The sequence below is a fragment of the Melanostigma gelatinosum genome, assembly GCF_949748355.1.
Source record: "Melanostigma gelatinosum genome assembly, chromosome: 3".
Lineage (NCBI taxonomy): Eukaryota > Metazoa > Chordata > Actinopteri > Perciformes > Zoarcidae > Melanostigma > Melanostigma gelatinosum.
Genome location: NC_136636.1, coordinates 15,003,001 through 15,219,285, shown reverse-complemented (window position 1 = coordinate 15,219,285; position 216,285 = coordinate 15,003,001). Strand labels below are relative to the sequence as shown.

Sequence of the window (216,285 nt, the reverse complement as noted above, 5' to 3'; positions counted from 1 at the left end):
AAAAAAATTCACTTGCACTGTATTTAATTAAGTGAAGTTAATATGCCCTGGACAATCTAAGATGTCAAAGTGTTTTTGAAAACAAAAACATGTTGAAAAGTAGTGGTGTAATGTAAATACAGTCAAATAATAAACTAAGTGATACTGTAATTAAGTACGATTTTGAGATATTTGTCTTTGACACAGCTGACTTTTTTTTAGCTCCACCTCGACCATCTATTAAGTTACACAATTAAAGTTCTGCTTACATATTAATATATCGATAATAATGATCCAATATTAACACGATCAACACTTTAACACTGACAGTAACTACTTACTTTTGATACTATATAATAAGAGTTTTTTGTTGCGAATTTGTAAATGTTTACTTCAGTGAAATTTTGAAACCCAACATTTACTTGGAATGGAGTATTTTGCTGTGGTATTGCCACTTTGAGTTGAGTAAATGATTTGAATACTTCATCCACCACTGTTTGAAAGTCAATAAAATAGAGTAGAAAATGGATGCATTACCATGATCCTGAGTCTCATATCAACTGGAGTTTATAATGTGGGAGTAAGAATGTATTATAGCCCAATACATATCATTTTGATGTTATATTTAATGCCACAATCTGGACATGGCAAATCTAACATCTCTAGAAAAAATAAACAATGAAACCAACAAAGAAACACACAATGGACAAAAACATAGCTGCTTTGCCACTCTGTAATTAGACTTAATTTGCTTAAGGCTGAATAGAACATATGACACTGTATCTGGTGAGCATAATCATGTGTCTATATCTATAATATATAATGTGTTTGTGAGACAGACTGAGAAAAACAAAGAGAGGGATGTCCTGAATGAGCATGTTGTTGTTTGTTTGCTTTGCATGCCCAGTATGGGCAGGCCCTGCAGAGTCACACGCTTGTGAGAGAGTAATTGGAGCACAACTGACCACTGAATGTTGCATGTAAAATGGGTGGTATTAGTCCGAGACATCACACCAGCCGGCTCAGACCAAACTGACTTGTGGTCGTTTGACAATACACGTTTGAGATTTTTCGAGTTAACCATTGAATGCCATCGGAATGAATACTCTTTTCTTGTCAACTCTGTGCCTGCAGCTCCGGGCTTGATGCAACCAGGGGAAAAAAGTGTTTTCACTAAATGCATATGGGAAATCTGTCCCGGAGCAATCCACGTCAGCCTGGCTGGAGTTCACCGTCATAAACATCCGGATATCCGGATACTCTGATTTCAGAATAAAAGTATTTATTTGTATTAAAATCGATATGGACTCACTGCTACTGGATTCATATCCTCCTACAATAAAAAAAAATTTAATATTATTTGTTGGGCTGTGTGAGGGATTGTAAAATCACTATCCAGATGGAAAAGTGCCACCTCAGTGTTGTCCCTGAGAACAAAACTCTAATTTATTTCTTGTTAAGTAGTAATGAAAGATGTGTGTGAAGTTTAAAGGCCCCACAAACCCACACAGGTGTTTTCACTTATTCTGGCTGTATAGACTTCTGCTCAGGTTGAATATGTTTGGTGGAGCCAGGATAGCCTTTATAGTCTTTTGAGTGACGGTGGATTGACAATATAACGCTTTATTCTGAAAATAACTCTCCGGATGTTTTTTTTATTTTCAGTCCAGTGAAGTAACGTATAGCACATTGGACTTCATTCACAGATATAAAGATCTGTGAATCGTTATGTTACCGCCATGTGACAGTTATCTGTATATGTAGGAATCTGCTATTAAAGTCCCGTCTTCCATCTTGGAAATCAACAACACTTAAGCACGAGGAGGCAACGGTAACTCTTCATTAATCACCACTTCCGCTTCTGTTTGGCTGAAACTATACGAGTTCATTTTAGGCGACAACCTGTGGTACAGTTAGTCGATTGCTGTTGAACTGCTCAAGTCCACGTACACTTGTCTTTAATATGGTCTACAACAAAGAGACTGGGTCCGAGCCTCGGATCTACGGCTGTACCAGAACAGCTTCCGCACTTCTGTCCCACTGTATCTGCATCGGCTTCACTGTGTTCATCGCACTTCTGTCTCGACCGGGTACAAGTGAGTGCTTTATCATCTGGTACATGGTTGTGTGTTACTTGTTTGAATACCATTTGTTAATTTGATTTGTTTGTTTGATGTTTGTTTTATTTTAGGTTGGTTTTCCTGGCATCCTTTCTTCATGACACTAGCTGTAAGTTGAAAGCTTTCATTATAAATCATTTTCAGCTGTTATAAGTGGATTAATAAAAATAATATCAATAATTTTGTTAACTGTTTAAGGCACTTGGGCTTTAGGAAATTGTGATGGACATTCTATATTTTATAGACCAACAGACGAATCAACAATGACAATAATATTGAGTAGCTGCTCCATTTTTATTTTATTTTTTTTCCTTTTCCATTAGTTCTCCTTCTTCATGACAGAAGCCATACTTCCTTTCTCCCCCCATGGCTCCCCGTTGAAAAGGTTCTCACACAAGACAAAAGGTCGTGTTCACGGGATCCTGCAGGGCCTCTGTGCGTCCTGTGCAGTCCTGGGTCTGGCAGCCATCTATTACAACAAACACCTGAACGGTAAACCCCACTTCACCTCGTGGCACGGTGTGCTGGGCCTGCTCACGGTGTGTGTGGTGGGGCTGCAGTCTCTGGCAGCAGTGCCTCTCATCTACCACTCCCTGGCCAAAGGCTGGTCCCTGGCCAAACTCAAACGCTACCATGCAGCAACTGGAATGGTCACATACCTGCTGGGCAGTGCCAGCCTGCTCCTCGGCCTCAGCTCTGCCTGGTTTACTGGGTCAGTGGGGGAATACACCTGGTACCTGTCAGCACTCTGCTCGGCTCTCAATGCCCTCGTCATAATGAACCAAGTGAGCAGCGCGTACACGGCTAAGAAACGGCTGCAGTCCTGACCGAAGACATTCAAAACACTCACTGAATACTTGTGCAAGTTTTGTCACGTAGATTTCATTACTGACATGAAATCAGTTTGGTTTGCATGAAAGTTACAAAGGAACTGGTGTCTGCAGCTGCACGCCTCGTTGAAGGTTATTAAGCGCCATGTGTCAAATGTGGATAATTAATGACTTTTCTTGCTTTTTTGGATTGCATACACAGAACCATTGAGAACACTTGAGGCCATGTTTCTTCTTTTTCTTTTCAAGGATTGTTTATTTTCTCGGTAAAAATGACAAGGGATTTATTTTATGACCAAATACTTCCAAAAGTAATGACATTCAGCCTCAGCTGTACTTTGATTTTAACACCAATTGTTAGCATGCTAATATGCTGAATTAAATTGAATATAATACCTGATAAAAAACAGAACCGCATTTTGCAAAGCAGTGAGCTGCTAGCACGCCTGTAGATTGTTTTAGAAAAAAGATAAAAATTTGTGCCTAAAACACAAATTAAAATAAAGCGGTTCATTTTCATCTACAGCAAGCTGTGCAGTGTGAAGGTTTTGGACCATCATATTGGGAGATTTGCAGAAAGTACTATTAAAATAAAACTTTGAAAATCAAGTATTTCTAAAATCCTTCCTATCACCTTGAAAGTACTGAATTTATGTTGAACTATTGTATCTCAGGTTGCTTATCCTGCCTTTTGACTATTTGTTGCCTTTAATTACTTATGTAGCCACCTGTTTAACTGAAGATATGTTGTAAATTAAAATAATTTGTAAATGATTCACAATGCAATAGAAGATTGTTTTATTGTTAAAATAACATTGATAACACAGTCATATTCTGCTTCGATCTAGGCTGCATGTACGAAATTCTTACTGAATCAGCCGTCAATGGGTCAAAGTGAACAAAACGTTAAAAAAATGTAATTACAACAAAGAATGTATTTTCCATTATAAATAAATTTCGGACGCTTACATTGAAATAAGGGAGACAACTGGCAATAAGAAGTTATAAAAAACATTTTAAAAACTGAAATATTTCCATGAAACAAAAACGCACGTAATTGACAAATGGCAGACAGGTTTTATAAATTGACAATTCCCAAGATTCAAATGCAAAAGGTATCCAACAGATCAAAAAGACACGGCGTCAATATGATGTACCTCGTACAGTTCACAAGCAGATATGATCCATTAAGTAACAGCTCCACCTTTAAACCTGAAACAAAGCATCACAAGTTCCCGAAACATGCTGAAGAAAACGTCCATCGTCCGTGATGATAGAAATGAAGCATCCAGAACAACAGGGAACGAGCCAGTGCTAACAAAAAGTGAACAGTGGGAGCAAAATCGAACTTCATAGGGAATGATCAGTTGTCTCAGGTTGTCCAGTATTTTCTAAAAAGTTAACCACTGCGTCTAGCCTATTTTACAGACGAAGTGGAAGGGCTTTCCTAAATCAACATACCTTGAGGTGTCATCACAACACAGAAACACAAGGCTACAGAGTACAGCAAAGACCTAAACTCCCTAAAGCACCGCCTACCGACAGAAGCTACGTACACGGCACTGCTTTTACAGACGCTACCACGCGATGGCACTGTCAGTTCGGTAAAGGCCACCGCACCACCGGACCTGGTTCTGCAACAGTCACAGGTGTTTGTAGTGAAATGTTCGCTGTCTGTTTTGATGGTTGGTGGCTACATTGACTGAAGGTTTTAGACACTCAGGCTGCATGAATGCAATGTTTCCTACAGTTTATGTAACATTTGTTCTCATAAGAAAATTAGGATCATCAAACCTTCATGTAGGGCATAGGCTGTCTGATGTTGGGGACACTTGAGTAAAAAAGAAAACCGTAAAGAAAAGCGGCAACTGAGCAACATGAAAACTTGCTTTCTTCTCCTGTTGCCTTCCACACAACGCTGAATCTGCCCAACACGTGCTTTTAGCTTCACACAGACTGTCTAAATGCTCAGTAGTTCTTCCAACAGATTAGTACAAAGGATGTACCAAGATAAACGCTCCAGACTCAAGACCCCTTTGTGTTATTTAAGGCTAAAAATTAAAGAACACAGTCCGAATCCTGGTGTTATCAAAGGCTAACATGAAAGTACATTCACTTTAGTTTTAAGGGAAAAAAAAAAAAAAAAGAGGTAAATTATAAAGTTGAACATAAATTTGTTTCACTAGCATCAATGCGAGAGCGTGTTTATCATCATGATAGTCGCTGTAATAACAAAACCATCTCCCTCCAACCAAAATCTACACATTGCACAGTATTGACTTGCAATATAAACAATGATAATGATGCTATTTACAAAGTATCAACATGTTCAGTTACAGTATCACATATAATATCCTCTCAACAGGGGATGCTACAATGTCTATCAAATTGCTAAAGACTAAAATATGCTCTGAAAGCCTAAGATCTCTGTTGCTGAAGGTAAGCCTCCAAGGATTTTCTCTAAATATAATGTCAAGTGGATTTTGACGAATATTAACACCACGTTCTGGAGCCACCGCGAGTCGTTTATTGTACTGTGTTGCCTTCCGGTATCGTTTAGTAGAAAAAGAAGAGTAGATCAGTGATCAGCAGGTGAGCACTGCTGACAGGTGAAACAGTTGGTCAAATCTTGGTTTGCACGAGACCGTTTCACAGCAATGTGTCATGACAAGACAATCCAACAAGAAGCAGTTATCACATTATTCCGTTTGGATTCGGGGGAAATAAAAGGAAGAGCACGGAGAGGCCTCGCAGTGGAGGCTGTGCTTAGAAAGAGTCAGCTGGTCCCCGAACAACAGTGGTCTGTTCCGACTGCTCCGACGCTCCAGCTGAACAACTCGGGGATATTCAGCATAAGGATTTGTTACTCTGACTTTGTAAAGTCATTCAGGTACAAGTTGATTCTCTCAGTTGCAGGTGAGAGTCTATCTCTGTGTGTGTGTGTGTGTGTGGGGGGGGGGGGTTTAATGAGGCCATTAGGAATGGGAATGGGAATTCAGTTCATTTAGTAAACGTGTAATCATTCCCATTCCTAACTTATGTTTGCCATGATTGATAAAACTGCCGCTCTACTGTCCCATCACCTCTATGACGTCGTCATCAGAACTACTGCCGCCGTTCTCTGCACTCTGATGCATGTCCTGCTGAGTCAGCGCGGCCCCCAACAGGCTGGAAGTGGGATTGTTGAAGTGGGAGAGGAAACTGGATGCAGCAGAGCTGGAGTTAGACGCGGGGAATCCCCCTGACCCGGAGAGGAGAGCGGTAGGGTACATCCTCGGCTCAGAGAGCAGCGACTGACTGTAGTTGAGAGGGAAGCCGGATGACAGCAGTCCGGCCATGTTGGGATTCATCAAGTACGAAGGCAGAGAACCGGACGCCAGGGAAGAAGAAGTGGCTGCCGAGGCTGTCGATGACATGGGGATGGTGGTGGAAGCGGAGGAGAACGCGGTCGGCAGAGAGGACGAGGAGGGGCTGGGAAGGTGTCCGTTTCCTGTGGCAGACTGCCTCAGTAGGTCCGAGCCTGCAGAGGGGAACATGGTCTGTAGGTCAGCCAGGGTTTGTCCCGGCGTCTGAAGGAATGACGATCCACCGCTACCACCCATCAGAAGTGGATGACTCATGGGACCTAGGTTCTCCAGTAGGGAGGAGGAGTTCAGACCCACCGGGGGATAGCCGAGCCCACTGGAGCCCATGGACAGTCCAGGGAATCGATTTGCAGCAGAAGTGCGTTTGCCTCCTATTTGCGTGTTGCCCTGGCTTTCAGTACTCCGGCGCTTGCTGCCACGCATCTCTAGAACCGAGCTCAAGAGGTCGTCGCTCAGCTGCCTGTTGAGATCACCGGCCTGATTGTTTTGTGAACTGCCTTGACTCCCCGCTGTTATAGCCAACATTTCTGATGGCGATGGCAATTCATTCCCCATGCCGGCAGCGGCGGCATCACCCGAGGATGAAGCGTAGCGGCTGAGCTCTCTGAGAATCTCAGAGCTTAAGGGAGAGGAGGGCCGCTGCTCCCCGTTGGGGGAGCCCTGCTGTTGATCCACAGGAGATGAACAGCCATTACTGCGTGGATGGATCAGGGAACCCTGGGTGTCTGTGGCGGAGAAAGAAATGCACTCGTGAAATGTCAGGAGACATGTACAGCGTCTCTGAATAATTTATGTTTGAAAAGATCAGTCCTGGAAATAATATGGTGAAATATGTCCTGTAATGTACAAATGCTGTAGAAACGAATAATCAACAGTAATTCCTTGTAGTGTTTCCTCCTCTAAAACATTGTATTTAACGTACTGAGGAGTTGAATGTGTACTCCAGATTAAGTATGTTACTTCCATACAGTTGGAGGGTTGTCAGAAACCATCAAATAAGGATAGTTCAAATGTGTGCAGCAGAGCTTGAGGTATCCTGACTTTCACTCCGTAATAACTCTAAAGCGCTCAAATCCCTCCAAATTGATGGTGTCTTCCATCAGACACCTCCTAAATGCCCACATCTTTAAAACTCCACATCTCCTGTTGTAAGGCTTTTTGTAGTAGTCTTTAAGTCTAAAGCCAAAAATGGAGATAACCCTGATGACATCACTATGACATCATCTGGGTTTTTTTTCTGAAACCGGTTACGACTTGTTCGGATCGTTGCAATGCAAAATGATCCAGCTGGAACCAAGATGAATAAATATGACTTCGTACCCCTTGAAGCAGCAGAGCCCCCGAGTGCTGGCCGACTGAACTTTCCAGATCGAATAGCAAAAATCCTTCCATCGTTTGTCCTAATGTAGGTACCTGTGGTGGAGAATACGTCAAGTGATGGACTCGGCAGTAACTCAAAATGCTTTATATGAAGAGAGAAATGACTGCGTTGTTGCAACTACCTTTCGATCCTCTGATGACATGGATGCTCTCTCCTGCACTAATTCGAGCTTGAATATCTGTTGTGCTGTTGGCTCCTGGGATTACAATATCTGTAGATCGAAAACAAAAATGGCAACTTGTTTTCGCCTGGTCACTACATGTCACAAGAAACAATTAATTTTTGCTTCTATTGAAAGATTAAATGGTGGATTCAAAATGTAACATTTCAGGGTTGGTGCGACACATTCACTAAGCGTTTGAAATATTATACATTACCAGTTGAGGTGACGATTCTCTGCACATAAACTCCGGCTTTCTGCAGGAAGTTGACAGGCAGGCTGCCGGCAGCGCTGGAGCCAGCAATGCCCATGCCGACCTGGCGAGGCATCATGGGGATTGGGGTTGACTGGATGGGCCTGACACTTGCCACGGGCTTGTCATCTGGCCGTGCCATGGGACGCCTGAAAATAGGAGGGCTGAACTCATGAGACGATCACACACACAGACACACACACACACACACGCACACGCACACGCACACGAACAGTTTTGTCTGGTCTGATGGAAATGTATTAGAAAAAGAAGATAAACTCACGTAGAGCTACAATCTCAAAGAAAGCAACAAACTTAACGGTGGTTTAAATTTGGATGCCTGTTTTTGCCAGTAAGCACTAAGACTCCTCAATATGTTCGTGGAGGAAAGAGTCAATTGTAAATGCATTGCATGCCAGAATATCAGGAAAACACAGCTGGTTATTTTGTAGTTGTAGCTGTGGAGCTAATGGTTTACATTGAAACAAAACATTAGCATCTGTGAGCCACTATGCAAACAATGAAATTAGATTCCTAAAATGAATGCAAGCTAAAAATATGGCGTGTAAAACCCACCAGCCGCGTTGGTTGAATGCTGGTATGTTTGTGAGCGTCTGATCACTGGTTGGGTAATAAGGGGCGTATGAGGGGCGCGAGTAGGGCACAGAGGCTCGTTTCTCCTCCTCGTAGCTCTTCTTGGCGGCTCTCTTCTCGGCTTTGGTCAGTTTCGACTCCTTCCGGTCCACCAGCAGAGACTCGTGATGAAAAGGTTGCTAAGGAGACAAATGGAAAGAGGGAAATTAAATTACAGATCAACCGTCAGATTGGATTTTCCATTCAAGAGGCAGGTTGACGGACTTCTGCCCATTTCAGATAGAATTCCAGTTTTACTAGGTAAACTGGGGAAATGTAAGTGTTACTAGAATATACGTGAGGTTTTCATTTGGTAAGCGGTGAGGCATTTAGAAGGCCAACCAGTGGTCTTGGGCTAGTGTTAGTAGGGTCTAGGCTTCTACATTGCCGTTCAAAGGTTTGGCTACTCTAGAAAGTCTCTTTACAAATAGATGTTATTTTGTATGAAAGTTTTGTAAAATAAGTCATGTAGAACAAAATGCTGTACGACCAGACAAAGATCCCTCTGATCTTAAAGATCCCTCAATAAGAATAGAAGAAATCACCAGTAAATCGAAAAAAGAAGATCACCACCATCACAGGTGACATGGCTGTGTAAGTGACGCCCATCATGCAACTGTACCTTGGTGATGAGGTGTGGGTAAAGCTGACACGCTTGATGCATCACGATTTCAAATTCCTCCTGGGCTTCCAGAGAAATTCTTCCAGGTTCCTCTTCTACAAAATGCAGCAGCGAGTCCACTTCCTTACGCGTGAAGTTCAGCACTGGGTTCAGGTCATCAACCACACGGTCTTCAGACAAACACACAGACACCACATTATAAAGGTCCCACGTTGTAAAAAGTGAGATTTTGATGTCTTTTCTTTTTTTTTTTAAATAATCATAAAGCAGGTCTAAGTGTGGAAGTCTGGAAACGTCCAATCCATGGACACACTGCTCGCATTTAGAAAATGTGCCTTGAAAGTAAAGTCAGGATTTCAGTGTATTTCTTACCAGACATGCCCTGTTTGGAGACTTGTCGGTCATAAATCTTTTTCTCCAAGGTGAAATCACAGACAAGGCGGTAAATGTAGCAGGGTTTCTTCTGACCATAGCGGTACACCCTGCACACCGCCTGAGCATCATGACACGGGTTCCAGGAGGCATCAAACACAACCACACGGTTAGCCCCAATCAGATTGACCCCCAAGCAGCCCGCTCTGAAAGGAACACAGCAAGTCATTGATAATATTTCAGTCAGTGAACACAGGAAGTGGGAAAAAATAAAAAATAAAAAAGAGAGCAGTGACACACACCTTGTAGAAAGTAGGAAGACCCATGTTTTGGTGTTTTCTGGGTCATTAAACTGATTGATCAGTCGCTCTCTTTCTGAGGCAGATGTACTCCCATCCAATCCTGTAGACAGACACACATTAGCTCTCAACACTGAAGCACCTGAACGCGTCATCGTAATATTTTTCATTGAATACTTCAGATATTTGAGATTTTTAATCCTGGACATTTCTATCAAATTCTTATGGGAGATATAAAAAAAAGACTCAAACTATATTTACAAAAAACAAACATTCTTGTCAAGAAATGCAAGGAATTGCAGCTAAATTGATACTAAATCAATAAAGACCATCAAAACTGTGAGGCTTCAGTGGTGATGACCACACTTCCTGCAGAGTTGCTGTGTGGGAGAGAGACGAGAGAGACGAGAGAGAAGAGATTGGATGACTCACTGTAGTAATTGAGATTGCGAACCCAGTTTTGGCTCTGGGCGTCAGAGGAGGCGATGCCTGTCGGCATGGGTCTCTTTGCTAAGAAGTCCTCAATCACCGTCAGGGTGGACAAACTTTGACTAGAAGGGAAAGAGCAGAAACAGATAAGCGGTAAGAAAAGTACACTTTGGTATGAAGTGAATAAAACTTATGAAATAAAGTGACTGCAGTGTTGTTACTCAAAGTAAAGAGGTACTATTAATCAGTCAGATGTCACAGTACTGCTGTATGTACATGTAGGACTACAAACAACTATGAAATGCGTTCAATGAAAAGGTCATCATTTTGGTAAACTATGAAATTCCTGCTTACAGGAGTAACCTGGAAGAGAAGCAGAAAACCTCACACAGCGTAGGAAGAGTAAAATATGAATTTCCTAGTTTGTAAAAACCTCTGAAAGCTCCAGAAGTCTGATCTAATACGCTGAAATGCAAAGTCGGTCTCCCTCGTCTCTAAGCCGCTTCATGGTGGAATGGTGGTTAACACAATGTACGCTGGACTTACCTAAAGATCAACATCTTGTCTCTTCTTGCTACACACTCATCAATCAAGTGGAAGAGCAGAATCATCTTGGCAGAGTTCTCCAGAACTCCGGTGTGGTAGTTTGACATTATGCCCTTTGCCTGGAACATAGAATGTGGAGGTTGAATTCAGACCTCAGGTCTCTATACGGACATGAGGACTAAGATTACATACTGGTATAGGAGACATATCGGCACAAAACAAAGTAGTAAACATTTCAATGTTCAACATTTTACAAGCTTGAAACAAAAATCAAACAACAAGTCATCTTTTAGCTGTAAAACTGAGCCCAGAAGACAACAGCTTCACATTAACTGTCTTGACATACCCATTCATATGTGATGACTTGATTGGCTCTTTCCTGAGAGACATTGATTAGCGGCAGGGCGTTGTTGACTTTGCTGTTGCTCGAGTCGGCCACTTTGGCTTTTAAGCCAGCAGGACAGCGGATGTCATCAAGGTCCAGGTCCTGCTCGTTGGCATGATTCTCCTTCTGCAGGGCTTCATAGAGGACGTCTGGGTGATTCCAGATCTGGAGGGATCCGGGGAAGAGGAAGGAGGCTTACTTGATCAAAAACAAACGGATTCATCAAACGTATCACCAGAAAACCGGTTGGTCTGGTCCTTCCACCAGAAGCTTCTACCTAACAGCAAGGAAAGCCGCCTCACCTTGCAGCATACACAGAAGGCTTTGAGTGGGTTTAGACCGAGCCAGCCATTGTTCCCGGCTTCTCGGAAGCGTTTCATGAACTCGGTGTACAGCGCCCTCTGAATGGGAGAGAGCCGCACCAAGATCACATGCTCCTCCTTGGAGGGAAGCGAGTCTCTCAGCACATCATGACCTCGCCTGTAACCCAGAAAAGCACCACAGAGATTATTGACAGGTAAGCGTTTTCCAGGCTACCATGCTTTATTTTCCACCATGATGTTCAGTTTTCTAAATCCAGCACTGACAGAACATTTACCTCTGGACAAAACCCTCCAGCAGGCTGTGCAGCACGTGGCTGCGGTAGCGCATCAGGCGGCCGTCTTGAGGAGTGCTGTCCACACACTGCCCGTTCAGAATGGGCCGCTCAAACATGTTGCTGAACTCCTGACGTGTGCCTAAAAAGTCAGGCCTAACAAAGTCCACCATGCACCAGTATTCAATGAGGTTGTTCTGCAACGGGTAACCGGTCAGGACGACTCTGCGCCGGGAGCGGATGTTCTTCAGAGCCTGTGATGTGCTGGCGTGGTAGTTCTTAATGCGATGGCCTTCGTCACATATCACCACATCTGGGCCCGGCCGCGCTATGGCCCTTTCAATAACTGAAAAGACAAAAGGGAAGATTGAGGGAATCGGTCTGTAAATATAAATTACACCGTACATTTGTTTGCATTTGACACAGACAACATAGGCCACGGCCTCTGCCGACCTTTCATGAGTTCCTGCTGTCTGTCTTCTTCATCCAGATCAATGATGATTGGTCCTGCTGGCTTCTTTGATTTCCTCTTCTTGCCCGTGACGAAGCTCTTTTTCATGGACAGCAAGCGGTACATCTCATAACCCATCAGCAACACCCCTCCATCTCTGGACCACTCCTCCACGACTTTGGCCCTGGCCAACGTCGTTCTGCAGGTCACACAGAGCGAAGGTTAACAGCTTAAATGTTTTGGACGATCAATGCTTAATCTTGCACACGAGATGGCGCGTTACATACTTGTGCTCATCGTTGAGAATGTGAACTTTGAATGTGCGGCCTGTGACGAACGCAGGGTCAGTGTCAGGGGAAAGGGCTTCTTGTGGTGGGAGCCAGAGGTTGAACTCTGTCAGCCAGTTCTGGAGTGTGTTCACCTTTTATGAAGGAAAAAAAGATGTCAGAGGTTCATTTAATCAAAACAATAAGAATGTCTAGTCTAAATATTTCTTTTAGCACTGTACACACTTGTATTACTTACAGGAACAATGACCAGCACAGTGTGAGCCTCAGTATTCATCAGTAGGATGTCAGTGAAGGAAATGACCTGCAGTGTCTTGCCCAACCCCATGCTGTGAGCAAGGATGCAGCCAAAGCCACTGCTGGTCTTGTACCGCTCCAGTGACTCAATGAGGTTATCATAGAGGAACCGGATTCCCCCGATCTTACAAATGAGGAGACAAATGTTTGAGGGTAAACAAGTTGGTCTGTGGGGTTATTTTGCTACTGAAGAAGGATGTTTTGAGAGAGATTTTGAACATACCTGGTGAGGTTTGACAGCCTTGGCCAGCTGTGGAGCAAGGTAAAGGTCTTTCTCCTCTGCAGGGTGACTGATATTAACCAGCACTCGACCCTGGGCATCGGGCAGATTCATTGCATCGTTGATATGTGCCCCGCTGCTCTCCTCTGAGGCGGCGGTGCTATCTGCATCCTCATCGGCCGACTCGCTGCTTATCTGCAGGGCGTCCTCGTCCCCAGAGCTAAGCTCAATTATATCTACGTCATCACAGGAGAAGTGAAAACCGTGTGAAGTCACTTGGAGAGAGAAAAAAAAAAAAAAAGGATCATAGCTTCACATTAGCATCATATATCTTACCATCTCTAATAGCAAGTGCAGGCAGCTTGGGGTCCACTATTTCATCTTCATCACCACTGCTGTCCAGACAGATCACATCCTGCTTGATCAGGAGTGCCGGGACCAAGTGAGACACTTCTCCTAAAATTGAAGCAGCGTCGACTGCCGGAGAGACGGGAAAGTATTCGGTTATAAAGCACCCAAAAGCAATGTCAAACTTCAATATGGCTGGAAAAGTAGAGCTTCACAGGCACCTAGCTGAGAGTCTGGGACAGTTGAGGCTGCTGTCGGGAAGTCCTTCCTCTGCTGCTCCAGACGCTTCCTCCTGTCCATCTCCTCCTGTTGAGCAGCCTTGGTCCCAGCCTCCAGCTGATCCTCTTTCAGCAGCTTTCTGTAAGCATCAAGAAAAAGTTCAGCTTTACATGCCAACATTGAGCAATATACTGTACTTGAGGGGAAATATCAAAACATAAATGTACCTGATATTCTTCCTCATGTGTATAGGCTTAGATGGCTTGGAGCCTTTTGAAGACTTAGAAGATTTGGTTGATTTAGAGGCTTTGTGTTTCTTTGTCTTGCTGGGAGCCGGCTTGCTCTGGCTTGAGTTTTCTGGGCTGGTTGGAGGTTGAGAACGAGAGGGAGGTCTGGAGGACGGCCGGGACGCAGGCTGAGACGGAGACTCTGGGGACGGCTCTCCGGAGGTAGTTGAAGTGGAGTCCCTGCCATCCTGAGCAGCTTCTGTCCTGCTCTCTGCACTCGCAGGTCGTTCTTGAGAGAGAAAATTAACAGTATTTCAGTTGATGTCTTCAAAGACTAGTTAACACCAAATCCTTATCGGTGAATGCATTTGAATAATATGAGGCACAAGAGAAGTTCATTTGTCACTCACCAACACTATCCTCTTCATCGTCTCCATCATTTTCATCCTCATCTTCCTCCATGTCGTCATTGTCCTCCTCCTCCTCATTTTCCAAATCCTCTTCTTCACTGTTAAGGCTGGGCTCCAGGTCACTTTCTGAAATGGCCTCTTCAGACATGGCGTCTTACAAGGCTCTCAAAGTATTACCTACACACCTTCATCAGGAGCCCTGAAGTACCAAAAGACATCACATCTTAACCTTTCAAAAGTAAACCTCCTTATTGGACAATGAGATTTTACAACCATCAGTGTTTGTTATTTTTACATGATGAACTAGTTGCACTGTGAATACAGTATTCCCTCACCACTATACTACAATGTTTGATTTATAACACACAACGTAGAATTTAAGCATGTCAGGTACATAATCTCGAAAGTCACTTCTGTAATGAACAGGTACTCACTGTTGATTTTAAACGTGTTAAAGGACTAGAGTGATATGACTGAATCTTTGGCCCTTATTAAAGCATTTTAAATGAATTGTTGAGCTAACTATGAACAGGCCCAATTAAAAGGGCATTCCAGTTGAGGAAAAGTCTGTTTCCTCATTGTGCTATTGCATTGATTGTACCTAGCACCACCTCTTCATCTCTGCAATGATGAGCCATTATGCTAAATCAAATATGGAGAGAAGTACTATTCTCAACAAAAACGTTAATTTAGGCTGGACTGTTGATGAGAAAAGCATGGACAAGTGTTTCAGAATCTTACTGGGACAAAAAAAAAAAACTGACTTCTTAAAATGTTCTTTGGATTGTAAGAGGCTTCGTTGGTAATGCTGCTGATATGTAAACAAAATAAAAAGCTCTGCATCAACAACTCAGATGCTTTTAACTTGGTCATGGTGCTAAGACTTGGGACTTCAAGTGAAGATAGGCCTGCTGCCTCTGAGTCCTGGTTCATTTGGCCAGATTATACAGAGAAGCAAATACTGGCAATACTGCAAACTGCATAACTAGATGGGAAATCCATCTCTACATTTACATAATTTTGGTTAACTTGCAGGCGTGAAGTCTGGGGTATACATTGTATGGAAGTTAGTCCCAATTGTAGTCTGTCCAAAAGAGGCTATTTTTGTAAGACTCCTACAGCGATCATACAGTATGTTTACATTTGTATATATCAAATACTGAATGTCGGTCATCTGAGATCATAGTAGAGAAAGAACTGGGGACTCATCAGAGCGGGATCTAATGTTAAATATGACGTGACACATGGGAGGGATTTCTCCCAAAGGCTTCTGAGCCGAGGATGGAGGCAGCTAACGAGTAGCATGAAGCTACTTCTGCAGCTCATCTGTTATTGTTAATTAACGTTAACATCAAACACCTGTCGTTAGTGGGCTAAGTGAGACTTCCAAACTGAATGCAAATAAATGTCGATGTTTCTCAAATTGAGCGAGCAGACCAATATGCTAGCTAATTACACAACAATGAACGCAAATCCAAAACGCTAACACCACGTTAGCTGTTGAACTATAACGTTACATTGACCATTAGCTAGTGGAAGCAAAACAGAGCGGCTGGTTGTATCTTGGACTCAACGAAAAGCAGCCTTCCTTGCTGAACCGACGTTTTCATGGGCTGCCGTAACAAGATAACAATCGTATATTGTTTAGGTGTGAGGTTCACGTAGCTAATGCTAGCCTGAATTACAACAAGGCTGACGCTGTCGGTTAGGTAAGACGTGCCAGTTGGATTCAAACATCGGGGTGTTGGTGGATCTTACCTTGCATGCAGCTTTGCTGTACTCTTCAAGAAACCTCGCTTTGCATACAACAACCGACCAATTAATTCGCCCAGTACGTTAACTGTGTAAATTTAACTGATAAGCGTTGCTAATTTCCATTTTTTCACAGTGTAACCATTAATACCGTCCCCATACACTCCAAGTAAGGTTCCGGAAAGCCCCTAAAGGAAGGGGAAAAAACCGTTTTCATGTTTAAACTTTTAATGTTTGCAACACGTCAAATCCGAACAACGTATTGTGCTTGTTTTGGTAAATAGCCTCTCCCCAATCACTATTCACTTTAATCCTGAAACATTACATTCATACAATAAAAAAACGTAAGAGTAGCATTTTGTTTACATGTCCATATGTTAATATGAATGTTAAATATGCCCTAATTTATTTATTTGTTATATGGCAAGTTCTGAAAATACTGTGGAGCTGTATTGTACAAAAGTCCGGACTTTATGACCATTAGTGCAAGAAATAATGACATTCAACTAATCATTTACTTAACCTTTAATTTGATTAGTATTTCACCTCCTCCATCATTTAGAGTTGTTTAAATAAAACTACGAATGCACTGATTGACTGATTTGATTTATTTTGGTCTTAGTTCTGACAACAGGAAGTTGAGGATAGGACGTGTTTTTGCGACCCCCTGTCGGTTCTTGATGACGTAGTTTGTAGGCGGCCAATTTCTGTCTATTGTGTTTATCTTGAGCTCTCCACAGTTGTGTCGTGAATGGATACAACATGACCGTTTAAGATTATTACACCTCTTTTGGACATGGACTGGAACACATCTTAAAGATTAGTTCAGCTTGGCTCAAATGTGAAAATGAACAAAGGGTGGCTCGAGCTCGAGAGTGATCCAGGTAAAGACAACACGACAAACAACACAGCGTAACGTTACCCATCGTTAGCTTCCACATACATCCAGATGGACAGGTTAGCTTCCCAAGCAGCTTGACTTATTAAGCGTAGAAAGCGAACTTGAATACAATACAAGATTGAAACACGGTTAAAACGAATATGTATGTCTATTGTCAACTGTTGAGCAAGTTGATGGAGCGAGTAACCAAAGGCAAAATATCAGGAGGATTACCGTTATTAGCTAAAATAATAACGTTAAACTCGTCATTCATGAGGTTTTCTGGTGTGTTCTGTTATTTAACCATAAATAAAACATTTGATAATTTCAGGACTCTTCACTTTGCTGGTTGAAGATTTTGGTGAGTAACGTTTGCACTTTTAAAATAGCTAAATCCTGTCCTGGGGGCTAATAAAGCCAATGAAAATGTGTATTGTATTGTGTATTATGTAGGTATCAAAGGTGTTCAAGTAGAGGAAATCTATGATCTTCAAAGCAAATGCCAAAGGTACGTCATTTGTAACCCACACATGTCTGTTTGGTGAACTGGTGTGTTTGGTTGCGAGTAAATCAATAATGAAACTCTGGCAGATAAATCAGGTAATCCCATCCAAGCTTGTATCTGAATATACAGTGTCCGTGTTCTTACACCCTGTTGAACTGTAGAATCAACACGTGAACAGTGTTTGACATGATTTTATTTTTTAGCCCGGTCTATGGCTTCATCTTCTTGTTCAAGTGGATTGAGGAACGTCGATCCAGGAGGAAAGTAAACACTTTGGTGGATGAGACTTCTGTCATTGATGAGGAAATTGTAAATGATATGTTCTTTGCTCATCAGGTAAGTGTTTGGCTTTGGCAGTTATTGATTGGTATTTTGATTACTGAGCAACTGATCTGTTTTTGAAGTCATAAAGCCTTGAGCTGAGCATGAGCTGTCATGTTATCAGTATTAGATTAGATTAGATGTACTTTATTGTCAGTCACCTAAGGGAAATACATTGTTTTCATTAGTACTGTCCATAATGTAAATACGATGCTCCTGAGCAACTTTCATTCATCGTCAATAATCATAAACAGCCATTTAATATCACATTAGATAACAATTGTTTTAGTATTTAAGTCGTTACTTTTTCATTCAATTTGCAAAACAGTGGCATTTGTACCTTATCTGGCCTCAAAGTCATTTGTGAAAATTATTTGATTAGCCACAAGTATTGATTTTAAATTGTATGAAAAGCCAGAAAATTGTGGTACTTCTAACCAGTACATTCTTTGTGTTTTCATATAATGTAATATATATTGCAAAATGTGTACATTAATATCTCAAATTGAGTGAAATAGTTTTGAAAATGTTTGTCCTATTTGTAAGAAACTGTGCTGCTAAAAAAGAAGCTTGAATACAAATACATATGAAACCAAAGATCTAACTATTCAGTATTAATGAAAGGACAGCCAGTGCTGTTATAGCCCAACATAAGGATCGATTCAACCATACAAAGTAGAAGTCATGCGATATTTTTCTGCTTCCAGCACTTATAAATCATGTCTTGTAATGATGCCATATTCTAACTCTGACTTGTGTTTATGCTGTCATTTATGTCTCTAGCTTATACCAAATTCATGTGCCACCCACGCTTTGTTGAGTGTGCTTCTGAACTGCAGTGGCGTTGAGCTCGGCACCACCCTTAGTCGCATGAAGGCTTTCACGAAAGGCTTTAGCCCAGAGGTAAGATGTTTCTCACACTCACTCATGTATCTGTGTTGTGTTAAGTGTAATTTAATCGTGTGCTTTATATTTACGTTTTAATTAAAAAATCAGTCCTCAGATTTGCTTTTCCTTTGGCTGTTACAGTCTAAGAAATCCTAGGAAGTTGATAAAAACTAAATAGGTGCTGGGTGGAAACACATTAAATATAAAGAACAGACAATGAGCATTTACAACTAGTGTTTGTAGCTCAAACCTAATTTTAAATCAGGAGTTTTTCATTTGTATCAACAGTCTCTCTTTCTCGCTGCATTAAAATGCATGCATATATATATATATATATATATATATATATATATATATATATATATATATATATATGAGGGTAACAGATCATATCTCTCTCCCTCCTGCTCACCCACTGTCATGTTTACATTTAATGTATTTTTCAGAGTAAAGGTTACGCAATAGGAAATGCCCCAGAGCTGGCCAGAGCACATAACAGCCACGCCAGGTAGGTTACAGTCAGTGGTTCCTTTTTAACAATTTCACATCTCTTTGAAAAATGAATCCTATTTGATTGGTCGACGACACTGTGAGAGATGTCCTGCTTTGTACATTCATCAGTTTACAAAGCTCTCTTTCCGTGTTTCTATGGAGACCGGAGCCCAGGCACCTGCCGGAGAAACAGAATGGGATCAGTGCAGTGCGAACTATGGAGGCCTTCCACTTTGTGAGCTATGTGCCCATCAAAGACCGCCTCTTTGAGCTCGACGGACTCAAGGCTTACCCCATTGACCACGGTATGAGAAACACAGTCCTGTTATTTTCACACTGATTTGTAGCATTTTGGCTGGCATCGAAGCACTAAAGGTTGGCATAAAGGCTGAGCATATGTCGACAAGAGGTTTGTGTTGAATTCAAGAGTTCACCTGTTGTTATTTATGTTTTATCATTGTTAGAAGCAGCTTTTATCCAGTGTGTGCCCTGAAATCTGGCCTCATTCATATTGTTATGGGATTCCTTGTTATGACAAATTTGCTATGAATTGCATTAACGCATAAATAAAGTATAATATTCGACTGGATTTCAGGGCCTTGGGGTGAGGAGGAGGAATGGACCGATAAAGCTCGGCGGGTGATCATGGAGAGGATCGGACTGGCCACTGCCGGGTGAGCCCTGAACCAGTTAGCTCACGCAGCGATAATTCACCTCCTCCTTCTTCTTCTCATGCTGTTGCTCTGCTCTTTCTCAGTGAGCCGTACCATGACATTCGCTTCAACCTCATGGCAGTGGTGCCTGACCGCAGGATGAAGTACGAGTCCAAACTGGAAATTCTAAAGAGGAATCGACAGACTGTTCTGGAGGGTCTCCAGAAGGTCAGCAACTACTAGATATCTCCTCACCCGAAATAGAATACAAATAGATGAGTTGTTGTGACCTTTGCTGCAGCATGTCATAGTTGACACTTGTTTTGATGTCCTCATGAGGTATGGCTTATAATTGTTCATGGTAAGCCTCTTTTATAGTATGAGATATAAGATAACGTGATGGGGATGATATTTAGCCAAGCAGGATCTCCTCAGTGACGTCACCTGACATTGGTGAACATGTTGTCAAATATCTTTTGTATGTTGTCATGCCTTCAGATGATCCGGCTCACTCAGCCCGAGCTTGTCCACGACAAGAAGCAGCAGGAGTCTTCCTCCGTTGATGATAACACCACTGCGATCAAGAAAGAGGCAGATGCGGAGCCAGTTACATCCGTAACAGGTACTTAAGTTGGCTTTATTTCCCCGGTCCTTTGTTCAAATACATCTTGTAAACATTCTACTGAAATACACCGACTCTCACATTCGATTCAGTGGACGAGTCAGGAGATCAGTCTAAGGATGCCCCTAGCCCCTCAGGAAACGCTAAGGTCATAGGCAAACCACCAGTCCCCACAGGAGGAGGTCCCCAGCAAGTCACCAGTCCCAACCCTGTCGTTCCGCGGCTGCCTGCCTTCCTGGACAACCACAACTATGCCAAGTCTCCAATGCAGGTAGGAGCAGAAGTAAAGGTCCTGGCTAGTGTGTGTGTTCTGCAGTTTCTTCACCAATTTTGGCCTGACCGGATCTTTGTCAGAGGATTGGGTTGTATTGTACAAAATGCAAACCCACTCTACTGTTAACTAAAAGCCCCTTTGTATGATTTTTTTTCTCTGTTCCTGTTGTTAAGGCAGCTTAAATAGTTAATTAGTTGCTGTAGAAAAAAGATGATGTGGAGTTTTACAAAATATTCTCTGATTAACAGGAAGAGGAGGATCTTGCTGCTAGAGTTGGACGCTCTCGAGGGGCAGCGCCGGCCAAACCCCAATACTCTGACGATGAAGATGATGAGGAGGAGGAGGCGGTCACTGGTTCCGCAAGCACATCCAACAGGTTAGCATTGTAATGAATATATAGGTGTCATTTATTTACATGTTTATGACCTGACTGAAGGAAGCTAAAGCTCTTTAGATTCTTTAGAATCTTTTTAGATTTTGCTCTTGTTTTTGAATTTGTTGTCATTTAGGTTTCGACGGAAGGCAAGTCTGCGATCGCGACCAGGGCGGACAGGGACTGGAATGGAGAGCCAGATTGCCCTCACTGTATTGGCTGAGAAACTGAAGAAGGAAGCCCAAAAGAAAGATGCCCTAAATACACCCCTTTCTGTACGCACAGAAGGGCGCACAGGAGGCATTTGCATCACATCTGCTTCACAGCCCTCCCCCACACCCAGCAACGAAAGCACCGACACAGCCTCTGAGATTGGCAGCGCCTTCAACTCCCCGCTACGCTCCCCCGCACGCTCCCAGGCTGCCACGCGGCCATCCAGTCCAGTGGCATCCCATCTGTCTCGTGTGCTGTTTGGAGAAGATGAGATGCTCAGGCTAGACTCCAGACATAACCGCGCCGTAAGAGAACTGGGTCCCTCTGTCAGCGCAGCCTTGTTGCACCTGCAGGAGGATGGGGTCATCTATGCTCTTCCTCCATCTGGTGAGTGCAAGAGGTCCTTACTATAGTCCGTGTTATATACAAAGGGGATTTTAAAAGCCTCTGTTGAAGCGAGCATTTTAGTCTATCCCTTGATAATCACAGAACAGTCAGAGATTATTAATCATCATATACAATAGGCGTAAACAGGACCTTTAATCAGAATAGCGTACACTATTTTTATTAATGGATTGTCTGAGTCGAGCTCATTTTCATAGATCGCTATTTCATCTCTTCTCTGTAACGGTAGATTTGGCCGCTGATGGCACAAAGCGGCCTTGCACTCTCGAGAAGATAAAAGACAACGAAAAAGCCGACCTCTCGGCAGCAGAAAAGGAAGCCGTGAATGAGGGAGACGAGGGACCGTCTGTGGGGATGAAACAAGAGGAGAGCAAAGATGGAGCAGAGGTGAAGCCGAGCAAGGAAAAGTCCAATGCTACGGAAACTACAGCAGACAGCAAGCACCCCGGGGAGAAGTACTCTCCCAAAGTAAGTCCAAGGATTTCCTCGCGTTATAACTGTAATATGTACCTTGATGTTTTTATCAGCCTGCCAATATGTGTTTTTGACATCACATTCGTCTCACATTTCTTCCTTGGGCTGCTAATACGTTGTTTATAAAGCTGTGTACTATAAAGGTATATTAAACAACAAACACACTGAGCGGTTCATCTTTTTCCATCTCTTGCAGGAGCTGCTTGCACTGCTCAAGTGTGTGGAGGCCGACATTGCCAATTATGAGGTGTATCGAAAGGAGGAAGTAGAAAAGAGAAAGAAATACAAAGTAGGTTTTGTTTACCTGGAACCAATCCAGTTTTTGGTGTTTGGTGAGTGAGACATTGTTTTGGTTGGCTTTTAATGAAAAATGTGTTTTCATTTGATCAGATCGATGATCAGAGGAGGACCCATAATTACGATGAGTTCATCTGCACCTTTATATCAATGCTGGCCCAAGAAGGTAAGCCTCTCGCTCTCTCGCTCTCGCTCTCTCTCTCTCATTCTCTTTCTCTTTCTCTTTCTCTTTCTCTTTCTCTTTCTGTCTCTTTCTCTTTACCCTTTCCATTAGAAAATACATTTAAACCTTTTAAAGTTCCACTTATATTCCTGGGTTCTTTGTGGTGGATCATTAGTGCCCAAATGTTTCATACCTCTCCATTCACATCACATCATATTTATGGATATTGTTGTAGAACACATACAGGGTCACGCATTTGTATGCATGTCCCTCCTAAAAAGTAGAAATAAAAGACAATAAATACCATTTTATCCACCACACATTTGTACAATCCTAGTTACATGCTAAAATCTGTTGTTATTTCTTTGCTCCTTCACTCACTCTGACTGGGTATCTTCTTCAGGCATGTTGGCCAGCCTTGTGGAGCAAAACATCTCCGTGCGTCGCCGTCAGGGAGTGAGCATCGGCAGGTTGCACAAACAGAGGAAGCCCGATCGCAGGAAACGCTCCCGACCGTACAAAGCCAAGCGCCAGTAACTTCAAACAATCACGACTTCTGTAAGAAACCAAGCAATCGCCACAGAGAAAATGAAATGAACGCAATCCTGAACCTCTGTTCTAACGGCAGTCTAGGGTTGTATTTTAGTCTGAGCCTCCTCTCCTCCATGAAATCGACCATGTGTTTGGTTAGTTCTTATCATTTATGTATATATGTACTACCATTTTACTCTCAATGTAAATTTTCTTCTTACTTGTGCCACTGCTATTGACTGTTTGTAAATATGAAAAAAGGCATGTGCCCAAGGGTGTGTCGCATGCTTTTTTTTTATCTGGCAGAGCATTCATTATTATTGAAAGACCTCCTCTACAGTCTTATGGTTAGTTTAGTATGTCAATAAATATTCAATTTGGTAACAATAAGTTGATATTTTCTCAACTGCATCCCTTACCCATGTTTTTATGGTGCCAATGAAGTATTGAGTGTTCTGACAAAAGAAGGTGTTTTATTCCTCCATAGCATTTCAGTTATAATCTCTTCACTGTTGGTAATTCCCCTTGTAACATAAAAAAAACATCTTTTAATCACACTCTTGAATGTTTTTTCAACAAAGGGTCTCTTGCTGTGTATGAATATCTTTTGAGGTCCGGCAAATGAAAAACACGCTGTTATTTTTGTTATTTTTGTACTTGAAATGGATCTCAAAGTGAGTGAATATTAAGTTGGATGTGTGATCTTGTATGTTTTTGTACATATGTAACTGTTAATTGGCTCACCACTGAGTTCAGTTGTTCTGTGTGCTTGCCGATTCATACTACAATAAAGTCAATAAAATGTCTTGCTATAATCAAGATTTCACTCTTTTTTTTTTAATGGGTCTAGAATGGTTGATCCAGGATTACAGTATTTTATATTTGTGTAGGATTCCCCCTCATAGTACAACAACATGTTTACCAATGTTGTTAACTCTTAGGTTACAAATCTTAGTAAGTAAACAAGATTAGGTTTATTAGATCTAAGTGTTTTATTGTAGTGACAGTTGGTGTACACTAGGGAGAGCAATCCTTCAGGAGCGAGTGGACCATCTCAGAATCATCTCTATACGCTGTAAAGAGAGATGGTCCACAATAAGATGGACTGCAGAGGGACTTGTGGCACCATGACTGTGATGTACATGTGTATTTAGATGCATATTTTGTATTCTTAGTGTGTTTGTACTGGTGTTATTTTAAAATAATTATATATTTTCCAGAACAATTTCACTTTTTCTCTTAGAACAGTATTTATTGTTTTATTTGTAGTAAAATACTGCAGAGCTACATTTCTTTTTTTTTCTGAATGAAATAACATTTTCACATCAACCAAATTAGTAAACAAGTCGTTTGTCACATATAACATAATTTACCACTAGTCAAAACCATCAAACTGAATTTTTGATTCTCTCTTGCCATGAAGTTGTTCATTTAATTTTCCATCTGACACTGTCAGTCTTTACCACACGTTTGAGCACTAATATGATCAGAGTGGTCGAGGAGAGTAGAAAATACCCCTCACCCACACAGTTGTACATAGTGTTATGTCACCACTGTTTGCCTCTGATTTGGTTTAGAGACACAGACCAAGATCTGTGGGTTTAGAAATATTAGATCTGCAACTAGCAGTTATTTTCATTATGAATAAATCAATTTTCCCTTTTCTCAATTAGTTGTTTATTCAATTGGTTGAAACTACATCAGATAATGATTTTTTTGGTAAATGGCCACCATTTTTAGAATTTCCCAAAGCCCTAGCTGCTGATCAAGAGTCCAAACAGCAAAAAGTATTTAGTTTAAAATTGTAAAAGACCAGAAAACCAGCAGTATATTCAAAAGCTGGAACCAAGATGTATTGGCCTCTTTGCTTAAATGACGTATCCCAATCGATTATCAAGATAGTTGCTGATTAATTGTCCAATAGATTATGCGATTAATAGTCTTAGTTTTACATAATTTTGTAATTAAATAATGAGTAAGCACAAATAATTTATATACTGTGGACCTCTTTCAGGCTCACAGGAACATAAATGCAAAATATGGACAAACATAACATTTCAAACAAATCATGTGTGATGTTGCTGGTCATTTCGGTTCATGGTATGTGAGGGACAGACATGTATTACATCAGGGAGGTCCCAGTGGTCTCCAGTCAGAGGGCTCAGAGCTATTTGCGTGGTTACTTGAGATAAGCGAGCGTCGTGAACGCGCACGTACGAGCCACTCGAGTTCCCACCCATTGCGTCAGCGCGCTCCCTCACCCTCTCCGTCAGCGCGCGTGCTCCGTGCAGGATGCTGAATTGTAGGTGATGATGGCGGAAGGGGAGCAGCGCTGAGTTTCATCTGAGTTTTTACCACAGCTGTAGAACCACCTACAACATCGTTTCTCTCCGTCGAGACCTATCCCGAGGCGATGGGGAACGAGGCCAGCATGGAGGGGGAGGGACAGGCGGGACAGCCCGGCCCCGCCGTCCCTGCAGCGGGGGCTCCGGCTTCCATTTCAGCACCACCGGACTCTGGACAGCTCATCAAGCCGAGCAATGGAGCGCCAGCCGGAGGAAGTGGGGCTGGACCCGGGCCGGGGATTAACAGGTAGCCGTTATAGCTAGGACGCTTCTCCGACAAACTGTGGAGAGAAATCGGGGAAGGCGACACGGCAGCGTGGCGTGTAGGCTACGGTACATCTGTACGATGTGGAGCGTAGATAGGCTTTAGGATCAACCGACTGCGTGGAGATAGACCTGAATCGGTGCTTAATTATTTATTTCAATATCCCTGTCAACACAATTCACCACCCCGTTTGAGACCCATTTCTGCTCCTTGACAGCACCATCCTTTTTACTCAACGTCTATTTGGGTCGAAGTCACCTTTCGTAACGCAATGCTTTCGATGTAGAATCAATAGTACGTGAATACAGCTCTGAAACGCTTCAGTGGGGATTTCTACGCCCGTTTTCACGGTGTCTGTCCTCGGGCATCAGCAGCTAAGTAACATGAATGAATGAGCGACATTTTCCTGCTCATAGTGAGGCACTGCCAAGTAAATATGAATACTTCCAAATGGGTCTCGCAGATATTAATGTCCCTCATATAGCTTCAGGTGATAAATAAATTATAAAATGTAAATGATGTAAAGTGCAGCTGCATCTCATGTTGAATGGCTCTCTCGGTTCCATTACGGGTTGATTTCCTGAACATGCCGCGACATGAAAACCGGCAAATGAAAAGTCATTCTAATAAATCACCTTCCTGCTGGTGTGGATCGTTGTGTAGGGGGACAATGCTGCCGTCAGACGGAGTCACATGTGAGCGCAGGACCGTAACGCATATGTGCCATATAGCTGCCTCACTCATCACTTCTCAAACCAAATCAATATGTGGAAATTGTTTTCCACCACTATACCACTACACAGCACAGAAAAAGAGGTAATTTCTTCAGGGAGAGTGGTGTTGCATCTCACCATCAACAAAAAAAAAATCCAGACACTGAGCCCAGACACATGAACAGTTATGGTAGCCTTACATAACAGTATTATGTTATTTTTGGCATGTTGCATATGAAAACTCAATTGTTGTGCTATTAGAAGGCAAAATGATCAGATACATGTATTAGCCTTTACCTAAATCCAGCCCAAATCATTAGTGTTTAACCACATGTAGCCTGTAGGCCTCTGCCTGTGTGTGGGAGGGATTACCCTTCCAACAAGATCTGATATTGCCTTAATTACACAGTTCAGCAGTTGCAAACCTGAATAGCACATGCAGAGGCACAGCTGTGTCTTGGACGTGTCACACCTGCTCACATTCTCTCTGTACTTGCCATTTTAGCTTACCAACCAAAAAGATGTATATGATTCATTCAATTCTAAAATTCAAGCCGGTTCTTTGAAAAGTCTGTCTTGCCTGATTCACGTCATTACACACAATGATTGTAAGGTGTATTGTGGAGCTGTGTGTGTTCTGCCACTGTAACTATGGTATAGGCCTACCTCTGACCATGTTGAGCCTGTCTGTGTTTCTATTTATATGTAACCTCGTGATCCTTTCACATCTAGTTTTCTCTCTGCTATCCACCTTGATGTGTCTCATAATGGGATGTAGAGTGCTGAGAGACAGAGAGAGAGAGAGAGAGAGAGAGAGAGAGAGAGAGAGAGAGAGAGAGAGAGAGAGAGAGAGAGAGAGAGAGAGTATATCATATGGCTGATTAAAATGGGTTTCTTAAGATCAGGGCCCCCACATTCAGTCTGAATCTTCCCTTAGAAATACTCTTCCACAAAGTAGTTGTGAGAGTGTAAGAAACAAAGAGACAGTGGCTGTGTTGAGACTGTAGATAGGAGACTTTTATCCTAATTAAAATGAGTTGCAGCATGTTATGAATTTGCCAATTAATATAAATGGCCACATAATATACTATACATAAATTCATTGCTGTCAAAGAGCTAAATCTGAGCCCATGTAGCTATGGGAGTCACCCTACCCTTCATCTCCACAAAGCACCACAATAGTTGTTTTCTGCATTTACCAGAACAGCTATGACTAAGTGCACAGTCATCCTGACTTGATGGAAGCCTTGGCAATTGTAAAAAAGACTTCCTTGTGTTGAACGTGTGGTCCAGATATGTTCTGTGTTTGCAACAATGTTCATCTCACTGTTTTCTGTCTAACAACCACATTAGTGAAGGGCTGCACTTGTTCCTTCATGTAAGATCCTATGTTATGAAGTGCTGCGAGCTACTTGACTCAGTCTTTTAAAACTATGTAAATCATTAAGCAATGTAAATCCAAATAAATCAAAAGTCCATTACAAACCTGAACAAAGCTATATTCATAAAACCCATGAACATGATGGATACGGTCATGTTCTTCATAATTAATTTACCTTCATGAAAGCACTGTTCACCGTGCAGCCGACACACCAAAGGGTTATCACAACTCAAACAAACAATACAAAAGGCGTTCTTATTATTATTTATAACATATAACAGCCACAGGCTTGAGAAAATGAATGGCTACCTCTGAGTCATTGACGTTGTAGCATTGTTGTCCAAAAAGTGACGTTACTCTTCAATCTAAACACCTGTGAATTATTATCTCTGCCACGAGGATAATGCGATTGGTTGTGTGTGTGTGTGCGTCCGTGAGTGAGTGAGTGAGTGAATGTGCACTACTGTGTCTTTCCATTCTGCTGCAGCAAACTGCATAATATTTTGGGTGGCCAGTTTATAGCCGCATGCTGTACATTATATGTAGGTGGTTAAGCTGACTAAACCAGTAAATATTCTCCTCAGTACGCTGCATTATCTCAGACTGTACGGTCCATCGCAAATATACTGTGACTAAACTACGGCTAAGCTGAACTCTGCTCAACTTTCATTGACCACTCTGCGTATTTTGGCAGAACCAACACTGTGTTTGGTGAGGTAGAGGCAGACACATTGGTGCGCCTAACCCCCGGTTTGAGACACAGAGCGAAGCACAATATTCTTTATTCAGATGGTTTGAAAACTCTCTGAAGTTTGTGGAAATACCTTCAGAACAGCGGTTAGTGTTGTTAAATGACCTTCTGTGTTTTTAAAAGATCACCGGTTATATATTTTTATGAAATCAAATGCTTAGCTCCGTGACTTGAATATATCGGCAATACACACAAGGCATTTACTGGGGCCATAGTGGAGCCTGCCATTCATCTGAATGACACTCAAACAATAACCATAAAACAAGGCATAGCCGTGACACACACTGCAGTGTATGTGTGTGTGTGTGTGTGTGTGTGTGTGTGTGTGTGTGTGTGTGTGTGTGCTGTCTTTGGGATCATTGTTTGAAGGCCACTTGTTGTGATTTTGATGTAGTCGGCTTCATCTGACAAGAGTTTTCTAATGTGACGCACTGCAGGTGGGGGATTTCAAATTTCAGCACTAATACATTTGACCACCATGATGGCGACTACTGTGTCTCTGCAGGAATCGCTCCCTCGTCCATGTCTCGACTGCTCATCAATTATGTTTTGAGGGCCGAGCAAGCTTGCCTCGTACTAAATGATGAAACGGCTGCAAATAATGGATATGAGAAGCGCCATGGCCTGTAACACTGCTACCTCTGTGAGAGACTGTAATAATTAGTTCAGTGAATAGTGTAACAGCCCTGACGTGGGTCTATTTGTCACAGCCTCTGACACAGGTTTGGCTAATTGAAAAACAACAAAAAATCATTCCATTTGTGTCTTTTTCATTGAGTGGGAATACAGCACAAAGTAACTCTTTGCTGCTAACAACATCAACCAAAACTGCTTCTTTAAAAGGATGCATTTGTCATCATTTGTGACAGACATCTCTTGAATGTCCTCTTTGTCCTACTTTCACCCCAGCAGCTGATAAAAAGCACTTAAACCTCTTGTCCAACAAGCAAGGTGTCCAGCAGGCACAGTTAAATCCAGCTGAAATCTCAAATTAAAAAGTTGAAAGTATTAGTAGTAAAAATCATTACCTTGTTCCATTTTACTTCCAAAAAGTCAGTAGCCGCTGACATTCCTGAAACCTTTGTGGAGACAGAAGAGTTGTTTAATTTATGGTACACTTGATGCCTTTAACATGCTTTTGGCCATCATGAACACATTGTGCATTCAAACATGTTAAAGTGTGATGCATCCACTCTCTCTTTGGTTTGACCTTTAAATATTACTAAATGGACGACACACGATAGGTTTCACTGAGAAGCCCGAGGTAAGTTTCATTTCCAGTGGACAGAGGAATAAATCAATGAGAAACATATAGAATCTCCATTAAAGGGACACTGATACAGATATTCTGTGTCGGGCTGAAATTAAGCACCCGTCTTATTTTCTACTGTTCCAAGCTACATATTTGACACGTGAGATGTCAGTGTGAGGTCATTTTATTTTAAATTGGAAAGAGACTAGATGTTAATTGTTCTGTTAACCCTTTCGAAGTTATGTAATGAGTCGGCACCTTGTACCAGTTAATACTTTGATTTATGCTCTGATGGTGCAACACTGCTGGAGGAAGCTGGGTAAACGGGCCCACAGTTGGCTGCTGAGATGTTACTGAACTTACCTTTGATTCAATGTGTCCTCATTCTGGATTCAAATTGAAAATGGACTTGAAGATTCAATTTTGACCAAAGTTGTTGAGTCAGGAACCAGAGAGGCTCTGATGCTTCCACACATTCGTGGGTATTTTACAAAAGAGGAAATAATTCGTTTCTGTTATTGATTAAAGCTGCTCTTCATATATTTTCTTTAATTACCCAATCGTTAGTATTTCGATCTGTTTGATGGAGTATTCTAGAACTACTTTCTCTGGTTTGAGACACTCTGCGTACTCTGCCAAACATGGCGTCCACTTTGTGCTCGTTACAACACAACTCAGGTATATACGCTATCTTTTAAAGGAAAACGTTTCACATACACTGATTCATCAGATAAGATTGATACGACTCTTCTCATCTAAATCGCTGCAAGACAGAGAACAAGCTTATCTCCCAAAATGTTACAAAAATGAACTATTCCTTCAAGTGACACTGGGATATTGTTTTGCAGGAAGCTCCCATTACAAAAGAATGGCAGCTTACAAACCCTTCACTATTTGTGATAAAGTAAGCAATCTGTACCGGTTTAGACACAAATCCTCAAGTTGTTCTCAGTGGACTCCCATTATGGATGAGAATGTCGAAAGGAATCTTCTGAAAAGGCGTCTCTTTTTGCCAGAGGCTTTGCATAAATCACAAGAGACTCCACATGGGTATCTTTGCCATTCAAGTGATGATTATTATGTGAATCTGCCTTCTGTCTTGTGAGAACACCCGGAGGATTTAGACTGCACTTGTCCACTCTGTGTATCAGTGGTCAATAGCTTTAACAATATCCTCAAAAGTCCAATTTAGCCTCAAACAGAGTGAGAGTGGTGGTCAGCCCACTGGCAGGATTGTGTTTAATTTCAAATGTTACAGTCCAGTGATGGTTTGAAAAGTGCAGGTTTTTCCTGATGGGCTCAGGACGGTGAACACAGGACTCCTGAGGGGGAGTGGAACAAGGTCGGAGTAGTGCAGCAGCTCAATTTATGGGCTAGGACTCATAAATGCTAACATGCTCTATTTTCTTTCTTTCTTTCCTCCCTTTATTTCCACCGTTCTCTCACTGTGGATGCAGAGCTGCTGCTGAGTCTTTGAAGATGACGGGCATGACAAAACAAGATCTAAGTTGTTATGACAGAGGAAATCCTCCATTCCAATTTAACTGTTGACACCAATCCCTGAGGGCCGGAATGAGCAAGAAAACCAAAAGTTTACAATGCTGTTGTCTGATACACTGCATTTGTTCCACCCTAAACACGTCGCTGAGGCCAGAACAGAACAGCTTCAAAGAGTGAAAACCAGCCACAAGGAGCCCTTCACAGAAACCGATAGAGGCAATATAAAATATTCAACATATGCCTCTCTGTTGGCCAAGGTTTTGAGTAGTCTGATATCACACTATGAACAACAATAAAATCTTTTAATGGCATGTGGACCTTGTGCATCTCACAGCTGAAGGCTTCCAAAATATACCACTCAAGCAAAAGAACAGCTCCATCTTGAAATTGAACAGAGATCACTGGTATAAAACCAGTGTGTGACAAATTGTTTCTGCTGGGAGGCAAATGTTGTCAGCGTTAACTACAGAGAAATGTGTATTACCAATTGCCATCCACCTCTGTGTTCTCTTCATCATCTCTATCAGACCACCTCCGTCAGACCCGGGACCTAAAGCAGGAGTCCAGAGTGGTCACGGGACAGGGGACAGGTTGGCCTCCCACGAAACCCGACAGCACGCTGCGCCTCAAGGAGAGCAGGGCCAGGGTCATGTGGCCAGGAAGAGTCTGCATGTGGATGTGGGAAGCAGCAGGACTGGGAGGTCCCCCTCCGTGTCCCCAGACCGAGGCAGTGTCCCCACGTCCCCTTACTCTGTGCCACAAATTGCACCCATGCCCAGCAGCAAACTGTGCCCCGTCTGCAAAACCACCGACCTGATGGGCACCGGGGACGACAAGCCTAACTTCAACACCTGCACCCAGTGCTGCTCCATGGTGTGCACCCAGTGTGGCTTCAACCCCAACCCTCATCTCACAGAGGTAAGCAGTGCGTTTTTTAACAATACCAGTGTTGTACTTTCATGATTGGAACATTTTTCTATTCTCCCCCAGTTCTGTAGTAGTTTACTCAACAACCAACCTAATACATACATATAGTAGACATGGTATGTATGGGAAGTCACCACTGTCGCTCTGCCCTCAATTACAAAACCAGTCAACATCTGCCATTGTGCATTCACACGGAAAACTAAAACATCTAAAACACAAAATGGAAAAAAAAAGCTGTCGTACAATCGACTGCACAAACAGATTCAGAATGAATTCAAGCATACAGTGTTATAGACTGCCTGAAGTGAGGGAGGCGGTAAGTGAATACCAGTGTATCAGTGCATACCATATATATGCAGCGTCTTCATAAAGCACATCAACAGGAATACAAAGTCTCTTACAGTGAGTGCACGTTTAAACATTTTGATCAAAGTGGGTGATTCAGATACTTCATTTTTGGTTTTCTTTGTCCTGTGGTAATTATTTCTCATTGACATTTGTGAGTCATGTCGTTGACGACTACTATTGTAGTCAAGTTGGCTGTGACTGGCCTGCAGGCTGGATTGCACCAACTGAAACTGCGCAAGGATGTAATTTAGATGCGCGGCTGATTGAGAGCTGTGAACTTCCTAATTCTGGCCATTGTTCGCCTTGATTGATGAAGTGTTTAATGATTAATGGGCTCATGATCTTTCATCCCCAAAGACCTGCTTATCACACAATTCTTTGCCCAGTAACATATTGGTCACTTCCTATTAGCTGTAAGGAAATCGTAGGCCCTTATGTTGAGCAAGTGCTACGTTCTTTTACATCTGATGTTCATAGTTAATGCACACAAGACTTGAACAAAGCTCTATCCATCCTTTGTGACAGGCTCTAGTGAGCATCCAAATCATGCACATGAGCCTCTCCCAAACAAAGCTTTTTATAACACCTCCCCCCATCATTCACGGTCATTCATGTGCATCTAAACAGTCATCATTGTTAACAGGTAGCTGAGAAAGCCTATTGCCTTCATCCTAAAATAAATCACTTGCCTAATTTGAATTAGTCTATGCTTCGCTGTTACTGTGAGTCAAGTGTGGCTGTGTCATCTGTCACAAAGTTTCACATCAACTCCAGTGAGTCATGTTGCAAATTGCAGCCAAGATGCGATGTCAGTTAAGCTGGCCTGCAGAGCAACTGTGGGCTGAATGAATAGGATTCAGGGAGTAGATGTTTAGTTTTTTAACTGGAGATGCATGCATGCAAATGTTGAATACGCTCTTGCATGAGCGCATATTTGTGTGTGTAAGAAGGGAGACTCTGCAAAAGATGGTAGTGGGAGGTGGAAGGACTAGAAAGAAATGCGTGGACCAAAATGGAGACAGACAGAAAAGAATAGATCATGGCAGGAAGTGAAGGAGAACATGGCAGCAAAGAGAACCACGGAGGTGGATGCTATGGGTACTTTTTAGCTCAGCCTTGGTGAGCTTGTCAGATGCTGACAAGGAGAGAGACTCTGAGGGAAAGCGCTCAGCCTCTGGAAACCTGGAAATTTACCCCCTTAACCTACTTAGCATGGATTGGGCTTTTGCCTCACTGCAGCAGATCTAACACAGCCTTATTTCCCATCAGTGAAATTGATGATGGCTACGTAGTTGCCCGATCAAGGTGACGATAACGACGAAGAAGTTCCAGTATCGTCTCTTGATCACAACACAGGCTCAGTCCGGGTTCATGCCCCGCTTTGTCAGAGATGTGTCTGTTTACGAATAGTTGTCAGACACTGATTGAACCGTCCAGGATTATGGGGATAACAACAGTAAAATCTGTTGTTGAACAGGCTTTCCTCTCAACTGACAGAAAGATGGCAGTGCTGATTAAAGTGTTGATAACCAAGGGCGCTTCCATATTTGGATATTTTATATTGTGCTTATTCACCACAAAGTCCCAAATGGTATCTCTGGCCTGGCTGTGTTTACAGTAACAACCTGGTGATGGGAATGCAATTCAGAGAGACGGTATGTGCCACAGATGTGATGTGCCACAGTCTGTTACAGAGCTGTCAGTCAAGCTGAGACGGACAGGTTTATTTCGAAGCTTTGGTGGAGAAGGTGCAAGCAATCATACACGTGCGCTTGTACGTATGTGTGCGCATGATAAAATACAAAAAAATAGTTATAAAGGCGGTGTTCAATTAAAGACATTGTGATCAATGAAAGAGGAAAATAGGAAGGCAGACAGTCAAGTCATAGACAGACTTGGAGACGGAGAATAACAGAGAGCGATAATGAAAGTACCACAGACACACCCCCCCCCCCCCCCCCAGACAGTGTTCTCCCACCATCATACAGGGGAACATCTGCCTTATAATTGGTACAATTTCTATTTATAGATCATACCCTCCTTCTGTCTGCATTGATGGCCAGGTCCTGAGAAGCCACAGCTGAGAGAGAGAGAGAGAGAGAGAGAGAGAGAGAGAGAGAGCGAGAGAGAGAGAGAGCGAGAGGGAGAGAGAGAGAGAGAGAGAGAGAGAGAGAGAGAGAGAGAGAGAGAGCGAGAGAGCGAGAGGGAGAGCGAGGGAGGGAGAGAGAGAGAGAGAGAGAGAGAGAGCGAGAGGGAGGGAGAGCGAGAGGGAGGGAGAGCGAGAGGGAGAGCGAGAGAGAGCGAGAGAGAGAGAGAGCGAGGGAGGAAGAGAGAGAGAGAGAGAGAGAGAGAGGGAGAGAGGGAGAGAGAGCGAGAGGGAGGAAGAGAGAGAGAGAGAGAGAGAGAGAGGGAGAGAGGGAGAGAGAGAGCTGTGTAGGGGGGGGGAGAGAAAAGCATCATCATAAATTAACCATAATAGTCAGAGTGTTCACGCTCTGCAACACTACATTGATTCAGCTCAGAGTGCTGGGGCACTTTGAAAACAAAACCTTTTTTCCGCATGCAGTTTGGTGTGCTTCTCCATCATGAAGGCATCCGCATTGCCAAAACACTCTGGAGATGGATTTGGAACCCTCTGTCTTGGTGAAATGAAGACTTTTTTTATACCTTTGTTTGAAGAGTGCCTTGGAACTGCTTCATTTTGGTTGAACCAACAATCCCACACGCTGAGGAACAGTTTTAACAAATGCTCCCACACAAAAGACTCTGGAGCCACTCTTTATATCTCCTCATCCCCGATCAAAATATAGCCGGCAGGTAGCCACAGTTGAAAGTTGCACCAGATATATTTAGCAACCAAACTAGAAATGTGAAATCTATTTTTAGCTCCAAAATACAATATTTTGCATTTAAAAATGTCCAACGAATAAGTATGGATACATTTATCAATAAATTGTTGATAAGCTAAATTAATCAATTATATTCTATCAACAATGGCTAACATGACATCTTGCATCTAAAAGGGTTAACTTGTAGGGACGAACCCACTGATAATTCTCACCCGATTCAGCTCTACGGAGCATTTTAGCGACTTTCAGCTAATTGTTTTGGGTTCAAGTTTTGGTTCAGTCTCGTCCGTTTCCAATTGCAGAAAAATCACAGATCACAGTGGAGCATATAGATATTTCACTCAGGAGCTGATTGAGACCAAAGCAAAGCTAAAAGCAGAGTGAATGTTGGACAGGCTGCCAGAAACACGACTTCAAATGAATGTTGCTCCGTGTCTGCGAGATGTGTTAACAGGCAACAGTTTGCTAACTTGTTCGCCACAGCAACTTTGTTCAACTGCATCCAAGTGTTCAAGGTGCTGCTATAAGCTAGTCCTTTACGGCTAAATTGAAAACTTTTTAAAAAAGAGGGTATTTAGCTGTGACTAGCAGCTACTATGAGTCACTCTGTTGGTCAGTCAGTCGGGTGTTTCAACCCCCCTCCCCCCCGTCCCTGTCCCTGCACATATACAGCTGTGGGATACAAACTCATAGTCAGTTACCTCTAAGTTTCTCAGAGACAGGGGTGCTTTATAGCTGACTTGGACTTTAAAGTTGCCCATGTCATAATCACAAAATTGATTTTCTCAAGGTGCTACAGCAACACCAACCTGGAAGAACAAGCTGTCCATAGTGGCATGAGTGAAGACTCTGTTATTTTTACAAAGTGTTCTTGAAGGCAACTTTATAGGTTGCGAGTGTCTCAGGTACATTATTGATCTTAGTTTGAACTTTAACTTCGTCCAGGGTTTACTGCTTGCCTCAGAGTGAGAGCTCCTTGAGTTGTTTCATAGCAGGCATATTGGTTATATACAGGAACACATTTATATTACAACATTATCCATGGTCTGATTTTTATTAGAGAGAGTCTACAAATATGTAGCGAAAAATAAATACAAATACACATAAACTAAAATGATGTGGTCGTATCATTGAAGGATAAGTCCATTATACCTCAAGGGAGCCAGAGACTTGTTCCTAATCCCCTCAAATTAATTCAAATATTTAGCACCAGACGTCTCTAATCCCCCTCGAACTTTCCATCATGTGGCTCAAGAGATTCAATGGCATTTATATTCGGCAAAGTGGGAGACAATAAGGTTGTTATATGGATCTCTCAATAATATTGTCTTGAGCTTTACTTTCAGCGAAGAACAGCATGGCTGGTATAGAGTATGTGATGAATGTAGAGGATCAGGATGTGATTCCTCAACCTTTCAATTTCTCAAAAAGTTGGATTGTTTCATATATACTAGTTTTAGTCCTTGAGGGGACATATTTTGGGAAAATACCAGTTTCTTTGTAGTTAAGGTTTTTGTTTGTCTCCCAATCTGTGTTGGAAGATTTTTAAAAAAGTGAATGAGTTTAATATATTCTGAATGGAAGTTTAATCATTTTGTTTTTGAGGCCATTTGCTTGTCATCAAAGGTTTTTGCAGAAAAATGGGCTATTTCATTATTTGTGTGGACAAAGTGAGCCGTCGTTTAATTCTTGGTTTCCCACCAACACACAGCAGCGGTCTGCCTGCCTGTGTGCGTCATTTGCTGAGTTAGCAACTGAGGCTTTGCTACTTCTGAAAAAATCAAAGCTGTTTCCCCTTTGACACATATGATACAAAGTGTACAGTACGGTATATATATGAAATAATGATTAGAACATTATAGATACAACCTGAATATGTTAGAGTTTAGATTAAAATGTTGAATCATCTAAGTTCTGACAGCATGCACATATTGTCAATTATTATTATTGACTGTCTGACTTCTGAGATGATACCTAATGTTTTGGAAATTAAATGTAGGTTATCTTAGTGTGGCTTGATATGAATTACAATGTGTGTTTCTAATAAATGTTATAATCCTATTTACTGTAAATCCCGAGACAGGAAACTTCTCACTGAACATGTACAGTGTGTCCGTAAATCAAAATACAGAAAATGTGTGCGAAAATGTGTCTATGTGACATTTTTTCCCACGTTGCACCAGGCTGTAATGGCAGACTGGGGCTTTAAGTGGACAAACAGTATGAACTGGGTCAGGTATCCAGCTGAGACACTACATGCTGAATTTTGCAGATACCAAAATATTTTGCAATGAGTGCCAGACACTAAATCTGGGACACTGGTTTGATTATTACCCCCTGCATTTAAATTCTCAGCTTGCAGCAGGGAATAATAGGAACCATCACATCTTTTCAATCTGTTTGAATTGAGAAGGGGCAGCTGTGTGTCTTTAGTCCTTGTTCTTAACGTCGTCACTGTAAAAGAGCAAGACAGGATAAACACATTGAAAGCTCACTTTCTGCAACATGGTGACAACATGGTGATTTGTTATTTTGTATGCAACTCACAGGTTTACCAAACTGTCTATGGGTCACATTGTTTATTTATCAGCGCTGCATCAGGATATATTGAAGTGATTTGTATGTTTCTTTTTTATTCTGCCAGTGCTTCAGATTGGGAATTAAATTTTGCAGTAGATATCTAAAGTCTATTATTCTGTCAGACATGCTTATTTATTAACACTTAAAAAACACAATTAAAGGGAAATTAACAGAACACGATCTTTATCTGAAATATGTCTCTTTCAAAGCTTTTGAATTCAATTTTAGTTTTTGAGGCCGTGTTTCCAAGGTATGGTTATGGTAATGTTCATCATTTGCAGTGTGCTACTATTTTGTTGTCTATTATCTGACAACAGCTACCCTTTACAGTAATGTAGCATTTTGCTACAAACGCTAAACGCATGTGCATCTGGTCTTTGTGCATACAACTAAACTAAACAACACTAAACTACAACAGCACTAAATGCAGCCCTAAACATTACAGCTGAGAAGAGTCTGACACAGTCTCAACAAAACTTGAACATTAAAAGCTTCTAAAAGGTAGCAGCATGTCTTTTGCAGAGATTAGTTTTTTATTGCATTACACTGCACAGGTGTACATTGTGTCCATCTTCTGTATACCAAGATATCATGTTATACACTACCTCGCTGCACTATTTCCAGTATCCTCAGTTATGCTGAGGATACTGACACTGTGCCTGACACTGCACCAGCACAACAAACAGCATGAACATAAATTTAACAGCGATATTTCCACAACCATTCATGAATCTACTCGTCTAATTTCTTTCTTTTTATGAATGCAGCTCCCTGCTTGTCAAAAAGTTCAGTTGAGTCTGTGTGTGCAGTGACTGTTCAGGTAGCTCGTTCTCGTGTGGGTGGTGAAGAGAACTGTCCATGACACCGCTCAGCTTGCCAGTGCCTTTGTCCTTTCTGGTTGGAGGTTGTGGAGTGGTTTGGGGGAAGGGGGGTTAATGCAGCCGCTGTCTCAGTGGGTGTAACCAGCTCTGCTGCCAGGATCATCGGTGTTTCTGAAGTCAGTGAATTGAGTCTGACTTGCTGCCAGTCAGACATGTCCTTTCACACCATTCCTGGTCCTCGTACCAGAACACATGTGCAATCTCCACCTTGCACACTCCAAGTTGATCACATTTTAATTGGCAAAAACTGCCTTTTTCAAGGAACCCCAATTTAGTCCACCCTTATATTTGAGCTCACACAAGGCTCTGTTATCTCGCCTGAACTGCACAACTCTACCGAATGCCTGTTATTCTCATTCTATTAATCACCCACACGATTCCTTTATTCACTCAAAGCAAAGGCCCGGCGAGTCAGTTCCCAAGAACCGGAGCCCAGGAGCTAACGGTTTTCGGGGCCAACTGCCAGCCTCTGCCCTAGTAAGCGATCGTATATTCTGCCCGAAGCCACGATACCTGGACCCCACGTGAAAGGCCTTTCACGTGCCCTCCCAAATACGCGTCCTCAGTTCGCAGAACAAGACAAACCCTTTTAAACAGTTAGCACACTAACCCGGCAATACATGGATCAAACCCCCTTAAAGTCGCCACTTAAAGACAGATCAACGCAGGCATCACCAGTCCGCCGGTAATACTCACCATTTTTCGAATCTTCATGTGGTGATTTTTATTTATTACTGACAGCGCTGTATTTTCTCTGTATTGTCTTTATTCTCAGTACCCTTAGCTCACCATGCTAGTATTCTCATTCTATTTCTAACTGTCTTCCCGTACCTTCCTGATTTACCTTAAATTTCAGGAGAATGCACTTTTCCAGCTTCAGGTTACTCTGCGGCCTTTCTCTGTGCCCAGATGCGGCCTTCAGGGTCTATGCGGTCCGTGAACACTTTCGGCTAAGATTACCAAAACAGATTTTTATTAAAATGGCTCTGCTCACCTTTTATTCGTGTACACTCCGAAAGTATCCGCGGTCCCACATCCCCGTCTTAGAGTTCGTCAAGTCCCATCTGGGGTGCCAAATTTGTTAAGGCCACAACTTCTGGACACAGGGAGGCGCACAATGTGCGCATTGGGAGGAATTTCAATGTCTTCTGGCCCAATTTGCAAGGAATTGATAAACCGCTGCATTCCAAGCCTGCTGATCTCCAAACTGCAGTGCTCAGCTGCTGTGCGCACTGCATGGTGATACCGCATCGTGATCTCCGGGACAGAGCTTCCTCCTTTGTCTGCGTTCTTGTTTAGTTGAAGTTTGATTCTGTCTCAGAGCGTGTTCGTAACTCAGCTTTCCTGGGGAATGACGGCGTGCATGATGTCTCACGTCAACAAACTGGAGAAGAAAAGTGGGTAACTCTGTGCACCTATGTGATGTATGCAGGGTTACATGTTCTGATGCAGTTGTCATTGTTTCTTCACACTTTTAACTTGTAGGATCATTTTGGGGTCACATGGATGTTGTTTAGGTTAATTTGTGATCCACGAGGAACAACAGTTTTGCCCCTCCATTGAAAATCAAAACACATGGAATCTGCTATATCAGTTTAAGTCATTGACAGGGTTTTTATTGTAATACACAGAGTGACTCTTGACTACATCTATAGATGTTGTCTGATAACGCTAGTTCAATTAATAATTTAATAATTTACTAAGAAGGAAAGCCAGAAATTGTCTAGTTCCAACTCCTCAAATGTGAGAAAGTGCTGCTTTCATTTGACTCATGTGATCGTTAATAACTCGGTTTGGACGGTTGGTTGACCAAAAGAAGACATCTGAAGATGTCAGGTTTTATGTGATTGCAATTAAACAGACCAAACAATTAACACATTGTGAAATGTAATCAATCTCCAAATGAATCAATTATTTAAAATAATTGTTAGTTGATATGATGAAGTATATGTATCACATCTTACCCAAAGCAATTCAACGTATATATATGTGAGAGTGTGTGTGGTGCTAATAAGGATGCTTTGCTCTCATGATTTGAGCCGTATCCAAGAATCGGTGGGCCATTGCTGCTAAAAGGTTCTATTTCTGGCAGCAAATCGTTGTTCTGCATGAAGCCACGTTGCTCGAGCATCCTGTTGGCAGACGCTGAGTCCTCACAGAACTGTGAGCTCCGGTCGCATCTTTTGACCTTTGACGTGCATCCTAGACACACACACACACACACACACCTACACACGAAAACACACATTTAGCAAGCTTAGGCAGGAATTGGATCCATGTGTGTAAGCAAAGCCGGATGAGAGCCATCAAAAATGTATACAGTACTTGAGATGGAGACGGTGATGGAGATGGTGGAGGAGAGTTATAGGGAGTGGTGTGATTCGAGAGATGCAGATAAGACGGAGGAATAAAGATGGGTGAAGGAGGACAAGATGGAGGGTTTCAACAGAGAGCGTATAGAGAAGGAGGGCAGGAGACAGAGCATGCAGTGTGCTTGTTTTTTTGCTGATACAGATCAGATTTCATAAAGATCCACATGATTGCCTCATAACAAGGGGGACCCAGAGAGGAATGAGATGGAGAGAGGAGGTGGAGGCAAGCAGACACGATGGAATTGATAAATAGCTGCCTGCCCTCCCAGCAGCTGCTTTCTTTGTTTTTCCGGTTTGTTTTCTCCTCAATGGGCTTAATATGATTAGCCTAACTGTAATTTAGAGAAGAAGCAAAAAATCAAGGACAATAGTAATGATGGAAAGAGGAGTTCCCACTTGTAAATCTCTGATTGGAAGAAGAGTCCAGTGTTGGGTTTTTTCACTGTCCACATTGCTCTGACTGTCCCGAGGGTTCACCTCTGTTCCCGGCTTCTCAGCTTCCCTGATTGACAGTGAAAACCGTGGCCTCATCTCTGCACATACTGAGGATTGGGCGGGAGCCAGGCACAAGGCAAAGATGCTGCTGAGTCCGACACAAGCTCTGTCTGTATTGACTGACTGACTGACCGACTAACTGACCGACTGACTCGGAGACAGATTGAGAAATACTGCAAGGCAGGTGGAGTGGTTATTAAACATTTTAAAACAGTGAACAGTGCAATGGTAAATAAAAACCTGCCGGACAGCTCAGGTTGGGATGGGATCTTGGGACTTAAAAAGTCGAATCGGAGCATCCCCAATGACGAATAATGAATAAAGAAGTGAAACAAAGCGGTAGTCCAGTCTGGTTAAAATAGAGTTAGGCGCTATCATCAGGGTTAAGTTACTATTCAAGCAGAGTTGTTCAACTAAAAGTCAGAGTACAGCAGTGAGTCAGTGTTTGGCATTATGTAGAGCGATACTACACTTGAATCATAGCGCTGTAGCTAAACTGTGAAGTCACAACTACCGTGCTAGCTTGTATGAAATGTTTTAACAGATAATATATGGAACGACGCTCCAGGCAGTCAAAAACATTTTGCAATTAAACCTTATAAAGACGTTCAGCAACAATAACAAGTTACATGAGCACAGTCAGCATGAAATACACAAACACAAATACTACTATACAAAATACTACTATACAAAACATACTTATTGAAATTTATAGTCAGTACTATATAGTACTTTAGCATTAGCTGGTTTGGACCCCGTCTGTCACATTTATTTCCTACGCATTTGTTCATGGGTAATTAATGTTTACCAATAAATGTCCATGTAGAGGCAGAGGATGCCAAAATCCATCCTCAATGAGATATTTTACATTATTCACAACTATTGTTTCATTCAATCATTTTACATACACAATGCTTCCTATTCAGAGAAGACTGGAGGCTATTCCAGCATGCATTGGATGAGGGGAAGGGAAGGCAGCGAGTCCATCACATACACAGACAACACACTCATGTTCACATTCACACCCAAAGGCAATTCAGAGTTTTTAGTTCATGTTACTTGAATCTCTTTGGACAGTGGAAAGAAAGTGGAGCATGCACGAATAACCCAGGGGGGTGCAGGGAGGAGATGCAGACAACCAAGTTACGGTATCTTTTTGAAAGATATCTTGACTTATTTAAATAATGCACCCTCTTTTTATCGTCTACAACCGCCCGTCAGTTAAACCTTTTATCAAAGGTATCACTTTAAATTTTGGGAAATATTTGCTACCTTGCCGAGAGTGAGATTCATTCATGTGTCTGCACAGTAAATATGAAGCTACGATCAGCAGATGGTTAGCTTAGCTTAGCATACGCACTGAAAACAGGAGAAAACAGCTAGCCTGGATGTCTGGAAATCTGCCTCCCAGTGCCTCTGAAGCTCACTGATTAACACATTATATTGTATTTGTTTAATCCATAAAAAGGGTACAGACATGAGAGAGAGTCATCAATCAAATTAACTTATTTCCCAATATGTTGAACTATTTTCTTTAATTCCCACAGTCATTTATTTAGTACACGATGGAGACTATGCTGTAGCTTATGGTCATTGTTGTTGTTTTTTTATCTCTTTCTTTCACAGGTTCAGGAGTGGCTATGTCTGAACTGTCAGATGCAGAGAGCGTTGGGGATGGACATGACCACACCACGCTCCAAGAGTCAGCAACAGATACACTCTCCTTCTCATGCAGCCAAACCAGAACTTAAACCTGATGCTTCGACTCAGCCTGCACCCCAGACACAGCCCCCTCCTCAGATGCAGCCTCCAGCGCAGGCTCACCATCCAGCGCAGGCCCATCATCCAGCGCAGGCTCAACATCCAGCGCAGGCTCAACATCCAGCGCAGGCCCATCATCCAGCGCAGGCTCAACATCCAGCGCAGGCCCATCATCCAGCGCAGGCTCAACATCCAGCGCAGGCTCAACATCCAGCGCAGGCCCATCATCCAGCGCAGGCCCAACATCCAGCGCAGGCTCAACATCCAGCGCAGGCTCAACATCCAGCGCAGGCCCATCATCCAGCGCAGGCTCAACATCCAGCGCAGGCTCAACATCCAGCGCAGGCTCAACATCCAGCGCAGGCCCATCATCCAGCGCAGGCCCATCATCCAGCGCAGGCCCATCATCCAGCGCAGCCCCATCCAACGCCTGGCTCTACCAAACAGGCTGGTCCAGCTGGCCCAGGTCAGAAACAAATAAAGCTCCCTCCAGGGGCAATCGCTCTCCCCGGCATGGCCAAAGCCCCGTCCCAGCCTGATCTGTCCCGCAACTCTCCCGCCCACCAACCCCAGAACACCCGCCACGACCAGACTCGCAGTGCGGGGAGCTCTCCTTCACGGCAGCCCCCACCTCCAGAGCAGACATTTGGGAAGCTGTTTGGCTTTGGTGCTTCTCTTCTTAACCAGGCCAGCACTCTCATATCTGAGACTACTCAACCACAACAGCCCCCCAAAACGGCCCCCAAACCAGGAGGATCTCCTGGTCCAGGGCCTGGGGCGGGTAAACCCTCAGGACCTCAGCCTGCACAACAAGGGCCTCGAGCCCATGCTCAGCAGCAACAACAGCACGCCCCCCCGGACTCCACTAAACCCAAAGCTTGTTGTCCTCTCTGCAAGACTAACCTCAACATCGGCAACACGGCAGAACAACCCAACTACAACACCTGCACACAGTGCCACCACCAAGTGTGCAACATGTGTGGCTTCAATCCCACTCCCCACCTAGTCGAGGTAAGACTCTGATTTGATCTGTTTGGCTTTCATTTATGTGTAACAAAGTGTCAACTGGTCTGCAACGGCTTTCAGACCATGCATTTGCTAAATGAAATGATTTGTTGATGTGTTTCCAGAAGAAATGCTGCGTCATCTTGCAGTTGAATGGGCAGTGTTGTTATCCATTTGTGGCCGCCCGCTCTTGGAGGGAATAGCTGCAATTTACAGAGGATTCTTGTGTTTCAGGTGCTGTCAATTGGCCAACAATTGTCTCCGTTTGCTTTATCTCTGCGGTTTTTCATGATTCCCATTTTGTATGTCAGTGCTGGTTCTTGTTGTTTCGTAGTGTTTTTAAAGAGTAGTGCGTCATTGGAGGGATCAACAAATTACTTTAAAATAAAGAAGATTTCTGCACAAGATGGGTTGATATTTGTGTTTTCAAGCTGCAGGTTTCTGGATGCGGCTTGTACACACAATGCTTTATGCAAGCCTGCAAGCTTCTTCTCTTTCTCGCTCTCAGTGCTTCTCATACCGGACCTGCTCTGTTCTGCTCCATCAGGGCCTTTCATGTAGTTAGCTGAGTGAAGTCCAGGCTGTGACTCACCTCATCAGTGTGCACTCTACCCTGGAGCTGCACAGGAATATATGACCCATCTACAGAAAACTGGGCCTTATCAAGTTGAATTTAATGGTGAATCTTAGTATTGATTAGTCACAGGGGTTAGCTGAGGGTATATTGTTTCCTGAAGTGCTCCTTTAGTCCTCTGTCATGGTGGCAATCCAGTTGGTAAGAGCAGGGACTTGCAGTAAGCCAGGCAATAACAGAGTTTAATTATGCAAATCAAATCCAATTGAATGATAGCAGTAATAACTGGCTTTCCGCAGAGCGCTGGCTTTTTATAGGCGAGCCTTGTCTGCCCGGGCATCTGGTTGTTACAGGCACTAGCACAGGCCATTCATAGATCGCTATGGAAACAGAGAGATAATTTGTTTGTCAGGCGTCCCTTTCATGCTCGGCTGCTAAGATGCTGAGAGTCTACAAAAACCTTCAGACTGCCGTTGCTCTGTTTTCAGGAGAGACTATTAGGTGTGATGTGTTTCTGCTCAGCTGTCTTCGGCCTCACTCCAGCACAAGGTGCATTCTTTCCAAACAGTTTTTGTTGTCATTCCATGTGTGAGCTGAAAGGTTGGTCACTCCAGAGTAGGGTTGGGTACCGAAACTCGGTGCCAATATGGAACCGGTTCCTATACGTCCGGTATCTACCGGACCGAAACGTAACGCAGATTTCGGTGCCTCCTTTTGGTGCCTGAGCCGATTTGAAATACTTTTTTTACACTACTCTGATGACTCCGTCCTGGCAGCAGGACTCGGTCCTCCGCTCCTCACTCATAGTATTATTACAACGGGGTACGTAGCGCTGTCGCTCATAAGCACAACAACACAGGCACGCAAAAGCTGCTTCTTCTCCTCCTTTGAGGTGTACTGGCGGTTGGCAAACAACAAATTGGCGCATTACCGCCACCAAATGGTAAAATAAAATAAGTCATGAGTCGTGTCGTATTTTGTCAGAGAAGGAAAATATGCTCATATTGCTGCAAAATAATTGCTGAAGTTTGAAGCTGTAGTGTGTGTACAGAGTGTGTGTGTTTTATATTTATTTAAGTATACTGTAAACTGTTAACAGTTAATATATTGTTCATAGTTAAGAAGTTTGAAGCTGTAGTTTGAAGCCAAGTGTTTTGTATTTATTTATATTTATAGTATACTTTAAACAGTTAATATATTGTTCAATTTGAAGAAAAAAGTATCGGTTCAGGTACCGTTTAGGCACCGGTATCGTTTTAAAAGTATCGTTTTAGCACCGGTATCGGAAAAAACCCAAACGATACCCAACCCATGGGTGAGAAGCGTTTGGACATGGTGTGAGGCTTTGTACTTTGAATCTTGGTTTCTCAGCTTGATTTCCACAGCCTGTTTGGCACATTTTTCCTCCTCATCCTTTTCTAATCTCTCCAAAACGTTTCTGTTTCTCTGTTTCTTTTTCTCTGTCTTTTCTCGGCTGAATTTGTATCACTGCTCCCTGCTTTCATGACGGTGTGGTGACTAAGCATGTAAGTGCATCATTTCTTGTCGTCACTGGTCTGGTCTGATTTTTTGTATTGAGTCACTCTGGATGATCGCCAAAAAAGCGACTTAAATTGAATCTGTGCTCAGTGGCTGAACAACTGGGTAGTGACAACTGTTTACCAGTTACTAGAAATGTATTAAAGGACAAGGCTAGTGATATTTTACATTTTTGTTATTATCAACAAATCCTGAAGAGACTAAAATGAAAAGACCAAAACCAACAATGTGTTTGTCGTCCTCATAATTCTTCCCTACCCGGTCTGTAACTCTCAGCTCATTGGTTATTGCTCACGATGTACTGCCGATTTTTAAAAAAAGTCATGAATACATACTTTTATTTTAAGTATTAAGTGTTTTTAGCTAATTTATGTGGGATCAGCTAAAAACATTGTCACAAGGAACATGTCACCCAGGTGGGGGCCAGTGGGGCTCATTTATGTGTTTATAATTTCTGATGAGATTTGAGTTTTAATGGAGGAATAAAAGGAATATGCTTTGTCAAAACTCGTTTGTAGGACAGTATAATTTCAGTGTTTTCAATAAAATAGACAATAATAATAATAGCACCAGGCTTCTCCTCTAAGGCTCAATTGTTTCAGGATCTTTTTATTAGAAGCAAATCAGTGATTTTCACTTGTATTATATGTCCCCATCTTTCCAAAGGCTGTTGTTTTTCCGGCTACAAGATGAAACAATTTACAGTAAATAAAGTCCTCACCTGCTGATGAGAGCTGAGGAAATTCTTACACTAATAGAAAGGGACAACAAAAATGGGGATAAAATGCAAATGAGCTGCTACTGTAAGTATGTACCAAAGTAATTAAAGCTATTTAAAACAACGTTAAACTACAGTAGCTTCAGAAAGCATTCACCTGACCTCTGTCTTTTCCAGGTTTTAATCTTTCTACTAATCGCAGTGCACGTAATCTTTTTTTTAGTTTTTGACAAAAGAAAATGCCGCATTATGGAAGAGGTGAAAGAAATATCCACAAAGATTCAGAAATACTGCCTATTAAGTGTTTACCACCCTTATCGTGTCACACCTACAGCATGACTTGTAATAGACATCCTGTAATGAAATTCTCTGTAACTGTACTTAAGGAGGATCTGTAGCGTGTGGATAACAGAATAATGCTGGAAATATTCATGAAAATACATTTTTTCTGTCACCCCACGAGTGACACACTTCATAATTCATTCAGAGCAAATTAGGCTGAGTTGTATCATACAAAAGAAAAAAAAATAAAGTCGGTCCCTTTTCAATCTGCGATGAGACGACGAATGCCAGCGTCTGTGCGAGAACGGGTGGAAGAGCGGAGGAGGAGAGAAAGGAAAGAGGTGATAGAATGAGAAGGAGGCGAAGGAGAGAGAGTGAGAATCAGAGATAATGAGTAAGAGGAAGCCAACTGCTTGTTACGTTGCACAATATTTCACATCAATTAGTGCTGAAAGTCATGTGTGGCTCTCAGTAAATAGGATGTCCTTGTTTTGGGGCCGTTTCCTCCCCATTACGCCTCTCAAGGAGATTCAAACCAACCTTGTGTCATTGTCGTCTCGCCAGAGTATGGTTGCAAATAGAACATAAGATGTTCTCACTGTGTCTCCTGCTCAATCTGGTTTACAGTACGCTGCATGTTAGTCCTCATCCCTGAAATGTTTTTCTTTCCCTCCATCCACTCGCACAGGCCAGCCCACAGCCGTGCTTTGGCTTTGTCCTGACAGTAAATATAGATGGAGGTGTGTTTGACACAATGCATTCTGTTTCAGTTCCCATGCAGCAGTTTCACTAAAACATTGTTTTTCCCATATGCCTAACATTTCGTTTCCATGGGCTGGGCCGGCGTACTGATCTGACTCAGTGTGTCCATTATTATGATATAGACGCGTCCCCTCTGTTCATAATGAAACAGAGGCCCTGAGTGGATCATTGGTAAACAGACCGAATTTCTCACAGAGTTGAATAAAAAGTGTAGAGAAACAGAAAACATAGTTCATCAATAATTCAACTAGGGAGAACATTATGAATAGTTCATGCAGGGTGGAGCAGGGAGAGTGCTGTGTTTGATTCATCATGTCACATAAGGCCAGTGTGTGCTGATGCCCGTGTACGTGTTGCATGCATGTGTATGAGAAGGGAAATGTATACGTGCAGGTGCATGATAGTTTTACTGCGGGACAGTGTCTGTTTGTATGAGGCGGAGTATCAGGAGCAGGTTGTATAGTTGGTGTTAGAATCCAATATGATTTATTAGGGTATCAAATTCTGTACTGAAACTCACAACAAGTCCACTTACTCTTTCGGAACATATATTTGGTGTCTTGTATCAAATATGTATTATTTATTAATATATTAAAATATGTTATTCCAACATTCCCTCTTCAGCCTCAAATAAATCTTTTTACTTATTAATAAGACTCTCTCTCATTCTCTTGAATATTAAGGGGGATCAGACAAACTCGCGTTTAATATTTACATATGCTGGTGATGTGTCAGCAAAGCAAAGTTCAGCTGGAGCCTTTTCTGGCTCTGGTCCTCGGTGATTTGTTCTGCCACACAGCTGAAATAATACAGTAACTTTACATCGACATATTTACCTGCTCATCATGTCACCTTTACCAGTATGCATTCATTGTGTATGATGAATCCGTAGTCATCCACACACGCACACACACACACACACACACACACACACGCATGCACACACGCACACACACGCACGCACACACTCACACACACACACACACGCACGCACGCACGCACACACACACACGCACACACACTCACACACACACAAATGCGCTCTCTCACAGTCTCATTCTATAATACGCTCAGCTTTGACAAAGCAATTACAGTCAGAGAGTGTGCACAGAGTAACCTTTTAACAGTCTATAACACCGTCTGCAGTAACTATATATTGCCACAGTTGTATGTGCCCAGACCACCGGATGGAGTGTACTGTGTGGTTAGCACACAATGAAATGTTGATAATGAGAAATTGCAGATAGACTGTGTAGCATGAAATGTAGTCTTTGTGTAAATGGAGCTTACTGTTGACTCAGTCGAAGAATCACTTACATCCAACAGCCACTGACAGTTAAACACAGATTAAATCCATATCTTCAATTCATCAAAGTCCTCTACTTTTCTATTCACGACTACAATTAGCTTGAGGCCGCAGTGCCCTTGAAGACGCACCAGGCGCTCAGTGAACACATGTAGAACGTGTAGTATTTGCTTACGTGTCACAGCTCTGCAGGAACACAGTTTGCCGCTCTCGCACAGAGCCACAGTACAGATGAACATGCCATTCTCATTCTCAAACATACTGGAAGTGTTTTCTGAAGGTTGGCACCAGCCTGCGTCTCCCTTAGGAGTCCCATCCAAAGCCAGATGGCTGCCGGCATCATGCATCCAAGCCTGCCATGCTCAGCCTGGCTGCTCCCAAAGTGATGATGGTACACCATCACAGATTCAAACCCCCACCCGGCCTCAATCAGCTGCTTGCTGCCTTTTAATACTTCAGTATTCCTTTGTGCTGCATGTACTATGTGCTTGTGACAGTCCAGTGCACGTATATTACAAGAATTCAGATTAAGACGCCCACATGCAAATTACACATGCTGCGCGTATCAAAATACATGTATTCACGCCCACTGAAGCACAATACTGAGAACTAACAGATTTCACACTGTTGATCTCGGGTAATAATGTAACAAAGTATGCAATATTTGTCAGTTTGTTCAACAATGATCGTGAATACGGACACTAAATTGTATTTGTAGTTAGAATATTACCAAGAATAACAGCAGTATATTACTGTACTATACTATACACAACTAACTGAGTTAATAAATAAAATAATATTATTACCCACAACTACAACTTCTTGTGATTTTAGTTATTTCAATCTATTTGTTGAATTTTGCTCCTGACTCCTTTAAAAATCCGAACACTAGCGTCTGATACCTTTTAAACATTTTCCAGCTCTGGAAACCCGCATACACGCTCAGTCAGCCCTCCTCCTGTCTCCTCCTGACTTGCAGACTGCTTGCTGTTGACACATTGATTGAATTGGCAATTACTTCTGCTTGAATCGCTCGCAGTTGACATTGCAACACGCGTACTCAGTCCTGTTGATTCAGTCTACCCTCTGTTGATTTAGCAGCAACAGCAAGGTGAACATCTTAAAACCCTTGCACATAAAACAGGAGTATTTATAAGACACAGGTGACACAGACAAACAAAAAGAGATGGGCGTGTTTCTGTGTGTATGGGGCGGCGGTGAGGGGGTCGTAGAAGGAGCTAATAGTTGAGAGTGTTTGTAATCCGTGTTGAGGGAGTGTAGTGATCCCCTTGAGTACGATGCTTAACCCCGACACACCATTGTAAAGATCCACCCACACAAATAAGTGCTGTTTCAGAATAGTAAGCCTTGTTGGCTGATTAAACTGAGACGAAGCCCATTACGGCTTGATATTAGGGTTGAAGAGACTGTAATGGTGAAACAAAGGTCTTTCCCACCTGACGCCTGCATTTTAAAAGAGGCGGCACATGTTCAGTTTGAATAACATGAAGCACGTTCACCCCGAACCCTTGTGCCACCAGTGACAAAATGCAGTGTGTGACTGTGCTGCGGTAGACAAGAAGACAGGAAGATGATGTGATGTACAGCAATGACTGCTTCCTGTTTGAGATTATGTGGCGCCCAGCACAGATGGCTCGCTGGTTTGGGAGGCTCAAATGCCACTCACTCTCATCTGTGGGACCTTTGTGTTTGTCAGCAGGCTCTGGGCTCTGTCTGAGATGGAGTCTCATGCACTTTGTTTCAACTCCTGTATATCACAGACCTGCTGAGAGATCCAGGACAAAGCTCCCATAACATGCTTCTATATTCCAGTGCTATCGTTTGTGCTTTTTGAAGATTTCTGAGCTGTTGCACTGTAATTCCTGATTCTAAACGTGGGACTGACAGGAGATAGAAAAAGGCTGACAGGAGAATCATGATTGACTCGCACCATTTGGCACTGGGATTGCATTGTGTGTGCCTTATTCTGCTAAGCATCTGTGCACACCACAAGTGTTCATTTTTCACGAGATGTCTTTGAGGTCAACCTCGACCTGTCCCGAGCCCTGCCTGCACCGGCAGCCGTATCAGCTCCTTTGATGAATGACTATCTAGGAGCACAGTGACCATAATCAACTTGAATTACCCCTCCAGTTCTTTTCTGTGGCTCTTTTCTTCAAATGCCCTTCCTCTCCTACCTTGTGAGTGACTGTGCTTTGAAGCCGACAAGGGACCTCAGCATTGGCTTAATCACCTCTTCAGAACTCATCATGTTCAAGGCCTGGTGGCTATGCTAACGAGCTAACGGTGTCAGAGGCACAGAGGTGGGCCGGAGCAGTCCTCCCACCCCGGCTACTGGGCCCTCCTGTCTCAGCACATCACTTCACCAGCCTCATCGGTGCTCCTGCTCTCTCTTCCCCGCAGCACCTCAGGCATGCAAGTACTCCCTAATGCTTGCATTAGGAAAGAAGGAGGGGGTCAGTTGAGTGTGCGCTATGCTGAGAGGCTGCAACTTCTAAAAGGCTGGCGACACAAATGTGAGATCGTGGAACGGAGACGTGTAGTTGTGTGTCAGGGGGATGAAAATACACAGCCAGACAGAGGGAGCGCTATGATGAAGGGGAGCAGGAGATTGAGAGACACAATTAAAGAGATAAAGCTCAGTGATCCCTCAGATATTACATTTAACCCCTTGCTAATCTGCTCAATGCTGCAGCTGTCGGGCAGCAGTGGAGATGACCAGATCAGCTGTGAGGGTCTGGGCTGCTGCTCTGAGCAGTGGGCATACAACTATATAACAACAGCGAAAGCAGCACGAGGATCATTACACTTGGCCAGAGAAAAGGTCCTCCCACTGCTTTGATTAGTGAAGACACTGAGGCTCCAGTGCAGTTAGCTGCTGGGGGCGTGACACAACAACCAGGGGAAGGGTAATAGTGCTTAATGGGTTCACTTGGTCACTGTCGTTTTGTTGTAAACACCTCACCTCACCTCAGTCACCAACACATACAGGGTTGTTTTTTTGTCTCAAATGTATAGATGTTTAAAAGCTGTATTAGGGAACCTTGTGCTTTTTGTTATACCATATACAGTATATCGTGCAAAATGATGCAGCAGTGTTGTCTGATACTTTACTTCATGCGCTTTTAACTTTGAAATATCTCCTGGGAACGACTCACTGTGCCACCCTTTTCATTCTCCTTACTGACGTCTTGTGTGTGACCACAATCTTGTGACTGTCGTCGTCTTTAACTGACATTTTGTACAGTGGATTATGTCACTCTATTTTATGAATTTGCTACTTACTTCTCTTCTACAGTAAGTCCCACTCAAAGGATGCTGATGCCCATGTTTCCTTACAGGGGTGCGTGAACCCGGTCGGGATGTAGAAGGGGGTGCGTGGCCTAAAAAGTTTGGGAACCGCTGCAGTAGAGGAATCACCTGACCAGGCGCTAGTGATGGGTTGCAGCTTGAGCAACTTGTTTAAAAGATAAATGTGAGATACATGAATTGTATTTGCTTGGCTGATGGCTGCAGAACTGCCTGGCAGGCGTATTAGAAACTCATCTAAAATGAAACAGGGCCGAGGAGACAGCCTGATTAACTTGTCCTGGGGACAGGCATATGCGACGAGACACATGACTTGTTTGGGCTCGGCTGCCAACCGCAGTGTAAAATAGGTTTGTTTGGCTGCAGCTTGATTAACATTTTGGAAAACAGATGTGATTAGAGGTCTGACTGTTATTTTGCCACTGCCTTTATTCTGTTTTTGCCTCGGAGGAGTTTTGCAAAAAGCACATCTGACTGTTTTGAGTTTTCCTGTGTGGCCAAAGGAGTATGCAAATCACCCATCCTCTGTATGATGCTGCAGACAAACTATCATGTTGTGTGTGTGCATCTGACTTTATCTCAATCAGCCACATTGGCATTCTGTGTCTTATTGTCTTGCTGACATGAAGCATGTTTGCTGATTAAAGACGGTGGAGAACAGTGAAAGAGTCGGGACGTATGAGGCCGGTGTAGGTGTGGTACGGTGAAAATAAGCCACATCAATGACTACTTATTATACCGACTGCATTAGACAGCTTGACAACAGAGGAAGGTGCATTCACTAAACTGAGCTGAGCTGTGTGCTGCCGCTCTCTTGGTGCTTTTTTAAACAAGATTGCAGAGGGATAAACACTGCAATTCATTTTGAATATTCTCAGGGCAAATTAGCAGAGCTGGGCTAAAAGGCTTTCCAAAAAATAAAAAATAAACGAAGGAAACTGTCAAATACCACCCTCTGACTTCAGAACAGCTCCAGCCGTCATTTGAATGCTTTCTTACGAGTCCTGAAGTGTGTGAAGTGGGATATTGGATTGTTCTTGTCCTCTAGGAAAGATTCCAATTCTTTGAGGGATGAAGGAGGTGGATCCACAGAACCTCCCTAAAGATTCAGTTATATTTAGACATGGTGGAGGCGATGGATTAGGACTATTATTTGCCGTGTTTAGCAGCTTAGTGCCTCACATATGATTGTGGTTTGGTAAAAGTATTTTTTTATGGATTTAGACAACTCTTGCGTTGTTTCAAAGTGCTATGCAGGTTGTTTCTAAAATGAAATATTTTACATAACGGTCATTTTATTCAGGATTTAGTCATTTCATTTCAGTTTATTTATTATTTTTAAGTCATCTGTCTTGTTCTTGGTCTGTAACCTATTGTTGTTGCTACCGGAACACTCTTGATTAAGAGATTTTCAATCTCAAAGGGACTTTCAAATGGCATTTAGATAAAGGTTGTACATTTTACCACATATACTGTATGATTCTTGCAGATTTTTTTCCCTAGGGAGATGGCTGCTGATACCTTTACAGATCCAGAACTTAAACAAACAATGTGCTTCATTTGCATCACGTCGCCTCCTCTGAGTGTTCCTGCCCAGGAGGAGCAGAAATGGTAGAAAGCAGAAAATATCATCCATCAGTCTGTGTCTCTGTCAGAGTCCCTGTAAAATGAAGATGTGAGGTTGGAAGCATGCTTTCAGATCAAATGACTTTGTTGGTTAACTTGGATGTCTGTGTCTTATTTATGTATCGAGATCCCTCTGAGGCAGGACACTGAGACTGATGCTGGGCCAAAAGAGAGCACCTGTTGCCCCCGTTGTTACGAATAGACACAGACAGAATGAGTAAAGGAAGAGCAGAAAGCATGACCTGACACTGTGCTACCCGCCTCCCGGAGGGACAGAAGAGACACACATACTTAATGGCAGATGACACACTGTTGTCCTGCAGCAACACACTATAAAAAGTTATTTCACATGAAGACTGACACTGTTTTGGAAAAGTCTTCGACTGTAAACACTTTGATAATGTGCCTAATTGTTGACATTAGTAACATAATAATCAAGCAAGGGATAGGGTGAGCTTTTAAGATCTACTTGTCTGATAATTTTCCTTTCCATTTTTTTTTTTATGAGTTCACATATGTATCTTTATGTATCTTTTAGTCATACTATCAGCATCACACAATACATGAGAATGTCAGTTGGTCAATCGATCTACTACTTTGCGAAATACCATGGTGGCAATCCACCCAAACCCGTGCTCCAGGGTTGTGCTGAAGTCTTACCAAGGCTCAATATGCAATAGGCCGACAAGATTTCACTGATGTAAGTCAAGGCACTCAACTAGGCTATACATGCTTTGCACACACATCAGCAAGGCTAATATCATTAACAATAAGGCCGCTCACTCAACTACACAACAACCACACAACAGCCCGGCAAAAATAATCGGAACACTCATCTCTCTCTCTCTCGAACCCGACACACACACACACACACACACACACACACACACACACACTTGTGGAGCTCCGCCTTATGCACAGCAGGTCTTTCACAATTCAGTCGAAGCAAGCAGGCTAGAGATCGGAAAATATTAAATGTTAACATGAAAAAAGCCACTGCTTTTGTAGGTTTTCTAAACTACACAACATTTCAATAGCGGGTATTCAAAGGCAATAGAAACAACAATATTTTTCTGTATTCATATTCATGAATAAATGTTTAGCAATTTGAACTATTAATCGTGCTGGACATAGAGAGCTTTTAAAAGACGATTTCAAGTGACAAATTAACTTTGGAGGATTTTTCCAGGGACCCTCAAAGGTTTTGCTGTTGAGGCTTTCAGGAAGTCTCAAGTGTCAATCAAGACCCCCTGTATTTCGCACACTGACTGATATTTCAGCAATTATTTGATGGATATGACATTTTGCACAGACATTTATGGTTCCCAGTGGATGGGTTGTTATTGCTTTAGTGATCCCTTAAAAGTGCTAAATTCCACATTCAGAGCATATCTGTGACTGAGGGATTGCCTCCACACGGCTCTCAACATGGCGACGGCTAATCCGGCGGATAGCAGCAATGCAAACAATGGCAACATTGCTGACAGAGCTAACAGTGTTTACCTGAGACGGACGCCGTGGGTCGGGACGTTATCAGCGGTAACCGCCGCATGAGCGCAGTGCAGAGCGGCGTCGATTAGCTAGCTAGTTGGACACACACACTGGGCCTCACATGCACTAAAATGCACGTGCGCCTGGACCAGGTACATAAACTCAGTGACTACTCCTACAAATAAAAAATGTACTTGTCTACCTGCAGGTTGGCCTATCAAACATGCCACACCCTGAGGTAGAAGAAGAAGAAGAAGAAGAAGAAGAAGAAGTATTTATTCAGGACAGTGTGTAGAAATACTCTATATTTGGCCCATTGAGATGATCATCTATGTTGTCTTCATTTTGAACACACTGCGGGGAACTGTGACCGTGACTGTAGTTGAGTCCTGCTTCCTCCGTGGATGATCCTTCATTTCCTCTCTAACCCACAGGCCTGACCACGTGTCGCCATTGAAGGAGTCCCAGGGGATTAACCTACATACCTGCTGACTCTTTCTGAGCTGTCACAGCCGTGTGACGGAGTGACACGGCCAGGCACGCTACTGTGGCATGTGCTCGCTACACACTTCGCACTGCGCACCGCTGTTTATTCAGACTGTGCATAATGGGAATGGATACGATGGTTTAAAGGGCTACGACAGGGCTTTGATAGAGTAACCTGCTCCGCTGATCTTTGATTCTTGTTGTGAATATCACTGCAGTGGAACAGGATTGTGAGTATGGTTATTTGTAGTGATTCATTTTATTTTGATTGAATGTAACCTTTGACTGTGACTGCCCAAACTTTACATTCAGTGTGTTTAGGTGTTCCTATGCTCTGTTACTGGTATTATACATGAGTGTGTGTGTGTGTGTGTGTGTGTCTACGTGTGGGCCCCAAACTGTGCGTGACATATTTCCTCACTCACCTTAAACTCACCCCATTCATAGCTGCTTGGCAGCGCGCCCCTGTGCACTTTGTAGTTAATAATTCACACTGACCCTCTGCTCCCCTGACCTTCACTTGTTACAAATGAATTATGACCTCATCTGCCGTACGCCTCATTAATCCTGAGAGACAGAACGTGAAGGATTATTGTGACGATTTCTGCCTTTGTTGTTACATAGCTATATCCTTTTTTATTTCAGTTCTTTGTTCTTACTTTGAAGGTTGACGTGGCCAGCGCATTTGTTATGCAACGTCAAAAAGACATTCCGTTCAGGCAATGAACGAAGCTGTTTTGACGGGAAAGACGTGAAAGCTGCTGTTTCATTCATTATTTTTGGTTGAATTGTCTAAGAAGTAGGATGGACAAAGTTTGACAGTTAGAAGTCAAACTTTGAGGGAGAGGATAACACATGATGCGTTACAAATGTTTTGTATCGCCACGCATTCCTGTCATGCTTCCATTTGCTCATTTTCCTCGCAGAAGGTTGGTAGCAGTCTTCCGAAACATTGCTTCATTTTTACATTTGCGATCTCTGTTGAAATAACGATTGAAAACAACTGTTTAGTGGGAATTGATCTTACTTTCCTTTCTGGCCACCTATATATGATATACCTCTTTGAGGTTGTGACTGCGGTCAATGTCAGCTGACTTCTTGCCCACAGTTTGTGGTCAGGTTCCTGGGAGAGACACCATGCAGGGGACAGACTCTTGCTGTGAGTTGACTGACAGTGAGAGGTGGAATACTGTGGTTGTGTAGGGTACACAAAGTATGTCTGCTCGCACATGTGTTTGTACACTTTGCTGATCGGCCTATCAAAAATATTCCCGTGTGTGTGTGTGTGTGTGTGTGTGTGTGTATGTGTGTGTGTGTGTGTCAGAAGTAAAGTGGGACACCAACGGTGCAGGGAATAAGAGCTGAGATGGTATTACAGTAAAACGGTTGGTGTTAAATATGCAGCCCACTCCAAGTGCAATATTTAGCAGGACACTTGAATGTGACTCTGTGAGTGCACTGTTTGTTTTTCATGTTGTGTGGGTGTGTATGCTCCCACGGGGCTTAATTATCTCTCTATGAAATTCTGCGCTCTCTGGCTCCCTCCATGGGCAGGAAGTTTTAAAGCTCTCCAAGACGTTCTTGCCTCACCAGCAGTTTGGCTTTGTTGGTCTGTCATCATGTGCACATTTCTGGTGGACGCTATACTTTTGTGCATTTTGGCCTTTATTTCATGGTGAAAACAAAAAGAAATAGAGAAAATCTTTGATTTATGACCAGGATTGTGATTTGAAGAATGTGACCTTTTATTTTAGCCGCGTGGAGAAAAAGTTGTGACGTGCAGTATTTTTAAGGCAGACTGACAAAGTTAACGACCAGCTGGTGAACACAGAGGATTATTTAGCAGCTAAGATCCACATATTTCCCTCAGGACTTGGTGTGGAGCAAACCAGAGCTAAAAGGAGAGGGATTCACCAGATGGGCAAAAAAATGACTCCAAATGAATACACATTTGCCATGTTAACTTTTGGCCAAACGAATAAACCAGTTATTGTGGGATTAGGTTTGCAGTGTGATTGATACTCCTGCAGCTGTGCCCATGTGCATTCTGTGTGGGCTCCTCTCGAACATGTATGTACTTTCTTTTGATTTGGACCCACGTTTTTTAAATCCTTTGTCAGACGGTCTTTGATTTATTTGATTCAATGGTTCTGATGTCCAATCAAACGTCTGTGGCGTCTGCAGTTGCTGGCGCGTAGTCACATTTTTCAGGAGGTGTGCGTTTCATCTCTGCAGGTCTCTGCGAGCTGCTATTATAGAATAGTTAAATAATTTAGCTCCTTTCATGGTCTAATACTTCTAGAAGTGTGTAATTGATTAATTGTCATGTCAGTTTTAAATCCTCTTTTGAGTCACACTCTGGCGGACGATCCTGCAGGGGGTTTGCATTTGTTCCCCCTTCCTTGTGCAAGTTTGCCTGAAGTATTAAGCAGACTCCTTTTTGTTCTTCAGAGTTGTGTCTTTTTACAACTTGAAGAACATATTTTATAGCCCGGAGTTCATCTTCTACTTTTGAGAGCTTGGTCTTCTTGCCTCATTACATTTGCCATTTTGCCTTTATTGGATCATTCCAAATTGAGAGAGACAGTAAAAATAGTTCAATTTTAATTTAGGATGGTACATTCCTTAATCAAATCAAGCCCCATTTGAAGACTTTTAATTTGTCATTTGCATGCCTGCTTTTAGATTTGCTTGTCATTAGGGGTTAGCAGTCGCAGGATAATTAATATACTTTCCATGCTGCATTACATCATTTGGTGAATTTACACCAAACCACACTTGTATGGACATGGACAGACGCACATGTACACATGCACGCACATACTCAGGTTGCCCACACACACACACACACACACACACACACACACACACATGAGTGATCAGGGCTGCAATGTCTCAGCCAGCTCCTCAGAGAGTGGGATCAATCTATGAGAATGGGATCAATCTCTCTGACCTTTTCCTTGTGGTAACCTGCAGTGTTCAATCCCTCATTATTTTGACAGTGAAAGGGCAGCTTTTCCAGCTGTGAGCTGACTGGAGCATCGATACACTGCCAGTGTGTTCACCCTATCCACCAAGGTCTCTCATGGTAGATTCAGTTTCACTCACTAACTCCTGTCTCAACACTACTCTTGGTACCTTGTCAACTGAAAAGGAAAAAAAAACAACAGAATTCACATTTGCTAATGTGAAAGCGTCAAACACTTTTCTTTCAGCTGTGTTCCTTTACAATTCAAACGTTGTGGACACCATGAGCTTGGGATATTTTTCTTACATAACATAATATTTACTACAAGGATGTACAACTGTAAAATACAACAACCTTGTAGGGGCTCCAGGCATGCACCTCCTAAACTTAAATGATAAATGTCTAGATTTTGGATTGTCAAGGGAACTAAACTGTGGCCCTGAGAGCTCAACACTCTGCAGCTGAAGGAAACACATGAAATAAACTAACCAGAACCAAACATCTATGGGGGCATTATAGTAGCAATATTAATTACAAATGTGTGTGGAGAGTTGTGAAACGATCTCAATCTCACCGTGTGCACTCAGACTTGTGAATGTGTAAACGAATTTGCAAGGCTCAGTTCACTTTTACTGATTATTTTACATATTCACATACACATACGCAGAGTAACAGATGTAGAAAACAACCAAACAGTCTTGTCAGCCGCATCTGAGTTACAGTTCAGAGCCGAAGTTAAATACACTCTCCACTGAGCACACACGTTAACCTCCTGCCATTTACTGAGGTTACCAGCTCACTAACAAGATGATCTTACCTACAAACTGAGCCTGTTGCTAAAATACACACTTACAGTAGAACCCCACACACACACATACAGCAACCCCCCAAAACACAAAAAGTATGAAGACAAGTGAATGATATCAATGAAACAAAAACTGTGTTTCAAAACGAATTATTTTCTGCTTGAACAACAAATTCCCCTTTCTTTCTCTTTAGTTGTATCTGTGGTTTAATCTCTTTGTATTGAGCCGAGGTGCTTTTCTTCAGAGGGCAGTTAAAAAGTAGAAGATTGCCACAGTGAATTGGTTGCTCAGTTTTCAGAGTGCATTAAAGTGCATCTTTGAGGCGCAGCGGCTCAGTCTTTTTTACGGACCTGATTTTCTCCACACAGTGTGGGCAGAGGTGGGAAACACAGCCCACAATGCTCCCTGCTGTACAAGCTAAAGCACTCTACATGAATAATTTGCAACTCCCAGCTCCGGTTTGGCCTTGCTCCTCTCTCCCTTTCACCCACGCAGCGATGTTGTGCTGATTCAGGAGCAAAGAGTTTGGCTTTGCCAAAATGGCAGCAAGAAAGCTTCTCGGCGGAGCAAAGATCTTCATTATAGTAATTGTAATCGAATTTAGGTATTGAATTGATTTGTAGACATGCTCAAAAAATGGTTAAAGCAGAGTTGATGTGGTTTTGAGGAAGTTGGAAATGAGTAGAGACTTCAGAGGCTGGGAGAGTTATTGAGATTGGTTGATTATGTGATCGTATGCATGCATGTGTGCGCACAGTACACACATGGCATGTCCTCACCGTCTATATTGTCGCTTCAGTGGTTTTCTGTCGGCTCCGTTGTGCACTAGCTGTCCACAAGCACACAGACGCTTGTCTCTGACATTTCTACACATTTTCTTTTTTTTTACTTGTGAGAGAACCGGCACAGATGGCCAGTTCTGAGAGTACTGCACCTGTTTATATATAGCTTCTCAGTAGAGCACTTGAGAGAGATGAAAACAAAGCAAGTCTGTCTGTTTGGCATGCCGATGCCTCCATCCATGCTTCGTGGTCTCCGTTGAGACAACAGATCCCTGTAGGATTCGGGCACGTTAAGAAAGATTTGATCCTGAATGAAAAAATAGCATCAATAAAAATAGCATCTTACACATGGATTGCAAATGTAGCCATTGTATCTTTATACTATGTTTTATTACATTTGGTTCTGATGGTTATTGTATTTAGGAATGTCACTTTGTTACTGTAAAGGTGATCATTGTGGCTTTTACTCCTTGAAAGGTTTTCAAACTGGGCAAGCGTTTGCCAGGCTCTTTTTTAAAAATCTCCTTTTAGTCTAAAAAAGGTTGTAGCTGCCGCCACCATTCCTTAGTTTGCTGCAGCGATGTCCTTAATGAAGCGCATGTTTTCACAGTATTCATGATTCAAACGGCATCATTTCTCAATGAGGGAGCTGCATAATTTAACACTCATGTTGCATAAGGGTCTAATTGAGTTATTATCAACAGCAGAACGAAGTCTGCCGGTACTAAAGCTGAATTAATCATAATTATTACATTACACAGTAATCCAGAGAGGTTGAGTCTCTCGCCACAGACAGCAGTTTTAGGTATTCCCGGTATCTGACCAGCACCGCACAGCAGCTGGTGAAAAAGTCTCAACGTCTAACAAGCTACAGACCCAAGAGCTGCAACTCTTAGAACATGAATCAATTATCTGATTGTCAGAGAATGAATTGGAAACTGTTATGATATACAGCAATTAAGGAATTTTTCAAGCATAAATGACAAACATTTGATGGTCTCAGCTTTTCAGGTTTGATTATTTAATTTGTGATGTACAATGAATCAATGAAGTAAGAAAGTAATGGCTCATTAAACGAGTGTGAAAATAATTGATAGCTGCGGCCCAAATACTTTATTCACGAGTTACTGGAAATCAAACCAGAAAGTCTGTTCAACATGGGAATTGTATTTGTCAGTTGGCCAGAAGCACAATGTGGGATGATGATGTTGCTCTGTGTCTGCTGGTTGTGTAATTTGGCAATTGTTTGTTAACATGACAGCGTGCCAACTTTAAAAGGCCTTGATATACGAGGGCTGGATGTCTCTCAGCTTGCTTAGATAACTGATACATGTAGCTTTTAATTTGACCTGCAACAATAAGTCGATCGGTCGGTTGATGGACGGAAAATGACTCGACAATGACAAGACATCAACAACAAGAATACATAACCTTTGACTCTGAGAACTTGTGGTGCACATTTGACGCCATTTGTGGACATTTGTAGACCAGAAAAGTGATCCGTAAATCATGAAAATGACTGTTAAATGGATCAGTGATCAATGATGGAAATAATCGTCAGGTGATTCTCCGAAGATCATGAACATCATGAATTTTACTGTATTTATTTCTCTGTTTTGTTTGTCAATTTACTTTTGATTGGTAGTCATCTATTTATTTAACCATCATCTTCACCACCACCTTCTTTCTTCTGCTCATCATCATCATCCTTAGCTCACCACCACTTTGTTCTTCTTCCTATTTTTTTTTCACCCGCCTCCTCCTCATCCTCCTCTGCATCCTTTTCCATCCTCTTCTGTTGAATTGTAGCTGTAGCTTTGTCTACCACCCACATCAGCTAGCGGTTAACCATTATTTGTAGATTTGTTTTACTGAAAAAATAGTACAAGCGGCCTGTGATGGTTTGTACCCACCAGTGAGCCAAACTGTTTTTTATACGAATCCAGAGGACACACAAGTAGCCCTGAGAAGAACAAAATCAATCAATCTCTCACTCACACAGAGCCTGATCAATTTCTCTGCACAGAGTAAGTATGAAGCGATAAAGAAGACATTATCTCTGGAGACTTGTCTGTCAAACGCAGGTCTCTGGGGTCTCAAGATTAAGATCCCTATCCGGCTGTTAGGATGAATCTTGCTGACTAAATGATTGTCACTCTCTGTCTATCTCTCTTTTTCTAGCTTCTAGCAGCTTTTTTCAGTTATTTATATCATTCAGGCAGATAACTCTTTGTTAAAACTCTGCTCTGTCAGACATGTGACAGAAGTGAAAGAATCCCAATAGCTTTCAAAAGTACTGATTATATTTGATAATTGCAATGTGGGCAAAATAATTAATAATTCTTTGCAACCTTCTCTGGCATCTTGACTGTTAAAGTGAAGGTGTCCTCTGATACAATCATTGAACACCTGCATTATTTTTGTTTATTTGCTGTTTCAGGGCATGTTGTTGAATTCCATTTTCTCTATTAAGCTTTTGAGTATGACACCAAGTAATGATTTATTTGGCAGATGGTAATTGGCAATAGAGGTGTTCATGAGGTTATTTGTTTTTGTTGTATGAGTCTGTGACACAAGAACGCTCCCTCTTCAGGCCTCGGGCACAGATGATTATCATAGAAACGGAGGGCTGCACTACAAACATGGTGCCGCCGCCTCTCTTTTCAGCTTTCATAACCTGTAATATAACCATTTCCATCCATCAGGCAGTTTAAGCGATCTGCTGCATTGACTTGAAATTGAATCTGTTTATGTTAATATCCCGTCTTTGATGGGTTTTGTTCTAGATTAGCATTGTCCGAATCTATAACTATTGCCATACAATCCTATACTCTTGCAGATTGAAGGTTTGCTGTGGCCTCCATAAAAGGTCTAATGACAGTTGCACTCCTCCAATCTTATAACAGACATGTTAATTTGTATTCACACAGCACTCTTCCTCTGTGTACCCTGTTTGAGAGTGCTTAATGTTGTCAAATGATTAAGTCTTCACCATGAGATGAAAGGCCATGTTTGGACAGGCTTCAAGTTGTTCAGACTCGCTATTGTCCTTGGCATTCCATGACCGTTTATGAAGCAACTTTTTAAAGTAGCGAACACATTCATATTTCTGCACTCATCAATCATCATACAAAATAATGAAATAATGTGTTGACACAGTGTCAATATCAAAGTGAACTCCAATGTTGAGCATCCTTTGTGTATGTGGAAAGATTGTTTACCATTGAAGTAGTTTCCCTTGGAATTCAGGTGACACTAAAAAAACTCTTTTGCTGTTCTCTTTTTGCTTGTTTTTCAGAAGAAAGAATGGCTGTGCTTGAACTGCCAGACGCAGAGGGCTCTGTCAGGAAGCTTGGGAGATGTTGCAACTCCTGTTGCACAGCCCTTGGGATCCCCCCGGCCACCTGCTACAGCCAATCAACAACCACCTCAGCAGAAAGGCCCAAATCAGCTTTTAGGGCCTAGACCCACAGGTCCTCAACAACAACTGAAACCAACGGGTCCCCAAGTAAGTGGCCCTGTCTCTCCTGTGAAACATGCTGGGCCTGCCCCTCATACCAAGGGGCCCAGCCAAGCTTCCCCTCAAAACAAGGGCTCTGCCCAACCTGTTCCTCAACCTAAGGGTTCAACTCAACCACCTTCCCAAACTAAGGGTCCATCACAACCCTCAGCTCAGAGTAAGGGACCTCAAAGTAAAGGTCCTAATCAATCACATGCTCAGAGTAAGGGCCCTGTTCAGTCATCTAACCAAATGAAGGGCCAGTGTCAGGCCAAAGGGCCCACTCAGACAAAGGGATCTGCTCAGCCCTCTGCTCAGACTAAGGGCCCTTCTCATCCTTCTGGTGCCAAGGCCACCCCTGGTAAAACCACACCGAACCATGCCAAGGCCTCTCCCACCCCATCAAAAACAGCACCTACTCAGTCTAAACCCACAGGTAACAACCAGGCCCGCAAACAGCCGCAGTGCCAGGAGAAGACTAAAGTCACATCTAAATCTCTAAAAGAAGACGTCAAGGCCTCGCCAAAGAAGACACTGTCAGAGACTATCACTTCACCAAAAGACATGAAGATAGCTGAAGATACACAGAAGTCAAGACACCATGAAGTGAGCTACCTGCAACTTCTTCGCCTTCACGTGTTACTCTTGATTCACCATTTTTATTTTATGTTTTTGCTCCATTCAAATAATTGTAACCATTTCTCATAAACATTTTCATAAAATCATCATCCTTTGAATCATTCATTCCACATCACTATTGGGGCCTTCGTTGGTTTAAATATTTTTTCTCATAATTATGATTTTTGTAGTTAACATATTTGTTTTCTATTTTTTTTTTGCACTTCTTTTTCTTCTCCTTACTCATCAGTTCCATCAGTCCACTGTCATCATTCACTCTGAAGGTAGTTCGTAATAGTTATCATGAAATGTACTATTGTCACTAATGCCACTGTTATCGCATCATCATCATCATCATCATCATTAATGTCACCATCTTAATCTTTAGCATCTTCATCACCATCATCATCCTTATCATCATTGTCATCATTATCACCATCTTCATGCTTAGCATCATCACCACCATTTTCATCCTTATCATCGTCATCATAATCATCATCACTTTTCTCAGTGGCCATTCCTCCACCTGGTTTTGTACACTTTAATTTATTTGTATCAAACGCAAGCTTTTTGTTTCCTGTGAAACTTCGTGATGATATTTTAAGCATTCTAAGCATGTTCGTTATTCTTCAACGATTGGAAGAATGCAACGGAGAATGCGTCAAAGATGACGATCAAGCATGTGACCAAATGACATTTGTCTGTAGATGTTTGTATGTTCAACTGTCTGTTATGTTCACTCTGTGTGTGTCAGTGTATTTATCCATCTGTGTGGACGTAACTTTGACATGCAAACTCAACCCAAATCAATCGAGTATGATTAATAGCTTTGAGAAGCAACAAAATAAGATTAGAATAAGTCTTGTTTTCAGGATAACATATGTATAAATGTTGCTTGGTGGTAACTATATGCAAAGTCAAATTCGCTTGACATCTAAAACCAAAGAACAATAGTAAAAATATTTGGGTTGATTTTAGCCTAAAGTTTTATTATATCTGGTTGTCTGATAAAGGATTTGTTCTCTTCAATGTAATTATTCTCTGATATCTAGTATTAGAGACATTTTCAAGTGTATACGGTCTAGTGCATTCATTTCATTCCCTATTATCTAAAAATGCTCATGAGAATGTCACTGCTGATAAGTTTGATGAAATAGTGGGATATAAGGTGTGCACTGGGGCTTGTAATAGACCATGCCATGAGGTAATTTAGGACAAATGTATGACCTTTTTTGCTTCTGACCTCTCTCCCTTTCTTTCTCTCTTTCTTCAGGATTACAACAAATCAAGTACACAGAGTCTAAGTGACACTGGATACTCCTCAGATGGGATCTCGAGCTCTCATGGGGAGATTACTGGACAGATCCGGGAAGAAGCAATCAAGCTCAGTGGTGCTTCCATCCCCTCGGAAATCACCAAGCTAGAGAGCTCCATGAAGCCTCTACTAGAGTCAAAGACATCAGATCAGAAACACAGGCCACATTCACTGTCTGTAGGACAGGGCCGGGACTACAATCCTGATGACGATGCAGCAAGGGAGGAGTCAGAAGATGAGCTCAGTTGTAAGCTTCGCCATGATTATGTGGAGGACAGCAGTGAAAGTGGTCTGTCACCATTGCCAGTAAGACAGAAGAAGTCACATAAAGAATTAACAGATGAGGAATTCATGAGGAGGCAAATTATGGAGATGAGTGCGGATGAAGATGAGATGGAAGAACACGGAAACCAGAAGGCTAAAAGGGCACATAAAACTGGTGGAGAATTAAGCAAGGAAAGGCGACGACTCTCTCACCAGTCTAATAGTTTTGAGGAGGACACCAAGGTAACAGAGGTAAATGAAGAGGAAGATGTTGTAATGGCTGGTGGCCTTCGGCGTTTTAAGACCATTGAGCTGAATAACACCAACAGCTACAACCGAGACATGGAGCTCAGCACCGAACATGACCTACGAGAACCAGAGCTAGAGATGGAAAGTTTGACTGGTTCTCCTGAAGAGCGGTCCAAGGGAGAATATTCATCCACTCTACCTGCCACCACACCCAGCTACACCTCTGGAACATCCCCCACATCTGTGTCTTCCATGGAGGATGACAGTGACAGCAGCCCTAGTCGTAGAGCAAGACTAGAGGAGGCAAAGCAGCAGAGGAAGGCTCGACATCGGTCCCATGGGCCACTGCTGCCCACTATCGAAGACTCATCTGAGGAGGATGAGCTCAGAGAGGAGGAAGAACTACTTCGAGAACAGGAGCAGATGAGAGATCTAGAGCAACAGAGGATACGAAGTACTGCTCGAAAAACAAAGAGGGATAAAGAGGAGCTACGGGCACAGAGAAGACGGGAAAGATCCAAAACTCCCCCCAGTAATCTCTCTCCTATTGAGGATGCATCGCCAACAGAGGAGCTGAGGCAGGCTGCAGAGATGGAGGAGCTTCACAGATCATCATGTTCTGAATACTCACCATCAATGGATTCAGAGGCAGAGGGCTTTGAGATGATTGGTGGAAAGCTTTACAAAACAGGAAATGAATATAATCTTCCAACCTTCACATCACTCTACTCCCCTACAGAAAAGACATCAGCAATGTCACCATCTGATAAAACTCTAAAGAGTGCAGAGGAGGTCTATGAGGAGATGATGAAGAAAGCACAGCTCATGCAGAGGCAGAAAGGTGCCTCTCAGCCTGACAGTAAACATCATCTTGAAGCAGAAACTGTCTTGACCCCTGGCTCAAGCCCAACACAGGTTACTGCACCTATGACCTTCTCCACCACAGGGAGTGATCCAAGAATTCCAGGAATTCATGCAGCACAGCATCTATCAAAAGAAACGCAAAATAGGATGATGACACAGAGTGCCAAAATTGAAGGTGTTGTTGGAGTTGCCACAACCAAAGCCCAAGTCAGTCAGACTGCCACAACTCGACAGGCAGGTAGCACAGTGTCTGCTGGCAACAGAGCAGGCTCCCAGAGGCCAACACAGGCATCACCAGACCCTGGAGCATCCTCCTTAACCTCCAAAGTCTTCTCCCTTTTCAAAGGTCCCAGCCCCCCAGTCTCCCCCAATGCTTCTCCAGCACAAAGCCCAACGCATACACCGTCCGTGAGATCCACTGGTGGTAGTGGCAGGCAGCTGCCATCTTTGCCTGGTGGTCCTACATCAGCTACATCATCCCATGGAGCTCAGGCACCTCAAAGGGCAAATTTGCCACGTCTTGCACGACAACAGTCCTCTCGAGATTCGCCAGTGATGGTGATAACTCTAGGCTCAGATACAACCAGTCCTGCAAAGCCACTCACTGTAAATTCTTCCACTTCCCCTTTGTCATCACCAACACAGGTCAGTTGTAAAACCTTGTATAGCTCCCAGCTCTCTTCGACAAGTTCCCCAACATCACCACAAATGCATCCATCACAACAGTCTTCGAAACATTCTTCACAGATGGCTCAAAATGTTGAAAAAGTTAATGTTGGTATTGGCATTACGACCACAACTGCACATGGTCGGGGATCTATGGAAAACATATCTCTGTGTAAAATCTCAAATATTCCAGGATCTTCAATGGTTGTGGGTCAGGTTCAAACATATCCAAGCTCTAACGTGGTGGATCTGAGAGCCCCAATGAGGTCTGCTCCAATTATAATGACAGATCAGGGCATGGACCTAACATCTCTTGCCTCTGATTCAAGGAGATACTCTTTAGGAGCAGAGCAGCCATCTGGTCGACACACAGCAGTGCAACCTCTTATTATGAACCTGAATGCACAAGAACAACCGTACATATCTGTATCAACACCGACTACAGTTAGCGTCACAGTTGCAGGTTCGATGTTCATGTCCCAACCCAAGCAACTAGTCGTGTATGGAGATCCTTTGCAAAGCCGTATGGATTTGGGGCAGGGTGTTGGATCAGCTGTGTGTTTAACCCAGAGCAAGCCTCCAATTACTGACCCATCTATTCCCAAAATTGATGCCTGTCTGGAGAACCTGGGTATACAACAGCAACAACTGCAGTTACAGCAGCAGAAGCTCTTGCAGCAGCAACAGCTTCTGGAGCAGCAGCTCCAGCAGCACCATCAGCAATCCTCTTTTGCACGTTACAATTTAGCTAATCAGGTTCAGCCAATCCTAATGAAAAAAGACCTTGTAGTCAGCCAGACAAGCAGTGCCCAGCCTACAGTGACTGCTAGTGCCATTCCTAGAGCATCCCCCTTGGCTCCACCGTCAGTGTCTGGGGCTCCTGCTTCTAATGCTTCCCATGAGGTCTATGGTGGAGTTGCCTTAGAGCTAAAAAACAAGCCAACAGTAATGAACTTGTCCACTGGTAAGCCCCATGTCATGATGGTGCAACTTGATGAAAATAAACCATCACAGGGGAGCACAGTGACTCAACTGGTTAAGCAAGAGGAACCTCGCCCCCCTCCTCAGGTCTTGGATCTCACTGGACAGATCAAACCAGAACACCAGGTGGCTTGTTGTGATGTTGTTTACAAATTGCCCTTTGCTGGTTCCTGTTCAGGGTCATTAACTCAGAAGCCTACAACAGTGTCTTCAGATAAAACCCCCACCACTGAAAACTCTCAAGCAGCCCACCCTCCCCATCCACCACACTACAATATCATCCAACAACAACAGCAAACACAACAGCAGCCTCAAGCTACACAAGGAGTAACAGAGGAGCATAAACCATATCAACCACCCGTAGACCCCTCAGGAAGAATTCAGCCCTCCATGTCTGATACTAATCTGCCCTCCATGACTGATGCTGGTCACTATCAGAGTAATGTTCAGGGGGGTCTGGCAGTAGATCTTAGCAGCATGAATCAGGCTTATGATGGTGGATACCTTGGTATTGGAGCGCAGTATGGATCTTACACAGACTTGCGTCACCAAGGAGATTTGACTGGTCCTTCATTACCCCTTCGCCGATATGGATCCATGTCAAATATCAATTCTGACTACGCCTACAGTTCACATGACCAAACAGGACCACAGGACCCCAATCTGGCTCAGTATAGTGCAACCACTGCCAGGGAGATAAGTCGCATGTGTGCAGCCCTAAACTCTGTGGACCAGTTTGGAAGCCGGTATGGAAATAACCCTGAATTGGTACCATATGGGGCCGGAAGGGGTGGACCTTTAGCTAGGTTAAATCTTCAGCAAAGCTTAGCATCAATAAGAGCAAACATACTTTATGGCCCAGATGGAAGACCAACAGCAAATGGCCAAACACTAACAAACTTAATAAATGCTAGACAAGCAAGTATACGCGCCTTGTACCCTGCTGCTATGAGAGGAGGTGATGGCATGATATATTCCACCATTAACACTCCCATAGCCTCCACCTTGCCAATTACCACCCAGCCTTCTTCAGTCCTGCGTCCCATACCTAGAGGAATTTACAGACCATACCCCACAGGTGTAACTGCAGTACCATTGGCTTGCCTTACCAGGTTGCCTCAAGTGACTCCCAGAATGCCCCTGTCCACACAGGGACCATATTCCTACCCTACTCCAAACCAGTATCCTACTTCAGCCACACCATCAGGAAGTGTGCCTGAAGCAAGCAGCTTACACCAGGAAACTCCTGTGTACCTTGGAAAGCCTTTAACAATACTTGCTGCTCAAACAGCTGCAACCATTCCACCCACCCAACCTGCAGCACACCTAGGAGCACACAATGTACCAGCAACTGGTACATTGCCAACAATGGCAGATCAACAGACAGACCACACTCAACTTACCTCACAGAGTGTTTCATCATTCTCTCAAGCTCAAGGCCAACCTCCAACTGTCCAGCCATTGCAGTTTCAAATGCAGCCACACCAGTTACCTGCTCAAACTGAACCTTTATCTTTGACTCAAACCCAATCTCAAGTTCAACCCATCAGTCAACCTCAACCATTAGTTCTGCCACAGGGTCAGCCCCAAGTGACACCCCAAGGCACTGCCCTAGCACCGTATTCCACACTTTCTCCTCCCATGGATGCCCAGAAAAATAAGGAAGATGAAAGACTGAGTCAGCAACAAGAGCATGTGCTGCATCTAGAGCGAGAGCGAGTAGAACTTGAGAAATTAAGGCAGCTGCGCCTACACGAGGAGCTTGATAGAGATCGTATGGAGCTTCAGCGACACAGAGAAAAAGAACAACTAATCGTTCAGCGTGAAATTCATGAGCTGCAGTCAATCAAGCAGCAAGTCCTACACCAACAGCAGACAGAGCGGGAGACGCAGCTCATTATGCAAAGAGAACAACTGGCCCAGCAGAGAATGCAGCTTGAACAAATTCAGTCTCTGCAGCATCAGCTCCAGCAGCAGTTGGAGGAGCAGAAAAGACAAAAGACGGCAGCAGTGGAGGCAGCAGCTGCTGCTGCAGCAGTGGAGACGGCCACCGCATCAGCAGTGGCGGCAGCAGCAGCCACATCTGCCCAGGGTGCTATACAAGGGGTAGTTGTTGGAGGAGGGCCCCCTCAAGGGTTCATTATTTGTGACCAGAGTGGTAGAGTTATACAACAAGATGGACAGAGTGTTCAATTTTGGCAGGATGGACAAGTGGTACAAGCCATGGTGGCTTCTCGACCCATTCATAGTTCTGCCTCTGAAATGTCTTTGAGAAGCAGTGACAAACAGGCTGAATCCAAGATTATGAAAAAGCAGAATTCCATGCCTCGTCTGAGGGATGGTTCAGAGGAGGACTCTGGGAAGAGGATTACAGACAGCTGTGTGCAAACAGATGATGAAGATGGTGAAGACAGATTTATGAACAGGCGTAGGAGAACAAGGCGTATCGCTGACTGCAGTGTGCAGACTGATGAGGAGGACCAAGGAGAATGGGATCAGCAGCCAGTCAGGCGCAGGCGATCACGTGTTTCCAAGCACTCTGAGTCCAGTGGGGAGGCTAAATCAGAAGGGTCATCTAAAGTGGCTTCTGCAAGTATAGCTATTCAGACCACAAATGATTCGTCATGCCAAACAGAGCCCGACCAACTAAACAGGATTTCACCTGCAATCCACATTACCATGGCAGAGACCTCAAAGGTTGACCTATTACATTACATAGCAGCCCCTGAAAGGACCCACAAAGGAGAGAGTCTAGCCTGCCAGACAGAACCAGAGTCTCAGTCTCAGGGTGTGGTCGTCCCTCAGCTGAGTGTCCCTACAACTATTAGTCCGTACTCAACAAGTCTGCATATAGTAGGTGCGAACACATCTGACCCAACCTCTCCTAGACACCAAGGAGTTGTTAAGTTTGAGAGGAGGAAACCAGACCCCTTGGAAATTGGCTATCAACAAACTGAGTCTCCATCTCGGCAGCCCCCCAAATCTCCGCAGGTGCTATACTCTCCTGTATCTCCATTGTCTCCTCATCGCATGCTGGAGACAACATTTGCCTCCCAGGAGAAACTTAACAAGGCCCATGTTACACCCCAGCAGAAGGCCTTTACTGCTGAATCACCCCAACGTCACCAGACCCTACCAAGACCCATAAAAAGTGTGCAGCGCTCCATGTCGGATCCCAAGCCTCTAAGCCCCACATCAGAGGACCCTGCCAAGAACAGGTTCTCCCCATATCATCAGCAAGCTTTGTCCAACAGTCAGGTATGAAACCATCACTTTTTTTTTGGAGCAGAAGTAAGTTCATCAAAATTTCTGAAGGCTGACAAAATGATAATGAATAGAATATAAAATATATATAGAGGAGAAATGTATGAAATGTGTTCAAAATAAAGAATATTTTTGTAGAAATGCAGCCCGCCCTCACAGTCCAGAGTAGTTCCTTCAAATAAAATGACTGCATTTTAGGTCCCCCAGGGAGATGTGAGTATATTGTTCAAATATATGTTTCAACATATATATTTTTACTGCAAATATACATTGTTTTTTGATATCAAGAATACCATACACGTTTGTTTACATGGGATAATATGCTGTATGTTATTGTAGGAACATAATGCATTATTTATTATTATTGTATTAGAGGTCACACTGACACTGTCCAACTAATTTTTTACAATCAGAGCATACCAGTGCCAAACAATATATGATCCAATTAGCATGTAGAGAAGCATTAAATAGAAATAGAGTACTTTAAATTAAGTTAGTATTTCTCAATTAATTGTCAGAGAGAAAAAACATGGAAATTAAAATAAATGCATGTTAATGCAAAATATGCTGTGTGTGGCCATAGATGATCACACAGGATCTGGCATCAAGAAGGTGACAGAATGTTCTCATGAGATCAGCTGGCCATGCCAGAAAACCTTTTCCCATCATCCTGTTCTACTGCATCTCCTCCCTTATCTTCCCTCTTTCTACTCCTTTAGCCCGTTTCTCTCTCTCTCTCTCTCTCTCTCTCTCTCTCTCTCTCTCTCTCTCTCTCTCTCTCTCTCTCTCTCTCACACTCCCTTAAGAGTTGCTAGGGGGACATAGTATGTGGAGGAATCGTGGTGGTGATTTGCTGTCTTCCTGATTGTTAGCAGCTGGTGAAAGTAAATTAACATTGCTCTGCACTTAGACCAACATTTGTCTGAGAAGGAAAGAGGCATTTGACACTGAGAGGCATTTGACACACCTTAGGTACTTATAATCTTTAGTGATAGTGTTTCATACATGGTTTTCTTGTGGATACTTATGGATCTACTCAACACAACTATTGTGTAAGTATTAGACTAGCACAGATATATTTTAAGTTGTGTCTTTATTTCTAGTTTATACAGTATGTTTGAATGTTCTTACCTGCATGCCATACAGAAATATTTGGAGCAATGTGAGAAAGAGCCAGATATTGTGGATATTTGATCAAGGAGTAGAGGGAGAATTAACATATTTCTAAAAATACATTTGAATGAAATCAAATGACTCACAACACAATTGCTTCATTTACATGATGTTAACATTTACTGAGCTGCTCAAACATACATTCATTTGTTCAGTATTTAATTTTGATTTAGGAGTATTCTGACATTCAAAGATCCTACATTTAGCAAATTAGATATGAATTGATATTGCAGAGATATATTTGAAATTGAATCCATTGAAGTAAAAATTCTATAAATTTTACTTTTAGTAACAAATAACATGTTAATTGTTATTTTAGTACAACAATTAACATGTTTAAATTGTACCCCTAAATAGTGTAACTTTGCAATAGTATTATGTAATAGTGGTGCTTTGTGTATACTACAATGACTGCCACTACTATTCATTTGACTTAAGTTTGTTAATCAGGCATACAATGAAAAATGTCACATAGTGTCTTTGGCTTCAGTGAAACAACATTTTAATTCATATAATGAAATCAAACCATGTTAGTTGAACTACTGATGGAGCTAACACCCCTGTAGTACATACGCTAATTAACCAAGTAGTCTGACAACATATCAGGCTGGAGAGCTTTTCACTTAGGTCTAGGGATGAAGAAATGTGCAGACCCTCTGTGTGTACCCAGTGTACAGTAATGAGTCTAATTTACATAAACACATTCTGTTTATAGCTCAGTGTTTGCTGATGTGTCTCTGCCTTTCCAAGCAGATGGCCTCCCTGCAGCAGCAGCAGAACTCTCTGATGAGGAAAATAAAGAGGACTCTCCCTAGCCCTCCTCCAGAGGAGACTCCGCTCCCCATTGTTACTCCAGCACAAATGTACAGCTCCCCTGGCATGCCCCAGAGGGTCCTACCCAGACCTGGCCAGGGAGTCACCAAGGCTGGCCTGCTGAGTGAACTGAAAGCTGTGGAACAAGAGTCGTCAAAGCTCCGTAAGCAGCAGGCTGAACTGGAGGAAGAAGAGAAAGAGATTGACGCCAAGCTACGTTACTTGGAGCTAGGCATCACCCAACGTAAGGAGACCATGGTGAAGGATAGGGAGAGGAGAGAGCTGGCTTACCTGAGATGTATGGGTGATGCTCGGGACTACATGTCGGACAGTGAGCTCAACAACCTCAGGATGGTAGCTGCAACAGGAACCTTTGATGGTAATGGTCTGCTGACAAGGCCCAGCACTGCACCATTGAGCCAATTCACCAATGATCTCAATGCAACCTCCCAGTATCCCTCAACCTCATCCTATATGTCCTATCCATATCCTCAAAGTCAGCCATCAACACAACAGCCAGGCTCTGCTTACCAACAGATAGGCTTCCAACCTCCTCAATACCCTTCATCCTCTGCACCGCAGCCAGGAACATTCCAGCCCCATCCCCCATCAGGCCCTGGCTACCAGAACCAGGGAACTTATTCCAATCGCATGTATGCCCAGCCTGCCTACCAGACAGACCTTGGCATGCAGCAGCCTGGTCACCAGGGCTTCCATCCTTCTGGTCAGCCAATGCCCAGCCAGACCCTTCCTTACCCCAGCCACAGCTCCTACCAACCTGTTCTCTCTTACCAGCCTCAAGCCGAGATCCTTACAGTCCATCAAAGACCACATCAAACTTCTTTGGCTGACCTTGAGCAAAAACTCCCCACCAACTATGAAGTCATCAGCAACCCAGCAGTGTCAGTGGCCACGTCAGCTCCAGATACCAACTTTGGCTCAGTCTACAGCAATGCATATGGACAGTACCGCCCCCCGGAGCCCGGCTTGATTCACTCTGGGGACAGCCCCCCATCTGCTTATGCTTCTGATGGACTCTACACCTCTAACCTGGAGCAGAATATTCCGAGGAACTATGTCATGATTGATGACATCAGTGAGTTGACAAAAGACAACACTAGCCAACCTACGGATGCTCTCGGCCATCCTGTGGGAGGGCGGTATCGCAATGAGAATGGCCCTGCATGTGGGAGTGCCTACGGTAGACCTGAAGATGAGCCCGTGGATGCTTATGGCAGACCTACTGGAACAACAGGTTACCAGAGTACAGTGGACAGTCGCACCAGCACCACAGTGAGTGGAGGCTCTTCCTATTACTATGATGATTATAAACACACATCAAGGAGCAGCTCCAGTAGCCACAAACTTGCACCCAAGAATCTTGCCCCTGCTGTAGTCTCCTCTAAACGTAGTAAGCACAGGAAGCAGGGAATGGAGCAGAAGATTTCTAAATTCTCCCCTATTGAGGAAGCACGCGATGTGGAGTCTGACCTTGCCTCTTACACAATGACAACATCAACAGGAGGCAGCTGTACAGTTGTGTCAAGATCCAAGAAGCTTCAGGATGATGCCACCTACGGGATTAAGAAGAATGCATACGACCAGCAGAAATATTACGGCACCAGTCGTGATGGTCTTGAGGAGGACGACCGCATGTACAGCTCTGGCAGGTCCAGGTCTACTGGATATGGTATGGACAAGATTTCTTCAAGAGACGCCACAGGACACAGAAGTAAATCCTACGAGAGGGATGCCATGGAGCGGTCTCAGAGAAGCAGCCGCAGTGGAAGACCTCCAATGCGCAGTCAGAATTCAGAAGAGGAGAGTCCAATCAGTCCTGTTGGGCAGCCTGTAGGCATGGAAAGTGGTTCCGGCATACCAGAAGCCCATGATGTGAGGAACCAGTATGGCTCCAGCCATTCGTTGCCAGATGTGCAGGACCATCACAAGAAGGACCTGCCTAGGAGTCATGTCTATAAACCAGATGACCCTTACCTCGTAGATGACATGCACTGTGCTGTTTCTGACAGTGAAGGTAACTGGTGCTGAATCATTTTTGGTGTGTGACATTTGTTCTTCCTACCTTTACCGTGTGCTGGAAAGGTACTGCATGCCAATTATGGAATTTTGAGAAGAGCGACATTACTTTGTTTGTCTTGTCTTTTACTATGGAATGTTTCCTGTGATGAATTAAGCCAATAATGACTTTTTTAATATTTCTTTTTGCACGCATGACTTTTAAATGTAAGATAATGTCCGTTCTTTTACGTTTTTTTCTGTTGGATTCCTCAAAAATGTGCATGGCTCTGGGATTTGGAGCATGTTTTCCCAGTTATTTTGAATGGCTTCAATCTGCATGCTACTCCTCTCACCACAAAAAAACAATTGACTGATAATGTTTGTTTTGGTTTTAAAAGCCTATCATTTGAGCCAAGAAGAGACTGATTGGTTTGAGAAGCCACGGGAGGCCCGTTCTGATCGCTCAAGACATCATGGAGTTCACTCATCCACAGGGAGGCGGAGTAAACACACCTACCATGATTATGACGAACCTCCAGAGGAATACTGTAACCAGGATGAGTACAACCAACAACGCCACCCCTCCTCCACAACATCACGGGATCACCGTCAACATGGCGGCAGCTCTGGCAGACACAGCTCTTCTCGCCACACCTCAGAGGATCCCAGGTCGACCCGTTCTTCCAGAACACACCCCAAAGACCCATCTGTTCGCTCTGATGGAAGAGGCTCCTCGTCTACACAAAGAAGGAGTGGTCCAGACTCCCGTTCTGCCCAGGGAAGCCCCCGAAACTCAGGCGACTTCTCTCGAGACGCAGCCTCTGGTCATCATCACGGCACAGGTGGACGGAGCCAGAGACCCCAAGGAGATCGCACAACATCTAGGAGGCAGGAGCCCTCTGCAGCAGGGCCTAAACCACAGCCGCAGCAGCCGCAGCCGCAGCCGCAGCAGCAGCCGCAGCAGCAGCAACCGCAGCAGCAGCAGCAACCGCAGCAGCAGCAGCAACCGCAGCAGCAACCGCAGCAGCAACCGCAGCAGCAACCGCAGCAGCAACCGCAGCAGCAGCAGCAGCAGCCGCAGCCCTCTCAGGGCCATGCTGGGCAACCACGGTCAGGTGGTCAGGGCCAGTCTGGGAGACATCCAGGCTCTGAACCACTTGATGGTACCCAGCAGGCCCAGCAGCAGCATCAGCAGAGTGCGCAACAGCAGCAGCAGCAACCTCTGCAGCACAGCCAAACCCCTCAAAGCAGCCAGCCTGCTGCAACCACAGCAGGAGCTGGAACGGCACAGCCCCAACCCAAATCTGGCCAAGCCCCACCACAGGGAAGACAGCCAGGAGTAGGGTCTGTAGCAGGGCCACCAGCTACCACTGCGGTGAGTAGACCTAAGCCTGTTTTACTAATACATTAACTGTTTCTATCTTCTGTTATTAAGGGTGTGCTACTTGATCACGAAACCTATATTGTGTTATTTTCCTAGTCAAATAATGCAAGAGGCTAGTTGTGATGTTAGAAAATAAGTTCAGTCATAAAATGGCACTGTGTCCTTTTTAACCTTCAAAAAACACTTTAAATGTCACAAACAGAAGCAACGGCTGTTGGTTTTTTTGCTTTGGGATTGTGTGAGAACAATCTGACTCACTCAAAAAAGACACTTCTAGTGGATAGTGAGCATTATGTAAACTAAACACGGATAGAAGTGGGAAAGAGAAAATTGCATCGAATAAAGAGCATAGAATAAGAAACTTTTTGATTAACTATAGTATAAATTTAACGATACAAGATTATATTTCAAATGGGATTACATTTAAAACATAGTCGAGATTAAATACATAGTAGCAATTTGTCTCTGTTCTGTTTGACAGGCAAAAATGGATGCTACACCTGCAGCAGCAGCAGCAACAGGAATGAAACCTACAACAGCAGCCCCAACAGCACCTCAACCTACCAAAATAGCTACACCTCCTCTTGCAGGCATTGGTCAGTTCCAACATTACCATAAACCACTCAGTAACCACAGGCAAACAACGACATATGTGATGGTTATGTTGTTTGTTGTTTGCAGGCTCCAAGGCTCCCCCTGTTGGGATCGGTAGTAAACCCGTAGGTATAGGCAGCGCCGCAGCAGGACAGCCACCTGCCGAAGGGGAAAATGTTCTCACTAAAATCCTGCAAGGAGGAGCAGCAGAGCAAGCGGGGAAACTGGGCGATGGTACAGTCATGAATAAATAAATGTTTAAGAAACTTAAATACAGCTTATCTTCAGGTCTTGCAAATGTTGACTCCACTGTGATTTAGCTTTAGTTTTAAAGCAAGAGTCTATTAATTCAGTGAGATACTGGAATTCCTTGAATGGGTTAGGTTGTTTTCTGATAATCGCCTCCTTCTCTTTGTCATTCTCGTAGCTTTGTCTGGCTTTGGGAAGAAGTTCACTTCATTATGGTGAACTGGAGAGAGGAGGGTAAGTGTATTCAAGTTGTTTTTAATGAAAGTTACAGGCATGTGCGACTCAAAATGTTTTAGTTTTTAATTCAGAAGGATGGGCTTATCAACATAAATTAGGAAATTCTTCCTTGCACTAAATAATGGGTGTTTGGGAAATGATCATGTTTATGCTTATTGCGTCACTTATTTATTTTGAATCAACGGTGCTTTTCTTTCAGGGTATGCAGAGTTGAAATGAGATGGATTGGTAGCTTTGTACTTGAAAAACCTATGAAACTGCAATAAATAAATTTCACTTGACAGAAGAAATAGAGGAGGAGAGATCCTGAGTGCATCAGTGAGTATCTCATTAGTATCTCATCATCATGTCTTTAGGATAGATATTGTGTCGCCTGCTCCACTAAGCAAGTGAAAACTATTTTAAAATGCAGTGTATGTTTATTCACTTTTGTGGCAATCCTGTTGTGTAAAACAAAAGCAGTAATGCACGAAGCTGTTAAACTATTAATTGCTGGTGATGTTTAGCGTTTTAGCGTGTTAGTTTTAGTTTTTTTTTAGCCAATCAAGTCTACAAACTGCGAAAACATAGAATGTTGTCATGCTTTGATTAATTTATTAAGTGTTTTATCAGCTGGATATTTACATATATTAGCATAGTCCGTATCTGTATAATGATAAGACTCAAGCGAAGGTATGGCTGATTAAAGTCTGTGACTGATCCGTTGTACCTTTCCCTTACCTCAAATTACTGGACAGAGCTGGAATCAAAGGATGCCTTGTCAGCTCTGAATTCCCCAGACATGGGCACCTGACTGAAGTGAATTAAATAAAGGTGATTGCTTCGTCAGCACAGTGTTACAAGACATGAGTAGAGGGCTGAAGAGGCCTGAGAGTAATGATGATTGTGGAGACGTCTGATGCCTCATTGGACCAATGGTATGTGACTAGAGTCATTCACATACATGTGTGTGTGTGCATGTATGTGCTCATGTAGGTGTGTTTCTGATGCTGGATTATGGGCTGATTGATTTTAGTTTTGTTGTTAGTTTTGCTTTGGTTGGCTTCAGCGCTTTATTTCACTGCTATGTCAGGTTAGGTTATTAAAGTCACACACACATTTGAACTGTCTGCTGTAGAAGTGTGAGGCCAAGACCAAGGGAGGTCGGCACTAGTGTGGTTTACCTTCTGACTCCGCACATGCCCAATAATCTGGGCCAAGCACACTGGGCTATAATTAGCCTGAGAAGGCTAACTGTGGCTTTGCTTTAATGTCACACGCAAAGACAAGAGCCCGTGCAGACACACAGAATCATGACTCATGGTTAGCATTACTCATTACATGGTAGAATGGGCTACCAAACTAATTCTGCTCAATGGAGCAGAACTGCAGAAGTGCAAATAAAGCCGATTTCAATGCACTTTATTTAGCGTCTGTCAAAACACATGCTGTGACTTGCACAGGATGAAGTTGTGGCTCATTTGAGTGAAGATCTATTCAGCTGGTATGATGTCTATGTTGACTTGAGTTAATATCAGTAGCTGTGTCAAGTCATATTTGTGTCTGTGGCTAGTCTCAGGATTCAGTGGGGGGGGGGGGGGGGATGTGGAGATAAACCAGCGTCAGTGCTGCTCTGAGCAGCAGGCCAGCCTGCTCAGCCCTGTGGATTACTAACGATACCGGCAGGGCTGTGATTGGCTGGAGTGTCACGGGAAGTAAAGGAAAATAGGCTGGCACATTGAAAACATGCAGAAATTATATATTATTATTTATTTTTTGTAAATAAAATGTTGTTGGTTGAAGCATTCATTTTTGTGGTTTGGAGAATTTCTTATTGTGCAATTAATTAATTTCTGTTGACATTCACATCTTCACTGTCTTTATTTCAGGAGGACATCAACGGTCAATAATGAGGATGTGGAGAAGCGGAGGAGAGAAGAGGAAGGGGAATTTGAGTCCTGATCCTCGTCCTTCTCCTAGAGAAAGCTTCCTGTGTTCTGTGTGACAGTAAAAGGCCCGCTCCGCTGGCTGAGGCACCTGGAAATTCAGTGTGTTAGGCCGCGCATGTCTCTTCTTTCAAACAGCTCAATAAGGGAAATCTCACATCGCCCTCTACAGGAATTCTAATGGAACACAACTCGTGTCTGAGGAGTGCACATCTGGCAAGGATATTGATTCTACATTGATGTCTTCGCAGCCTTTTCATGCAAAATACAGTGAAAAAAAGAATAAAATAGATTTTCATAGGTTTTCCTTGTATCAAAGATACTGATATCAGCCCACAATGACACCACATACCTGGAGTAGACAAGGTGTATCACGGCCATGACAACCAACTAGACAACTCCACTACGATCCTTGAATGCTTGGTTTCTCTGATCTCTACAGTACATTCCAGTATAGGGTATTTGACCCTTTATTTGAATGTGTTTTTATTTCTACTCTTTTTGTTTAGATGTCTACAGAATGCATTGTATAAATGTGGACATGAGAATGCACGCACAAATATTTGAAAAACTGAAAAAAGAAAGCCCATATTAATACTTTTTCACCACCTATGAGATGCCACTAGTCATCAGCTGTAGGTGTTTAGGGAAGAGAAGTACTACCAGTGTGCCCACAAGTGTGAGATTCACACAGATGAGAGGACCAAATGAAAGAGTGGCCACGGCTCTTAATTAGCCATTGCAAAGCCATCGTTGTAGTCCGCCTGGCTGACTACAACGCTCCGAGGCCGACTATGAAAAGGATGAAGCCTCAGACAGGATTTTATCCTTTTTATTGATTTGTCTCATCTTTTAGTTTCTTTTCATTTTTGCCTGATATTCACGGAATGGAAGAGCCTTATTCAGTACATGTTTTTACTTGTATACCTCATATGTTTTAAAATGTCCAAGTCATCATGCATTTCTTTTTACACAACTGTATACTATTGTATGTACATAAACAAACCAGAGATCTAATTATGTAAACTTGTAATTTGTGTATGTATGGAATCACTCTCCAGTGACTTTTTGTTGTTCTGTGTTTTTCTTTGGTAAAACTTTCTATTTTTCACTTTTTATCTGTTTTCTTGCATCAAATAATTTGCTTGTTGATTTTTTTAAAAGCAATAGCATGCAGAAAATGGTATATAGCACAATCGTATCAATGTTGTTTAAATCAGTGATGGGAAATATCAAACACTTCTGTCGATAAATAGCCGTAATACAATTTGTCAGAGGGTTTACAACTACAGTACCGTGTTCATACGTGCATGTTATGTGCAGATGCATAAGAGCATGCAGACTGGTACGAACACACTCACACAGACAGTCACACACCCACACAGACAGTCTCTCTCTCTCTCTCTCTCTCTAACTCCTGCACTCACACATACTTTACACATCACACACTTTGCACTCTTGTTACACTTCAGAGCCAAGGTTAATTGTGTTCTCCACCGAATAGAGACGTTAACCTCCTGCTGATTAAATTCACCAACAAGATGATCTCACTAACAAGCTGGGCCCACTGCCTATATTTGTGCAAAGTCACACACGCACACATACACATGCATACAGATAAAGGAGCGGATGAAAGCAATTATCAATTAAAATGTTCTATGCAATGACTCATTTTGAACCTGGAAGTGATTCTGCCTAAAACAGTTTGTTGTCATCACTGTATTCACAAGAAAACAACACAATGAGCTAAGAAAGTTAAAAAAATAAAAAAAGGTCATGAAAATGTTTTTACTTAGCAACTTGTCTGTACGAATTTGAATATTGAATATTGAACGAGAATTGTTTTTATTTTCGTGGCATGTTTTGACCCCTCACTCCCCACACGGGGACTTGTTGCCAAAGGGTAAACTGTGTAGACTGTCGGTTTTGAATGTCCACCATCATGTTGCTTTGAAGCATGGGTTTGCTTGGCTTTGTCTGGCTGTTTGTAAGCCTTCATTCAGTTTTTGTGCGTTTTGGCTGACCTGGGCTCCTCAGTGTTTGGCTTGCAGTGACTGTCCGTGCTGCTATAAACCTGTGATACAGATGGTCAGCACTTATCATTAATACTTGTCAATGTATATATTGGGTGTCAGTATAACCTGTGGGGTGAATGGAATGCTTCTATCGGATATTTCATTGTTGATTAAACCACTCAGCAGCCAAGATATTGGAAAGGTGCATGATTAGAGCTTATATTCTTTGAAGTTGTACCTGAGTAAAAAAAGGGGAAGGCATGATTTCACCGAGGTTTGCCTGACGAATGTTGACTTTCACAGGCCAATGTAGAGAATATTGATGAGTAAAATGTCCAGCCAGTCATTCACACATCAGGGCATGCCATTTTGAAAGCACAAGCCTGACTGGCAGCACTTTGCTGCCTGATGAACCGTATAAATACGGAGGTTGCGTAACAGTGCCTCCAACTTACCAGAGCGAGATCTATGTCAAAGCGAGTTGGAAATGCTATCTGGTCAAGATGAACTGCACGAGACAAAACAGCCTCCGATGCAGCTGTCCATTTGACAGAAAGGCAGAGAGAAACACATTCTTACATACAAATGTAAATACAAATTCATTCTTCTGTACAGCTTTTGAGTTCTGAGTACGGCTGTCATGTGCATCCCCATGCCGTATTTGCTGCCAACTTTTGTGTATAAAAAGAATATTTACCACCACAACAATGAGGATGATGGTGAAAGTAATGATGATGATGATGATTATTATTGCATAAGCATAATGTATGTGGCTGACTTGTATTGACTGTTTACAACAGTGGAACAAAACTTGTATTCAGAAGCATATCGTCTGTGTATAGTTTCTATACATATTGTGCTTGTAAAACAAGAAGAAAGAAACCTCCTCAGCAACTGCCGAGTGGAAAGCCTTTGTCAGAATATCAGGAGGTCTTCAATTGTGATGGATATGATCTGCAGGGGTATGAGGGAAAAGGGAAGCAAAGAAAATGAAACAAAAAATCTGGAAAATGTCATTCACTGTTGTAAGTGCAATGGGCAAAACGTCAGTCGTGTATCCATTGTGAAACCTTGTGTTCTATTCAGTGTATTCCTGTAAACAGAGTAAATTTTGGTGCATCATGTCAAGTAATGTGATTAATGAAAATATTGACCCTGGAATTTCCATACAGCGGGAAGAATAAAAAGAAAAGGAATATATTGTGGTTGTTGTCGTCAGTCTGTGTGTGTGTGTGTGTGTGTGTGTGTGTGTATGTGTGTGTGACCTATTTCCTTGCACTTTGTAAGATGAGTAGTAGACAGACAGGAAAGGGAGAGAGGGAGAGGGGACGACCTGCAGCACAGGGCTGTGGCGGGCCGTTGCGATAAGGACACAGCTTTGGTACACGGGGGGGGGGGGGGGGTGGAGCGGACCCCCCCCCCCCCCCTTGTGACTTGTGACTTGATGTCACATGAGGATTGTTCTTAAAATTGAAGTTGATATTGTTGTATTCAGGGTTGCTTGAGTGACAATAATGGCTGCCATCTCTCCTCTTTTGACTTATCAAAGATGTGTGCTTATATGTCTAGATCTGTATATTCCTCATGTCAATGTGATGCATATTGTTTTTTCTATCAGCAACGAATTAATTTACCACTTCTTTATGAAATTAACTTACATTACTGCTGACACAGCAGTGCAGCTCTGGTATCAATTCACCAGCAGACTGAACCCACACCTTGTCGTGACCCTATATTGTGTTTCAACGGTGCTACTCTGCTGTAACAAAGTTGAATGGGCCCCTAGATTACGATGAACCCATTCTACAGCTCCTCTCTCCCTCAGAGGAAAGCAGTAAAACAGTCACATCTGCAGATCTTGTCTGCCCTCATCTGGTGCAAAACTGGAAGCAGCCTTATATTTACCTCTGTCAAAAAAGAATTCAATTATTTTTTACATTTACTTAAAAAGTGCGTTGAAATAGTAAGTTTGAATGTTTACTGTCACATACTGTACTGTAGCCGTGCAGTTACAGTTATCAAAAGGATTCTTGATTTCATTGTGGAAGAAGTTAGTGTTGGTGGAAAGGTTCTGGCAAACATTATTAAGTCATGAATATTCAGGTTGTTTACGTCATTTAGTTTTGTGAGTCAATAATATTTGTATCAGCATTTTGTCTGAATGGCAAAGTGAGAAAATACCTCGAAATAATATAAACGTAAGAATTTGTATTATGCAAAACAGGATAACCCACTAATGTAAGTGCTACGTCCTTAATGCTAATCCTGAATTTGAAGTGGTCAATTATAATTGCATGGTCTGCATATTCAAAAACGCTAAGATTGGAAAAGCTTAATCTGAACTTTTACCCAATTTTGCAGCTAAAAGAAGGTCACTGGTTCCTTAATGGGGTCAGTGGCTGTACTATGATCTGATATGACTCATAAAAGCTTGACAGATCTCCACAGCCGGAGATATGAGCTCAATCTTGGAGAGGAAGATGTGTTTGTTGTAATTTAAAAGATCTAGACTCTTCTTTCTTTTTTTTACATGCGAGGTTGAACTGCGAGAAACCAAATGGAAAGTGAGAGAGTGATTGACCCAGCAGAGCCGTACCGTCACCTCTTGCACCAAAGACTTCTGCTCGCAGTTCTCAAATGAAGCAAGTGTGGACTTCATACAAGATATATTTGTTGATAAAGATGATTAAGACGTAGGTCCGCAAAGGTTAAAAAAACACTAAAATATCTCTATTAACTGATATGACTCATCAATGAGAGTGTTGTGAAGCCGTAAGTGCTCAGTCTTTGCTCTAACGAGGATGTATTGCTGGGCCCGGCAGCCAACTCTCCAGCACTGGTGTCGAACCTTTTTTTCCTTCAGGTGGCTCTAGTGGAGCGTATTTAACTTCACAGTGACATATAAAACTGCTGAGCGACCCTCATCGTAAACTGTTGGAGGTCACTTATTACTGAATAGACATTTTTCTGTTTGTGTTTTGTCGTTCGCAGCAGTGGTCTTATGGGCTGAGCCAGCTCTGTGCGATCTCCCACATCAGAGCAGGTGGCTGCTTGTATACAGCAGGTTGATTAATGGTTTGTCATTATTGTCCTCGGTTATAGGTCACTTCACCTATAGACGTCCTCTTATTAGAGGTCAGTAAACTATAATTGGGATGCTTGCGTTTATCCAGTTCCTGAAAGCCATGACAGGAGCATTCTTTCCACCAGCAATGACCTCAAAGGAACATTTTGTGACTCAACCTCAAGTGATGGGAAGTGTGACACAGAGGTTGAAGAACTGTGGAAGCAGAGAGTGACTCATTCTGCAAATAAATTATTAATTGTCATTGCTACAGCCATGAGTGCGCTCACACATTACCGTAATTGAGTCTTTTTCTTGGAATTAAGCTGATGGGAGAACTGGCTGCTCAGGTTTTCTTGGTTCCCCTGTCACTCTCTCAGTCTTAATCTGCTTGCTTGCCAGCCCCACGGACTGCATAATCAATACACAACACTTTCATATTGAAACAATCCTATTCCAGGCATTTATGCTTTTTAAAGGGTTTTCTTGTGGGCCATAGATGAATAATCTAAAATGGCATGTCTTAGAAAAAGACAAATAACTAGTTTCACTGATTTCCTTGTGAGCTTAATTAAGACATAGTCAACTGTATCCCTTGATGTAAGCTGATATTAAGGTATAACCTTGTATGTGCGCATGGGAGGGAAAGAAAGAAGGAGACTGTTTGTTTGTGTTCGGGACACAGAAATGCTGATGCCTCTCCTTTGGGCCCTGTCAAGCACACTTAGCGTCAGTGTTTACGATGCAAAATTGGAGAAAGTTCCCGTAATTCCAAGAGGCATGACGGCAGAGGAGAGCTGGAGGAAGACGAGAGCTGCGGGGGCATTGTTTTAGTTTTGAAAAAGCCTGCGGGTCTGGCTGTTCAAACACTTCTGAAGGACATACTCACCTCATGGTGAAGTCAGTGTATGATGTCATGACTTTAGATTCATGCTGTGACAGAAGTTCCTCTGCAGCTGCTCACTGGATCTGTGGTTACCCTCAAGCAAATCTGATTTAGTGTTGGCAGTCTGAACACTGGAGAGGAGTGGGTTCACTGTTTTATAAAAGACACACTCATGCGTCACTGCTTTACTTGTTGTGTTATTCTTTCAACTGTCTCATTTAAAACCAGGCTACCTGTCCCAGTTCTGTTTTGCTTTGACGTCAAACCAGATGAAATAGCTTCACAGTTTGGGAAATACTCTTATTTGCATTCTTGACGAGAGTTAGATGAGAACCAATCTGACGTCTGTACCGTAAATATAAAACTACCAGCTGGAGTCTTGTCATCCCAGTGATGTTGCCAAGCATCCAACCGAGACTCCAGGAAGTTACGGCACAGGGCCAACAAATAGTCCTGCATATACACCCTTCAAACCCCAATCATTCTTGTGCAGATTTAACAAATGACACATAACATGTTGACGGTTAGCTGTTTCCCTCTGTATCTAGTCCTTATGCTAAGCCTCTGGCTATAGCTCCATATTTAAGAGTGGTATCTTGCCATCTAATTCTTTGCAAGGAAGCTAGTCTCTCCATGTAGGGCGAGCTTTTATTTCATCTGCCCTTGCAAACTTGATCCACTTTCATACAGAAGGTGTTGGGGTAATTCTGTTTCTTCTGCTCAGCCAGTAAGAATTAAATGGATCAGCTGTGCAAGAGTAGTAAAGGGGAAGAAATTACAGAATGGATGACAGATGAAGAAGAACTCATATTCCAAGAGTTCAAGCTGTCAGGCAAGCAAATCCCTCCTCTTTTGCTGGGATTGGCCGACAACAATCCCGTCCTTTGGTATTATCCCATCCTCACTTATCCTACAGCGTTAAATGGGAATGGCTTGATAAACGTGGTATACAGTGTGGGAGGAAAGGCTGCCTGAGAGTCAAAATTAAGGACAGTAAAACCCAGGAAGCAGTGCAGCTAGCTCCACCTACAGTTTTTATGGAAGCCCATTTGTGCACTGTGATGAAACAAAATAATAATCATGTAATCCATTATAATGACAAACTATCAAAATAGTGATCTGAAAATAATTATTTTGCGTCTCAAAATAAATGTATTGATGTAGTATTTTGAAATAAAATATTTTATATCTCAAAAAATTTTGAGATGTTAACTCATTATTTAGAGATAATTTCTAATTATAATGACATGATTTTTTTTATCGAAATGGGTCACCACAGGTTTGACTATTCATCCAAGCCACACAGCTGATTTTGAATTCAGCGCGTCTACCTGAAAGTACCCAATCAGTGTTCCCCTGCACCTGTACACCTTTGGTGTATGATTGCAAACAAGAGCCACAAAAGAGACAACTAGACCTCGAATAAAAAAAAACTCAAACATCTTGAACTAATACGAGCGGACGCGGGCAATGATTACCGTTCAACACCGAGATGAAGTGAAATTCCGTGCAGGCGGCTCACTGCATCTCATCCGCCCATCCCATCCGGCCAGCTGCCACATGCAGTAGTGGTGATGCTGCTCTCTGGTGCGTGGAGGAGAGAGCGCGTGTCCGCTGCCCAATGACAGCGCAGGATGCTGAGAGAGGCTGCTCGAGTGAATGGAGGCGACAATATGCCGTCTAAAGCGGCGAAGGAGAGGAATTAACATCGATCAAGGTACATTCGCCTCTTTTATTTTACACCCACTCTATTCGCGTTTCATCATCGAAGCAAATGACACGTGCGTTTTTTTAGTTTTTTGAGCGTTTTTTGAGGGATTTTGCAGGAGAAAAAAGCACAAGCAATATGTGTATTCAAAAAAAAAAAACGTCAGGTGGTCGTTGATTGCATGGACACTACCAGACAGTGCTCACTTGATACATGATAATGTGCGTTTAAAGCCGTGTTGAAACGATAGAGCCGGGCCGTGTTTCAAAATAAAGGTTTCAGTCGGCTTCGCTGCAGCGGGTTTAACTATAGTATTGCATTGGTGTAGTCAGGTGCTCGACGCACACCACGCCGGAGCCATCGAAGATGTAGGCCCAATAAGATGTCAATTGGTCGACCGTGCATCCTATGCTGCATTAAATAGCCTCCTGTAGCCTGCACATCAGTCGGCAGACATTGGAATAAATATTAGAATTGAAAACAGAAACCCGTGTGTAATTAAGATACACGTTTCGAGGTTTTTTCCGTGCCTCTATTTGCATTCACAAGTCATTTCTAAGCAGAGCTGTCGTTGAACATTGGATTTTAGTGTACGGGTGAACAGGCCATTAGAAGTCGCACATAGGCCACATTTTGTCATCCATTCAACCATTGAAGTCAGTGGGAAGCAGTGGGGGGGGGGGGGTAGAATGCGTGAGTGGGCTGCATGTGATGTGTTGCACTCGCTCAAGTAGCACTGCACCCTCACTGGACAGGCTGGCACTTCTTTTCTTTATTTTCAACCCATTGTAAAGGCTATATGTAGAAAACAATGCCCATTGTATGCCCTAGACATGTGCTCTGGCCTCAAAAGCATGTTCTCTGTCACAGAACCCTGGTTTAGTAGTCTTATTCATATTTGTTAGAGGATAGGAACAAAATGTCTGCATGCCAGCTTTCAAAATGTCATGATCGCCTTTCTAGAAATAGGGTCTCCCTGACCCCACGGACTCGGCATCGCCTGTGCTGAAATCTTTCTGTCAGGACATCTGTATCCTCCTTGCTGTTAATGCACCACTGCTCTCTGAATTGCCAGTGATCATTTCTTCATGGCCTGTACTGGCATTTGCTGTCCTACTGAAATTGCTCACTAATACCTGAGCAGTGTGAGTATGATGCCTGGTCAGAAATGAAAGTAGGACATCGGCCATGAGTTTTAAAAAACGGAATATCTAAGTAATAATAAGCAGCAGTAATGCTTTATGCACCATTACTCTATTTATCATGGATATCCGTTGTAAAGTTAACTGTTGAGCGGGGGTGGGGTGGAGGATTGTAATTGGCCTTCTCAGCTGGCATCCCTTGTGGTGCTCCAGTATTATCAGCTTCTGCAATAAGATGATACCCTCTTATTGCACTTTGGTCTTTTCCCTCTGCCTGGCATACTGAGAACTGTGCTGTGGTGCTGTGTGTGTGTGTGCGAGATGCCAACTGCACTAGTACTGATGCAATTAGTCAAGTAATTCATTACTCAATTGAGAAAATTGCTGAAACTGTTTTAAAGTCATTTATCCAACAAAAACACAAACTATTTGTTTTGGGTTTTGCTGTTTTTTCACTCTGTTAAAATCTGCTAAAATCAGTCATTGTATGGACTAAATGATGAATTGTTTTAATACTCATCAGACAGCCCTACACTGGATAATTTAACTTCTTTGATCAAACCAATTCAGCATTCCCATTCCACTGCAAATATCAAAGCTCCAGGAAATGAATCTGTCAAATCTTGGATTGTGGCACATCCATGTGATTAGAGTGTGTATGTATGCTGTGTGGACAGAAAACAGAAACACCTGAACAAAGGCAAGACAACAGCAGTTAAGTGAATATGTTTGATGCTTGTTGTTTATTTCTAAGGTGGAAGCCATATATTGTTGAGCATTTCTTTCAAGCGGGAACATTGCTCATCAACATAATGCAGTTTTACTCGGTTTAGCATACGTCATCATCATGATTACTTAAAAATAAATTTTTCTGGCATACAGTATGTGCCTTATATTAAAATGCTGACAGTTGAAATTGGCAGGAAACGAGGAGCGAGGGGCACGACATGCAACAAAGATGGAGCTGGAATTAAAAGCGTGAAAGTTGTGGTCGCATGCTCACATCCCAGATCACTGGCCCACCAGCACCGGCACAGTTGGCATGATATTTTAAACTTTTCCCCACATCACATTACATGGTTTTCTTGTAATTCACAATTACAAAGGCAGCTACATAAATGAATCAGAGCTGAAGTTGAATACCACAGCTGTCAGCGTTAATAAGAGGGTTTTCAAGGGCAGATAAGTGAAATTAAAGAGGTACAACAACAACAACAGTGGTGACATTGATCAAGTCTAAAAATGATACCAACACATGAACACAGAAAAGCTTCGTTAAAGGGAATAGATCCTAACAAACACTGACTGATAGATGCTTCACAGGATGCTGTGCTTTATGCTGCAAACGGGCCTAAAAATGAGATGAGTCATCTAAACTGACAACGATTCTAGATTATTAGAAGACCTTTATGTTGTTTTGTCTGTTCTGGTCATTGCTGAATGCAGTTTTCTTTTCTCCTAAAACATTGACCAACCAGACTTCACAGACCTGATGTAGCAAGCTGGCCACTGTAGATAAGAGCTGCATATTTAAAGGAATTTAATTTGCCAGTGTCTCTCAGAGGAACTAAAGACAAACAAACAAGTTGTTTTACACAGTTTTTAGGCTTTGACTGTAAAATCGTAACACATTCTCTGCCCAAGACTTAAAACAAACTCTGGGTGATTTGCTCTGCCATTTTATATTCATACTTTCCCATCCAGCCAGACACCGTTTACTTAATATTACTAACACAGACGACAGTGTCCTGTCTGACCTCCGCTGCCAGGCTGCAGTGATTGCCCCCTGGCAAAATATTTCCGCACAGATGATGCTTCAGTGAGTGCAACTGAGTGTTCCTGTCATCCAAAGTCTCACCGGATTTTATACACATAGGAGACCTGTTGACACATGCTTTTTTACGTGCCATGAATTGTCATTTCGTCCGTCCCTCAAAAGGAAAAGAAAAGAATATACATGAAGTTAAAAACAGCTCCCATGAAGCAGGCTGTGGCGTCACATCGGCACTGCTGCAACACACACACACACACACACACACACCATCTACATTTGGCCACGATTTTTTGGAAACTTCTGCAGCCGTTATGTCAGAAGACCTTATCTCGGTTAGCCCAGGCATAGTCACCATGGCAACTGGGTCTGATCAGCAAGTGTCACCTGAGGAGAGACAGTAACGGAGTTCACTTTTGATGGAAGAGTCACATTTATTTTGTCCCACAGACGCTCCAATGTTCATCACCAGACCGCCTGTAATACTAATAACCTCCGTCAGCGTCTTTGTCTCTAACATTTGTTGTTTAACTGCTTTTCTGTATTTTCCCTAAAAAAACATCCACCATAATGTAACAATGGCACTGTCGCGGTGCGTCACCTCAAGCTTGCACATATTACAGACTGTGGTATGTCTCGTGCTTTGTCGAAGCTTGAGGTGGCATGAAGAGGCATAACCGTTATTACAACATTAAAAATGAAGCCTCCCATATAATTGTCTCCTCATTAGCCAGCAGGCTCTAGAATCTTTTGAGTTATGCTAATTTAATTAAAGTTGTGGCTGGAAAGTCTGTACAGTGCATTTGAATTGCATAACATCATTGGTTATAAAATCATTGGAAGTCCCTTGTCTATTTTAATGAGAAAGTTGTATGCGTTCATGAGGCAATGCAATGCTGCAGAGGACTACTTTATGTCATATGCCATGGGCCTAATTATGTTAGCTGTCTTTTATAATTGATGTTCATTGCGTGGAGTTGGGGACATTGGAATGGTTGCGTTGTTTGGCTCAACACAGGAGGTGCATGTCGGTGTACTCGGGTGCTCTTTGTAGCATAGCTGTTGTGTTTCTGTGCATTTCTGAAATGTTGATATTCTTTCACTTTGGTTCAGTTTCCAACACTTATTACAGTAACAAACGCTGTATCCAAACATCACTGTGTTCTTTACAGAACATATGAAAAGAGCTGATCAAGCAGGGAGCCACGGAGTCAAACATCATACTCACATAAACCGCTGGTTCAGTCTTCACAGTATTACTGGATGCATTTATAGACACTAATAACCACCTGATACCTTTGAAGGGAATGAACTGTAGAAAGAACACAACCATCTCGTGCATTTCGTCTTGTCACTTCGTAGGTATCATTATTTATCATTTCATTTGCTGTTATAAAACAATTGGCCGTCATGTATTAGAACAGATATAATCATGTGTCCTGTGTTTATTATTTAGCTGTGGTTAAAATGCTGTCTTTCCTGACTGAAGTAGAAGTGTTGATTGGATGTAAATAAATGTTATCTAGGAGAAATAGGAGCCACATAAAATGTGACAATTTTATGCTGACGTTGACTAAAACAGTCTTAAAGCAAATATAAATATGTATTCCTTCAACCGTATAGCATCTCAGGCCGAATCAGTTTGTTTTACTCGACACAGTATCTAAGGGAATTGTACTGTGTCGTTATTTAAAGTGAATGTGTTTATTGCTTTGCCTTTTTATCTGACACACAAACAGGTGTTAGCCATCTAACAGGTGCTTCTCTCCCGTTTCCTCAGATCTGACTTTGATGTGTTCCCACCATTAAGGAAAGAAGTAAGTCACCCATGTGCAGTTCAGAGGGTCACAACAGTCCCACTTCAGCGCGCCTCTGTTAAGGACCCCTCCGGTGGCTACACCGCCCATTCACAGGACATGTACGGCAGTGCCAGAGCTGTAGGCCATATAGAGAGCAGCCCCGCACGGTCCCCGCGCCTGCCAAGGTCCCCCAGACTGGGCCATCGGAGGGCCAACAGCGGGGGCGGGGGTGGTGCGGGGGGGAAGACGCTCTCCATGGAGAACATCCAGTCACTCAACGCTGCCTATGCTACTTCGGGGCCCATGTACCTGAGCGACCACGAGGGCGTGGGCTCCACTGCCACCTACCCAAAAGGCACTATGACTCTGGGTCGGGCCACCAGCCGGGCCATGTACGGGGGCCGCGTCACAGCCATGGGCAGCAGTCCAAACATCGCTTCAGTGGGGCTTCCCCATGGTGACCTTCTGTCTTACAGTGACCTGGGCTCCCTCTCCATGCTACACCACCACCCCCACCACCACCAGGGGGTGCCCTCTGCACTGCTGAGGCAGGCGGTGCGGACCAGTGGCGGGGAGCTGCTGGAGATGCAGGTCCAGTTCAGGGACATGCTGAGGGAGAATGAGCTGCTGCGCCGGGAGCTTGACCTGAAGGACAGTAAGTTGGGATCTTCCACGAACAGCATCAAAAGCTTCTGGAGTCCTGAGCTGAAGAAGGAGAGGATCATGAGGAAAGAAGAGGCGGCGCGCACATCAATCCTCAAAGAGCAGATGAGAGTCAATCATGAGGAGAACCAGGTGAGACCATTCCTCTCAACTGTCATAATCCAGTCATGACTGCAGTGAATTGTAGTTTGCTACCCTGCTGTCTTTCTGTTGTCTTCTTTGATCTGTGCGTCTCTGCTTTCACCATTCACTTCTCTGCAATAGACCGCTGTCATCCTCAGTCCGGGAGTCCAAGAGAATTAATGCAGTCAGTGATGTTTGCGGTACTTGTTGAAACCTTTCTGGAGAGAGGTCTTTGTGCACATAAATATTTAACACGCACTCTCCTCGCATAGAACTCCAGAACAGAATCAATGACGGAGAGACCACTTGAGCCAAATACAAAAAAAAACACATTGATCTAGTTTTTGAAACACAAGCTAATATGCTGAGCATCGTGCCTTGTATGAAATCGTTTTATAATCCATAATTCTGACAGTGAAAACTTGCTCTTAGTTGTTTAATGATAAAGTGAAAAGAAACAATGATACTGCCGACTGGTGAATTGTAACTTCTGCGTGCAATCCGGCCACAACGTTGACTATAGTTTGTTTTGAAAGGTTTTTATCAGATTGGCATAAGAGTGCGACATGTCAAAATATTTGTTGCTTGCTTCAATGTGGGGGTTTAGTCATGGCCCAGTTAAATCAGTAAGTGACAAGAGTAGGCACAAGACCCAGGGACTCATGTCAAGTATGCTTAAAAAGCCTTTGTCTTAATCTATCGCTCTCCTCCCACTTCTCCTGTCTTTCCTTTACTTACTCTGACTGTGATCATCTCTCGCTGTCTACCTCTGTTAATCTGGCCTTCACCATCTTCAAGTAAACAACAGTCTGTTTTTCATCACTAAATTGCCCCACGCATAAAGTCAAGTGACAATAAGGTTCTAACAATGGCAATAACGCAGATATAAAATCAGCCAATCATCACTTGCTGCACTTTCTTTCAGTATGAGAACATAGTTCTCTGTCACCAGACAGAGCCATGGTTTAGTTTGATATTTCGGCTGCAGCACACACTGAGGTAGATTATGGAATCGGTCAGCGTTTTGCTTGACTGACTAGATTGAGCTCTACAGCGTTGTGTGTTTTGAGGCGGTTCTGTTGCGTGATGCAGCAGATTGTACCGCACTTTGAGCAACGTAAAGGCCGAGTTCAGCCGGCAGTACGTGGTCTTCCTGCCGGTCTGTCTGCGTTTCGCTCTGTCTGGTTGAGTGACGCCGTCAGACACTGAGCAGCCAGTTGAGTAGGCCACTCATTACTCTGGTGATTCCTAGAGGGGAGCCGCTTGTGCTCAGATTCTTTTATATCGTTATGATTCATGAAAATGTGTCGGGACAGTGTTTAAGAGGAGAACGTGCCTGTTCAAGATAAACCATGCACACTGACAGTGCCCGAGCCATTCATCATTTCATTTATTCCTTATTCATCACACAACGTGAATCCTTGTATATATTTTTAGTTTGGCGTCACACAGTGTAGGAGCTGAATGTGTCCGGCAGAATATAAAAGCTGTGTACAGTGTGGGCTTTCATGCCTTTGTGCTCGATACAAAGAGAGGACTTCTTCTATTCCCAGCCTTGTCCGTCAGTGTTCGCTCTGAATGATATTCATGTCCCTCCTATTTGGGTCCATTAATGAAGTATGTCGGCTAATAAAAGCCGGATGTGCCTTGTTACTATAATTGGTCTTTTCTGTCTTGATTTCTGGGCCGTGACGCGTTCTTACGTAAGTGTCCGTTTACTTAACGGTGGGATGGTTTGAGAGGCTGTCTGAGGAGCAAATTGCCTCATTAATAATGGAGTCATTTCAGGCCAATCATTAAATCTGTCTTATGGCACCTTTTACAGTTGCATCAGGTGCCTCGGCTTCTATTATCTTGAGCAAATACCATGCATTATTTATTTTGTGAAAGATAAGACCTTGGAATGTGTGCTTCTTTTGAACATTTCTTAGGAAACAAGGAAAAGCATTTGTTCATTAGTTTGTCTTTCCTTTGTTTTGTAAAGCACTGACTCCACTGTGAGTGAAATACTGATCCATTTGACTTGAATTCAGCAGAATGTTCTGTTGTGCTGAAGCTGGACAAGATCTGCTGGAGGCAAGTGTGTGAGCGAGAGCGGACCATATCTGACTGAGTCATGACCACTGCTGCTCAGCCACCCAGTCAGCCTTCATCAACGCAATCCCCAAAATGGAGGCTGAGCTTCCCGGATCACACTGCTCTGTCCGTGCATGGATACCTTGCCTCAGAGTCAAACATGACATTTTATTTGTATTCCTTACTGTGAGCTGGCGATTGGTACGTGCGACTGAGCACTAAAAGTGTGATGAACATGTGATCAGGGTGGGGCCGTTGTGTCTCAGGAAAGTGTCAGGGGTTGGGTCTATTTTGAGCACATTGTGGATAAATGTGCATGTGGATGCACATACAGTATGTGTGTACCGTACAGTCTGTGGTGTGCATGTGGGCGGGGATGTTTGTGATGAGAGGCTTCTTCCCTTTGTTGTGCCAGCTGGTAATGTGTGTGTGCAGAGGTTTAGTCATCACCACCAGTCTGTATTTTTTTGTGGGAGAGGTTTAGTCGTTTGCCCATGTGATTCATATGTATGATGATGCAGCAGGTGTGCAGCCCACACAGTACGTTGGGTTGATATTAAGCTCTCTTCAGTTGGTGGCAAACAAGCTTGCAGCAGTCACAGAAACAATGAGCACAGGAAGTATCATGTGAAACGTCTAAAGAGCTAATGGATATTTTCTTTACTAATTGCAGGGTTGGCAGTTTGATCCCCGTTCCTCAAGTCCACATGTCGATAATGCGTCAAAGCTAGATTTGTACTGCTCTTTGACATCTTATAGGCAAAATGAACAAATTAGACAAGCAAACTGTGTTTGTGTTTTGTAACAAGTAGCTATGCAGGAATGATGGATAAAATAAATGATTGTGAAACCAAAGTGTTCTAAGAAAAAGAGTACGCATACGTGTTCCTGATGGCTAAATGTATCTTGTGTAGCTGTGTGTCTTCATGTCTATACCTCTATCTGATGTTAGCAGTATCACATTCCACATGAATGTATGTAGCAGCTCATTAAGGATCATTGTCCTTGTTGTTCCTCTGCTCTGCATGGCTTGGAGCTTTGAGTGACTCTCCACTTTCCCACGTTGGGATGCCCACTGTGACGAGCTTTCATGAACTCAAATCGGAAAAAAAGGTTGCTTGAACCAAAGGGTGTTTACCCTAAACATTATTTTGAATCCATACTTGCGTGAGAGTGGTTTTGTAATTTGAAAGGCGTTGATTGGTAAACATGGCCTTTATATCTATTTGAATGGTATATTGATTGGCTGAACTGCTAGGCTGGCTGTCTGGCTCTCATGCAACAGTCCAGTGAAATTACACAGCGTCTGGGTCATGATGAAGTGAGGCGGTATATCACTGAGTGTTTTGCATCAGCGTGACGGGAAAGATTAAATAAATAGTATTAAATCACGTAGCTGTGATTCACAGAGCACATGCCAGAGCCTAACAGATGTTTTGTTGTGTGTGCAGCCTGTATTGTCCTCTTACAGCTGATGACATATAGGTTGCTATCCCACTTCCGTAACACTGTTGGATTCTCGGAAAAAAATATACAGAGCGTCTATTTTCGTCATTTAGCAATGTTAGCTATTGACAGGCTTTTTGACTGAAAGATGTATAGCAGTAGAAGTTTTCTGTTTATTTATTATTATTTTCAGTTTTTTCGCAGTTTGATTAGGTTTAGTTGACAAATCTGCCTGGTGAGGCTTAGAATAAATACACACTGCAGGAGGCAACATATACACATACAGTATCTACTGTGACTCTGTGTGCTTGTCTCTGCTATGCTAATGTGTACACCAGGTGTAAATACATCAATATGAATGCTAAAGAACCATAGATATTGTCTTTTTTATGCCAATGCGTTCTCCTTGTCGAATATTGCCGCCAATGTTACCAACAATGCAGTTCAACTGCCATCAGTTTGGGTTGGAGACACAGGTGTGTTATGCTAGTTGTAGCTAATGTAAACAGACTGTATGTGTAAAGTGAGGGGAGTTCCCCTTTTGAAGAGAAAGTATACTTTCCCTAGATATGTACACTCAAAGTGCATGGTGGTCTTTTTTTGGTGTAAAATTGAACAGTAAGACTCATCATCTGTGTTATCGGTGGGGTTTAGAGTGCCATCTTTTACGGACCTTATGCTGTAAATACGAGTCAACACTTGTGTGTGTACCTAATAGTACCCTTCACAGTGACACTTAATTAAAGGAAGCATAACCGGGCAGTGATCAGTAAACAAGAATATGAATATAAATATGAATGAAATATAGTAAATGGTGCTCTGCACACTGGATGAACTCTTATAAATACTGCAAAGAAGATATATTTCAGAATTCAGTGTTACTTAAGTCTGCATTCAGAGCGCTCTCTACCTTACTGTCAGCTGAGTGGATGAATAAATGCCACGTCTGCTGGCATGGCTGTGGGTGTAATTCTATATTGTCAGACATCACGACATACAAGATTGAGATTATGGATGCAGTGAACAGTAGGTTGCTCTGACTCAGCGCCTTGGAGCTGTCGTCCATCTGTCGGATACAAACTCCCACTCTCTCTTAACACACACACACACACACACACACACACACTAGCTGCTCTCGCCTGTACAGCCTGGTAAAAGACTTGAATGTCACCAGCATAAGTATCTATCTATGTACAGAGTAGCTTTGAGTTAATGTGTCACATGTCCACCACTTTGGTCCAGACTGACAGCAATCACTGGATGAATTGGCAGGAAACTAGATATTCATGGTCCACAGAGGATGAAACCTCGTGACTTTGGGAATCTCCAGACTTTCCCTCCAGCACGACATTTATGGTTTTGACAGACATTTCTCAACAATTATTGGAATTCTCTCGAAATGTGGTAAAGACATTCATATTTCCTTTAGGATCATTTGTAGTTACTTTGATGACCCCTGACTTTTGTTGTCTATCGCCATCATCCGGTCACATTTGTCCAGTTATTTGGTTTATCACCAAATACCTGCGATACTAATGACATTCCCTTTAGCTGCAGCTGCAGCTTTGTGTCTGTTGCTAATTAGAAAATATTATGCTTACCTGCTAAACTAATATTGTGAACATAGTAAACGTTATATCTGCAGAAGATCAGTATCTGCAGTATGAAAGCACTGCTGTGTACAGAACACAGAGCAGCTAACATACCTGTAGACTCTTAGTCGTGTTAATTTAACGTTTTGCCCACATGATAAAACACTACAGTATACGTGGGTATGTGTAATTAGCCGACATGTAAGCACATATAGCTTTTACCATTTTGAGAGGGGTTTTGGGGGGAAATTGAAAGAATTTTCCAATTTCTTGTCGATTGCAACTCTCAGAAGGAATTTGTGTTCCTGCACAAAAGGACTTATGACAGGCAGTTACCCCCGGCTGCCCCATGTGTCACTTAGAAAGGGGAGCACTGTAGCTGAACATCTCTCCTTCACTCTGTGGAAGCTCTGGAAGCTCTTTTTCAGGTTACGCTGCAAAATAAAAGCCTTCTCTTGAGTCAGGGTGACCACAACGTCAATATCCGCTGAGTCATGACTGACTCACAGGAACTGGGACAGTGTTTTCTGCTGTAGATGTCGGGAGGAAAGGCCACACAGTCTTTTTAAACCACAGTGCAATTATGCACTGGAATCGCTGCAGTTTAGTTCCAAGACAGCAGGTTATTGATCAGGACAGAGAGAGGGGTACGGATGAGGACCAGTGTCAGGTGAGATTAGAGAGAGAGAAGATATGAGGAGAGAGAAAAGGGTTGTTTTAACAGTTTGAATATTAAATGGGTAGCACAGGTAGGGTAGCAGCAGGCCAATATTTGCAGCAGCCTATTCTATACTTCTTTACAGTATGTATGTTTAAGAAGAGATATTTGTTTCTGTATGTTAATGTTATATGATAATAAGGACTATTCCACATGTATGAGGAATATAACTTGTATTGAAACTTGTTTATCAGTAAAATAAAAAGGGAGGTTTGACAGTGTACAGATTCGTTCTTTATTGTGACAGTAGTGACAGAAGGTAAATGAACGAGAGTACACTCAGTGTGGAATTGAGAAGTTAAAGATGTATTAAGTGGTTTCTGTTGCCGGCCCAAATGGCACTGACTCTCTGGAGTGAGTGTGACCAGAACTGTTGATGATGGCAGCAGTCCTGCAGTCAGCAGAACAATTCATCAGCTCCTCTTTCTATTACAAACACTGCCCCCTGATGGTTTGAGGAGCACATGTGTACACTATCCTGTACAGTCTCATTGGAAGAAGGCGTATGGCTGCCCTCCATCCTGTCTGTTCTGTACTGAGGAAGTGAGCCAACAAGATGTGTTAGAGCGATGGAAAAACAGATTCAGTTTTTTACTTTGGTATTTGTCCTTTAGTTATGTTCAAGATGAATGTGCTGCTGTTTTATCCTGCGGCGTTAATAGCATCAATAAATCAGAGCTGCAACTGATGACTTTTATTTATGGATTCATCTGACGATTGTGTTCTCGACTAATTGTTTGGTCTGTAAATGTCAGAATTTACAAATATTTATGTTTGAGAAGCTGCAATCAGAAAAATGCATTTTTAAGCATTTTTGCTTGAAAATGACTTACATTTTTAATCAGTTCTAAAAGTAGTGGCCGATTTATGAACTAGCTAATGAATCTGACTCGTAAATTAATTTAGTATTTGTTTGTGATCTAGCTGTTATTTCTCTTACACATACAGGATGTTTGGTATGTGATGTGAGATACAGTATATGTGCATAATAAAGTATAGGAATATCAGCAAGTTATATTCATATAAAGCCCAAAGAAAAACAAATGTGACTTGGAAATAATTTATGACAGAATAAAACCGCACCAAACCAAGTTATTAATGTCAATGCCGTTTAAAACTTTATCTTCATAATCTTCCAGAAATGAAATCTCAACAAGTAATATTTTTCCTGTGGGTATATTGTGAATATAATTAGTTGTAACTGAGGGCTGAAGGATGATTTCGAGACAGCTGGACAGACTGATGGGTGTCTTTTCAATTAAAATCTCTGGCCGGTTTGTGTTGATCATCCGTCTCTGTTGCATCATGCTCTGACGCTCTGTTTTTACCATGCATTTGTTTTTCTGTTCATTCTGCCCATGCTCTGCAGCTGCTGGATGCCAGGAGAACCAAGGTTTGTCCCTATGTTTGCACCACGTGTTGCGTGCACAACATAGAGTCACCTTCAGTGTGTCGTGTATTTTCACCTGGCAATCCCTTTGCGCCATTACAACCTCCTCTCCTACGAATATCTGAAAGGAAGTGAACTCCTTGTGAACCCTCATATGTTCCCCTATAAACTATAAACTTCCAAGAGTGTTGGGTTTGTTCAATTGTGTCAATCCGAATGTGTGCGGTGCTCCTTCCCCCTGCGGTACCACAAACCCTACAACCTCAGACTTCCTGTAAAGTGGGTTTAACAATCTGCTTGCTCTCCTCTAAATCCTGATTGGGCCATTTTCTGAACATAGATTGATCTCTCTCTGGAGATATCTGCTGGAAGAAAATGTCAACAGGCAAGCCCAAGCCGGAGACAATATGTGACAGAAACTCAGCCCCAATAGTGTTCCCATGAACCCAGAACCAACACCCCTGCACACAAAGAAATATAGTAGGCTTAATAGTGTGTGTTTTTATTTGTATTTAATCCTGGACACTCAAAAACAAGTATGCACATTACTGTGCCTACTCTATAATAAACTGTCTGAGAAGTTCGAGGGAGGTCAGAGACTTTCTAGTGGGTTGGTGGTTTTGCCCGTCCTGGCTCTCTGTCCTTCTCTCCAGCCCCTGCTCACTCCCCAGACCTGTCAGTCCTGGTCACATGACATCCCCTCCCACCTACACACCTGTTCCCACTTTCCTCATCAGACCTGTAGTTGCTAGAAAACACACCTAAAACATTTTACTCGACTATATATTTGGAGTTTTTTACGATAAGTAATTGTTCTTTGTATGTAAGAAACATTTCACCAACAAAGACCACACTTCTTATGATTGCAAATTAGTTTGAAATAACATAACATACAGCACAAAAAACTGAATAAATAGAACTGAAGCCACCGGGAGATAATTGACAGACTTATACAGGGAGACACAGTTTGTTAAATCAGGAGAAACTTAATTGACAGTGAACAAATACATTTATTAAATTGTGCAAAGTAAAACAAATGTTGGAGAGTCGACACTGGTGATTTATTCAAAGGAGTAGTTGTTGTCGTTAGCCGAAGCCTATTGAGCTCAGGATGTATCCAATTGATGCGTTGATTAGTCTTCCTCTTCAGCTGTGTCTTTATTGGATCACAAACCAACCACAACTGCATACCGCCACCTACTGTATGGGAGGGTGTAGTGCAAACCAACTATAGGTTCTGTTGTGGCGTCTGTTTATTCATCTAAAATGTTTGACTCCTTGTCCACCTACGATAGATCACGGCTCAATAATATAACCATATGCATACAGTATTTACCAGATGCCACCGCTGAATCACAGTATTTGTATCCAAGCTGACTGTCAGAGAGCAAAGACCTCTGCTGCACTGCAGGGAAGCATCTTCAGCTGTGATAAGCACGTTAACAACCTCATTAACACTGTCTAAAACAGAGCAACCTATTAAATTAATAGGTTTGACAGCTGTGATTTATTTTAAGCCATAATATATATGACTCCAAAGGATTCAAATTTGATCCTTTTTACAGAATGGAGAAAATAAATCCCATGAAAAAATAGTTTCCAGTCTATTTGCGCCTAACGAGTGGGAAGTTCCCCCTGTTTGCATTTTTCCACAGAACTGCGTGCACAAGCATTTTAGGAATGTGTTTATGTGTGTCTACCCTCATGTGTAGTGTTGCCATGAAAAACTTTGCTTTGTGTTTATTCCTGAAATGAATTTCAATACACAGACTCTCTTTCAGCATCTCCAGATGACTATCCAGGCTCTTCAGGACGAGCTGCGCACACAACGAGACCTGAACCACCTGCTGCAGCAGGAGGGCATCAACCGCTCCGACCACTACACCACCATCGAGCTGACGGAGGAGAACTTCCGTCGGCTGCAGGCCGAACACGACAGGCAGGCCAAGGAGCTCTTCTTGCTGAGAAAGACACTCGAGGAGATGGAGCTGAGGATCGAGACCCAGAAACAGACACTCGGAGCAAGGGACGAGTCCATTAAGAAGCTGCTGGAGATGCTGCAGAGCAAAGGGCTGCCCCCGGGGCCGGGCAGGGCCTCTGAGGAGGAGGAGCATGAGAGAGCTCGGCGCATCGCTGAGGCGGAGGCCCAGCTCGGACACCTGGAGGTCATTCTGGATCAGAAGGACAAGGAGAACATCCATCTGCGAGAGGTAGTCTATGACCAGGGTGGCGTTGATATTAATTACATTAATTAGATTCACTGTACAAGGCTGAACATTGACAGTTTTTTTTTAGTTTGTTGTCACTAGAGGGCAGTCCCGTGTCTCTCATAATCAGCGTGCTCTGTTCTACAGCTCATATTGTAGCATGTCGATTATGTCATGGAGAAAGTGAAAACTGCAGAACACATTAGTTGCATTAAACGTTTTGCATGTATAAAAGACAAACTTTAAATGCATTTTTAGTGTTTACATTTTTCTTTTTGCTATTTTCGTCATATAATCCAGTTTTCAGTAGAGTTTACATTATGTTCTGCTGTTCTGGTGCATCATAATGTGTCTTTTCTAAAAGGAACTACACAGAAGAAATCAACTGCATCAGGATCCAGGCAAAACCAAGGCCCTGCAGACCATCATAGAGATGAAAGTAAGAACCTGACTCATAATGTACAGCCTGACTGTAACCACAGCAGCAGTCACCATAAGAAAGAACATCTTTAAATATCCTCAAAATATGGTGAGGGTTATTAATATGTTGTGTATTATTTTATCCAGCTAGAATCTTTTTAGCATGATGGTTCCTCCAACTATGGCTGTATACAAACAAACAAGCTAACCATGCATGATCTGTCTAAAGCCAGATGTTGAAAGACAGATGTTTCTCTATATGTGTTTGGTTGTACTATGTAAACTGCTGCATGTCTAAACAGATCTGGTGTGTGTTCGACTAAATCTATTGTTGCCATTGTGATCATCAGCAGCTGAGTCAATAGTCGACACATCTCTCTATCTCTCTCTCACACACGGACACCCAGACACACTGTGTATGTGCTCACAAAGCAGTCGTGTAAACATTAACAATCAATATTACTGTTCAACATTACAGCTGTCGTTGCTGGAGAGGTGCAGCAGCCAGTCATGCCAAGCTGCATCACACTTGTTCCATGACAAGTAATTAACGTCAATAATTAAACAGCATAGGCTGCAGGTTCATCATTTCAGCTTCACTTTGTGCAGAGCTTTGTTTTACGTTTTCCCTCAAAGTTTTTGAAGACGCAGAAATATGCAAAGCTGAATTACAGCTAAATGTTTGACAAATAATGCACAAGCTATTTTGAATGTTCTATTTGATGTAAGCTCTTAAAAGTCTTAAAAGTGCATCTTTGATTTGAATAATTCACTTAAAATATAACGAGAGAAAGAATATGTACGTAATGTTTGATGTAACTTTAAAGCTTCAGGGGAAACGTAAGGGTCATTTAAATATTGGGACAAACATTCATATTCCATAAAAGATATTTAAGAAGATGGACTGCAGTTTTAGAGACCCCGCCCTTCACCATCGAGTGTGGTTGCCTTCAGCTCAAGCAAATGAAATTTGACAAACATATTGCATTCTTTCAAACTGATGCAGCTGTAATATGCAAATGTGATTTTATAAAAATGTCTATTCGGATGAACACTTGTTGTGCGGCTGAGCTGTACCAGTGTTGTACCGCTGTAGACTCCACCAGCCTCACTGCAGAGGCCTGACATCACTTCCTCAAAATAAATCATGACATCATCGCTGAGCTGACAGCCCCTCTCACTCGGCTGGGTCGGCCCTGTGCGTGCAGGCCCCAGCCTTCACCCAACACGGTCATGTGACATCTGTGCTCTGGGATCTTGTGGATTTGCATACAGAGCGAGGGAAGACCCGCCTCCTCCTCCTCCTGTGCTGTGCAGGAAGACCCTGCATCTCTCCCCTCTCCTCACTCCCTCTGCTGTGTTGGTGCTGATGCTGAGGCACGAATAATCCTCCCTCCCCGTCTCCCCTTCATCCCCCCCGCCCTCTCTTCCTCACTCACCAGAAACAGTGCACGGTATATAGCCTGCCTGCTGCTACCATGGAAACAGGTGTGGTTGTTTATGACAGCGAGAGGCCAGTAGCAGGGAGATAGATAGGACGAGAGACACACAGAGGCAGGGAAAGAGAGATAAAGAGCAAGAATTACTGACCAGGTCGATGTGCCAGTGGATGGAATAAAATCTCCCTCCTTTGAAGGTACGGTGTCTATGTATTGCAGCGACGTTAGTTCATTGATGTTCTTATCGTAACAGAGAGACTGAGGTGAGATGCAGCGGCAGTGCGAAGTGGATGTACATGTGCAGTGTTCATGCATTAACTCCTGAGATCCTTCGCGGATAGTCCATCGTTCCTCATTACGACACATTTCCCATGTTCCTCTGCAGCGGGCTGTGACTGACCCTGCTAACGGCCACAAGTTCAGAAGTTCAGAGCCACGAGGAGGAAAGAAGGAGAGACACAAAAAGAGAGTGAGGAACAAGGTTGCTCTATGCGCCGCTGGCGAGGGAGATGGACCATGGCTGATCTTAAAGACGTTGTATTATTTATTCAAAAAGCCATGAAGCTAAAGCTGCACTCACAGTCGCAGTCCAGACACTGGATTCTGCATTGATCTGCAAGCAACTACGGCGAAAGCTACAGCTTGTTACTTTTCTTCCTCACGTTTCTCTCCAGTCCTGGCTGATCTCTCCGTGCTGGATGTGTGCTCAATATTTCCCAATGGTGATTACTCCTCTGAGCGGCTGCAAGGAGCTGGGTAGAAAGCTTCCAATTTCACCGACGGATACTGCAGTTGCTCTCGGCCACACCAAAGAGCTTCTTCCAGTCTCTCTTCATCGTGCGACATCTTTCTTTCTCACTCCCTCTGTCTTTTAGTCTCTGTATCTTTTTTTAGTTTTTGTCAATCTTTCTGTCTGTTCCGGACTCTCGTATCGATTTCAGTTTCATTTGCAGCGTAGAACTGAAAAAAAGACATGCCAGTCTGGGTTTTGAGGTGTGTCTCCTCTGCATGTTTGTGTGCAGGACACCAAAATTGCTTCTCTGGAGCGCAACATTCGAGATCTGGAGGATGAGATTCAAATGCTGAAGGCGAACGGCTTACTGAACACAGAGGACAGAGAAGAGGAAATCAAACAGATGGAGGTCTACAAGAACCACTCTAAGTTTATGAAGTCCAAGGTACCGTCTGCACTGTGCATGAAATACAGATCCTGTTCAAAATGTGGCTGGAAAAACGAACACGATTGAGTCGTTGGGGATGCAGATAGAGCTGTGCAGATAGGAGAATGCTAAATTAAGCTGCTGTGTCTCTGCTTTAGCATCCAGTGTCATCAGCAAAGTGCCCTGTTGGCAACTATCTGAGGGATAGTTTTTTTTTAATTTTTTTTTTTAAAGAGCTCAGTGTCAAGAAAACCAAAAAAAGGCTAAATCAGCAAGCGCATGCTTTGGCATAAAGAAATACTTATCATTTCTTCCTTCCGTACGTATAAAAGCCTGTTACTTTATTATTACGCTGTCAACAGACAATTGTGACTTACATTATGTTCAAAGAATGAAGCACGCCCGCCAAGTGATAGCTTAGTTTTTATGAAACAGACTTTACCTGCTTTGGTGTTCAGATCAGTGTTTTTGTCCACCCGCTCCCCATGAAGACATGATGGCTTGTGTTACATTAGTTAGAGCCACACTGGCAACACACCAGCCGAGCTACCGGAAATCAGTGATCGTATCAAGGTGCATGTGTCTGCCGTTCTCTGAGGCTCATATGTCTCTCCGGAGCTTTGGCTCCATGTTTACATACCGCTCCTCACATCAGTCGACCGGGCGTAGACCTGCCACAGTTTTGTTGTTCTATTTTTAGACTTCTCTTCATTAATCATGAATAGAGATGATGTATAATATATGATGAATGCAGGGGAGTTAGTCCCAAATGCATTTTTAATGGGAAAATGTATTGATGAAAATAGCAATAGCCGCACTGACTCGCTCGCTGTTGGCTAACAAGAGGTTTCCCACTCATTGTCGAACACGCGCACATGCATACGCTGTGAACGTTACAATGCTCACATATAATGCTCATGTAAATGGCTGTTTCACGTGTCTGTAGATTGACCAGCTGAAGCAGGAGTTGTCAAAGAAGGAGTCGGAGCTGCTGGCTCTGCAGACAAAACTAGAGACCCTCAACAACCAGAACTCCGACTGCAAACAGCATATCGAGGTGCTAAAAGAGTCTCTCACTGCCAAGGAGCAACGTGCTGCCATCCTTCAAACAGAGGTAATGGGAAAAGAGCTGAAGTTGTTTGTTCACATACATTAAATCAACCTGACAATACACTGCCTCACAAACATCACATACTCCAAGCCAAACTGAGCAAATAATAGGCTTGCCCTGAGCCCGAGGCTTATTCCGGGAAATCATATCAGCAATTTATTTACTTTGGGACTAACTTACCGTGACTCAAGGCACCACCAAAGAAATGCGCAGTCCTGTCCCAGCACATCTAATAAACATTGAAAACATCAAATAGCTGCACTAATACATCGATTACTGTGGAAGCATTACGGCAACTTTGATGCACAAACTGAAAATCATCACCACATTAATAAATACCTGCTCAGCACCCGTGTTCCTTTGCAATTGAATGTAGATTAAGTTTAATTCTCAAAAGATTATTGTATTGTAAGCACACTCACTGCTAGGGCTGCCCCCCCGTGGTCTGTTAGTGGACTAATCGCTTGTTTTGGTCTTAGTCAACCAATATTTCTTCAGTCGATTGGTCATTTTTTAAATGCTTTTTAATGCCGAATGAGTCATTTCCAAGGAACGTATGAGCACATTGCTTGTTAACACAAGATTCAAAGTAATGCTTTTGTGTGATTCTTTGTGGAGTTTTACTCCGCTGATTAAATCAACCAATCAATAAGCCGACAGAGTCGCATGAGTGTTGGTCAACTAAGGATTTCTTTGGTCGAGGACAGCCCTACTCACTACAGTGTGCATTCTGGGCCGTGTCTTGCTTCAGGTGGATGCTCTACGTCTGCGTCTGGAGGAGAAAGAGTCCTTCCTGAACAAGAAAACCAAGCAGCTGCAGGACTTGACGGAGGAGAAGGGAACTCTCGCCGGGGAAATCAGGGACATGAAGGACATGCTGGAGGTCAAAGAAAGAAAGATCAATGTCCTGCAGAAGAAGGTGAGCATCAGAGTTGAAGAGAGCTTTGCCATTTCGGGTGCGAGAATACAAACTGAGGAAAATATTGAAATAATTCGCCATAACCATTCACTAACCACGTTATTGTTACATTATTTATCGGTTACACTGAACTGTGGTGAGTAGGCGATGGTCTATGCCGGTGCACTCCAAGTGTAATTTGAAATGAAGGACGAGCGTAACGAGTTAGACTCTTGTGTCCTGGACTAAACCTGTCACTCTGTGGAAATACAAAGCAGAGCGGTCACTCTCTCCATTTAGAGTGAGAGAGTCTCTGTTGCTCTCAGGGGGAAAGTGTCCATAGAAAGACAAGCTAGAAGATATTTATGCTCTTCTCTCACTGGCTCTTGTGTGTGTGTGTGTGTGTGTGTGTGTGTGTGTGTGTGTGTGTGTGTGTGTGTGTGTGTGTGTGTGTGTGTGTGTGTGTGTGTGTGTGTGTGTGTGTGTGTGTGTGTGTGTGTGTGTGTGTGTGTGTGCTATAAATACCCACAGAGTGTTACTCCCTCTCTCACCCTGACCTGCTCACCCATTCCCGTTGCTTCTTTTTCTCTCCTCTCTTGTTCTATCACACCTCCTCTCCCTCATCCGTCCACTTTTATCTCTCGTGATTTCTAAATCTTTGTTTCTCTTCTGATGCGGTTGATAATTCGGGTTTGTTTCTCTGCTGTGTCAATCATATAAAATAGAACAATAGATCAGAGCACATTTTAATGTCTTTAAATAGTTGTGTTTTTGCATTAGTTAATGCACAATTCCTACTTTCTCCCAGATGGCAGCTTGATGTAGATGCTGTTCTACTCTTTATTCTGCTTCTCAAACTCTTCCTAAAAGTCTGGCAGCTTTTGATGTATTTCTTGAAATAGAAAATGCTTCGCTGTAAAGCCCCAGCACATTTCAAACTTTGAACATGACGTTGTCTGTAGTGGGTATTAATCATCAAAGAATTGAGTAATCTCTGAGTCGAGCTATAACACCAACTTTAAACACTTTTAAATGCTATTTACCTCTGCTTCTCTGCTTTTTCTCTCCCCTGTGCCTCCACCATCCTCCCGGTCTACTCCTCCTCCTCGCTGTATCAGATTGAGAACCTGCAGGACCAGCTGCGGGACAAAGACAAGCAGCTGGGGAACCTGAAGGACAGGGTCAAGTCCCTGCAGACCGACTCCAGTAACACAGACACTGCCCTGGCCACCCTGGAGGAGGCGCTGTCAGAGAAGGTACAGCACAGTACTGCACTTTAGCATTAGGATTAGCATACAATGAGTGTGCGCGGTTGGGATTTGAACAGCAGTTGGTGTCTGTCCCACTCACTGGAATTGGGTTTGATTTTAGGGCCTGTATCTATGAAACTGCTAAAAATCGAAATTTTGGACTGCTTTTGGAAAAAGTCAGACATTTTAGGAATACACTTTTCGTGAGAGTTAAATGAGATAAAAACGTTAATAACCGTACAGTAAATATAAAACTATCACCAGCAGAGTCTCCAGGAAGTTACTGCTCCAGACCAAGAAAAAGTCGAACACATAACGGCGATATGTCTGTTACAGATCAAACAAACAAGACAGAATGTGTCAATTTGTCAGATTTAGGTTTTTTAGGTTTAGGTGGATTTTACTTGGACAGAGACAGGCTAGCTGTATGCTACGCTAGGTTAGCTGTCTGCAGGTGGTAGCTTCAAACTTGTGTACTGATATGACTGGTATCAATCTTCTCTAATTATCAGCAAGAAAGCAGATAAGCGTATTTCCCAAACTTTTCCTTTTAAATCAAAGATTAAAGTAATAACCCTTCACCTTTAGGCCTACTCGCAAACTTAAGCTTTTGTTGATGACATTTCTCACAACTTAAAGGTGCCACTTGACAGCTGCTCTGGAAGCTTACTCTTACACTTTAGTCTTAAGTCGCTTGACAAATGTGTCTTATTGCTCACCATCAGCTAAGACTCTTTAAACTCCTAAATTGTCTCTTCTTCTGTTTTTGCATTCTTCAATGTAACTCCCTTAATTCATTTTGTGTATGTGTGTGCGTTAGGAGAGGATTATAGAGCGTTTAAAGGACCAGAGGGACAGGGAAGACAGAGAACGTCTGGAAGAAGTGGATTCATATAGGAAGGAGAACAAGGATCTGAAGGAAAGGGTCAACAGCCTGCAGATAGAATTAACAGATAAAGAGGTCAGTGAGTATGCGTGGAGCAAAGAGATGTGTGTACGGGTGTGTCCACATGGCTGCATATTGTACACATGCTGTGCCTTTATGTTTCTCTACTCTACTGTTCTGTGCAGTATATTCTGTCTTGATATGACATTTAAGCTGTGGCACTTTGGCGCAGTTAGAACTGGTTTGAACCTGTGCCGACTGTCTGTCCACCTGCAGTCCTGTCTCATCGATTTAAAGGAACACGCTTCATCGCTGGCATCCTCTGGCCTCAAGAGGGATTCAAAGCTCAAGTCACTAGAGATCGCTATCGAGCAGAAAAAAGAGGAGTGTAGTAAGTTGGAGACGCAGTTGCAGAAGGTAGGTGTGCGTTTCACAGTGCAGAATGACTCATCAGGCTGTTGTGTCAAAGTTATTTTGATTTAATGAAACGGGTGACGACTCATATTGAACCTTGATATTTAGTCAGTTCCTGGTTTTTTACAGGACAGTTACATCGTTCTCGACACAGATAGTCATCCTCCCCTTTTGTAACACTGGACTCAGATTTATGTCATTCTGTCAACATTGGTGTTGCAGTTAAAGAGGGAAAAATCTGCAGTGGTAATTTAGGGCTAAAAAACCCTCAACAGTTCAGTAAAGCTCATCAGTAAACATCATACCACGGCAGTTTATCAGAGCAAATACTTTTTCATACAAATTTACAGCTGTATGCAATACAGTCTTACTACAAGGTCCCTGTAGTAGCTGTTCTTGAGCTATTCATTGTCTCCCGTAATCTACATCTGAAAACGAAATCTAAAGTTACATTTTATGACAACTGCAACTCCACGTGCTAAGAAATACCATGTGATATGATCAAAAGCTCCAGAACAGAAACTACATGGTGGCTGTGGTAAGTTTGTTTTGTAGGTTTTTTTTACTTTAATTTTCCCATTTAGTTTGGTGAGGGCAGAGGCATATAACACAAAAGACTGAATGCACTTATACAAGAAACATAGACTCCATAATTAAAATCCCACATACATCTATTTGAAAATGCAGAGAAAATGCATCAAGATCTCTGGCTTAGGTATTTAAAATATCAAAATATATTTTAAAAAACAGACCCACCTACCCCGTATGCCCTATAACTTTACCCATTAGCTGCACACGGAAAGTTTAAACAAGTACAGTTGATAAGAAACAGACTAAATTGAAAGCATTGTGAAATTATTAACATTTATTGTTGTTGTGTATTGAGGAAGAGGTTCAGGAGGGAAGTTGGCTATTTTATTCACCAAAACACTCAACAATTGTTCATGATAAATGCTTTTCAACTTTGGCTGCGCTGTGGGGAGCTTCTCTGTCCTGAATGAAGTCTTGAGAGATGTCCCTCATTAATTGCACTGAACTTTAGATAAGAACCAATGCTTGCTGCTGTGAACAAAATAATTAGCTGAGTGTGAGTCCAGGGACCACTTGGGTGGAGACTTTAAAGTAGTTACAGACTTCACCAATTGTGAATTATTCCTTTTATTCTTAGAATCTAAAGAGTTTGGTGTCTTTTCTTTCCCTGCTCATATATTTCTGTAGCTGAGGGCTGACACTGTTATTTTCATGGAGGATCATTTTGAATGACGAATCTCAAATTCCTCAACAGAACACACTTTGTGTGCATATAACAAGGTGAAAACTATGAAAACCTGTAATTCCTTATCTGTTACTATCACTGTAAACCAGAAACGTGAACCTGCCTTATGTGAAACACAGTGAATTAGGATAATAGCTACCATCACGCTTTCTCTCCTGTAACGGGCTGCACTGCTTTGATAGGCCGCTGCAGAGAACGGACCATTATAGACCCTCCCTCGCCTCCTCCTACTCCATAACCCACTGACTATCCCTGTGTCTGTTCCTCTGCATTTGTCCGTGATGTGTAGCCCTTAACCTGTAACAACATGTGCTGTACTGAGACTCTGTTACTGCTCTGTCAAACATGTATTGTAACATGTCTGATCCTGCTGTTCTCTCCTCTGGCTCAGACTAAATCCTAACACTTACTCTCCCGCCCTACTCCCTTCCTCAACCCCTCCGTTTGCAATGTAGCAAGCTGAGCAGCTATTCAGTCACATGAACAATCCTGTAAGTCCCTCTCTTGAGCTCTCTGAGGCGCATATTGAAAGCATGAGGACCACTGATAACTTCTTTGAAACATGCTATATGGTGATCATGCCAGCCCTAAGAATAGGTTCTGCTTTCACCCACTGAGCCAGCCTGAGCATGTTGATCATCGCACTGTACTGATATAATGAGCTTTATACTGCACTCACAGGCCTGTGCAACGTACTCATTCTGCAACTATTGGTGTTTGTGACACGTGTGGTGAGACTGGTGCAACATATGCAGTATTTAAAGTTCACTTTATTTGATCAGTTGGAATTATACAGTGCATATTATTCTCTTCTAATTGTGGCTCTGTACTTGGTGATTAGTTTGTTTCATAACTACAGTGTGATTTTCTTATTCTTGCACATACGAGATAAAAGGCTCTGCACACTTTTGTCCAATGAAAGAATTTAAAGATAAGGCTAAAGTTACCAGTCACCAGACCTTTATCATGTTTGAGAACAGGATATCGAAGAGCCTAAATCTATATTCAGCATCAATTTCTTCACAAAGGCTACTCGGATATTGTATGTCATGGAAGTCAAGGGACATGGCCAGAGGGGGTTAACTTCTGATTAATCTTACAATCGTTTGAAGTACTTTGATTTTTGTCTTTTTAAAAATCAAGTTTATTTAGAATCCCCATAAACATCCAATTCAAGCTTTAAATAGTTACGAGGGATGCACTGATACAGATTGTATTTTAAAACTGATACTCACTTATACCACTGATGCATTTTTGTGGTGTTTAGTAAAATCCGAGGTACAAAACAGGTTAAGCTTCGATTATCCCGAGGTACTTCATTTTGTGTATAGGTGTACAATATATCACAGAAACAGAGGATAAATCAACACAGAAACAAATCGGGAAAATAAAATAATAAAATACAAAAGCCATTAAAAGTGGAATACCTAAAACCTCATCTTTAGCACAATTCTCTCATCAAAGTCCACATTTATACCCACAGGCTGAATGGAATCTAATTTCTATGTCCAGATTAGTGGATCTAAAATAACTTGATGCATATTTTACAATTTGAATAATTGAGAAACATCTCCCACAAGCTAAATCCTCCATCGCTCCTCATGCTTAAAATATGAGACTTACTGTTAGCCGACAGATCAACTTGGCCCCTGTTGCTTCTGTTTCTCCATTATTTTGACTGAAAATCGCAAAGACTGCGCAGCTTCGTTGGGTTTGCATGACATAGTCGACCTTGTTGCATGTTGTCACTGTCAGTGTTGCCGCGCTTTTCTCTCGTCTCAGTGTGGCGCTGAGGGTTAGCTGAGGTATCAGTCGTGGTTGGAGATCACTGCAGTGTTTTGGTGGATGCTCTCTGGCTCTGTACAACTCTTGCACTTTTGCGACCTGTGTTGACATGTGTGGCTGAATATTGTCTCAAGGGTGATGCGTGTACCACTGTATTGTACTTCATAGAGAGTTACAAACTGTTGCAATAATGGTGAAAATAGTCCATATTGATCAAGCAGTAAAGCTCTGATTAGTTTCACAGACAACCAAAGAGTCAGGTTCATGATTTAGCATTTCACTGCAGCTAATTTGTTGACATTTTTTGACCGTTAAAGTGCTGCACAAACACACAGATGCACAGTCCTGCATTCTGCACGCTCACCAAGTGTACAAAGTGACTGGGAGTCTCAGGAGGCTGTTAAATGGAGCTAAATAATAGCTCTGTTAAAGCTAATGAGCCAGCACCAGTAATGATGCCCTTGTTCGCAACATTTTACTCATTCATTCAGAAAGAGAGAGAGAGCGAGAGCAAGGGGAGTGGTTAAAATAAGACAGTGATGGACTGCAGTATACTGTATGTATCTCTCTTCCTTGGCCAGTAAAACGTTCTGTGCTGTACTGCATGGTTGTGTTGATGTTATAATGTTAACTGAGTGTATCGTCGGGTGTGTGCATGTGTGCATCTTTGTTTGTTTGTATCTTTCCCTGGCTCGTGGATGCAGAAGGCCCATGAGGTGGAGCAGCAGTCCGGCCCCAGAGGGAACCCAGAGTACGTGGACCGAGTGAAGCTGCTGGAGAAGGAGGTGAGCTACTACAAGGACGAGGTCAACAAGGCTCAGACGGAGGTGGAGAGACTCCTGGACATCCTGCGAGAGGTTGAGACTGAGAAGAATGACAAGGATAAGAAGATCGCTGAGTTGGAAAGGTAAATAAATCGGACTGTCTAGACTTAAGTTCGTGAAGTATTCAAAGGCATCTTAAAGTAAATCTTCACCCACAAAATGACCATTTGTATATCAGTTACTCACCCTGTGTTACCTTCAATTCGTGAAGAAAACTTAGTCTTTCTGGCATGCCTCTATGGCAACCGGAGAAGCAAAAAAACAGAGGAAAATCTGAATTGAAGTAAATGGGGCCTAGTTTTACATCAGCAAAACACATCAGTTTACAAACTGTAGCGGAGAGGATCCTGCCACGGGGAAAGCGGGGCAAGCTCGCACCTAACACGGTGGTAACTCCGTCTGCAATCCGACCAACCTTAGTGGGTTTTAGTGTCCCACGGAGGTGTCAGAAAAATACTGTCGGCCTTTTATCTCACCCCATAGCTGAATCGTTAGAATTTCGGAATTATTGTCATTCAAGTTTGATAGGAAGAAGTGCTGTCGTTATCACTCTGTCCTCAGCTCCGAACCAAGAGATGCAACACTACAAACATAGAATATATAACAAAACAAGAAACAACAAAGAGAGAGACCCACACTGGAAAAGAGAAGAAAACGATCCCTTTCTGTATGTACTGTGCACATCCTGTTTCCCCTATTGTTGTCATCACTATTCTAGTAATAGTTTTGGGTTTATCTGCTTCGCTTTTTTAATTTGGTCACTGAGATGTCTGCCTTTCTGTGAGCTGACTAAATGTCTAAATGAACTTCCTTGTGTCTTTGTATACTGTACATGTACTGTCATTTTCCTGTTGTCATGTACAAGTGTGACATCGTGAGTTTGTGTCGGCACAGTGTCTTGCCCTGGATCCAGTCCCTGGCTTTTATAATACACTAATACTCCTTTCCTTGGAGGCATGTTGAGATACACACAGAAGGTTCTCTTTCTGTTAAAGTTGTGACGCTTTGTTAGATGTGATATTAGAACACAAAGTGCCTCTAAGGCATCCCCTTAATGGAAGAGGTCAGACTGATGAATAAAGCTGGTGGCCTCATCAACTCTTAGCTCACCTCTCCGTGCGGTCCAGAGTCTCTTCACTTGATGCAGCTTTTGGCTTTGGTTCGGCTGATGGAGGAGACCACCGTCATTATCCAGGACTTGAATTTAAACTAATGAGACAAAGATTGGATAAACTGCATGAAAACGACACATCAGCACCGTCTGCCAATGACGGCCCCTCGTCCCCGTCACTTTAAGAGTCACAAAACCAGTTCTGTTGTTCCTGCCCAGCTAGTGATAGGGGCCATTCCATTTCTCTGTCATGCTAATTGATCAGTGGTGTTTGATTAATTAAGTGTTCTTGTCTTTTTTTGCCATCTTTACCCACTTTTTTCTGTCCCTTTCCTCTTTCTATTTTCTGTTTCATGCCCACCTGTCTCTCTGTTCACCGTCCGCCATTGATCATTTTCAACTTCGGTCTCGAAACCTCCTTTTTCTTCTCCTTTCTCAAATCCGATTCTGTTTTTTAAATCTCTTCTCTGTCACCTATGCGACTCCTCCTCTTTTCCATTGTGCCCCCCTGAAACCAGCCCCCCTCCCTCTGCCCCTCGCCTCACCCCTCGTCCCGGTGGCAGAGCTCCCCCTGACCCGTTCCCTTCTGTGTCCGCTGCCCCCCAGCAGATAGGGGGCATGGTGTGGGATTTCCTGGGAAAGTGAGTGCTCTGCCCTGGCACTTCAGCTTGTCTGCGTGGTTAACGTCTCTGACTGCGACTGCTGCATCTGGTTTCCGCTGTGTGCCTGCGTCTGCCTGCTGTCTAAAGGATTATCATATCTTAGTCTGCATTGCTGTACCCGCACACATGATTCAAAGATCCCTGGATTCATGTTTGCCTTTATTTCTGTAGCATGTGTTTGTTCAGTGGAATGTGTATGTGCTGTTGATCAGTCTGTGTGAGAGAGTTCATGCTGCATGTTTCAAACTGCATGTGGCAACCGGCATTGAACGCCATCTATGTCTGCCCTGATGATAGAATGGGGAATTATGTCAACAAAGATGTAGTTATATGACAAATCCCATTATAGCAAATTAAAGCACCACATCATAGAGTATTAATAATTGCACAAATGTGGCACAAATACTTAATGTCTTAATCATGAATGTTAATATTAAGGTTTGTACCTCAGCCAGCTCATAAGTACAAAACTAATTTTGCAATATATGTCCAGGTGTTTATATGTTCTGTGCTGTTCATTTTGATTCCCCTTAACAGTAGACGTTATTTCACCTCCTTTTGTGGGGTTCCTGTTTCTGTTATGATGCATGGCAAAGTCACACAATCACACCAATCACACCAAGGATTCAGCAAAATAGCAGTTTATACTGTCAATTTTCACAGTTGTGACTGAAAGCCCCTATCAAAATGTGCAATTATACAAATTTAATACTAAGTAATACTGTAAATACCGCTCTATATACTGCAATAGAAGCAGTTTTCTTGGTGTGATTTTCCCAGCTGCACATATGCACACTAAAACACTTGCAGACACACACACACACACACACACACACACACACACACACACACACACACACACTTTTTTGTGTGTTTATGGGGTGATGGCTGTTTGTTGCAGCTTATTTAGGAAGTTTCTGTCCTTAAAGCTGAGTCGTCCTGCTGCCATGAGCACACTTCCCCTCCTCATTCCATCCACCCATCTGCCCACCTCTCCCTACGTCACCCTCGCCCTCTGTAATTCTCACCCTCTTATCCGTCCAGTAACATCACCTGACGGCCCCTCTTTCTTCTAGTGGTTTTTCCCAGTGCCCACCTTTCTGCTCTCCCTCCTAACCTGCCCCATCCCGAGCTTGCTCTACCAGATACTAAGAGAAATGATCCGCCAAGTGGCCTGCATGACTAAGAGCTGCTGTGCTCCAGGTCTACACGCGCCCTGTGAGTGAGGTGCTGTAGTAGGTAGGATCTGGACTGACCGTTGATCTTGAAGTGTGTCATACCAGTCGGGTCTCTTTTTGTTCAACAATCCTGCATCCATAACTAATTCTCTCACGAGCTCCCTCCTTCTCTCAGTCAAACCAGTGTTGGCTTCCCCTCCTTTTGCTCGCCACACAGACCTGTCCTCTTCCCTTCTTCTTTTGCCTGTCCGACTGCATGTCTGCCACTCCCAGGCTTGGCAGCAGATGCACATGGTTCTATATTTTCAGAGAAGGTGCATCCTGCATTCGCTGTGTCAGGCTGCACAGCAGCGGCTGTCACAGGTGCCTCCGTGATCTCCCGTGTTGTTTGACAATGAACACTGTGATCTCCTCTGGGTGCTCTGTATTGTTTTCTTTTTTGTGGTTGATTCTTTATGTCCTGGTTCTAATGTCTCTTTTTTTTTACTTTTTCCTTTGTGTGCTCTCGTTTGCTGCTTCCAATGTCTCCTCCACTTGTCTCGTCATCCCCTTCTCTTCTATCTCTTCCTCTCCCCATCTGCAGTCTAGCTCCCAGGTAAGTAATGCCCCTCCCTCCCCATCCCGCTCCTTCTCTACCCATACTAACTCTGGTGCTTCAACCTGTGAGTCATCTCAGCAATGTCATGTTAACATGAAGCTGTCAGTTCATCTGTGATGCTCATGTCTTTTTGCTGTCCTGGTGATCTCATGATTGGTACCATTTTGAAACAAGATTCATTCAAAATGCACCCGACATGATTGTCCATTACGCTGTACTTGTTCCTTTTGTTTGTTTCATGTTATTTGTTGTGATTTATGAGAATATATTGTACCCTACTCACACATATACTTACTACTTGTGTAACTTACTACTTGTGTAGCCTCAAGTATGTATTTTGCATTTCTTAGTAGAAAAATGCTACAGCAACTACAGAATGGAATTCAGAAAAAAGAGTGGCATGAAAATGCTGCATTTTTGTGGTTTCACAGACAAGGAGGCAAAGACCTGACAAAGAAGGGTCCAAACATCAAAATGGGACCACAAGGGGACAAGAAAGGCCTCGGACAAGACCCTCGTAAAGACGGCTCCATGGACAGTGGCCACCACGTAAAGGTGCAGGTTTACTTCTGAGAAATACACTCAGTTTATTATGACCTTCATGAAGGTAGGATTTATTGTAGGACTGTGTTAGACTGCATTAGTTTTAGCTGAGTGTATGTATGAGTGATATATCGTGATATGTCCATCTCATGCAGTTGGAGGAGCTGATGAACACACTGGAAAGGACGAGGCAGGAGCTGGATTCCACCAAGCAGCGTCTCTCCTCCACTCAGCAGTCGCTGCAGGAAAGAGACGGCCACCTCACCAACATGAGACAGGAGCGCAGGAAACAGCTGGAGGAGATACTGGAGATGAAGTTCGTGTTATCATTTAATGTCAGCCTCACAAAGACAGCCCGTTATGTCACGTCTCTTGGTGTGTTTCTGGCAAAGGCATGGATTCATTTCTTGTCTGGAAACAGAAATTCTCTCTAAACTATCTACAAAATGTTTTAAATGTATTTGAGGTGAGGAACAGGGCATGCAGTTCACCAAAATACCTAGTTTAGATTAAAGTCACATCAGCGTTTACACTCCCAAAACTGCTTGTCAATACATTACCTCAGTGATCAGGCTCATTTATTTTCATATTTTTACAGACTTAAATAGAAATGTGCTTTTTGACACTAATTTACTTGAGTCTTGTCATCACTGTGGCCAACAAATAGTCCCGTACATGAACGTAACACACACAGAAAGAACCTCAGTCTTAGTATTAAACGAACCAGCTGTTTACCTCCATGTACAGTCTTTGTACTAAGCTAAGCTAACTGGCTGCTGGCTGTAACTTTGCATTAAACGGACAGACATTCACACAATATTAATCTTCTCATCTAACTCTGAGCAAGAAAGAAAGTAAGTGTATAAATGTCTAACTACTCTACTCCTTTGAAATGTAGTCTGTATGTAAATATACCATATCTTTAATGTGTTTTCTACTTTATGTACTGTAGGTGCTGATGCATAATGTTTTTGTTCGACAGGCAACAAGCCCTGCTGGCAGCCATCAGTGAGAAAGACGCTAATATTGCACTGCTGGAACTGTCTGCGTCCAATAAAAAGAAGACCCAGGAGGAGGTGCTGTCCCTCAAGAGGGAGCGGGACAAACTGATGCACCAGCTCAAACAACACGTTAGTACTGCAGCACAATGTCAAGGAAAAGTCTGTCTGCGCTGTAGCCGGTTGCCAAGGCAACGTTGATAAAAATGAAATAAATGTAGCTGCACAAGGCAACGAGACATTTATTTTTCCATTTCATCTACAGGGGGCGGTGCACACACATGGCCACTGATCCTCTTTGCTAGTTCAGTTTTTCCCCAAATACGACTCATTGTGCTTTATCAGAGCTGAGGCAGGTCCGGTCTCCAGTCATTTCACGCAGGTCCATGTCAAGTTAAAAGTTCTCATTTGCACATTGCCACTCTTTTCTGGCCATTAACGTGACATTGACTTGAGCTCTGATAGTTTCAAAGCTCTGTTCATTGGCATAGCTGCGGTCAAATGTATTCAGTGCATCGGCCTAATAATGTAATATTTAAGGTGTGCTTACCAGGTCCAAACTTGAGTCTTAAATGTTTTTGCTTTCAAGCCTCAAGTCATGTCAGGTCTTCAGGGAGTCAAGTCTCAAGTAAGTAAAGTCTCGCAGCAGTCAAGTCCAAGTCAAATCTCAAATCTTTGACTTGAGTGTAATTCGAAATCAAACCCTCAGCTCTATAGCTCTAGTATGATTTATCCACCAGGAATTCAGGCAGCGATAACATGGCCTCCTTGTGTCTCTGTAAGGTGTCCTATATGTTTCCTTGATACATTAAAAATGGTGATTGTTCGACCTCCATTAAACATGGCTCACATGTGTATCTGCCTGTGTAAATAATTTTAACTCAACATGAAATTAAATAACTTTTAAGTAATAAACACAGATGTAGTTACACAAATGATTCTCATGAATCCTAACAATGTATACATACATTAATGGAAGTACAAATAAATAGTGGTTAAATGTATACCCACATCAAAACGGACTGATGATACTGGACTAGACTGATTTTAACTTTGTTGTCAAGAGTTTGATGAGAATATTTAAACGACAACTTGTCTTTTTTTTAACCATTTAATTTTTTGTACCAGTAGAACATGTGAGTGCGTGAACTTCTGAGGTGCAGGGAGGTGGATTGTGTTACCTTTGGATGGACTGCACCTGGCCTATTGTTTTCAGTCTTTATGCTAAGCTAAGCTAATCGGCTGCTGACTGCTTCGTATTTAGTGAATAGTTGGGAGAATGGTGTCAATCTTCCTATTAAACTCAGCAAGACAGTTACTCAGCATATTTCCCAAAATAACTTTTCCTTTGGTTGTGTAATTTCGAAACTAAATCACAAAGAGCTTAAAAGTGACGATTGAGGTGAAAATTCATCAGTTGAAGTCAGAGAAAGAAAAGGAAGATATAAGCCTCAGTGTTGGTTGCATGGTTATTGCACTGGATTGTATTACATTGGAAGGTGTTCCTGTTTTTATGTCAATCCACATATACTGAAAATACGTGCTTTGTCCAGTCATGAACTCATTTGATGTTCATTGTGAGGGAATAATGTTCTTTTTTTTTTTAACAGCTGCTGATCATCATGCACTAACCAGTTTTCTCTTTCTACAGACACAAAGCAGAATGAAGCTGATCGCCGACAACTACGAAGATGAGCAATATCCACATGGTCCTCACCCTCCTCCAACTCAGCCCCCGCACGCTCAGCCTCAGCCGCAGTACCCTCACGCTCCCCACGCTCCTCATGCTCCCCACGCTCCCCAGACTCCTCACGCTCCCCAGACTCCTCACGCTCCCCAGACTCCTCACGCTCCTCACGCTCCCCACGCTCCTCACGCTCCCCACGCTCCTCACGCTCCCCACGCTCCCCACGCCCAGCAGACTCCATATCCACACACCATACATCCACAACACCCACAGCACCCACAGGCCCCCCAACAGCACCCGCAGCAGCCACAACCCCAGTACACTCACCCACCTCATCCACCACACCCTCAGCAACACACTCAGCAGCACCCTCAGCAGCACCCTCAACAGCACCCTCAACAGCACCCTCAGCAGCACCCCCAACCACCTCCCCAGCATCAACAGCACCCACGCACCCCGCAGCCCCAACACCCTCACCAACAGCACCCACAGCTTCCTCCACAGCACCCACAAGGACACCCTCCTCCGCAGCACCCTCACCCTCAGCACCCACACGGCACTCCACAACAAGGACCCCACCCCCAGCATCCACATCCCCAGCACCCTCAGCATCCTCAACACCCTCAACACCCGCACCACGCCCAGCATCCACGTCACCCATCGCCCCATCATCGTGGAGGGTCGGCCCGAGGACCCCCACATGCTGGTCACCGCCCTGCTCCGGACCAGGTTAGATGTCATTTGTGTAATTATTTTGAAAATGACCATTAAAGTACAGCCCCGTAAAATCGTTGCCAAAAGCAGAACTGCAACTTCTTAGCACATTAATAGATTCTCTGATGCTTACTTTTACTTGAAAACGTTCAAAATGCTTATGTTTATATCTCACCGCCTGCTGTCTTTTGATCAGCATTTACTCCAGTGTCTGTCTACTTTCTTCCCTTCATGCATATCTCTGATGTTGGCCTGTCACACTGACATTGACAGGATGACGACGAGGGCATTTGGGCATAATCTTTGCTGTGACAACCAAAGCTCGAATATTGTTTTGAGGGGTGAGATGTGTTTAACATTTTCCCACGTTATGATTGTCAGTGTCCTGTGTCTGCTATATGTCATAGAGCAAAAGAAAGCGCTGTGTGACGTCTGTATTTTTGTGTTTTGTTATCTCTCACATTCAGACGATTCAGACACTACTGGAGGAGCACAGCCATGCCATGATGTTGAAACACGACCCGACCAAACATGTATTACTTCCACTCAATAAACGCTCAGCAATGGTACCTTTGTTTATTTTCCGGGGAAGAGGAGGGGCCACTCAGGTGTGCAGGTCATGCGGGGAGACTGACAGCTTTGCAGGTAATTTCAAACGTTTCATTTCATAATATATAATGGCACACACAATTATATTATTTATTGAAAAAGCATTTCCAAACATTTCTGCTCAAGGTTGCCTGGAACTTCTTCTTTGTGTGAACAAGAGCAGACGTCATCTACTTCCTCAGCACAGGACCTCAGATACGGAACTGAATTGGAAGGAAAGAGACAGATGTTGATGGGAATACAGATGTGCTGTGTGTCACATCTCTTCAGGCCAACAGTGCCCTCTTGAACCTCCCAGCAGAGATCTCATGGCTGTCTGCCAGCCCAGTATTGGTTCCTCGTCCATCTTCCTATGGTTGACTCAAGATCACGGTTGTCTCGCTGTCTGTTTCCCCTGCCTGACTGACTCCTCTGGCTCCGGTTGGCTCCCCCAACTGACTCTTTCATGGTTTCTTGATCCTCACTGCCCTGCTGATCCACCTGGTGACATCTGACCCCTCTACCTGGCTATCACGACCCTCATGACTCTTTTGTAGTTTGAATCATCTGATCGTGTTGATGAGCTATTTCACTCTTTGTGGCACACAGTGACTTCTTTTTTTACCTTTACACCTGCCCAACACACCGATCAGCATTTACTAAAAGAGATATAGTGTCCCACACACCAGACTTGAGTTATTCTAGTTTGACTAATGGTCCGCCTCGAGCCTTGCCTGCAGCATTGGTGGTTTCCTCTGCTGCACGAGCTTTTGGACTTTTTCTAGCCTCAAGGCTGTGGATGCCATCCAGCTTCCTCTTCATGTTACCTCATTTGAATCAGAAGTAGTCAAAAAAAATCAATCTATGCAGATGTCAGTGTAGAGTGAATGCATACTCAAATTTATCAATCAAGCCAAGAGAGCGGTCAGAAACGACTCATCAGTCCGATTATTTTTAAGTTTCTGAGACTATGCACCTCCTCCGTGTTGCAGGAATTTTTACTAATGGTGCTTCTGCTGGTGCTCAAACTAAATGGTGTCTGAAGACCTGGTCAAGAGCATCTTTGAGTAATTTTACAGTAGAGGGACTTGATCCCACAATGGGCTTCACAAACAACTGTAAAAAGACTGCTTTGTACATACGATTTGACCTTTGGGGCTTTGTGAGCAACAATCACTTCAAGACCCACAGGGAGGAGGTCTCCCTCTATGAATACTGTTACTGTAATTACATTATAGACTATGAAGTGGAGGGCGTTCGATAGATGTTTTCCCTGCAGGTCTTTTTGTACCATTGACAGCCCAGTCTCTGACCTACAGTATGCCCCTGCTCCCCTCTCCCTTGTAATGTTCCTCTTCTGGCAGTAGTCTGTGTGGCCTCCCCAAACATAGTGACTTGTTTTCTCCTTCTCAACAAGGAGGCCTGTGCCTCGTGGAAAAACTGTACACATATATGATAGATATGCATATATTATACATATAGAGAGACATCTATAGTGTGTGTATACGTGGTCAGAAAATCCTTTCAAACTGACAAGATAATATATGTTTTTTTCTTCATGGTTATTTTTATAACTGGCTGGAGGTCAGAGAGATGTCTTATTAAGAGTGTTGAGTGGTGTGATTTTCCTCTGATTTGTACGTGAGTAAATCCCTCAGCAGTAACATTCCCTGTCTGAAAACACAGGACAGCCCAAAAATACAAAATAAGAGCTTTAGAGCAGTTTATGTGAAATAGACAAGTATATCCAAATCTATCTAGAAGTCTAGTAAAGATGGCATTATTACATTCCTTTCTTCAATGTGAAAACATTTAGTTGAACGCCGCTTATGGTGACAACTTTGAACAATGACAATGAAAAAAAAAGACTGAATTTTTGCAGCTCACATAAGTAGCAATGAGATTATGTCGGCTGCCCTCAGCAGTCAGAAACTTGCACTTGTGAGTGAGGACTATCACATTTAACATCCAAGTGGAGGTTTGAGTGACTCTGTCGAGATGCATTTCTTTCACGTGTTTGTCGTCGTCGTCTTGTAAACAGAAGTGGTGACATACGTGACTGTGACAGCTGATTAAGTAGAAAAGCCAACACACATTGTTGCAGTGTAGTGGCAAATTAAATTAGACTGTTTCAAGACAATCCCCTACTTCCTCTCCCTCCCCTCATGGTGCCTGTGTGTTTCACTTATATGGCCAAGTGTTGATTGTTGTATATAAATGCCTTTCCACCTGCCCCATCCTCCACAAACCGAGGTGACCCATGCATCACCTGCTGTGTCCGCTTCACGTATGAACCTTTCCAGCTCCTGTCACTGACCAAGAATCAACAGGTTGTGTGAAACGTTTGTGTTTGTGTTTACAAATGTTAAGAGAAAAGTCCTGATTTGGATTTTTTTCATAAAGGGAAGACAATGCAAGCAGACAGAGGAGCAAAAATCCTCTCACTTTACCATCAGGGGGGGGGGGCGGAGTACGAATCCTCCATTTTCAGGTCCTTATCTACTGAATACTTGAAGTAGGGGGTTCTCCTACCATGAAATACCATTTATAATTTACATGGTAGAAAACATGAAACATTTCATTTGTGCCCATGCATGCTGGATTTTACATAATGTGCCAACTGAAAGCGCTGATGTAAGGATAATCTCCTGTTCTCTATGCAGAGCGATTTCTCAACTGTTGTGTCAAAAAAAAAGAAGGTTTGAAGACACAGAGGCTTAGAGGCTGGGGCTGGTTTCCTAGGCTTAGACGAACGACTAATCCCGGTTGTGAACGGCGGAGTCGAGAAGTCAACTGTGCATCTGTGCCTAGAAGCAGCCGTATAGAAAGACTCGAGTTGAAAGGCCTGTAGGTTCACCAGTAATTCTCAAAGGCCTTGGAGAAGAAAGCATGAAAAGCCGAACACATACTTTCACTTTATTGTTGTATAAGAGTTGTTTTTCTTTTATTACGTTGCTGAACCTTTGGATCAAACAAATCACTGTGACCAATGCCAGAAACATTTTTGTTTTGACAGAACTATTGTTTACTTTTTTATTCATTTTTGTATTTAAGTTAACTTTATTTTTTTCTCTTGTTTCAGTTTACCGAATATGCCAGTTTGAGACTGTACTATTTGTATATGTCAATGTTTTGAGCTGTACAGTAAAGACCTAGGAACACGTTAAATGTGAGTGTCCAGCATGCTGAATGATTACCTGTGCGAACGTGAGCTAATCTCCCATGAAGCATCGTTCCTCATTCATTACGTGCATCCGCATCGTGCATTGTGACGGTGTGATGTTGTGTTTGAGAGTGACATGTGTCTCACTTACTGTGTCCCCTTAGTAGACAGCCTGTGCAGTTTTGTGAGGGTGCAGCATGTTTTTGGGGTTGCTTGTGTAAATGTATTCAGAAAAGAGAGAGATGTGCGTGTGTGTGCATAGCTGCGTCTGTGTGATTGTGTGCGTGTTATGAATGCATAAGAGAAAAATCTATTTAAAAAAAACTTTATCAGAGGAAGTCCCTAGAGTAAAAAAAAAAAAGTGAGACTGAGTCAAAGTTTTGAATGGCGCATGGATACTCGGTGATGTTTTCTGTTTTTTAAACCTAGGAGGCTGTCCTCAGTGACCCAGTTTGCTATTGTATGTGCTGTATCAGAATATTACTATTGAGTGTTGGCCAGCTTGTTTATATCCATCAAATAAAGGTGAATTTCTTCCTGTCTTTGTTTGTGATTTTCTACTCTAAGTTAAAATCAGTTTAATCTGTACGTCAATTATAATATATTCTAGTAGAAATACAATCGTGGTATTACACTTAAATGCATGATACTGTGGAAACAAGCACACTAGTAAGTCAAATAGTGCATTGATTTCATATCGGTTTCCATTTCATAATAGATTATTCATATAGAATAGCAACAATTGAGTTAACTTGGTGAATGACGCTACTAACTATTTCTACCTTCATTTGAGTTCAACTATCAAAAGTCCTGGATTTGAACATTCAGTGGTGCGATTTTATTTGTCAGGTGTCAAAAATGTGTCATTAACATCAGAAGCACCCTGCAAAATGATGAAAGAATAAAGCTGGGTATGTTAACATAGGACAATTATTTGTGTTTTATATTCTTAAGACAAATGTGCACTTTGATAGAAAGGCAATAAAGTGTTGCTATAAACTAGATTGTTCATGTTACAACTTTATATTTAAAGAGTGCAAATACAGTGTCATTGATGCAGCATAAGAAATCTAATACATTGTTTCTGCACACAAATACAAGCAAGCTGTATATTCCTCTTTAATCATGCCACAAATGACAACATTGTACATATTGGTGGCTCCAAAATGCCAGACCAAGATAGTTGCTTGAAAACAATAAAAAAGCACAAGAAGATTTGGGCTCATTTTCAACTCAATACAGGAAAATGGAACAATCGTCTAAAAGTCTTTTTCTTTCCCTTTGGCCAACTTTCAACAGCATCTTGTAGTCTTCATCAGTGATTGGAGTTTGTAAAGACAAAGCAAACTTGATGTAGTAAGGAAGACTGTTCAACACACTTGAAAAGCTCCAGACCAAGCTGGTAACTATAACTAAGCTTTAACAAACTGCTATTTAAAGGATCATGAATAAACTTTCCCACTCATTTTGCCCAGCTCTGTGATACTACAGAATGACAATTAAAAGCTGAAGATAACTTCATATCAACAACTTATATCATCTATAATACAAGTAAATGCACAAGATTCATCTGCTTTGTCTGAACTATGATTGTTGAGGCCGTGCCGAGCAGTGGCACATAAAATGTTTAAGTCCTTTTTTGCAACACTTTGAAGCTTTACCGTCCCTTTAAGAAGCTGCCCAATAAACGGTCTCCCCTGTCAGAAAGCCAGTACCCTGCCATGGCTGCCAGTGCGCCTATGAATATAGATGTGTAGACCAAATCTCCCTTAGCAGCCAGTGTGGCCAGAACACAAAGCACCATCCCGAAGAGCATCTGCTGCAGCACCGCCACCTCGTCGTCCTGGATATCCTCAAACAGACCTTTCCCCTGAACACCTGCACAAGAGACACGCGTGAGAGGTTGCAATGAGGTTCGGGTAGTTCACGTGATTGTGATGAGACCCACTAGGATGCTGCTTCTTCACACAGACAGCGTCCTTATGGAAGAATCCTTCAGCACAGTCACAGCGGAAAGAGCCCTCTGTGTTGGTGCAAATCTCGTCCAGACCGTGACAGGCGAGTACCCTGTCACTACATTCATCTATATCTGAGGAAAACAAAGAGAGACACACGATACAATCTCATTGGAGACTTACTGCAGCTCCTCGGGAGCACACAAAGATTGCATAACTGATCAAATAATACTTATATTTGTTAAATATTCTCTTTTAAGCATTTACCCACACACTTGGACCCTGTCAGTGTGTAACCAGAGGCACATTTCCTGCAGCGTGCTGGTCCGTTACCCATACAGCCCACACAGGCCGGGCAGCAGTCTGAGGAAAGAAGGACCATTTTATTCATTTATTTACGAAACAATGTGAGTGAAAAATGACACAAAACAAAATCGGACAAGATGAAACAAAGTATTATTTAATATTTAAGCTCTCCAGTGGAGCAAGTTGGGAACAAGTTACGACTACTGGGCAGGTTCCACAGTGATCATCAGGGGCAACAATGAAGGACTTGCAGCACTGAATTGTGTCATGCTCAACATTTTATAGATGTGTGTGATTTAATATCTCCTTTCTCGTAATATCAAACAAACAAACTAACTTTGTGAGCATTTGTATGAATGCGAAAAGGCTTCAGCTCCTGTTACAACAGTTAATGCAGCGATGCTTCAGCTGCATACAACTCCCTATATGGGTGATTATATGATCCATAGTGGGGTGGTGTAGTTTTATGAAGAAAGTATAAGTCTCAGGTAGGAAGCTAGCGCACGCACACACACACACACACACACACACACTGTGAATATTAGAAAAGCTGGAAACGTAGTGAAGAAAAAGGGAAACGTTGTCCGGGGAAAGTAGAGCATTGCTAAATGATTATGTGTGTTAAGACCAAAAAACAAGAAAACTCAGGAGCTGAAAAAGAAAGAAAAAAAATTGTTGAAAGGTAAAAATTTTTATTTATTTTATCAAATGTTTGATGTGGTAGCTTTGTTTTTGTTAACACTGCTATAATTATGACTAAAAGTATCATATATTTAGATATATTTTTGACTTTTATCACCTTTTGTTAGTTTGGGGCTCCGTCTGCCTGTATTAGTGCTGAAACAATAATCAGTCAATGAGTTAATCAATAGAAAAGGAATAGACAAATTTAAAAAACTGATTCATTAAATGTTCAAGTCATTTATCAGTCAAACGATGCAATCATAGTTTCAGCTTCAAAAGGTGAGGATTTGCTGCCTCTCTCTGTTGGATATCACTCCTAAATCGAGTATCTTTATGTTTTGGACTGTTCATTGGCAAAACAAATATTGATTGATTGACTTTTTATGTTTATTTAGTTTTTTTATTTCCTTTTTATTTAATTTCTACATCTAGAAAAAGCCGATATGTTGTGTCTTTCACACCGAATCTAAACCACTGACCTCTGCACTCAAATGATCCATCTGTATTGAAGCAGTAGCTGTTTGTAGGACAGATACCCAGCTCGGTGCCACACTCATCAACGTCTAAAACAGATCCAAACACAAATACATTTAGAAGGTCTGCTTGTCTTATTACTTACGGGATAATAAGCTCGGTATACAGTACCTACACAGGTGTTATTATGGAGTGTCCATCCCGCTCTGCATTCCTCACACTGGTCGTTTTCTGGGCCTGAACACTTGCTGCAGGTATCTGGACAGCTGTGCACCTGAGCAGCCAACAGACAACACAGGCAAGCAGCCTGCAGCAGGTTCTTGTGCAGCATCCTTTCTCCCATCTGTCCCATCAGCAAGATAAAGTTGTTTATCTCATTCAGAATATCACACCCAGGTTTGTTAAATGATGCGCGCGAGCTGGGATCATAATCATTGGGAACAAATTGCTGGCAAAATAAAGTATGTGAGGGATCCAAAAAAATGCTTCACCTTTGGGGCGATCCAAAAATATAGTTCAGTTTTCATGAATGCGTTCTGTGAAATGACGTTTTCTGTACAACACTTTGAGCTACATAGTCTTTTATGAAATGTGCTGTATGAAGAACGATTATTATCATTATTATTGTTATTAATGAGAGCGAGCGCACAACATTCTCGCTCAAAGAGAAGTCTCGTTCTGATCTCGCGAGGTAACGTGTTGCCGGAAGAGAACTGTGGAAACGCGAGGAATGAGTGTACACTGTACAGAAAGTGTAGCTTAGTGTTATCTAAAATAGTTGATAAGTCATGACTGAATAGTTTGATGATTTCGACCACGTGGACGTGGAATTAGATAGCCGGTTAGGAGGGTGAACCGGCTGCTGCGAGGCCGTGGAGCTGGGGAGACTGGTGGTGTTCCTGTGGGTTCTGTGACCCTTCGAGAGCCACAGAGAAAGACAGATTTAAAGAATTGGACCTGTTGCTGCCTAATATTCAGTTATCAAATCGATACTTCAGCGGGATACGTTAAAAAACAGACGGGATCAAAGGAACAGTACGGTAAACCGTTTTGTTTCTCTGTACGGTTATTTCCACAATGTTGTCAAACACTTATTGTGAGAACCTGAGCCTGTCAGGAGTCAAAAACAATTCACCTTCACTGACTGTAACGGGGCATTGACGCTGTGTCCCCATGTGTCACTTAGATACAAAAACATGAGAAAACAGGGTTCAGGTTGAAGAATACCAACGTTTTCCCTTTTTCCAGGTACTTTACTTCATACTTCTGATTTAATAATTCATGAAATATTTCTAATATTGTACTTTTTAGTCCTCCTCGTGTACCTGGCCATGATGACTTCAGATTCAATATACATAGATATGTTCACAAATATGATGCATAGATCAAACTACCACAGAATATAGTTGCAGTTGGCGCCACCTCAACCAGCTGCTCACGTGCTCAATATATTACTCTGCGATGGGTCCTCACTTTTGCTTAGAATACTTCAGCACATTTACATGTAGGACACAACAAGCATTTAATTGTACCTCAAAACAAACAAGAGACGTGAGTTGAGAGTTTTCTTTACCTCTTCTAAGTGCTTCGACTGAGTCTGAACTGTGTCGTCTTTTAAGTTTAAAAGCTGTGAACGCAGCCGACATGCGCTTCTCAAACTTCACAACTACTCTGTGGTTGATAACAGAATGTACACCAAACATCCCGAGCGGGCGGAGCATGCAGCACCCTCAAAGCACCGCCCTTCCGGGACGTCAGGGTATCGTTAAACGATATGACACTGTATATTACACCAATAAGAGCCGCCGCCCTTCACTGGGAGACGGCCAATCACAATCCGAGATCCGCCGTGCACATAAATAAGCACATTTATTTATAGACAAGTGTTGGCAGACATACAGTAGTAGGCTACATGATCACATTGAGTCTGTAAGATTTTAAGTTAAACATATAGAAGCTTAAAGGACAAGTCTGGATATATTCTATATTAGGGTCAACAAATCCTATGTAAAGACCCAAATAAACAAATTACTTTATCCTAAAAACAAGTAGTCTGTGTAGCCAAAGCCTGATATAACGTATTCATCTGTGCCATAGACTGGGGTTATTGTCCAAATAACGTTAAAAACGCTGAAACATTGTCACACTCTGTGATATTTGCCTTCATAACAATGAACATGTGTTCTTCTCTGTGATTGTTGGGACACGCTGGATGGGCACCTGCCAGATGATCGTGTATTGTTGCTGTCCTGCTACCCCAGAATTCAGCTGATTGAGACCAAGCCTGACAACCAGTTACCAAACAATATTTACCTGGAGAATCAAATTTAACGGGGGAAAAAAAAATCCTCTTTAATTATAGAAAAATAATCATCTTTAATAATAAGAAATGGTGTATAAATTCTGTCCTCACTAGCTGCACAACAGGTGATCTGCACCTCCTCTTGGTATGTACCAACTTTTACAGTATGTGCAAATATAATAAACATTAAGGTAAATATTTAAGTTATATTTGATTCACATTAAGGTAAATTGTTAAGTTATATTGTATATGATGAACATAAAGGTGATTATTTGTGTGTATAAATGTAAACATTAAACACATTATTTAAGTTATAGAAAGGAATACGGCCATACAAGTATATCCTTCATACTCTTTTTGGACATATTATTTGGAATATTTATTTGTTTAGTTTATTGAGAAATTGCGTTATATTTTTACAGTTCATTTTTTAGCTTGTTCCTGTTTTTTTTAACCATGTATTACATGTTTGAAATAGCCCGTCTTAAAATCTATTTAAAACATTTGCGTCAGTCCCACAAACTCCGTACTGCTTGCTTAGATGTTCATATCAAATCCACAGCTAAAAACCGTCCCGAACAAATGCACTACTTTCTCCTATTGAAGTAACAGACATAAGAACTGCAGTGCAGTTGGCCAGAAAATCATTTAACATTTCAGTAAAAGTAATGGGGCTGAAAACTGCAGACAGGGAAGTGAAGTCAGAAAGAAGCCAGAGATGAACTAACGTATTGTAGTTTGGTCATTTCATAGCATAACAGCGATATAGATCATTGGCGGCCGGCCTTTAATAGTGTCTTCGTGCTCCCAGTAGACCACACAACACGAACAATCTGTGCAATATAAATACACTGTGCAACACAACAATTATTCTGTCTGTAAAATATTTGAGTTATGTGGATTTTTTACTTTTTTACTTATTTATAATACTTGTGTTTTTATTATGTCTCTTGTTTGCACAATACTGTATGCTGCTGTAATCCTGTAAATGTCCCCGCTGAGGGACAAATAAAGGATTACCTTATGATTACGTCATCCACAATTTGGATGAACTTGTCCTTCATGCACAGAGCAGCAACAATCTTTGGGTGCTTCAAACGCTTTGTCATAAATTCTCCTCAACGTCACCACATTTACCGTAGGATGCCTTCTTCTGGTCTGGTCTCTCTTTAGTCTTTGCTCTCCATCCATCTGAGGCACTCCATTTCCACCCTGTCCATGTCCTTCTACCTGATCCCCTCCCAGTCCTTCCCACAGTGAGCTCAAACAAGAGAGCCTGGGTATGAGAGGGAAGCTGGAACAAGGGCAGCCCTTGAAGAAGCTCTGGTAGACTCCTGTCACTGCTTGGATGGGAGTCAAGTGTCACCAGAAGAAAACGTTCTCCAGCTCTGCCCAGCTGCTTGTCCGCTTGGATGACGCTCAAGGAGGCCGTGAAGACATCAGAGTAAGGGGAACATATCTGAGGGAGGCCCTTGTCGTCCTCCTTTGTCTTGATAACCTCTTTGTTCCGATGGGTCCATTCCTCTGCTCTCTCCAAGGCTTTGCGGGTCAAGACGAGCACAACTCGGCCGCCCCGGCTGTTCAGCTCCAGCAGCTGGGAGTGCAGCCACGGCATAGGCCCCAGAGTGCACTGCTCCTTCCTACTCCACTGGTCCGCAGACACACTGAAGCCCTGGTCACAGAGCTGGGATCCGAGTCCACATACTGACTCCGAAACAAGCTCATCCACATCCGGGGGGCTCAGCAACACCACATGACCCTTTCTGCCAACTTTAAAAAGGAAAAACAAGGGGACAGATGTCTGATAGTTGTTCCATCATGATTTCCTTCATTACAAGTAGTATTACAAGAAAATACTCACGCTTTACAAATCCACCATGACGGCAGCTCCACACCCAGTCTATAAAAATCAGAAAATGAATGAGTAAATGTTAGCAGAAATACACTACAGCGATATTTATAATTTCAGTGACACAAATAATTGAGAAAAGATATGCATCAGTAGTGCTAGTGCAGACTTTATGAACAATTCACAGATCTAGCAAACATGATTTGATGTTTAGGCCAAATGAAATTAGCCTTTTTGGGAATATTTGGGCATATTTCATCATGGGTCGGTTAGAAATTCCAGAGCAGAGAGTCTATGTAGCATCCAGTCTGTTCGTACGTATTCAACACACTAAATGCAAAAAGAAAGAAATGAATAAAACTCACTCTTGATGAAGTCATGAAGGAGATAAAATGCAAGCACAGTCAAGCAAAGCAACAGCATGACGCCGACAACCAGGAGACTCCAGCGCCACCTGCCAGCTGCAAGTAGTACAAAACAAACTCCTGTTTTATAAAAAGCTCAAGAAACAGGTGCTGTATTTCAGCAGAATATGTCCCAACCAGCACCAGTTTGTGTAATATAAACTGTTGGACTCACTGTTTTTAACACAGAATGGACCCAGCTCATCTCCCATTCCCTTGACTTTCACCTGCCCAAATGGATAAACGTTAATGAGTTATTCAGCATCAGCAACTTAAGTAAATATAGGACTCATAGAAGGATGTTTGCAAATACTTTACCATCACACATGGTGAAAACTGAAGTTTGATTTCTTCAAACACCCCTCTTTTCTCCTGACGAGGACACAATTATACATCTTGGTCATTTAAAACGTGTGCTGTGTAGCCAGGCGTCATTCAAACCAACAGAACTTTACTTTAGATTCTAGCAGAGATCCCAAAGTTTCCAATGATTTTTCAAACATGGGGAAATTTGTGTAACATTTTGCAAAAGACTTCTAAAATATTTCATTTAATGGTGCAGCAATAAAAAACATGGATATTTCAGGCAGTGTAAACATGAGGACAAGCGGATACATAATATATAATGTGACCCTGTCAAACAGGCTGGAATATGATGATTCTTCCAAATGTAAAGCACCGTGGAAATAAAAGGGATTGTTTGAAGGCTGAGAATAAGGGGTACACGGTTCAGTATTACTGTTTCTTACCCACTGTCCCTTGCTGTTTTGTCTCCATGTGCCGTTTGCCAGCTGTTGTCTAAAGCCCTTCATCTCCCTGCAGGTGTTTTCTTTGTGGCAGGGCCACACTTCCCCCTCCAGCCTGCAGGGGGCAGACAGGTTCCACCACAGCATTGTGTGGTAGTTGCCCATTTGACCCTCTCTCACAGACACTGACACATTGTGCCATACGTTCTTTTGGAGGAAATCTGGAGTGGACACGTAGGACACATCAGCATACCAAAGGTAAACTGCCAACCCTTCACCCTTCACCCTGTAACCTCAGACAGAACGAAAGTGAACTAAAAGAAGAGATTTCGCACCTGTGTTAATGAAGGGGCAGCTTAGAGAGCGCCTCTGCTCGTCCTCATTCCATACCTAAAACAAACACACACACACACACACGTCATATAGGTCAGCATAGACACAACACTGCTGATGTGGTGGCCATAAGTGATCGTGATGTTTATTAAGTGATGGTACCTGGAGACACATGCAGGGGGTCACAGAATACAGTGGGATGGGCGTCCTGTTCCATCTCTACAAAGAAACATTTAACACATCATGGCTTTAACGAGAGCGACAAACAAGTGGTGGAGAGTGACTGAATGTTTAGTCAGGCGATGTAGGTGCTTAACTTCACTTCATTTTATGCCACTTTAAAATACTACTGAATTTCAGACAGAAAATGCATTCTGTGGATTCGTCTTTTCAAGCAACAATGCAAAACATTCAATGTTCTCTTTGTTGTTCACGATAGTAAACTGAATGTGTTCGGTTTCGGACTGCTGGTTGGACAAATCAAACAATTCTAACATGTCAACTTATGCTTTTGGAAATGTTGATGGACATTTTATACAACTGTAAATCACTGAAATTTGAATGCAACATTTTTTTTTATATTGTTGTATTGCCACTTTCTACTTCAGCAAAGGATTTTCAATACTTAAATTCGGCACTGATATACACCACTGACCTGACATCTTCCATTCTGCTCGTACTGGACACACACAGAGGGGAGGCTTTTATTCCTGCCAGCAAACTGCAGCTCCACCTGATTCAACTCCTGCTTAATTACACAGTTGAGTCTCGTCACTGAAAGGAGGGAAAGGAAAAAACGGTTAATTTCCCCGAAGACAAATACAAAAACAAAACGCCACGAGGAAAGCAAACACACGTATAATGTGGGGATTATTTACCACGACACTGTTCCACACGTTCCTGCTGCTCCTGGGAGCACACTGCAGAGAGATTATACAGTATGTGTCACTACCAGTAGCCAGTTATGAGTTCAACAGGTGCTTTGTAGTTAAAAGACCAAACTTTACCTTCATCTAGAGAAGGAACGACAACTTCTCGACGTAGAGGTGACGGTTTAGAAGAATAAACAGTCACATGACTGCTGAAGGAAACCCCAGCTGGCTTATAGATCACCACGGAAAACTATAGAAGTCACACACACACACACACACACACACACACACACACACACACACACACACACACACACACACACACACACACACAGAGAGTTTATAAGACTGGAGGTGGGCATACACGACATCCTTATTGACATTCCAGACTTTATGTTCCAGCACAGGGAGTTTACAGTACCTTTGCCCGGTGTGTCTGATTAAGAGCGGCATGATTAACCATAAACTGCACCTTCTTGCACGAGGGCATGGCAGACGCTGCACTGTAACACAGTGTCACCGCTGTTGCAACACAGAAAAGGTGGGGCTTCAGTCATGGAAAATTAGGCACGGCACCTAAAACTCACTAACTAAACCCACGCTTAAAGAGCATACCAGTCTTTTTTTCACGTTTGAAGCCATTCACGATGAACAGAGAATACTTCACACATCGTACATTTGCGCGTGTATTGTAGTAGCAGTTGTTTTTTCAAAACACGGCACCAGGTTTTACTGTAACTCATTTACTGGATTCGAATCGATGACATTAAACATTCTAGCCAGTGAACAGTTTGTCACGGGTTAATAAAGGGCTTCATGTAGCCTCAGTTTATACCTTTTGGTTTTCTCACTGTCTCCTCGCTATAAACCTCTTCATCGTGCCCAGAGGGGCCTTCGTCCTCCATGTCGTTATCTGGATTGAAGTTGATCTCTGCGTCTATCACCAGACATAATGCGCACAGCGCCCCGTCCCTGCAGCAGAGCTTGAAACGTGGAGTCAGGTTTTGGACACCCACACCGTTATCCTCTGGTACGGTAAGAGGCATCTCATCCTTTACGGTGCAATCAGAAAGACCCTAAAAGGAGGCAAAATTTAAATTTGGAAAACGAGGAAGACACGTTTAACGTGTGGCATCACATTGTAACTGAATGTTATCTGGATGGTAAATATGTGCTGTTCAGAGGACTGTGTTTTATTGTATTATCTACAGCCAGGCTGGCAGATGGTTTCATCCCTGTGTTGGTTTGAGTTCATGTTTGAGAATAAAACACTTCATCAGAGAAAAGGGAAATTAAAATGTCTGAGCAGGCTGCACCAGAACTAAAAGGAAATGAAAAGTGTGATCTGTCAACAAAGCTGTATGTACTTTACTGCAGCAGAGGAAATATCTGCTTCAGTGTATCCTAGCAGTGCACCCCCCCCCCCCCCCCAGTACCTGCAAGCAAACGACTTCATGGCTGTCATATCCAGAAATCTCCAAGCCACAGGCTGACATGCGTAGAGTGAGTAAAACACACCAAATGGACCATCCAGGGAGAAACATTTTGCCTCCAAAATGATTTGAGTCCTACAGCATTTTACTCCAAACATTTTTCTCCAGGAGCGTCATGACAACCTTGTTAAACAAGTCCAGTGTCTTCTTCCTCGTCACGGCTTTTGGCTGGAGATTCATTTGAGATTATCCTGGCTGAAACTGCACATTGGCAGAGAAGGCAGTGACTCGAGGCAAACTTGCTAGAGCTGTGGTTGATGGGTTTCACCTTTGTTTATGTCCTGGGGAAGAAGAGACATACATTAGTGCAGGTATAGGCAGTTGTTTCTTCACAAGTTTCCTGTGAATGAAAACACGCCTCAACAGTTGTACACAACACATTTTTCTTTTTGATACAAACTGACTCCAACAGTTTTCTGGTGTACAACTAATTTGATGACTCAAGTTCACAAATCACTGGGTAGTTAGTTCCCTTTTCTAAAACACCTTCAAGCCCGAAACAAGCAAACAGTGCTATGACTTAAGATCAGACAGGACTATATTGATGTAACATCAGACATTAAATAAAATGACACAAGTAATCTCATTGAAACCTTATGTAGGTTACTTACCGTGATTAATAATCCACTGTAAGTCAATGTCTCTCCTCACAGCTACACCTTGCCAGTTGCCTGGAAGTGTTGAAATTGAACCACACAGCACGTCACTGTCCTGACTCAGGAGACGTCCCTCCCTCTCCCCCGTGTCCCTCCCTCTCCCCCGTCTATCTCTCTCTCTGATTTACAGCACAGACTAACCATGTCAGAATGCACATAGTCGTGAAACTTCCTGCTCTGAATTACTCATTACAGCATAACAAGCACGACCTACTGTCGATGGGTCAAAGTCCACAACTTTTTTTTCCTTTTTCTTTTTCATCAAAACAAGACTCCGCCTTCAGTGTTATTTTAGATTAGCGTGTTACTGTGAAAGTAGACAACGATTTGTTACTTTGTCCTGTTTAGTGGATATGACAAAGAGCCTTCCTGTGGCTGTTCTTTGTTAACTGTGCCCTGATAAACAGGTTTATCACCTACCCATGAGAATGCATATACCTGGGCCCCGTGCCACGTACGTGTCTAACTGAGTTAGCCGGATACTTTTCAGGATAAGATGACGTAGATCAGGCTTTTCGGAAAGCACTCATTAAAGCACTCATAATGATATGACAGTGTTATTAGTACACCAGCAGATCATTACTGTAGAACATGATGAAGGTGGACTCATGATAAGAATAGAGAGAATCACACACTATTTCTTTTCACTGCTTCAATTGATTGAATGTCTGATTATGAATAATACACATACTGATCCACCCATAAACAGATTCTCACACACACATATTCAAACTGGTTATATATGGTAATCGACACATACATGTATATACACATATATAGTATGATACATGATACATAAGGGCATACAGTACATCAGGCATGTCCAAAGTCCGGCCCGCGGGCCAATCACGGCCCGAGGTCAGATTTTATACGGCCCGCGCCTTCTGTCTTAAAATGCATTATTTATGGCCCGCCAGCACAGTCAAAACGGAATGAATAAATCATACAAATTCAACATGCAATTCCTATTTTTACCTCATGGTGGCAGCACCACTCTGTAACTGTCTGGCTGTTTGAAATTGGCTCTGACCCTTGAACTGTCATGGCTACGGCAAGTAAAAAAAGGAAAGTCGATAATGAGGGCCGCCGCTTCCAGGAGAGGTGGAGATCGCAATATTTTTTTCACCGAAAACCGAAACAACTGTGTCTCCCTAATTTGTCATGAGACTGTTGCCTTGTTTAAGGAATATAATGTAAAGAGACACTACGAGACCAAACGTGCTAATGCTACAACAAGCTATCAGAGAGCGTCCGTGCTAGAAAAGTGAAGCAACTCCAAGATAACTTGGCCACACAGCAGCGGTCCCTTTCACATGAAAACATCATCAAAGTAAGCTGCGGAGTGGCCGTGGTAATTGCTAAACATGACAAACCTTTTACGGAATGTGAGGTTATCAAAGACTGTGTTATGAAAATAGCAGAAAACATTTGCCCCGAGAAGAAGACAGAGTTTGCTAATGTTTGCCTGGCTCGTAACACTGAAGAGCTATCATCAGATACGAAGAGACAACTTGATTTCTTTCGTGAGCCTGTTTCATGTGTGTTGAATTTAAATGTTAGACAACTTTTCATCACCCTCACTAAGTCATATTTAAGATTGTCTTGAGGTGAGAATATTGATCGGTTCCTATGTAATTAGCTTTTAGATGGCTTGTTCTTTGTTATCTGACTTTCAAGATGTGAAAGAAAGGCAGACTAGTTGTTGAGATGTGTTCACACATGAATGCTTACATTTGGTTACATTGCTATTTGCTGTCATTGAAAATAAAATGATAAAATAACAATGTATGTATAGGCTACTTGTATTGTTTAAAATAATGTCAGCAGGGACTGTTGGCCCTTGGGCATTTTCACATTATCAAATTTGGCCCTCTTTGAAAAAAGTTTGGACACCCCTGCAGTACATATATCCTCATATTAATTCGTATCAGTTAGATACTCTTTGGGCTTGTTTTCATCTACTTATTCTGAAAGAGTTGAGATCATTATTGTCGCTGTAGATCTCATTGAATGATGCATTCCATGAAGTCTACTGCCAGCAGGCACATTTAAAGACATATCATCTGATTGGTTGGGGTGATGAGGCATTCAAATTAGCTGATACATTTCCAACACTTATTCATTTAACTCGTCTGTGATATTTTGCGTGCTTCCTGTCTCGCCCTCGCAGCGGTGGCGGTGTTCGATTTTGCCGTGATTATGGTCTTGAAATCCTCATATGCGTTCATGATCATCTCCTGCTCGTCAGCGGAGTAAAAAGCGTCTCTTTCTTTGACTTTATTTGACATTGTACTGTTAGAACATCATGGTTTCGGTGATCGACGCTTCCCCCTTTTGAAGTGGGACGAGCACGCGCAATCATCCTGATCCTGATCGTCTGGTTCGAATTAACGAGACTGTTTGAGAGGATCAGCCTTGCAGGAACCGAGATAGCCTGACATCAATCATCTCGTTCATGTAGGCTGGCTAACAGGACATTTGATCGACTTTGCTGAACCACTTCCGTGGCACGGGGCCCTGAAGACAATCTCATGCAACACAATAACAAACGCCTCCACAGCAGTTTGACTGGTTTGACCCCATAACATTAAACTAAATTCAAAACCCTGGTCTGTTTATTATTCTCCAGAAATGTGTGTTCGTGCACTGGCACGAAACATTTCCATTTTGAATGATTTATATGTTTACTATTTGACTGAAGCATTTCACTCTGCAACATCTAACTGATTGGTGTTTCCAGATTAAGATTCGACCCATCTCCCTTTGATCAAGCTACCTGTAAACAAACATTAAGTGAAGCACCATCTGTATTTGAACCATCTCTGCTGCTTACTTTGAACGTGATCTCACAGAAATATACTTTCAGCAACAAAACAAACGTTAGGTTAAGGCAACAAAACCATCTAGTTAGGTTTAGGAACAACGTCACATACCGGTGTTTAAAACCCAAAGTGTTGTTGAGTTATAGTGAAGACATGTACTTCACTGTAACTCAACAACACTTTGGGTTTTAAACACCGGTCTCCCATCCACCTCCCCTCCCCCCACCATCATTCAATGCTCTTACTGTTTATAGCTCCAACCATTGCATTATCAGGTGGATCATATTTATTCACGTCTTTAATTGTATTAAAGTTAAGTTCTGAATGCAGAAACTTTAATTATTTTTGTCATATTTTTTATATTGTTGAGTTGACAGGAGAGGATTTGATTATTTGCCTACTTTTCCCAAAACTGTGCGATTTGTTATTGTGCATTTCCCTTTATTTCAATTCGATTTTCTTATATTTACTGTATTTACTGTACATTGGCTACATTTGAATATACCTTTTCATACATGGAAAGTCCAACTGTTAACCAGGTAGCTGAAATGACCAGCCCTGCCACATATAATCACATTTTGAAAAATGAATTCAAAGCCCTGTTGTTACTCCTTGACAAATATTATGTAAGCAGTCGAGTGACATTCCTCTGCTTTCACTTTCTGTTTTCACAGTGGACAGACAGGCGTATGCGGGGTTAACTGTATAAGTAAACGGACTCATTTTGAGTCCAAACTGTGACAGTCATTTTTAGGGTTGACTCCACAGATAAAGATGATAATTGAGTCTGTCTTCAACAGCTCTGTGCGATCATGAGTGTGTAAATAAAATATACATTCATTCAATGTTAAACACAGCTTATACGCGGATATGTGAGTTCTAGTGCACAAAGGTCAAATACTCCAGGCGGGGCACTCTAGCGCTCGCCTGAACAAAGTGGAAAGTACTAGAACTCTGAAGGATAGCCTTTGCCCCAGTTAAATGTCACATAGTCTTACAGAGAACTAGATTCAACTGCAAGCTCCGTCTTAGAGATAAAGACGGAGCTTGTTTTCTCCTCAACAAGTGGAGGGCTGTTGTGCTGCAGGACAAATGCCGCAATTACTGGATCAGCTCTTTTCTCTTAATCTCTCAATAATTGAATACTTAAATTTGAAGAATTATTCCAAACAAATTAAGCAGGACTGACAAACCCTTTAGGTAAATGAATTAAGTTCATACAAGACAACCAAAGATCTGGGAAATAGTTTATTGGTTCATGTTAGTAACTGGTGACAGTCTTTTCCCATGATGACTTAGTTTGTGTTATATTCATTTCTATTTCAAATAAAATCTCCCCAAGTCATTCAACATGGTTCCCAGTTAAAGTTGTGTGATGATGAAATCATCCAGGTGGCTCTGCAGGGCAGACTCAGCAGACATGAGCCAGCAGTCATGTGTGGGCGGAGAGACGATACTGTAGTCAGCAGCACTGGCCCTACAAAAGAAACACGAATATGTTTTATCTTGTTTTGTCTTTGCACATTAGAGCAATTAACATTTAAAGCACTCTCAAACTGATTTCTCTTTTACACCAGCTAAAATGTACCTGGTAACGTCGATCTCCTGGTCTTTGATCTTAAGTCTTGTTGGGGGACTTTGTTGCACCTCCTCATAAACTGCTGGCTTTAGAGCTGGACGCACAGAGGACAAACAATAAAGCAATGACACCGAAGAGCATGCACTTAAAGAGACACTGCACAAAATATTTGTCTCTTTGAATACATTTTTTTCTATTAAAACCACCACAGCTGCTTTTCAATTTAAACTTAATTTTAATTGTCAGATTCACACATTCAATGTATTGACTTGATATCAAATCATGAAAAACAAATGCAGCCTTGTCACCCACCTAAAATCCCAGAAACGTTGTTGTCCAATGGTCGCTGTCTCAAAACCGGCCAGAGGAATTCTTCTCCATTCTGCTCATGAATTACGATGATCATGCGTGTGTCCCCAGCTGCAACGTCTATTTCCTTGTCCCGTCTAATCACTGTCAAACTAGAAAAATATACACCTTGTGTTAATTATCTGATGGCGTCTTTTTAAAGGCCCTGCACACTCGCACAGGTCATTTTACTTTTCTGGGCTGATTTCAACACACTCCTGAGAAAGAGCTCATACCAGAATACTTAAAATCCCTGGTGTGGGTGGCCTTTCATGTAAGCTTCAATTGTAGATACAAATTAACATTTGTTTCTAACAGTGAATTAGTGACACATTAAAACTCATGAATACCACCAGTGAAGTGGGGTGTTTGGGGCTGCTCTTGCACTTTTTGCTCTCAGTGCTCTCTTTGTTAAGACATGCATTCATGGGAAGCACTCGTTTTGAAGAAAAAGTTTTTTTCATTTTAGGAATTATGCTGACTTGCTTTCTTGCAGAGAGGCAAATGAGAATGTTGATACCACTCTCATGTATGCGCAGTAAATATTAAGCTGCGGCCGGTTACCTTAGCTTAGCACAAAGATTGGAAACGGAGCGATGGGGTTAGATTAACAGCTAACCAAGGAAATACGCATACCAGTATCTCTAAAGCTCAATTTGCATCCCTATTGTTCAATCTGTACAAAAACCTTGGTGTAAAAACAACAACGCGCTGTTTGATGCGATGTGCCTAACTATTTCTTGGTCAGCACCATTACAATGCAAAGTCACCTTCCAGCTGTGATGGGATCCGGTCCGAGTTGGCGTGTCAGTATCTGTCCCTCTCGTACAGTGATTTCTTTGGTGTCGATCTCAACATGCAGGTCATTTTTCAAGTGGATGACAATCCTTCTGAAGCCTCCATTCTCTACTGAATCAAGCTCACCGTTCACAGACAGCTCTGATACAAAAGAGAACAAATGCAACTTGTCACCACATCTATACACAGTACAAGAACACACATCCTTCACTGAAGTAAAAGTACCAGAACAACAATGTAAAGGAAATACTCAGTTACAAGTAAAAGTCTTTTGGAAAATAGTAATGGCACAAAGAGGAGTATTACTGACCCCTGTTGGGATGATGAAGTAGTTTAAGGCGAACATCTCCAGTGACATCAAAGCACAGTGGAAGAGACAGATTCTCAGTTTTTAGCAAAAATCTGTGAGAAAGAGGAACTAGAGAGAAACATAGAGTCACACAGCAGTACACACCGCTGTCAGATTATCTTAGTTTACTATTTACGCTTACAGACAAGAACATCCTATCGGTAAAGTGCACCCTCTTCCACAGCACAACAAATGACTTGTATAAACTATAACATGAATTATTAGATACTCTACCATCAGTTGCAATGGGTGACACAATAGAGGGACGCATTGCGCTGGGTTCGTAATCTGGGATAGCTCCTAAATCCCAATCATCTGGAAATACATTTACACAAAACAAGTTGTGTAGATTAATATCACAAATCTTTTGAGGATTTTTGCATTACTTGACACCCACATTCTGACATCCAACCTCAGCTTCAAAACAAACCACGAAATAAAAACGTTATTCTAATGCCCACCAGTCAAAGTAAATCCAAATGAAACATGTTATGTGTGTTGTTTTTTTCAAATTCACCTACAAGTAATTTTACCAAAAGAATTTGGTGGAAAGTTTAGGCTAAGGGGCAGAGAAGAACTGACTTTCATACATTGAATGTGTTGTAATTCTGTTATCCTGTTCTACACATGACATCTATTGCACTTCTGTCCGTCATGGGAGAGGGATCCCATAGGTCTCTTCCTCTTTTTCGCCCGTTAATTGGAGATAAAACTTAGCTGAATTTCAGGAGCAGGACCACACCTCAGCCACTCGCCCACTTCCGGCCACACTCCTATAACTACCTACCCACTCTAAGCCTCGGCACACTCGCGTTTTCTGCACCCCACCCTCCCTCCCTCTCGTTAATGGTTATCTCCCCCATAGTCATCATGCTCCTATCCCATGGAGATCAGGGGTTCTGCAAGGCCCGGGAGCCGCAGTGGATCCTCGGCTAAGCCTCTCCCAAACCGCATCAGGCCAAATCTCCATTAACCATTCCTCACACTCCAAACAACCGACGAAGGCTCGCTCCGGCCGAGGTGGGGGCCTAAGCTAGTGAAAGGTTATTTTTGGGGGAGTTTTTCCGGTTCCGATGTGAGGGTTCCGGGACAAGAGGATGTCAAATGTGTACATATTTTAAAGCCCTCTGAGCCAAATTTGTGATTTTGGGCTATACAAAAATAAATTGAATTCAATTGAACTTAAATTCAGATCCAATAGCAGCATCAGGTGGTTATTTATGAAGTAGTTTACATTTTGACATGTAATGGAAGCAAACATCTTTTGTTGGTACAAATTCAACATCTTCCAACAATTCATTGTCTTTCACTATGTGTGTTGGATGCAAATACAATAGAATCAGATGGATTTATAGTGTTATGCAGCCTTGGATGCTTTTTATAGATGAACATGGTTGGTTGGTATCATGACAACAAAATTAGATGGATGGATCAAAACTGTCACCGAAAATAAGTTTACCTGCAGCTCTCACGCTATCAACTCGGGGGCGGGAGACTTTTGTTACAACTGGAAAATGAACAGTGAAATAAAAAATGAAACATCTGTTGTCATCTTGCATTTACATTTTCTGTATAAATACAGATTTTGCAACTTTTGTTGATTTTGTTGCAACTATAGCTCGTAATTTGTTTAGGAAGGCACAGAGGAATTCGTTTCTATATCATAGATAACACAAGTTACAGAAGTTTTTATAGTATAGAGGAGCTTTGCATTCATCACTAAAACTATTCCAATGTTACAAGACCTTTATTTTGTAATTTAGTATAAACTATTAGATAAGAGCCACTCTCTTGATGCTACTGCTAAGAGGAACTAAATATTTTGCTCATTAGATCATCATTGCACCTAAAATAAATGCAGATGTAGAATAAACGTTGCCTTAGATTCCACAAACTCGGGTGTCCCTCAGGAAATATGAACAAATCTCTATATACAGTAAAATATGTACACCAGTGTAGTATTAAAACAGTGCACATGTACCTGGATCACGAGCAAGACCAGATCCTAAATGGAAAAAGATGATAGCATGAAATGATGATACAGTTATGATTCGTCAATTGTCTTGCAACCTGCCCCACCTTCAGTTTTTCTGTTCAGTTCTTTTCTTGTATAATTAAAGCAAAGCATTGTACAGCAGGTGGTTATTTATGAAGTAGTTTACATTTTGACTCATAAAACATGTAATGGAAGCAAACATCTTTTGTTAGTGCAAATGTAACATCTTCCAACAATTCATTGTCTTTCACTATGTGTGTTGGATGCAAATACAATAGAATCAGATGGATTTATAGTGTTATGCAGCCTTGGATGCTTTTTATAGATGAACATGGTTGGTTGGTATCATGACAACAAAATTAGATGGATGGATCAAAACTGTCAAATAAGTTTACCTGCACCAACACGGCTGGACAACACTCCTGGTGTATAAGTACCTGTGAAATAAATAAATGCAACATCTGTTATTATCTTGCATTTACATTTTCTGTATAAATACAGATTTTGCAACTTTTGTTGATTTTGTTGCAACTATAGCTCGTAATTTGTTTAGGAAGGCACAGAGGAATTCGTTTCTATATCATAGATAACACAAGTTACAGAAGTTTTTATAGTATAGAGGAGCTTTGCATTCATCACTAAAACTATTCCAACATTACAAGACCTTTATTTTGTAATTTAGTATAAACTATTAGATAAGAGCCACTCTCTTGATGCTACTGCTAAGAGGAACTAAATATTTTGCTCATTAGATCATCATTGCACCTAAAATAAATGCAGATGTAGAATAAACGTTGCCTTAGATTCCACAAACTCGGGTGTCCCTCAGGAAATATGAACAAATCTCTATATACAGTAAAATATGTACACTAGTGTAGTATTAAAACAGTGCACATGTACCTGGATCACGAGCAAGACCAGATCCTAAAAGGAAAAAGATGATAGCATGAAATGATGATACAGTTATGATTCGTCAATTATCTTGCAACCTGCCCCACCGTCAGTTTTTCTGTTCAGTTCTTTTCTTGTATAATTAAAGCAAAGCATTGTACAGCAGGTGGTTATTTATGAAGTAGTTTACATTTTGACTCATAAAACATGTAATGGAAGCAAACATCTTTTGTTGGTACAAATTTAACATCTTCCAACAATTCATTGTCTTTCACTATGTGTGTTGGATGCAAATACAATAGAATCAGATGGATTTATAGTGTTATGCAGCCTTGGATGCTTTTTATAGATGAACATGGTTGGTTGGTATCATGACAACAAAATTAGATGGATGGATCAAAACTGTCACAGAAAATAAGTTTACCTGCACCAACACGGCTGAAGAACACTCCTTGTGTATAAGTACCTGTGAAATAAATAAATAAATAAATGAATGCAACATCTGTTATTATCTTGCATGTACATTTTCTGTATAAATACAGATTTTGCAACTTTTGTTGATTTTGTTGCAACTATAGCTCGTAATTTGTTTAGGAAGGCACAGAGGAATTCGTTTCTATAGATAACACAAGTTACTGAAGTTTATTATTGTATAGAGGAGCTTTGCATTCATCACTAAAACTATTCCAACATTACAAGACCTTTATTTTGTAATTTAGTATAAACTATTAGATAAGAGCCACCCTCTTGATGCTACTGCTAAGAGGAACTAAATATTTTGCTCATTAGATCATCATTGCACCTAAAATAAATGCAGATGTAGAATAAACGTTGCCTTAGATTCCACAAACCCGGGTGTCCCTCAGGAAATATGAACAAATCTCTATATACAGTAAAATATGTACACCAGTGTAGTATTAAAACAGTGCACATGTACCTGGATCAGGAATACTAAAAGGAAAAAGATTATAGCATGAAATTATGATACAGTTCTGCTTTGTCAATTATCTTGCAACCTGCCCCACCTTCAGTTTTTCTGTTCAGTTCTTTTCTTGCACAATTAAAGCAAAGCATTGTACAGCGAAGAATGCAAGGATTTACTCATGAGAAATGTTTTCTATATGCTATAGTGATTCTCAACTGGTGGGTCGCAACCCAAAAGTGGGTCGCGGACCCGTTTTCAGTGGTCATACCGCCCAGCACTTCTTGCCTGAAAAAAAGAAATCAAAAAAATCCTGTGCTTTATTTTGAAGGGGATTGTTTATGCAGCGGAGTGCCGTCTATTTACATTCCTTAATAATATGGCGTTAATGCCTTGTAATGCTAATATCAGCAGGCAATAAACTGAAAACTATACCTCTGTCAAATGACACTATAAGTAGGCGAATTGAAGACATGTCGGATGACATCAAACAACAGACCACAGCTCGAATTGAGGCAAGTGGTCATTTTGCATTTCAAATAGTCGAGTCTACAGACGTAACAAACAAAGCAGTTTTACTTGTTTACATGAAACATGTGTGGGACGGGGACTCACAGGAACAATTTATCTGCACAAGAGAGCTCCCTACTGCTACGACTGCAGAGGACATTTTCAGCTCAGGTTCAAACTGCACCAGCTTTACATTGAATACATTTGTCCAACCATTTGATGGTGGGCCAGACCAGTTGAGAACCACTCCTTCAGGCTATTTAGAGGATGTTTTTGTACATTTATTTGATATAGTTCATTCATAAAATGTTTTAGACGTATATTGATATTTGGCTGTGCATCAATTGGTTGTGTTACAATTTTGCAAAGATGCAACATCTGTTTCTCAAATGTTTGCCTGTGATTAAGTATTTCTGATGCATATTTGCTGCGCAAAAGTGTATAAAATAGATTATATTATTACATGTTACGTCAGAACGATGCAGATGTGTATCTATGTCTTACCTGGTACACCGCGTGCTGTAAAAAAAGAAGATAACATGAATCAACGTTAAGAATTGAGACTAAAATAATTGATTGACTATCGATTTTCCGTTTTTCGAAGAGTGGTACCCCAAGTTGGATTCATCTCAGGTTAAAGCATTTCGAAATGCTTTTATAGTTTCCGACACTGTCACAAAGACAACCGGGTCGCTTTTTGTTTTCCTCGGAGCCTACTACAAGTGACAACTTTAGCAACTTATTCAGACCATCAGGGAAAAAGGAAGAAACCTATTGAAATATTTAACATCATGGGGTCTCTCCCAGTGAGCAGGCAGCCTCTCCCTCACTGCAACCGACACAACCACCAAGCTTCATGCAGAAGCGTATCTGTCGTGTCAGGTTGGTGCAGATGTGTTGTGTCTTACCTGGTATACCATGATGTCCTGTGAAAAAGAAAAAAGATGATAACTTCAAATTACGATAGTTGTTCATTTACTTTGGCTATATATACAGTACAGTACATTATGTGATTAATTCATCAACAGTGTATCTTTCATGTCTTACCTGGCATAGAGGAAAACCCTCCTGTTAAAAAGAGCGAGATGATGACAAAAATTAACATTAATTCATAAATAACTTTAAAATAATTATGCTGTTCACAAATTAGCTTGTATTGATGCAACATTATATGTCATTATTGTAAATTTATCAACTGTATTTCCAGTTCAACACACACTTAAAATTTGATTTATATCTTTTTAAGTGCCACCTACAAGCTGTAGTCAAGGAATCTGTAGTTCTTTTATAAATGCAACAACATTGTGATTACACCACCTGTCGTCAAATCAAATCATACAGATGTGTCACCTGTGTTTGTTTTGTGTTTGTTTCGTCCCCGTTTCCCTTGCTTACGAGTCATGGAGGTTATCCGTTGAGTGTTAAACATCGGTTGGCGACCCATTGTAGAATGTCTCCTTCCCTCTGTCGCTTCACCTTCCTTGGGTTTATGGAGCACATCTGTGTTCTCCCCCTGAGGCTTGGTGACCACCATTGATGTGAGTGGAGTTACAAAGCTGTACTTCAGTGACAGCTCAAAGGCCTCTTTCTTCGCGTTCTCCTTCTCAGGTCCAGATAACACCAGCCTGTGTCACAAATTGTGTATATGTTTTAAACATGACAGTTGACTTGACAAGAAAGTAAGATGAAGTTACTTAACAGCTAAGATTAACTTATATTGTCTACTGTTATTATTGTTGTAACCTCAGTTGCTGTCTCTAGGCTTTCCTTACAATTAATGTATGCACACACACCCATACACACACATATCACTTTTCACTTTGTCGACAAATTAGAGCTGAAATAATTGTTAACGCTAATTTTAGCATTAACGTTTAACTTAAACTTATAGCTATTTATGGCTGATAAATTATGCAAGGGACAGTCATCATTTCTGCTCAGTCCACGGCCGTCAACTTACTTAAATTGAAGACCTGTTGTTTCAAAAAATGATAGTTTACAACGAATTTTGAGTATAAATCTTCCACCTTTACAAATGTAAACCGCATCGTGTCCTGCAAAGGCGTAACAGTAACTAAAGGGCGTAGCAAACGCTCAGTTGCTTGATAGAAATTAATCGTCAACAATTTTGATAATTGATTAAATTAAGTCACAACGAAATGGCTAAACGAAATGGCTAAACATTCTCTGGTAAACGCTTCTCAAATGTGATGGTTTGCTGTTTTACAGTCAAAACAAGCAATATAAAGACGTCACCTTGACGTCACAAACTACCTTTGTGGTAGTTCCCGCTGCGTGTAGGACACATTTTGCCATGATGACACACACACAGACTCATCAGGTGAAAACAATATAAGCCTCACGCTGTTGCGGCTGGTAAGAAAGAGAAAAGGTGTCGACATCACACTCACTCTTTCTCCAGAAGCTGTTTGACCGTGAGGTAGGCCCAAACCCTCTGGATGTGGCTGTCAGACACTGGTCCATTGGACTCCACGGTAGCATTTGTGTCAGAAAACCTCACCCTTTTGTTGCTCTGTCATAGTCCAAATACATTTTTATGTCATAAATCATGTTATATTTATGGACACACAAGGCTTTTACAAGATATTACAGCTGATGTGCAATCCTTACTGAAATGGCGACAACTTGTGGAGTGAAGGTTTCAATGTCGTTGTCGGTGATCTGACCGGCCACCACAATCTCAGAGCCATTATAATATTGGCTGAAGTTAGTCTGAGTTAGATTGGTCCCACCATTATAGATCATGATCACATCTGTCAACAGAGGAGTGGCCACCTCTTCATAGAAACCCTATTGACATACGGACACTGTATAACTGTTTATCTCTCCACAGCCAACCATGATTCATTTTATCGATGAAAATGTAACAAATCACATAGTAAACAGTATTTATAATGGGATCAAGTGATTTCAAATACCTTCAGTTGTAAGTCAGCATCCGAGTCTTCATAAATCCGCCGTGCTACACCATTGCTCTGCAGCGACATCTTCTCAAGGAACTCAAAATTGACATCAAAACCAAAACCAAGGCAGTAGAGTGGGAATTTGTCTGCGATAGCCCCTCTGACATTTGACTGTATGACTTCCAGATTTGTCACCCCTGCAAAGACACAAGTTTTCAAGCAAGGGGAAGAGAAGGGAATGCTTCTGTAAATTATTAATAATAATAATTTGATTGTCAACGTTATGAATGAAACTTCAACCTTCTTGGGACAGCCCTACTCCGTCATTATTTTCTTTTGATTACCGTCAGCTGAGCACCTCGTCTTGTTCGGCCTTGAAGCATTGTCCTTTTTTCTTTTTCTCCCTCTCAAATATGTGTCCCTTCTGTAAAGCTTCAGGCTATCTGTCTGAGAACACCGTTTCCATTGTGAAATCAGATTTGTTTACTGTTCTTCCCTGAAATACACTCTGACGTCACAACATCAGTTGTGTCACCCACCTGTCATGCTTGGTCCCACACATTGATAATAATGTAGGGTTGAAGCCACATTGAAGCCAAGTTAACATTAACTATCTCACATACTATCTGAACCATCCATGGTATACCAATGAAATGTACCAGCTTCCAAATTAAGATTTTTAGCCAGTTATGTTATGCATGTAAAAAAATAAATTTGCGAGCAGGCAAATACATTAGCGAAGGTTAGCTTGCTACATAACATTATATTAGTTTGGGACCTCGCTCAGTGTCTTCTTCTGCCTCTTAAGCCTACGGTTCCACAGACATGAGCTGATGCGAAATGGAATACTCTCCTCACTGAAAACAGACTCTCAAAGATCCTCGAGGTTCTCAATTTCCTTGGCCACGTCTGTGTAGTTAGAAGATGTTGGATGGCCACGAACAGTCGAAAACTTGCTGCACAGAACCCCATGAAGGGCCGTGTCGTCACTCACGATCCTCACTGACGCGTCAAGCATAAATCACATTTTAATTGCAAACCATTTCTGACATCTGTTTCCTTCTTTTGGTCGTCTATAAGATGAACTATTTGGGTCTCATTTTTTGTTGTCACATCCCACTGGACAGCATATAGAAGGCATGTGCAAGTTTGAGAGTGGGCTTGAACCTGGAACCCAAAAGGGCTGCGGCCAACAGGGAAATAACATTTGACGCGGTTCTGATGTTAGCTGTAAGACGTGTCCTGCCGTTAGGGTCTAAAAGTCTTTGTGTGTGTGTGTGTGTGTTTCATTGTAACCTGAGGTAGGGTCTCCATCGGTGAGAAGTATAAGCATCGACGCTGAACCTTCTCTTGGATGTGCATTCAGCATACGTGCTCCTTCCAACACTGCTTTGTTAATATCAGTGGCTGAAATTAAAATGAAAACGTGTCATTACCACCATCCTGCTGTCCAATGTTCCCAACCCTCCATAAAATATTTATTTAAAACCTCACATCCTCTTTCGACAATTTCTCGTGAAAATTTCTTGGCACTCTCCAAATTTTCCACGTTGGCCTGAACAAGTTCTCGTTTCCAGTGGAAAATGCTGCTATCAAAAGTGATAAGACCAAAGTGGTCGTCCTCTGCCAGGTCACTCAAGATGTGGATCAATGCTTTCCGGGTCTGGGCAAAAACATCGTTCACACATTAGAGCTTTTACACAAATAAGAAACCATGCAATGCTATTTGATTAACGCGTGTTTGTTTATTACTTTAATAAACATTATAGACTTCATTAACTGACAAGGAGTAAAAGCCTCCAGTGCTACAGTGGAAATCTGTCACAAACTCACGCTCACACAATACTATACCTGTTGCATTTTTCTGCCGTGCATTGAGCCACTTTGATCAATAACGAAGACAACATTTTTTGGTATGCTGGCAAGATTACATGGAGCGAAGTGATGAACGAAGAACCGATCTGATTTCTTGGGGGACAGAAAGTTAGATTGGTTAGAAAAGAGTGTTGAAAAGACAGGAAGATAAAGTAGCTGAAGTATGGTATTTTGTAACAATGCTAATAGACAATTCAAAGTTTGCAGTCTTCCAGGAAATGCACTCTTTCTTTACCTTGATGTCTCCCAGTGAGCAGTTCCTGTTGACATCATAAACAATAACCAGATCTCCATTCATACCCTGCTCTCCACAGCTGTCACACGTTTTCTGTTGGTCCTCTGTCGGGTAGAAATACACCCACGCCTGGAAAAAAGGATGAATCAGGCTCGATAGACGTTTGAACGGGTTTATTGATCAAAAAGATGAGCCTCTGCCTTTGATTCAATTTGGTTAGATACAACTTTATCGTGTCTGCACAGCGTTGGGCACTAGTGATGCAGTGTGGCATCAAACCAGAAAGTGATAACTGTTTGGAAAGTGCATATAAAAATCCAGTATATAAATATGAATGAATGATACTAAGAGACGTGCACAAGGATGAGCAATAAGACAGAATGTTGTATGTCCAGTGGCATTGTGGTATCATTAGGATATAGTTAAACAATTAAATATGGGTCGGAATAAGACAAAAATTGAGTTCCAGAATTTGTAATCACTGCATGCTGTACCTGTTTGTCCACATGTGTTTTGGTGATAGCATTAGCCAGCGCTTTGGTGCTTAGTCCTCCCTTAACCTCGATGAAATTGATGCCTGCTTTCTCATTAATGTACACATCGACCTGGCATTAAGAATGAAATGAAATAGTTAGAAGCTCAGACCATGGGAGATGTTTCTACCCCGTCATTGTGTTCCTGAATAGATACCAACAGGAGACACACCTTGAAGTCTTTGACAGGCTGCATGGGTCGAGCGTGGATCTGCAGCTCGTACTTGCCAAGCCTGCGTTTCAGCAGCTCCTCATATGTGAGTTCAAAGGTGACCTTTTTGTGAGCAGCCACGGTCACAGAGGTCTTGAATTCCTCCAGGGTCCTTCCTACAGAACTGCACCAGACACGATAATCATTTCTTTAAAGCAGTGGTTCCCCCTTCTTATGATCTTAGTGTGGGTGTGAGATGTGAGTTAAAATTAAGAGTGAGTTTCTTCTACTTATTCTTCTCTTTTATCCTGAAGGACACACAATACTTTTTTTTACAAAGTCAAATATTAAAACAACCTCTACAAGACCTGGCAATAAAAAAATCCATTGATCCATGTACCTGACAAGCCCAGCAGTTTCGCCACGGGACACAGCTTCAGTGTACTGCTGCTGAGCTTTCTCTTTGCCCTTCACAACACCATCGTAGACTTGGCCATCTATAAACCTGAAGAAAGACCGAGGAGAAGTCTGTGTTCATGTGAAGATGTGAAGACATGGTTTTTTTTTAATGTATAATGAAATGAAAATTCTTGTAAATATAATTTTTTGCTTCACACACATTCTGAATTTACTGATGAAGGCGTTCTTAGGAATCCGGACTTGAAATTGTATTTCCTTTGACTCGTCCATACGATTGGCCACGCGGCTTGTGATGACAGTGGTTGCATAACGACTGGTCACTGTTGAGTTGATGTGAAAGCTGTAGATATCCCAGTCATCCTGAACAAACACAGGAGGAGGCGCATTTCACAATGAAATAAATAGCTCCGTTTATTTTGCAGGCTGACGACTAGCTGACCAAAGATCAGATAATGGGGAAGTGTTGGTGGGGGGCATCAGTGGAATCTCATTGGTCTGATTGCAGAAACACCCCCTTCTTGTTATTTATCCAGTGTTTTGCATTGGTGGAATTTAACTAAGTACATTTACTCAATACTTCACTAAAGTTAAAATTAAAGGTATTTTACTTGAGTATTCCCATTTTTGAGCTTTACTGTTGACTGTTACTGTATACTGTTGACTTTAAACTTCTACTCCACTACATCTCAGAGGGAAATATGATACATTTGTCTCTACATTTGTCTTACTTGACTGAGAGTTTTCAAATACTTTCTGTCCAGTGAAAACCATTTTGCTCAAATTTAGTTGATTTTGAATTTGAATGTTTGTGATGAACTGAAGGATGTGGTGTTCCTTTATGGTTTGAGAAAAGTCTCATACGAACTTGATAACCACCTTCGATCAGCTGGAAAGTGCATCGTCATAAGGCTGAAAACAGGGCTGTTTTTCTGACTCATGAAAAGTTCCTAAACATGTGTGGTTCTCACAGGACAGCAATGCTACAAACATATGATGATCATATAGAATATGATGCATTACTGTAGGCTAACTAGTATATAAAGTATTTAACATTAGCACATCCTTGAACATCTACAGTAGAAACATAGACATTCAGCAATAATATTAATCCAAAAAGATATAATGGTGAAACACAGACGGATGATTTTACTTCAGAATGAGTACTTTTGATACTTAAAGCTCATTTTGCTGATAATATTGACATACGTTTACTAAAGGTTTTGAATTCAGGACTTTTTTGTAGTAAAGTATTTTCACAGTGTGGTTTTAGTACATTTACTGAAGTTAAGTACCTGAATACTTCCTCCACCACTGGTGCTTTGATTTCACATGGCACACTCCCAATACTCCTTAACATTCACCAGGTCTTAACCATGAAATGTAATGACTGAATTGTTTACTTACAATCGTTCTCTATAGTGTTTCCGTAACCTAACCTAAATAGATATATTTCATAAATTCAGTTTCCTTACAGTGGCTTACTCTTTGTCTGATTTTGTGGCCTTACCTTGTTTGGTAGTGTGGTGGCCAAAGCCAGCAGCAGCCCAAAAAGGGTGATTTGCACCACAGCTCTCTCCATGATGGCTCCCACCAGAGTGCAACACAGGCAGCTAAAACTGTCTTTTAAACTCAAACAGACAAGGACAACATCACTGTGTACATACTCTTGTTTTTAAAAGGGCAAACTCCTCTTTCTGTGTCCGCTGTTTCAACAACTGAGCCACTTGCACACCCACACAAAAATACATATTACCACCCACTTTCCTCCTCTGCATACTGCCAGGAATCCCACACAGAGCTATCAGAAAAAGTCAGGACTAAAAAAAGCTGAACATGATCAGAAATTTACTGTTGACATTGAGGGTCTAGCCTGCCTACTTTGCCGGGGGAACACTGAAACTTTTCATGCAAACAGACAAAGTGAATGAAACAAGTATGTGACTGATATTGTATGGTGTCAAGCAAAAATGTATTTATTATTTCTATCTTCAAGTATGTACAGCTTTTGTGAAATGTACCGATCTGAGGAGGTCAGGAATTGGCAGGGAAAACAGGTGCTACAGCAGGCAAAAGGAACCGTACACCTTGCTTTCATTGCAAGCATGAAAGAGATCAAATGCAGGATTCACCGTGTAAAGCACAACGAAAATAGCTGCATCGGAGATGTTCTCAGGAAAAAGAAAAACAGTCTATATTTCATCATGGAAGAAATTTTGCATTTATAACAAAATATTCTGGTTGAATCAAAATATTGTCACACTGTGCTAACATGGAAGGTTTTTGAAGCGGCACTCCACCAATTGTATACATGAAGTCCAGTTTACTTATTATTACTTACACTGTTGTATAATGTGGTTCTGAAAATTAGAAAAATAATGAAGAGGTCAAAGATGATATTGAGCTGCATTATGTGAAATTTAGGTTCCAGCATTTCTGGAGCTTGACCCATACTGGGTCTGGATCATTACACCCAACATACTTCTTCACTGCATGGATTTTTTTTGCCACTACTTTGTTTTACCAGGATGCATCATCATATTGGTGCATTCAACAAACTATTTATTAAGAGGATAATCTGCTAAGTAAAGTTCCACAAGAGAAGTAAGTGTTGAAAGTGTAGTCTTTGAGGCAGCACTATTGAAATAACTGATAGCGTGATAGCGTAATATTTGTTGGAGATCTTTGAATTAAGTCAGCCATAGTACATACAATTAACTGTATGAGCCAGATGATCTTGTGAGGCCAGCATTGAATAAACATCATTTAGAAAACCTATGCATTATACAAATAACATGTCAAACAGGCTTCTCGATAATTCACATTCTTCATGTGCCATCAACATTTATCAAACAGCCAGTTCTCTCGTAAAAACCACAAAGGCAACCATATGTTAAGCTACAGACTGCATTAGCAGAGGTCTGGTATGACCATGATTCTGACTCATATGTCGGGTCCTTCGGCCCTCCTGGTCGTATCGTCTTAATGCCAATTTATCTTAACAACATTCTTCCTGAAACTCACCACTCCAACCTGTGCACACACAGAATATCAATGTATTCATGCAGGCGGTGGTGCAGGTAGCAGAGCAATCCCACCGGAAAAGGACTCCAGTGAACAAGATTTTGTTTTACAATCTGTGATATTTCATTAACTGCAACATAACCAGATTATAGGGTTTGGTTGTGTTTGGTTGCTCAAGTAAATATGTGTCAATCAACATTCATTATTCAAATCACATAATTTACCTTTGTAGGTGAAAGCATATATATATATATATATATAGAATATCTAGTCTGCTTGGAATCTAAATGCTTTTCTTCATAAAACTGAAACTGCAATTCAAGGCACTCTCACAGGTGTTTTTTCACCTGAAGACAGAATTCAAGTTCATTCAAATCCCTTAAGGATATTGTAAGCGCTTGTGCTGGAAGCATTTCTTCGATGACGAATGAAACCTATCCTTGGACTGAGAGAGCAGAGTAAAGCGGCTGGTCCTAGTGACCAGGATGTCAAGTGTTCACAGTGACGGCATGATGGTGGCTAATAAGGTGTCGCGTTAAGACACCTATCTGCAGCACCGACCAATGGATTATCTAATGTTACCTGTACAAACACTGGAGCTATGTACAGACAAACAGGGATTAATATATATACACGCGGCAACGTACCATGAATGAACACTACATTATGAACATTCAATGAGTGGAATGGTACATTTCTAAGCAATAACAAAAAACTGCTCTTCTAAGCCTGATTGGGCTAATTATACATCTTTTAATGTGCTACTACATTTACACTGCACTCAAGGATTATGTACCGTAACATGGACATGAGGTATGTTTATGCAAATTAAACAAATAACATAAAACGCATAAAAAACAAATAGAGTATGTACATATGATTAGATACATGCCGGTTAAATCTATACAGTATATTCACATACAATGGACTGGACCTATGATGACATTTCCTTTTGGTAACGGAGTTGGAAGACACAATGCTACTCAGGTTAGAGAGTCCTGGCTTTGGGGTTGGGTGGCTGATATGATGCAATGGGGCTGGGGGCGTCCTGGGCCGAGGGCAAGGCAGGAAAGGCAAAGACTCCTGAAGGAAGTTGAAAGAGCAACCCAGGCCACTGGCTGTTAGAGAGAGGCAAGGACAAGGCCCTGAATGGAGCAGGAGGGTGTAGCTGATAGCTGGGATGGGGCCCTGTGGAGGGGCTGGTCATCATTGTTGACCCCGGGGGGCCATCAGGCCATGACAGGGGAAGACTGCAGGCCTCTGAACCTGGAGCTGTCCATGATACCTAACAGGGTATTGAACAATAATGACTAACTGCATTTACACAATACCACACAAACAATGAAACCAATCGATACGATAGAAATTAACTGAGAAATAAAATAAATAATATCATTTCATAAAAAAATAAAATAACTCAAATGTAAAAATGGGTTTTAAGAAGTGATTTAAAAGAGATTACTGATTGTGCGAGCCTTATCGCCTCAGGCAGGTCGTTTCAAAGCAGAGGGGCCCTGATGGCAAACGCACGGTCAGCTTTACTTTTTGTTTTCAGCCTTGACTTTGGAACAGCCAGAAGGGCCCCACCTGAGGTTCTAAGGTTGCGAGCCTGCTCAACATTTTGTCTATGTATTTTGGGGCCAGACCCATACGTGCTTTAAAAGTAATCAGTAAAATCTTAACATCAATTCTAAAAGGAACAGGGAGCCAATGAAGAGAAGCCAGGATCGGGTTGATGTGATGTCCTCTGTTTAAAAGCAGTGAGAAGCCGAGCTGCTGCGTTCTGAACTAGTTGGAGGCGAGAGAGTGACTCCAGAGAGGAGCGAGTTACAGTAGTTAAGTCTTGAAAAGATAAATGCATGAATGACTTTTTCCAGGTCAGGGTGAGAGAGGATTGGTTTGATTTTGGAGATGGTTGTAATTTGAAGGAAACAGTACTTTTGTGATTTGTGGTTTGAAGCTTAAATCTGAATAAAATATTACCCCTACGTTTCTGCCAGTGGATTTTATGTTAAGGGGCCAAGGGCACTTTCAATGGGTCTGATAGGGTTGATATCATGAGTCTAAAATAGCAGCTATGCTTCTTGGGTCATCAGGTCTCAAGGGAAGGTACAGCTGTGTGTTGTCTGCGCAGCAATAAAAAAAAACATTGTGACCTCAGCCAACTCACTAAATAATTAAATAAATAGATAGCACGCATAAATGGCACACTACTTGCAATGAACTGTGCTGTACAGATTTAGCAGTTTGGCACAAATGACTGTTGTGCACAAAGCCTTTTCCTCAGTGGGAAGCTACAACTCTTCTAGCTTTGTATTAGGAAGTCAAATACAATCAGCAATGATGACAGAATAATAACCGTACTGCAAATTACTGTATATTTCTGCTGACATCTGACACAGTATGCATTTTGAGTATTTTAGTCATTTGTGACGCCTCAATTTATTGTATTTAGAGAAAAAAGAAAACTAGGCAAATCAAAATGTTTTGTCAATGCCTATTGTTCTCCACTTCAGGCCTCATTATCTAAATACTGTGTTTACATGCACAACTTCCACTGTACCTCTTTAACAAACTCAATTCTAATAAAGGGTGTTTAAGATTTTAATCATTTAGTTTCTTGTAACCGCGGGGCTGATGGAACACAAAGTGGTACATCACTAGCATGAAACTCACATCTGAAGCACTAGCCAGGTGTCCACGTGTTCGAGGCACAACCTGATTCCAAAGCTGCTGCCCACTAATGCTCAGAGAGTTAGTGCGCGGCCTGCGGGTGACGATAAGAACCTCCTGGGCCCAGTCCTCCATCAGCCGCTGCAAGTCTTCAGGCAGGTTGTTTTCACTGGCGCTCATGGATGAGCCGGTGTATGTGCCGGTCTTGTTGTTGCTGTTATTGGCCTGAGCTTGGGCCAGTCCCATCACTGGCTGGTGAGAAGGAGGCGTGGCACCTGTAGGCGGCTGCTGTGATTGATTGAAAGCCCCTGGCCCGGCTCCAGACCCTAGGGAGACACACATACCATGAGATCCTGTTTATTGAGCTGATTAGACTGATATAAACGAACATGAGGCTTTTAGTGGGACACCGTAGTTCTACATACTGTTGCCACGTTCTTTACCAAGACAAAGACGCTTCAGTGTTGACCCTATAAGACAAAAAAGATTTTAAACAAACATTAATTCCCATTAATATTGTACAACAACACGATACAGTGCAAAACAAAGCTGCTGAACACTGCCGCAAAACATAGGACCAACTAAAACCAGACAAAGCAATCAGCCCCTAAAACAAAACTGTCCATTTATTGGCAAAATCATGCAAGTGGTCGAGGTGAGAGCCATATCAAAGTGCAGTGTTGCAGTGATAGAGAGAGAGAGGTTCAACAGAGATGAGAGATTAGAAATGTTATAGCATGTCGGGGTGCATGTGGCATGCAGACGTCCATTGCCGAGTAACGCATGGTGGATAAGTAACAAAAACATGTTTGGTATAAGGTGGATGAATAGTACAAGCATCAGTAAGATACACTTGAAATGTGAGATAGGCCTCGTGCCCATAACCTTGATTATCCAAACCTCACGCTTCTGAAACAAAGTAATTGTCCAATAAACGGAAACGAATGATTCTTAGTGTAAAAAAAAACATTGAATCAATCCAAATCTTTACTTTACTTTTACCTAAAGTTCACACTTCAGGGGTTTGAATAAGCAATATACTTCTGTGCCAGCAAAAGTACAAGATAAAGGCAGGTGATAAGGACGAGAATAAACTTAAGAAAACCCAGCGGTGTCGCAGAATATGTGGCAAAGACAGAAAAAAGATATCAGTGAGCTAAAGGTAGAGAAATAGATAATAACAATGGACAACAAAAGAATGAAGCTATGCGGGAAGAGAAGAGATACAAACAGATAGACAAAGACACAGGCCCACTGAGAAATCTAGCTCGTGGCTTGCTACTGGATTTATAGGTCACTCTCTCAGATGTTTGAGGGTAATTAGACCAGCCTGTAGAGGAGTATAATCAAAGAGGGGAGAAGAAACCAAGGTAAGAAGAGCACACAATGAAATACGCAACCTCATCAAATAAAACATTTGTTATTAATTCTCTGATGAATCGACATGCTTACAGTCCAGTATTAGTGGAAAGACTGATGGCTAAGATGCTCTGATGTGTGTTGCTGGTGGTTACCTTGTCCAGGTGGAGCTTGTGTGCCGGTGCCGTCTCCATGTAGTCCAGCGTAAATATTGTCGGAAGACAAAGATCCCTTGAGGGAACAGGGCTGCTGAGTCTGAACGGGCTCTGCGGTTGAGCTGGGAAGGTGGCTGGTGCATGAACGTGCCCTATCGTGAGTGGGGATAGACCCTTTGGCTGGAGAGCCATTTAAACTCACTGTGGGCTCACCTGTACCCGTAGCAGCACCTAAACACACACACACAAGCGTTAGAATGGTATACTCATTGCTCCTGCTGTAAATATTCAACCTATAATAAAAGTTACTCACTGGATTTGCTGGAGTCACTCGATTTGGTTGTGACATTTCTAAATTGCTGAACCAGAGGGCTGAGAAGTTTGCCAGGCTTCAGTCTGTGCTTGCTGGACCTCTTCCTTCGACCGGCTTGTGGTGCAGCGTGTGAGAGACCCAAGCCAGTAGGAGGGGCTTTGCCAAGCCGGCGATACAGCAGCTCCACTTCCCCCCGCTGATGGGCCTGCAGCTCAGAGAGCTCCCTCAGATGTCTGAGAGGGATGGAGGCAGGAATATACTGGTCACATTCAAGCTAAATGACAAAATATTTTCATGAGAAGACACTTAATAAGGCCAAAAGCAAACCCCTGGCTACACGTACTTCTCCCTGAGTCTCTGTAGGTCCCTTTTCATGTCCGAGTCCTCCATCTCTGAGTCATTATCGCTGCTGGCATTGGCTGAGCCGTGCACGCCTCCATGCCTGCTTGGTGAGTCAGAGCTCTGCACACTGCTGCTGCGCCCTGAGCGACGGAGGAAGGCCACTGCCCTCTTCATGAGGTCACTTCCTCTGCGCTCAGAGCGAGTATGTTGTGACGGGGTGGCAGGAGCCAGCTTTGCAGGGCTGCTGTCAGCCCCGGAGTCTGAGGAGAGGAAGCGAGCATGGACCGTGACATCCACAGCGACAGAGTTCGAGGTCAGGGCGCGAGGCAGGGAGTCCTGCTTGGCCATGGACGGAGGTGTGTCCAGGTAGAAATCAGGCGGGGCAGAGTAGCGGCTGCACCGTGTCCTCTGCGTAATGTCATCTTCAGTGCTGACCACAGAGAAACGACCAATCGTGGTGGATGCAGACATGGTCTCAGCCTGGATGTGTTCCTCACTGTATCCTACAGGGTGTGCCGGTGAGGCAGCACTGCTCCAGCTTCTCTGCTTCACATCTCGTCTGTTGGCCACTTCAGGGGGAACAGAGATGATCTGCCAAAAGCAAAGAGAAATCGGGGTATTTACAGGGCGTCCTGTGCTTCTGTGACGTCAAATGCTGTTGAACCGATCTAAAAGAAGATTCTACCTTCCCCTTAAATGTAAGGGAGGAAAATCTCTACCTTAAATCGGCCTCTTGTTCCAGAGCAGGAAGCAGAGTGAGGAACGTGTCTTCTTGACATGGAAGCTGCAAAAACGTCCAAAACAATGAACAGAGTGGCTCTGCAGTAATCAACAAACACTAAAACAAACAGTTGGATAGAAGTCAATGATACCAGTCTTGTTGCATCGATTAGTGTGTGCTGTACATACCACACACAGCTGAGTCACTCAGTGTGCTCAAACTGTCCATTCTCTCTGGAATTTGAGGCTAATAGAGGTGACATGATGAGAGGTTAACACAACAGAGCCATTAGAAAGCTACAATATACAAACCATGTCTCACTGTTCTGTTGTCTGAGTGTTAATATAGAGTGTTTAGATGATACTTCTCATAAAATCTTTCTGCAGCTTGTGTAAAATAGGCAGTACAATTTTTCTTGAAATCCTTTATGCACCGAAAATGTATTACCATGTATACATATGGCTCACAGTATATTTAATCCTATTTGAAATGTATCTCGCAATATATCGCACAATACCTTTTAAACCAGCATTAACTGGCAGACTACATTTGAAAACAAAGGGTGAAAACTTTTATAATTATATATTTTTTTAATACGGTCTTGTGAAAAATAGTTCATTTTAATACTACATTGTAGTTTTCGATGCCTAAATATCCTAAAATATTTTCATTCTACAAACCCAAAATGGATTGATAGGTCTGCTAACACATAGACTTCAACAATGACAAAAAATTTAAATAAAGCTTTCCTTTCTTTCAATACAATAAATTGAAATGAACATAATTCACAAAATCTAACTTACATACACACAAAACAATCCAATTACAAGGTCCAATACTTGTTGTTCTGTAGCTCTCGTCATATTACACAATCTCCTCCAGCAGAAAAGAAATACTCATTTCACCTTGTGGTGAGATTATTTTGTCAACTGCTGTTTTTAAAATTAAGAGTTAAATCTGAATATTTAAGCCTGCAACTCCCACTGTATTTAAATATTGTTATATAGTTTAATATATTTCTAGTAATTGTACTTACCAGCTGTTCTCCCGCCCTGTAGCGTCCCTCCCCCATCGGCCCTGGCGTGCTGTTTCCTGACCCTCCTGTGGCGCTCTCTGGACCAGGAGGGGACTGGATGTACTCGGTGCCGGAGCCCGGTGTCTCTGCAGTGCTGCCTGATGGATACATGGGAGCATATTCCTGGTAGAGCAAGTTCCTTAGTTTCTCATCCAAAGTTTTTATGGTGCTGTCCACAAAGCCCCCGCGGCTCAGACGTACTTCGCCGTCTGACTCACCGGGCCCTGCGCCGTGCTGGGAGGGCGCTGGGCTCTGGGGTACTGAGGACACTTTGGTCCCCCCCACGCTGGAAAAAGGCTGGTGCAGCACCACGGGCTGCTGTGGGCGCTCGCTGCGAGCTGCAGAGGCATAAGAGACGGACAGCGGCTCTTTGACTGAACCTGGCTCCTGGAGCGGAAGAGGAGTGAGAGGAGACCCCCCATGTAAACCGCTCACATCCAGAGACAGGGGCATGACCAGGGGGCAGCAGGGCACCTCGTCAGCCACAGAAACAGGACACGTCAAGTCGGGCATCTGCTGAGCCGCATGGATCGGGGAGATGGAGCCCAAAGGGGATCCTCGTGATTCATCCACAGGTAACGACGTATGTGGGGACGACGGGGGCAACGTTTGAGCTCTGGGTGGCTGGGCCTGATGAACACTGGGCTGCACCGAGCTGCTCGCAGGCTCCACCGATGTCCCTGACTGAAGGGTCAGGGGAGCAGACACAGGGGGGGGCAGGGTAGCTAAGAGGAGAGGGTCTGTGTTGGACATTATCGGAGGGCTACAGAATCCATACACATCATAGTTGAAGCCACCACTGCCACCAGACATCGTGGAGGACGACCCTTCTGCAGGAGGAAAAAAATCAAGACGAGAGAAAATTGTAAAGAAATGATGAAATATACCAACTTTTATTCAAACATTGCACACAGGAGCTGTAGGATCTATTTCATTCAGCTCCCATCGTGTGGTGCTATTGTTCCGTGAAGCTGTCAAATCGTGTGGTGAAATTGCTCTGAAGAAACAACGTCACCTCTGGATGCAGACGGCCTTATAGTGCCACTGTCAGCAGCCTGGGTGGTGGCTGAACTCCCAAGAGACTGTGTAGCTGTACCGTCAGTCGGGGTCTCCTGGCTGCATGTGGCCGTCTCCTCAACGGGGCAGATAATGAACCATCTCTTTCCTGTGTGAAGAACTGCAATCCAAGAGTTCAAACAATCACCACACATTGTCTTACAACTGAATGTGAAAAATGAGGCATGCCCATGAATACATTTCTGAAAGAGACAATCGTTTTACCATTCTGCTGATAGACAGGTTGAGGCGCTCCAGGCTGCTGACTCTGCAGAGCAAGAGACAGGTGTGAGCTAAGTCAATATGCTGCATAGTAAGATATATATACAGTACATACCCCTCTTACCTCTCCCAACAGCCCCTCAGAAATCTGGCCTTGCTCAGGACTACAACTCAAGGCGGAGGCCCTTTCACCCTCCATGTCTTCATTCAGCATGTCTTCAGCTTTGTCCACAAGGTCCTTTAGCTGGTCAATGAAGATCTCCTTCTCTGACAGTAGGATGAACCCATTCTCTACCTGTGGGCATACCGTTTCAAAGATGTTAAACAATGTCAAAAATAAAACAAGTAAATGACGAAAAGTGTAAAAGTTTCAACTAACCATGTAAGTGGCAATTTCCTCTGGAGCATCTCTATCCAGATCAAATTTAAATGTCACCATTTTGTGGTTGTGAGTCTCCAGCTGGCATTCGACCATTTTATCACCAGTGTTGCAAACCTGTGTGTGCAGGGGTTACACCTAACAATCAGACACATCTACATTTTAAGAAATAGAAATAGCTTTTTGTCAAATCCTTACATCATGACTCACATTGAGCATGCTCAGTTTGGGCTTGCTGGTCCTTTCTTGACGGGAGCGTGTGCGAGCAGACTTGCGGTGATGTTTCCTGGGTTTTCCGTCCCCCTTCCCGCCACTAGCCAAGCCGTCATAGCCGTCACTTGTTTCCTTACCAGATGCCACGTCAGAGTTGAGACTATAAAAGGAAACGTTAACGTCATCACCCTGTGGTACACGTTTTCATCACAGAAAGTGATAACAGAATCTGTAAAGAGCTGAAAGACAGTGAAGAAGTTGACACCCACCTGTCATAGGCATAACTCGGTAAAGATCCGGGTTTGTCTTGAAGCACATCCTGAAGACAGAAAAATGGGCAGGAACAAAACAGGACGGATCATTGCAAGCATGTATAACGCTGGTATTGATGTTAATGTGCGCTATTGGCTTTTGTCCTTAAAGGGTTATTTTAGTCTCAAACGTAGAAGCTGGTTTAAAGATGGGATTGAGGCATTAAACTGATATGAATGTAACTTGAGAGGCAAACTGTGGTTTGAACACACTTTCTGAGCAACAACGAGACATCAGCCAGCAAGTGTCATCTTTTAAGAGTATGCATCTGTGTATCGATCAAAATTACACTTGAAAATGTACAAACTTTGGCGTCATCCCTACCTCTACACAGGGCTCTTGTTGAAGGGTGCAAGAGGAAGCTGTAGAATCGAAGAAGTTTTGCTCTGTTGCGGCTTGAATGGCGCACTCATACACTGCTGTCTGGATGCCAGCAGGCTGCAGAAATGGGGCCTGGACCGAAGCTGCGACAGGAGCTGTGTCTGGCAGTGTGACAGGAATTGGGGCAGAGCCTAAACTTAGGACGGAGAGTTTGGGTTTCCCAAGTGCAGAAGATGTGTCTGAGCTTGTAGATGGTCCTTTTGGTGATTCAAAAATGAGACCCGATGCAGAGACCGGTGCTTGAACTGGAGCAGAGGCTAAGGTTTGAACTGCTGTTGGAACTTGTATTGGGACGGAAGTCGGGGCATTATTAACAGCAGTCAAAGCTGGAGTTTGAGGCATGGGTGGTTGGTTTTGTGCTGGGACCAGAGCTGGAGTTTGTCCTGGGGCTTGAGTTTCAGCTTGGGCTGGAGCTGAGATTGAGGCTGGAGCTGGAACTGTAGGAGCTACAGTTGAGTCTCGGTCTGCTGCAGGGGTTACTCCGCTTCCCCAGAGAGGAGTCTGAACAGCAGGCAAGGCAGCGTGGACCGAAGCCAAAAGGTGAAATTCTCCCAAATGACCCTGTGGTGTAATCATCTGCGCCTGAAAAAAATAGCACACTTAGGGAATTGTTCATCAATTAATGTTTACTGGTAAATGTTCACCTCTAAATCCCCAAACGCATGCCCTGCATTCATCATACCCACAATTAAGACACATTGCCACCTCAGTATGACAGATTTTCCATGACCCAACCATTACAGTGAGAACTGAGCCAAATATTCACCTGGACAGGCGGCTGAGCCAACTCCTGCTCAGGGTAGGGGGCGGGGTGTGGGGTGGGTTGTACCTGGGAGAGATGTAAGGGATGGGTGGTATGGAAGCTACCAATGTTTGTCTGAGATGTGAGAGGGCCGCCCTGCTGCTGGGGCACTGCAGGGGACACGGCCATGGCAAGAGGTGGAATAGATAGTGCCACATTGGGCAGGTATTGAGGTGTGGACAGAGGGGTCTGAGGGCTGCCGAGAGTAGGTATAAATGGCCGGGTAGTGTGAGGGGTCAGAGGGAAGGAGGGATAGTGGGGTGATGGTGAGTAGCGGGAGCTAGACATAAGAGGGCGACTGCTGCTGTAGGCACATGGCAGAGGAGCTGGGGGGAAGGAAGTGGGCCTGAGGCCCCCTATTTGAACAACAGGATGTGGTGAGGGAAACTGGGAAAGAAGGGAAAAATTATATAAAATGAACAAAGACAACCAGTCGATAGAAATACCATTCACACAGGCCCTTTATGTATGAATCCTGTAACCTATTAACATTTGTAGGATATTTCTCCCAAACTCGCTAACTTAGTTTGATCTTGTGTTTCTAATGCTACCACCTGTGTGCTGATCTGAAGGGGCAGGAGTGGGGAGGAGTACTGGACACTGACTGTGGAAAACTGGTAGATATGTCAGGAGGATTCAGGTGAGATATAGGCTGGTCAGCAGATAACGGCTAAGGAAGGAAATCAAACATTTGTTTTCCACTTTGACTGGTGAGTAAGACTTTTGTGATGAAAATACAAACTAACTCTGACAAGATGTTCTGGTCTGACAGCTCCACTTTATTAAAATGAGCTGCAGGGCAGGTAGAGTTAATACGAATGAATTATTCTGTGTGGTTTGCAGTGTATGTACGGTATGTAGCCAGCTGCAGTTAGGTTATCAGAAATGATGGCTGTACCTGGGGCAGCACAGCAGCTGGTTGGAGATGGCACTACAGGGAGGAAAGACAAATGGGAAGGAAACACAAACTACATGAAAAGCTATTCTCTCTCTCACACCCACACACACACACACACACATATATATATAGTATGTGATGAAGTATTTAAAAGGGGACATCAGATACACTTTGTACCCACCTCACACACAGATACCCTACAAATAGTGTGCGTTCAGATAGCTGGTACCACTAAATTGCAATTGCACTAATCTTATTTGCATGTAATAGTTTTTAACAGTTGACACTGAATGCCAAACAAGTATTAAGAACTATTAATAATTAACCCTGAGTGGGTTTCATCGGGTAACTTCCAAACTTTTGCCTCCTAATCCTGTTTTTTGTGTCTCACTGTTGGCAGGGCCTCTTGCAGATAGATGCATGCAGTACCTGCTCCTGGCTGGGTTGAGCAGTATGTTGTGGCTGTAGAGCGGGGTCTGCAGCGGGGAAGCTCTGTGCTGTCGGTCTACTCTGGTGCACAATAGGAGCTGGTGTAGCTGGAGCAGAAACTGTCTGTCAGAAACACAAGAGAGATCACATTTACCGGTACTCAACCTGGTTTTTAGGTATCGTATGACACGGTCATGTTTGTGTATTTACGAATTAAGCTCAAGGTTAAAATGTTCAGTGTATCAAAGCAGCGGTAGTCATACACAAGGAAGTAGAGAGGGATGTTTTTTAGCAGTTGGAAAGGTTCAATAAGGCATGCTGAAATGTAAAAGCGATGTTATAGCGTTACTCATCAGCCATACTGCCAAACACTGTGCTAGCTCGTTATCACGTACGCTGCCACACTAAAACAGAGACCTAATTTTGGATTAGGCAGGAGCAGAGACTGGCTGTTGGGCTGGCTTTGCTACTGTCATAGAAAGGCGGGAGGATTGAAGTAGCTGGCAGAATCATTAAAGGGAACAGCAGACTGCTGCTACGGCAGGACTTAGCCTACATGCAGCCTCCTTCTCTAACCTACCAGTGGTCTGCCTTCACTGTCATGTACTGATAACAGCCGATCCCTGTCCAGATTCAGGCTGGAGAAGAGTGGGACATCCAGACTCAGCCTCTTGTCTATACGCTTAACCACTGAGGAGGTAGTGCCCCTGACCTCCCCAGGGCTGAACATTGGATCATTAGCAGACAGGGTGGGGGAACTGGTCCTGCGATTGACGATGTGATGGAGACAGTGGTCGAGAAGAGTGAGATCTCCACATTCATGTCTCGGAGATGCGCCTTCCTTTGTCTTATCCCTCAAAAGGAGGAACATGCAAGCCTTGCAGTGGCGGTGGGGCTGTGGGCTGCGTGGCACGGTCAGACGGTGCTCTGAGGGAGGTTGTAAATTCAGGAGAGGTGAATTGAAATGACTTGCTGAGTCATGATGAGAGTGTTGATGTGGGGGCAATGGGCAAGATAATAATGATGGATCCTGGGCCGAGTTAGAGGATAGGAAGTCTGTGCCATGCGCTGAGTTGTCTGTGCTTTTTGTTGGAGCCAGATCCTGGGACGGACACAGACGGGGGCTTTTATTCATCGTCTTAGTGAGAGAGTGTTTCTTACACCGTAACATCTCAGCCAGGGAGGCGTTTCCACGCCTAAAACACACTGTGCTCTCAGTGACGAACAGGTTGTCATGACATACAACGGGATCACTGTAGTGACACTGATCAGGTATCATTCCAAAAAAGAAAAGAAAAATGGTTTTATTTAAAAAAACAACTCAAAAACCAATGAAGGATTTAAGAAAGTTGCCATAGAAATAAGAAATGCTGTCACTCACTGTTTGAGACTGATAAGGCCCCTGCTGCAGCTGCGCTGCAGGTTGACGATAGGCCCCAGGATGCAGCTGCTGGTAGGCTCCATGGTGTAATTGAGTGGATGTCTGTGTGTAGTTTTCATGAGAGGCCTGTGCTGCGGGTTGCTGGTAGGTTCCCTGCTGCAGCTGAGGCTCAACCTGCGCAGGAGGACTGTAGATCTTCTGAGTTGTGGAAATGGGCTCTGGAAGCGACTGGTAGGGGCCATCTTGCTGTTTGTTGAGATCATCTAAATGCATGGTAGAGCTCACTCTGCTGTCAGCTGTAATAACAAACATTATAATTCACAACGATCCTCTGCAGGAAGGACACACTGAGCAAGGACAGTGGAAGGAGGGACGATGGCGAAGCATCTCATTCTAATTCAAATGCTGGGTGAAGATGCCTCATTGATGACGAATAGGTGTTACTCAATCGCTGCAGTCAACTTTTCTTGATTACAATCACAAATACCAATTCAACAGTTTTAAGTCGTCGTTTTATTTCCTGTTAATGGATGAGTGAGTTCTGACAGTAAAACTGAAGTTGTATGATATACGATACGTTCATGTGTTCTTCTAATTGCAGGTTCTCACATGTGGCAGCTGTGGCGGCTGGCACGGTGCAGATCAGGGTCTGCTGCTCCACCTCTTGGTCCACATAATCTTTCGTAGCTAATGCGGGTGCCTGCGGTAAGACGGTACCGGGCACCTGCAGTAGGTTCGGCTGCGCCTTCTTCACAGCTGCTTTGCCATTTCCTGACGAGACGGTACGCTCCCTCCTCCATTTGATGAGAGCCACGCGGTCACGGATGGACTTCCCAACTATCTTCACATCACAGTCCAGGAAAAACCCTGATTCCACCTACAGGACACATGTAAGACACTCACTGCAGCTCGGAACACACCAGGTTTGTAATTCAACACGTATGTAATCAATCATCAAATCTTCGTTTTATTCGACCCATGAACAACAAGGACTGCCTGTTTGTGCCTTCTGAAGGATCAGCTGATCAGTTGCTCTAGTTTCAATCAATACTGTTCATTCCTCAAGCGTTTGGTTGCAGACATGATCACCAACCGACCCCCAGTTACATTACACCTAATTAAAAGGGCCCAAGATTGTGTTCTAAAGTAAAGACTGCTGCATAGACACTTATATCTACTGAATGTGTGATATAATGATACTGCACAGGTAATAATCCACAGCAAGTTGTCCTGATATGTCAAAGGCACCTCGTTGCATTTCCTCCACAACACCATTGTGTGTTATTGTGCTTCTACCACAGCCACAGCCAGTTAAATCAATGGCAGTTGGGCCTGTTTCTCCAATGAGTTACCTGGTAATGTAGCAGAGAGCAGTATTGCTGTGGTTACCTGCAGCTTAATATTCCTTACGTACTGAATTAGAGCTATTTTTGAAGTTGTCAGCGGACAGACACAACACAGCCGCACAGAAATGAGTGTTTTCCCAGGCTTTTGGCCGAGTGGACAAATGAAGCATGTGGAACACAAGCAGAGACCAAACCAGTCTATAAAAAGGAATTAATCCGTGGAACACCTGATTAGCCTGGTTTCAGACCTCTACTCGCAACCCACTAAGTAAAACATACTAGTAATAAAGTTAACAGCTCATTGCGTAAAGACTATTGTCTGTGTGTCAAATAAAATACAATTAATCTCTCAGTAACTTAAACAAACAGTTTACCATTTCTTGGGCAACGACCTCCGGGACTTCGTTTATCAAGTCAAAGGAAAACTCAATGACACCAGTGTCCTTATACTTCCCCTTCAGCTTTTTAGGATCCTCAACCCACAGCTTCAGGGCAATGGAGGATTTCTTCCCATCGTCGTCTTCGTTGAGCTCCACCCTCACGCCTGTATTCTCTGCAAAGAAGGCATGATTCAGGAGGTCCTTGATGGAGTACCTGCAGGAAATACACAAACACCAGGTACTGCCCTCGGTTAAAGGTCACAATGATAGTAACCTTACCCACGCAAAAACATCAACTGTGTCAGAGCCAAATATTGGCATAGACGTCACACCGCAGAAACAGAAACAAAACAAAACAACAGTGTTGAGGTGAGGATCACCCGCTTACTACATACTAAAAGCATCACGAGACCCGAGACACTGTCAAAAGTCCTGCTCCAATTACCTTTCTTCCTTTCTGTGGCAGATACATTCCCCGATTATTTCTTTCATTTCTGGGTCACTGACTTTGCTGTAGCTGGCAGGTTTCACCCCCTGCAAAAGAAAGCAGCATTAACATGTATCAACTCACCAACTTACACACACAAAACAGCAGAACTTAGCATGTGACTGCATATACTAAAGAAAGTACATAAAAAAACAGTGTTTGCAGTGTTAAAACACATTCATTACAAAACACAGACATCTCAACTCCGGGAATTACGATAAATACCAGATTTAAGACTTATTTCTACTTTGGTTAAATGGGAGCCAGTGTCATATGTTTTAATATTTTATAGATTGCATAGTCAGTCTGTCTATTAAAAAATATTTGTATATATGTATTAATATATAAAATAATTGGTTGCAACCTCTGTACATGTCTCCGAGCCACAGACAACATAATTGATTCATTTGTTAGGAACAACGGACCCTGACTCGATATATGTCGTTGTAATAGCAATGAGTTTAACAGCTTTAACTGTGAACTCACACTGGTGACTTTGCGGTAGATCTGAGCAGCGTTTTGACACTCAGAGTAGGGATATTCCGAGGTGGCCATCTCCAGCATGCACATCCCAAAGGCGTAGACATCCACAGCCTCATCATAGTGCTCCTCGTACATCTCTGGGGCCATGAACTCTGGAGTGCCTAGAGAATTAAGGCAAGAGAGGAAGATCAATTAAAAAGTCATATGCAGTTATCAGTGTGTCATCCTATTTCAGTAGGATCAATACCAGTGCCGAGGACTGAAAGCCAATACAGCTGCTTCATCGTTACTCCAAGAATTTAGTGATCACTCAAATGGCAGAGAACAGAGAACTGATCAAAAAGTAAAAAACACAGAGATGTTCTTTCCTACTTTAACACAATAATATGATGTTACTCTCTGATTTAAAAAAAAAGTGTTGAATCATTTTTTTAGCATTAATCTAGTGGAGAAAAACTGGGAAAACTTTGACCAAACTAAAGTGGGCCTAAAGCGGAACCTTTGCTGATTTGCAATTAGATTAAACACAGTGTAAACATATCGGCTATTGGTAGGATTGTGTACCTGGATGGATCTTTGTTGCCCGTAACATTCAGTAAAATAAGACATAGGCTCGCTGTTCAATTAAAATGTGAGCTAATGTCATTGAAATGGCCTTTGGGAAAAACTGATTTTGATACATGTATCATAATTTAGAGTTTAAAGCAATATTTCTGTGTTACCAATGGATCACCTGCAGAAACCTACACCGACAGTGTTTGTGAAAGGGCTAACGAACTCACAGAGAGATATTGATCAACCCCTTTAGCATCTGTGTTGTTTTCTGGCCGCAGCAAGAAGCTGTTTTTAGTGAAAGAGCCATAAAAGCCCAACTGTACAATACCAGCTCAGCGGCAAACAGCAGACAGACCGATAGCGACGAGTTGATGAGACTATAGAGACAGATATTTCCCTCGGGAGTTGGTGGAGACCAAAAACAGAGGTTAAAGTAGAGAGAGTGTTGATCTTACATTCATCAGGTTACCACAATTTCAAATGAATGCTGATGTTACTCTGTAGCAACAAGTTTTTCACATCAACTTCAAAGCTGATAATATGTCTGTTACATTCACCGCTTGTTTCCGCTGCCCCAGAGTGCCCAAAAGTTTCTGCAGGTTGAAATAAATATTCAATAAAAGGACGTTTTGCCAAATAGCTCATGACTAACCAATGACACTTTTAGCAAAGGAGGCCCTCTTCAGTGTTGCCAGGCCCAGGTCTCCTATTTTGACAGAGCCTGTGGGACCAGTGATGAAGATGTTGTCACACTTGAGATCTCTGTGGATGATTGGAGGAGTCCTTGTGTGGAGGAAGTGGAGGCCTTTGAGAATCTGCCTGCACCAGCTCCGAAGAACTTTAGGCTTCATCACCTTAAAACGCTTCAGGTACCTGTTGGGAGGAGAAAGATGTTCCTGTTGTCACCAAGTAGCTACATTCCATTCAAAACACATTGAATTATGAATTGACATATCAAGGTCCCCACTAGTCACTGTGTTGATAAAATGTTAAATATAAAAGCTGATGACTTCTATTCTCAAACGAATCTCCTCATTTTGACTTCCTCAAACATTTTTTTCCCCACAAGGTCTACACTGTTCAGTCTCTACAGTCTAGTGTTGAATTTACTGACTGGTGTCATTCAATTGGTATGAAACTTGATACACATGATGGAGACAGACTAATGGTCATTACTATCAGGCGTTTTAAAAACTGACAAATACAAGCAGCAATAAAACACTCATATTTGCCACTTACGCTGAAGTGAATATACCAAGATAATTATAGAAAATAGTGTTTTCATATTGACTCTCACGTTTTAAGTGTCCCTGAGGTCATCAGCTCTGTTACCAGAACGATGCACTTCTTCCCTTTAACCGGTGATTCCCAGAAGTCATAAAATCGCACGATGTTGGGATGCTGGAGAGCCTTTAACATCTCTGCCTCCTCTTTGAACCTCTGTCTCTCAGCTTTGGATAGTTTCTGGTCCTGGGGAAAACCAAAAAATCATGATTATTTTTTGAATGATAAATAATATATCCACTCATTTCTTGTCAGTATTCTGGAGCCTTATCAGAGAGGAAGCAATTCGTCCAAATCTAACAAGTTTAAGGGGTGGTGGAAGAGGAAGGAACTGAATCATCATCATTGTCAGTGTCTTTCTGAAATCAAGTGTGGAAGATACAATCCACTCTCAACCTCCTTTAAAAGTCTGTTAGAACTACCTCATGTTTAGAGTGACCACAACCTTGTCATGTCAAGTCAGTAAACATGGGGGTCTGAACCATTTACTCTTTTTTCTTTATCACCAGCACTAACCCCCCGAACTATGAATGGAATACTGACATTTCCAGGAAAAGTCAAATCCTTAGTTAATCTGGTGTTGTGATACAGAGACCGACACATCTGTCCTGACAGATGAACAAAAGATTAAATTGCATTTTAAATCAGTAAATGTCAAATGTGCTGCTGGTAAAAAAGAAGAAAATACTATTGAGACTTTATAACGGCAAGTTAGAGATTCAGTATTTTCCATCACAGAGCCCAAAACATCGAGAAGAATGTGTACAGTTCTTCAGAGTTTATCTTTGGTTATACAAGCCTGAGTGAATCATTGTATACTTGATCAATATTTTGGCCCCTGCCTTCCCTGAACTGTTGTATAAATAGTAAAACAGCTGACAGCGAACATCCTCTACATTTCTGTTTCTCTCCAGTCAGCAAGGCAGATACAACCCAATGGCCTCAGCCACGACAAACACTGAATGACCTCTGGATTTTATCTCCCTCTGTCTCAATATACACATTTAATGGTGGTGATGAGGGTGCATTTTATGTTTTAAAATGTCTGGGATGCACAATAATGTGGTATTGGTTATTAATTGATGATGGGGAATCAGATTTCATTCACAGCACACATTGATCTATGCAGTGTGCAGCCTCACGCATCTTAGATTCCGAGCAGCATTGTGAACCTCCCCGCTTCAGCTCCCTTCACAGTGGTCATTCTGATTTACAACAATATATTCGAGCTTGTCGTATCTCTCTTTTCATGTGTTCTATGTATTTAACACACAGATTATTAATGATTATTTGTAGAGGGGAGATCTGAACAGGGTGTGGCACTTACAACACATAATCTGCTTTACAGAGACTTCATTTTGCAGAATAAAACTGTGTAAAAGCATAAATTACCGACATTTGTATCTAATGGAGTGCAGAGTGGTGAAGACACAACACTGCAAAGAATGTAAATATAGAACTCCTGTTTTGCTGTGTATCAAATACTACAAGTCTTACTCACTGTCCTTAGCTGAACCCTCCCTTTCCCTCTCTCTTTCTCTCTTTCTCTCTCGCTCTCTCGCTCCCTCTCTCTCTCTCTCTCTCGCTCTCTCTCGCTCTCTCTCTCTCTCTTGGTGCAGAGGGCTGCATCAGCAGGATTCACTCTCCAGACACATCTGTGTGGTAATACAACAGGAGTATGAATCCCGGTTTGGTATTCATTGTTAAGCCATCAATTCAAGACAAATACTGTGCAACAGCGGGGCACAGATCTCAAAGTTGTGAAGTGTTTTGGCATTTTTCTACATCCCGTTGCATAGTTTGTTCATTTGCGGTTAACTACGTGCACAGCAGATATTTGATCACCATTTTGTGACAAGACTAGCGGCCTGGTTTACTTGACACCAGGCAACTGCTACTCTTCAAATCAGATTCATGAATCGTTCTATGAGGATCTGTGTTTTCTGCTGTCTCACTCTCTGTCTTACCCTTAAACGCACAGACAGTAAAGGCTCACTATTCAAGCTGCAGTGGCTGTTTGTGAGCGAAACACAGCAGCTCTGAAGGACAAGGCCTCATCTCTGGGGACAGAATAGTTGAATCATCCCTCGATCTCCCCTAAGAACCTGCTCAGACACGCTCACATAGACTGTACATGAACACTTACTGTAGATCTTACTGTATTTATCATCACGCATGATAAATACCTTTCCTGATACACTTTCAAAAATAGAGTACTCTTCCTCTTGAAACTCTCATTAACACTGTAGAAGTGTTTCAAAATACCACATCCTCTCTCTCTCTCTTGACAGATGACAAGAAATATGGGAAAAAAAACTTTAAGGCACAATGAAGTCAATGTTTTACATATAAACAATAGTGAGTAATTACGACTCAAACTTGTGTTATTAAATGCAAGTTACAAACGCAGAGAACCGCGTCTGAAATGCGGGATGTAACAAGGCGATTCATTGCTGTGGGCTCACGTTGTTAACTCCTGCAATGATGGATTGAAAAGTCACATCTGAATGAGCCTCATTACATGTACGCTATATTATAGTGCGTACATCAACAAAACCGGGAACTTAAGTGCATCCCTTGCCTCACTGGAATCTAGTGTTAGTGTTGTCGTTGCCAGCAAGAGCTGTGAGGTAAGCACAACGTAATGGTGATTGAACTCTACGTCTGAACCCGATTGAGTTGTGCTGTAATTTGTATTTCTCATTCCCTCGGGCCTGACAGGGTGAACCTGGATTCTGCAGGAAGACAAAAAAAAAGAAGCATCTTCTCTTTTCGTTCTGAAGCTGCACTAAATCTAAAACATCCTGCGGCAGGGCTGCGTCTCAAAGTCACAAGCGTTGTTCTCATTATGATCATTTAAAGTAAACTGGTATTTATTTGGGCCCTGCCAAATGTCTACTGTAGAAGTACCAGCCAGCGCATTGAGTAAAATAAAACTGCTGTTGACAGTTTGGGAAAATGTTTTTCGAAGGAAACTAAATAGTACAATAAAAATGCCTTTCCAGGAAATCTGTCAAAACAACCAATTACCAAGGAACTTAAGAAGTTTTCCTCACAGATCACAAACTGTCAAAAGGACATGCACACTAGTTTTGTTTAAATGTAAGCCTGCACAAGTGTCCACAGTCTATTCTGTTAAAAATAAAACAGGTGACTGTGCCTGCTTTATAGAAGAATACTTTATAAAGGTATTCTCACAGCAGTATGACACTTCATTGACTGTTCCGGGCAGTTAATTGCTCTGGACAGACGTAGCTTTGCACATTTTGAGACCTGAAAGAACTGCTGTCTACAGGTCTGTACAAGCTAATCTGTATGTCACATGGATGGCATTTAAACGGATCATTACATTACCTCATACACAGATTAGTGATACAGTAAGCTGTCGCTGCTATGAGACCGTGTATTTATATTTGCCCCATGTTAGAATTCTGACGAATTGAAGTGTCCACAGTTCACCTGCTGACACTGTGCAGCCGGGCTGAATACCGTTGAGGTAAAAGAACAGAATTACCTTTGATTCAATTCAATTATAATTCAACAAAGTATGCAGCCGAAAAGGAAAATAAAGAAATCTTATTCACGTCTTTGGGGGACATTGAAAATAATTGATGGAAACATTTGTGCTGAGAATTATGAGAGGGAGAGCTAGCGCAAACGTGAGCGCTGACAAAAAGTCAAAAGCTACAAAAAGCTACTCTTCCTCCTCACTCTGCCCTGAAACAATACCCTGAACCCTCAGTTCCATAGTGAGAACAAAGACTTCAATAGTGGCTCAATAACAAAAACATTATGGAAAACAGAATGGGGTAACCCAATATCTCACCTGCTGTACAGCATAACACACACAATATGAGATTATAAAAACAATAGAACAGCTCTGCTCTGTTGCTAAAAATCATTACATCAATAAGGAAGGATGTAACACAAATGCCTGTACTGACTGACTGGCACATCAATGTGACCCTGATCCTGCACTGGTACAGTCATTCAGTCACTGGTAATAGAGGGGAAGAACAAAGGCAGGAAATACACACAATACCCTGAATAATCTGACAATTATCCACATTCACTATTAGATGTTGAGGCACCTGTAAGCAGGTGACGCCATTTAAGCAGTGCAAAGTGCTTCATTCACAACCTGAGAGCCCCGGGCCTGAGAATGTATTCGATATTAATGTATTAGATATTAATGTATTAGATATGATCTGGTGGTTAGGATGAGAAAGGTTATGTACATGTGTGACTGTTTCCACTTCAAATAAAGGATGCTACCGTGTAATTACAATAGCCCTGTTTTCTGGGGAAACACATCCAGAAAGTAGTCCTATCCTGGGTTGACCTGTGCACAAGGACCGACTTTTCCTGTGTTTTTTTTAAACCAACTACACACGGTCCTATAATCCCATAAGCCTATCATTGGCTGAGTGATGCTGGACTTGAATGATCAATGAACCCACCTGAAGTTCACACCATGCCACTTCGACCCAGGTGTCGGTGTCAAGACCCTTATAGACGGTCTTGAAAGACCCCCTCCCCAGCTCGATGTCAAACTTGAGGAAGCGACCCCCAGGTGACGTGGACACAGCCTGCATCCCGGGCTCCTCTTCGTTCTCGTCACTTCCTGCTTTACCTGTGACATCCGAGGGCGCAACCTCTACCTTTGGCTCGGCCTTTCTACTGTCCCCCTTCTTCTCTGCGGCGCTCACGCGCTCTGCGGCGCTGTCCTTCAGCCCCACCTGGCTCTCCGGGCTTGGAGTCTCCTGGAGGCCCAGGCGGGTTCCATGCAGAACCCGGGTACGACTCCGATCAACGATTGTCCGCAGGTCAATGAGGGGCACCGGGCTGCTGTTGACACACTCCGGCGTGTCCACTGGCTGCTGGCTGGTGTCTTCGGAGTCTGACACCCACAAACTCCGCCGAATGAACCTTCGTCGGACCAGCGCCCGGTAGTCCGTGGAGGGGTATGCGCTGGGGTCACTTGCTCCTCGCAGGGCTTCGATTTGGATGTTGACATTGTGGTCCGTTCCATTCTGATAAATATGCCCACGGGCATTTGCATTAATGTCCGAGTCTAAATTGGGTGCTGAGGAATATGTGGATCCCAGTGGCGGATCCGCCGAATCCATCCCTGGTAGATTGTTAAGCACTTACCGGCGACATTGTGCTGGGAGGATGATGAGCACGCTGCTCTCCTGGTGGTGGGAGAGTTTGCTGCCGATACCTGCAACACTCGCACGCAGTGACGCAGTTCGCCAGCTCAGGATGTATGGCCGCTTTATTCCTTGAATTTGTTTCGGGCACAGAACACCCCCACACAAATGTCCGGCTCGGAAGATGCGCGCATTGCTCCGTGCCACCTCACGCCCCGGTCCACCTTGCTGCAATACAGCACATATATTCACGTTAAGCCTGATGTCATTGCCAGTTCACCCTATGAGATTACGAAAGCGGTTCCCTCCACGTTGCATAAGGTCCCCCGCTCCAGCGCAAACTATAAAAGATGTGATGTTGTTCCGCAGACAAATTGCTGGCCTACAGTGGACAGGCCAGGATGTTGAGGATGTGCATTTTACTCATCCAAAAACACGGGACGATCACGTGCGCAGCTGTCATCCCCTGCAAAGACCCATCCTCCCGGGCTCTGTTTTATGCAAATAAATAGCAGGTGTTCCGGGTGAAAATAGAAATAAGTCCAAAGAAGTGGCACCTCAGCTTCTCCGCATTGTTCATTGAACTATATCCTCGCGTCCTGTTTTTCCTCTGGTTGTCCTGGAGAGTGCAGGATGGAGACTCTTCATCAGATAATGCTCACTGCGGCACAGTTTCCCTCAGGTTGAATCAGGCAGCTCTCAGCGCATTTTGTCGTCCAGCTGATACCACTATTATCTTCCTATGTTTCATCTCTTTCAGTTTTGGGAAAACTAGAATATTTCACGGCATAATCCACGCCCCTAGCAACAACACGTATCCAATAACTCGGCACGTTTGTAGGCGGAACCCTAAGCCTCCCGTGACCACACACGCTTGTGCCTCCATCTCAGCCAATTAGCCAATGATGAATGTTTACGCGCACCAACAACAAGGGACGCTGAGTTATATTACTGTATGAGAAAGGTCTTTTTTCTATCATTTATACTTTTATATTTATACTTTCTTGAATCTCTACACGTTGCACATCCTGTGCGCCTATTTGACATGATTCCATGTGAGTTAGCCTACTATGTGAAGTAAATAAATACGACTTTTAAAAGCCTACATACAGTATTTTTTTAAGCTTATTTGACTTTCAATCCTGTCACCTATCAATTGTAATAGATTATCAGTGGCATGGAATACTCTGCATTAAAACTGCACCAATATGGAGCAGGCAGCCTTTGACAAGCAGTGAAATGCTCAACGATGGAGGATTTGCATTCACAACATTGCAATTTAGATGATTAAACATCCCAATGACTTTATTCTCAGTCACAATTTAGCTGCGCACAAGTGTGTGGGAAAGGATGAATACTATTTGTTGCTTTGTCTTTGCTTTGAAGAAACTCTGTCTGATTCCAGTGCGTTCTTCAAAGATCATCAGGACACAATAGCTATTAAGTATAGAATAAGATTAGAGTTGGGGATCAGTAGTTTAGACTTTATCAACTGGCCTGGTCTGAACTTCTTTTCCAAGACATTTTGGCCAGCCAGTTGCAGGAGGTTTTGAAGAACTTCTGCTTGGACCGGAGCCTGGCTGGATCAGTCTGCATCTCAGAACATCAGTGGCCACTAAATTCAAAGTGAAGCAGAGTGAGACTTTATTTCTGCTCATTCTGATCTTGTCTGAGAGCAGGACTCTGCCCAGGTGAGGCAAATCAGTGTTTTTTCAGCCTAAAGAACCTAGCTGGATTACAATGTGAAAACAGTACTGCTGACTGGCCATCCTCAGTTTCATTACCTGATGAAACACATGACTGCATGTGTTTTAGTGGGTATACTTTTCAGTTCAGACATTGACCATGATGCTGTTTTATTGCTTTGTCACCTTTCCTTAAAATAGATGTGGGGGGGAAAAACCCTGATGGTTATGCGAACATCCAGTATGCTTACCATTCATCACATGGTTCAGAAATAAAATGATCTCTGGTATAATTGCTTAATCTCTATCAATAACACCTAGTTTTCAAGTAACAACTTTGAATTGCCATTGGTGTAGAGATGAATATCGCCAAATTCATGTTGTAATCTATTTATTTATTTTTTAATATGTTCCACTAAATCCAATTCGTGTTGGTATTACTGCTGGGAGATCCCCAGGGGCCTTGGAGAACTCCAATGTTTTATTGATTACATTTATGTTTTTGTAATATGCACTACCAAAGCACACACTTAAATTACATTTGCTTTCTTGTAGACGGCTCTGTGAAAAAAATGTAGTTGTAACATCTTTACTATCAGTTGATGGTACGTTTACATCGCGGATATCGTAAAACAAATCTGGGTTTAATCAAGTTGTGACAAAGAGTTGAGCCTGTGGCATGCAGTACCGCACTAATACGCAGGAATGCAGTAACGAGTCACGTTCCCTTCGCAGTCTTTACAGTCGGTGATGACGCACAGCCAACTGGACTACAGTGAAAGCACTGCTTCGCGCGCACATTACATCAGGCTTCAGTTCAGCTGCAGGTACTCATAACCCCGCAGACAGCATCGCTAGTGAGCAGCCTCCCCGGCTCAAACTTCTCCGAACAACCCACATTTTTTTTGAGGACGTTTCGCTCCCAAGTTGGAGGGGCGGTAGCCTGGAGCGTTTCTCCCCTCTGTCGACACTGCAGTTTTTTTTTATTTATTATACACATCCTGTACCCGTGCCCGCCGGCTGGACCACCGACTCTCAGCTCACACGATATATGAATATACCAACCGATTCGAGATATTACGCGGTCAGGAACAGGATGGCTACAGAAAACTTGGAGATGAACGGCCATCCAGACCGAAGCGGCGAAGCGGACGTAAGTGAAGGCAGCACCAGTGCCCGTTTCAAAGGGCATGCTTCCTGCTCACTGGAGATACCACAATGTCCGGTCAGGCTCAGTCGAGGCGAAACCCTCACAAAGACGCGTAACGTTTTGAGATCGTTGTCTGGTACACAATATACATGGCTGCTTGGTTTTCATGCATCTCTCCCATCATCCATTCAACACATCATAATAGTGTCACAAGTGTTTTCCAGTCATTACGGTCATTTTGACCGGTTAGCAGCGTCTCACTGGATTACAATGTCATTTGGAGTCTGTCTCTCTGTGTCCTCTGCTGTGGCTCAGTTTACACTTAATAATAGACGATGTGAGAGTCGGTTAGTTCCTACAATCATTGCTCTGTTGAAGAATCCAGGTGAGTGAACTCAGCCAGTGACCCACATCATGGATGATTTGAGTTTAAAGGTTTAAACTGTGCTCGTTGTATCGTGGTCACATTCAGGAATGAAACCAGACGCCTAAAAGCCACTCAACAATACGTCTCTGTGTAGTATTAGTACAAGTTATTATACTGTGGGATCGCAGTCTTCCCCCTAAAGACCTGGTATTTGATGCATAGTTATCTATGAACGTGGTACAATGTAACAAAGAACATTTTGTGTTCATTTGAACAACACTTTAAATGGGTAGTGATTGTAAATTGTGTCACTGGATTAACTTCAAACTAAACAAAATGAATCTGCAACTACTTTAATTGTTGTTTAATTGTTGAAGTGATTTTATTAAAATTATTGTATATATATTTTTTAACATATTCACATATAATTTAAAATGGAATATCTTTGGCACTTTGATTGTTAGTTGGATATAAGCAATTTAAAGATGTCATCTTGGGTTCTGGGAACATCTGGTCGGCTTTTTTTCTTTCTTTTAAAAGACTAACCAACATATTAACCCAAAAATGACATATATACTTAGAAATAATAACTACTTTCCCGCTTACTTGTCTCAGAGCTTCTATAACCTTTAATGCTAAAATGAATATTGGAAATATTGTGTTATATTTTAAACATTACCAGAAACTTCTCTGGGGCAGCAAGCCTCCCATGATCAAGAAGACATCAAGTCAAGTGTACTTGTTGAACTCAATATCAGATATAATATCTGGGGGCTTCTCAAAAACCACATAGCACATACGGGAACAAAATGATAACGATGTTGGAAAAGGAAAGTCAAAGAGAGATGACCACTCCTTGGAAAACACGGGCCGCATAGGGAGCCCTGTGATCAGAAGGCAGCTACAAAAACAAAGAAAAATAAGTCGTGGCAGCGAGTGAGCGACAGCTAGTGACCCTGGCATGCGTCCGCTGGTTTACCACAAGATCACCTGTTTCCTCTTTGGCTTGGCAGGTTTTCAGAGGTGAAGACACAGGAAAGCTAAATGACACTCCACCCAGATGAAACCCCGAGCACTGACCTGAACTCATATGAAGAGAATTAGAGGTCTTAGCAGTAACCCCGGTTTCCTGTGATGTAATATTTAAAATGTGTTTTTAAATGACCACAGACTCATTTCTCCTGCACGACAAACACAACTTATTTCTTTGCGGCTCCACAAAAAGGAAGGAAATAGCTTCCGCATTCCTGCTTCCTCTGACTTTGCACACCACTGCTTATTGCACAGCATATTTCATAATATGATGCTTGATTATTGTTATAAGTGCATGCTTCACTGTGCTCGCTGTACGTTCACAAGCGCAAATCACTCACGTTTTCCAACACATTTGGGTGGAGGCCGGTTTCAGTTGTGTGACCTGGTCAGCCTGAAACCAACACTGTGGCACGACAAATTACTGTTCACCTTTGGACTGAAACCAACTCGGTGACCTACCGAGTGGGTGTTCCACTTTGAAATAAGCCAACGGACATTTTCACTTCCAGTAATAGTGTTTGTTACGATGCTAGTTTTGATGAAAAAGTCCCCGTTTGTGCTGCTGACACACTTCTGTAAATTTAAATGACAAGTGGGAGATTTTACAGGCTGAAAAACAATCCCCCACACAATCCAGCTACACATTTCCTAAGAAGGGGAAATCATGCTTTCCAGACATTCACACGTTTACATGGAATCCAATGTGACGGCAGCAGCGGAGCGCTTTCATTTCCCCTGTGTTAAACGTCATTTTTTAATTCCACCTTTACCCAAGTTTCAGGGTAAGAAAGTAGGTGCTTTTGCTGATTCAGCGTCACAGTTGGGAAAGTTAAAAAAAGGTCACAGTTTTTCTTTCTATCACAGCAGCAGTACACTGACAGAGAGGGTTCATTACCTCTGCAACAGAGGTCATGTTTGGTGGAAAGGGGAAACATGGGCCGAGGAAGAGCCCATGATAATTATTTTTCACGTTGGCGACATTGTGAGATAGGGCATGGCATGGCCGGAGATCTGCTCTCTCCGAGCCCCCCTCTATTTTCTTTTTTTTACATGTATTTAGTTAAATGAGGGCTGTTGAGTTTAAAAGATACCCGAGACACTACCTGATTACCATAATCTACCCATTATTAGAATAAATATAAGAGATGTACCTGACCAGGCTTTTTGAGGTATCACATCTCTACCCGTCACTTATGTGTCATACTGATGTCGGGGTTTGTGTTTGTGTTCAGGTCTCGCTGCAGGGTCACCGGAGGAGGCAACAGGGGCCTCTGAACATGAACCATTATGCCAATAAGAAGAGTGCAGCAGAGAGCATGCTGGATATCGCTCTGCTGATGGCCAATGCCTCACAGCTGAAGGCTGTAATGGATCAAGGACCAGGTTTCACCTTCTATGTGCCCCTCATCACTCTCATTAGCATCTCTCTCATCCTGCAAATCATAGTGGGAGTTCTGCTCATCTTCATAGGTAAGTGAGGAATCTATTCGGCGAACTTTAGCATTCACAAATGAGAAGATTTACAGTGATACCAAAATATATACATATTTTATGTGTTATGTTTTGTTTCTGCTGCACTCTAAATGTGTTAGTGTCTTCTACTGCAACATTGTGTAAAGTATATTTGAATTCTGTGCAGACAACCGAGTGTGAAACTCAGTCTTCAAACCTTTTTGAGAGGCACTGAAATCACACACGCACACAGACTCATGAAGTCACATGTGTAACTTTTTGGCCTGCTGTGACAGCCAAAAGCAGGGCAAAAAAAACCTGTAACAATGTGTGTTGATATCATTTATGCAGAAATGGCATTTTGACATTTGGTCATTTTTCTGTACAACAAACCTATTTGCAAACTTGATGAATGTATAAACGTCGTAATTTACAAAGGCTGATTAACAACCAAAGGCTTATTTAAGCGTATTTGGGCTCATAAACGTTAGTGCACAAGTTTGCCACACAGTGGTGTGCTCCCTCCTCCCTTGTATTCTTATCTTATTCTAACAGAGAACACTATTGTGACAGAGAGCTTAGAGTTTAGAGAGCCACAGCTGGAAGAAACGCCTCTGCCTTCAGCCGTTTCCAATTTTAAAGTGCTCTCTTAACTTTGGGAAAAATGTCACTGGAGATTTGCCAAGTCAAAGAAGGCCAGTAAAAACTACAGACCTGAATGCTAACGGAGAGAAAAGCTCATTATCACCTGAGGGCAGCGCTGTCAGATGCTGTTAGTTGATATCTGCTCAGTAATGATTACGTCACTGCTAATCTGACAGGAAGATGTGTGCCGTGGTGGAGAAGAGGGCACTCCTACTGACTTGGCAAACTTCAATAATGCCTTCATGTTTGATTTCTGTTTTGTCAGTTAAGTGGAACCTGAATGATGAAAGCATGCACTACAAGCTGAACATCCTGGAGAATGTCTCCACGGCCTTCGTCTTTGTCATAGTCGTGGTCAATGTCTTCATCACAGCGTTTGGAGTCCAGCGACCCAACCCGAGCTCTTGATCACCCTTCGCCTCACTCTCCTGCTGATCGACCGAGCAAAGATGGTCTTCCACTTTATTTATGCAAATGATCAGGATATTTATTCACCAACTAAATGGCATCACAGGTGCATGTGTGTGTGTGTGTGTGTGTGTGTGTGTGTGTGTGTGTGTGTGTGTGTGTGTGTGTGTGTGTGTGTGTGTGTGTGTGTGTGTGTGTGTGTGTGTGTGTGTGTGTGTGTGTGTGTGTGTGTGTGTTTTAGAGTTCATTCCTTCTCTAACCATGGCTATGGACAAATGTACGGTCAGTTTTTATTTCATGTGGTAAACCAGCAGGGTGTCACCTCTTATCGGTTACTGATGCAAATACATGATTGCGTTTACTTACAAAACAAACATCAGCAGTATACTAATGTTTCCTGGAAAAAATACGTTCTATTGTTACTTTGAAATGTGTGAGTATCTGTCATTTAATGTATACCTACATCTTTATAAAAAAAATTAAATAATAATAAACATCGTCACAGCATAATCCAAATTACATACTTTATTACATGTTTTATTTACACTGTTAAAAACCTCAAACAATCAATGAAGTGGACCTTACCTGCTTTGTTTTTTTAAGTGATATGCAGTCTATTGTGTAATGTTTAAAGGGATTTACCTGTGTATATATATATATATATATATATATATATATATATATATATATATATATATATATATATATATATATATATATGAGCTTATGTCTTCAAGTATTTGTGCATTGAGGTGTATAGTGTATGTCACTTTTTTTTAAGGACCAAATGTTTTTTAAAGCTTTTACTATGATGATCTTGTGTTACACACTGTGAATATTTTAAATGACATTTATAAATAAAACTACAAAAGCGATAAGATGTGTTTGTTGTCTTGTTTATTCTTATAATGCATTTTCTTTTTTTTGTTTTGTACAAAGAAAAAGTCTCAGTTTTACAAAATGTAAGGCATTTTTTACACCAAACACAGAATGTGACAAACTTTCAGGCACTGGACTCAATGAGTAGACATTCATTGATAAGCATCAGAAATCAATTATCAATATTTCCTTATAAAATATCAAAATAGTTGAGTACAAGAATAACAAGAAAAACCATGCAAGTTGAATACATCTTTTCAAAGAAATACAGTTCAACAAAGCACCATCATAAGAGTTAGTGTGTGTTCAGAGACCCTTCTCTCTGTTATTCAGAGACAATAAATTGTTTATACAGTCTGAGAAATACCATCAAATTGTATCTGCCTGTTTGAGGTAAATACATTTCTGCCAGACGTATTTAAAAAAGGCGTAAAAGAAACGTATCGATAAACAATATGCTCAGAAAGAAAGAAGAAACAAAAGAAGATGACGGGATTTATAAACAGAGTGCTACTCTGTGAGATCAGGCCAAAAGGAAAAATAAAAGTTGTCATCCTGACCCAGAAACAAGGACACAGGAAATGACTCACGCATGATTCCGGTCTTTAAGTAAACGAGGAGAAGTGCAGACGTGGTATGTAAGGCATTGTTTACATGAATTCAAAGACGTACGATTGAAAAATATGGTCAGAGATGCCACAACGTAAGTGGCAGTGCCTTAACCGTATGTGTGTTGATGGCCACGAGGGCCAATTCCATCCTTGTCAAGGGGAGTGCTAACCTTCTCTCCTTTCATACAACACGCTATAAGACTCCGCCCTCTCAAGTATATATACACCGAGCTGTCCGCCTGGGTTTCACTTATGGTGTAATTTTCGGGTTGTAAATAAATACATATATTAAACACAGCTGTTGAATGGTTCATTAGAAACGAGTTTGTATACGACTGTGCTTCATATTTATGAATCTGAACTTGGTAATTGTATCGTTTGTTTGGGTAGTAACTCTACCCACAATGCACTGCACTGGTAGAGCGGGATATCATTGGTAGAAGCAATCACGTGGCTGTAAATCTCGTCTAAAGTATTATTCTATGGCCACAGCTCCATTTGTTTCTCGCAGTTCGTCACATAATCTTTATTTTGTTCACACGTGAGAAGCATAATTCCGAGCATCTCTTATGAATCCACACGCCAGTACATTTGTGCAGTTTGGTGAAGAAGTTCACTTTTGGCCACAAGAGGGCAGCTATGTTCCATCAAGCGCTCGTGACAGTACCTTCTCTTTACACTGCTATGGACAGTCGTCTTTGTTTCTGAGAGAACATTGAAATGCATTTCAGTATGCTTGACATCAGTGGTAACCGAGCAGAGAAGGAAGTATAATTCTTCATTGCCAAAATAAATGTAAGTAATGAGTCTCAGCACCAAAGTGTAAGGCAGATCACACAATGTAGGTTGTTGCTTTTGAATTTAAGGATAAATATATACCGGCAAAATGTCCTGATGAGATGGAGGCTATCCTTTTTGAAGTGCTGAAAAATAGATCCTATATGGTTCAGTCAATATTTCCTTTTTCCATTGGTTTGTAAAAGCTGTTTGTCACTTAATTAGCTTGTTTTAGCTTTCACTGTGTTCATCCCTCGAGTGCATTCCGTCCCTTTAATCCACTTCAATAGATATCAACACATGAGGAAATAAGAGAAAATTGCCAAATGCAGATCTGAATTTACCCCCATCTCTAAATGTCTCCAAATTGAGAAATTTAGATCACACGCGAAAAAAATATATGCAGTTCAACTGTGTACAAAATTAGTATTCAACTCCTGAAAAGATATAGTGCGCTGTGCTTTGGTACACATAGCATTTATACGAGCAGTACTGCTGGAACACCTGATTGTGAAGGAGTCGCCCCCTTACTTCAGGAGTCTGTCTTCAGTGTACCATATGAGAACCTCCTGAGCTCTTCTCTTCAACCCCAGAGCAGCCATCCCGAGGGCCCGGCTACCTCCCGTCACTTTAGCCTCTACAGGACAAACACATCATCTTTGTAACTCTGAATCAACAGCATTAAGTGGAGTTATATTTTCAGAACACATGCATGCACTAAAGTTAATATCTGACAATATGTGACTTGCAATGTCAGGTGACGTTAAACAACTGGAGAACTACTCACCACTGTAGTAATAGATTAAAGCCATTCCCACTGCAACGCCGAAACAGCCCAGAAAGAAGAACGGACCTGGAGAGAGATGAACGCATAACAACATACATGTAACTATCTGGTGTATGTCAGAGCTAAATAACCACCGAACACACTTCTAGACTGGAAAAGGTTTTAATCACTATTCCTTATTTTAAGGTCATCGTTAACTCATCTACTGGTTATTCTACAGTTTGAATGTTGCAGATACATTAACATACATTATTTTAAATGAACATCTTACCTCTGTCGTTCAGAACATGTCTCTGTTGGTAGACACGTGGACATGCCAGCGGATCTAAGGAATCTGGATCGGATGGTTTTAGTGTGCTGACTAAAATGTAGACGATACTATAATACACAACCAAATATGTATCATCCATGTTGTAATATCCAAATAATGAATAAACACAAACCTCTGAGGCGGAGCCGTGTGGGCAAGCTGTAGTACACCTCCTCTACATGCAGGTGAAGAGCTCTGTAGAACTCCCTGCAGGCTTCCTCTCCTTTCCCCTGCAGGTGCGCCAGGAGCTCAGCGAGTCGAACACTCGTGGGCACGTCCACGTTTCTGAACTGGATAACAATAATAACAGTTAAAATATGACTTATCAATGATATGATGATATGGGATTTCCTTTCCTGGAGTGCTTGCTTACACAGCTTGCCCATGCCAGAATGAAGCGTCTTCATAAATGATTTCATGTATTCACATCAAAGTGTTGTTTCATCATGTTGTCATGAAAGTTGTAAAACTGAGAAAGGGTTTCTTGGTAGTTTTTAACCACAGCCTCTGTTCAGGCCAGAGGACCCACGGATCCGAATGCATTAGTGACATGAATCAGATGCTTGAGAATACATATTTGTACATGCAATGATACAACATAACTAAGTAGATCTGCTCAAGTCATTTTAAATATGTTTGTTGAAGAACAAGATATTTGTACATTCCTACAGCATTTCCATCTTATTCAAATCATTCTTTTACTCCACTTCAGGGGGAAATAATGCATTTCTTACTCCATCACATTACCGCTATAGTTACCTTTATTTTAGAGATTAAGATTTTGGAAAATATGCATGGAATATGATGCAATATATATTAAATGACAGCACATTCAGCTACAACATTTAATGCTGCTTACAAGTGGATACAGCAGCAATAATAGGAAAGTAAAAGACGATAGTATTACACTGCGTCATTCTGCCGCATAACACGTTTATAATATGTTGCATTAAACTTTGCTGTATGTTTTTAATATCCTCCACCTCTGCCTGCATGGGACCAGGACAGTGAAGACCTTCGTATGAGGACTTACTTTCGTGGCCTCCTTGTCGGAGAGGATCTGCGGGTAGATTCTGTTCAGCTGCAGGATGACTTTGTCCACCAGCTCCGTGTCCAGTCTCCGGTCGGCTCTGAGGAAGGCGCTGTCCTCCGTCAGCTGCTCATGAGAACTGTCTGTCCACGATAACAGAGACACGTTTAAAAACAAGCGTAACAAACACAAACAGCCTTCCATTCACTGACAACAGGCTCGCTTTTTGCTTTAGAGGAGGGGACGACACATATCCACACGGGACACCGACAGGGAACTTGACATTATAGTGGCAGGACAGTGAGAGGACACGGGGGATTTGGAAAGTCTGTTGACAGCTATCGTGCCGGTTGACAACCACTTGAAGAGTAAGTCGGCTCTTTCTAATGGCAGTTGTGTTGCTGAGAAACTTTTTCACAAACAGGACTGAGACGTTACATTGTCATTGGCCAAGCGAGGCGACCATTAAAGTCGTTAACTCTGTGGTTAATGTTCCTTATTTGGAAGTTATGTGCAGATATTAACGCTAAAATAGAGCGCTAACTACATGGTAAGATAAAGCGCTACTCTTCGATTAAGAAAGACACACAAACCTCCCATTGTGGAGTCCCCTCTGTCCTCTGTTTGGACACGCCCCATGACGTCACCGCGCAGGCAGGGAGCGGTTTACGTAAACGTCTCTCAAAAAAGGGGGAAAAAACACAACTATCCTTTTCACCGGAAATGAAAATGAATATTGCAAAGCTATAAGAAATAACATAGTATGCATTCATTTAATTATTGACCAATGTTTTATACAGACAAACTGGAATTTGTTTTGAATATGTAACTAGAGGCACATACGTGATAATATAATATTAACGTAACAATCTGTTTTATTGTGAATCTCAGAATTTAAATGGGTATATTTTACAAACACATTTTTACCTTCCTCCAATAAAAACGTTTTAAAAGTATTTCATCATCCATGTTTCATTCAACACTAAACAAACAAAAAGTGTATGTACATTACAAATCAAAAGCTTATTGTGTACACATTTTTAACAATAAGTTCGAGGTATATATCCATTGTATTTTTTATTTATATATATTGAGATGTTTCTAAGCACAATGATGTACTTTATATTTAGCTGCTGACTAGTCTGTATGTATGTTTCAGAAGAAAATATACAAAGGCAAAAAATAGACAATAGTACAGCCGTTACTAAACCCACGGAACCATCAATATTGTATTCACTCCTGACACATAATATAGGTTACTAAGCATTATGGTAACAAAAATATATTGTCAACAGTGGAAGACGAAAGCACTTGTAAAAAAACATATATGTTGTGAAATGGTAGTTACCTTACTTTTGATTCATAAAGAGCAACAATGACGCCATCGTGAAAGTTAGATTTATTTCTTCGCCAGCCATAACCATTAGCAGAGAACAGTAGCCCAAAGTCATGAGTATGCTGGTGTTTTAACACAAGTTCAGTCTCGTCAATATTATGACCAGCCACCTCCGCTCACACTCCCTTATTATGAAATGAAAAGGACGACATCCTGCAGTCTGAACAGTGTCAAATAAATACAATTGCAGTTCTAGTAAAAACATTTTAAAAAATCAATTAGGACCAAGTATGTGCGCAACAACATGTACAATATTTTTTTACATGGCATACACATTTAGTTGTCTTTTTCTTGCCATGTTTGCAAATTGCACTTGTAACAGAAAATGGTACTGCAGCTTTGTTGTTTGCAGATTTCAGGACTCAAAAGGTTTTAAAAAAAGTTGTATTAAAACAATTACATTAAAAACTCCTTCATTAATAAAGTTTATGAATACTATTAACATCTGACCTTAACTTAACATCTTTAAATAAGCTTTGCATTAATAGTCTTCCTAAGTCTTAAGCATACTTGAGTTTGTAACAGCTCTGCCACGTCTACAAAAGAGCCGCCCAATTACACAACATGTAGTGAGACCCTGAAACTCAAGCTCCATATTCACAGGGTCATATAGTGAAAATAATATATTGAACTATTTGAATGAGCTAAACAGGAGAATTGGTTATCAAGAATACTGATAGCTTTGAAAGCGTCTCTGGGCCGATAGAAAGGCACCCACACATTTAAGGCCAAAAGTAAAACTACTACGGTAGACGAGTGGATTCATCTCTTTTGTTGGATTTCATCCAGTGAGTTGAAAGTTGTGAAATAACTACATACTCTCTGGATGTGTTGCTATAAAATAAATAGGGATACAAATATGTTGAATCACTTGAAAATATCACCAAGAATCTGGTAGATAAACATGCACATCCGGTAAAAAAAGCATCATGTAATACTTGAAACAATTAGTATGATGAGAGGAATCGCCTAAGAGCAAGTGAGAAACAAAAAGTGCATTCAGGATTACACAGGCAATGGGTAATTAGCAGAACACGCATCTTGATTCTTCCGCTGGTTCGAAAACAATAGTGGGGCACATTGTTGGCATAGTGGTGGTGGACTGCAGTCATTCTTTCTGCATGTTCAACATAAAGTTACATATTTGTTTTGGCACTCTAAAACAAGGCCCTTGGAAAATACTGTTGTGTATGTTCTTGTGTTAGCGAAGACATGATTTGGACCATGATTAGAGAGTGAAGTAACCAGATCACAGACACTCTGACGAACCTCCTTAAGGACACTTGGCATGACAGATTTACTGCAAATGGAAGAGAAGTAAATCACATTAGATTGATTGTTGAGTGATTGTTGACATTTCCACTGAATTACTGAAATGAGATTCATGAAGGTAGCAGTTAGGAAACTCAGATGGAAGCAGGAAGCAAAAGACTCGGGTGTGTAATGCATGCAGGCTTCAACGAGTCACTGACAAGACCATTCTCATTCAAATAGTTTTGACTTTTTACACAACTCTTGTATGCTGACATAAACCTTTTTAATCCTGAACATATTTGACACAGAAAAAGTAGAGAATGGTATCTTATGCCTTTAAAAAAACTGAGCATATTTATGCCACAGTTTTTCCTAAATATTATTAAAATCGGTGTCACACAAGCCGTTTCGGATCAGTGATAGAAAAAGAAGGTTGTAATATGAACTGAGATTACATATAAATTAATGGTTTTTAGAGGTGTAAGGAGGTAAATTAAATTCTAAAATAAAACTCCTCAGAAAGGCTTTTCAGCTGAAAATACTCCGCACTTGTTCACATCACATATTGTTGGTCACTCACCGGCACACTAACACGGCACAGAACTCAAACAATTTCCAAATGAATTATACCGGCTTATACTTATCACACCAAATTTGAAAGGCCAAATAATGATATGAATACCACACAGAAAAAAAGGGCTTATACTCCACGCTCAGGAGATTGTTGCTAACTGAATAGGATTCTGTATATTTATTTTGTTGTGAAAACATGAAATTCTAACTAAAATGTAAAGTACGATTGTTTTTACGCTAGGAAAGGACCACGAATAGCACAAAAGAAAGGAGTAGCTCTCAACTCGTCCAACATCGTAAACACAACCATGTATTGTAAACAGTACAAACGTATCAAATAGGAATAACACTAGTATGCCATATATAGTGGCTCTACAAACAGAGCTCTGTGTGTTAAAAAATATGAGTGTATGCAAAGCCTGAGAGAAATGGAAATCTTAAAATACAGATATAGAAGTTTAAAAAGCCCACACAAAGCCTTGTATGGGAACCCAGTGCCTCCGCTGGTGCTCTGTGGCTCAGAGCTGGTTCTGCAGTACAAGTTGTGACTTACATGATGGCTGGAAGAGGCTCCCTTGGCCTTTGTTTTGCCCTTGCCATTGTTGCGGCGCTCCTGCTCGTGGTCAAACTCCAAGTCCTCCAGCCGCTGGGTTAAGGCCAGTTTCTGCTGGATGGACATACGTAGCAGAGAATTCAGGGTCTTCTTCTCATCCTCAGCAGCGATCAGCTGCCTCTGCATGTCATCCAGCTGAGTCACGTACTCATCACACCTGAGGGAAAGAAAGGGGAAATGTGGAGAAAAGAGTGAGAGAGGGGGGGGAAGGAGGAAGATACACATTATTTCCAGCAGGTGGAGCAATGTGCCTTGAACTGCTGCTCCTGTCACATGTTTTCTCCATTTCCCTGACAGCATTTTCCAGATGGGGGAGGAAGACGTCTCCGCTAGCTCACTCGAACAAGTATTACATCAGAAATCCCCACAATGCTTTGTGTCTGTCACAAACATACACCCTTACAATAAAATAGTTTGAATTCTATTTTCATTATTAGGAAAATGTGTTGAAAAGAGGCAGAATTAGCAGGATATAAAGAAATATGATTGCTCTTTCCTGTTACACATACGATACAATGGTTGTCATGCATTATGGTGCGAGCCCTGAACCACTTGGCCACCAGGACGCCACATGATGGTTCATGTGTGCGTTTGTCAGGAATTAAATGTAAAGCAGTTATGTATGATCTTACCTTGTAGCAAACATGGCTCGGAGAGAAGAGAACATTGCGGCGTCCTCTTTCAGAGCCTTCAGTTCATTGCGGAGCTTCATTATTGTCTCGGTCACCATGGCCTTCTCGCTCTGATACTTACTCTTCAGGTTGGACAGAGCAACCTCAGCCGTCTAAAAGGAATAGCATCTTATATAATCATTCATTCATTATTCATTCATTCATTCCGTGCACTTCTGTCAAGTGTAAGCTCAGCGGTTATTTTTAGCTTAAGACTACTACCCTTTTATGTTGTACTTGTCGGTTTGAGAAACAGCAGCCATGCATACACACACAGACGCACTCAGAGCGGTCCTCTGACCTGTTTGTTGGCCTTCAGCACGGCTCTGAGAGTGGCGATCTGTTCCCTTTTGGTGCTCAGTAGGGACTTCAGTTTGAGGATCTCTCCCATGCAAGCCTCTTTGTCCTTGTCCGACACTGTGCTCAGCTCCAGGTTCGCAAGTCTCTGGCGTGACAGCTCTGTGGTGCGGTCCACTGCCTGCTGCAGGTGGCGGATCTGGTCCCTGATGATGGCTACGAGGTTATAGACGTTCATGGGTTCCGGCCGGTGCTCTGAGAACGACACAACTGAGGCGCTGCTGGAATTTCCAGGTTCAGTCTCAGTGATCAGCCCGTTAGTGAGAAGTATGGAAGACTGGTGCTCCTTCCCTTCGTGCCCCTTTCTTACTATGGCCTTTCCTTCTTTGTAGTAGTCGAGCATGACACGGTTAGGGGTCTCGTTGTTGCACATGCACACGTGGTTGTAGAGATTGGCCAGCTCTTCACTGAACGCTATGAGCTCATCCTGTGCCACATTGAGGCTGCCGAGTGATTCTCCTGCTGCCTCGCTGACCAGACGGAGCTCCTTCTCCAGATGAGCCATCTCTGCTTTGTCCACGTGGCTGATCTTCTCCAGCGACGCCAACTTTGACCTCAACTCCTGGATGTCGCTATCCAGCCGCGCTCGCTCACCTTCGTACTGGGTTCGACACTCCTCGTATTGTGACCTCAGAGTCTTCAACTCCTGCCTCAGCTCCCCAGCTTCGGACACCGCCACGGTGTATTTACACTGGAGGATCTCGGGTCCGTTGATGTCCAGCTCGTAGTAGTCTCCGTCATCATGGCTGTCCCTGTCTTTTTCACTGTCGAGGGCAGACTGGCGCTCCTTACTGGCCTGAAGTTTCCTCATCGCGGTGAGGTTCTCAGTCAGCTTGTTGACCGTTTCCTTCTGCTCAGACACGGTCCCATAGGCCTGTTCCAGGTGCTTCTGGTTATCCTGGAGAGAGTTGATCAGGGCGGCTTTCTCCCGCTCCACCTAACATGAAAGTGCACGTGAACATAAAAGCACTTTCAGTCATTTGGCCAACTTTATAGCACCTAATCAACAACAAAATAAATGAAATAAAAGCAGCAGCAGCCCTTTGGCCAGCTGGAACACATTGTATCTTTCTCTCCTTTATAAGCTAAGCCAGCACAGCTTCTCTCAAATTCCACAAAATTGATTTCAGCAAATACCCCCATAAAATGTCCACATTTAATGAATGTAAAAATGCATAAACAAATAATATGGCCAAAGATGATCAATAACATGTATTTACACTGATCAACACTTGCTACAGTCTCTTATGTATAAATGTTTTACAATACTTCCATCACAAATTGAGAAGTTGTTGTAATATAGACATAATGTTCGACCTAATCATTTTGTTTTGCCACCGTGAGGACATGTTTAGGTCAAGTCACGATACCTACTCAAGTGCCTGTATGCGCACACTCAAACATGCTCCCACGTATAGTTAGTTAGCACAATAAACTTCTGTGCACGCAGATGCTGTGTGATACACAGATGTGTTTTAGCAGAAAGACTTTTGAATGTGTTGACCACAAGGAGTCAGACAAACATTCATCAAGTAATGGAGCTGGATTGTCAAAGAGCATCTCATGGATTTCATACCTGGACAAGCTGCTGTTTAAGTTTCTGGATCTCAGAGATGTTGAGCTCACTCAGCAGGTCGTCCACCAGGCCCGGAGCCGGCTCGAAAGCGCCTCCCCTCTTGTTCACAGCAGCTCTGTTGTCTCCATCGCCTTCACCCATCTTGGCCAAGCCGTTTTCAAAGCCTCTGATGAGATCGTCGTTGTCTGGCTCCTCGTGGAGTTTTAGGTTGTCGTAGGAGATACTGTAAGAGCTGCTGTACACAGAGCCGCCGATGGTCATGTAGTGGGAGAGCTCCTTGCGAAGACTGGCCTTCTGCTCGCGCTCCGTTTTAATCGTTTCTAAGGCCTCAGTCAGCTGTCGCTCAGCGATTTCTCTCAGACGCGCGGCTTCCTCCTGCTGGCTGTGAAGGCACTGGGAGTCCTCCTCCAGACGGTGGATCTCGTGCTTTAGACCTTCAAATTCCACCTGAGCAAATGTTCAAAAATATAAATCAAACCGTTAATAATTTGATTACTGCATTGATTTGCCCACTTACGTTTCTTTATTTCACCAAAGAGACTAATCACCTTCTTACATGACCCAATGTCAATGTGGTTATAGTAGAAAAACGAATGTGTGTAGTTTGAGTCACAAAAAGGTGTTTAAACAGAAATAAACATGACTTTTTTTCCTCCATGATCTTCACCCACTTGAAAATGTGTCATGAGTGAGTTTCATGCTCTATCTTCTTGGCCTTACCTGGGTCTGTCTCAGCACGGACACTTGTTTCTGAAGAGAGATGTTCTCTTCCTCCAGCTCGCTGTAGTCCTGCAGCAGACGAGCTTCTCGCACCTTGTACTCTCTCATGTCATCACGCAGCTGACCTCGCTGCAGCTCTGCCAGCTCGGAATTCTGTACACAGGAGTAGAGGAGAAGGAGATGTTATGGGCGAATGCATGAGAAAAAAAAAAAAAAGTACTTAAACATAAACTGTCTTTGAGTGACCCAGGCAGTGCAAACGACATCCTTGCAACCGTCTGGTCAAGTGATATGAGGATCAGTGTGTCAGCATGTTTCACATACCACAGGGGGGTGCAAGACTTTGGCAGGAAAGTGTAATGATGGAAGGAGGACAGGGTCCACTTACCAATCCGGCGCTACAGAGAGCCCTGGTGGAGGACATCCGTTGTGTCACTCACACTGGACCATTACATCGTCTCTACTGCTGGTTTCACGGCAATCCCGCCAACTGACCCTCCCCCACTACAAGCACAAACAAGTGACCCAGACCACTAGTGTAGGTCTGGTCTCCAGGTCAGTCTTAACTCCAGTTAGCTCCATTAACCTTCTCTTCTACACTATTTTGATTGTAACTGATACCATTTCAAACACAGAAGTGCTTTGATACTGGCCTCCATTTGAACAGAAAGTTAAAATAATTTTAACATGACCAAAAAAGTAACATTTGATTGAGGAAAAATAATTACACACGTTTAAAACACCAAAAGGCTAAAAAACCGAATAATCTACTCGGTAAGATCAAGTTTTCATTGATACATAATGACTTCATCAACAGGACGTTGTATAATTTAACAGGCAGATTCTGAGATGTATTTCATATTGATTATAAATTAGGACCAGCATAATTGAATTAAGATTTGATTCAAATGAGCACAACATGTATATCGTAAATTTGCTTTTTAATACTTGTATAATTTAACGATCACCTCTCTTATCTCCAGGGCGATGGACGACAGGCGCTCGTTCTCAGCTTGTACGCTCGTGAGGGAGCCTTTGGCCAGTCGGAGCTCATTCTGCAGCTCCAGGACCTTCTGCTGGTGGAGAGCCTCCTTACTGGCAGACTCCAGCATCAGCGACTCTTCCCTGCTCTCCCCATCTGCTGCCACCCTCCTGTGGGCTGAATAAGCTTGTCCAAAGGCCTGGGGACAGAGAAAAGGAATAAACATCAGGGGGATACTTCTTTAAACAAGGAGTAATATCTGGCCTGTTTTAAGAATCACAAGTATGGTGGGAACAACCAAAGACTGTGGCGATAGAGAAGGGTTATTTTACCCAAACTGTTTATTCAAAAATACAGTCATTGAATTTATTACTGGCTGTCCATGTCGCCTATAGCATTACAGTGCGGTGTTACCCTGCTGCTACATTTGGTTTTATGTCATAATGTTCATCTTACACACCAACAGAGCATGAATCAGAATGAGTCATGCTCACATGACCAGCTGAAGGATGCTGATGTCAAATCCATATTCTTAGAAATCTGACTTGAGACAACTCAATGTTACTTTACAGTTTAACGTTGAAATAGTCAGATACTATTTTGCAATTGATCTAAGAAGCTGCTGCATTTTTTGGCATATATTTCAGTCACTTTGGACCATGATAGTACCCACGAAAAAACTCCCCAAGATGCAGCAGGAACTGGTGACATTAAAAGACACTCACTCTCTGGTCCAACAAAGGCCTTTCAATAGCAGAGAGGTGAGGCAGGGTATAACGGCGGTATTGACAGAGTCAAAGCAATAGTTTCAATAGGATAGCAGGCTGATGTCAGATTCCCACAGCCATCTGACTAAAAGGCTTGGCGACATCCAGCCAACGAGCACTGAGCCAACATCTACTGTCCAAGAGAGCTGTCGCTCTCCTTCCCACCAGCACCTTCCTCAAACGTTTCCAGTCAAACAAAAGGAAGTGTGTGACGAGCAGTGGTCAGTCGTAATGTGAAATACATCTGTAACCTAAAGCACTGTGGGTGCTGCTGATGGATGATTAGCTCACTGACTAAAGAGAGAAGCAACACTCAGAATCATGAGATACCAAGACGATGACAACAACAGTGAGTCACAGTGACTGGACTCTGACGATTCCATCAATAATAATAATATAGTGTGGAAATGCCTTAGGATGCAGTTCCTCTTAAGTTTCATAAACTGGCTGTACGGCTCTGACTAAACTGAGCAGAAGGGGAAACACCAACTTCTCTCTTGAAATACAGTCAAACTTCCCCAGAAGTTCGGATCCCAGGAGCTAATATCACTTCTTCTTTGGAGTTGGGTAAAACCAGGCTCAGGCAGCTGACTTTGATGGTGTTGATGAAAGATGGACACCTCCTTGCCATGTGAACCAAGGTCTCTTCTAACTGCTTCAGTGACCCAACCACGTTGACAAATCCCCAAAAGGTGTAGCTTGTGGGAAACCAGAGGCTAGTACTGTTGGAGTTGTGGGTTAGAAATGTCTCTAACGAACAGAATTAATACATAAAGGAGATCAGGATAGGAGTTATAAAAATACCATAGAGGGATATTATCTTTCTCAAGATTCTGATTTTATCTAAATCTCCATAAAAGCATTTCTCCAAGTCAAAAGTTGTATCCTACTAGTAATAATGGCAATTAAAGATATCTACAATAACATCCTCACCAGTAAAAGTATTATTGAAACATATCTATAACTTTGATTGTACTTGTCGAAACGGAATTTAAGATATGTTTAAATCTTTAAAAAGTACAAGTGTCTTCCTACCGTGTCCTATCTTCCTATCAAAAGGACATTTCAGATATCCACAATTACTTTTTTCCTATCAAGAGCTGTTATTTTAGATATCCACAACGTCATTCTTTCTAGGGAAAAGGACATCTCTGACTCTTGCTAATGATGTATATTTGGCTGTCAATATTCAGATATTCATAATTGCATTTCTGATATCTAGAATGCACATTCTGGATAGATGCAATAGAGTTCTTACTAACAAAAAAACAAACATGTCAGCGATCTACAATCCAATTGTTACTAGTCAGAACCATATACTGTGGTCATAATTGAAATGAGCCATTTTGACTTTGCATTGTCATAATTCTAATTGTAGATATCTGTAATGAAAGTTGTACGAGTCACAATGTTTCTTGGATATTCAAAATTACATTATTGACATGTGCAATGTTTTTTCCTTTTAGATATGTGAAATCAAAATGATGACTAGGAAGAATTGAATCACAGATACCTGCGATACAGATCCAGTATTAGAAGTTAAAACAACTCTCCATAAGAACCTGACCCTTCCTGTTACTTTTAAACCCAATAAACTAAACAGCTGGTTGGCCACATAGGCATCTAAATTTGACATACTGCTGCAGCTGCAGACATCTAATTTGAAGGCCTCAACCTTACATACCAGGAGCAAGTACGGGCATGCGACCAAAGAAGAGAAATGTTAAATGTATCCGTCAATGTGAAGAAAATACATAAATTATAAACCTAGAAAACTGTGCATAGCTTTTGGCTGCCACATCATGACCTTATGACAGACTTCGTACAACGATGTCAGACACCATTATTAGCCCGTCAGTTCACTCTCACCGACACTTGTTATGGTGTTTGAGTGCATGAGCTCAGGTCATACCAAGTTATGGCTGAGCTCGACAGGAACCAGGCCCGTGATAGTGACTTACGATGGTTCTGATTACAGACGGTGTGGTTCTGACTGACACGTTCACAGCAGTGGACAGAATGTTGACCGTTGGTGCACCAAAATCGGACTATTTGATAGGTTGAACGCCGGGTATTCTCAAACCGATACCATTAGGTTAACTTTACACATTTTAAAGTGCCTGGCTCTGTGGCTATGACCTCAGGTTACCTCCTTCAGCTGATCCAGCTCATGTCGAACCGTCTCGTATTCGGTCTCCAACTCATCGAATCGCTGCTTGAGCAGCTGTTTCTCCTCCAGCACCGCCAGCCCGTACTCAGCCGCCTGGATCTTCTCATGGGTCGTCTCACGGAGCTCCCGGGTGAGACGCTCGACCTCTACTCGAAGCCACTGCGGCCCGGCCTCAGTCACCAGTACCGCTTCGGGGAATTCCTCCTCCATAGACATCTTGGTGAGCCGCCGACACTCACACAACTGTAACGGGACCAAGCCCTTAGCTAGCAAGAGCAGCACACAAAACCACCGAAGACCACAAATCACTGCAGCCTTTGTTTGAGCCGCATTGTTGGCACTTAAATGGCTTTTGGTTCCCTTTGCCTTTTCCCGCCGCACACTTCTACGATGCTCAACCGAGACGACACTTTTGTCATTTTCGAGGAGTTTCTTCAGGCTCTTCGTGAAGCCGACAGAGGAAACTTCAGTTGAGATCAGCGATTGGAAAAAAACTACCCCTGCACGGTATTCAAATCAGTATGGGCGTGAAGGGAAGTGTAGTTTTAAGTGTGATGTCAGTATCCCAACGACTACGGACAGCAGCTTCCGTATTTACTTCAAGTACCAGAATGCATTGCGTGGCCTTGGACGTGATTCAGTAACTACTGAAGATTGTAATGCAGCACTGCCATCTAGAGATGTTATGGTAAACACGCAACAATGCCCGAGAGGGATATCAGAGGGTCAGCGGTTCAATCCCAGGCCCTAGTCGCATGTCGATGTGTCCGTGAGCGAGACACTTAACCCCAAAATTGCTCCCGTAGTTGTGCCTACGGTGTAGAAATGTGATAGACTCTGAATTGTAAGTCGCTTTGGATAAAAGCGTCTGCTAAAATGACTGTAATGGAATGGAATGTGTGTGTGTGTGTATATATATATATATATATATATATATATATATATATATATTTAAAGTTATCGATGTTATCGTTTGCTGATGCAATGCCAAATGTGAAAGTAAAACTCGTATCTTATCTGGGACTTCCCGTCTGTCTCCTTTGACAGAGTGGTTTGACTGGGTTCAGGAAGGTGTCTCCTTGGTGTTTGGTTATGCCGTTGTTGTCACACCTGCCTGGAACATTTACCTGGAGCTGAACTTACATGGTGTGTATACCATGGCATGGTCTTTCACCTGTGGTAATGCTAATCCATTCTCACACTGTACAGTATAGTTATTGATTTATTATATTACTATATTTCCTTTTCTACTTTCTCTCTCATTTTCCAGTCTCCCCTCTCTTTCTTTCTGTCTCTAGCAATAGCCTACTTTGTGTTGATCCATTAAGCTATTTGTGTTGATCTGTCTCTGCCAAGATATAATAATAATGTTTATTTTTCAGGAATATGGAAGAGGACTTTTACCGAAACTGTATGTACATTATAATGGTGGCACACACAAAAAAGGAATCCACCTATATTTAGAAGATATTTCCCAATTGTAATATATTTCTTCTGAACATTTCAGACAAATATTTCCATTTTTATTCAATCTGCTTTGGGCTGGGATGTGGAACAGCACTCTACAGGCCCTTTTGTGGTAACACTCAAGTTCTACCATCCGTTTATACAATGGACTTTATACAATGGACTTTGTAACTGTTGAATAATGTTGATGTTGCATTTCCAGGACTCATGATTCCATCAGTTCTTGCTGTGTTTCTCACCATAGTGTTCAAGATTGTGGGCATACTATCTGGTAAGCTGCACTTTGTTTTAAAAACAAAATAATTATTAAAGACACATTTTTTTACCAGAAGGTGTTCCTTTGAAATGCTAAATGTTGTTGAACAACAATGACAATACAAATGTACATTGTTTTATGTTTCCTGTCAGATCTGCCATCCCATACTAGGCGATGTAAAGGCCCTCCCTATGACAGAAGAGGTACACACACTTGATAATTGATTCGGTTATGATTTGTGTTAGTAATTTGTTGTTCATTTCCATGACATATTTATTCATCACAAACAAATATTTTTTTAGTGATTTGTTTATTAATATCTAATAGTGCATACATGATTTGCTGATTGATAGTGTTATAGTGATTTTTAAAAAGTGAATTGTCAATATTTACCCACTGGAGAGAGTAATAATATTGCTGGCAATTGCCATCAATATATACTATATGATGAAACAATGACCATGAAATCTAAATATGAAACAGTACCTGTTCTTCATTAAAACTATATCTTTTTACTCTCTTTAGATGTTTACTGGGGATTTTGTTTTGCACTTTTCGTGGCCATCCTGAACCTCAACTCATATCATGGTAAATTCACATACTTTACAGCAGATATGAAGATGCTTTTGGAAAATTCTACTTATGCGGTTACATGTTGTGCTTTATTCCAGTCTACACACTGTCGTATGGATGTGGCATCATAGTGTTTGCTCTTCGAGGAGTAAAACGGAAATACAGCTCTCTAAGGTATGGGCTTACTAAAAAGCTGATTTAAATTTTGTACATTGTTCCGATAGATTGACAGCCTTTGTAGCTTTCTCACAGGTCGAATTCGGTGTCTTTAAATTTCTTTGAAATTACGGTATTTGTATGATCTTTTGGACAGGAAGCTGAGAAAGAGACAGCGCCACTGGTCGTAGAAGGAGTTTACAACCACATCATTTATATCTGTGGTTTCTTTCCACAAGGTAAAAGAGCAGAGTTGTGTTTGATGAACTGAACTTCAGACTCAGAGATGCTGAATTCTACCAGATAGTCATGCACATTTCCACAGGAACAAGATCTCAGATCAAATGTATTAGCTATTTTAGGGCTGTACGGTAGAAAAGTAATTAATTTATTCAACAAGTGATGCAGATATGTAAGAATTGTATACTAATGTATGTTGTCATTAAGCATGATTTTGCATCACTTACTTAGACACAGTTTGTATTAAATCTTTAAATACAGATTCCTGTGTATGTAAACTGTTTGAACTACACGCTTCTACACAAATATACATCGGGAAAAAGAACAAAGTATTGTAGTCACTCAAAGTCAAATGCAGAGGGCTTTATTACATGAAAGTAAGGTACATACAAAATTTCAAGTAACAAAGAAAGTGTTTGTTCTTGGGTTAACTTTAGCGTCAGTCACAGCTAGCCATTCTCCATCAGCACTCGAAGGGCCTTCTTGAAGTCACTGACGACATAATGCATCGTCACTTTGCTGGTATGGTCCAGTTGTACAGCTAGCACAAATGAACATTGAGGTGTGTAGGTTGATGGTAACATCAAAATCATTAACAAAACAATACAGCGCTGAATAGAAATGATGCAACTTTTGAAACCACAATGTTGAAATGATCTGAAGGTGTGATCTGATGTTTGGAGTGACAGCTGTTTATGACCTACCTACATTTGTTTGATTTCTTTTTTTCTCCCCTACTTTCAAAAAACAACAACTCAGTTAGCTTATTTCTGACACTATTGTCATGATAAACTACTTTAAGACTCAGCCCCACCCAAGAGCTACAGCAGAACAATATAAAAAAACATTTCCAGTTGAATTAATCAAAGAGCATTAAAAAAAACCACATGAGAGCATCACACATACTCATGTTGAACATATAATATTGTATTGTTTTATATGGTGAACATCCATAGTCTGTTATGGCCACATTTTGATGACTGAACTGGGTTTATGACAATGAGTTTAGGAGTGAGGACATTTGTTTGTCTCTGTTCTTGTGTGTGCTGTGATGGATGCATGAAAGAAAGGTAATGTGTAACTACTTCAAAGTGTACAGCACAAAATCACATTACTTCAGTACACTCGGGGGCAATCACAGTGAAGGAATTTAAAGAGCTGGACGTCATGTGAATCAAAAACACACTTGACTGTTTATCTTTATCTGCAGGGGTGTGATCAGATAGGTGGGTGGGGCAGCGATAAAGTTACTTGGCATTGGTAGAGCTGCTGAGCATCTTGCGCACGGCCTGTGTGATGGAGTCACGATCAATGCCATAGAGCTTGAGCAGCTCATGTGGTTTGCCACTGCGGGGGACATGGGACACAGCCAGACGATGCAAATTGAAGCCAGACTCATTGATCATTGCTGAGGACACTGCCTCCCCAAGGCCACCTGTGAAACAACAGTTCATCACATGAGAGATGTGTGGAGGCCACATTTGAGACAAATCCTCATTGAAGGATGGGGGACACCCAATTGCCGCGAAGGCTTTTGAGCTTAATTCACAGCAAAAAATGAGGCTGTGTATAAGCATGATGTCGTCACATATACAGTAAATAGAAAGGACCAGAAAATATCACAAACAAGCTCAGTCTAAACATGTCCTCCACCACTATAACATCTGGTCCAGATGTAAAATGAATGAGATACCCAACATCAGAGCGATGCCAAAAATCCTTTGTCGAGTCAAGTCCGTGCCATCACCCATCCCCTTTCTCTTAACAGGCATAGGGCATGGCTGTCTGTGTTATCTAGGTCACACAAAGCCCCATGGGCACATGCTCGGTTAAGGAAATCTGACAGCACTCTGCCTCTCTTGCTCTCGCATTTACAATATGCACCACAATACCAATACCTTGCCTGCAATGAGAGCACGCAACAGTCACTCAGCCTCCCCTTGGCCAATAAGCAAATGCCACCACATTCCGTCTCTGTCGCTGAACCAATGAAAACATGCCACCACAATACACCCGAGGATACGGGCCAATGACAGGGCCCCTACTGCGTTATGCTCTGAGGCTTGCTGCTGTAAGGTTGGTGGTGGTCATACAATATGTAGAAGCTGAATAGTATGAGCAGTTCATGGAAACCTACCTTCATAGTAGTGGTCTTCCACAGTGAGGAGTCGTCCCCTGGTGGCACGCGTGTGGTCGATGATAGTTTTGACATCCAGTGGTTTGATTGTGAAGGGGTCAATGACCCGAACAGAGATCCTCTCTGAAAATTCAGTTCATTCAGTTGAGGGATATGATTATATAGCATAATAATGTTAATGGCTTTGCTGCAACTGAGACATGCAATTCATATAGTGGTTGTGAGGCCAGGATGCTGGTTTTAATCAGTAATTAATATGAACACAATGCATGTATTGTATGAAATATCACAGTGGCAAAGTTAAAATCACAAATGTAGCTTCTAAAGATTGAGGTTTGTTTCCACCTCAAGCAAGCACTGTTGCAAAATCATTGACAAAGGCCAAAATGCATGCAAGGCAATATTTTACATCAAGGGTAGATGTTTTTTACAAACAGTAATTCAACATTTAAATGTCCCGCTTTTGAAATAGGTTTTATTTCAGCAAATTTAAAATGTAATATATTAAAAAATTATATCATTGTCTGTGCTATTTCTGATAAACAGCGAATCATCTTCAAATATGGTCATACAGCATTTGATTAAAAATATTATATTCTGTGTCTGTTGGATATGATGTGATTTGGTATACATCTTATCTTTTCATTTTTTTAAAAGAGTATTTCATGTACTGTACCTTTCTTTAAATGTTCAGCTGCAGCCATGGCCTCATGCAAAGTCACTCCAGCTGCCACCACGGTCACCTGGTCCTCTTTGCTCTGGTACACCACCTGGCAAAGAGAAAGGTGTCATCTCCTGTTTCAGGTTACAGTGTTGACAATGCTTGGTGTGTTCATTTTGTTTCGATATTTCTCTGTTTTCTTATTTTCCTCACACTACCTTAACAGCTATGTGAGCACAAAGACTGTCTCACCTTAGCCTGGCCAACATGGAAGTCCTCATTGCTGTTATAGATGATGGCGCAGTCTTGGCGGCTGGTTCGGATGTAGCAAACACCCTTTTTTGGAGGGAAACATGACACTCACCACTGGGACATTTTGACAGCGAATAGGCTGTTTCGCGAATAAATAATGTTCCACAGATACAGTAGGGAAGCAGAAACACTGCATTTAGGCTCCACGTACCTTTGTGGAAGCAGCCAGTTCCACAGCCTTCTCTGTAGACACACCGTCACAGGGATAGAAAATGGTCGCAGTGGGAAGGGCCCTGAACATAGCCACGTCCTCTAGACCCATCATAGAGGGGCCTTCCTCTCCTGTAATATGTGCATTTAGTTGATTTCATACATCCAAAATTCATAAAGTCCCAAAAGCTAGCGAGCTGTATGGTGAGCTGATACATGCAGATCCACAGACATAAAGCCAGACTTTGCATGCAGAATACCTGCACTAACAGAGGGACACCTGGTTCCCTGTTGACAGCTTCCAGGGCAGACAGGAAGGGAGAAAAAGGGAGGATTGAATACTAGCTGAAAGGGCAAAGGGGGTAAATACAGCAAGGAAAACATAGGATTAGAGGGAAAGTGATTGAAAAAACTGCACACTCACAAACACACACAGATCATTATTTTATATACGTATCACATTTAGGGATACTGTGAATACGGTGGAATAAAATGGGTGTTTTGAAATGTCTGGCTTCAGTGTAAAGGTGTGTGAGAGGGGTCGTGGTGTGCCTTGCTCATCAGCAGCAGGTTACTAACCGGTGGACAGGCCGCAGTGTGAGCCACACAGGTTGATGTTGCTGTCTGAGAAGGCTGCCATGCGGAGCTGGTCAAAGGCGCGGGGGAAAAAGGAAGCAAGAGTGCTAGCAAACACAACGTTCCTCTCACGGGCAGCACATCCCATTGCAACACTGACCTGGGAAAGGAGAAGATTTTATTTTTCTTAGTACTTATATAATAGCTTAAGAGATATAACCTTCCAACGGTCACACATGCTTGATCCCCAAAACATCTCAGAGAGGTCCAAAAATCTGCGGCACAAACCACATTTGAAAGCGTATTTGAACCAAAGACCGCTTTAAGTCAAAAGTCATTGAGAAGAGTTTTCTCCAAAGCTCAAGAGCTTATTTTCCCATCTGTGTGGAATCAGTGGCATACCTCCTCATCCAAATAATTGCCTTTGTCCTAGCTGTCTCTAAAACTCTCCCCAACCCCACATCTTATTTCTTTGCTTGAACAAAAGCAACAACTAACATCCATGAAATTGCAACTGTGATGTTAGATCAATTCTTATAGATACAATCAAAGAAAGTGAACTATACTTCTTTAAAGCCTGAATTTGAACGAGCGGATGTTTCATCCAAATCAAGAAAAGAATGACATTCATAATTAATATATATAATAAAAGTTTTTGATTTTATAGTGTCAAAAGTATCTATACTCATATATATTCTCCGTAATGACGATGTAATTGGTATTCATCTTATTTCTATTAGCCACAGACCTTGCCATTCAACGTTTGACTTGTCTTGTGCATTCAGCCAGATGGTCCCACCCTCTGCGCTGATTAATATTTTACTTCTGACTACACATGTCATGACTGCTTATCATCATACATACGCCTGACCTACATTGGAGTCGGCTGCTGCTGGAGCAGCACAAGGAATTAATGTTCGATCGCCTCTCTCCAAATTATTAATCTTAATTCAGATAAAATATTAACAAAGGCAGAAGAAGGGGGCCTGTCAGCAGCAGCCACAATGGCCATAACTAGGTAAATGATTTGCATTATGGATAGACAAGTCATGTACAATTAAATCATCAAAATGACAGCCGTGCAATGTAAGTTTGTACTCATATCCAATCAGAGCTGAGAAGGAGCATTTTACTTTAGTAATATCATTTATTTTTAAATCCCCACATTAAAGAGCGAGAGACGGTTTTGTTTGTGTTTTAGAATAAGCTTTAAAACAATAAGAGCCACAGACCAAAAATACCATACACAGAAAATAGATGGCTTAAAATATATTCGTGAAATCAGCGTAATTGCGTAGATTCATGAGGGATCATACCATGTTCTGCTGAGCGATGTAGCACTCCACAAAGCGGTTGGGATGCTCATTCTTAAAGATCTCAGAGTAGGTGAGGTTGTTAGTGTCTCCATCAAGGGCCACAACACGTTCATTGTAGCGGCCTAATTTGGCCAACGCCATCCCATATGCCTTCCGTGTTGCAATCTATAAAGACAGAGAGGCCAAACAAATCAATAATTAACAAAGCTTGTCGGTTCATTTGTAAAACGAATTAAATTATTTGCCTCTGTGGTTTCTGTAGACATTGTGACTGTTCTTGTGTGCGGGCGGGTGACAAACCTTTTCGCCAGCCTTGTAGCTGGGTGCGCTCGGCATCCTGATGTTCCTCAGGCTGACCGGTGGGGAGTCCTCTATGGGAGCAGGAGGGTACAGGTGCTTGCTGCTGTTCATGATGCGGCTCTGCAGATCCTTCATAACAATCTCCGCCATGTCTTTGGGCAGAGGTTTGGCATGCCACCCCAGCTTATCCTCTGCAGCTGAAACCACACGGCATCACATTGGAATAGATTCAAACATTATGAAAGGGTTACACACTTGGCCTTGTTACGTAATATTCACCAGAGGGAGAGCAATGCATTTGCAGATGAGGAGTGGACAATGACAGACAGTTACCTGGAATGCCTTTTCCCTTGATGGTTTTAGCAATGATGGCGGTGGGCTGATGACGTGGTTGGCTCAGAGCCTTGCAAAGCTCCTCCACACTGTGTCCATCCACAACGATGGCATGCCAGCTACACACACACACACACACACACACACACACACACACATAAATATCAAAGCCACACATTAAGACACACTTGTTACAGTATAATTGATATAGGTGATGGCATGAAGACACACCATGACAGCCTTAACTAAATGTAATTGTTATGGCTCGACATCCTAAAATGCTACTTGTATTACCACCACCTTCTAGATAATCTTCCAAAACAGCATATAGAGTACATGGACACTATCAGCCTCTACTGCCACATGGATCCCCACTGCATTATTACCCGAAAGCTTCACAGCGTTTCTGATATTTCTCTACATGATGCTGCAGGGGTGCAGGGTCAGTTTGGCCCAGACAGTTGATGTCCATGATGGCCACAAGGTTGTCCAGCTGGTAGTGGGAGGCGAACGACATGGCCTCCCAGACGGCACCCTCTGACATTTCACCATCCCCCAGCAGGCAGTACACACGATAGCTGATTTAGAGAACAGGGTGAGATTATGCGATTAATGTGTGTTTCTGTGTCTGTGTATATATGTGTGTGTGGTGTACGATCAGATGACGGTGGGGTGCAAATCTCACAAAAATGTCCTCTGACACTTTTCCAGCCAGATTGATTCTCTTGCCATTATCTTGACAGTTGGGATGGTAACCAGCTGTGACATGATAAAAGCTTCCTGAGACCCCGAAACGGGTCTTCCATAAAAATCCCACAGTCTTTAAAATATGTATTTTATAAATAAGAATAAGTATTTTTCTGGCTTTAATTATTAATGTTTTATTGGGTTAATATTAATTAATGGGTCAAATATTAGTCTACCAGATGAGTAACCATGCATGTTCTCTATACAGTAGGTGTTTCATTCAATGTTTTGGGTTTCTTTTTGCCACCATTACAAAGGAAGAAATAATGAAGGAAATTTAATAATTATTGATTCTAAATTATAATAAAAGACTACGAAAAAAATCTATGGTTGAAAGCACAATTCCTGAATCAGCTTGGATGGTAAAGATAAGTGAGATATGCTGGGCCTGTGATTATTAGAGCAGAATAATTGTGAGAGCAGAGCATGTAGCCGCAGCACACACCCACAGAATCTGGAAAGTCCCAATCACTGAACACTTGAGTGAAGTATAATGGGGACCTACAATTTGAATTATTAGTAACTCTAAAAATGTTTTGTACATCGATACACCACATCGTTGAGTCAGTGTGTATTAATAAATGGCAAGAGATTTTAAAATGCATGCAAGAAATCTAAAATGCAAGTAAACGGTAAAAAACGCATATTCTTTCATTTGTATGTGTCCATAAGTAAGAAAGATTACCTGGACTTGTCAAAGTATTTCCCAGTGTAAGCCATTCCACAGGCCACACCAAGACCCTGCCCCAAGGAGCCAGTGGCTACGTCCACAATTTGCTGCTTCTGAAATACACACACACACACACACCCACAACAACATACTGTTAAAGACAGCTGGTACACTGTGCGTGCTGCCTGAGGAGATTCACAAGGTGTGGCACAGTGCGTGACAGCTTACGGGGGTTGGGTGGCCCTCGAGGGCAGAATCAACCTGGCACAAACTGAGCAGCTCGCTCTCCTTCAGGTAGCCCGTTTCAACCCACATGGAGTACAGGGCCGGAGCAGCGTGACCCTGTGGAAGAAGAAACAATCACAAATCAATATTATCTTCGTCATACTACGCTGAAGTAGTTCGAGGAAAAGTTAGAATTCTGTGGGACAAATAAACATGCGACTCTCACCTTGGACAGGACGAAGCGATCACTGTTGAAGTTCCTCGGGTCTTCAGGGCGGTACTTCATGGTGTGGAAGTAAAGCACGGACATGATCTCTGCCACGCTGCAGCATGATGTGGGGTGTCTGTACGACAGAGGAGACAGTGCTGTTCTGTCAGACATAAGTCATGCACACAGGAATGTACAGTAGTCTGGCAATAAAATGGAAATACTGTTTGTTTTTTTTGGACAATAATTACTTTGAGCAATTATATTTAACCCCCCACCAACAGTTAATCACCAAGTGCTCCATCCAGTGCTGATATTAATGGCTGGTTATTGGCCTTTCCCACAAATAAAGGTATTTGAGTGTTTCACTCAATAATATGCAGCAGTTATTTGGCATTTCAACGCAGCCATTAGTCATTCACATTAATAAGCAGAATATTTTAGGTTAAGCAACATTCTGTAAAAAAAATCTTCCAAAACTAAATTCTCCATAAAGCAGAACAATATAAAAAATAGTGTCGCGTAGATATATTTTATTTAATTTATTCAATGATAAGGGATGCACAGCTCAACTTATCAAACGACATTTATGGATGTCAAAATGATTCTGTGCGTTGACCAAATGAGGAGAACAAAGGCAGGACATGCTGTACCCTTTGCCTTTCACCTGCATGTCTGTACATTCAAGTCTGTAGTTCACTAGATGTGACTGCTGGTTTTCAATGTATGCATGCTGCAAATAAATATTAAGTTTACATTATGTTTTGCATTGCATTCACAGTATTAAAGCTCATGTCTGAGAGTCAGTGGCGGCAACTCACCCGCTGCCTGCTGCAGTTGTTGCCTTGATGGAGTTGATTCGGAGGCGGTTGGCGATGTTCCTCAGTGCCTGCACTGTCTGCTGGTCAGGTTTGTGGTAATCCTCCATGAAGGCAAAATGTCTAGTTCCTCAGCACCAGAAAAGTGGACCAACTACGATCCTGTGATGAGTTTGTGTGTTTTGAATGTGTGTTTGTGAGAGTGAGGGTTGCCAAAGCACAGCACCTGTGTATGTGTGTGTGAGAGCGGGCCAGAGAGAAAGAGAGAGAGAATGGAGGAGAAGCTGGATTTATCCTGTCAGGCATGCAGACACGTAGATGCACAAGGACACACTGCACACAGACACACAGACACACACACACACACACACACACACACACACACACAGATGAGGAGAGGAGGGGGAAGCCAGTGACGTGAGCTGGGTGTTGCTGCTACAATTGAATGCCACTCATTTCATTGGCTACTGTGTGACTGTGTGAGGAGGAGGGGGGTACATTTGAAGCATCTCACCCTGATTTACTTTGGCACTAGCTACTGTCTGAACTAATAATTCAGATCTTGATGGTGGGCGTGAATGTGAGCGTGAATGGCTGCCTGTCTTCATGTGTCAGCCTTGTCATCACATGGTGACCCGTCCAGGGTGCCCTGCCTCTCGCCCAACGTCAGCTGGCATTGGCTCCAGCCCCCTGGAGATATAATGGCGCATATAAAGGACGGACGGTTGGTTGTTCTTTGTTATTTACTCACACCAAACACCCCAGTCTAATTGCCACAGCCCATGTTTGCTCTAATTTTCATTTGTTGGAAATTTAACAGAAAATAAAGATGATGGATGTGAGTAACACAGGGTGAATTTAAAAGAGAAAAATAGGGAAATACAGACCAAAAGAGAGGATGTGAGAGACAGAGCAATATCATTTGAATCTTTTAATACTCTTTCTCTTATATCAAATCAACATCCACAAAAAACAACATTCAATCATGTTCCACAAAAATGGATAAAACAACAAAACCGGGGGAGAAAAAACATTAAAGAAAAAATCAAGACACCTTTGTCAACTCAACACAAGTCCAAAGACCGGCTCATCCTGTTCAGTTGAGTGTAACACATTTTGTAAGCTCACATACTGATACATTTCTCCACATCTTTTAAATCAACTCTTGGTCTTGGCTTTCGCTTAAATCAAGATACTTTTCAAGAAAGCCATCAAAACGTTTTTTTTAACTCTTTCATTTCATCTTTGTAATGTTATGTTATTATGATATTTTTTAAGTTTTGAATTTCAAACATTTCAAATAAGCTTGTTTTACGTAAAAGGCTTTGCGTGGGCTTGACCCACCTTCTTTGTTTAAACTGATTAAACAGAGGGCTGGTAATAGCAGCAAGGCCACCACTAGAGGGGACTGTGAGGTGCCACACATGCACCCCATGTAGACAAACTGTGCTGTCAGTAAAGGGAAGGAAACATTAGAATAGCTTTACCTGTGCAATAAGAGAGTGCCCTACATTTTCCACTTTTAAGACCCATTTCAAACACTGACTTTAGTCAAACCAGATCTGTGATCACTTTTAACTTGACATGTAATACAAAGTATTTGGTCATCTCTATTTGTATCTGTATATTGTATTTTGTAATCTGCCTAGTGACCACGGATGTGAATTAGCATTCTTGCTCCCTCCAGTATGTTTACATCTTGTATTTTATACCCATGCTTATTAACGTCCTCCGTCCCTAACAAATAAATAAAATTAACTGTAGTGTAGTAACGTGCAAGCAACGTTGTTTTTTACGTCATATTCAAGCTGCTTTACTGTCCTTAATTATCGTCAAGCCATTCGAGCTAATTTGAATTTGAGACGGGGAACATCATGAGAAAGTGTACGAGAGAAACCGAGCGAGAGAAAGAAAGAAAAAGTGAGAGAATTTAATGGAAGAGCAGAATATACCTCATCAGTTGTATTTCTGTCTTCTGCCTTACATGATGATACATTGAGAGTTGTATGACTCTCCCTCTGAGGACACTGTGTTCTTGCCAAATGAAACCCTCTGCAGCAGACCTGATGATGGGGCAAATATACAGACATGCATGGACGTCAGAGATTGTTCGACCTGGAGGGTAAATCAATTGTAGTACAGTGCAGAACATTTATATGAGCTGCTGCCATACAAATTAAATAACACATCTGAAATAAAGTTGCTTTCTCTAAATTCTCTATTTACACAGTGTGGAGAATTTCAGAATTAAACACATTATAAGTACGATTAAATAACCCCCCTAGTGATGAGT

At 42.3% G+C, this 216,285-nt stretch overlaps 14 protein-coding genes across 15 annotated transcripts in view; 5 read left to right on the top strand and 9 right to left on the bottom strand.

Moving 5' to 3' along the window:
• Positions 1–988, bottom strand: part of rassf1 (Ras association domain family member 1) — a gene marked incomplete at both ends in the record, with an annotated part of 5,052 nt that extends 4,064 nt beyond the window's left edge. Inside the window, 1 exon segment of the mRNA XM_079266102.1 lies at positions 945–988. Coding sequence (XP_079122228.1) covers positions 945–988 — 44 coding nt within the window.
• Positions 989–1,660: 672 nt separating this feature from the next.
• Positions 1,661–2,934, top strand: cyb561d2 (cytochrome b561 family, member D2). Its single transcript, XM_079265959.1, has 3 exons — positions 1,661–2,075; positions 2,171–2,208; positions 2,423–2,934. Exons 1-3 carry the CDS (start codon positions 1,943–1,945, stop codon positions 2,924–2,926), a joined length of 675 nt encoding a protein of 224 aa, XP_079122085.1. The 5' UTR covers positions 1,661–1,942; the 3' UTR covers positions 2,927–2,934.
• Positions 2,935–5,986: 3,052 nt separating this feature from the next.
• rad54l2 (RAD54 like 2) lies at positions 5,987–16,307 on the bottom strand. Of its 2 annotated transcripts, none has more exons than XM_079265957.1 (22): positions 16,187–16,307; positions 14,429–14,627; positions 14,019–14,307; positions 13,794–13,930; positions 13,561–13,701; positions 13,228–13,460; positions 12,946–13,128; positions 12,708–12,841; positions 12,423–12,619; positions 11,973–12,315; positions 11,677–11,854; positions 11,336–11,539; positions 10,990–11,108; positions 10,447–10,565; positions 10,018–10,117; positions 9,716–9,921; positions 9,344–9,513; positions 8,665–8,861; positions 8,053–8,252; positions 7,797–7,886; positions 7,615–7,707; positions 5,987–7,019 (listed from the first exon to the last, which is right to left on the bottom strand). In XM_079265957.1, exons 2-22 carry the CDS (start codon positions 14,574–14,576, stop codon positions 5,998–6,000), a joined length of 4,503 nt encoding a protein of 1,500 aa, XP_079122083.1. In that variant the 5' UTR covers positions 14,577–14,627; positions 16,187–16,307; the 3' UTR covers positions 5,987–5,997. The 2 variants fall into 2 exon arrangements, with proteins under 2 accessions (XP_079122083.1, XP_079122084.1); XM_079265958.1 differs by having other exon boundaries at positions 8,053–8,237.
• A 628-nt stretch (positions 16,308–16,935) lies between these two features.
• Positions 16,936–24,040, top strand: bap1 (BRCA1 associated deubiquitinase 1). The gene is made up of 17 exons (XM_079265264.1): positions 16,936–17,064; positions 17,392–17,421; positions 17,514–17,568; positions 17,769–17,901; positions 18,670–18,789; positions 19,221–19,282; positions 19,429–19,571; positions 19,862–19,940; positions 20,024–20,147; positions 20,418–20,541; positions 20,634–20,812; positions 21,064–21,191; positions 21,325–21,788; positions 22,036–22,274; positions 22,477–22,569; positions 22,671–22,743; positions 23,144–24,040. Exons 1-17 carry the CDS (start codon positions 17,028–17,030, stop codon positions 23,275–23,277), a joined length of 2,217 nt encoding a protein of 738 aa, XP_079121390.1. The 5' UTR covers positions 16,936–17,027; the 3' UTR covers positions 23,278–24,040.
• Positions 24,041–25,684: 1,644 nt separating this feature from the next.
• On the top strand, positions 25,685–79,549 carry bsnb (bassoon (presynaptic cytomatrix protein) b; the record flags this gene model as incomplete). The annotated part of the gene is made up of 11 exons (XM_079266163.1): positions 25,685–25,863; positions 32,006–32,396; positions 43,557–43,748; positions 44,091–44,702; positions 64,665–65,471; positions 66,757–73,080; positions 75,013–77,107; positions 77,490–78,466; positions 78,957–79,071; positions 79,157–79,303; positions 79,497–79,549. 11 exons carry the CDS (start codon positions 25,685–25,687, stop codon positions 79,535–79,537), a joined length of 11,880 nt encoding a protein of 3,959 aa, XP_079122289.1. The 3' UTR covers positions 79,538–79,549.
• A 14,433-nt stretch (positions 79,550–93,982) lies between these two features.
• On the top strand, positions 93,983–123,334 carry erc2 (ELKS/RAB6-interacting/CAST family member 2; the record flags this gene model as incomplete). The annotated part of the gene is made up of 18 exons (XM_079266101.1): positions 93,983–94,660; positions 103,655–104,083; positions 104,445–104,519; positions 106,962–107,117; positions 108,046–108,213; positions 108,962–109,129; positions 110,227–110,364; positions 111,179–111,319; positions 111,521–111,661; positions 115,424–115,626; positions 117,173–117,295; positions 119,078–119,089; positions 119,524–119,647; positions 119,791–119,951; positions 120,618–120,765; positions 122,285–122,335; positions 122,930–123,049; positions 123,308–123,334. The coding sequence occupies 18 exons, from the start codon at positions 93,983–93,985 to the stop codon at positions 123,332–123,334; spliced, it is 3,063 nt and encodes a 1,020-aa protein (XP_079122227.1).
• Positions 123,335–127,891: 4,557 nt separating this feature from the next.
• creld1a (cysteine-rich with EGF-like domains 1a) lies at positions 127,892–131,856 on the bottom strand. Its single transcript, XM_079297050.1, has 6 exons — positions 131,737–131,856; positions 130,376–130,547; positions 130,210–130,293; positions 129,008–129,103; positions 128,734–128,874; positions 127,892–128,663 (listed from the first exon to the last, which is right to left on the bottom strand). Exons 1-6 carry the CDS (start codon positions 131,848–131,850, stop codon positions 128,443–128,445), a joined length of 828 nt encoding a protein of 275 aa, XP_079153176.1. The 5' UTR covers positions 131,851–131,856; the 3' UTR covers positions 127,892–128,442.
• A 1,755-nt stretch (positions 131,857–133,611) lies between these two features.
• il17rc (interleukin 17 receptor C) lies at positions 133,612–138,254 on the bottom strand (the record flags this gene model as incomplete). Its single annotated transcript, XM_079266100.1, has 11 exons — positions 133,612–134,276; positions 134,368–134,406; positions 134,721–134,816; positions 134,935–134,986; positions 135,078–135,131; positions 135,509–135,726; positions 135,841–135,895; positions 136,001–136,057; positions 136,494–136,612; positions 137,546–137,786; positions 138,147–138,254. 11 exons carry the CDS (start codon positions 138,252–138,254, stop codon positions 133,612–133,614), a joined length of 1,704 nt encoding a protein of 567 aa, XP_079122226.1.
• A 4,772-nt stretch (positions 138,255–143,026) lies between these two features.
• On the bottom strand, positions 143,027–156,791 carry LOC306775638 (inter-alpha-trypsin inhibitor heavy chain H3-like; the record flags this gene model as incomplete). The annotated part of the gene is made up of 20 exons (XM_079266099.1): positions 143,027–143,158; positions 143,270–143,354; positions 143,573–143,721; positions 144,379–144,547; positions 144,717–144,824; positions 149,983–150,000; positions 150,122–150,142; positions 150,470–150,699; positions 151,486–151,607; positions 151,706–151,885; positions 152,014–152,195; positions 153,295–153,405; positions 153,493–153,661; positions 153,850–153,966; positions 154,109–154,237; positions 154,603–154,713; positions 154,814–154,976; positions 155,193–155,297; positions 155,412–155,572; positions 156,720–156,791. 20 exons carry the CDS (start codon positions 156,789–156,791, stop codon positions 143,044–143,046), a joined length of 2,517 nt encoding a protein of 838 aa, XP_079122225.1. The 3' UTR covers positions 143,027–143,043.
• A 2,430-nt stretch (positions 156,792–159,221) lies between these two features.
• wnk2 (WNK lysine deficient protein kinase 2) lies at positions 159,222–180,608 on the bottom strand (the record flags this gene model as incomplete). Its single annotated transcript, XM_079266098.1, has 28 exons — positions 159,222–159,518; positions 160,910–161,232; positions 161,332–161,376; positions 162,138–162,236; positions 162,421–162,651; positions 162,734–162,966; positions 163,077–163,666; positions 163,795–163,859; positions 163,985–164,042; positions 164,833–165,701; positions 165,887–166,048; positions 166,153–166,195; positions 166,274–166,444; positions 166,529–166,645; positions 166,739–166,901; positions 167,011–167,060; positions 167,378–168,016; positions 168,201–168,623; positions 169,135–169,167; positions 169,564–169,686; positions 170,945–171,240; positions 171,554–171,821; positions 172,665–172,884; positions 173,116–173,204; positions 173,644–173,801; positions 174,848–175,068; positions 175,493–175,665; positions 179,940–180,608. 28 exons carry the CDS (start codon positions 180,606–180,608, stop codon positions 159,222–159,224), a joined length of 6,828 nt encoding a protein of 2,275 aa, XP_079122224.1.
• A 2,528-nt stretch (positions 180,609–183,136) lies between these two features.
• On the top strand, positions 183,137–187,981 carry ninj1 (ninjurin 1). Its single transcript, XM_079266508.1, has 3 exons — positions 183,137–183,470; positions 186,102–186,339; positions 187,232–187,981. Exons 1-3 carry the CDS (start codon positions 183,369–183,371, stop codon positions 187,372–187,374), a joined length of 483 nt encoding a protein of 160 aa, XP_079122634.1. The 5' UTR covers positions 183,137–183,368; the 3' UTR covers positions 187,375–187,981.
• A 282-nt stretch (positions 187,982–188,263) lies between these two features.
• card19 (caspase recruitment domain family, member 19) lies at positions 188,264–192,432 on the bottom strand. Its single transcript, XM_079265545.1, has 6 exons — positions 192,362–192,432; positions 191,772–191,911; positions 190,872–191,028; positions 190,700–190,762; positions 190,429–190,494; positions 188,264–190,278 (listed from the first exon to the last, which is right to left on the bottom strand). Exons 1-6 carry the CDS (start codon positions 192,405–192,407, stop codon positions 190,169–190,171), a joined length of 582 nt encoding a protein of 193 aa, XP_079121671.1. The 5' UTR covers positions 192,408–192,432; the 3' UTR covers positions 188,264–190,168.
• A 188-nt stretch (positions 192,433–192,620) lies between these two features.
• On the bottom strand, positions 192,621–203,278 carry LOC306775208 (protein bicaudal D homolog 2-like). Its single transcript, XM_079265514.1, has 8 exons — positions 202,827–203,278; positions 199,897–200,109; positions 198,929–199,081; positions 198,209–198,655; positions 196,577–197,569; positions 196,237–196,388; positions 195,545–195,761; positions 192,621–194,464 (listed from the first exon to the last, which is right to left on the bottom strand). The coding sequence occupies exons 1-8, from the start codon at positions 203,061–203,063 to the stop codon at positions 194,462–194,464; spliced, it is 2,415 nt and encodes an 804-aa protein (XP_079121640.1). The 5' UTR covers positions 203,064–203,278; the 3' UTR covers positions 192,621–194,461.
• A 3,508-nt stretch (positions 203,279–206,786) lies between these two features.
• On the bottom strand, positions 206,787–214,102 carry tkta (transketolase a; the record flags this gene model as incomplete). Its single annotated transcript, XM_079265453.1, has 14 exons — positions 206,787–206,974; positions 207,677–207,799; positions 208,353–208,446; positions 208,590–208,673; positions 208,801–208,931; positions 209,379–209,535; positions 210,692–210,856; positions 210,992–211,188; positions 211,325–211,443; positions 211,711–211,902; positions 212,757–212,854; positions 212,970–213,083; positions 213,193–213,310; positions 213,996–214,102. The coding sequence occupies 14 exons, from the start codon at positions 214,100–214,102 to the stop codon at positions 206,787–206,789; spliced, it is 1,887 nt and encodes a 628-aa protein (XP_079121579.1).
• Positions 214,103–216,285: the final 2,183 nt, after the last annotated feature.

What these genes read in the sequence shown, in the direction of transcription:
- cyb561d2 (XM_079265959.1), top strand. Translation starts at nt 1,943, where the DNA reads ATGGTCTACAACAAAGAGACTGGGTCCGAGCCTCGGATCTACGGCTGT. An exon ending in TCTGTCTCGACCGGGTACAA is followed by an intron (nt 2,076 to 2,170) that starts GTGAGTGCTTTA and finishes GTTTTATTTTAG; the next exon opens with GTTGGTTTTCCTGGCATCCT. An exon ending in CTTTCTTCATGACACTAGCT is followed by an intron (nt 2,209 to 2,422) that starts GTAAGTTGAAAG and finishes CTTTTCCATTAG; the next exon opens with TTCTCCTTCTTCATGACAGA.
- rad54l2 (XM_079265957.1), bottom strand. Translation starts at nt 14,576, where the DNA reads ATGTCTGAAGAGGCCATTTCAGAAAGTGACCTGGAGCCCAGCCTTAAC. An exon ending in ACAGCAGGAACTCATGAAAG is followed by an intron (nt 12,316 to 12,422) that starts GTCGGCAGAGGC and finishes TTGTCTTTTCAG; the next exon opens with TTATTGAAAGGGCCATAGCG. An exon ending in GAGAATCGTCACCTCAACTG is followed by an intron (nt 7,887 to 8,052) that starts GTAATGTATAAT and finishes TTCGATCTACAG; the next exon opens with ATATTGTAATCCCAGGAGCC.
- bap1 (XM_079265264.1), top strand. Translation starts at nt 17,028, where the DNA reads ATGAACAAAGGGTGGCTCGAGCTCGAGAGTGATCCAG. An exon ending in ATATGTTCTTTGCTCATCAG is followed by an intron (nt 17,902 to 18,669) that starts GTAAGTGTTTGG and finishes TTATGTCTCTAG; the next exon opens with CTTATACCAAATTCATGTGC. An exon ending in TTCTGGAGGGTCTCCAGAAG is followed by an intron (nt 20,148 to 20,417) that starts GTCAGCAACTAC and finishes TCATGCCTTCAG; the next exon opens with ATGATCCGGCTCACTCAGCC.
- creld1a (XM_079297050.1), bottom strand. Translation starts at nt 131,850, where the DNA reads ATGTCGGCTGCGTTCACAGCTTTTAAACTTAAAAGACGACACAGTTCA. An exon ending in TGGATCATTTGAGTGCAGAG is followed by an intron (nt 129,104 to 130,209) that starts GTCAGTGGTTTA and finishes TTCTTTCCTCAG; the next exon opens with ACTGCTGCCCGGCCTGTGTG. An exon ending in GACAGGGTCCAAGTGTGTGG is followed by an intron (nt 128,875 to 129,007) that starts GTAAATGCTTAA and finishes TGTTTTCCTCAG; the next exon opens with ATATAGATGAATGTAGTGAC.
- ninj1 (XM_079266508.1), top strand. Translation starts at nt 183,369, where the DNA reads ATGAATATACCAACCGATTCGAGATATTACGCGGTCAGGAACAGGATG. An exon ending in ACCGAAGCGGCGAAGCGGAC is followed by an intron (nt 183,471 to 186,101) that starts GTAAGTGAAGGC and finishes GTTTGTGTTCAG; the next exon opens with GTCTCGCTGCAGGGTCACCG. An exon ending in AGTTCTGCTCATCTTCATAG is followed by an intron (nt 186,340 to 187,231) that starts GTAAGTGAGGAA and finishes CTGTTTTGTCAG; the next exon opens with TTAAGTGGAACCTGAATGAT.
- card19 (XM_079265545.1), bottom strand. Translation starts at nt 192,407, where the DNA reads ATGGGGCGTGTCCAAACAGAGGACAGAGGGGACTCCACAATGGGAG. An exon ending in ACATGTTCTGAACGACAGAG is followed by an intron (nt 190,495 to 190,699) that starts GTAAGATGTTCA and finishes ATCTCTCTCCAG; the next exon opens with GTCCGTTCTTCTTTCTGGGC. An exon ending in TTTAATCTATTACTACAGTG is followed by an intron (nt 190,279 to 190,428) that starts GTGAGTAGTTCT and finishes TTTGTCCTGTAG; the next exon opens with AGGCTAAAGTGACGGGAGGT.
- LOC306775208 (XM_079265514.1), bottom strand. Translation starts at nt 203,063, where the DNA reads ATGTCTATGGAGGAGGAATTCCCCGAAGCGGTACTGGTGACTGAGGCC. An exon ending in AGCTGGATCAGCTGAAGGAG is followed by an intron (nt 200,110 to 202,826) that starts GTAACCTGAGGT and finishes CTCTGTCCCCAG; the next exon opens with GCCTTTGGACAAGCTTATTC. An exon ending in TCGCCCTGGAGATAAGAGAG is followed by an intron (nt 199,082 to 199,896) that starts GTGATCGTTAAA and finishes TCCTGTGTACAG; the next exon opens with AATTCCGAGCTGGCAGAGCT.